The 247,316-nt window shown below is 42.6% G+C and overlaps 5 protein-coding genes across 11 annotated transcripts in view; all 5 read right to left on the reverse strand.

The window, feature by feature from the left end:
- ASB9 (ankyrin repeat and SOCS box containing 9) overlaps nucleotides 1-17,078 on the reverse strand; it is a 26,632-nt gene extending 9,554 nt beyond the window's left edge. The window contains exons 1-6 of one of the 2 annotated variants that reach the window (XM_048861488.2): nucleotides 16,568-17,078; nucleotides 8,238-8,317; nucleotides 7,381-7,488; nucleotides 4,659-4,809; nucleotides 2,717-2,851; nucleotides 1,665-1,856 (exon numbers count right to left, since the gene is read on the reverse strand). In XM_048861488.2, the coding sequence (XP_048717445.1) occupies nucleotides 1,665-1,856; nucleotides 2,717-2,851; nucleotides 4,659-4,809; nucleotides 7,381-7,488; nucleotides 8,238-8,317; nucleotides 16,568-16,661 (760 nt within the window). In that variant the 5' untranslated portion in view covers nucleotides 16,662-17,078. The remainder of the gene's footprint in view (nucleotides 1-1,664; nucleotides 1,857-2,716; nucleotides 2,852-4,658; nucleotides 4,810-7,380; nucleotides 7,489-8,237; nucleotides 8,318-16,567) is intronic. The other variant, XM_048861496.2, reaches the window with a different exon arrangement.
- A 13,986-nt stretch (nucleotides 17,079-31,064) lies between these two features.
- On the reverse strand, nucleotides 31,065-73,124 carry ASB11 (ankyrin repeat and SOCS box containing 11). 2 transcript variants are annotated; one of them, XM_048861463.2, is made up of 7 exons: nucleotides 72,787-73,124; nucleotides 69,247-69,326; nucleotides 60,465-60,572; nucleotides 57,316-57,466; nucleotides 56,928-57,062; nucleotides 55,867-56,058; nucleotides 31,065-35,569 (listed from the first exon to the last, which is right to left on the reverse strand). In XM_048861463.2, exons 1-7 carry the CDS (start codon nucleotides 72,962-72,964, stop codon nucleotides 35,445-35,447), a joined length of 969 nt encoding a protein of 322 aa, XP_048717420.1. In that variant the 5' UTR covers nucleotides 72,965-73,124; the 3' UTR covers nucleotides 31,065-35,444. The 2 variants fall into 2 exon arrangements, with proteins under 2 accessions (XP_048717420.1, XP_048717430.1); XM_048861473.2 differs by lacking the exon at nucleotides 56,928-57,062.
- Nucleotides 73,125-80,673: 7,549 nt separating this feature from the next.
- Nucleotides 80,674-111,730, reverse strand: PIGA (phosphatidylinositol glycan anchor biosynthesis class A). 5 transcript variants are annotated; one of them, XM_075131462.1, is made up of 7 exons: nucleotides 111,491-111,730; nucleotides 109,798-109,911; nucleotides 95,883-96,667; nucleotides 92,461-92,593; nucleotides 88,830-88,962; nucleotides 87,084-87,290; nucleotides 80,674-84,710 (listed from the first exon to the last, which is right to left on the reverse strand). In XM_075131462.1, exons 3-7 carry the CDS (start codon nucleotides 96,595-96,597, stop codon nucleotides 84,447-84,449), a joined length of 1,452 nt encoding a protein of 483 aa, XP_074987563.1. In that variant the 5' UTR covers nucleotides 96,598-96,667; nucleotides 109,798-109,911; nucleotides 111,491-111,730; the 3' UTR covers nucleotides 80,674-84,446. The 5 variants fall into 5 exon arrangements, with proteins under 5 accessions (XP_074987563.1, XP_048717472.1, XP_048717464.1 ...); XM_048861515.2 differs by lacking the exons at nucleotides 109,798-109,911; nucleotides 111,491-111,730 and adding an exon at nucleotides 100,925-101,009; XM_048861507.2 differs by lacking the exons at nucleotides 109,798-109,911; nucleotides 111,491-111,730 and adding an exon at nucleotides 100,492-100,840.
- Nucleotides 111,731-116,838: 5,108 nt separating this feature from the next.
- On the reverse strand, nucleotides 116,839-150,459 carry VEGFD (vascular endothelial growth factor D). Its single transcript, XM_048861552.2, has 7 exons — nucleotides 149,839-150,459; nucleotides 129,048-129,258; nucleotides 125,267-125,457; nucleotides 123,366-123,514; nucleotides 121,985-122,082; nucleotides 119,040-119,235; nucleotides 116,839-117,504 (listed from the first exon to the last, which is right to left on the reverse strand). Exons 1-7 carry the CDS (start codon nucleotides 149,926-149,928, stop codon nucleotides 117,378-117,380), a joined length of 1,062 nt encoding a protein of 353 aa, XP_048717509.1. The 5' UTR covers nucleotides 149,929-150,459; the 3' UTR covers nucleotides 116,839-117,377.
- Nucleotides 150,460-151,101: 642 nt separating this feature from the next.
- PIR (pirin) lies at nucleotides 151,102-224,636 on the reverse strand. Its single transcript, XM_048836884.2, is given in 9 exon segments — nucleotides 151,102-151,136; nucleotides 151,139-151,216; nucleotides 152,859-152,925; nucleotides 163,286-163,368; nucleotides 168,619-168,663; nucleotides 182,018-182,096; nucleotides 215,572-215,778; nucleotides 216,271-216,314; nucleotides 224,582-224,636. Coding segments are annotated over 9 exon segments (693 nt in total).
- Nucleotides 224,637-247,316: the final 22,680 nt, after the last annotated feature.

The raw sequence follows: 247,316 nt of genomic DNA on the forward strand, positions 1-247,316 counted from the left end.
GGGAGACCGTGTCAAAAGCTTTCCTAAAGTCAAGGAATAACATGTCCATTGCTTTCCCCTCATCCACAGAGCCAGTTATCTCGTCATAGAAGGCAATTAGATTAGTCAGGCATGACTTGCCCTTGGTGAATCCATGCTGACTGTTCCTTATCACTTTCCTCTCCTCTAAGTGCTTCAGAATTGATTCCTTGAGGACCTGCTCCATGATTTTTCCAGGGACTGAGGTGAGGCTGACTGGCCCGGATCCTCCTCCTTCCCTTTTTTAAAGATGGGCACTACATTAGCCTTTTTCCAGTCATCCGGGACCTCCCCCGATCTCCATGAGTTTTCAAAGATAACGGCCAATGGCTCTGCAATCACATCCGCCAACTCTTTTAGCACTCTCAGATGGAGTGCATCCCACCCCATGGACTTGTGCTCATCCAGCTTTTCTAAATAGTCCTGAACCACTTCTTTCTCCATAGAGGGCTAATGTATTCTAAATGAATATATTATAGGAATGTAACTCTATTGACCAGAGGCATTGTTCACATTTCCCTGGCAAACAATTAGGATTTTTCCCCAGAATTCTTGAATATAATATACCCAATAAAACAAAATGGACTTGGAACCATTTTGATTTACAGGTAAATAATAGCTGCTTTTAAAAAAGTTTAAATAAGAATCAAACCTAAATATTGGAAGAAGGGCTGGACTCTGCAGGACATAATATAGGACCTTAATAAACACATACCATATATACTTATTGTACCACCTCTTGGGATGTATTTTACAACCTTTTTCAAAAAAGCTAACAGAGAAATTAATTTTCAGACACATTTTGCTACTTCTTAAGGTTTTGACCCACAAATATAAAGCAAAAGGCAAGGAATTAGATCATGGTTACAGTCCATTTACCATTTTTATACTGCATGAATTAAAAGCTTCCCAACTGTACTTTAACACAGAATTTCCCGGCATTTGCTGGACTTGTACCACAAAAATTACATTATTTAAACTCAATGGGTACATTTCTGCTCTCTGGTAATCAGGCTCAACTCTCACTGGATGATTTGAGGTTACTTTCTATCCTTTGCAAATTTGTTAATATGCTCCAAGGAGAATCACTAGCTTAACGCAACCCAGGAATGACCCAGAACCCACTAAAGTAAATGAAAATGAAAAGTTTCCAATTGACTTCAGTGGATTTAGGGCCAGTCCCAAGAACACTGATAGTCAAAAAGAGGAAAGTTCCCAGTTGATTAAGTTCTTCTGCTTAATATGTCTCCTAAGCTCATTTCTGTGACACATTACAATCTTCAAGTCTGTTCACTGATGCCCTGGACTCTCAGGAAAAGCTCTGGGGGCCACAGGTGCATGGGATCCAAATAATACTCTACAGCATTTGTAGTGACTGGAAATTCCTTTTTGCTGAGGCTGGACTTTCCATAAAGTCTTTTAAAACAATAATAATAATAATAATAATAATAATGAATAATATTTCATAAATTAATACGCTGATGCTAATGGAAATTGTGTCCAAATATCTGAGGGCAGAACTGAGCCCAGTTATTTTCAGTTTTGCTCCATGATATAGAACATGAAGTGCAGCATAGTAAATAATGTGCCCTTTTTTCAGTCACCTATGGGTTATGATTTTGAATAAAACAAATATTAAAGGACACCTTCTTTCTGCACAAATATTTGCGTTAAAGTGCTGCTTGGTGGAACCAGCTCCACTGGCCTTTTGCCTTCTGCATTCTTAGCATGCACGTCAGCTCCAAAGTCAATGAGCAAGTGCACCAGGTCAGCGTTGGAATTCCGGGCAGCCGCATGGAGAGGAGAATCCAGATCTTTGCCACCATTTGCACTTGCTCCTGAAAATAAAGTAGGACCAAGAATATGATCACATTAATAAAATAAAAGTCATAGCTGGAACATCCCATTTCCTTTGCTACCGCCTAGGTGTCTGACCAACCTGCAGCAATGGAGGTTCCCACTACACTCCTAGAGATGGATTTTAATAGTTTGGGGCTCAATTATGACTTTAAACCACTGCCTGTTTTGGGATGGGATGATGGGGTTCCGTGAATCAATGAAAGCTCCCTGAGACACTCTGCCTCAGGCTGTGCCTCTGCTCTGGGGGGCCACAAACAGCTGTGGTACCTGCTGTACCCTCTTACGGGCCACAGACCAGACACCTGGATGCTGTGGAGTAGGGAAGGGACATAGCTCCACTCTCAGTCCCCACATCCCCTTTCCCACCACCTGTGGAGTTGCTAGCACTGTGGGTGGTGCTCCGGTCTTCCAGTGTTTGCATGATGCGATTGCACAGTTCAGTAGGGTACTTAGGCATGTGCCTAACTTTACACACATGAGGAGTCCCATAGACCTGAGCGGGACCACTCATGCTACGAGTGAGGCACATACTTCAGCATCTTGCTGAATGGATGACCATGTTTGTGCCCAGCCCTTGCACTGGTGTATAAAGGATCCAAGAATGCAGGGCTCAGTGCAGTCTGGCCCCCTGCATGAGGTGCATGTAGTTTCAGTGGGAGTTGTGTGGCTACATCCCTTCTAGTCAACTTAACGTTCCGAATGTGATACCCAGAGCTACCTACCCGCTTCACATGTTTCAGAATTCCAGTGTGTGAGCACCCCTAAGCCTGGGATGAGGACAGAGTATAAAGAAATGTTACAGAAAATAAAAGAACATCATTTTACTTTTTTTTTTTACCTGATTCAAGTAACTTCTTGGCACAGGCTACCTGCTCATTCTCACAAGCCACATACAGTGGAGTACCCAGGTGTTTGATGTTGAGGTCGATATTTACTCCATTGGATGTGAGGGATTCGACACATTCAATATGTCCTTTGAAAGGATAAAGAAAGGTCAAATAATAAAAATAAGGGGTTTCTGAACAATCCTCATTTTGTGGCCCAGATAACTCTCCCCCCTCCCCTCCCCAGTGTAGATCAGTAAAGCTCCATTGATTTGGCAAGAGATTTTAGATTTCCATTTTTGTCTCTCCCCGGACCCCAGGATTTTGCTACATTCAGAATGCTTTTCTCCACCCATCCCATAATGAATCATTTTGGTGGGATGGAGAAGAGAAGCAGCAGGTGACAACTCACAGACAATAATGGTCTCAAAGGTGCTCATCCAGTCATTTCTGCCATTTTTGATTTCCTGTCTGTAATGGCCCCTTCTTCCCCAGTCTCTTTTCAAGAGATTGGAATCCTCGTTTTCTCTTTCTCTCTCTAGTCTGGTCAAGGGAACAATAGCCATTAGGAATATTACCATGTAAGGGGGGGGGAGTTTACATTACACACATGACCAAATTATGCCATGACATCTTCAAAGGAATGCATTTTATTTGTTGGGTAATGTCTGCACTGAAAAACAGGAACAGCTAAGCCAAATCACGGAAGGTCCTTGCAAGGCAGCCCAGTTGCTTCCTAGGTTCTTGTATCTCATTTATTAGCTGAAATATTTTGCTTTTTATAGGGGTCTCATTTCAGTATGCCTTTTGCTAGCTAATGTGAGATCATTATCCATTCTCAATACTTAATGGAAAGTAGTAGCTGGCATTTGTTCACCATCAAAGCACTAAAGCAGTCTTCTTGTCCATAAGACTAGAACAGTAGTAGAAATACAAGTCCTTACTTCATGAAGTGCTTACTAGGGAATGGAAGTGTCTGTGAAAATTTGTATTGATTTCCAGTGCTTTCAGAAAATTCACAGTAATTCTCTCTTCACAGAATTCTCCTTATGGTGGACAAGTTTGTTAATTTAGGAGGTGAGGAGTTCAAGTTCAACCTGTTAAAATTGTTTTGTTAAGCTATGGTAGATGGCAACACAGAGCAACACTCTTGGTGGGATACTTTCCCCTCCAACGAACAGCATCATTTGGGGGACCAAGGAGAGATAAGTACCAGATAAGGAAACACCTGCACCCTTTCCTCCACCCAAATGACAGTAGTTAAGCTGTGGGAGACCCAAGGGCAATGTTTGGGTTAGATCAGTGTTTCTCAACTCTGGTCCACTGTTTGTTCAGTGAAAGTCCCTGGTGCGCCGGGCCAGTTTGTTTACCTGCCGCATTCGCAGGTTCGGCCGATCGCAGCTCCCATTGGCTGCAGTTCTGCGCTCCAGGCCAATGGGGGCTGCAGGAAGGGAGGCCAGCATGTCCCTCGGCCCACGTCGCTTTCTGCAGCCCCCACTGGCCTGGAGCAGCGAACCGTGGCCAGTGGGAGCCGCAATCAGCCGAACCTGCAGACGTGGCAGTTAAACAAACCGGCTGGCCCGCCAGGGGCTTTCCCTGAACAAGCGGTGGGCCAGAGTTGAGAACCACTGGGTTAAAGGATCCCTCGCAGCAGTGCAAGTTGGTGTGAGGGCTTGCGAGCCAGATTGTGTGGTAGACGAAGTTAAGAGAGGTCACCTCATATACCCAGGACCTCAGGAGCTGATTAGGGACCCAGGAGCAGGTGTCAAGGATGAAGACAGGAAGGTAGAAACTGTGATATCAGCACTGAGGACAAGTATCAGAGTTCTATCAATGATATATTTGTATTTTACATGAATTCAATATACCGACCGATCTTTCCTTTCTCTCACTAGCTTCAGCTGCAAGGTGCTGGTAAAAGGAAAAGTAATTCCGACTCTTGACTGAGTAACCTACCTCTCTTAGCAGCTTCATGGATAGGGGAAGCCAGGTCACATGGTGCATGTGGGCTGGCTCCATGCTGTAATAATAGATTCAAACAGGCCACGTTGCCACTGACACAGGCATTGAACAAAGGAGTGTGCCAATCAATAGTAACTCCATTCACCTGAAGGAAAAACAACAGGCAAGTAGTTTCTTTAAAAACAGTTATGATCCAGGAATATTTTAACTAGGGCTGGATGAATATTTTCATCAAAACTGTTTTTCTATGCAATATTGAGAGTATTCAATTAAAAACATTTTTTTTTTTTGCAAAAGGTGTCCACTTTCTGTTGAAAATAATCAACTTTTCATTGGAAAAACACACTTTTTTTCCCCAAACCCAAAAACTATTTGAGTCAGAAATACTACCATGGTGCTCATGGGAGTTTTCTGGGATCATCATGCCCCCATTGCCCTGTATGGGCCAGATTCTCCAGCTGGACCACATCTCCCATGATGCACCATGGTAGGGGCTTCCATGATGTACCATGGTAGTTTAGCAAGAGAGGAGACCACGGTGCATCATGGGAAATGTAGTCCGACCAGGGAGCCCAGCCCATCAAGGAGAAGGTGGGCATGAGGCACCTGACCTAGAACTCCCAGGAGGTAGATACTGTGGTGACGTTTGTGCATTAACATTTTTGGTTTTCCAACAAAAATATTCAGTTTTAAATTTTTCACTGAAAAGTCAATACTTTTGGGGGAAAAAAAACAGAAATGCCATGAGACTTGCACACATCACCACTCTGGACACTTTGCTTGTATATTGTCTCCATTCCTCTCCATTTTTTATGTGCTTCTTGCTTTTTTTTAGGCACTGATCCTGCATATTTACACCTGTGGTGCATATATGCATGTGATTTGTCCTGCTAACATCAGTGGGACTAATCACGTGTATAAAGTTAAGCGTGTACATACGTTTTTGCAGGATTATAAACTCTTTGGGATAGGACTGTCTCTTTCTATATGTTTGGTAAGTGCCTAGAACCAAGACTAAACTCAAGAAGCTCAATCTATTTAGCTTAACCAAGAGAAGGCTAAGGGGTAACTTGATTACCATCTGTAAGTACCTACATGAGGAACAAATATTTGATAATGGGTTTGTCAGCCTACCAGAGAAAGGTATAACACAATCCAATGGCTGGAAGTTGAAGCTTGACAAATTCAGACTGGATATAAAGTATATTTTTAACCCTGAGGGTGATTAATAGGGCCCTACCAATTCATAGTCCATTTTGCTCAATTTCATGGTCATAGGATTTTAAAAATCATAAATTTCATTATTTCAGCTATTTAAATCTGAAAGTTCATGATGTTGTAATTGTAGAGGTCCTGACCCTAAAAGGAGTTGTGGGGGGTCGTAAGGTTATTGGAGGGGGGGTTGTGGTATTGCTACCCTTACTTCTCTGCTGTTGCTGGTGGCGGTGGTGCCTTCAGAGCTGGACAGCTGGAGAGCGTTGCCTGCAGACCAGACACCTGGATGCTGTGGAGTAGGGAAGGGACCGAAGGCAGAACCAGCAACAGCACAGAAGTAAGGTGGCATGGGATGGTATCGCCACCCTTACTTCAGCGCTGCTGCTGGTGGGGCGCTGCCTTCAGGGTTGGGCACCCAGCCAGCAGCCCCTGCTCTCCAGCCTCCCAGCTCTGAAGGCAGCCCTAAAATAACCTTGAGACCGCCCTGCAACTCCCTTTTGGATCAGAACCCCGAATTTGAGAAACACTGGTCTCCCCCATGAAATCTGTATTGTATAGGGTAAAAGCACACAAAAGACCAGATTTCACAGTCCATAACATGTTTTTCATGACCGTGAATTCGGTAGGGCCCTTGTAATTAACTACTGGGACAATTTATCCAGGGTTATGGTGGATTTTCCATCACTGGCAATTTTTAAATCAACATTGGATGTTTTTTCTTAAAAGATACACTCCAGGAATTTGTTTAGGGAAGTTCTGTGACCTGTGTTACATGAGACTAGATGATCACAATGCTCCCTTCTGACCTTAGAATCTATGAATCTATGAAACCAAAATATAAATAATAATAATGGCAGGGGCTGCTTAAATCTGTACTTTTTTGTTGCTTTATTAAAAAAGTGTCTTTTATGTAAAAAGTGGCAATATGCTTAGAGTTAAGCTAGGCACCGGGTACATGCACAGTATCAAATTTTATATTTAATATTTTATCAAAGCATATTTTATTATAAATTAAATCTCACTGGGCTTTTTGGAATGGCTATTCACTATATTGGTTCAGCCAAAATAATTACATAAAAAAATCGAAAAGACCCAGGATCTTAGTTATACTTACATTCCTCCAAAAGTGTAAAGGGGCCTTAAAATGTAAATAGTATTTACACCCACATTACGCTCCTTTACACCACCAGAGCAGTGTAAATGGGCTTTAATTGATATTAGAATTTGGTTCAGAAAACTCTAGCAGGGTTCATTCTTTTCACACAGCTTACAATATCAGGAGCTTGAAATAGACGTTTTTAAAAATACAACTGGTCTTTTTATTGTTTAACTCATTGTGGTACATTCCTTCACATCACACAATTCCTCCTACATAACACACTGTAGACATCTCAACATGCAATCCTATGGTTTTCTTCTCATCGTTCATTAAACCAATTATTACCCTGCAGGGAAAACTGAGTTTCATAGATATGCTTCTAAATATCTGTGTTATACTTACTTGAGCCCCATGTTTTAATAGGACACTAGCACAAGCAGGATGGCCCCCTAAGCAGGCTTCATGGAGAGGAGACACATGATCTGCTGTAATGAGGTTTACACTGCTCCCCTTGTAAAATAACAGAAATTATTATTGGAGGCAATAACAGTGATGCTTACCACTTATATAGTGCTTTACGTATTTTAAATGTCTTTGAATGATCTTGGCTTCCAGCCTTTTACATCACCCACTGTGCCATGTGACCTTTTCCATCAAGATTTAGAATTGTGACTTCTCAAATAAAAGTGACCTTTTGATTTTTGCAAATATCTTATTTGCAATTTTGTCAAGAAATTCTGGAATTTTATCAAGTTGTTTTCCGGAAACCTCCGTGATTTCAGGAGCGAGTTTTGATGGAAAAGCAAACCTTGCATTACAAATATTTTATTTAGCTCTACCACAAATCCTTCAACTATGACAGAGTCTCATGAGATCTGCAAGATCAAACACAGGGCATTTCCCCAATAACTGCTCTCCTCCAACCGGTGTCTCAACAGGAGAGAAGGATATAGCTCAGTTAGGCCCTAATCCTGCAAACACTAACACATGTGCTTAACTTGAAGTATATGAGTAGTCCTGGGGACTTCAATGGGAATACTTGTGCAAGAGTTAAGCACATTCATAACTGCTTGCAGAATCCAGGCTTTCATTTATATGGCTTTGCATAGATAATAAGTTAGCTATCATAAAACCATCCATCACAAGTGGAGTTCACTGTACTAATCTCAGATACCTTACAATATAAAATCCAGCCTGCATTCAACAATGGGACCAATGAGCAAAGCAGCAGAATGTTCATCTCCCCAGTAAAACGATACCTGAGTGATGAGTTTCTTCAGAGCAAGCAAACGCCCGTGGATAGAGGCATCATGTAAGGGAGACCAGTCTGAAACAAAATCTGCAGAAGGAGAAGAGAAGGGTCAAGAATTTCATGGACTATTTCATCGCCTGACTTTATCTAAACTGGGTGACTGCCGGAAATGTAGTAAATCTGCTTCCTTCTCATGCGATTCCTAAGTATTATCTGATTTCCAGATACATTGCTTGAGTTGCTGCTGCAGTCAGCAGTAGCAATGGTTTTGGTCAAGGTGGTTTATTCCCTGAGTTGCCAGCCTTCACTCATTTGGAGGGAGGAAAAAGCAAGGTACATTTTATGAGAATGCAAATAGTGTTTTAAACAAGCACTAATCAACTAAGTTCCCATTGGAGGACAAAAGAGTAATTTACACAGCACAGTCTTGTTCTTATTTAGCCTGCCACTAGCTCTGAATTGTTTATAATGCCTTTGGGGTTTTTTCAAGCTCAGAATATTTTACCAATTTTAAAAGGAAGATATTCTGAAAAGGTTGCAGCTGCTAAATTATTTACTAATAGCCAGAGATGGGCTAGAACTAACAACAGTTGATCGTAGTTGGTGCCAAAATACCCAGGGGTAATTGTGTTACCCATTGACTTTGTACCTCAAGTTTTGGTGGCCAGTATTATTGTAATCACAGAAGGAATTAAGCATCTGCTGTGTGCTCTGCGTGGTTAGATGTTTGGCTGCGTGCGTGTGTTCTTCCTGTGTGCCGTCCCAGCTCTGCGCAGACAGCTGGCACAGCTGACCTCAAGTGAACTGCCCAATGACCACAAGATCCGTTAAGATACAAAGGCACGAGGACAGGTTTATTGTTGACAGTGCAAGGTAACAGCACCTGGCAGACTCTATGGCAGTGGTGGGCTACCTGCAGGCCGTGGGCCGCATGCAGCCCGTCAGGGTAATCCGCTGGCGGGCTGCTAGACAGTTTGTTTACATTTTCACGGCCGCCCGCAGTCCCGGTGGCCGCAGTTCGCTGTTCCTGGCCAATGGGAGCTGCGGGAAGCAGCAGCCATTGGCCGGGAACGGCGAACCCCGGCCAGTGGGAGTTGCGGGTGGCCACGCAAATGTAAACAAACTGTCTGGCGGCTCGCCAGCGATTACCCTGACAGGCCGCATGCGGCCCACGGCCTGCAGGTTGCCCACCACTGCTCTGTGGGGATACTAAGGGCTAGTCTACACTGGCAACGCTAAAGCACTGCAGCAGCAGCACTGCCATGGCAGCACTTTAAAGTGTCTTGTGTGGTTGCGGCACAGCACTGGGGCACTGTTGACACTGGGGCTTTATAGTGCTGCAACTTGCTGCACTCAGGGGAGTGTTTTTTTACACCCCCAAGCAAGAAGGTTGCAGCGCTGTTAATTGCCAGGGTAGACAAGCCCGAAGACATGTATGCCCGTGACAATGGACACAACTCAGTGAATGGTGGGACTTTCCATTCCCCACGCCGCGGAACAAATAAACTCCCTCTAAAAGACATCTTTATACCCTAATACAACCAAGTTACGTGCTACCTTTGACATAGTTACTGCTCCCTGATGTGGCTAGTGATTACTAGAGCTGTTGATTAATTGCAATTAACTCTCACGATGAACTTAAAAAAATTAACTGCGATTAAAAAAATGTATCGTGATTAATCACACTGTTAAACAATAGAATACCAACTAAAATTTATTAAATATTTTTGGATGTTTTTCTTCATTTTCAAATATATTGATTTCTCTTACAACACAGAATGCAAAGTGTACAGTGCTCACTTTATATTATTATTTTTATTACAAATATTTGCACTGTAAAATGGTAAAAGAAATAGTATTTTTCAATTCACCTCATCCAATACTGTAGTGCAATCTCTTTATCGTGCAAGTATAACTTACAAATGTAGATTTTTTTTTGTTACATAACTGCACTCAAAAACAAAACAATGTAAAACTTTAAAGCCTGCAAGTCTACTCAGTCCTACTTCTTGCTCAGCCAATTGCTAAGACAAACAAGTTTGTTTACATTTACAGGAGATAATGCTGACTGCTTCTTATTTACAATGTCACGTGCCAGATATGCTAAACATTCGTATGCCCCTTTATGTTTCAGCCACCATTCCAGAGGACATGCTTCCATGCTGATGATGATTGTTAAAAAAATAAATGCGTTAATTAAATTTGGGACTGAACTCCTTGGGGGAGAATTCTATGTCTCCTGTTCTGTTTTACCTCCATTCTGCCATATATTTCATGTTATACCAGGCTCAGATGATGACCCAGCACATGTTTGTTTTAAGAACACTTTCATAGCAGATTTGACAAAATGAAAAGAAGATACCAATGTGAGATTTCTAATGATAGATACAGAACTCGACCCAAGGTTTAAGAATCTGAAGTGCCTTCCAAAATCTGAGAGTGACGAGGTGTGGAGAATGCTTGCAGATGTCTTAAAAGAGCAACATTCCGATGTGGAAACTACAGAACCCGAATGACCAAAAAAGAAAATCAACCTTGGGCTGGTGGCATCTGACTCAGATGATGAAAATGAACATGCGTCGGTCCGCTCTGCTTTGGATTGTTATCGAGCAGAACCCGTCATCAGCATGGACACATGTCCCCTGGAATGGTGGTTGAAGCATGAAGGGACATATGAATCTTTAGCGCATCTGGCACGTAAATATCTTGCAAGGCCAGCTACAAAAGTGACATGCGAATGCCTGTTCTCACTTTCAGGTGAATTGTAAACAAGATGTGGGCAGCATTATCTCCTGCAAATTGTAACCAAACTAGTTTGTCTGAGCGATTGGCTGAAGTTGGAATAAGTGGACTTAAAGGTTCTAAAGTTTTACATCGTTTTATTTTTGAATGCAGGTTTTTTTTCTACATAATTCTACATTTGTAAGTTCAACTTTCATTTTAAAGAAATTGCACTACAGGATTTGTATTAGGTGAATTGAAATATACTATTTCTTCTGTTTTTTGAAATGCAAATATTTGTAATCAAAAATAAATATAAAGTGAGCACTGTACACTTTGTATTCTGTGTTGTAATTGAAATCAATATATTTGAAAATGTAGAAAACATCCAAAATATTTAAATAAATGGTACTCTATTATTGTTTAACAGTGCGATTAATCGCAATTAATTTTTTTAATTGCTTGACAGCCCTAGTTATTACCCATCACTTTGTACATGTTGGTTCAATCAAAACATCTCTATTACATACTGTCTTCCTAACCTTATCTTTTAAAAGGAATCAGTGTGTTCCTGTTACCCTTGGGAAGTGTTTTTGTACAATCCTAATATCAGAATGTTTTGGTACCACTTAATATCAAAATGTGTTTGCGTAAGTACTCTGTGCTTACTGCTTCTTAGAAATGTGTATTTCTGCAATATCAGCCCAGTTCTTGCCAAATTCTGTAAGCAGGTCCTGCCTCATACCAGGCCTCTAATACAAGGGCTTATGTCTCAGGCTCTCTTCCGACTACACTCTGTACCATTAAAGCCACAAAATTAGATACAAACTGTACAGGGGAGACCAGGAGGAAGGATCTGTCTTAGCATGTTGTTTGCTTATTTTTAACACTTAATGGGAAGGTCAGAGTGCTTTAGATTAGCATTGGTGGGCTTCCTGGGGAAAGTTGAGTTTTAAGGAGGGGTTTGAAGAGAGTGGGCTCTCCTAAAAGGCAAGAACCACCCAATTTTTTACTGATTTGCTCCTCTGGAGCAACACTAAACCACCATAACATCAGCTCACTAAATTCTATCCTGTCTCAGCCACTTTAAAAACAAACAAAAACATAGCCCCAGACTTTCAAAGGGCTCTGCAAATGATAACTGAAGTAAACAGGATCCGAAGCAGGTGCAAGTGTTGCACTCCCCCAGATTCCCTTGCATGATTTCAGGCGTAAAGCAAAACACTGAAATGGAAACAACTTTTAGCAACAATCCAGGAACCAGCACACTGCATAGCTGTAGTGGGTGTGAGAAGTGAAATTTCATCCAAGGACATGAGGAGATATCCCTACTACTGTGAGAACTGCTCTGAGATCATTCATGTCCACATAAGCAAACACATCCTTGGGTTTTAAGATCTTGTCTGAAAGGCCTAAATACAGTAAAATAGATGGAAGTCAGTTTATCTACCTTTAAAAGATGAAGTCCTATGTCATGCTAGGATTTGAACTACTGGTTCCAGGGAGTCTAGGTATTTAAAATTTGATACTAGACATGTCACAGTCTGCAAATGCACTGACATTTGGAAGGTTTTGATGGAAAAAATTTACTCAGAAATTTGTCAGCATGAATGGCTGTGATAGGATCTGTAAGAGTCTTTTATACTGGAGAAATTGTTATGGTTACAATTTGATACAGGAATTGGCAAGTTATTTTTTTTAAAGAGAGAGAAAGATTTATTTGGGATTTGTCAGGCAAAAGAGCAATTGGATATATTTCATAAGACTTGCCATCCATCCCTGGACTTGGTAGATCCACACAAATATGTGAAAGAATACTCACATTTATGTTTATGGACTGTTATGTTTAATTTCTCTGGTTGCTGAATCTATTAATTTATTTAACATTAATTCTCTTAGCATTAGGCACCTCTACAAATACTGAAATAACAGCAAAAATATCGATATCCTTAACACAAAAGGCTTTGTGGCATGAACCATCTGACCACGCTATTCAATCAGTATCACATACGTGAAATGAAACATTTAACCATGAAGAGTCCCCCATTAAATAAGCTACCAAAAATCCTTTACCCTTTCGAGAGAATAACAGAGATCTTCAGCAAGCACATAAGGTCAACAAACCTCAGCTCTGGTGGACCAAGAGAGGAAACAAATATGTTTGAGAGTCCTGGACCTGACACAGAAAATGCCTTGCTTGCAGCCACTGCCTTTTAAGCCATGAACTGCTAGTTAGATACCTCCACTGACTTAGGTAGCTAGGACCAAAGCTGCTGGATTACTCCTCTTTTATTTTCAATTATAACAACTGAAAGATATTACGTCGACACAAGACAAAGACACGTGATGGCAATTTTGGACATATACTAGTGTAATGTCTGTGATTTATAAAGTTCTGTAGCAGGTAAATCATGAATGGTAATATTTTAGGGATGGTGGTGTCGGGATATCCTAGATGAATTTGGCTTTTGTTCTGTCTGAAACAATGAGTTATTAAAGGAACAAAAATGAGGCTTCAAGTCTGGGAAAATGTGAAATGCCTTAAAATGTGCCTCTGGGCAGTTTACCAAGTGGCAATTCAAAAAGGTAATAGTCGCACACATCTGATAACAATAGTCCAATCTGCGAGGCTTACTATATTATTCAAACAAAGTAAATTGAAAGGAATTTGGTGTGCATAGTCCAGGCTCTGCAACTCTCTTGGGATAACAATTCAACAATACTTGTTCTAAAGGGGTTGTCATCCTGGGGCTAAGAGAAAGGATGGAGCAATTCCAATGGAACTCTGATTGTTATCCCAAAGTGAACAGCTCAAAGCAGGTTTGAGGCCAGAGTGAAATATCTTTACTGGTACCTGGTACAGCATGTTGGCAGACAAGTCTGAACTAACTGCTGAAGATGGAATAAAGCCCTTACAATAGGGGTTCTTATCACAGACGGACAAACAGGTGGGCCAGTGTATTTTTCCCAGAGGTGAATACTTCTTTATCTCCTGTTATGTCGCTGAAAAAGAGCATGCTGAAATCAGCTCAGTAGAGGAGAGAAAGACTGGAAGGCAGACAAAGATCATGAATTCAAAGGGGCACAAAAATTCACTCCTCTGTTAAAAAAAAAAAAGATTACTTAGATCTGTGGAATCTAGAGGAGTCAATGGGCCAAATGGGAGGAATGACATGCCCTCAATGCACCCTTCCTGGTGGTAGTCCGTGCATGGAGTGCCGACATTTGTGCAGTAAGTCTTTCTGAATAACCCATTTTGTGGTACTTCTAGAGAAAATTATATTCTTTTTTTAATTTGGTAGCGTCTCACTTCTTTTCACAAGCAAGTCGGCAAAGTTCCATTGGCTTCACTGAAACTACAGCACCGTACACCAGCTAAAGATCTGTCCCCATATGGATAGTGCCACAGTGGGCCCAAGCCATGCTACATTGATTGATAAAGGGCAATATGCTATTCATAATTCTATGGATTTTGCTTTAAAAGCAATGTCTGTAGAATACTGTTTATTAAATCACATTTATCCATGAACAATATATGGTGGTTTTCCAGGCTGGAATGTGGGATCATCTAAAGAGTAAGGAAATAGTCAAGTTGTCAGAATAATGGGGATAGCTGTCTCTGCTCCTTTGCAGTAGACGTCATGGAAGTGGTTTTTATTTGTTGGGTGTATGGATAATATAGTCTCACATTTTTCAGTGTGGGGTCAATGATTGTCAGGCATGCTGTTCTGAGCACCCACATGAGAAAACCTGAATCAGCAGTAAGGAACAACTAAAAACTGAAGAGCAGAAATACTACTAGTATCAGCTCAGGTACTGGTGTTTTTCTAGTGAAACATTTTGGGATGAGGATGTCACTAATCTAAGGGCTTAAACCTCACACTTTTTCTACTCTTCTGGGTCAGTCTTAACCCTACAGTATAGCCTCTTCAAGCTCTCTTGGCAACATCGCATATTCATTCCTCGTAGGGTTACCGCTTGTATTATATTCAGTCTCTTCAAAAACCTTTCAGTTTTCCCATTTTGAAACCAATGCCATCACAAAGTCTGCATGAGCTTCAGCAGAGATATGTTTACAGATCATTTACAAATTTTGGATTGAGAAACAATTTTTCTGAGTTAGACTCTGATCTTTTATTGTTACCTACACCTTGTGTCCCAAGCTTATCCTGACAGCAGTATAATGCAAATACACATATTACAGACAGATGTGAGAACTACATGGCTATTGTATACATTCACAAGGATTCGGGTGACAACAGAGTAACCACAAGAGTGAAAGTGCGTAATTATGCCATCACAATCTGGAGGTGTGTGCTTAGTCTAAGTGTTCGCAGTTTCCCTGTGTTGCATACTAGTGTATTTAGGCTGTGGCAGTGGTTCCCAATGTGGAGTTCCCCGGACCCCTGGGGGTCTGCCATGGGTTATGCGGGTATTCATCCCTTGAGCCTGGGCCGCACTGACTTTCAATGGGAGCTGGGTGTCTAATTTCTTAGGCCTCATTGAAAATTCTTGTCTAAATATTATTTTGAATCCTTAAATTAGTGCCACTACCCTTTGCTCCATTGTATGATTATTTATTATTTATATTACCATAGTGCTTGTGAGCCCTAGTCTTGAACCAGGCTCCCATTGTGCTAGGCTCTGTACAAACACAGACTTTCCTCCTTCATTCTAGATTCTGGAAACCTGTCATCCATTTAGGAAGAATCCATCTCAAATCCAGACTCATTTGGGATTTTATTGTTATCACTATTCCACCACCCCCACAAAAAACAAAATCAACTTAGACAGCAGTACAGACACCTTGGTCACTTCTGCGCTGCAGCTGGCCTTGTAGTTCTCCTCATATTCTAACTGCATCATTCTTTTTTAGTTTAGCAACAAATGGAAGATTTCCAGAGCTCTCATGAAAGAAAGAGGAATACTACAATGTTACTGCATGTTACCTTCATTTTTCCTCCCCCAGCACACTAGCCATGAACTGAAAGCCTCCCCGAAAGCCAAGTGAAACACCGCTAACCAAGCTGTATGTGAAAAGAGATTGTTTGTATTTCAAACACTTTGGGCCGGACTGCAAGCCTCTTATGCAGAGTGGTGAACAGAATGGGGCAACTTGTGTGAGTAACTACTCATCAGTGACAGAAAGGGGTTCACAGCCTGGCCTTTTGAGAATAATCCACAAATATCTGTAATGCCACGAGCAAAGATTCTTTAGTCTATCTTTAAAAACAAAAGAGGAACTTTTTTCGCTGAGCTAACACTGAGTGTTCAGCTGGCAATAATGCAAACCAAACATGCCCACGTTGCAACTTCTTTTTCAGTTATGTCTAGCTCAGATTGTAATGCTTATTTTACTTTGCTCAGATTCCTAATATTTGTGAAGTGCTTAAAAATAAAGCTTGGTTTTTACTGTCAGAAAGCACTAATAGTGCATAATCAATACAATTTAAAATGCAATAACGTACACGGATGTCTGCCTACAAACTGCACGTAAACAAGCCTTCTGGGAGAATACAATTCTGAAGCTCTGCATATATACCATCCATGGCCCTTCCATCACCACCAGAAGACTATCTGGAAGATTGTTTGGATAGATACAGTTATATTACTTACCACTCATCAGTGGATTTGATAGAGAAGTTGCATGTGACTGTCCTTCCACTCCCTGGTATTTACTGGCATTTCCCTTTGCTCCTGCACCATCCATTGCACACTGGGCAGTCAAATTTCTGTTATTTCACTTCACAGTTGGTCTTGAGAGTTCAAATTCCATCCTCCCTGATGAAAATCCTAGTTATGCAAGTAATCTATTAAGCAGACTCCGTGTGTGCAAGTCAAGCAGACTTCGCAGCAGACTGGAACTTGGTACCGGCAGCAGTTTCAGAGTAACTTGAGTACCTGTGTGCGGATTTAACAAAACACCTCCTCATTCACTTGGTGTGCAGCCAGAAATCAGACAGACCACACTGTACAAAGCCAGGGATGTGGCTGATGTCATATCCTTTCAAAAGCCACACCCAATCAGCAAGTCTGCCTTCTGTTTTTATCAGGAAGGAACTTCATAGTTTGACAAAAAAACAAGACAGAGCCAGCTCAACTAGTTGTGCAAACTCTGCCTTTAGGGATCTGAAAAGGCAACTCAGAGAGATAACTGTGCTCAAAGCTTTGCCTTCAAGAGGAGGATCAAATTAAGTTGTTTTGAGACAACACCCTTTTCCTATATCTACTGTGCCTCCAGTATTCAAAAACTGACATCTAAAAAGCTCATGACTGCATGCAAAAAATGGTGTCCTGAATTCCTTTTACACAGCAGCAGTCACTACATACCATAATATTATTGAAACCACATGTTCACAGAGCTGTGCTTTCCACTGGAACTACTTCATTGTCTCCATGGCATGAAAAGCCCAGCATTATGCAGGCTCATTTCCCTCCATCCATTTCAATCAATTTCACTGTGTCCTCACAGTTGCACCAATACTATATATAAAATCTGCTTTTTCCTCTGAAACAAAACTAATTAACCTACAGGCAAGTAAACAGGGTCAGATTTTCAAACAGGCTTCATCTCTATTTGTGTGGGTGCAACTTTGCAATTTGCAGGTCATTTCAACGTGCATATTTTTGTGCACATAAATTAAATAATTTACAAGTACAAACCCCATTTGCTCTTAGTGCATATATACATTAGCACGTGTGCACAAGTAAGGATGCAAGAACTGCATTTGCAAGTGATTGCCTGTACCAAGTTGCATGCATGTACACACAAGTTACATTCTTTAAATGTGGCCACAAATCTGCCCAACAACTGTGTAATTTGACTTCATTTTATTTCTATTTATAGTACATAAAAAGGCACCTGTGCCAGCTTCTAGGTACCTTTGACTGTAAACACAGTCATATTAAGTATATAACTGCACAGTTAACCTGGGGACTGACCTGGGCTTTAGCTCAAGACCCCCTACCTCTGATCTAGGTTTGGAGGTGCTTGAAGCCCAGGGTAGCTTCCACGGCTCAGCGGTGGGTTAAAACCCAAGCTCCCCTTTCATTCGGCCTGGAACCTGACCACTTTGCAGTGAGAATGGAGGCAAAAATCAGTCTAGTGCTCACAGTCCTCCAATGCCTTCCCACAATTCCCCCCAGAGGACAGACAAGTTCTCCTGCAATTTTCCTCCAGGGCAGATTGGAAGAGGCCCTGGGTTTTTTTTTTTTTTTTTTTTTTGTCTTCCTCCACAGCATGGGGCATGGGTCACTTGCTGGAGGATTCTCTGCACCTTGAAGTCTTTAAACCATGATTTGAGGACTTCAATAGCTCAGACATAGCTTAGAGGTTTATTGCAGGAGTGGATGGGTGAGATTCTGTGGCCTGCATTGTGCAGGAGGTCAGACTAGATGATCATAATGGTCCCTTATGACCTTAATGTCTATGAGTCTATGAGACACAATTGACTAGGAACGAATCCTATAGTATCTCACCACAAAGAACCTCCAGATACTCATGGGCGAGTGCAGAAACAGTCAGAACGCAGTTACACGGGAGGGATTTGCTGCGGGGCTGGTCACACCTGGGCTAGGTTAACTCGAGTGCTGATTTCTCAGGATGACCGTGCAGTGCAGACATAGCCTAAGGGCTTGTCTACACTACTGCTTAAGTCGATGTAACTTACATTGCTCCAGGGTACGAAACACTCCCCCACTCCGAGTAACGTAAATTGCATCAACTTAAAGCGCTGTCTATACTGCGCTATGTTGTGGGAGACGCTCTCCCACCGACATAGCTTCCGCCTCTCATTTAGGTGGAGTAATTACATTGACGGGAGAGCGCTCTCCCATCAACATAGTGTGCCTTCACCAGATGCGCTGCAGCTGCACCAATGTAGCATGATAGTGAAGACAAGCCCTAAAAGATCCACCTGGCAGCTGCTCCTCACCACCCAACCAGAACATAAGCAAAGATGAAATCCAAATCCTGACAATACCCACAAACACAAGCCCTTAGCGTATCCTTCCAGCCTCAAAAGCCTGGGTACAAAATTTGGTCTTGCAGCGTGCCCTAAGGTTTTGGCTATTTGGGACTGGAGGTGGGAGGTTAAGAAGCAAGATGGTTCCAAAGCTGAGGCAGGTGAAGTCACAAGGCCCCACTCAAGTCCATGCACTGGAAAAACAATTGCCCCTGCATGAAGTACTAAAACCACATAGCTGCATTTCCCATGGGCCATCCCTCCCTCATTCTGCTGCCTTATATACCAGTCACAACAGGGCCAGCAGTGATAGCTCTGCAGTACACAGGGAAAGAAGCTATCCCCCAGCACAACCACTGAGTCAGCCAGTGCTTAGGGGCCGCAGAAGGCCTTGCGTGCACCATGGATGAGTACATTACCCAAAACCATCATTCTACCAAACACAGATTAAGGCATTTTCAAACAAGAAAAGAATCCTCACTCCTCCTCATTGCCAAAGGGCGATATTCAACGGTTAACTATTTATCATTAACTATGTTTATTACTAGTGCCTAAGGGCCACCAAAGGATGGGGCCCCATATTGCTAGACACTGTACAAACACAGGTACAGGCACAAATTGCTGTCTTGTTTTCATACACAGTTTGAACTGGATGTCTAAACAGATAATCGAGAGCAAGGAATGCAGTTTTGCAGCCATTATTCACTGCAGTAGTAAAAAAAAAAAAAATTCACAGGGCCCTAAATATCTTCTCGTTTCTTGCTGCTTCTGGATCCCCTTACACAGATTCTAATCATGTTCCTGTGAGTAGTCTCCACCCCACATCCTCAGCCTCCATGGTGTCTCAGCATTACCTCTTCCCAGTACATGATGTTTGTTAACTGCATGCACTCCCCTCTGAAAGATAGCCTTGTTTGCATAGGTCTCACCTCACAGCAATTTTCTCTATCAAGTACATTAGCGAGGCTGATACAGTAAATTACGTACAAACATAAGAGGTCTAGTTTTACAGCATTAAATATTATAGCCTGAATTTGGGAGTTGAGGGGCAGTGGATAGAAAAGCTGAATAAACAACTTAGATTAATTTAGATTATATGACAAAAGGCAAACAAAAATGTTTCTTTGCCCTGGCTCAGAGCCCGTGTTCTTTTCCTTCACTATCAACACCCTCCCACCCCAATAGCTATGAGTGACCAGCAAATTGGGGTGTGGATTACCTGAGGTCACCATAGGAAGGTGTGTGTCTCTGATCCTGACAGTATTAAAGCAGTACTGAGGGACAGCTGGCTTTGTACATGGAGGGCCAGATACCTGTGTAATTGCCCACAGTAATTACCTACTGGGGCAATCCAGGGTGGTTGTGTTTGATGAGCACATACATAGCTGAGTCCAGCTGAAGGAAAACAAACACAAGCAACAGAACTAAAGTTCTTTATTCCCCAAGCAGTAGCATAAGACTAATACAAGCCAAGGTTTAGGCAATTCGGCAGAGTCCACCCCAAGGGTATGTCTACAGTCCAATTGGTGGTTGCAGCTTGGGTAGACATACCCACACTAGCGTTACCTGCCTGTGCTAGCCTGGCTAAAAGTAGTCGTATAGCTGTCTCGGCACAGATTTCAGCAATGCAAGTACGTACCCAGTAGGTACCTCCGATGACACCCCCGCCATCACTGCTACATTGCTATTTTTAGCCAGGCTAGCACAATTATGTTGTCCCGAGCTGCAATCACACCTTGGATTGCAGAGTAGACATGCTCAGAGTCCCTTGTCAGATGCAGAGTATAGGAGAGAAGCTCCTGTTCGTTTAAGGTGCTTCTTGCATAGTCTTTATGATAGAAAAATCTCAAGTGCTACCACCAGGGCAACATGCATAAATATAAACCCAGAAATCAGGCTAAACTCTAAACAACTACATAGCCCCACCAGAAACAGAGCTTATACATATACACACCAGACTTTTTAGCCATTACACTGCTATTTCTCATCCTGAAGGGTCCTAACGTTTTATATCAACTTGGCTATCTGCAGAAATCACCTCCACCACCACCCATGTAAGCACAACAGGGATCCCTATATAAACACAACAGCTGTTCAACAGTGTACAGTAAAGTTGGAGCAAATAGGTAGCAAATAATAATTTATTCAATGAATTTTCGCTTTTTCTGTTCACAGAATACCCACAAGCCAATCACATTTTCTTCCCAAACGTATTAATTATTCCAAACTAATCAGTGATTTTTTTCACAAATTCCATTTACTCTCTCTCCCTTGCTATTCAATAATTGAAATCTGAGCTCTGTGTGCTAGTTGCTATTGGTCATAGAAGACACATTACACTCAAACCTCAGAGTTACAAACACCTAGGGAATGGACGTTGGTCATAACTCTGAAGTGTTTGTAACCCTGAACAAAGCGTTATGGTTGTTCTTGCAAAAGTTCACAACTGAACATTGACTTAATACAGCTTTGAAACTTTACTGTGCAGAAGAATATTGCTGCTTTCCCTTTATTTTTATTTTTACTTTTAACAAAGTACTGGAGTGGGGGGGGGGGTTGTTTTTGTTTTTTTGTTTGCCTCTGCTGGTGCCTGATTGTGTACTTCCAGTTCTAAATGAGGTGTGTGGTTGACTGGTCAGCTTGTAACTCTGGTGTTCACAACGCTGAGGTTCTATTGTAGTTTTATTTCTGTTTCCTGATTGGACGTGCATAACACTGATTATCAGGTTTCTGGTGTAAGTGTTTGCAGCAAGGGAATTCAAAATTCACTTTTGATGAATATTTCAAGCATACAAGACCAAAATTTGACTTATACAAGTACATAAATGGTCACAAAGAATGGTGTGAAGATGGCTGAAATTCATAGTTCAGGCTGAATAAATATTCATGCCAGTATTTTTGTATCATTCACCCATTCTAGGATATCTAATGCACAGCAACACTATGAAACAGTCTTCAACGGAAAGGGAGGAAGACCTTCATATGAAGGGATCATTTAAACAGCAGAATGCGGTTGCCCAACTCAGAATTTGACCAGCACACAAGGGCCATCGCTCCGTAAAAACTGTCATGGAATCTTTAGTAACTATATGTACTCAGCATGGTGGTTTTGAACCAATAGCACAGCCCCTCTAAATACGAGGCTGGGGCACTGGTCCAACACTGACTCAGAAGGAAACAAATGTCATATACTGAAATCATCAATGCCACCTTCCTGCAGTATGTGTGTTTTCCTTGGAGGACTCCCAACAAAACACTGAGCAGGCTCAGCCCTTCTTAAGAGGTTCAGAATCTTGTCAGATCTCATCGGGACAAAAAGGCCTTATCCCCTAGCTGTCCTTAGCCACCAGTAAAATCTCTTTCCCAGAGTTGGTGGTTGTTTTTTTTAAAATACCACCCTATGCTGTCTGTTCCCCTGAAGCACCAGCAGCAGCTCCCCCTCACTCTCATGCTCACAGAAACTTCCCTCTGTAAACATCCTCTCTTCCTAGGAGAGATTACGCCCACTGTGTTCTAACTGGAGCAGAAGTCTGTACCCAGTTACTGTTTGCCCTAAACAGGTTTGTTGCTTTCAGGGAAGGAGAATCTCAGTTTAAACCAAAAAACAGCTAACTTCACTTAATTAGAACAAAATTCTGACTTCAGTGAAGTCAATAGAAAACATCCTTTGAGTTCAAAGGGACCTAGATCTGTGCCTTACAGTTCATTGCATAGAAGCTACAGTTTCTCCAGTCAGCAAGATGCAGGTAGCATGAAATCTTCACACTAAACTTTGAAACAATTTTTGTGGCAATTGTGTAATTACTGTTCATCCCAACTGCATAGGGGATTATAAGACTTCGCTTTTCACCATTTGGTGCCAAATCCTTCTCAATTTATTAACCTGGCTGGCCTCACTGGCGTCCTTAATTTTCAGTCTACACAGGAGCCCTATCACTAAGGTGTGGGAAAGAATTGTTTTCCCTCTCAGGATTGGTAAGGCATCCAGTAAAGAAAAAAGAAAAAAAAATCACATAAAGAAACTGCTACACCAGAACCTCTAATAGCAAGCAGTTCTGTAATTACTTTAATTAGTGTCCAGCTACAGAGAATACTCTCACATCACAACCTCTCCTGAAACACACTCAGATCTGATCACTTGTATTCATCAGCTGATAAAAGCCATAACAATGGCTTTTTTTTGTTTGATATGAAGAGTGTGTTTGTAATGTGCTGATTTTTAGGCTTTGAAGCTTCTTCAGGTTCATGAACCAAACCTGACAGTCTCCCCCCAATCAAAACTCCCCTTTTTCCATCCTGTGAACTCAACTGGCTTTTAGGATATGTCTACACCGCAATGGACATCCTGGTTTAGTGGAACTCAAGGTAGCAGACCCTGGATTTGTTAGGGCTTGAGAGTCCACACACATATATATTAAAAAAGAAAAGGAGTACTTGTGGCACCTTAGAGACTAACCAATTTATTTGAGCATAAGCTTTTGTGAGCTACAGCTCACTTCACCCTGGGGTCCGGCAGCGGGGCTCGGGGGGCACTTTAAAGGGCCCGGGGCTTCCCACAGCGGCCGCAGGCCCTGGCTCTTTAAAGCGCAGCCGGAGCCCTGCCGCCGCTACCTCAGGGGCTCCAGCAGTGGGGCTCGGGGGGGGCGCTTTAAAGGGCCTGGGGCTGTGGCCGCTGCATGGAGCCCCGGGCCCTTTAAAGCGCCAGCCTGGGGAAGCCGGTGCAGTCCAGCACGGCGTACTGGCTCCTGGCGGTACGCCGGACCGGCTTACTTTCACCTCCGCTCACATGAAACCTAAAGACTCAGAAACCAGAATGCAAAATATAAAGAACCCCAAATATGTTTTTTATTATGATTTTCAAGCCTCATGATTTCTGGGCCCTGGGTCATGATTTTTAAAAGCTCAAGATTGGCAATATTACAAAATACATATAAATTACTGACGGTGAAATAATCTAATGTGACAAGTACACAGCAGTGCCGAGAGGATACTAGCTGTTCTGCAGCCTCAGTCTAACACTTGGGAGCCACGGTGAGAGTCTGTGCCTTGTGAGGTGGGAGAGGTGAAGCAGAATTGCGTGGATTCCATCCCCCTGAGAAAATGGTGACTTTTTGTCAAAAACTTGGGGGGGGGGGGAAACAAATTATTTTCAGCCAAAACATTTTGTTTATTCAGTTTTCCAACAAATAAAGATATTATGAGGAAAGCAAACACTTTTCATAAACTATTGTCAAAAAAAGAATTGTTCCATCAAAATTAGGGCTGTCAAGCAATTAAAAAATTTAATTGTGATTAATCGCACTGTTAAACAATAATAGAATACCATTTAAATATTTTTGCATGTTTTCTACATTTTTAAGTATATTGATTTCAATTACAACACAGAATACAAAGTGTACAGTGCTCACTTTATTTTTTTATTACAAATATTTACACTGAAAAAAAACAAAAGAAATTGTATTTTTCAATTCACCTAATACAAGTACTGTAGTGCAATCTTTTTATCATGAAAGTTGAACTTACAAATGTAGAATTAAGTACAAAAATCCTGCATTCAAAAATAAAAATGTAAGAAAAAAAGATTTTAGAGCAGGGGTGGGCAAACTATGGCTTGTGGGCCGGATCCAGTCTGTCAGGGCTTTGGATCTGGCCCACGGGATTGCCAGCCCTCCGACCCCCCTTTCCCCCAGCAACCACAGGGACGTGGTGCCAGTGGCTTCCGGGAGCAGCATGGGGCCAGGGCAGGCAGGGAGCCTGCCTGAGCCCCGCTGTGCACCACTGCCACCCTGGAGCCGCTCAAGATAAGCGCACCAAATCCCTCCTGCACCCCGCACCCCAACCCCCTTCCCTGAGCCCCCTGCTGCACCCTGCAGCCCTCCTGCACTCCAATCCCTTGCCCTGAGCCCCTTCCTGCACACCACACCCCGCACTTCCTCCCACACCCCAACCCCAGCCCTACATTCATGGCCGTACATGCAATTTCCGCACACAGATGTGGCCCTCAGGCCAAAAAGTTTGCCCACCCCTGCTTTAGAGCCTACAAGTGCAATAAGTCCTACTTCTTGTTCAGCCAATTGCTCAGACAAACAAGTTTGTTTACATTTGCAGAAGATAATGCCGCCCGCTTCTTGTTTACAATGTTACCTGAAAGTGAGAACAGGTGTTTGCATGGCACTGTTGTAGCTGGCATTGCAAGATATTTATATGACAGATGCACTAAAGATTCATATGTCTCTTGATGCCTCAATCACCATTCCAGAGGACATACGTCCATGCTGATGACGGGTTCTGCTCGATAACGATCCAAAGCAGTGTGGACTGACACATGTTCATTTTCAGCATCTGACTCAGATGCCACCAGCAGAAGGTTGATTTTTATTTTTGGTGGTTTGGGTTCTGTAACTTCCACAGAGTGTTGCTCTTTTAAGACTTCTGAAAGCATGCTGCACACCTCATCCCTCTCAGATTTTGGAAGGCACTTCAGATGCTTAAACTTTGGGTCGAGTGCTATAGCTATCTTAAGAAATTTCACATTGGTATCTTCTTTGTGTTTTGTCAAAATTGCAGTGAAAGTGTTCTTAAAACGAACAACATATGCTGAGTCATCATCTGAGACTGCTATAAAATGAAACATATGGCAGAATGTGGGTAATATAAAACAGGAGACATACAATTCTCCACCAAGGAGTTCAGTCATAAATGTTATTAACATTTTTTTTAAACAAGCGTAATCAGCATGGAATCATGTCCTCTGGAATGATGGCCGAAGTATGAAGAGGCATATATATCTTTAGCGCATCTGGTATGTAAATATCTTGTGACGCCAGCTACAACAGTGCCATGCGAACACCTGTTCTCACTTTCAGGTGACATTGTAATTAAGAAGCAGGCAGCAGTATCTCCTGTAAATGTAAACAAACTGGTTTCCCTTAGCAATTAGCAGAACAAGAAGTAGGACTGGGTGGACTTGTAGGCTCTAAAAGTTTTACATTGTTTTGTTTTTGAGTGCAGTTATGTAACAAAAAAACTACATTTGTAAGTTGCACTTTCATTATAAAGAGCTTGCACTACTGTACTTGTATGAGATGAATTGACAAATATTTCTTTTGTTTATAATTTTTACAGTGCAAATATTTGTAATAAAAATAATATAAAGTGAGCACTGTATACTTTGTATTCTGTGTTGTAATTGAAATTGATGTATTTGAAAATGTAGAAAAACACCCAAAAATATGTAATACATTTCAATTGGTATTCTATTGTTTAACAGTGTGATTTAATTTTTTAATCAGTTAATTTTTTTTAGTTAATCGCAGTTAACTCATGCGATTAATCAACAGCCCTAATCAAAATATTCTGATGGAAAAATTTTGGCCAGCCCATACTTATGAGACATGCACACAAACACAATGGAACAAACCTCAACATACTGCAAGCACATACACATCCACTGAGGTCAATGGAGCCAGCTTTGCCAAGTGTCACTCACCTCCCCGTGGGTCTTGACCCACATGTATTCCCACAGCTCAACCTGTGAGTCACACCACGCAGCAGAGCTTCCCAAACAGGAACCTTTGGGCTGTGGTGGATCCTCTACATCACCAGAGGCTGCTGTGGTACCTCCTGAGCCAGGCAGCCTCTCTGTCTCCCCTCTGGTTGCTGCTTTCTAGTCCCCCTGCCAGTTAGCAGTCTGCCTGCATGGAGGCCAGTGTGGAGGGAAGGAGGTGGTGGTGATGGTGGTTGCAGCTGTGGAGGGGCTGATGGGCAGAAGGGAGGCCACAGAAGCTAATGAGGTGACAGTGTCTAATAAAGGGGCAGGGTGGGGGGAAAGGACCAAGTTTGACTGGCTGAGTAGGGGAGACTAATGGGAAGCAAACTGGGGGAAGTTCCTGCAACAGAGAGAAGCAATTCAGGCCAGGAACTATCTATATTCTATGTAAGGAAACAAGAAAAGTACACTGTTGGAAATCAAATAATAATGAGGTATTTGTGGCCCCAGTGCTTGATAAATGGTCTCCTTACCAGTCTACAGTGCAGCCTGGGTTTCAACTTACATTAGACTCCATAATCCATTCTGAAAACAGTTTGTGAATCCTGCCTCCACAACATCCATACTGCTGAAGTACATGTCTTATGGTATATTGAATAGTAACAAAAATAATTCCCACCACATCATACATTTACTTGGCATTTTCCATACAGTTTGAGACATTTCCTACCCCCAAACGATTATACTCTGAGTGTAATGATGAGTATACAGGCCTTTAATGAGGAGAATCCTCCTGGGGAAGTACCACCCATTCCCAGGTTTGCCTAGAAGAACATCTGTATGTCAAGGCAGGAAAGTGGCGTGACTGAGGAGAAGGAAGTGGTCTTGGGAAATTGACATAAGGTGATGCAAGACTGCCTGATCTACTGACCTACAGCTGAGGGCCCAAGGCCAAAGCTCCATGAACATGGTCAGCTGGAACTAGAGTGACCAGATGTCCCGATTTTAGAGGGACAATCCTGATATTTGGGGCTTTCTTTTAATATGGGCTCCTATTACCCCACCCCCATCCTGATTTTTCACAGTGGCTCTCTGGTCACCCTAGCTGAAACTCACCTCTCATTCAGTGGTGGGAGACAATACTGATTCTTGGTAGCCTTTGGGCTTTGTCTCACTGATACCCAGGAGAGCAGGGCAGAATGGGAACTGTAATCTATGTGACACAGTTGTAGTCCTAGCTTCTGGCAAGGCATGGTGGGAAGTATTTTTACACACACACGCATACTTCTATCCTAAAAAAAAAAAATACCAGGAAAGACCTAAGTTCGACGGACTGTAGTGTATTGTGATACTCTCTCTTTAAAGTTAGTCATGTGCAATCACCAGAGCACTCCCATTGTGAGGGGTCTCTGACACATGAGGTAGACTGTAAACGGTGCACCACCACCCACAGTGCTGCCTACTGGTCAGGAAGGGGATGGCAGGTCACCCTCCCATTTGAATTCAGGCCAGGCCAACAGTGCCCCCACCCTAGGGGCTTCCTGTCCTCCACAGGGGTAGTAGGGACTGGGACTTCAAATAATCAAGGCCCATTCCAGCAGGCCTCTCTCAAGGCCCCTGGTGTTGTGTTATCTTCTGAGAGGGGATAGAAGAGCCTGGGCTCACCCTCTCCACTAAGCTCAAATCCAGAGCCCAACAGTGGGGAGCTTATTCAGCCCCTTGGGGTGCTAAACCACCACCCTTCCTGGACCACTTCCTACCCCTGTCCCTGTTAGTTGCACCAGAGTAAGTCACTTCTCTCCAGTCTCGGACTGCAGGCTCAGTCACTCATCTCTCCTTCATAGGGTCTTCACTGGTCCATGAAGTGAGGCCTCAGGCAAGGAGTTCCTGTGCAGTACTTTTCCCCTCAGAGTTCAGGACAGCTGTCTGTTCCCTTCTACTGCCTGCACCTTCTGAGCTGCTCTGCTCCTCTTTTTAAAGCCCTGTTTAGGTACTCTCCAGGTGTGGCTGGATGGGGCCGGCTGGGCCCAGAGCTGTCCCTTAACCCCTTGCTCACCAGTGTGGGATTTATAAACCTCCTCACACAGACACACACACACACTGAGTCAGGTTCTGCATGCTCAAAGCCTGTAGGAGTCATCTTGGTACATATTGCATAAAGAGAGTTGTGGTTCAAACTGTACATCCCTGGTCTCATGCTAGGTTTCTGAAGTACTGAGGCTCAGCCCACTCACAGGTAGGGTGACCAGATAGCAAGTGTGAAAAATCAGGACAGGGGGTGTAGAGTAATAGGCACCTATATAAGAAAAGCCCTGGATATCAGGATTGTCCTTATAAAATCAGGGCATCTGGTCACTCTCCTCACAGGGAAGTCAGTCTTGGCTGCCTGACCATGCTACAAAATGCAACGTTGTCAGAGAAGTTTCTGGAATAGGTACTGGAAGGAGTAGGCACTGGAAGGAGTAGACAAGTAAACCAAGGGGCCTAAATTTTCAGTGTCCAATTACAGACTTCTTAAAGGGGTTTGTTCTTCAGAAGTGCTAAGCACTAACTCCCTGAAAAGCAGGTCCCTGTAAAGCACCTCTAGCTAGGGGCATAAAAACATCATTACTTGCCTTTGAAAGTGCAGCTACTTTCTGCATTAAACTCTTCATTAATGGCAGCTGAGCAGCCAGTTCCTTAAACACTATGGAGGAAATTAGACATTCCTACCAATGTCTGCCAGCTCTGAGCAGATGGAACAAAGTAGAATCCATTTATATGAAGCAAGAAAGAGAATCTGCATCAGTATCAGAGCGGAATTTCTTGCCCTGTCTACATGGACTCCAGTTATTCACCTGCTAGGTATTATTCCGTTGAGAACAAACTGATATATTACTTACTGGGATTTTTTATAGAAAACTTTCCATTGAATGACTTGCCAAACCCTTGATGCAAAAATATGATTGACAAATATCAGGCATTAACCAGGTGCAATTATTTGAGACCCCATGTTAAGTGTATTGTCAGTTCTGAATCTGTAATGATGTTAAGAATTGCAGTAACAAATCAGAATGATCTCACTCACTAATTAGGAGCCAGTCTGGGTATTTGGGGTTGATTATTCTGTGACAGGTATTCACTGATGAAAGGCACAAAGCTTCGGAGAAAAACTTAAGACAGTGTATCTTTATACACATCTCAGGCTGCAGACAACAGGAGACTAACCTTTAGAAACTGCTAAAAACAGACATCTCTGCAGAATAATGAGATACAAATAGAAAGCAAAGAAATATGCCTGCTGGGCCAGTGACCTGAAAAATATTCCATCTTACATTGAGTAAGACTGAGAGATCATGAAAACGTACCGTAGCTCCTCTGATTTTATAGTGTTTTAGGGTGATCTTCATGCAGTAGCAACTGATTCATGAAGATCAGTCTGAATATTAGGTACATTCTATTACAACTAAATTGGAACACTCGTGCCCCAAACATAGCAACTGATCATTCTTTTTTCATTAAAGTTTTGGATGTTTTCATCACTGCATCTTCTCCATCTTCTGTTCCAAGGCCTGATCTCAACCAATATTATAATATTAACAATAATTTATATAGTACTCCAGTCCCGGTTGCTGTAACCTGATAGTACCTTCATATATTAATCCTTCGAACATGAGGAAAAATTAACTGCTATCATGATACTCTGGTGCTAATAACTGCTCTAACAGAAAGCTTCTGATTTACACTGAGAGGAGAACAAGGTGCAAGGTTACTGTTTGAGTCAGCTTGCTTAACTGCTCAGTCAGACTAAATTGAAGTGAGCCTTTAGTGTACAATTAATACGGAAACTGTAACTAAGTGCAATTTTCAATACTCCAGCCCATTAGTAAACTAATTTGCAGCAGGTTAAGTGACAGTTAATAAAGAGAGGCCCATGGCTGACACAGCAGCAGCATTGCAGGTCACAACTGAGCAAGGTGACTTGGCAGAGCAGCGTACAGAAGCTTGGACACTGACAACCTTTGTTATACTCAGGCCAGAGTTATTAAGTCCTTTGAACACTGAATTCACTCAATTTTTTTTTAAATGGCTGTCTCACAGATTTCTCTGGCCTCTGTTTTGTTCATAAGAACACTTCTCTCAGAGGATTGCTTCTCTCTTAGACCTTCTGGTGACCCAAACCTGTAGAACATAATTCCTCAGACTGGGGTGATAGATGAGAGAATCTACTTTTCTGAGCACCTTTGCATCGTGGATGGCACTCCCCCCAGCTGCAGTGAAGGAAAAATGCAGAGGCTGACTAAAAATGTGATTCTATAGAAATTTCACTGATAAATATTTCATCAATGAAAATCTCCATGTACACCAAACCTTACCGAGTGTTAGCACACGGACATGTTATTCATACTAGTTTAAAATGGTAGCAAAAATCCTCTCTGCCTCCCTGAATTTTATTATAATTACTGAATTTCTAAGTAACATTTCCTTCCCCTCCCCAAATCATTCTGGATGTCATTCATTCAAGAAATTTTCAATTGCTAAATTATAATATTAATATAATTTCCTTCCCTCCCACCACCAAGTTTGATTCATGAATTTCTACAAGGGCTGAGAAGCTTAAGGATAAAGGTGTTTTCCAGAAATAAAAATAAAAACCAGACAAACAGTTCTTTGTGGAATAAACTCTATTAGATATTACACATCTATTGCAGAACATTTTAAAAAATTCACAATGAGGAGCAACAGGTTTGTGCAAAGAAAAAAAACCCCTATTTTCAGAAGAAAAAACCACAAAGACATCATAAACTGTTAGCCGGATAGATGGGTCAGTTGCCTTTTCAGACGGTCACCTAAAAGTTTGCTTATAAATTAATTTTATTATGAGGCTTTGCAATCTTGGCATGCTGCCACATGGTGATGCAGCATCGCACCATAGATATTGGGAGTCTTTCAACAGCCCTGTCAGATACCGTACTGCCCATTGAAAACTGGGATAACACAGCTTCTGTGGTGGATGGACCAGATTCATCCACCGTGGTGCACATAGGTGAAAATTATTCCTCTCCATGGCAGCTGATCCCTCTGTGCCCCAACAAGATTCTCCCCAGTGGAGGTCAGTAGTGACACTCTCCCTTAGGATTTGTACTGGTGGAGAACGGCAGTAATTGTGGCAGTGGCTCCATAAAAGCATTTCCAGTGGCCGCTGTGAAGGTGATGCACTGAGTCAGCATGTGCCCTAGATGTCTAGGCCATGCTTGCTTTTGGGCAATCACCATCCATTTTCTGGAGTATGCTAGCAATTTACACAGAGGAAGGATATGGAGAAGGAGGAGAAGACAGAGGGACTTTCCCCTTCCCATACCCTTCCACGGTAGACTTTTTTGCAGCCAGGCCCTGTACTTTGTTTTTTCACAGTGGAAGCCAGTGTAAATCCCAGGTGAATCCAATCCTATATGAACATTCAGAAAGAAAGAACCATATAATGGTGAACAGTTGAATAAACAGATATCAACTTAATTTTACATGAACAGGAAGACTAGTCAACCTGAGAAGGGAATGCTGATCACTGCGTATGAATCCAACATGCAATATATACTGCCATATTTACGCGTGGAATGTCTTCCAAGGAAATACCTGACAGCCTCTCAATTATACCCACACATTTCAGGAGTATACCAGTTTTTCCCTTTTAAACAAACATTCATATAGCGAGTTTTACTTCCTGATCCAGAAAAAGATCATGTTTGCCACTGACAAGCCAATCAGAAAGCAGGAATTTGTATATTTGAATTAAGTAGCTCAGAGGTAAGCAAGTTTTCCTTGTACTCACTCATAGCCAACTGGGGCACACTTATTTGCATATGAGATCTGATTTGTTAACATAGTAGCAGATGTCAATATTGTTCATCTCCGAGAAAACAAATAAACAATAGAAACTGGCTAATTTACCACATAACTATTTTTAATAGGTGGGCGCAAGATGTGGGAAGTAATATCTTTTATTGGACCAACTTCAACTGAAGACAAGCTCTGTGTATAAACTTAACAGCCTGTCTCTCCCACCAACAGATGTTGGTCTAATAAAAGATATGACCTCACCCACTTTGTGCCCCCCCAAAAAAATTATCAGATCGTTATATGGAAAATGAAGAACTTTCACAATCCCAATTCACGTTACAAACCATAAGGCAAATACTAACTGCCTGTGATTAGAAGGAAACTTTCCCTAGGGGCAAGAGATTAATAATTGTCCAATATGGGATTTGTTGCACCTTTCCCTGAAGCAGCTGGTGTTGGCCACTGTCGGAAAAAAGGATATCAGACTAGATGTTACGGCACAGCAATTCCTATGTTCCTGTGAAAAAGACGATTCACCCAAAAAGCTGATTTGGGTAGATGATATAAAGGATATTGGAGAGAGAGAAAATGAAAGACCACCTCCTGCCATGTCATAAACAATACTTCTGTAAATTGTCACAAAGCAAAATACAGTCAACAAAAAACACTTGTGGCATTTTTAGGCGAGGCAATGGGCTTAGAGCAAAAAAAAATTGGACAACGTATCAAGTGAACTTCTAATACAATTTCAAGACACTGTAACTTTAAATCTTGTTTTCTGATTTTTTTAAATCAAACTTCTCAAAAACCTCTACCCAGAAATAAGATGTGCCATGTGAAATTTCTGGAAGAACAGTGTTTTGGAGGAAAGTTGAGATGAGGGTGGAAAACTGAGCTGATGATGGGAAGCTAGGTTCAACTATAATTATGGGGCAGCTTCTACAACTCCAGAATACAGACCTTCTAGAGTTGCTGCATGGGATTTGCGTTCCTTTAAGGCAGGGATCGGCAACCTCTGGCACGCGGCCTGTCATGGAAATCCACTGGCGGGCCGGGACATGGTTTGTTTACCTGCAGCGTCCGCAGGTTCAGCCATTCACAGCTCCTGCTTGCCACGGTTCACTGTTCCAGGCTAATGGGGACTGCAGGGAGCGGCAGCCAGCACATCCCTCGGCCCGTGCCGCTTCCATTGGCCTGGAACGGCGAACCGCAGCCAGTGGGAGCTGCAATTCAGCCAAACCTGAGGACACTGCAGGTAAACAAACCGTCCCAGCCCGCCAGCAGATTTCCCTGACAGTCCGCATGCCAAAGGTTGCCGATCCCTGCTTTAAAGAATATAAATTCTTCTAAATTTAAAATCCCATGTAAATTACATATTGTATTAATTGTTGTGAGTATAAGGAAAACAACTGTATAATATACACTCTGGAGCAGATCCTCAGCTCAGGTAGATTGTCTCAGTTCACCTGATTTCAATGGACATTTTATATCAGCTGATTGTCTGCCTCTCTGTTTAGATACCAGATGTCACCTAGACACTATGACTGATGCTCTAAAATATGGCAGATTAGATAAAGATAAGGATAATGACACTGAGTGCCAGAAAATGAACACAATCTTTTCAGGTTTTGGTAGGTTCCTGAGATTTTGAGGATACAAAGCTCCAAATGTTAATCCAACTCTCAGAATGCTCTGGCATACGTCCTGTACCATATGAGGAAATGCTTATATTCAATGAAAACTTTGCTTCCCCTTTAGAATGGTTCTTGCTGTTAATGGCAATGGAAAGAACATCCAACCTGTGCAAACACAGGCTATTTTCAGAGGCAGGAAAATGCATTTAACTTCAGTTGTGACATCACTGGTCTGTTCTGCTTGATCCCTGAGGGAAATAGTGATACCTAGCACTTTTCATCTTCCAGATGCTGAACTGTCATAACAATGTGAGGGAGAACAATTTCTCCCATTTTACTGATAGCAAAACTGTAGCTGAAAGGTTAAGTGACTAGCCCAAAGCCAGGGACATTGTTGCTGTCATAGCAAGGGTTAGAGCTCAGAAGTTCCTGGCTTTCAGTCCTACATTGACACTAGACCATGCCTATTTCTCAAGTTATTTCTTTTTATCTTCCGTCGGGGCTTATATTGAAAACCGTTCATTCACAGGTTGAAAATGTATTTGTTCCTCAAACCCTTAAGAGGTCAGGATAACAATATGAAGCTGGAATCCTTTTCAGCTTTGTTGAATCTAAATGAGCCATCACTACCCCCCTGCTTATGGCAAAACTGTACCAAAAGCCTGGGACTGAAGAAACCACTCCTTCCATTAACCAGCCAACCTCTGGAAAAAACAAAACAAACCTTGAACTATACCATCATACTATTAATCCCAGGATCTCCACTTGCTATATTCTAATAGCTCTGGCTCTTTATGACCTTCTGTTCACTCTACTAGTTCATAGGTTTTTCAACTAATAATGGAAAGGCTAAAGCCATAATAAAGTTTCAGAGTCCTTTCACAAAGCCAAATAGTGTGGGAATGAGAGAAGGAAGGAACCTACCACCCCACCCCACCCCCGCCCAATGTTTCCACAGACACTGTCAACAAGGGGCTCCATTCCCCTTTGATATTTTCATTTGAGGATTTATTTCATGAAATCCCAAAAGTTCAGGACTCGTGCAGACTTTTTGCTGCACTTGAAAGGAAAAAGAGGAGAAAATGAGTTATTTCTTTTGGCTTAATTTAAACTTCTCTAGCATCAGACTTCTATACAGTAGTTGACTTCATTAAATCATACTTAAGGTGGCTTGTATACTACACGTACATATACCTGCACAATCTGCTGTTTGTGCATAACTCCCACCACCCCCCCATCCACCCACCACACATGCCCCTGTACAATCGGCTGTTTGGGTGTATACCCACACACAGCGATACAATCTGCTGTTTGCATATTTCAGCCTCTTATCTAACATCAGTGGATTCAACACTAAAGTGTGAGGATATCATTTCCATGGTAACATGCACTGTGCTACAAAGCAGTTTCCAGTGGCTTCAACATATAGAGTATTGTGTCAGGGAGTATTGTTATGTCAGCAGCTAAGTAGTTTGGTACCTATAATAAGCAGTAAATGGTGTCTTTGTCTTTCACCTTGGTTTAATATCTTTGTAGTAAACAGCCATTTTGTTCCTCTCTTGGCAATCATCTTATAGACAATCATAGAGCTATCGATATAAGAGGAACTTCTCAAGTGGCTCAGGAAGATTCAGCTTGTGGACTACATAAAGACATGAGCGACCCAGACACTTCCTGATGCACAGCCGACACAGCTGGGACAGGCTGGCAGGACCTGGAAAAGAGGGAAAAACAAACAAACAAAACCCGTAAACATGAATTTAAAAACTAAGAATAGAATACAAGCGAAGCTTTAAAACAGTTCAAACCCATTGGCCTGCTAAACCCAGGGTTGTGAGTTCAATCCTTGAAGGAGCCATTTAGGAATCTGGGCCAAAAATTGGGGATTGGTCCTGCTTTGAGCAGGGGGTTGGACTAGATGATCTCCTGAGGTCCCTTCCAACCCTGATATTCTATGATTTAAGAATTTTGGGGAAATCCTTCACTATGATGTCTGTGCAAATTTACATTTTCCCTTCTATTGTTTTTTGTTTGTTTGTTTGCTATACATTTCAAGGGTCCTTCTCAAAGTTGAAATACTAATAGTATGGTGCCTGCTAGGTAGGTACATAAGAACATAAGAATGGCCATACTCGGTCAGAACAAAGGTCCATCCAGCCCAGTATCCTGTCTGCCGACAGTGGCCAATGCCAGGTGCCCCAGAGGGAGTGAACCTAACAGGTGATGATCAAGTGGTCTCTCTCCTGCCATCCATCTCCACCCTCTGACAAACAGAGGCTAGAGACACCATTCCTTACCCATCCTGGCTAATAGCCGTTAATGGACTTAACCTCCATGAATTATCCAGTTCTCCAGTAGGTTAGCAGTTTGAATACATGACTAAAAATTAGAGCACATAATACATTTTAGCACTGTGGGGAGTTGGGGAACATATGGGTCCCATTCACATAGGATGAAGAAAAGGTGAGCCAAGTACACTTCTGACTTTGGAAATAAAAAGCAAAAGAGCAGCATTGATAGTGACACAGTCAGCCTGTTAAGGATCCAGAATGTGCCTGACATGAAGAAATGTTAATCCCATGCAGCATTCATCTAAGGTGATCTTCAAGAGACATACTTAAAAATATAATAGTAGAAATGATAGCAACCTGTATAGTTAAGGAGCCGGATGCTCAGTTGTTGTAAATCAGCATAGGTTTATTGATTGCAATGGTACTATGTCAATATATACCAGCTGAGGATCTGATCCAAGGCTGGAATGCAACGCTCCGTATAAACTCTTTAGAAGTTGCTCATAACTTTCTCAAATAAATTCCCTGTAGGAGGAAGTTTTCTAAGCTGTGTGATCATCCAGGGACTTCAATTTGAGTGACATATGCTGGAGGTCTCATGCTGCCAGTACTAAAACATCCTTGGGATTCATAAATAGTATAAATGACGGTTTCCTAACTCAAAAAGTGTTGCATCCAACATAGGGGAATTCTATTTTAGATCTCATTTTGACAGATACAGAAGAACTGATCACAGAACTAAAAATTAATGGTAACTTAGTTATAGGTGACCATGACTTGATCGCATTTATAATTTTCAAACAATAAAGTCCACACCAGTGATATTTATAACTGGTGCTTTGAAAAGGCCAATTTCTCAAAGCTGAAAACAATTAGAAGCCAAATCAACTGGGAGGAAGAATTTAATAAAAAAATGTGAATCATAACTGGGAATTGTTTAAGAATACTTTACGAGCTGCTCAGGAAGCCACACTTGAGGAAGAAGGCCATATCAGTTAAAAATAATGACCTAGTTTAGTGGTGAAGTAAAGGAAGCTAAAAAATAAAATAAATAATAAATAATAATAATATATAACAAATGGAAGAAAAGGGAAGCTGATAGTAATTACTATAAATCAAAAGTTGGGAATTGTAGAAAATACATAAGGGAAGCAAAGGGTCACAGAAGAAATCTATGACCACCAGAGTTAAGGACAATACAAAGGAGTTTTTAAAGTAGATTAGGAACAAAAAGAATCCTAACAATGGTAATGGTCCATTACTAGATGGTAGAATTATCACAGTTAGATTGCAGAAAAGGCATAAATGCTTGATAAATATTTCTGTTCTGTATTTGGGAAAAAACAGATAATATCGTCAGAGCATGTGATATCATTCTTTCCATTCCACTAGTATCTCAGGAGGATGTTAAACAGTAGCTAATAAACACAGACATTTTTAAATCAGCAGGTCCAGATAACTTGCATCCAAGATTTTTAAAAGAGCTGGCTAAGGAGCTTGCTGGACAATTAATACTGATTTTCAGTAAATCTTGGAACATCATAGAGTTCCAGAAGACTGGAAGAAAGCTATTGTTGTGCCAATATTTAAAAACAGTAAACTGGATGACCCAGATAGTTATAGGACTGTCAGTCTGACATTACTCCTGGGCAAGATAATGGAATTAAAGAATTAAAGGAGGGTAGTATAGTTAATGCCAATCAATATGGGATTATGGAAAATATATCCTGTCAAACTAACTTTTGATATCTTTTTATGAGTTTACAAGTAATAGTCTTAATATACTAGATTTCTGTAAGGCATTTGACTTCGTATCATATGACATTTTGATTAAAAAACTAGAAAGATACAAAATTAACATGGCACACATTAAATGGATTAAAAAGCTGACTAATGGAGAGGTCTCAAAATGTAATTGTAAATGGAGAATCATCATCCAATGGGTGTATTTCTAGTGGAGTCCCACAGGGATCGGTTCTTGGCCCTATGCAATTTACATTTTTATTAATGACTTGGAAAAAAAACATAAAATCATCTCTGATAACATTTTCAGATGACACAAAAACTGGGGGAGTGGTTAATAATGCAGAGGATAAGTCACTGATACAGAGCAATCTGGATTTCTTGGTAGGCTGGGCACAAGCAAACAATGTGTATTTTAATAGATATACATCTATGAACAAATAATGTAGCCATACTTTACATGCTGGGAGACTCTATCCCGGGAAGCAGTGACTGAAAAAGATTTGAGAACTGTAGTAGATAATCAGCTGAACAAGAGCTCCCAGTGTGATGCTGTGCCAAAATGGCCAATGTGATCCTTGAATGCAGAGGAATCTATTTGGCACTGGTGTGACCGCTGCTGGAACACTGTGTTCAGTTCTGGGGTCCATAATTCAAGAAAGATGCTGATAAATTGGAGAGGGTTCAGAGAAAAGCCACAAGAATGATTAAAGGATTAGAAAACATGCTTTATAATGATAGTATCAAGGAGTTCAATATAGTAAGCCTAACAAAGGGAAGGTTAAGGGGTGATTTCATCACAGTCTATAAGTACGTACATGGGGAACAAATATTTAATAACGGGCTCTTCAATTTAGCAGAGAAAGGTAAAACACACTTCAGTGGATGGAAGTTGAAGCTAGACAAATTCAGACTGGAAATAAGGCATACATTTTTAACCGTGAGTGTAATTAACCCTTGGAACAACTTACCAAGGGCCATGGTGGTTTCTCCATCAATGGCAATATTTAAATCAAGATTAGATGTTTTTCCAAAAGATCAGCTCTAGGAATTATTTTGGGGAAGTTCAGTGGCCCACAGGAGATCAGACTAAATGATCACAACGGTCCCTGCTGGTCTAGGAATCTACTAAATGTTTGTGCAAACTTCATTCTGATATTTTTGAGCTGTGGTCATAACAAAACAAAAAGTTGCATTATCACATTAGAAATGTTGCCCATGGCTAATTCATAGAATCATAGAATATCAGGGTTGGAAGGGACCTCAGGAGGTCATCTAGTCCAACCCCCTGCTCAAAGCAGGACCAATCCCCAACTAAATCATCCCAGCTAGGGCTTTGTCAAGCCAGACCTTAAAAACTTCTAAGGAAGGAGATTCCACCACCTCCCTAGGTAACGCATTCCAGTGTTTCACCACCCTCCGAGGGAAAAAGTTTTTCCTAATATCCAACCTAAACCTCCCCCACTGCAACTTGAGACCATTACTCCTTGTTCTGTCATCAGCTACCACAGAGAACAGTCTAGATCCATCCTCTTTGGAACCCCCTTTTAGGTAGTTGAAAGCAGCTATCAAATCCCCCCTCATTCTTCTCTTCCGCAGACTAAACAATCCCAGTTCTCTCAGCCTCCCCTCATAAGTCATGTGTTCTAGTCCCCTAATCATTTTTGTTGCCCTCCACTGGACTCTTTCCAATTTTTCCACATCCTTCTTGTAGTATGGGGCCCAAAACTGGACACAGTACTCCAGATGAGGCCTCACCAATGTCCAATAGAGGGGAACGATCACATCCCTCGATCTGCTGGCAATGCCCCTACCTATACATCCCAAAATGCCATTGGCCTTCTTGGCAACAAGGGCACACTGTTGACTCATATCCAGCTTCTCATCCACTGTAACCCCTAGGTCCTTTTCTGCAGAACTGCTGCCTACACATTCGGTCCCTAGTCTGTAGTGGTGCATGGGATTCTTCTGTCTTAAGTGCAGGACTCTGCACTTGTCCTTGTTGAACCTCATCAGGGTTCTTTTGGCCCAATCCTCTAATTTGTCTAGGTCCCTCTGGATCCTATCCCTTCCCTCCAGCGTATCTACCACTCCTCCCAGTTTAGTGTTATCTGCAAACTTGCTGAGGGTGCAATCCACATCATCCTCCAGATCATTTATGGAGCTATTGAACAAAACCGGCCCCAGGACCGACCCTTGGGGCACTCCACTTGATACCGGCTGCCAACTAGACATGGAGCCATTGATCACTACCCGTTGAGCCCGACAATCTAGCCAGCGTTCTATCCACCTTATAGTCCATTCATTCAGCCCATACTTCTTTAATTTGCTGGCAAGAATACTGTGGGAGACCATGTCAAAAGCTTTCCTAAAGTCAAGGAATAACACGTCCACTGCTTTCCCCTCATCCACAGAGGCAGTTATCTCATCATAGAAGGCAATTAGATTAGTCAGGCATGACTTGCCCTTGGTGAATCCATGCTGACTGTTCCTGATCACTTTCCTCTCCTCTAAGTGCTTCAGAATTGATTCCTTGAGGACCTGCTCCATGATTTTTCCAGGGACTGAGGTGAGGCTGACTGGCCTGTAGTTCCCAGGATCCTCCTCCTTCCCTTTTTTAAAGATGGGCACTACATTAGCCTTTTTCCAGTCGTCCGGGACTTCCCCCGATCGCCATGAGTTTTCAAAGATAATGGCCAATGGCTCTGCAATCACATCCGCCAACTCTTTTAGCACTCTTGGATGCAGTGCATCCGGCCCCATGGACTTGTGCTCGTCCAGCTTTTCTAAATAGTCCCGAACCACTTCTTTCTCCACAGAGGGCTGGTCACCTCCTCCCCATGCTGTGCTGTCCAGTGCAGTAGTCTGGGAGCTGACCTTGTTCGTGAAGACAGAGGCAAAAAAAGCTTTGAGTACATTAGCTTTTTCCACATCCTCTGTCACTAGGTTGCCTCCCTCATTCAGTAAGGGGCCCACACTTTCCTTGACTTTCTTCTTTTTGCTAACATACCTGAAGAAACCCTTCTTGTTACTCTTAACATCTCTTGCTAGCTGCAACTCCAGGTGTGATTTGGCCTTCCTGATTTCACTCCTGCATGCCCAAGCAATCTTTTTATACTCTTCCCTGGTCATTTGTCCAATCTTCCACTTCTTGTAAGCTTCTTTTTTGTGTTTAAGATCAGCAAGGATTTCACAGTTAAGCCAAGCTGGTCGCCTGCCATATTTACTATTCTTTCTACACATCGGGATGGTTTGTCCCTGTAACCTCAATAAGGATTCTTTAAAATACAGCCAGCTCTCCTGGACTCCTTTCCCCCTCATGTTATTCTCCCAGGGGATCCTGCCCATCAGTTCCCTGAGGGAGTCAAAGTCTGCTTTTCTGAAGTCCAGTGTCCGTTTTCTGCTGCTCTCTTTTCTTCCCTGTGTCAGGATCCTGAACTCGACCATCTCATGGTCATTGCCTCCCAGGTTCCCATCCACTTTATCTTCCCCTACTAATTCTTCCCGGTTTGTGAGCAGCAGGTCAAGAAGAGCTCTGCCTCTAGTTGGTTCCTCCAGCACTTGCACCAGGAAATTGTCCCCTACACTTTCCAAAAACTTCCTGGATTGTCTGTGCACCGCTGTATTGCTCTCCCAGCAGATATCAGGGTGATTGAAGTCTCCCATGAGAACCAGGGCCTGTGATCTAGTAACTTCTATTAGTTGCCAGAAGAAAGCCTCATCCACCTCATCCCCCTGGTCCACCTCATCCCCATTCAATAATGCTTGAATGGATTTTGTTCAAACTTGACTTGTTTTATGGAAACTGGTTCAGAAATTCTGAAGCTATGAGTGCTAAAAGCATTTTCATGTGTGCACAATAAGGCTTTTTCTGATTCTTTGTTTGACCTAAATCTTAGAACCATGAAGGTGTGCATGAGTATTAGATTTTTAGCTAATATGGTCATAGAATCATAGAATATCAGAGTTGGAAGGGACCTCTGGAGGTCATCTAGTCCAACCCCCTGCCCACAGCAGGACCAATCCCCAACTAAATCATCCCAGCCAGGGCTTTGTCAAGCTGGACCTTAAAAACTTCTAAGGAAGGGGATTCCACCACCTCCCTAGGTAACGCATTCCAGTGTTTCACTACCCTCCTAGTGAAAAAGTTTTTCCTAATATCCAACCTAAATCTCCTCCACTGCAACTTGAGACCATTACTCCTTGTCCTGTCATCTGCTATCACTGAGAATAATCTAGATCCATCCTCTTTTTATCCACCTTTCAGGTAGTTAAAAGCAGCTATCAAATCCCCCCTCATTCTTCTCTTCTGTAGACTAAATGATCCCAGTTCCCTCAGCCTCTCCTCATAAGTCACGTGTTCCAGACCCCTAATCATTTTTGTTGCCCTTCGCTGGACTCTCTCCAATTTTTCCACATCCTTCTTCTAGTGTGGGGCCCAAAACTGGACACAGTACTCCAGATGAGGCCTCACCAATGTCCAATAGAGGGGAACTATCACGTCCCTCAATCTGCTGGCAATGCCCCTACTTATACATCCCAAAATGCCATTGGCCTTCTTGGCAACAACGGCACACTGTTGACTCATATCCAGCTTCTCGTCCAGTGTCACCCCTAGGTCCTTCTCTGCAGAACTGCTGCCGAGCCATTCGGTCCCTAGTCTGTAGCGGTGCATGGGATTCTTCCGTCCTAAGTGCAGGACTCTGCACTTGTCCTTGTTGAACCTCATCAGATTTCTTTTGGCCCAATCCTCCAATTTGTCTAGGTCTCTCTGTATCCTATCCCTGCCCTGGTCATGTGCTTTGCTTAGCTAATAGCAGAATGCAAAGCAGTATGGTGAGAATAAATGTAATAAGGAGTGCTTGGAGCTCAGATGTCATAGTAATGTGGGCTGTACTTAGTCAGATGTTTGCATGTACAACACATGTACACAATTGCATGTTCAAATATATATGTGTGTGCCCAAACACCCATATGCACACAATACCTGTTTTTGTGGGTATGCAAATGTAACCTTCTATTGAGTGTGTTTTATAGGTCCTGCTCTCTGCCTGATCGCAGAGTATATGAGTGTTACAGCCCCAGCTAGATAGCGTTGGCTCTTTAGGTCAAAGTGTAGTAGCTTACGCTTTTAGCTCTGGAGATCCCTGGAGCGTTAACCAAGGTGGTGGCTGTCACATAAATGTTTTGCAAGCACAACTTAGACACCCCTGTTTAATAATATGGCTCCAAATCTCCAAAGGTGCTTCATGGAATGAAATAATTCTAAAGGTAAATTTGTGGTCCTAAACAAGCTGACAGTGTTCCATTAAAAAATTAACAGGGAGAAAAGCAGGGAACAAACATGTAGGAAAAAACAGCTCATATAAATGGCACTTGAGATGAAGCGGGAAACAGCTCTGTAGGCAAACAAGAAAGCAAGAAAGAAAAGCTCTCACATTAAAAATAGTCATTACATAATGGCAAGGAAGGAAAAAAGGGTAAAGGAAAATATCTACATATACACAGCAGAAAACTTAGGAAGTAGAAAGAAGGTTGCTCAAAAGAAGTATTTTTGGTGCCTGCATTTGAAAAGAGGATTATAGGGAAAATGTTTGGGTGGAGAAGTAAAGATGCAATGAAGTGTTTGAAAGCAAAAGAGATAGGACATTTGGATTTTTTCCAGGTCCGGAATTTATTCATCTTTCAAAAGTGGAGAGCCAAGACTAAATTAATTAAAATGTTCTATAGACCACACAATTGTAAGGAAGAACAGAATGAATAGCTGATAGTGGAAATCAAAAGGATTTGTGGGAAAACTAATAGCAATGAGAGACCTTTCTACCCAGACATAAACTGTGATAGATTTAATGGAAAAGACAAATTGAGCAGTAGATTTATGAACATTGTACTTGTTCATGCAGCCTATAAATCAAGCCACATAGATAACTCTTGAGTTAGCTCAGAGAAACTCAGATGTTATGACAAAAGATATAAATATAGCAAACCATATATGTAAAAGTGCTGTGACCAGATTTATAGTCAGATTTAAACCGCGATGGTTTTGAATGACTAATAGAAGCTCTGGGTGAAAACCAATCCAATAATGGAATGGGAGGGAAGGATATTAAGAGGGAAATTACATTTCATGAGTGGGTTAAAGTCACTTCTGTGCAGAGAGCCAGCACAAAGCCCAAGCACTTAAGTGGTCAAAATTGGACTTCAGTGGGACTTAAGCAATGGATAAGCCTTTTGCTAGCCCTCTGAATACAGTGAATTTCATCCAGTCTGAGTAAGGTGGATGTATTTGTTTATTGATAATAAATGCATTAAGGGCTGGAATCACTTGTGGAGTTACACTGGCATGAGCCAGAATAGACCCTGACATGGGTCCCATCGTTGGAAAGCCTGCCAAGGAAGAGACCGAAGCAGTGCAAAAGAGCCACAGCCTGAGTTTCACTGTGTTGGAAGAGGTTGGAAGGGGCCAGCAGGGTTCCAAAAGTAGACAGTGCTAGCTAAGCAAAATGCATAAAAAGCTCTAGTAAACACCACTTCCCTTCCCTTGAGGTGAATCTCCCACATGATACTGTAGGCCTAGCTAGTGAAGGGAGGTGTATTTTACACTTCCCTGCATGAGCACTAGTGAGAGTAGAGAGAGAAAACAATGTGGATACAGAGAGGAGTGCAAAAATCAATCTAAGAGAATAAAAGGGGCTTTGAGTGGCTTGTAACATGAGCTACTAGGGAGAATGGGAGAATGGATGGACCTACAGAGGCATAAAAAATAAATGGCAGGAAAGATGAGTGGGGTAAAGACATGGCTTACAACAACACTGCATACCAATGACAAGAAAGGCAGAGCAGAGCATGAAGAGTGCACAAGAATGAAAGAAAACTGCTTTTCAATTGCATAAAGAAAAGGAGTACTTGTGGCACCTTAGAGACTAACCAATTTATTTCAGCATAAGCTTTCGTGAGCTGCAGCTCACTTCATCGGATGCATACTGTGGAAAATACAGAAGATGTTTGTTTTTATACACACAAATCATGAAAAAATGGGTGTTTATCACTACAAAAGGTTTTCTCTCCCCCAACCCCACTCTCCTGCTGGTAATAGCTTATCTAAAGTGATCACTCTCCTTACAATGTGTATGATAATCAAGGTGGGCCATTTCCAGCACAAATCCAGGGTTTAACAAGAATGTCTGAGGATAGGGGAGGAAGGGGGGTAAGGAAAACAAGGGGAAATAGGTTACCTTGCATAATGACTTAGGCACTCCCAGTCTCTATTCAAGCCTAAGTTAATTGTATCCAATTTGCAAATGAATTCCAATTCAGCAGTCTCTCGCTGGAGTCTGGATTTGAAGTTTTTCTGTTGTAATATTGCAACTTTCATGTCTGTAATCGCGTGACCAGAGAGATTGAAGTGTTCTCCGACTGGTTTATGAATGTTATAATTCTTGACATCTGATTTGTGTCCATTTATTCTTTTACGTAGAGACTGTCCAGTTTGACCAATGTACATGGCAGAGGGGCATTGCTGGCACATGATGGCATATATCACATTGGTAGATGTGCAGGTGAACGAGCCTCTGATAGTGTGACTGATGTTATTAGGCCCTGTGATGGTGTCCCCTGAATAGATATGTGGGCACAGTTGGCAACGGGCTTTGTTGCAAGGATAGGTTCCTGGGTTAGTGGTTCTGTTGTGTGGTGTGTGGTTGCTGGTGAGTATTCACTTCAGGTTGGGGGGCTGTCTGTAGGCAAGGACTGGCCTGTCTCCCAAGATTTGTGAGAGTGTTGGGTCATCCTTCAGGATAGGTTGTAGATCCTTGATAATGCGTTGGAGGGGTTTTAGTTGGGGGCTGAAGGTGACGGCTAGTGGCGTTCTGTTATTTTCTTTGTTGGGCCTGTCCTGTAGTAGGTGACTTCTGGGAACTCTTCTGGCTCTGTCAATCTTTTTCTTCAGTTCAGCAGGTGGGTACTGTAGTTGTGAGAATACTTGATAGAGATCTTGTAGGTGTTTGTCTTGTCTGAGGGGTTGGAGCAAATGTGGTTGTATCGCAGAGCTTAGCTGTAGACAATGGATCGTGTGGTGTGGTCAGGGTGAAAGCTGGAGGCATGTAGGTAGGCATAGCGGTCAGTAGGTTTCTGGTATAGGTGGTGTTTATGTGACCATCATTTATTAGCACCGTAGTGTCCAGGAAGTGGATCTCTTGTGTGGACTGGACCAGGCTGAGGTTGATGGTGGGATGGAAATTGTTGAAATCATGGTGGAATTCCTCAAGGGCTTCTTTTCCATGGGTCCAGATGATGAAGATGTCATCAATATAGCACAAGTAGAGTAGGGGCGATAGGGGACGAGAACTGAGGAAGAGTTGTTCTAAGTCAGCCATAAAAATGTTGGCATACTGTGGGGCCATGCGGGTACCCATAGCAGTGCCGCTGATTTGAAGGTATACATTGTCCCCAAATGTAAAATAGTTATGGGTAAGGACAAAGTCACAAAGTTCAGCCACCAGGTTAGCCGTGACATTATCGGGGATAGTGTTCTTGATGGCTTGTAGTCCATCTTTGTGTGGAATGTTGGTGTAGAGGGCTTCTACATCCATAGTGGCCAGGATGGCGTTATCAGGAAGATCACCAATGGATTTTCCTCAGAAAGTCAGTGGTGTCTTGAAGGTAGCTGGGAGTGCTGGTAGAATAGGGCCTGAGGAGGGAGTCTACATAGCCAAACATCCTGTTGTCAGGGTGCCAATGCCTGAGATGATGGGGCGCCCAGGATTTCCAGGTTTATGGATCTTGGGTAGTAGATAGAATATCCCAGAAGGAGGTGCTGTTGTCATCATGAATAGGTCGGAATATGAACAAGAGGCTGCTCGGCAGCTCTCCAACACCACTTTCTACAAGCCATTACCCTCTGATCCCACTGAGGGTTACCAAAAGAAACTACAGCATTTGCTCAAGAAACTCCCTGAAAAAGCACAAGATCAAATCCGCACAGACACACCCCTGGAGCCCCGACCTGGGATATTCTATCTACTACCCCCCCCCTTCCTCAGACATTCTTGTTAAACCCTGGATTTGTGCTGGAAATGGCCCACCTTGATGATCATACACATTGTAAGGAGAGTGATCACTTTACATAAGCTATTACCAGCAGGAGAGTGGGGTGGGGGGAGAGAAAACCTTTTGTAGTGATAAACACCCATTTTTTCATGATTTGTGTGTATAAAAACAAATATCTTCTGTATTTTCCACAGTATGCATCCGATGAAGTGAGCTGTAGCTCATGAAAGCTTATGCTGAAATAAATTGGTTAGTCTCTAAGGTGCCACAAGTACTCCTTTTCTTTTTGTGAATACAGACTAACAGGGCTGTTACTCTGAAACCTGTCAATTGCATAAGGAGCCCAAGGTTGTTAAATCCTCTAAGATACTTAATATAGTGACAGGAGTGATACTATTGGGATAAGCACATCTCTGAACTTTCACATTAGTTTCTAAATGATGTGATCTTTACCCATTGAAATCAATAGAAATTAGGTTCCTCATTCACAAAAAAGTCACTTTGTTACAGGATGAAATGCCGTAGAGATACAGAAGGATGACAATGCTCTATTCTTATTGATTCTTAAAGGACCCAATTCTCATTGACACTAAGCCTTTTATACCAGTGGTTCTCAACCAGGCATATGTGTTCCCCTGGGGGCATGCAGAGGTCTTCGCGGGGGTACATCAACTCATCTAGATATTTGCCTAGTTTTCCAACAGGCCACACAAAAAGCACTAGTGAAATCAGTACAAACTAAAATTTCATACTAGCAATGACTTGTTTATACTGCTCTATATACACAGTAACATAACTTGTGTATATGAACTGTATTAGACGTGCATTTTATGTCATTTACTGATGCGTGCAAGCATGTTAATGAGGTTGAAGTTGTCATGGTGTGTATGCGGTTGCCATGTAAAAATGAGGAGCTGGAAGTAGCAGTAGTGGCAAAATGGTAAGAAATTGAAAATAACTGAATAAAAATCATCCGCTCTGCGAGCAATATATTGCTTTTGGATTCACATCTACAAATAGCGATCCACCTCAAGCTTTCTGTTTCCTTTGAGGAGAAACTCTATCAAAGAACAGTATGAAGCTGGCACATTTGCAACGACATGTGAAGACAAAACAAGGGGAAGCCAGTAGGATGCTTTCAAAGAAAGCTCTGAGTTCCAGACTTGCCAGCTTAAAACGAAAAAAGCTTCAACTATTTCTACAAGAGCACTCAGAGCTTCATATGTGGTCTCCCTTCTCGTAGCAAAATCAAGGGCGCTGTACAGAATTGCGGGAGACCTGATTCTGCCTGCAGCTGTGGCACTTGCAGAAAACATACTTCATAAAAAGCGGGAGCCGATATGCTCAAGAAAGTACCCTTATCAAATGGCCCAGCGTTGCAGAATTGAAGAAATGGCTGAGGATATTGTGTCTCAACTTGCAGAGAAACTTAAAAGGGCAAAAACATTCGCCCTTCAGCTTGATGAGTCTATGGATATTAGCGGAGAAGCTCAGCTGATTGCGTATGTTTGATACCCTGAAACGACTGATATCAATGAGCACATACCGTTTTTCAGAAGTATAAAGGCAAACTCAACCGCAGAGGACATTTTACACTAACTGATTTTTTTTTCTGAACACAATTTGAGTTGGAATTTATGCAAATTCGTCTGCACTGACGGGGCCGGTGCAACAACTGGGAGAGTGAACGGACCTGTAGCTAGGATCAGCAAAGAAAGTCTTTCCTTGCAGTGGGTGCACTGTATCATACACAGAGAGGCACTTGCTTCAAAAAAAGGTGAGTTCTGAACTTCAAGAAGTTTTAAATGAGTCTGTCACAATTGTCAACTTAATCAAGTCCAGGCCACTCAGTGCTCACCTGTTTTGCATTCTTTGTGAAGAGATGGGGTCAGAACATCAGCAACTGTTGCTTCACACAGGTTCACTGGCTTTCAAGAGGGGAAAGTACTTGACAGATTGTTTGAATTACACACAGAAGTTCACACATTTCTTTCTGATTATTCATCTCTTCTTAACCCCTGTGTTTGACAATACTGTGTAGTTAGCTCAGCTCGCCTACCTTGCAGATATATTTAGCAAGCTGAATGATCTAACTTTGTCCATGCAAGACCATGACACCAATGTTCTGAATCTCTATGATAAAGTGAATGCTTTTATCAAGAAAACTGAATTTTGGAAGTCCAAATGTGGAGACAAAGACTTCACCTGTTTTCCACTGCTTTTTCACATGTATGTCACTGATATCTGTACTAGGGAAGTTGTGCAGAGCAAACTTAAAGAAATAATGGATCATTTAGCCCATGTGATGGGGTATCTGCCTCACACTGGGCTCTAAGGAGTTAATAAATCCCTAGGGAGGCTGCGCAGGAGGCAGCCAATCAGAGAAGGGCTGAAGGGAACAGCCAAGCAGGGCCAAGCAGGCCCATATAAAAAGGGAGCTGCTGGGCAAAGGAAGGCAGTTCTCTGCTGGGAGCCCAGGGAGGAAGGACTGTGTCTCTGGAGGGCTAAAAGAACTGCCAGCACCCTGGACAAAGCAGTGCTGCTAGCAGGGACCGTGGGAGTGAGAGAAAGCTCCTGGCTGGCTGCTGGGGTTTGCAGGCTGAGGCTCTGAGGCAAGGGCAAAGAGGATGCTGGGGCCATGTGGACTTGGCCAGACAATTTGCTGCAGTAGTCACTAAGGGAAGTGGCTGAACAGCAGATTGCAGGTCCCCCAGAAGAGGGGGGCACAGTGTGAGGTATGGCCGGAGGACTGTGTTGCTGAAGAGGATGCTGCAGTCCTTGGAGAGACACGGGTGCTATAGCAGGAGTAATGGCGGCGAGGCACCACCCAAAGAAGGCACACTACCATGCAGAGCTAATTTCGAAGACAACCAGCAGGAAGCACCACAGTGGTGAGTGACCCAATTACAGCCCACTTGACATCTGAATTCAAGTCATATTTCCCCAACATTCAACACAACTCAGCTCAGTAAGAAACCCATTCATTTTGTCAGATGTTAGCAGCAGTAACCTCTCTGCCAGTCAGCAAGAAAATCTTCTTTAGCTGTCATCAGAGTGTGGCCTACAAATGAAATGTAATGTCTCCACAATAACCCAATTTTGGTGTTTAGTACAGAAATTACACTGACCTTCGGAACCAGGCTTTGGATGATCTGAGACCTTTTGGGTCAAAATATCTTTGTGAAGTCTCATTTTCTGCTATGACTGCCATCAAGACAAAGGGTAGGAATAGACTCAATGTGGAGAAAAACTTAATTGTTGCTGTCTCTTCCCTGCCTCCCAGAATGACAAGGCTCACAAGTGAAAAATAGGCTTAAGTCAAATATTTATATTCCAATCAATTTATTTGATAATTATATGGTAAAAATGAGAAAGTTGGCAGTTCTCAGTAATAGCATGCTTTGACACTTGTATTTTTATGTCTGATTTTATAAGCAAGTAGTTTTTAAGGGAGGTAAAACTTGGGAGTATGCAAGACAAATCAGACTCCTGAAAGGGGTACAGTAGTCTGGAAAGTTTAAAAAGTATGGATCGGATGAATGGACCATAAGGTGGATAGAAAGCTGGCTAGATTGTCAGAATCAACGGGTAGTGATCAACAGCTTGATGTCTAGTTGGCAGCTAGTATCAAGCGGAGTGCCCCAGGGGTCGGTCCTAGGGCTGGTTTTGTTCAACATCTTTATTAATGATCTGGATGATGGGATTAATTGCACTCTTAGCAAGTTCGCAGATGACACTAAGCTGTGGGGAGAGGTAGATATGCTGGAGGGTAGGGATAGGGTCCAGAGTGACCTAGACAAATTGGAGGACTGGGCCAAAAGAAATCTGGTGAGGTTCAACAAGGAGAAGTGCAGAGCCTTGCACTTAGGAAGGAAGAATCCCATGCACCACTACAGGCTGGGGACCGACTGTCTAAGCAGCAGTTCTGCAGAAAGGGACCAGGAGGTTACAGTGGACGAGAAGCTGGATATGAGTCAGCAGTGTGCCCTTGTTGCCAAGAAGGCCAACGGCATATTGGGCTGGACTAGTAGGAGCATTGCCAGCAGATCGAGGGAAGTGATTATTCCCCTCTGTTCGGCACTGGTGAGGCCACATCTGGAGTATTGCGTCCAGTTTGGTCCCCCCACTATGGAAGGGATGTGGACAAATTGGAGAGAGTCCAGTGGAGGGCAATGAAAATGATGAGGGGGCTGGGGCACATGACTTACGAGGAGAGGCTTAGGGAACTGGGACTATTTAGTCTGCAGCAGAGAAGAGTGATGGGGGATTTGATAGCAGCCGTCAACTACCTGAAGGGGGGTTCCAAAGAGGATGGAGCTAGGCTGTTCTCAGTGGTGGCAGATGACAGAACAAGGAGCAATGGTCTCAAGTTGCAGTGGGGGAGGTCTAGGTTGGATATTAGGCAGAGGTGAAAGTAAGCCGGTACACCCCAGTGCACCGTACCAGGGCGGCCCAGCTTCCCCACTGCTGGAGCCCTGGGTTAGTGGTAGTAGGGCTCTGGGGACTATTTAAAGGGCCGGGGCTCCCTCTGCTTCTACTGCCCCGGTCCTTTAAATAGCACCTGGAGCCCTACTACCAGGTAGCAGCGGCAACCAGGGGCTCTGGCAACAGTTTAAAGGGCCTGGGGTGGTAGCTGCACCCGAGCCCTGGGCCCTTTCATAGAATCACAGGGTTGGAAGGGACCTCAGGAGGTCATCTAGTCCAACCCCCTGCTCAAAGCAGGACCAATCCCCAATTTTTGCCCCAGATTCCTAAATGGCCCCCCTCAAGGACTGAACTCACAACCCTCGGTTTAGCAGGCCAATGCTCAAACCACTGAGCTATCCCTCAGCTGCCACTGCTACCCTGGCCAGGAAGGGGAAGGGGGAGGGCACTTACCTGTACAGGGCGGGCCAGGGCTGGTTCTGATCCCCCTCCATCCCAGCCCCTTCCGCACGAGGCCCTGCCCCTTCCGGGGGCCAGAGCAGACCCCAACCCAGCCCTGTACCGGTAAGTCCCAATTTCTACTTTCACCCCTGATATGAGGAAACACTATTTCACTAGTTTCAGAGTAGCAGCCGTGTTAGTCTGTATTCGCAAAAAGAAAAGGCGTACTAGTGGCACCTTAGAGACTAACCAATTTATTTGAGCATGAGCTTTCGTGAGCTACAGCTCACTTCATCGGATGCATTCAGTGGAAAATACAGTGAGGAGATTTATATACACACAGAACATGAAAAAATGGGTGTTATCATACACACAGTAAGGAGAGTGATCACTTAAGATAAGCTATTACCAGCAGGAGAGTGGAGGGGAGGGGGGGAAGAAAAGCTTTTGTAGTGATAATCAAGGTGGGCCATTTCCAGCAGTTAACAAGAACGTCTGAGGAACAGTGGGCGGGGGGGGGGGGGAATAAACATGGGGAAATAGTTTTTAAGGCCCGGCTTGACAAAGCCCTGGCTGGGATGATTTAGTTGGTGTTGGTCCTGCTTTGAGCAGGGGGTTGGACTAGATGATCTCCGGAAGTCCCTTCCAACCCTGATATTCTATGATTCTATGAAAGGTTGAGAACCTTTATATGCTTCACAAATGGTGTGGAATGGAATGGAATGCTAACTGTATTATACTGTCCAGCCACTAGGTGGTGGAATACTGTTAGATAAATGAAGAACTAAAGCAAAACCTTGTTTGACAAAAGCCGTGTGGGGCAGAAATGTTGGGGGTTTGGCTGTATGTGTCCCAGTCAACAGTCTTAAGTAAAGGACTTGTTCCTTTAGCTGTTGATGTAGCTATTCGTGAATGCAATCTGTCCTCCTGTAAGCTTCAGGCATTTTGTATTCCAATTGTATTGATTCCTGTACCTCTTTCTTTTGTCCTTTTGTCGGGCAAGCTGGAGGTGCAAAAATTGTTGTTGGACTTTTGTTACACTAAACACCCCTCTGCTCATAACCTATACGCGACTGCAATGATCTGTGTACAAAATATGCCGAGGTACCATTTGAAAACGAACCATTAACTGATCATTAATATTCATGCACGATATATGTATGCAGAGGCTATTAAAAGTTATGGCTATACGCTGGAATTATGACTAACGTGTGCTTAAACTAGGGAAATCAGGGGGTGTTGGTAAATAGGTTGCTTTAGACAAAGGCATGTGTATTTGATTCGCTGACCAGCGGAATCTTCCCACAAAGACAATGAAGGTCCATTTTTACATATTGGACAAGCACCGCTATTAAGCTAACAAGTGGGGGAAGAAAAAGCATGGAGCTTCCTTCACCACAAGACTGCTGGAATGAACTTTACATTGAGAGGGAACCCTCAGAAGAATCAATTTCAAATGTTTACTGGTCTATAAAGACAGGGGAGCTGAACCTCAAGTGATAAGCAATTGAATCAACTGTATATGATGTTACTGTATTATGAGAGTGAGATTTTTTTCTGAAAGCTAATACACAATGGTGATTAATATCACTGTGAAATGTACTTATTAACACTACATGAGGAAATCTGGATACTTAATGGTATTATCTTTTAAAGTCTCCGGCAAAACAGGTTCCACCCTGGACAGGAGAAAAAGCAGCTATTACCTGTCTGCTATGTAAATTAAGCCTGGAGGAATCAAAACAATGGAAGCTATGTATCCTTTACACACAAGGGGATAGCAGGACCACAGGAAGGGAAAAACAGCATGAGATCATCCTGTCTCTTGAAACAAGTTCACTGAACTTTGGAAGCTATAAGCAAGGACAGAAGCCATCTTTGGCATCCATCACTAGGCAGACATAAGGGAATAGAGCTCTTGAAAGCTGAGAAAGATGGGTCCTTCACCAAAGGAGGGGCTAAAGTCTCTGGAAAATGAATATAGGTGAGAAACCTGCTTAGGCAAAGGTTGTACCTTGCTAGAGTTCGCATTAGACTTTTAAATGGGTGTTCTCACTTTTGTTTTACTTGTAACCCTCTCTAACTGTATTCCTTTTACTTGGCATTACTTAAGCTGTGTCCTATTGTTAATAAATTTGTTTTATTTTCTTAGTTGGTTTATAGTGCGTGCTGTGTTTAAATGGGAGAGGGTATTCACCCCAGTTAAGTTAATAAGTTGTGATGTGCTTTTGTCTCTTTAGAGGAACAAACAACCCCTGTTAGTTCTCTGAACTGTCCAGGAGAGGGCTGGACATTGCAGATTACACAGTTTTGGAAAAATTTGGGACTGGGAGGGTGTTGGGGTCACATTTCTGGTTGTAACCAAGGCTGGTGGAAGCCAGTGTGGGTCTACAGGGCTATGTACAGGCTGCTGGGGCCACAGCAGCTGAACCACAGAACTTCTAGCACGCAGACACTCAGGGTGTAACCTGCACGCTTGTTGCCAACTGTTAGTATCCCAGGCAGGGAGTTACAGTAGCAAGGCATTGTGAGGCACTCAGGGTTACAGGGGAAGAGATCACACAACCCCTCACTGGTCTGTATTGCCCCCTGAAACCCTGTCACAACTTTATCTCATAGTCACTAGGTAGACAATGCAAACATGTATAGAGATCCTTTGCCAGACTGTTCCACAAGGGAAGAATGGGACTGATGCCAGATACAGAAATAAATATACCTTGGAGAAAAAGAGAAAATTTGAACTCAGAACATATAATAAAGAAATCAAAACAATTGAATGTTGGTAAAATAAGGAACTTCAAGACAGATATTTTACAATCTCACTGGAAGTGGGAAAAATACATGACGATTAGTCAAAAGCTATTAGTGGACCAAAATTTAGGAAGGGATCTAATAAAGATTTTGAATTCTACAGATTGCTAGGTCTATCCTATTAAATTGGTAGGGTCCAAACAGCTTTCCTCAGATGAAAATGTGCTGTAAAACTGTAAGGCTAAAGGAAAGAATAATTCAGCTCAGCATGTATTTCAGAGCTATTCGTTATACAGAGCCTTAGCTGGGCATTTCACTTTACAAAACAAATCGAGGTGGAGTTTCTACCCTCCAGAGTTAGATGTACATATGAAGGTAAACAGCATGGCAAAAATTCTACATGAGAAGAAGGTGCAAGATGAGATGGCTAAAATGTTGGCACATCTCTAGTACAAAGTTTCTTCCAAACAGATTTTTAAATGGTACTAGAAATACTCTCAGAAAGGCTAAGGGTAAATTACGAAGGCTCGTTGATCTAGCAGAATGCTTCCTGAAGCTTCATGTAATGGCAGTAATATGAGACGCTAAGTAGCCAACTGGGCTTAAGTTCCACTTTCTCACTGTAACCAAGTTAAACACATTCATGGAGCTGTTTATGCAGGGAGCTGCACAATGAGACTCTGTAACATCCAAGTTGATGTATACCAGGGGTTCTCAAACTGGGGGTCGGGACCCCTCAAGGGGTCACAAAGTTATTACATGGGGGGGTCACGAGCTGTCAGCTTTTATAATGGTGTTAAATATATATAAAAGTGTTTTTAATTTATTAGGGGAGATCGCACTCAGAGGCTTGCTATGTGAAAGGGGTCACCAGTACAAAGGTTTGAGAACCACTGATGTATACATTTCATTGGGGATTACTGGTTTGTATGCAAAATAGTTGTTAGCGTGCTGTCTCAAATATGGTTGATACTAACAGTAATAAATACACATACTTAGCACTTCTCATTCATAGCTTTCCAAGCACTTTACAAAGGCAGATAAGCGCTATCCTTATTCAACAGATGGGAAACTGAGGCACATAAAAATGGCACGACTTGTCTGCCATCACATGGGCAGTCAGGGGCAAAGCTAGGAACAGAACTGAGATCTCTTGACTCTCATTCTTGTGCCCTGTCTTGAAACATCCTGGGGAATCTCAGAGAATTAACAGAGGGAGCAGCAGTATGTGGAAAAGCAAGATGAACATGAAAAAATACTTATGAAAAGGAAATAAAAACGGTCCAAATTTAAAAAAAGAAAGAGCCATTACCTTCCCGAAGCAAGAGGGCCTGTCCCACTTTGCTGTTGGGGGCTGCCAGATCAAGGGCACATTTGAATTCAGCATTTCTGCATGTCAAGCTAGCGCCATAGTCCATTAACAAGTTGACTGCTTCTGTGCTGGATTTCCTAACTGCAGCATGGAGTGGGGTGTCTAATCGTTTACCCAAGTCAACACTGGCTCCTTAAAAGAACACACAGAGAGATAAGAATAGACCAGGGTTAGCATAAGGAGAAAGCAGGGAAATACCTGACTGGCTGAGTCTAAGATTTATATCACACATCATTAGCATCAATAAATTAAGTGCACCTGATGGCACACAGGACTTGCCATCTTCTCTTGATTATAGCAATGCTTTATAACCAGAAGTCACATGGCTACTATATTAGCATCAAGAGTAGCAGTAAGATGAGGAGGATGGAGAATCAACAGGAATTGAGCCAATGCTGAACTTTTTGACGACCAAATGAGTGGGTGTTTAAAATCTATAGTTGCTTCCAATCTGATTAATTCAAATGACCAGAAAAACATGCTTTTAACATTTAATTAAAATAACTTTGGAAGGTCCAGGAGTAAAATGCTTATCCTGGGCTGAGAGTAGTACCCAAATTGGGCCAGAGCCTTAGCTGGTGTCAATCTGCATTGGCTAAAACAAGCCACACCACCTGAGGTGCTGCCCTGCTGTGCGTGGGATCTTCATGATCACTAAAGGGATTATTCTTTTGAGTGGTTGGTTAGCTGATCTGCTCCCTCTGCATGTGGGGAGCAGTGGATGAGTGAATGCTTAGCGTGCTTGGATATTTATTTTATAATAATCAAAAGGAGTTGATGCGGGTCACAGAGCAAACAATATACCAAGACAGTTTTTTGTTGCTCCTCTCATCATCTTCGAATGACAGAATCCGTTTTTTTATCCCAATCTCAAAATTCTTGGTCCTCCAAGGAGTCATGAGGAATTAAATGCTAATATCAGGAGTGGAGAGGGATTAAGGAGAAACAATAGGGGGTGGCTTCAAATATGTTCAGCTTCCCCTCCTCTGCCCCCAGAGCACCTAGTTCGAGAAGCTTCTTGACACAGTCTGTCCTCTGATACATGCAGGCCACATAAAGGGGTGTCCCGTGCTGTGAATCTTCTTGGTCAATGTCAACGTCATTGGCCACAAGAATTTCCATACATTCCCTGTGACCTGGATAACACAGAAGAGAGGTCATCTCGCTTCAGTGCCTCTCGGCAGGATGCCCAACAAACACACCCTAGTCACATAGCGTTAGAACCCAATACACAGAACTCTATATAGAAGAGTATGGAATAAACCAAACACACATTTATCCCTCTGGCCCAGATACTTCAGGTGCAGATTAATTTCCCACAGTTATTTAGGGAGGGAAAACAAAGCCAGATCTTTTTATCGTTGGCTGTACTCAGAGCCTTCTCATTACCTCTCTTTACTGTTTCATGAACAGGTGAAGCAAGGTGATTCTCTAGCTGGGGGGTGGCTCCGGATTCAAGCAGCGTGTTCACACAAGCTACACTGCCACTACAGCAGGCATTAAAGAGAGGAGTGATGCCATCGGTGCTGACTGCATTGACCTGAAACAGCAGGACAAACGGACAGTGCCCTGTTTCAAAAGGGCTGCGCTTCCGCGGGAAGCCACGCGCATCTCAACGCTAACTACAGCGTAAGAAGAAGACGACACTGATCTTACGTAACGTCAGAGCCCAGAGGAGTCACCAAATTCAGAGTGACACGCCGTAGAAGAGCCCGATACCCAGCAAGGGCCGCGCCCTGTTTCTCAGGGCAGCCTCAGCAACAGGACTCTGACACGGAAAATTGTACAAGCTCCTACGTAGAGCGGGCTGGAAAACAGGGATTTTTCCCACGGAAAATTGAGACTTTTCATGTAATCCCCCCAAATCGTTTTCAGACACCCCACCGCAACACAGCTGCAGTTTTCTGACCAAATCAAAACCTTGGAAGGAAAGCAAATACTTTGTGAACAGTTTTATTTAGTCAAACAGACCACCTAGCCCCGTCTGTTTCCTGCTCTCTCCAGTCTGGAAGCCACGCAGATGATCAGATTTCACTATCAGCGCTGTTGCATGATTCCCAGTTTCTCACGGAGATAAGGGCAGCTCTGCTGAAGAAACTGCCTGGGAGGGACTTGTTGCATAATGTGGATCTAGTCACTAGTGTGCTGTACATGGGGGCCTTCACTACAGCTTGCTACAGAATGGGAACTGGAGACCCCAGCTGGCCTTATGGAATAGGATGAACAGTTTTATTGCCCTCCCCTTATAATAGAGCAGCCAGATTCACAGTGACCCCTGTTTCCAACTCGGTCTCCTTTCAAGCTGTAGTTCTACAGTGGAATTAGGGCTGCCTAAAATTTTTCTTTGGAAGGTTTTCTTTTACTAATGGAAAATTGCATTTTTTTTACAAAAAAAAAAACTTAATAGGAGTTTTCTAGGAGAAGCTGTGTCCTACTTTATTGCCTTTTTGCAGTGCTGTGATCTTTTTAATTTCCTTCCCTACTGAGCCATGAATTCTGGAACAACCTTCCCAACATCCTTTCTTCTGTTACCAGACAAGTGAGTACCCATTGGAGAGGAGAAGCAGAGGGGCTGCTTCTTTGCTAGTGTTTTTGCTGGCATTTTGATGCCTGATTGGCTGAGTTGGCAGTCCCGTATGAAACGCTACCAATCAATTCCCAGTTGCTGGAGCAGCTTCAACAATGTCTACATGAGGGGATTATGCAGCTGTACGACTGGGTGCACAGTTTAGCTTTTTTCCAAGATGCTGAATATAGTTGTTTGAACTGCATATATTTTAATAATAAAAAGGCCATTTTCCAACTCTCTTCCAGACTGCCCACCTCCTATTTTGGAAACAGTACAGAATGGCGCTTTGTTTGGCTTCTGGGGAAAGGAAGGGCCTGGCGAAAGATGAGGGCCAAAAGGAACACAAGCACAGTCTTGAAGGGAACAGTATATCTGAAGGAAGAGACGACCATCATCTTGAATTCCTAAGCCCCACCAAACTGGTTCCCTATATGTGGTGCAGGGATATTTGCCCAGAGTGGTAAAATGAAGTCTAATGTGTTTTGAATGGCACTTCACCCAGCTGCAGAGCTCTACACCCAGGGAATAGGCTCAATGGCAGGGCCACGTCTACAATGGGGAAAAATCATCGTGTTAGAAAACTTGTTAACTACCATGATGTTAAACATGACTTAGCACTTAATGTAAATGAGGACAAGTCATGTTTAAACACCTGTTAAAATCACAGACCAGCTAATATGTGTTCAGCATAACTGTCCATGTCCACACTAAGGGCACAGTCGTATTGCAAGTTAAAAAGAGTTAGTGACTGCATTTCTAACATGATGCTTTCCCCCAGCCTAGACAAAGCCTTGCTGTGCAGCTCCTAAATGTTGATGGGCAGCCAATTTGTCTTGCAAAAACACTAGCAGAGCCTCTCCACTGGGTACTGACTTATCTGGTAATAGAGGAAGGAATTCTGGGAAGGTTGTTCCAGAGTAAATGGCTTTCTAGTGAAGAAAATGAAAAAGATCACAGTGCTGAAGAAAGGAAAGAGAAAGGGACACAGCTTCTTGTGTCCGTGACTATTAATTTATGTAAAGGAAAAGCCACTGACTAACTGAGACTGTATATAGCAATGAAGAATGGGAAAAGTTGAACAATAAGGATTACTTACTGACAGTGACAATTGGTAGTTCAGATTTATGACTTTCTAGGAGCTAAAAAGATGTGTGATCAATACACTTCAATTTTTTTTAAACTGGGTAATTTCAAAAACAACCTGAAACTGAGTAATATGAAGATCAAGGTTTGTTTTTCCTGTCTAGGGGCTTAAAAGTTATTAAAAGTATAGTTATTCTATAATCATATTCTTCTCTGCTAATGAATACATCAACTGTTGGACTGCTCTTGTTTGATTTCTTGCCACTCCACATGTAAATTGTTCATCATAGTAATCAGGGGAACCTGTAAGCAGACCCAATGTAATAAATTCCCATAGATTTCATTATATTCCCATATTTTATTTTTAAATATATTTTTATATTGGGTCCAATGTGGAGAAAAGTTGCTCTTTTATTAGACAAAATGTTTCATTTCTTAAGCCCCTGTATGTGTAAATCCCAAACTATCTCAGAAAACTTGGAGCAATTCCAGCGACCATTCTGGAACGCAAAGCATAACTCAGCATCATAACAGTTAGCTTGGTCTAATTTTCCCGCACTGATCACAGTGAAGTTTCAGAGAAGAAAAACAAAGGAATATGTCTGCGATCAAAACAGCCACCAAGCTGTAAAAAGATGGGGCCCTTCAGGAGAAAAGCTACCACTACAGAAATGTAAGTAATTTATTATTAGTGAAAGCAAAATATTGTCCCCTTTTGTGGCCAGAATTTCTCTCTCTCTCTCTCTCACACACACACACACTCACAGAGTGAGAAGCATCCAATACATGTATGTCTCTTGGGAATCCCTGCTAATGCCAGTTGTGTCACCACGGTACCGATCACGTCACAGGGAAGTGTTGGCCTCGTTTATATGCCTGTACTCACTTGAGCACCGTTCTCCAGTAAGACTTTTGCACAAGCGACATGGCCACCCAGGCAGGCCTCGTGGAGAGCAGAAACCCGATCTATGGTTACAATGTTCACATTGAAACCCTAGAATTCAAAGCAAAGATGTGAAAAACAAACAAAAACCAAGCAATGCAAACATCATTCCTGGAGTTCATTCCAGGCAGGAGTTACATAGCTGTCAAATCTACAGTCCTTGCTCTGGCTAAATTCCTACCGAAGTCCATGAGAGTTGCCCTGGAACACACCTGGCTCAGACAATAACTCTGATACTGCAGCTCTTGCATCCATCACTACTGGAAGGGATTTAAAGCAAAAGGTAAAGAAACTGAGTGATGCTTATCTGTGTTGCTTCATAATTCATGGTAGATTGCAGGAGAGACACTGTATGTCTTTGGCCTCCGGTCACTGAGATTAATTTCCCTATTCCCAGATATGAAAAGGTGCCTGTGATCATAAGCTACATTTTTTATCCGCAAAATGAGCACTCTGACCAGGAGTGTGATTTGTTTCCTGAGTCACGTGGTGCTGTTTCTTCTCCCTGGTTGTTTATCAACCTGATTAAAGAGGAGTAAAGAATACTGAATAGCAAACACGCTTTATAAGTGTTCCATTAACAGCTGTATGAACTGAAACCAGCCATGCAAACACTCACAGGGGGAAAAGCAGCGCAAATATGGCTGGCTCCAAACATGACTGGGACTTTGGTGTACGTCTTCCAGACTATAGTTCCATCAAATGACAAGTAAGAATTCATGCACATGTACATTGGAAATCAGTTCTCTGGAACATAATCCAAACTCTGACGTTCCAAATGCAGTATCTGTAAGTATATCATGCTCGGGTCAATACCCTCTAGCTCAACAATTTAAACTAGAAGAAGTGAATATTTTTAAATAAACAATTCTCTTAAAATTAAACGCTTTGCTGGCTCATGTCCATATGAGGGAAACATGTAAGAGAATTAACATGAAGCTCAATATTCCTTTTGCACCTGATGTGACCTTCCTAAAATTACTCTATTTTATAGCTTTACAGTAGGAGTGCATTCACTGCACAATATACCCCCCCCGCCACCCCCCCCGCCATAGGAAGGAAAGGTGCTGTACAAATCCTTTGTGTGAAGAAAAGAAATGGAGGTAGTGATACAGCATTAAAGCAATACACCGGAGTTAGATATATATACACCTAACACATGAAAACAGTAATCCAGTGAAAGGAAACATACCCCATCTATTGAAAACTCAAGTAATCAATTTCATCAGTAAAAAAATGCTTAAACTAAGAACTAGTAGCCCTGACTTTAGATAATGGTGTCCAGCCCTTCCCATCAGAAGAAACAGTTGATCATAACTTTGCCAAACTTCTTTGAAAATCCAGCCACTTATTTAGGTGCCTCAACAAGAACTGGGTGGGTGCTGAACTCTTGAAAATCTGGCCCTTAGCTTCCCGGCCTTGACAGGTAGGAGTTTTTAAAGCACCTAAGTGATTTAAGTGGACAAGTTCCACTGACTTTCCATGGCACTTGTGGTCTTAGGTCAGTAAGTGACTTCATCTTTGAAACCACATCTTAAAAAAAAGTGTTTGGATTTCTTTTAAAGTAAAGATACCTGTTTAATTCGAACGTCAAGGCAAACTGCATAGGCAGCTTGACAACAGTGAGCAATGCCTATGCTATAGCATGTGCAGCTTTACCCCATAATTCATCTTGCTGCTGTGGATCAACCCCATTCTGCTCCCTTCAGTGATTACTCCCTTGACTAGCTTTACCAACTGGAAGTCCAGTCCTGCATTGCTGAAATCAATGGCTTCCAGCAGTGATGAGCTGCCAAAATCTTAACAACCGGTTCCCTCCTCACCCCACGAGGGGGTTGTGGCCCACCCCCGCCCCCCCGGGACTTCTGCCCCATCCAACCCCCTGTGTTCCTTGATGCCCCCCCAGGACCCCTGCCCCATTCACCCCTTCCCCTGTCCCCTGACTGCCCCCAGAACCAGGCAGGAGGGTCTCGTGGGCCACCATAGTGGGTGCCCACCCTGCCCCTAAGAGCCAGAGGGACCTGCCGGGGGGCATGATGGGGAGTCCTGGCAGTGCTTACCTGGGGCAGCTCCCAGGAAGCATCCAGCAGGTGCCTCTGGCTCCTAGAGGGGGGGTAGCATAGTTGGGGGGGGAGCAGGGGGAGCGACCGCTCCCCCCACATCAAAAGTGGCACCTTAGGCGCCCACTCCGTGGGTGCTTCGGGGCTGGAGCACCCACAAGGAAAATTTGGTGGGTGCAGAGCACCCACCAGCAGCTCCCCGCCCTGCGCCCGGCCCCAGCTCGCCTCCGTCTCTGCCCCTGAACACACTGCCCTGCTCTGCTTCTCTGTCCCCCTTTCCCCCCCCATTTCCCGTGAATTAGCTGTTTGCGCGGGAAGCCTGGGAGGGCTGAGAAGCAGGAGGCAGCTTCGCACTCAGGCCCAGCGAGGCGGAGGCGAGCTGGGGCCAGGAGTGGTTCCCCTGCGCGCCCCCCTCGGGTTACCTGCTGCAGTGCGGGCGGCCCTCCTCTCGCCCCTTGCTCCAGCTCACCTCCGCTCTGCCTCCGCCTCCCTGAGCCTGAGCGTGAGCCGCTGCCTGCTTCTCAGCCCTCCCAGGCTTCCTGCGTGAACAGCTGATTCGTGGGAAGCTGGGGGAGGGGACAGAGAAGCAGAGCGGGGCGGCGCATTCAGGGGAGGAGGCGGAGGCAGAGCCGAGGTAAGCTGGGGCTGGGTGGGGAGCTGCCGGTGGGTGCTCTGCACCCACCAAATTTTCCCCATGGGTGCTCCAGCCCTGGAGCACCCACGGAGTCGGCACCTAACGCACCACTTTTGGCCAGTTGTTAAATTTAGAAGCCCTTTTAGAACCGGTTGTCCCAACCAGATCTAAAAGGGCTTCTAAATTTAACAACCAGTTCCAGCGAACCGGCTCCAGCTCACCACTGGCTTCAAGGCATGCAGAATCAGACTAGAGATGCAACCATAGATTAAAAAAAAGTAATCCCATGATTCCCATCTCCTTTTCTTCCATCATCCCTATTCCTATAAACTTAGGTTGTAAAGTTCTGCAAATCGGGTACTGTGATTTTTCTATATTCTGCAAAGTACCAAGAACACTTCAAGTACTACAAGTATAATGATGCACCAGGGACTAGGCATGCGGATTCTGTTCTATTCACGTTCTGGCACTTCACCTATTTCTGTAGTATTTGAGTAGCTTCCAATGACGCATCAAGTCATGTGCTTAGCGTCAGTCATGGGTTGTTCTTTCTTCATTCCTCCCCGCAGGGAGAAAATTGTGTTTGTTTTAAACTATGTGCTATGTGCTTTTATTTGTGAAATTGCTGCATGTTTTAAAGAAGTGCCATTAAGTAAATCCATATTTCGGCATATCTAAGGGAAAAAAAATCATGTTCACAGCTGCAGTCCAACAGCACTTCTTCAATATAGTACCATATGATCATCATGGCAACCTGAAAAACTAGAGCCAGAAAGAGAGAGCTGAACAAGTGAGCCATATTCCTTATCACTTGCACCCTTCATTTCCCCCTCCACATGTACTTTTCCCTCCTACCTTAAAAATTACTTGAAGTTGGAGGGCTGGTAAAGAATGATCGAGAACTAAGAGCAATGTAGAGGTTCCCATTTGGGCTGGAGCCTGGACTCTGGGACCTTCTCCCCTTGCAGGGGTTCAGAGCTTTTGGAATTGGAAAAGGTTCAGAAAAGGGCAACAAAAATTATTAGGGGTATGGAACAGCTTCCATCTGAGGAGAGATTAATAAGACTGGGACTTTTCACCTTAGAAAAGAGACGACTAAGGGGGGACGTGATAGAGGTCTATCAAATCATGCCCGGTGTGGAGAAAGTCAATAAGAGTGTTATTTACTCCTTCTTATAACACAAGAACTAGGGGCCACCAAATGAAATTGATAGGCAGCAGGTTTAAACCAAACAAAAGGAAGTATAGGGAGGTTGTGGTCTCTCCTTCCTTAGAGGTTTTTAAGGTTAAGCTTGACAAAGCCCTGGTTGGGATGCTTTAGTTGCGGATTGGTCCTGCTTTGAGCAGGGAGTTGGACTAGATGACCTCCTGAGGTCCCTTCCAACCCTGATATTCTATTATTCTATTTCTTCACACAATGCACAGTCAACCTGTGGAACTCTTTGACGGAGGATGTTGTTAAGGCCAAGACTATAACAGGGTTCAAAAAAGAACTCGATAAGTTCCTGGTGGATAGATCCATCAGTGGCTATTAGCAAAGATGGGCAGGGATGGCGTCCCGAGCCTCTGTTTGCCAAAAGCTGGGAGTGGGCAACAGGGGACGGATCACTTGATGATTACGTGTTCTGTTCATTTCCTTTGGGGTACCTGGTATTAGCCACTGTTGGAACACAGGTTACTGGGCTAGATGGACCTTTGGTCTGACCCAGTATGGCCGCTCTTATGGGCTGTTCTATGGAGTACTCTGTAATAAATTAAGGCCACCTTTTGTCCTTGACAGTTGGTACAGTGGCCCCGGAGCATCTCCTATTTTCTACTTTCTGTAGAGATCACTGAAAGAGAGATGTCTTGTAACATATCAGAGGCATAAAATACATTAGCTCACAGGCAGGATCTGGCTTCCTAAAAGTATTTATATGACTCATATGACAAATTCCAATTCCTCAGAATTCAACCATTCATTGAGAGAAAAGTTTTGAGACTTTATGGCAGTGAAAAAATCCTTCCAAATGTGAATTGAATGTAACTGATGCAGAGTAGCAGCCATGTTAGTCTGTATTCGCAAAAAGAAAAGGAGTACTTGTGGCACCTTAGAGACTAACAAATTTATTAGAGCATAAGCTTTCGTGGGCTACAGGTCACTTCATCGGATGCATTCAGTGGAAAATACACTGAGGAGATGTATATACACACAGAACAAGAAACAATGGATGTTACCATACACACTGTAACGAGACTGATCACTTAAGGTGAGCTATTACCAGCAGGAGAGCGGGGGGGGCAGGGGCGGGGAAACCTTTTGTAGTGATAATCAAGGTGGGCCATTTCCAGCAGTTGACAAGAACGTCTGAGGAACAGTGTGTGTGTGTGTGTGGGGGGGGAATAAACAAGGGGAAATAGTTTTACTTTGTTTAATGACCCATCCACTCCCAGTCTCTATTCAAGCCTAAGTTAATTGTATCCAGTTTGCAAATTGATTCCAATTCGGCAGTCTCTCGTTGGAGTCTGGTTTTGAAGTCTTTTTGTTGAAGAATTTTAACTTTTAGGTCTGTAATCGAGTGACCAAAGAGATTGAAGTGTTCTCCAACTGGTTTTTGAATGTTATAATTCTTGATGTCTGATTTGTGTCCATTTATTCTTTTACGTAGAGACTGTCCAGTTTGACCAATGTACATGGCAGAGGGGCATTGCTGGCATATATCACATTGGTAGATGTGCAGGTGAACGAGCATCTGATAGTGTGGCTGATGTGATTACGCCCTATGATGGTGTCCCCTGAATAGATATGTGGACACAGTTGGCAACGGGCTTTGTTGCAAGGATAGGTTCCTGGGTTAGTGGTTCTGTTGTGTGGTGTGTGGTTGCTGGTGAATATTTGTTTCAGGTTTGGGGGCTGTCTGTAAGCAAGGACTGGCCTGTCTCCCAAGATCTGTGAGAGTGATGGGTCGTCCTTCAGGATAGGTTGTAGATCCTTGATGATGCATTGGAGAGGTTTTAGTTGGGGGCTGAAGGTGATGGCTAGTGGCGTTGTGTTATTTTCTTTGTTGGGCCTGTCCTGTAGTAGGTAACTTCTGGGTACTCTTCTGGCTCTGTCAATCTGTTTCTTCACTTCAGCAGGTGGGTACTGTAGTTATGAGAATGCTTGATAGAGATCTTGTAGGTGTTTGTCTCTGTCTGAGGGGTTGGAGCAAATGCGGTTGTATCGTAGAGCTTGGCTGTAGACAATGGATCATGTGGTGTGGTGTGGTCTGGATGAAAGCTGGAGGCATGTAGGTAGGAATAGCGGTCAGTAGGTTTCCAGTATAGGGTTGTGTTTATGTGACCATCGCTTATTAACACTGTAGTGTCCAGGAAGTGGATCTCTTGTGTGGACTGGTCCAGGCTGAGGTTGATGGTGAGATGGAAATTGTTGAAATCATGGTGGAATTCCTCAAGGGCTTCTTTTCCATGGGTCCAAATGATGAAGATGTCATCAGTGTAGCGCAAGTAGAGTAGGGGCGTTAGGGGACGAGAGCTGAGGAAGCGTTGTTCTAAGTCAGCCATAAAAATGTTGGCATACTGTGGGGCCATGCAGGTACCCATGACAGTGCCGCTGATTTGAAGGTATACATTGTCCCCAAATGTGAAATAGTTATGGGTAAGGACAAAGTCACAAAGTTCAGCCACCAGGTTAGCCGTGACATTATCGGGGATACTGTTCCTGACGGCTTGTCGTCCATCTTTGTGTGGAATGTTGTTGTAGAGGGCTTCTACATACATAGTGGCCAGGATGGTGTTTCCAGGAAGATCACCGATGGATTGTAGTTTCCTCAGGAAGTCAGTGGTGTCTCAAGGATAGCTGGGAGTGCTGGTAGCGTAGGGCCTGAGGAGGGAGTCTACATAGCCAGACAATCCTGCTGTCAGGATGCCAATGCCTGAGATGATAGGGCCTCCAGGATTTCCAGGTTTTTGGATCTTGGGTAGTAGATAGAATATCCCAGGTCGGGGTTCCAGGGGCGTGTCTGTGCAGATTTGTTCTTGTGCTTTTTCAGGGAGTTTCTTGAGCAAATGATGTAGTTTCTTTTGGTAACCCTCAGTGGGATCAGAGGGTAATGGCTTGTAGAAAGTGATGTTGGAGAGCTGCCTAGCAGCCTCTTGTTCATATTTCGACCTATTCATGATGACGACAGCACCTCCTTTGTCAGCCTTTTTGATTATGATGTCAGAGCTGTTTCTGAAGCTGTGGATGGCATTGTGTTCTGCACGGCTGTGGTTATGGGGCAAGTGATGCTGCTTTTCCACAATTTCAGCCCGTGTACGTCGGCGGAAGCACTTTATGTAGAAGTCCAGTCTGTTGTCTTCCTAAATCTATGGACATCCTGAAAGAACAGCTCTAAGCAAAGTGAACTCCCCCCATTCAGCAAAACCGAGAGCTAACTCTTAAGCCTTATGGTGTGAATTTAAAAAAATAGTTTTTCAAATAACTTAAGCTTGCAATTCGCACAGTCACCACAAGACAGTGTCTGTGCACGTATGCATACAAATTGAATAAATGCACGTAAATGACCAAACAAAAGACAGACAAAGCAATGAGGCATCGTGCATCATTTTTCCCAGTGCGTGATCTGAATGAAATTACTTCAGTTAAGGTACTAAGAGTTTAGTTACTGCATCATGGTCATGTTTTACCCTTCATCATTGTAAATACCACTGTTGTTTTGTTGTGGATCAATGGTGGGATATGGCCCTAACTTTGTTGGTCTGGCCCGTAAACCATAATTCAAAATGTCTTATGGCCCTCGTCACAGAAAGAGTTGGACAGCCCCGGGAGAAATAAGGAATGAAGAGATGAATCTTGAGCACCAGTGACTGATGTCACACTTTGGCAATGTCTACACTTTGAGCAAGGGGTGATTCCCAGCTTGTGTAGACTTTCTCACGCTAGCTTGAGGGAGACAGTGCAAGCATCAACAGTATAGTCGCAGCAGCACAGATGGAGTACATATCCATGAGTTCAACCTGGTTTGTACGTGGCTCAGCTAAGCCAGGCCACAGCTCCCACTTCCCATGCTACACTGCTATTCATATGAAGACCAGTTCTCCTCAAGCTGCCATGAGTAGGTGGTAGTGGGCAGGGAATCACAACGCCTGGAGTGTAGACATTGCCTTTGACTCTGATAGATCAGAACATAAATAATTTTTGAAACCTACTGCTGTGCAGAAAAAGGAAAATTTTCTTTTCTTCCACTACAGCATCCACTAAGTCCCAGAGACCAGCACAATTAATCCAAGTCGTGACCAAACAGTGAACACTGGCTGCCTTTGCTAAAAGATTTTAAATGTTTCCCACTGCTTGGAATCCTACATCTGTATTATGACAAAATAGACTGCACTTGGACTCAATGGACCATCTCCTTGGTAGCAGATCATTTTCAGGAAGGGAGAACCAATGTGTTATCCTTCCAGGTTGCATTTTGGTTAATTGTTCTCCTAGAGTTTCTAACTATAATCTGCTCCTCGGACCTATCCACTATCCCCTTTCTCCTCTTGTTCTCCTTGATCCTTTTTTCCTCCCCACTTTTGCCCATCTGGATCTGTGGCTTCAGTGGGTGTGGAGGCCGTACAGCACCTCACAGGACTGGGAGCTTGTAAGCTGCTCTGTGGCAGGGAACACGTCTGGCTCTGTTTTATAAGGCAACATACACATTTGCAGCCTTACAGAAGTGTAATACCTGATCATTAATACAGGATAAATAATTTTGGTATCTTTATATTCAAGTCCTTTGAAGCCTGTTTGTATTGTTTGCCTTTGAAAACAAACCCAAAGATCATGTTTGCTTATTATAACTCAGTGTGATCTGTGGCCTTTGTTTTGAGCTTACCCCCAACATTTAATATGACAAAATGTGTCCAGTATATCTTTTTATTTAGAACCGTAACTCTATGTCTTAGAGTGCCCGCTATAATCTATCACATCATTCATGGTTAAGATCTAACCAAAAAAATCCTGAGGCCTACCTAACCTTTTATTTATTTATTTTTGGTTTCTTACCTGTGCAATCAACGTTTTCAAAGATAGCAGGCGCCCTTGGAAAGCAGCTTCATGAAGAGGAGATCGATCTGCCCATGAACCTAAAACAGCCCAAGAGTTCATTCAAAGGCATTTCAAAGGCACAGAGACATCAAGATACAAACAGTTCCAAAAAAATCACAAGACAAATTATTACACACATCCCCCCCTTATCTATTTGGGACGATTGTTTAAGATGTGTCAGTGTTGGCCTGAAACCAACAAAGTGAGATTGCCTACAAAAATTGATTTCAGTGGGAACTGCTGCACACCCAGTGTTTCTGAAAATCAGGTCACTTATTTAGAAACCTAAGTAAAGCCTTATGGCAGGGATTTTTAAAAGTACCGATGTGAGTTAGCAGTACAATGTCATTGAGACTCTGGGACAATCTTCAAAATCCTGCACCTTTTTTTTTTTTAAAGATATCTTGGCCACAGGCTTTATTGGGTAACTTAAATTTTGTCACAAATTTGCTCTATGGGTTTGTTTTCACTTTGTTATGAGATGTATTGCATGCAAACACTAGCTGAGCTTTGGGGGTGACATGTACATCAAGCCAATTCTAATTTGTCCCCCGCAATTTTTTCTCTGAAACTAATACATACTATAAATGTGTCTACCTTTCCCACTTATACACATTAGCAGATAATAGTATTTTTTTTCTCTTCCTCACTTGAAGATTTCAGAGGAACATGAAAAAATACACTCTGCCAGGTGCTTGATTCCTGCTTTTCTACATCATTTTGAACAACAAACTTCTCAATGCTGGCTACTTTGTCTTAGTTTGTCTTCCCCCCGCCCATTTTTGGTCCCACTTCAATAGAGCTGCTACCAACAGATTTATACATGTTCAGCCAAGCAGATCATTACAAAAGTTATTTTAGCTAGAGTGATTCAGGCAGAGAGAATTTACTGGCCACAGTTTAGCATCTAAAACCAAACTGCCTCACAATTAGAGCTGGCAGAAATCTCAGATTTGTGGGAAATTTTGACATTTTGAAATTTGGTTTCAGTCCAGTTCTCATCAGAACCACATTTTTTCCGTATTTCCCAATCTATTCTCTGCCTCCCCACCCAGAGCTGTCTCTCATCTCATCCGCTCTGCATTTCAATCAGGCAGCTTCCCCCTCCATGTTGCCTGAGCCCAGCAGAAGGCCACTAAGGGTATGTCTACACTGCAGTTAGACACCTGTTGCTGGCCTGTGCCAGCTGATTCAGGCTTGCAGAGCTTGAGCTAAGGGGCTGTTATATTGCAGTGTACACATTGCGCTTGGGCTGCAGCCTGAGCTCTAGGACCCTCCCGCCTCACAGGTCAAGCTCCAGCCTGAGCCCAAATGTCTACACTGCCGTTAAACAGCCCCTAAGCCTGAGCCCTGTGAGCTCAAGTCAGCTGCCACAAGCCAGCCATAGATTTTTAATTGCAGAGTAGACATACCCATTGAGCACAGAAGAGACAAGCTCCCAGCCCTCAGTTTCAGTCACCAGTCCCAACCGAGTCTGCAGTGGCAAGGTTACAATGCCAAATTTGGGCAGACTTTCACAGGAATGGCAAAAGGATACAAAGGACCATCCTGCCAGATTGCGAGTCCTTGCTCCAAAGTGTGGGAGCACTAGTTCTTCTCAAATAAAAGGCCACCCAAATTTTTGAACACAGGCAGAACAATGGATTTTTCCCTAGCCTTGCTCTCAGAAAATGCTGAAACGTTTTGGCTGCAAGTTATGTATGTATATGTACACATACTCTATTCACCCTGAGGCAGACACCTGACATGAAAAATTTCAGTCTGAACAGTTAAAACTTTGGCAAAGTTATATAATGGGAAGCAGCCAGCAACCTTAATAATAGACGGTGCTTCCACCCCCAGCTCTAATTAACCTAACACACACACACACACACACACTGTGCTGCATATACAATCATTTCACACACGTCTATACTGTATGTATATATTTACACACTTCATGTTACATAAAGCAGGCACTCTTCTCACCATGAGAATGCACACACATATTTCCATGTCAGCTACAGCAACATACCTCCCTGAAACGTGTGGCAAATGTAGTTCCCATAAAGGGCGTCTCTTAACTCGCCGGTTACCAAAGGCATGTCTGAAATTTTATGTCCTTTCTAAGTTTCTACAGATAATTTAAGCAGCTCGGCTGCTGCTTCTCTCAACATTGCTTTTACTTTAGGCTGTGACACTGTATCTGTAATCCAATCTAGTGCCCAGGCAATAACATCACATGACCTTTTGTTTTGAAAGATTATCCTTGATGGCTATTTGCAAATGGCAACCTGCAGATAAACATATGATGGAGTCCTGGTAACTTTGTATGCACTTAGATAAAGAATCTGTATACAGGTGGGAAAAGCCAATTATCAAATATTTCACGAAATTTAAATTAAGGCATATGTAATAAGTACTTAGTCAATAAATTAACAGCACTCTTTTCTAATAAATCATACGATAGATTCTAACACTTGCAGAGATGGGGATAAATAACTATTTAGTCTGCTTTATATGAGCTTGGTAATAAGTTGCTGAATCTTCACTTTGGCCCAGATTCTGATACTCTTACAATGAGTTGTCATCTTACACTGCAAATAGTTCCTCTCGCTTCCATAGGACCACTCACAGAGTAAGACTGAAGTTTTCCATGTCAGGTGTCTGCCTCAGGCTGAATAGAATATGTGTATATATACACATCCTGAGTAAGAGTCTCAGAGTCTAGCCCCTAATAAGAATGATGTCACTAAATACTGTGTCTTTATGATTTAATTAGGAAATCAATTACTGGTTAGCAGTTATTTTTAAAGCCATAACACACTTTAATTAAAAGTGACAGGTTTCAGAGTGCTAGCCATGTTAGTCTGGGTCAACAAAAAACCACTGAGGAGTCCTTGTAGCACGTTAGAGACTAACAAATTCATTTGGGCTACAAGGACTCCTCGTTGTTGTTTTTTAATTAGAAGCGTTACTTTTGTGTTAATTCCTAGCAATGCACTATTGTGACAAATTCGTTTAAGTCTGTAGAAACAGTATTTGGAAAGAAACAAATGGGAAAATGATTCTTTGGAGGCCCATTACGTATAGTCATTTCCATACTTTTGGTCTCACAGGAATTTTAGCTATGCTCTTTTTTATGGTCTGGTTCAAAAGAACATGGACACTAGACTTAGATCCAGTCAGGCATTAATTACACCCTTCCTGGTATCTTTCTTCAGAAAACCCACAGTCTAAACCTCTTCCCTAAATGCTCTCTGGTTGTAAACTAGGATACATAGTAAAACCCTTGTCACTCACACAGTTGACTCTGACAAGTTCTTTGCTTCCCAAAGCAAACTTCTTTATTTACTTTACTATTATTCTATATTTACTATACTTAAACAAGTGTTGTTTACAGTCAAGCTGGCTAACTGATAGAGAGTCATATTTTGCACAGTGGTTAAAATCTAATTTCTCAAGGCATAAAACTTAGAACACAGCTCAATTCATTAGTGCCCATAATTAACATTTTACCTGGCGCTATTCCATAGATCTCTTCTGCTATCCTGGCAGCCTCTTTTCTGTTGCCTTTAACAATATAGAAGTGGGTCAGCAGAGCCAAAGAAATCTTAATTAAAAGCTTGAAGCAAAATAAAGCAAAGATTGCAAAATAGATGTTGTTAAAAGCATGGAGTATAGAATTGCCCTCCATTTTGGCTTGCTCTTTGAAGTTTCCCAGGTCTGCTAAGTTTCACCAGGCTATAACTGGTATCATATGACATCTATTTTCAACCCTCCAGCACTTGCTGTTCCTCAGTTACCAAAAATACATTCCATTTTTATTCTGGGACAGCCACTGATGTTGAATAACAATGCTGGGTATTAAATCATTTCATGGTTTCATTGGGCTGTAATTATGTCAAGTACTGACATTTTCCCATCTCTGGATGACAGAAAACACTATGTGGATATTCACTACAAATACCATGATGCACACTGAAGAAACCGAAACAATGGTTTTCATAATGTATAGGTGTAATCTTTGAAAATTAGAGATGTTACCTCTCTGGTATTAGGTTGACTTTTCTTTTCCTGAGAGGCACATGGCTCCTCTACAGAGCAAAGCACTTTGGCAGTATGTATTTAGGTGAACGCACAATCCTCCCATTATTTAAGTTCCTCTTAAAAACCACTTCTCCCATAAGTCCCAGAGGTGAGTTTATGATGTAAAAACCCCAAGTCATTAAGCCAACCAACCCTCCCACTCATGTCCCAGTGCTTCCCAATTTGTGTGTCTGTGGTAGGGTCCAATCCTGCAAAGGGATCTGCATGGGCAGGCAGGACTTTATGCTAGCTCAGCATCCCAGTCAATCTCCTTGAGGGTAGGGGAATATGTGTGTGTGTACTCAATATCCCCACACACTTCGTCAGCACTAATCAAATAAATAATATCTGGGGAGGGGAATAGTCTAGAAACGAGGAATGAACCATCTCACTCCTTCCTGCAAGTTCACCTGTAGCCCAAGCGCAGAGAAAGACTGGAGCCTTCAGTGAACTTGGACCTCAAAGGTCATACCAGCTGTGGAGAAAGACCTCCCTTCTTAAAGATACCTCATAGTTGGACATGTGGAACAAAATATTACAGTGAATTATTTCCCTGACAACTTCAAGTGCAGTTATTTGGTTTCCCCCTTCTCCTCCCAACTCTCCAGCATTCCAACTATCCCCATGTCATGCTTCAGCACCTCAGTCTCTCAGCTACCACTAGAATAAAAAATACAGGTACTTGCCCGCTGGTGTTGGGATCCCAGTGACTAGCACCCCTTACAGTGACTGCTTAGACAGACTGATAAAAGGGGAGGAGAAAAGAAAAACTGTTTGGTGGGGAAAAAAAGCACAATTCAAGTGAATCAGTCTGTCACCTTTGAAGCTAACTGTGATACTGTAAAGAAGTTTAATATGCGCCACATGTTAATAAGAAAGGAAGTGTTTATGCACACCACCTGCTTTCCCTCTCACAAGTGCATAACTACTGCAATGGTTCACCTGGATAAGTAAAATAATGTATTATCAGCTAACTTAATGCAGTTTAGCAAATGAAAATAAGGGGAAGAGCCAGTCATGTGACCAGCCAGCTCTCCACAGACCAGTGTCTGAGAACTGCTGCAACAGAGAATATAAATGGTTACTTACTGTAACTGTGGTTCTTTGAGATGTGATGCAGATGTTTATTCCACTTAGGTATATGCACACCTAGCGCACTGGAGCCAGAGAATTTTGCCTAGCAGTACCTGTAGAGGGGCGGCACCCATGCCTCATGGCCCTAGCCCCTCCCCGGGCTATATGAGATGGCACTGCCTCAATGCCCCTGAGTTCCTGCACACCAAACACCCCGACAGAGACCAAATTCTGATGCAGAAGGGACAAAGAGTGGGTTAGTGTGCCACTGCACCCCATATTCTTCATAATAGTATGATTGTGATATGATTATAACATAATTATGATGCATCTGCTATAAGTTATGTCATCTAAGGTGCCATGGAAAAGTTATGATTTGCTGAATATGATTATCCTACTTGTATGCATGTATCATTTTTGAATCTGAAGTTATGAATATTAACTATGTATCTGTATTTCAAATGTGTTTATTCTGGGTGACATCCACAACTAGCCTTTCAGGTACAACAATGAAGAAGCCAGACAGGGCTGACGGCCCATCAGCAAAGACAATGGACTATGGGAGAGCTTAGCCTTCTTGTGAACGTTTCAGTCAGCTTGTAAGTAATGGCTACTATGACTCTGCAAGGGCATGTGACCAGACCACATGATCCTGAGTTCCATTTGGGTACCTGTATTTTTCCACAAGCTGGACTGGGAACTGTGTTTTGAAACAAACCGTTCCTGCCCTATGGTAAAGCTATATAAGGTGAGGTGTGACATCATCTAGTGGCAGAGGTGAAAGTAAGCCGGTGCGCCGTACGAGGACCAGCTTTCCCAGACAGCAATTTAAAGCCCTGGGGTAGTGGTGGCAGGCCTGTGGTGGGGATTTAAAGGGCCCCGGAGCTCCAGCTGCCATTACTGCCCTGGCCCTTTAAATCCCCGCCTGAGCCCTGCTGCCCGAGCCCCAGGGTAGCGGTGGTAGTCGGGAGCCCCCAGGGCTCTTCAGTGATTTAAAGGGCCCTGGGCTCCGCTGCAGTAGCAGCAGCTGGAGCCCTGGACCCTTTAAATCGCCCCCGAGCCCTGGGACTCCCAGCTGCCTCTGCAGCTGGTAGCTCGGGGGTGATTTAAAGGGCCCCGGGCTCCCAGCAACCACTACTGCAGCTGGAGCCCTGGGCCCTTTAAATCAAGATTTAAAGGGCCCAGGAATTTAAGGCCCTGCCTCTTCTGGTTAAGGCCACGCCTCTTCCAGTTGAGGCCACTCCCCTGCTCAGGTCTCCGGTGTACCGGTAAGTCCTCTAACTTACTTTCACCCCTGTCTAGGGGCCGCATTCTCAACACAAGAGAACTCCTGAAAACACCTTAGGAACAAAGGCTGAACTAGGGGAAGTACTGGTCCCAGACTAAAAGGATTTCTAGCCTGTGTATGGAAACCTGGTGGACTGCTTGTATCATCAGCCAGGGTGAGAAATTGATAATTTATATCCAATCTACCTAATATTTTAGGTTTAGTTTGTGTTTTGTTTACTTTCCTGGTAATCTACTTTGGTCTGTTTGCTATCACTTATAATCAATTAAAATCTACCTTTTTTATTTAATAAACTTGTTTTTTGCTTTATCTAAATCAGTATGCCTTTGAAGTGTATGGGGAAAATCTCAGCTTGGTTAACACATGCTTGTTGCATATTCTTCTCCACATCGAAGGAGGGGCGAACTATTTATGAGTTTACATTGTACAAATCCCTGTGCAGTGGAAGATGGTATAATTTTGGGTTTATACTCCAGAGTGGGGGTGCATGTCTGGGGAGCTGGGGTTATCTTGGCTGTAGCCTCTCTATTGTTGTTTCATGCAGTGGCTGGCTAGAGCTTTCATGCAACTGCAGCTGGGTGTGTCCCTGCCTGTGTGAATGCTAGGGGGAGTGTAAGACCTGGAGCGGTATACAGTTTGTCACAGCAGCACAGTGTGAGAGGGAGCCCAGGCTGGTAAGTCACAGGGCTCAGTAGTACCCCAGTTCCAGGTGGCACTCTGGGGGAAACCCATCACAGTCAGGAATACATGTCTGCATCACATCTCAAAGAACCAGTTATAGTAAGTAACTGTTTCTTCTTCATGTAGATGCAGCTGTGTATTCCACTGGGGTGACTCACAAGCAGTACCCATAGGGGGTGGGGCTCAGAATCAATTTAAACAAGGATTGCAGGTCTGCCTTCCCAAAGTTTGCATCTACTCTGGATGCTGCAGTAATGGCATAAAGGTTGATAAAAAAATGTAATCAACAAACACGTGCATCCCTGCACATGTCCAATGCTGAGACATCACTTAAGAATGTCATTGACGTAGCTTGCGCTCTCATAGAATGAGCTTGCATCTGTTGAGGGGGCATAGTCAAAGGTATTTCGTGTGCAGCCTTGATACAGGAAGTTATCCATTTAGAGACCATCTGTGAAGAGACCACCTATCCCTTCATATGATCTGCATATGACACAAACAGATGAGGTGAAACATGAAAGGGTTTAGTCCTGTCCAGATAGAAGGCTAGCCATCATCTGACTTCTAATGTGTGAAGGCGCTGCTCCTCCAGAAATGAATGTGATTTAGGAAAGAACACAAGCAAATATAGCTCCTGGTTCAAATGAAACTGAGAGACTGCTTTAGCCACAAATTTCAGGTGTGACCGCAACTTCACTGTGTCTTTGGAGAGTTGCATGGAAGGAGGCTCTGCCATCAAAGCCTGCAATTCACAGACTCTCCTTGCTGATGTTATCATCACCAGGAATGCAGTTTTTTGACAGAATAGGGGAAAGAGACAAGATGCCAAAGGCTTGAACAGAGGTCCCATCAGAGCCACTACGACTGTATTAAGGTCCTGCACCAGTGGATGGAGACGAAGAAGCTCTTTTAAGAATCTTGCTACCATAGCACTGGAAAATACCGGTCTTCCATAAATGGAAGGATGAAACGCTGAAATTGCTGCCCGATGCACCATCAATGAGCTAAGCGTAAGGTGCAGCAAATACTCTGCAAATACTCAGCAAATACTCCAAGATATCCTGGACACAAGCCAGCATTGGCTGAACTTCATGGGCCAACAACCACATTGAAAACTACTTCCATTCTGCTGAAGAGGCCATTCTGGTAAAGGGCTTTCTGCTGTTGAGGAGCACTTGTCAAACAACTGCCAAACACCCTTCTCATTCACCCACAGAGCAGCCACACATCGAAATGCAGGGAGCTGAGCACAGGATGCAAAATGTGATCATGATCCCGTGTGAGCAGGTCGGGCTAGAGAAAAAGAGGTACAGGAGGCTGAACTGACAACATGAGAAGTCAGAAAACCAGCACTATCTCGACCATGCCAGAGCAATGAGGATGAGCTTGGCCTGATTTGCTTTCATCTCAGAAATGAGCCGTGGAATAATTGGGCTTGGAGGAAAAGTGCATAGGAGAGCCAATTGTCAGCTGAGGTGGAAGGCATTGGACAATGAGCCTGAACTGAGGCTCTCTCAGTTGCAGAACAGATGGCATTTCCTGTTGTCCTTTGTAGCAAACAGGTGAATCATCAGGATGACCCAAGCTGCGAATATGACTCGCAAAGCACTGGGCTTCAGAGACCACTCATGACTCAGGTCAAAATTGCTGCTGAGATGTTCTGTGAGATTATTTTGGACCCCAGGCAAGTGATTGGCTATCAGAGTGATACTCTCCTCAATGAAGAACTGCCACAGCTTGATTGCCTCTTGGAAGAGCATCCTGGAGTGTTCACATAATACATCACGGTGGTATTGTCAGTAAATATGTGAACCACTCAGCCCCTGATGCAGTCTCAAATAGTGAAATGAAGCTTCCTGGTGCAACCAAAGACCCTGAACTTTCAGCAACCCCAGGTGTGCTCCCCAACCCATCAGGGAGGCATCAGAGACAACTGTCCTGGTTGGTAAAGGCCAGATGAAGGGAACGCCCTGACATACATTCCTCTGAACCATCCGCCGCTGCAAGGAGTCCAGCAGGGAGGCAGAGCAAACTGTCTCAGGGGTGAAGAGTTGGAAGGTAAACTATCCTGAGCCACATTTGAATAGCGCAGACACATCCTTGTGAGCCAAACCACTTATGTGTATCTGGATATGTGGCCTAAGAGCCTTAGGCACATTTGAACTGTCATGGAAGGCTGAGACTACAGACCAAGACAAAGTCAGTGAATCATCTGAAAACAGTCCACTGGTAAAAACACTTCCGAACTTGTAGAGTCTGTTAAGGCCCCAGAGAACTCAATTTTCTGAGTGGGGACAAGTGTTGATCTCCCAGTGTTTAGGATGAGTTCCAGACGTCAAGTAAGTGCAGTGTAACATGTACGTGAAAGAGAACTTCTTTTCTGGACCTGTCCCTTAGGAACCAGTAGTCCAGATACAGGAAGTTGTGGATTCCCTTCTTCCCGAGGTACGCCTTCACCATGACGGTACATTTGGTAAAAATTCAGAGGGCAGAAGAGAGAGCAAAAGGAAGGACACAATGTGTACTGCAAATGGTGATTCTGCATGACAAACCCACAGTGCCAAAACAGGCCTTGGGGCCGGCTTGAGAAGGTGCTGCTTTAGGCGATGGTCTCTAGCCACCCATTTCATGAACATTCACAGATTGAATGCCACTCTTTGATGTGAGCCTCACCTAAGCAGAGCACCTTGGGAGAGGGTCATTGTTGGGGGTCACCCACACACACGACAATGTTTTAACCCTGGCGAGGGCAATACCAGGGAAAACAATGAAGCTAACTACTAATACTAAGGGTACTAACTATATACAACTAAGTCAAAGGGGAATTGTGAGGTGAAGAACCACACAGAGCTCCGACTCCAGCCATGAGTGGTAAGAAGGAACTGAAAGGGGCTTGAGGCAGTGCCACCTCACGAAGCCAGGGAAGAAGCTATGGCCATGAGACACGAGTGTTGCCTCTTACGGGCATTGCTAGAAAAAATTCTCCAGCACCAGTGAGCTGGGCATGCACACACCTAAATGGAATACACAGCTGCATCTACTCAAAAGGAGGATTTGAAATGATTTCTTCTCCCCTCCTCTGCCCTGGCCAAATAGGAAGTCCATTCCTGTGCAATGCTGGACAATGTGAACGTAAGAGGATGCAAACATTGCTAACTTCCAACAAAGGAAGGTTATTAGACAATAGCATTGCTCGTTGGTGGAAAAAAATAGCATTTGTAGCTTAAAAAAGAAGAAGTCTATTCTCTAAGGGGAAAAATTATCCCTAGGCACAGATCCTAGCCACCTGGCTTGAGGATTTAACCCCAAACTGAACCAGAAATGTTCTTAAAACTTGGTAGAAAACTCACCTCTTGTCCAGAATTTCAGCTAAAGGACTCATCAACTACTGCCTGCATAATCACAGATAAGGCAGACAGCTAAACAGTTGTGTTGTAAACTATCATTGCACATGTTGAAAGGCATTAACTGAAGAGCAGAGGTTTTTTAAATCAAACCTCAAACACTAGTTTCTTAACTTCTCAAAGATGTGGGGAGTGGAGGCAGGTGAGAATGACTAAGCCTCAACAGCAACTCATTTTCAATAAAAGGAACAAGAAGTCCTTGTGGCACCTTAGAGACTAACAAATTTATTTGGGCATAAGCTTTCATGGGCTAGAACCCACTTCATCAGATGCATGGAGGGGAAATATAGGAGCAGGTCTAAATACATGAAAGGATGGGGGTTACCTTACCACCTGTGAGGTCAGTCTAACGAGATAAATCAAACAACAACAGGATACCAAAGGAGGAAAAGTAACTTTTGAAGTGGTAATGAGAGTGGCCCATTACAGACAGTTGACAAGAAGGTGTGAGTAACAGTAGGGAGAAATTAGTATTGGGAAAATTAGGTTTAGGTTTTGTAATTGTATAAGTCAGTCTTTATTCAGGCCTAATCTGATGGTAGCCAGTTTGCAAATTAATTCCAGTTCTGCAGCTTCATGTTGGAGTCTGGTTTTGAAGTTTTTTTGTTGAAGAATTGTCACTTTTAGGTCTGTTACTGAGTGACCAGAGAGACTGAAGAGTTCTCCTACTGGTTTTTGAATGTTATGATTCCTGATGTGTTCTATGGTTAGTATATAGCATTTTCCCCCCTTTGAAATTTTGCTGTTCTATTTAAGGGAGGGGGGATATTTAGTAAAGCTGATAAGTCTGTATTTTGGGGGGACAAACTTAAATCCTTAGAAGTCCAGGCATGGATGAAAGGTGAAACAGTAACCACACAGATCAATAAATACCAAAAGGAAAATAAATTTATATTAAAATTATAGAGAAAGCCTTGACCACAAAAATGATTAAACATTACAATTTGATATACCTTTATAGATCTATCCAGACCCTTAAAAAAGGGTTTGAATATCATACAATAAGGAGGCTTTCATACTTCACTTGATACTTGTTCTGATTTTAACAGGAGGTTAGTTTACATTATCAACATGCTGTTATGTATGTTCACAGTGTCTGTACAGAGTGTCTAGGCACAAGAGGCAAGGTCTCACATGCTATGGAATGCAAATCAGTTTAAGATTTCCATCATCTTTGAAATAAGGAAGGTCAAACCACTCAAGTTTTCAAGATGACCCACTCCATCAAGAAGAGGGAAATGTCTTCTGTAATCCTTAATTCAAAAGGTCTGTTTCAGACTTTGCTCCATTTAAGACATTATTTCTTCAGTTGGTTTGATTCACTGTTTGGTAACACTTAATGGATATTATTTGTAAAAGTGGAAAACACATTTCACAATTGTATCTTCAGCTGTATTTTTTTAAAAAGTATTATTTGTTTACTATTATACTAGCATTTACCCATGAACTCTGCATGGCTTTCTGTACTTTGTTCCTCAAGTATTCCATGCCTCTGTCAGTCCCACAAATATGCTATTCAATAGCTCTCTTCCTCCTCTCCTTTTCCCACTGCTGTCTTCTGAATCACTCGCTGACTGTGAAAGGGGTGACACTAACCTGACCACTTTACTCATCTAACTTGTATACTTGTCCAGTGCAGGTACTCCATAGGGAAGGTACCATGACCAGATAAATGACTCGGTAAAGGACTTAAAAAGGAGGCTTTGGTTAAAGGAGTGGAAACGGGTGTGGGTGGGTGTGTGTGTGTGTGTGTGTGTGTGGGCGGGCTCCTATGACTGGTATGGCAGGGAGCCAACCCCCATTTCTTATAGCTCACCTTAACCCTCATTCGAGCGGGGGGAAGAGATGGTAAAGTCCCATCAATGGGTTGACTGGGGGTCCTGGATGGAAGAAAACAAAAGTGGAGCTAGAGGAAGTCCCCGGGTAGATACTGAATGAATATGGGGTTATCTTCACTGTACACTTTTATCTGCTGGGTAGTCACAGACATCTAATAATAAAGTTGCAGCCTAATTAAAACCATATCAAGTGTCTCTTGTCCTTCTTTTGGTATAGCTCGACAATGACTTCATCCTGCCCACTTTTACTCATCTTATTTGCACACTGCAATTTTAGGCCCCAGATCTGCAAACATTTACGTATATGAGTAACTTTACGTAGGAGAGTAAGCCTACTGAGTTCAGTGGGACTATTCATGGATACGTTGATGGGGTCAAGGTGTCAAGTGTTTGAAAAGAGGAAATGAGCAGAGGGATCTATGGATATATAACTACAGAGCAAACTAAGGATATTATAAACTACACTGTTTGAGATACAGTACATTTGTAGTTAAGCCAGTCAGATTAAACTTCATTTGCAACACACCAAAATCCTTTTCTTTTATATGTCATTTACCATAGAAAGTTCTATTTACAATGCTAGAATAGTAAGCAGCAGCATCAGTGCAGTAAGTTTCCATATATGTTGCTAGTGTCTGGGTATGCATGTTATAACTAAAGATGCTTTATTGCAAGGTACAGAAGACTTAGGTAACCTGTAAAATTATACAAGACTATAAGAAGGCCTTACTGTATTAGTCAGAAGAGTGTAATACTCTGGCACAAGAATATTATATATAGTTCTCCTTCTACTCCACATTTGAGTTTTGTATGATTTATGAGTTCGGTACGCTTTACATGAGTTCCATTATGCTTTCAACAGTCAAAACAGAAAAGTTCCAAAAGAAAACTGAAATCATCATAACATTTCAAAAATACTTATTGTAAAATTAAGCTGATTTTTTTAGAAATTCCTTTACAAAAAATAAATAATGCACCAGATTTTAAAAATTATTAAATTCTCAGTGAAGTGTTACCTACAACTCTACCCACTTTATCAATCTCTATAGTACTACTATATTTAATCACTACTTTTTTCTTAACATTTAAAAAAATGTTCAAATGTATACTATGTTTACTATATGTTAAATATCTAGAGCTGAGCATTTTTTCCTAACAGAAGAAACTAAATCTTAGACTTTGTAAACAGTGTGTCTCATAATCCCATCAGTGCTTCATTAAAATACTGTTAAACAGATTTAGTAAAACAATAAAATAAAAATAAAAAAATAATAATAATGTTATCACCTTTGCACCCCAACACAGCAAAATAAACTTAAATTTTACAAGATGTTTGTACAAAACATTGACTGGTTGCATGTTTTACGTTATCCTGCAAAGTTCTGAAAACATAGCCTTGCATATTGCACATCCAGAATACAATTACATCATTGGGCGTTTCATTATGCACAGGTTCGTTAAACCCTTTCAGTTTAAAACAATGGAAGAGCAAGACATTAATCCAGTGCATACAACAGATAACACCTTGTGAGAGTTGCTTTACAGGAATGTGAAATATCATCTCTTCTCTTCTTATAGTGTTCAAAGTTGTTTTCCGATTGATATAGGTGTAGACTACTTAGATTAGGGCTAGAGAACCAATAACTGCAAGGGACCACATTTCTCACCTCACAGAGAGTATGCAAATCTATTGACCAGATCCATTAACTTTTTCCAGAAAAAAAGATTTAACTTGCTGGATTCATTTAAGAATATCTTTGGTGCAGACTAGGTGGCATGACAACTGTTTAACATTTTCTCTTCTGAAGATGAAGTCAAATACAACTGATGTCATAAATGAAAAACATTGGTAGTCTTTGTCTAGCCCTTAGTGGATGTTTATCTACATCTCTCACAAAAACAGAAGTTACCATATATTTTGGCACGGTCTACTGGAGAAGTTGGCAGGCCTGAGCTATTGTTGGAAGCTTGTGCCTTTTCATTATGCTGGTTTCTAAAAATAATATAATTCCCTCAATTCCAAGAGTACTTTAAAACAAACAAAACAAAATGTTACGTTTACATGTAAGAGTGAAATAGGCAGTATTTAGCATTTCCTAAAATATCAAAAAAAATTCTATAATGGAGTTTTGACAGATCAGAGAGATACTGATCACATTTAGGCAGAACATTGAAGAACCCTTTCAAAATGAGTTTTGTGCAGTCAGAAGTGTCTGTCTAGGGGACACAGCTGGTAGGACAAGAGCTGGCTAGCAGTACATCAAATGTTGAAAGTCTACATAGTAATGTGCTTGTCTTTATAGAAGTGATTTCACATATCACTTTTTGATGGATTGGGTAGGTATTTTTATTTTGCCAATTCTTCACAGGTCTCCAATAAATCAATACAAATATCTGGAGTTGGCAAGAGCCATCTAAAGCTAGGTAATTTTGTGTTTTGGCACCCTGAGTGCCATGGAAAAATCCATGCTTATTCTCTGTGTAATACACTAGTAGCAGATGAAATCTAGTATTCTTGTCTCTCTGAAGGTAGTTTTACACCTGAGCTGTGCATATTACCACTTTCCTCCCTACTTTAAGTAAGTGCAAAAGAACTATGTCCATAAACTGCATATGTTTAAGTCTTTCCCCAAAACTAATTGGCACAATCCTAACTTGAGGTAGCACATTTTACCAAGTTTCTTTCCAATAATTTAGGAAAGCTTTTAAGAGTTTAAAAACAATGTCTCTTTGTGGAATTAATTCTATCAGCAAATACTAAAACCTTTCAGAGAGCAATGCCCTTCCTCCCCACTTAAAACATTTTTAACAGTCTGGAATCTCTTCTTTCTCGCTTCCTTTTTTACTAGGAAAATACTGTTGAGTCCATGCTCCACTAGGACCTGTGGCATCTACTGCAACATCAATAATAGAATCTGGAGTCATCCATCTCAGAAATACCAGGAAAAGGAAGCTTAATACAGCAAAAAGAGCAAAAATACACCCAGTCACTGAGCCACAGTGAGATATTAGTCTGTCAAGCCGCTTGTCCATTGGTAATACCACTTCATCTGCAACTCTGTCATACACCTGAAAGGAGGGGAATGAGGAAAGAGTTAAATTTTGCAGAGTCACCTTTATGATGTATTATCTCTGAAGATTAGGCAAAACTGTGTTTTACTACATACTGCACATAATAATGACCCTCTTCCGAACTTTAATGGGAATGTCCAATAAAAAAATAGTTTCTTACATATAAAAGACTGTCTAGTTTTTTTTTTTTTAAAAAAAAAGATCAATGAGAATAACCAAAGAGGTAGAAAAACTTCCACGGGAAGACAGATTTTAAAGACTGGAACATTATTGTGTGTAACTTGATAATAAATGGCACAGAGGAGAGAAAGGCTAAATAGTAATGCATGATCTCTCATAATACAAAAACAAGGGGATAGTCAAACAGAAAGGCAGCAATTTTAAAACTGATGAAAAGGAAATACTTTTTCCAACTTAATTGAACTAGCTTGCAGAACTCATCACCACAAGAGATCACTAAGGGCAAGAGCTTAGTGGAATTCAAAAAGGATCAGACACTTTGCTATTTAACGAGGATTGCCAGTTTAAAAAACTAACTTTCCCTGAAAGTCTACCAATCCAGACTCAAACTCTATTCACTCACCCTTCAACATGATGATAAATAATGAAAAGATTATTACTTTCCCTGGCCACAAAAATATGTGGGAATGCTGAACACTGCGAGTCTGTTTTATCAGAAATTCTATTTTTCTTTATGAGAGGAAGTCTGAAGCTCTTTTGCTATACTTACATTAAAGGTAAAGGGGGTGTGCGTGTGTGTGTAGATGTAAAATTAGAAGCCTATACACACACACTCTCACCACAGGAACAAACCATAGTGATTTAACTACCTGATTTGCAGCAGAAAGACTCTTTGTTCATCCATGCAAATCAAGTAGGGCTGTCTAAATTCTAATCTTTGTACCTGCAGCTAGTGAGCTAGTAGGAATGGGGGGCACTCTACAGCTTTCTAGATAAAAAATAACTTTGTAAGAGTTACTAATACAATAATAGAATAGGCTTGAAAATATATAAGTGACTTAACTTTCTTTGTAATGAGTACTATTATTCAAAATGCTGTTTAAAGAATGGTGCTATACTAAAAGGGCAGCACTATAAATACTTACACCATACAGATAATGGAAGTTTTCAAATAGCCCAAAAGCCATATCTTTGAAAACCTGATGCAACTATCATGTGCCAGTTATTTCAGAGATAAAGTGAAGTTAGTTCTGCAAATAACCAGTATTGTTTCATGGTTGAAAAATGGGACTCTTCTACTCATCCCAACATTTTCCTAGTTTGTTTAGGATCGAGTCTCTTTTAGCTCGTCCCTAAAAACTAAACCAAACTAACCTCTGTAATTTTTTTTTTTTAAGGTTACATACAACCCATTTACTCTCCTATTCCATTATTGATTGTTGATTAAATGACTACATTCTTACAGGAGCTGCAACCTGAGTGTTCCTTATGCAACAACAGTGAACCAACATAACACACATGAAGAGTAATGCTGACATCAACAGCAATACTGGAGCAACGTGCAATAAGAACGTTTCCGCACGACAAGGTATTCTTAAAGCACAAGTTAAAACAGTCAAAATAATAAAGTTTAAAAAGAAATGGATAGAGAAATACAATTCACAATCTTATCGTTGTGTTTGTTTTTTTAAATATCCTTATTCTATAGGACACTGATAAAACCAAGCTGACAAAAAGTTGCATGTTATTTTATTTCTTGCTAAACCCTTAGAGGGCAAAATCAATTTTTCTAGAAGTGTCAGCTGGAGGTGTTCGCTGCAACAAGTTATAACTGTCATCTATAACAGGTAAAGTTTGTCACTAATGTAAAAAAAGTACTAACATGTAAAGTACAGTTCTAAGTGGCTGTGAAAACATGGCAACTTCTTACTCAACATATCCTTAACTTGTGTGTGTTCAATTGTATCTGAAGAAGTTAAGATCTTATTTTAGTCACGAAGTTTTACTTCTGTTAGTCTGGCAGAGCCAACAGAGACAGACAGATTCTATTCCTTCTTGTGCATCAGACTTGTTCAGTACCTTTTCCAATTCTAAGGTCAAGCAGTTACATGTGCACAAACCAACTGAAAACAATGGGGTTGCACAGATGTAACTGAGGACATTATCGGCACTTCTGGATCTTTATTGATGGTAACGGTGCATGACAAGGAAAGAATCCAGTTTGGTTTTCTAGAGGTACTTTGAATTTACAGGGCTAGTAATTGGAGAAAATATTCACATTTTACTTGTTAAACCATGCACATTTGATATGGATATCACTGAAATAACACACAGACTCTCACAACGCTACCTGTGGAGAGTCACTTTTCAGAGTAAAAAAATCACACTTTAAGACAGAGGTCTACCTACTTTTGCAGTTCTCTCTGCGACGTTTCTCCATGTATAGAATGTCTTTACTTTGTTATGGATAGTTTCTGGGGTTGGTAGTGTTCCTGACCTGATCTGGGCAACAGCTTTTTCCAGACCATCACACAGAGATTTCACTGAGGGCTCACATAAGACGATAAGATTTTCTGGTAGCACCTCAGGGATTCCACCAACTCTTGTACTCACAACCTTTGGAGGCAACAAAACAATTCAGCAGTATGCATGCTGTATAACATAACTCACTAAAATACAGTTATACTGGTAATAAGGCAAAATTGCTCAACAGGAGTACTTTAGATCAAAACAAAGGATCCAACCTTGCAGGTGCCTTCCAGGCACATCAAATGACTGCAAAAAGAGTTTCATCTGCATGACAACTGTAGGTCTGGGCCCTAGAAGTGGTTTTAGTGCAGTAGCTTAGCTGTGGGATGTTCAGAATCAATATTTGGATATCAAAGGGACCTCACATACAGAAGCAGAAAGGACTATGTACAACAGAATTTTTCAAAGAAGGGAATTATGTTTCCTAAAGGTGCTTGTCACAATACTCAAATGATTATGTATAATCAGGCTTGGATTCCCTCCCCACTGCCTCTTTCGTGGCCCCCTCACCCCGACCATCCCCAAGGGAAAAAGGCCAGTAGGCTAATCTGGGGTGGGGGTGGGGAGTGTTTTATCTCCCACACAGTTTCGAGCTTCTGCGTGACTAACATTTACAAGAACATAACATATTTGAAAGTTTTGGAATACTAATTTTAATCTAAAATCAAAAACAGATTTATTTTTTTTAAAGGAAGTAAGTAGAACACAGACTCTTGTCAGGTCTATTATTATTAAGCAATAATGAAAAAGTTTAGAACTCATGCCAAGCAGCAAGTGGAAAAGGGAATGGGTACTGGGACTAGTGACTGGAGAGAGGGGTGAGGCTAGCAGGCAGAATCTACTATCATGGGTCTCTGGAAAGGGTTCCAGTACCCATCATTTAAATTTCTCTATGCCCAAGACAGCCTCTATATTTAAAAAATTACTGGGAATGGAATCTCTGACAGTATTGACTCTGCTCAGTTGCTATTTTGACCCTTACAGCAGTAACATGGATTCATAAAACTCACAAAAGTATAGAAGCCAGGAAGGGATTCCACCAAGAATGTCCCAGTCTTTGATCTCTTTTCCTCTTTCCTCCTTATGTGAAATCTCTACATAGAGTAAATACTTCCTCAGCTGACTTAAGAAATGGATATCAGTTCTTGAGTCAGCCAAAGAACAGTGATAAGAACAATGGCTCACTCAAAGCTATGTGAATTAACCAAAGGTCAGTCATATTCACCAAACATTTTTCTTCAAATACCTATTGCTGATGGAAGGTAGAGGCAAAAGGTCTAGCAGATATAGTTGTCCATGGACAGAGAGTTAACTGGCCAAAACACTTTCAAAAATACATACAGAACAGCATTTTGAAGAGGCAGCTTGGTTAGTTCAGAGAACAGGGAATTAGGAGACCTGTATGCTATTCCCAACTCTGTATGAACTTCCTCTGGGAGCGAAGCAAATCAGTTAACCTCTCTGTCTCAGTTTCCAGAGGATGTGTAAATGTGGATTAATATTTGCCCACCTTGGTAGACTGCTTATAGATCCTCCAGTGAAATGCACTGTAATAAGCATATAATATGAAAATAAGCATTGTAAAAATATGTATGCATGCATTCTATACGGCAAAGATTCTTTTACCTGTAAACCACAACTGGCTGCTTCCACAATTGCCATACAAAAGGCTTCAGTGAGAGAAGTATTGAGAAAAATGTGTCCCTGGACCAAGACATTTCTAACATCCTGGTGTTCCAAAGCCCCTAAAAGACGCACTCTGCACATTGTTAAAGAAAAAGATAAACAATGGTTTCACATACTGTAATAATGCTACAAAACATTACACAAATATTTTGGAACATACAGTTTACAGCGTATACATAGTACTGTATTAAAGCAGTGTGGACACTATCTTATTCCAATTTCTTTAAACTTTGATTAAAAAATTAAGCCTCCGTATTTAGCTTGAAAAGAAAAACCAAACTGTTTGAAAAACTGAGTTTTTATGGCAATTGCCTTTAAAATATTTTTACCACGTTTTCTAGGTTAAGAAGCGAAGATTGTGTTATTTGGTTAATATTCCAAATTTACCAGTCTTCCATGTTCAAACAAGTGCAGCAAACAGGGAAGTTCTGCAGGGAGAGAGTGAGGCTCTCTTTCTAGGTATGTTTCTACATTCAATACCATGCAATGGTAAAGTGAAATGGTAAAAATGGTAAATGGACCAGCAATGGAAAAGTGGCTGTGACCTGCAACAGATGTGCCATGTTTTCTTTCCTGCCTGAAGCAAGAAAGACTTTGTCTGAGGTGGAAGTTAGTGGTTGTGCTGGAAGATAAGATACATGGTTTGAAAGAATAGGTATTGACACTGCATATCTGAGAGGCTGCATGCCTGGACAACCAGACTCTGAAAGCATCACCATCCCAGGTTCAAGAAGGATTTGGTGACCAAGGAACCAGAAAGAGCAGAAACCAGACAGTATTGGCAGCTCGTAACCACAAGAGGGCAAGAGAACAAAGTGGCATCCTACACAGCTGGAGGAAAAAGAAGATGGACAGACTGCGATCAATCAAGCAAGGACCACAAGGAATTCCATACAGCTAGAAATAGCCAATCATAACCAGATTCTTCGCATGGACATGGTAAAAAGTGTGTCTGAAGATCCAGCAAGCAAAATGGAATGGAGAGCATACAGGACATACCTGAGAATGGCTGCTCACCCCAACCCATAAGAAAATCCCCCATGCGCACAAAGATCTCCATATGTGCAAAGAAGACAGATGATCTTTGTCAGGGATTCTGTGCTACAGAATGGAAAGAACATTCCGCAAGAGACAGGCAGACATCAGGATGGTGTGCAGTCTTCCCAGAGCCAAGACACAAGATGTGACAGCAAGATTAGATAGGTTTCTGCAGTTGATAGGCAAGACTCCACTAGCGATGGTGCATATCTATGCTAATTACACTGCTTCATGTGACAACTCAGATTGTAAATGACTTTAGAGAACTTAGAAAGGTGTCGAAGGAAGTCCTCTGAGTGAAGGAAGACAGCAAACGAAAGATTCTGGAAGCAAACCACTGGCTAGGTAAGCAGCATAAAGTACAGGTTTTTGGTTTTGTGGAAGCTGGATCACCTTCTATGGGGAGAGGGGGCCATGCAATTTGGATGGTCGCCATCTTCTAGGGAACTGGCTGGCTAGACTAGTCAGGAAGGTGTTAAACTAATAACAAAAAGGTAGGGTGGAAAGGGAGAACAAATGACAACTCATTTAGCACAAAATCAAGATGTCAAGATTAAAACTGATCAAAGTAAATGCGGAGAAGAAATACAATCATTACCTATACATGAATGCTAGGAACTTAGGTAATAAGCAAGAGGAATTGGAAGTTATCATTTATGAGCATAAAGTTGACCTAGTTGGTATTATTGAAACCTGGTAGGAAGAGCTACATAACTGAAATGTTAAAATCCCTAGTTATAATGTATTCAGGAAAGATCATGTGGACAAGAGAGGAGGGAGGATTTTTCTTCCTAAAAGATATGCTCTACACAGCTACCGGACCTGACGCAGGAATTAATTCAGGGAAAGTTCAATGGCCTGTGTCACGCAGAAGGCCAGAATACATGAGTCACAATAGACCTTTCTAGGCTTTATAAAAGAAAAATCTATGAGGCTATAAAAATTGTGTCCCACATTAAATGCAAAACAGGAAACATTTTGAAAATATTTCTCTGAAAGTTATAAAATCACACTAAAGAAATCAAAATGGCTTCTTCTGGGTAATTATCAGACAGATATTTGAAGTCTGTCATACATAACAGGGATATACACATCTCTAGTAAGAGTATTTAGGAAAGCATGTCCTGCACATGTACAGTAGATTTAAAGAGAGAAACAAAATACTTATCGCTTTTTCATATCCGTTGGCCAAACAGTAACTTTTGAACACAACATCTAATTAATTCCAAAATTTCAGGGAATGTTCTAGGCATCAATGGGAGGAACCCTTTAGATTTGAGGGGGCGGGGGTAGGAAAACCAGAAGGGAGACATGTTGACACCCTGAATTATTTCTCCCTCAGAGAGAAAAGGAATAATAAAGGGGGGGGGGAGGGCAATCACAGAACCCCTGGCATGGGAATGGTGGACCCAGGCAGGACAGAGGGTGCACAGAGCCCCAGCCATGACGGAAGCTGTGCCAGGTTGTAAAGAGTCCCCTGCCACGAGGGAGGGCATGGTGGGGAGGGGAGAGAAAAAGTTGAAGGGAGGCCCTGAAAGAGGTGGATGGATGGTGGCACACAGGGAGCTGTGGGTAGAGGGTTGGAGGAATGAAAGGAGCCTTTGTGGGTTCAGCTCACTGCACACCCAGAAACAATGAACTGTGCAACTCTCTAGTGTAGTTTTCATATAGAGAGAGAGGCTGTTTTTTTAAACACACTAAATTTTTGGCTGGAAAACGAAAAGATACTTTTAGTTTTTCGAGTGTGTAAATTTGAATATACCAAAACATCAGCTGTGAGTGCAGTGTAAATAATTAAGTAGAAAACAGTATCTTAATTCAGTGAGGATTTCATTTCTGTTTGTTTTATAAAAGGACACAGATAGAAAAACAATTTCAGGGATTTTTGCACTATTGCTTGGTATTATATGCAGAAACAATGAACCAGAAACCCATACAGTTGTCTAACAGAAAAACAAGCTCCGCTCGCCCCGCCCCCCCAAAAAGGGCCAACTCACACCAATATTTGCCTGGAAACAGATCCTACTTCTATGAATTTATCATTTTATTACAATAGCGCCAATCAGGTACCCACTGTGTTTGTGTGTGCAATGCCAAGCAGATAGTCACTGCTCCATAGAGCCTACAATCAAAGTATAAAATGAGAGAATAGGTGGATACACAGATGGGGGAAGCACAATAAAACAGTACTGGTCAGCTTGATAAGCAGCAGTCACAGCAAACCAGCTGCCTAATCATTGACAACTTACTGCACTGTATGATATTGCTTGTCATGGCTAGGACTCTAACATGCTGATCATGCAACTGGATTTGTGTGGACAGATCTTTATGCCTGTGCAGAGTCCCACTGAACTCACTGGGGCTTGGCACAGATCTGCCTGCACAAACCAACTTGCAGAATCAGGGCGTAAGTTTGCAAAAGCCTGCTTATTCCCTTGTTTTATCTGTCTCAACCCACTTCCTGCCACCCCCTCATTGTTTCACCATATTCCTTTTTATATTTACATTGTAACCACAAACACACAGAACAAACCTGTCATGTAGTTGGTATCTTTCCCGTACCTCTTCCAAAACGATTCGCTTTGGTCCTTCTCCTCCAACTAAGAAATGTAAATCTGGATATTTCTGACAAAGTTCAGGAATTATACCACTAAGCAAATCTATACCTAAAAATACAACATGTAGAGCAGTTATGATTGTGTTTATCTTTCTGATTCCATCCATTCCTATAACACTATTCACATGTGTCAAAATCAGAGGTCTCTGAAAGATGGTTGCATCACTGGCTATTAAAATATCAAAACTGATGAACTAGCAGAATGCAAGAGTGTAAGAAGTGTTTAAATTACACAGCCTCTTTGCTTTGCACTAAAAAAAAAAAAGACATTCCTTGTCAAAGAAGATTTAAAAAAAAAAGATCTAAAGCAAATGTAGGGCCTCAAACTAAATTGGCATTAATTTTAAGCATATAACCATTTTCAACTTTACACAAAATTACTGCACAAGGAATCAAAACTCCAAGTGCCACAACTGAGATATTCACACAGCTAAAAAGCAAATGACAAAGACTCAATCCTGCAAGTCTAGTCACATGAGTAGACCCAATGAAGGCAATTGGTGAGACTGTCACTCCAGTTCCAACCTCTTTTACCAGTAAAGGGACCCTAAAAGCCCCAGTTCTAGTCAGGTGAGAACTCCCTTGGTGCAGAAACTGAGAAGGACAGCCGCAGGCTTTCCTCTGAGGACCCCCTGGCAAGTCCTGGTATAAGGTGGATGGCTGGAGTCGGGAAGGGCATATCACAGGCAGGACCTAAGCATGCAATGTTGTGGAGATTCTGGACAGCCCAGGATATACCGAACTGAACTAGTTTATAAAGTAAGTACTGGACCCCAAATCAACTAGCAAAAGAAACCCAAAAGCAGAAATAAAGAATGAAACTAAACTTTATTATTCTAATGTTTTAATTAACATTAAGTTAAAATTGGTCATAGGGATATGATATTTTAAAAAAGACTCAGTACTTAAATTTAGAGACAGGTGATTTACATTAAAACAGTATCTCAGTCCAAATTATATGCCCTACACCTGTGATCTGACTCAGTCACGCCTCTATGAAGCCATGGTGAGGGTGAGGCCAAACTAGTACAGAGGCACAGGAAATCCACATGAACGTCCCTGGCTTCCCAAGGACCCCCAGTTTTAGCTAACGGCCCTGTGCAATTTTCTGCAAGGGAGGGGAACGAATCCTGATAAGGTGGCAATTGGAAGAACTTCAGGAGGGAATCCTTATGGAGCAAATCTCCACAAGTCCCTCCCACAACAGGTTTGCTTTTGTTGTTATTTTTTAAAAAGAAAGAAAGGAACTAGGCCATTAACATCACACTGAATGCTTGTGATGGCCATATTGTTTTAATGGCTAGAATAGTGCCTCATATTGTTCCTTCCCCCACCTTCCAACAGAAAAAATTCATGGTAGCAGTAACAATATTTATGAATTCCATGCATCTGATGAAGTGAGCTGTAGTTCACGAAAGCTTATGCTCAGATAAATTTGTTAGTCTCTAAGGTGCCACAAGTCCTCCTTTTCTTTTTGCAGATACAGACTAACAGGGTTGCTATATTGAAACCTGTCATTAAGACAATATTTTTCATTTATTTTCATTTAACTATTTTTAGTTATATGTATGTATATTAGCCTAACTTAGTATGTTGTATGTATATTAGTCTAAATGATAAAAAGTGAGTGATCCGAATATTTAAGAGTTACTCAGCAACACTACTGATATTTCAATATCCTGTATTTTATATAGCATTTGTAAAACCTGAACTAAAAATTTAGAACCTTTAGATTTAATATCAAAACATTTCTTCCTTTTTTTCTACAGTTATAATAAACAAAAGCAATTGAAAACAAAGACCTATGATAAACATTAAAATAGTGTTGAAGAGCAGAAATTAAGGGCATACTGTCAAATAAAAATTATGTAGTAAACAGATTTCTTTACCTCTGTTACCAGCCCCACCTACGCTTACGGAAAGTGAAAAAAATGAAAATTTTCACAGTTTATGTCAGTGATGCTCAGACCTCAGTGGTTCAGGAACCAAATTAGCAATCAACATTACTCAAAAGAGCTAATGTGAATTCACTGTTTCTTTTACTATAATAATATATATTTATATTTAAACAGTATGACAGGCAAATTATTTAGTTTTATATATATTATTCTCACAGCAAAATGACTGACCATTATTTTTATCAACTACAATTGGTTAATAACATAGCAGAAGCATCCTGATCAGTTAATAATTAAGTCACACAGTGTTTTAAAATCATGTGTTGCAAAGAACTGCAAGAGACACATCAAAAAGCCACTTACAGCTCGTGAGCCTCAGTCTGAGTATCACTGGTTTATATTCTTTGTTTACTTCTTCCATTTCTACCTACTGGGGCAATGAAAATCAAATGAGTCAATTTTCACTTATTAAACAGCTTCACTTTCAGGTTTTTAAGATTACAATGCTTACCTGCTTAAATATCAGCCCATTGCTACAATTAAAGAGGAAAAAGTGGAAACTTTTTTTTTTTTTTAAACTGGTCAGGATTTGTTATAGGAGTGGGACCTAAGTAGTTTCATACAATTATTTATTTTTCTACTTAAAAAGGGACATTGTCAGGATAAACACACATTTACTATGTGCAGGGACAGCACTGTGCCTGCCAGGAGCTCCACTGACTTTAATGGGGTTCTGTGTGAGTGCAGCAAGGTGCTCATTTCCACTGACTGTAGAAATGGGACCTTACTGTAGAGTCTTTACAAGACCAAAATTTAAAGAAATCTGACCAAAGTGTACACATATTCAAAATCTAAGACCAAAGAATTTAAAAAAACAAACAAACAGTGGACGTAGGTTTAATTTTTCTTTTAACAAAAACATTCCCCTGCACCCCAGTACCAGCCTCCCACAGAAGTCTGGCTTGGCTGGATTTGCTGCAGGAAGGCATGGAGACAGATGTTGAAAGCCCAGTCTCGGGGTCTTAAAGGCCACGGACCTCCCCTGTGGAACTGTGTGGGTCTTTGGGGCTCACTACATAGGTCACTCCCAGGGGACTGGAGACAGGCTGGGGGCATAACACAGACCCTGTGACTCCATGACAGCTGCTGAGTACCCTGTCACTTGGTGACTCACAGGATTGGCTGTTCAGGGCCAGCTTCTGTTCCAATGAAGTCAATAAGAGTTAAGCCCCTTAGGATCAGGCCCTTAGACTTAATACATGGAAGTGGAAAGAGGGAAATGAGTGAAACAACTGTTTCAGATTAAACGCATTATCAATTGGTCACAGATATGGTGTCTGTATTCACTTGCTTAAACAATGAACATTTCTTACCACCCATTTAAAAAAAAAAGAGAAAAAAAATTATTTGAAAAACAACTTACAGTTTGGACCTCATTACCTTTTCTGTAAACAAGCCTGCTGACAACAACAACTGTTATCGTACTATCATCCCTCCTACTTGGGTCTGGAGTGAAGTCGGTGGGATCAACAGCATTAGGGATGACAGATACGATCTCAGGATTCAGTGCTGCTCTTAGTACAGTGTTTTCCTTGCTAGTGTAAGAGACACAAATGATGTGGTTTGTATCACACAGTGAAACAGTTAGAAGTTTGTTCGTAAGCACCGAACTGACATCAGCAAATCCAAAGAGAGAATGGTCTGTAAAAACTGTCTGTAGTCCCATTGTCTTGGCATGGAAAAGCGCATCATGAGCCATGGAAGAAAATGAACTATGGGAATGGACTATGGTGACTCTCTCCCGCACAAATATGTACCTGAGCAGAGGCAGACTGTGGAAGAGCGTTGTTGCTGTAGACTGATTGTACATGACCTTTAAAGGTAAATAATAAACTTTCAGACCATTGGCGAGGTAACGAATGCCTTTTCGGTTTCCATAAGCATGGGTGACAATTATAACTTTGTGCCCTCTTTCAATCAGGCAATGTGACAGCTGGTAGATGTGACTTTCCACTCCTCCCATATTTGGATAAAAAAAATCAGACACCATGCATATACTATGTGTTCGAATTCCAGTTGCTAGGGCTTTTACACAGTTAATGGAGGAAGCTGGAGAGAGAGTGTGTCCATGGCATCCTATTCTTCTGCAAGCCATACTTAGAAAAAGTTCAGAAATCAGTCCTTCTGGTAGCCAGCCAATTTGTAGATTTGGGCCTGCTCATTACCTAAGATGGTGAAAAAAAATATTTATTGACAAATACGCAAAGAAGCAAGGCTTAAGACTATCACTTCTACAAGGAGCTTCATGCTACAGCAATATAAGCATTTTAGTTTCTGCAGGGCTGGTGCTAGCTTTTGGGGAGCTCTATGCCATCCACTTATGATGGAACCCACTCTCCTTCCCAGCCACATCCTACCTTTGGTAACTACCTCCCTCATGAATTTGTGAGGCTCCATGGCCTCTTGTGATTCTGTCTCCTCATCCCATGGACCATCAAGCAAGAAGCTAGAGGTGTTCTTTGGCTCTGAGTGGCAGGAAGACAGAACCCCTGATCTCTTCTGCAGTTTTCTGTGACCAAACAGGACACTGGATAGGGAATTGGGGATGATACCAGGCTGATGGGCCACTTACATAGTTGCCACAAAACTCTGCTTAGGAATAAAAGCTCAAGAATTATATGCAATATTGTAGTACTGAATTACCATGTCATACCAACAGAGCACTTACCAATGTGCCTTAGACACGGTTAATAAAAGACCAATAAAAGTGCTTAATTTTATAGGTTTCAGAGTAACAGCCGTGTTCGTCTGTATTCGCAAAAAGGAGTACTTGTGGCACCTTAGAGACTAACCAATTTATTTGAGCATGAGCTTTCGTGAGCTACAGCTCACTTCATCGGATGCATGCCGTGGAAACTGCAGCAGACTTTATTTATACACAGAGAATATGAAAAAATACCTCCTCCCACCCCACTGTCCTGTCCTGTGGGGTGGGAGGAGGTATTTTTTCATATTCTCTGTGTATAAATAAAGTCTGCTGCAGTTTCCATGGCATGCATCCGATGAAGTGAGCTGTAGCTCACGAAAGCTCATGCTCAAATAAATTGGTTAGTCTCTAAGGTGCCACAAGTACTCCTTTTCTTAATTTTATAAAAGCCACTATTACAGTAACAACATGTTCCACATTCTTTTAAACAATAATACATCTTAAAAAATGTATATTGGCCTTTCATTAACATAATGCTAGTGAGTATAGTACAATATACTATATACTAGTATATATTTTACACACATAGTTACAGTCCTATTAAGAGAAGAGGATCATTATCACACCATCTTAAAGTAAAAACTCCAAAGACTCAGACTTGTCTTTTCATCTCATGTCTTGGCATTCACTCTTTACACTTTGTATTAAGAAGAGTTCCCCCCGCCCTTGTAAGCATATGTTATCTTTTCTGTATATCAACAGTTTTTAAGCTCTTTAAGCCAGGACTTAATTATTGTAAAATACCATATGCTTTTTTTTCAAAATGCAGGGATCATTACTATGATGACCATAAAAATTCTGGTCAGTTTTCTGAGTTTCTGACCCACATATTCATATCATTGGCGCCAGTCATGTAAAGGAGTCCTTGCTCATGTTACTCATTAACTTCACAGGGACTCCATACAGTGGTCTACACCCGCAGATTCCTTTGCAGGACTAAGGCTATATTTTGTACAGCCATAGGTTCTGTTTTTGCATAACAATTTTTAAAGAAATCTAACCAACATCATAAGATTTTACTTCATCTGTAAAACAAAGTGAGGCAACTCCTATCTAAAACAGTTTTGAAGGCCACACAGGACCACTTCATCATCTAATCCAGTGGTTCTCAAACTGTGGTCCACGGACTAAGTCTAAGATTTCCAAAGGGGTCTGCACCTCCATTTAAAAATTTTTAGGGGTCCACAAATGAAAAAAGGTTGAAAACCACTGATCTAGTCTGGACTACTGTATCTCACAGACCACAAAACTTAATACAGCTATACCTGCATCATGCCCAATAAATTGTTTTTTTTACTAAAGTACATCTTCCAGACACAAGGTCCAGGTCTTGGTTTACAAATGCTGCACTTTCAATACATGCATGCAGTGTTGTTGCAGACATGTCAGTCCCAGGATATTAGAGGGACAAGATGGATGAGATAATATATTTTATTGGACCAACTCCTGTTGGTGAGAGACACAAGCTTTTGAGCTATACCACAAAACCAATGATATACTGACTACATCGATGATATTTTCATCTTCTGGACAGATGACAAACTCCCTCGTAGATTGCCACCACAACTTCAACAACCACCACCTGTCCATTAAACTCTCTCTGGAACACTCCCACACTAGCATCAACTTCTTGGACACCACAATCAGCTTCAAAAGTGGAACCCTACAGACAACAGGTACAAGAAACCTACGGATCCCTACATCTACTTTCACAGATCCAGTAACCACCCCAAACACAACAAGAAATCTGTTATCTACAGCCAGGCACTTAGGCCTGGGCTACACTGGGGGGGCGGGAGAGGTGGGGGGGAAATCGATCTAAGATACGCAACTTCAGCTACAAGAATAGCATAGCTGAAGTCAACATATCTTAGCTTGATTTAGAATCAATTACTTCGCACCCTCGCAGCGCGGGATCGATGGCCGCCGCTCCTCCATTGACTCCGCTTCTGCCTCTCACCGTGGTGGAGTTCTGGAGTCGACAGCAGAGCAATCGGGGATTGATTTATCGTGTCTACGCTAGGCACGATAAATCGATCCCCAATAGATCGATCACTACCCGCCGATCCAGCGGGTAGTGTAGACGTGGCTGATACCACAGACTATGCTCTGAAGAGAAAGTCCGAGATACACACCTTAACGTACTCAAAAATGTCTTCCACCAGAGACATTCCACAGAGAAGACATTCCACCAGAGAAGTAGATTGCAACATTAAATGGGCTCCCCAAATCCCCCGAAAGAACCTGCTTTAATACAGAAATAAACGCTTTTCCAACTGCACACCCCTAGTTGTTACCTATCACCCCACAATGGAACCCATATGGGGTATCAGCAAACAATTACAACCCATACTCAATGGGCATCGTACCCTGAAAGAAATATTTCCCAACCCCCCTCTTCTGGCCTTCAAAACAACCCCAAACCTCTCCAAGCTCATCATCAGAAGAAAGCTCCCCACAGACCAGATACACCAACTCAAAGCGGCACCAAACCCTGCTACTGTAACAGGTGCAAAACCTGAAGACTTATCTCTACTGCTACAATGATCAATGCCCCCACAGCACACCTTTCAAAATCCATGGGTCCTACACATGCCTATCACATGTGGTGTACCTCATCCAGTGCACTAAATGCCCCAATAGCACCTATACGGGTGAAACCAATCACTATGCTCTGAATTGAACTCACACAGGAAAATGATGAAAGACCAAAACACTGTATTACCTGTTGGTGAACACCTTTCACAAAGTAATCACTCTACATCTGACTCATCAGCCCTCACCCTCAAAGGAAGCTGGGACAACACCCTCAAAAGATGAGCCTAGGAACTTAAATTCATAACTTCGCTAGACACTAAAAAATCAGGGGCTGAACGGGGGACACAGGATTTATGGTTTATTACAACAATCGGTAACCCATTACCCCCTCCTTTTTGTCCTATAACTACAGGGCCCTTAACAGGCCACTTCATGGGGAATGGTCCCTTAAAATATGCTACCCATGCTAAACTATCCGTTGGGCCCTGTATTTAGCTGTCACGCCCCCAGTGCCTTTCCCAGGCCTGAAGAAGCGCTCCGCTCCCTGCAGCTGAAAAGCTGGTCTCTCCCACCAGCACAACCTGGTCCAACAAGAGACACTACCTCACCCACCTTGTACTTTCCTCACAGCAAAACAGCCCAGGCTTGTGCCTTCAGTGCTCGCAAAAAACATGTGGCATCGAGCCCCCCCCGCCCCGCCCTTATCTGCAACTTTGGAGCCCATCAATCGCTAACGTCAATGACCTTGAGCCTCCACCGCACTGTAAGAAAATTCACCCCGTTCAGGGGGCTCTGCAGGACGGGAATACGCCGCTGCACAAGCGGCCGCCGGCCGCTGCGATGTCTGGCTATGGGAACGGGAGGGGGGACCGGGACCGGGACCGGGACCGGGCTGCGCTTGGCGCGACGCGTAAGACGCTGCCGCGGGGAGAGACAAGCCCACCTGCGCGGGGCTGCAGCGCGCGGCCAGGGGTCGGGGCCGCCACACAAGGGCAGGGATCGTGGCCCGGAGCGGGCGGGGGGTTCTCAGCAGCCGCCGCCGCCGCCGCCGAGCGAGGCCGAGGCCGCCTGACAGGCCGGAGCTGGGGTGGGGGAGGGGGAACAGACGGGGCGGGGGGGGGGAGCCCGCGGACAGCCCCAGCCCAAAGGAGGGAGGGGGACAGAGACACTCGCGTACCTGCCGCCGGCCGGGCCCACCCATTTCCGGGCAGCAGGGAGCGGCAGCCATTCGCCGTCCCTCCTGTCGCCTAGGCAACAGCCCCGCCCCCGCTGCTTGCCGGGGCGCCCCGCCTCAGCGCCCGAGCAGCCAACCAACGGAGCGGGCAGCTTCAAGTCACGCGGGGCAAGAGCAGCCAATCGGAAGCCTCGGTTCCGTTCAGCCTTGGAACGCTGAGAGGGGAAGGGGGCGGAACGTGGCGTCCCTGGCGTACTGAGGCGCTCAGTGCCCGGACTTCCCTTTAACCCCTTCCTCGCACTAGCGCTGGGGTTCCTCGTGCGAACGCGGGAGCACTCACCCCCGTGGCCTGCGCTCGCAGGGGTGGGTGGGTGGGTGTGTGTTTGCGGGGGGGGTCCTGTGATCTGAGGTTTCTGAGCCGGCCGCTGGGTGCCTCTTCAAGCTTTTCTCTGCAGCGGGGAGGGCTAGAAGCTTACTCGTCTAGACAGCTGGGATTCTCACGCACTCACCTGACTCCGGGAGGTGGGGCTCTAAGAATTCCACCATGAATGGCAAGACTCATGATAAAATTCCAAGGGATACCAAACTCATGTGTGTTTCTGATGTCCCACAGCACTCGCCCTGGAGTCAGCTGCTACCAACCAGTCCACACCGCTACTGCCACTGCCACCACCACCCATGGCAAGGATCACTACTGCTCCTTGCCAAGAGTGCTGACCTGTGGAGTCCCTCAGGGCTCAGTCCTGTTCTTATTCAAATATTTATGTGCAAATCTTTGATCGAGATGACCTCCTGAGGTCCCTTCCAACCCAGATATTCTATGATTCTGTGACACAGGCTGCAATGCCAATATGCGTCTGACCTGCAGATATCTGTATCCTACCAGCAGAAGACACCATTGGGTCACAGATAGCATAGTGCTTGGCTGAATGAAAACTAGCTGTCTCAAATTCAGGATCAGGGGGTAGTCGTGTTAGTCTGTATCCACAAAAAAAAACAAGGAGTCCGGTGACACCTTAAAGACTCTTTTCAGAGTAGCAGCCATGTTAGTTTGTATTCGCAAAAAGAAAAGGAGGACTTGTGGCGCCTTAGAGACTAGCCAATTTATTTGAACATAAGCTTTCGTGAGCTACAGCTCACTTCATTGGATGCATTCAGTGGAAAATATAGTGGGGAGATTTGTATACATAGAGAACATGAAACAATGGGTGTTACCATACACACTGTAAGGAGAGTGATCAGGTAAAGTGAGCTATTACCAGCAAGGGGGGGGGGGGGAGAACCTTTTGTAGTGATAATCAAGGTGGGCCATTTCCAGTAGTTGACAAGAACATCTGAGAAACAGGCGGCGGGGGGGAGGGAGGGGAAGAAATAAACATGGGGAAATAGTTTTACTTTGTGTAATGACCCATCCACTCCCAGTCTCTATTCAAGCCTAAGTTAATTGTATCCAATTTGCAAATTAATTCCAATTCAGCAGTCTCTTGTTGGAGTCTGTTTCTGAAGTCTTTTTGTTGAAGAATAGCCACTTTTAGGTCAGAAATTGAGTGACCAGAGAGATTTCTCTGACTGGTTTATGAATGTTATAATTCTTGACATCTGATTTGTGTCCATTTATTCTTTTACGTAGAGACTGTCTAGTTTGACCAATGTACATGGCAGAGGGGCATTGCTGGCACATGACGGCATATATCACATTGGTAGATGTGCAGGTGAACGAGCCTCTGCTAGTGTTTGTGATGTGATTAGGCCCTGTGATGGTGTCCCCTGAATAGATATGTGGACACAGTTGGCAACGGGCTTTGTTGCAAGGATATGTTCCTGGCTTAGTGGTTCTGTGGTGTGGTGTGTGGTTGCTGGTGAGTATTTGCTTCAGGCTTGGGGGGCTGTCTGTAAGCAAGGGCTGGCCTGTCTCCCAAGATTTGTGAGAGCGATGGGTCGTCCTTCAGGATAGGTTGTAGATCCTTGATGATGCTTTGGAGAGGTTTTAGTTGGGGGCTGAAGGTGATGGCTAGTGGCTTTCTATTATTTTCTTTGTTGGGCCTGTTCTGTAGTAGGTGACTTCTGGGTACTCTTCTGGCTCTGTCAATCTGGCTCTGTCAATCTCTCTCCTACTGGTAATAGCTCATCTTAAGTGATCACTCTCCTTACAGTGTGCATGATAAACACCCATTTTTTTCATGTTCTGTGTGTATATAAATCTCCTCACTGTATTTTCCACTGAATGCATCCGATGAACTGAGCTGTAGCTCACGAAAGCTTATGCTCAAATAAATTGGTTAGTCTCTAAGGTGCCACAAGTACTCCTTTTCTTAAAGACTCTGTTAGTCTTTAAGGTGCCACCGGACTCCTTATTGTTTAAATTCAGGAAAGAGCAAAGTAATTCCAGTAAAAGGAAGTAATCACTTAAAGGTTCTATTCAGCATCAACCTCTCTGGCATTGTTGGTATGCAGCCTTGGGATCATGCTGATCCTGGAGAATCACCAGTTATCAAGAAAACTCATAATCCTTTTAAGATGTTGATTGGTCACAACAGTTTATATGTTTGTCACTTGTTGTCTGGAGTACTGCAGTTCTTTCCATCTCAGCCTGAGAAAATTCACAATGACTCCTGGGCAACACCAGATCCAAAAGGTGCCGCTCAGGGGTCTGACACTGAGTTACAAAACCTTCAGTGGGATAGGCCCACATTCTCTGAGAGACATCTTTTTATTCAGGAACCTGCCTTAGCAGCTATGATCTTTGGGCCCACTATATTTATCTGTCAGGTTTCAGAGTAGTAGCCATATTAGTCTGTATCCGCAAAAAGAACAGGAGTATTTGTGGCACCTTAGAGACTAACAAATTTATTAGAACATACGCTTTCGTGGGCAACAGCCCACTTGATCGGATGCATAGAATGGAACATATAGTAAGAAGATATATATTCAGATAAGGTGGAAGTTGTCGTACAAAATGTAAGAGGCTAATTAATTAAGATGAGCTGTTAGGAGGAGAAAAACACTTTTGTAGTGATAATCAAGATGGCCCATTTAGACAGTTGACAAGAAGGTGTGAGGATACTTAACATGGGGAAATAGATTCAATATGTGTAATGACCCAATCACTCCCAGTCTCTATTCAAACCCAAGTTAATGGCATCTATTTTGCATATTAATTCAAGCTCAGCAGTTTCTTGTTGGAGTCTGTCTTTGAAGCTTTTTTGTTGCAGAATTGCCACCCTTATGTCTCGTTCACCTGCATATCTACCAATGTGATATATGCCATCATGTGCCAGCAATGCCCCTCTGCCATGTACATTGGCCAAATCAGACAGTCTGTACGCCAGTGGTTCCCAAACTTGTTCTGCCGCTTGTGCGGGGAAAGCCCCTACTGGGCCGGGCCGGTTTGTTTACCTGCCGCAAAGGAAATAAAGTCACTATCGTTTAAAAAACATGTATTCTTTATTAATTGATTATAAAAATAGGGAGATAACTCACAAGGTAGCCCCGGGGGGGGGGGTGTAGGAGGAGGGTAGGAGGGAAGGAAAAGGCCACTTCAAAACTTGTTGAATGACAGCCTTCTGTTGCTTGGGCTGTCCACTGGGGTGGAGTGGTTGGGTGCCCGGAGCCTCCCCGCGGTGTTCTTGGGCGTCTGGGTGAGGAGGCTATGGAACTAGGGGAGGAGGGAGGGCGGTTAAACAGGGGCTGCAGCGGCAGTCTGTGATCCTGCTGCCGTTCATGAACCTCCACCAGATGCCGGAGAATGTCCGTTTGATCCCGCAGAAGCCCCAGTGTTGCATCAAGCCTCCTCTGATCCTCCTGCCACCACCTCTCCTCACGTTCATCAGCCACTTTCCTGTACTCTGCTATTGTGTCCCTCCACACATTCTGCTGAGCTCTGTAAGTGCCAGACGACTGCATGAGCTCAGAGAACATTTCATAGTGCGTGCGTTTTTTTCGCTGCCTTATCTGAGATCGCCTTTAGGTCGGAGGAGGGAGGCTTGAAACATTTGCAGCTGCTGGAGGGAAAAAAGGGGAGTGAAGTATTTAAAAAGATACATTTTACAGAACAATGGCTATACTTTTTTAAGGTGAACAACACTATTCACATTACATAGGACGTGATTTTGGTACAAGGTCACATTTTGCATCTTATATTGAGTGCCTGTGGCTTTGGTGTTCGAGATCATACATGCAGTGCTGGGCAACAGAATTCGGCTTGCAGGCGGCCATGGTAAGCCATAGTCTTTCGGCTTCTGCAACCTTCATAACAGCAGCGCCCTCCTCTCCCATACCAAGCAAAGCATGTTGAGTTGGCAATTTAGTGCTGCGGTTTTCCTGTTAACATGCAGCAGCAGAAACCAAACTAACCCCCCAACCCCGCATCCAATTCTCTGGGATGATTGCTTTACCCCTCACCCCACTGTGTGGCTGGTATCAGGGAAGATCCCTGCTAGCCAAACGTGAACAACTCAGCGCCAATGCTCCCCCCCGCCCTCCCCGCCCATCTCGTGGCTAAATGCGGGGAGGATTTCTTTTTCAGCCATAGGCAAACAGCCTAGAAGGAACGGCCACCTCTGAATGTCCCCTTAATTAAATTCCCATATTTCAACCAGGTTACCATGAACGATATCACTCTCCTGGGGATAACACAAAGAGATAAAGAATGGATGTTGCTTGAATGCCAGCAAACACCGGGACCATACGCTGCCAGGCTTTGTCATGCGATGATACTAGATTACTTGCCTCTAGCATGGCGTGGTAAAATGTCCTACCATGGAGGACGGAATAAGGCTGCTCTCCCCAGAAACCTGTTGCAAAGGCTTTTAGAGTACCTCCAGACAGCTTCATGGACATGTCCCTGGAGGATTATTGCTCCATCCCCAGACACGTTAACAGACTTTTCCAGTAGCTGTACTGGCCACGAATGCATCCCAAGTCCTCAGGGCTACTTAATCATTAAAAACGCTTCTTTTATAACATGTATTATATTTTAAAAGGTACACTCACCAGAGGTCCCTTCTCCGGCTTGGTTGGGTTGGGAGGGTATTTCAGTCAGGGTGATAAAAAGATCCTGGCCATCAGGGAGAACAGCGTGCTGTGTGCTCTCCTCTAGCTCGTCCTCCTCCTCCTCATCTTCCCGGTCCGCAAAATCCTGAGGCATGGTGGAGAGTACCCCATCATTGGAGTCCATGGACAGGGGTGGGGTAGCGGTGACGGCCCCCCCTAGAATTGCATGCAGCTCAACGTAGAAGCAGCATGTTTGGAGCTCTGTCCCAGAGCGTCCGTCTGATTCTTTTGTTTTCTAGTACACTTGTCTGAGCTCCTTAAGTTTCACGCGGCACTGTGTTGCGTCCCTGCTGTAGCCTCTGTCCCTCATGGCCTCAGAGATTTTTTGAAATGTTTTATCATTTCGTCTTTTGGAATGTAGTTCTGATAACATGGATTCCTCTCCCCATACAGGAATCAGATCCAGTACCTCCCGTTCGGTCCATGCTGGAGCTCTTTTGCGATTCTGGGACTGCATGGTCACCTGTGCTGATGAGCTCGCCTGGCCAAACAGGAAATGAGATTCAAAAGTTCCCAGGGCTTTTCCTGTACACCTGACCAGTGCATCCAAGTTCAGAGTGCTGTCCAGAGTGGTCACAATGGTGCACTGTGGGATAGCTCCCGGAGGTCAATACCTTCAAATTGCGTCCACGCTAACCCTAATTTGAAACGGTGATGTCGATTTCAGTGCTAATCCCCTCATTGGGGAAGAGTACAGAAATAGGTTTTAAGAGCCCTTTATGTCTAAAAAAATGGCTTCGTTGTGTGGACGGGTGCAGGGTTAATTCGATTTAACGCTGCTAAATCCGAAATAAACTCATAGTGTGGACCAGGCCCAAGTGATGATGTTCCTGACATCTATACTACAGCACTGTAGCAAACATGCACCAATAAAGAATCATATAAAATCAAATGGAGTTGTGATGGGCTGTACGTACTGTCCTCAGAGTTTGGCATCAAGGAAGTTAAATTTCTTCCTTGGACTGAAGAAAGCTGATGGGCTCTGCCCTATAGAGATTGGTTTAGGCCCCAATTCTGTAAACACTTAAATGCACATGCTTGACTTTACTACTGTGAATAGTCCCACAATGGAGTATCGGGGCCTTAAATGCCAGGTATGGAACAAGATTGTTAGGTGAAGCTGAGCAGGATGTAGTAAAGAACAACGAAGAGGCATATGAGGAAAAAATAGGTTTTTTGGTCTGTGGTCATGATAGCTTTGCCTCTGCTCTGAGGTGAAGAGGGAATTGATATTTTGTGCCTCTACTCTGAAGTGAAAGGTAAACTGTTCTTGGTTTTCATTTTGTGTTTCTGGCTGGACGTATTCTATAGTAATAGAGAGTGGAGATTTTTGGCATTGCTGCCTGAGATGACGTTGAGAGAAGAAACTGTCCACGTTAGCAATTTTTGAAAGTGTGAGAATAATAGGTTACTGTAACACTCTAGGCTGACTGGTGCTGCATTATTTCTGTAGATCAGTGGTACTCGGACTAAGGCTCGCAAGCCACAAGTGGCTCTTTAATGGGTCTCCTGCAACTTTTTGCAGGATGTGATATTAACTGTGTGATTTAATTATTAAACAACATAGTAAAAGCATCTTGATCATTAACCAATTGTAATTCATAAAATAATAATACTTGGTCAGTCATTTTGCTGTGAGAATTTGAGAGAGAGAATAAAGGAAACAATGAATTTACACTACTGTGGTTCTTTTGGGTAATGTTGATCACTAATTTGGCTCCTGAACCACTGCAGTCTGAGTCTCATTGCTGTAGATGTAGAGCCGGTCAAATACTTGACACAGCCCAACAATTGGTCAAGAAGGATAATGACATTATATCCAAACACTTGTTTTTCCTTAAAATCCCACCTGTAAATCTTCTGACTTAGTAGATAATAAAACCTCATGGACACAGACAAGATTTTACTTTAGTGTAAGATTTTAAATAACCAACCAAGGGGTTAAGCAGCACAGTCCATGGATAAAATGACACATATACATAGTAAAAATGTACTTATTTCGCTGGTTTGAAATGCCCTCTCAGAGTCCTGAAAATAAGTTATCTTTTTTCCACGCTGCAAACTCAGATCCCCGCCAGCTCCTTGCCATCCACTGTTTCTAATGCAGCTGAACTTATATATTTTTTTCAACCATGGAATTAGAGACGGAAGCTACCTATTGGGTCACCTTGTCTAGCTTCCTGCCAGTGTAGGATTGTTCCCCTCAGTGTGCTGAGACCATTCCAAAATCTGAAGGCCCAGTCCTCCCCCATGAAGACTTCAGGATCAGATCCTGATAATGTGCCTTGTTATGTAATTTGGCCCAATATTCAGCCTACACTTTTCTTTGCTCACTTTTCTTCACTGGACCTTTTAGAGCACCCTAATAACGGCTTTGTGAGTGTTAACTTGCAGAGAGGGTACAGATCTAAACCTCCAGCTCCCTAGTCCTGGAGCTGGACCCAAACTGGACAGATTGGACACGTGTTTTTCCCCATTTGTGCATCAACAATGTTAGCACAGATCCAGGAAGGCCAATCTTACAAAATAATTATTTTTGTGATAAATCAGATTTTGAATTTAAATAACCAATATTAGACATCATCCCTTTAGAAAAATAATCCTTATAATTAATGCCATAAAATCAGTACAAAATAAATGGCAAAAACTCTAAGATGGTTCTCGCATTAAAATGTTAACGAAAGTGGTTTGTTCGTATAAATTAGGGAAAATGCTGTTAGAACAATAGATGGAGCTAGAGGAGCCTTAAAATTTACTGATTCAAGTGTGTTGTGAATCAAGGCACTGCCTGCCTAGGTTTGAATGCAGTTGTGTAAACCCAGCAGCCGTGTGAAAGGACTCTGTGACAATGTGATATATTATAGTTATTTCCTTCAACTATCTAACTGAACGTGCAAAGATTATTAAATTCATTATTACTAGTACTACATGCATTTGAGGTACCCATTGCTGTAGCATCTTGGATGCCTTCTACAGAGCTTGGATTAAGAGCAAACTGTATTTCCCATCTAAAAGTATATATATATATATATATATATATATACTGTATCATGAACTATGTAATCTTAAAGGGCAGAAGTGAAAAATTTAGCCAGTTGGTTAAAAGCTAGCCTACTTTATAAAAAACGAGTACTCAATTGTAACTTTAAAAATCAATAAAAAGTGAAACAAGTATTTCTTTAAAAGGATACACAGGATAATCCCAGATTGGAGATAGACTACATGGATTTAAAAGGTCTTTTGATAAATAGCACATTTGTAATCCAATTAAAAAAATGTTACAGTTCATTAAATGGGTAACATCTAGTAAACAAATCTTTCACAGTTCTTATTAATTTGGTGAGCTCTGCTTTGTAATACAGTATTTATATAAAAAGAAAAGGAGTACTTGTGGCACCTTAGAGACTAACAAATCTAAGGTGCCACAAATCCTCCTTTTCTTTTTGCGGACACAGACTAACATGGCTGCTACTCTGAAACCAGTATTTATATAATTTCTTTTTTGCTTCAAGAATAGAGCTGGACAAATATTGCACAATCATGTTTGAACATCCATTCCAATTCTGAGTAGTGTTCACGTCAACAGGGTCCATCCCCCTTTTAATTAACTTCCTTGGGATTATTCTCAGTAGTAATGCACTATGCTTACCAGTAAGGTTCATTCATAACAAGCAAGTAATTCTTTATCGGGAAAGAAAGAAAAGTAAAGTCCTCCATGAAATCCACTAGGGATGTTGCCATGCAGATATAATTTTCCAGGGGAGTAACTTAGTTTAGGTATTTAGGTGATGTACTCAATACAAAACCCTAGATAGATACTTTACCCTGCAACAGTGTCCGTGGATTCAGATAACGGGTTGGGTGAGTGTGATGAGAGAGAATGTGATGGGTTAATCAGTTTAGTGTTCATCACATTCTCACCTGGGCTTGTGAAATAACTGCAAATAAACCAAACATTAGAATTAGAGTCTTCATAAAGAAAGAATCGCCACTGTAACCAAGCACACTCCAGGCCAGGAAACTAGATGAAACACTTCCTGATCTATTGCTATCTTGTCACCCAACCTTAGATTATTTCTCAACAACCAAATATCACATTTTAAAAAAAATCTAACAATGTAGAATCAGGGAGTCATTGACCATCCAATTATAAACATTTTAAAGTATGTTAGATTTGGCTCTTCAGAAACCTGGCAGCACTTGCTGTTCTGCAGAGGATCAATGCTCTCAGCCCCTGAGAAGCAGAGGGCATCTTACATTGCTTTCCAAGGAAAAATGCTGGCATGGTCTGGAAGAAAGAGATTCCAGGTTTCCTCTGCTAGAGGGAGGGGTCATCCCAATGAAGGGCCTTTAAAAATTAGGGGCATTGTAAAATATGGTAAGAATATAAAAAAAGGGTATTGGGAGATGGGATGCCAAGTGCTGACACCACCCATCATACTTAACTGACTGGGAACAGTTTCCTTTTAAATTTAATGTAAACCAGATTTTTTTCCTCCGAGTTAAAACCTCTTGTTGATGTTTTCTGTAACTATTGATATGGGAGGCTGACAGAGGGAAAATGGATGACAGGACATCATTTGTACATCCTGGTTTGTTTATCATTCAGTGCAGAATAGATTATGTAAGTAGCATAGATTCATGTGCCTTGTTACCCACTTGTAGTTACACATGTGGTAATTCCCAGCTAGAATCCAAAATCTATATGATTACCAGGTGATAGCCTCTATCATGTTTTGCAGTTGAAAGACAAGTCCCATTGCCTGGAGAAGGTAACTCAAACCTGCTCCGGCAGGTTTGATTCTCCTTTTGTTTACACTAATGTAGCCACCTCAGTGTAATTACTGATTTAAACAAAGTTCCTCTTGATTTACACCAGTGGAAGAAGGAAGAGAAGCAGATCTTTTGCATGAGAACACCATCATTTTAATTTTCTTGTTTGAAAGGGATGGACAAATAGGCTGCTAGTCTAATTCATGCGTCCTTACATTCAGATGCTATTCAGCTTTCTGAATCAGACTAATATCCACATACAATAGTAGCCTTGAATGACCATCTCTGCTGCCACAGTATCTCCCTGTCCATTCCTCTCTCTAGTCTTCAAGGTATTTTGTACTGGACAGTGGCTCTGGACAGCTCCTTCAGGGGAGGTTGTGGAATGTGAGTAGGCCTGCATTGATGGTGGTAGTCAGTATTAATTTAGGTGAGGAATCCTCACAAGTCTGAGGTGGAGGAGATGATGCAGACCGTGCCCATCCTGCCCCTCATGTTCTTCTACTTTCAAATCCCAAACTCTGCATAGTCTGCAGAATGGGCCGGGGAACGAATACTACAGAGCTGGAGATCCACAAGTGGAGAGGGCATGAGGAACAGGGATAGATACTGCAATATTGTTTAAAAAACAATCATCTTTTAATGATCTCTTAGCTTTCTATTGCATATTCCATGTGCTGCAGGCCCTTCTACAAGTATACAAAGTATGGATTGTTTTGAAATAAGTAGGTTATTTATACTTACCAGATTTGGTTGGAGTTCTTCATTGTCATCTCCCCACGTAGGCAGAACACATGCTTCTGTCCCTCCAGAATTTAGGTAAATTTTTCATGAGCGGACAATACTTTTCAGACTGTTTCAAAGGTGGGAGATGCATCAGTGTTGAAACTTTATTATGTTTCTCATTCAGTCCAAGAAAAACACATGGAAGATGTGAAAGGGTTAGTCAGTAATTACTGGTGTTCTAATCAAACTTCATATTGGCTTTATGAGGAATTAGCCATTATTATTTAAACGTATTGAATCTTAATGTACATATTAATGTATAGAGGAGAACTGAAAAGGCCAGAATCCAGATGTAGACAGTTCTGATTATGTAAAAATGATGACATATTATAACAGGAAAGTTTAGAATTCTTACTCTGGTTATGAGATCTGTAGATCAGGGTCCATATGTTTGAAAAGCAATGCAGGCTGAACACAGTAGTAAAAGGCATGTCAAATTTCAGACAGAGATGTTCCTCTGTTCAAGCAACCTTTTTGCAGTGGAGGTCTTTTAGTCATAGGAAGAGCTAACGACATCCATCAAAATACAGATCTGCCATCAGTTTTACATGCCTCATTTAAGTCTTCTGCATTGTTATACTAAATCTCTATTATGAACTCTGTAAAGCATTTTATAATATATTGGTATGAAAGTTGATATATAAAAAGCATTTTATTTTTATGGTACATTAAAGATTTCAAAATGGATCATTTCCAGTATCTGTCAAATAAAATATCCTCAAAGGGTTTTTATAAATCCTCATCAAACTCTTGTCATTACATATCTGCTTGTGTTTCCATCTGCAACAAAGGATCCCGTCAGTGTTTTCCTTTTAGTCCTTGTTTTCCACATGGAGGATTTATGGTCTTTGCCATGGTGTTTGCAACACCCGGACCGTCTTGTGGCTGTAATAATCAAGAACCTCCCACAGAACTGGCATTTGCAGTGTTATGCTTAAACTTTTCAGCTTTTCCACATGCTGCTGTTATGTGGCATGTTATGAATATTGGGAACGTGCTCCAGTTTTGTTTTCTCACTATTCGTGTAGGATAGCAGTATGGAAAAGGACAGCTTCCAGCAACACAAACACTGACACAGGACCTTGGTGGCAGAAGATCTGCCCGCGCAGGAATTTACTGTTGAAGAAATAAGCTGCCATCTCCCTTGTGCTGGAAGGACAGGAGTGAGCCAGCACCGTTCAAAAAGTAGGCTGTGGTGGCCAGGGATGTAGGAGGATGGATGTACTGATTCAGTGCATCTTCCATCTGCAGGGTTCCCATTAAATCTACCCTTCTACACCATAGAAACCCAAGGGAGGGCAGTGCTGGAACATGGTGTCCTTTCAGGTAAATCTCCATCAAGCCATCAGGGGCCTAGCAGGTTTAGGGATTTTTTGAATTCCTGCATCAGCTGTAGGGAATCTGGCCAACTGTATACATGAGAGACAAGAAAAGCTTTGCTAATGACATCATGAATAGGTCGGAATATGAACAAGAGGCTGCTCGGCAGCTCTCCAACACCACTTTCTACAAGCCATTACCCTCTGATCCCACTGAGGGTTACCAAAAGAAAATACACCATTTGCTCAAGAAACTCTCTGAAAAAGCACAAGAACAAATCCGCACAGACACACCCCTAAAACCCTGACCTGGGGTATTCTATCTGCTACCCAAGATCCATAAACCTGGAAATCCTGGACAGCCCATCACCTCAGGCATTGGCACCCTGACAGCAGGATTGTCTAGCTATGTAGACTCCCTCCCCAGGCCCTACGCTACCAGCACTCCCAGCTATCTCCGAGACACCACTGACTTCCTGAGGAAACTACAATCCATCGGTGATCTTCCTGAAAACACCATCCTGGCCACTATAGATGTAGAAGCCCTCTACACCAACATTCCACACAAAGATGAACCACAAGCCGTCAGGAACAGTATCCCCGATAATGTCACGGCAAACCTGGTGGCTGAGCTTTGTGACTTTGTCCTCACCCATAACTATTTCTCATTTGGGGACAATGTATACCTTCAAATCAGCGGCACTGCTGTGGGTACCCAGATGGCCTCACAGTATGCCAACATTTTTATGGCTGACTTAGAACAACGCTTCCTCAGCTCTCGTCCCCTAATGCCCCTACTCTACTTGCGCTACATTGATGACATCTTCATCATTTGGACCCATGGAAAAGAAGCCCTTGAGGAATTCCACCATGATTTCAACAATTGCCATCCCACCATCAACCTCAGCCTGGACCAGTCCACACAAGAGATCCACTTCCTGGACACTATGGTGCTAATAAGCAATGCTCACAAACACCACCCTATATCGGAAACCTACTGACTGCTATGCCTACCTACATGCCTCCAGCTTTCATCCAGACCACACCACACGATCCATTGTCTACAGCCAAGCTCTGCGATACAACCGCATTTGCTCCAACCCCTCAGACAGAGACAAACACCTACAAGATCTCTATCAAGCGTTCTCACAACTACAATACCCACCTGCTGAAGTGAAGAAACAGATTGACAGAGCCAGAAGAGTACCCAGAAGTCACCTACTACAGGACAGGCCCAACAAAGAAAATAACAGAAAGCCACTAGCCATCACCTTCAGCCCCCAACTAAAACCTCTCCAATGCATCATCAAGGATCTACAACCTATCCTGAAGGACGACCCATCGCTCTCACTGATCTTGGGAGACAGGCCAGCCCTTGCTTACAGACAGCCCCCCAACCTGAAACAAATACTCACCAGCAACCACACAACAGAACCACTAACCCAGGAACCTATCCTTGCAACAAAGCCCGTTGCCAACTGAGCCCACATATCTATTTAGCGGACACCATCACAGGGCCTAATCACATCAGCCACACTATCAGAGGCTCGTTCACCTGCACATCTACCAATGTGATATATGCCATCATGTGCCAGCAATGCCCCTCTGCCATGTACATTGGTCAAACTGGACAGTCTCTACGTAAAAGAGTAAATGGACACAAATCAGATGTCAAGAATTATAACATTCAAAAACCAGTTGGAGATCACTTCAATCTCTTTGGTCACTCGATTACAGACCTAGAAGTTGCAATTCTTCAACAAAAAAACTTCAAAACCAGACTCCAACGAGAGACTGCTGAATTGGAATTAATTTGCAAACTGGATACAATTAACTTAGGCTTGAATAGAGACTGGGAGTGGATGGGTCATTACACAAAGTAAAACTATTTCCCCATGTTTATTTCTTCCCCTCCCTCCCCCCCGCCGCCTGTTTCTCAGATGTTCTTGTCAACTACTGGAAATGGCCCACCTTGACTATCACTACAAAAGGTTCCCCTCCCCCCACCCTTGCTGGTAATAGCTCACCTTACCTGATCACTCTCCTTACAGTGTGTATGGTAACACCCATTGTTTCATGTTCTCTATGTATATAAATCTCTCCACTATATTTTCCACTGAATGCATCCGATGAAGTGAGCTGTAGCTCACGAAAGCTTGTGCTCAAATAAATTTGTTAGTCTCTAAGGTGCCACAAGTACTCCTTTTCTTTTTGCTAATGTTAACTTTGATACTATGTATTATGAAGGAATGGGGACGGGGGGACAAGAAGGCAGCCCTGATCCTGCAAAGACTCATGCAGGTGCTTAATTTTGTACACTGGCAGTAGTCCTATGGAAGTCAATGGAATGACTCAGAATTGGTAAAATAAAGCACATGCCTAAGTCTTTGCAGGATCATGGCCTTCATTTTTGTATTATTTTGTTTTTTAAGAGTATCATTCCTTGGGATTACATCATAACAAACCTAATGTTAACAATGCCTCTTCCTTATCAGTTGGGTATAGAATTGTATTGCCTGATTTTTTAAAAAATTGTTTAGCTGTGCAAACAATGCTATACTAACAAAGTTTTGTGCATGTAGGCCCTGGCCCAAAATGGGAGGCAGCGTGGTGTTCAGGAAGCGCAGTTTCTCCAACAGCTCCATGACATATTGGGGAAATGTACAAGCTGCAATAACTATTGGACCAGTGCTGCCTAATCTGCCAGCAAGTCCAACTGAGGGGCTATGTCCATCCCTGGATTTTGAGCAAAGTGGAGGGGTGGCATTCTTCTATCCCCTGCAGAAGGGGCCAGGACAACCTGTCTGATAACGAATAGGTGTATGAACTTGAAGTCTATCAGGGAGAAGAGAGTATGCCAGGAGAATCCACAAGTACACCAGCAATAGCCAGATGATAGAGGGTCTGGGAGTAACTGTTCAGAACATTTGTCTAGGGCCAAATCCAGTATCCCTTACTCAGATAAAAATCCCACTAAAGCAGTGGTGGCGGAACACTTTTAATAGTGGGGGTGCTGAAAGCAAGCCCCTTTACCACTATCCACCCCACCCCACCCCCAGGGCTGAGGCCGGGACTCCGGGCGTGTGGGGCCAGCAGCCGGGATCCCGGGCACAGAGCTGGCAGCCCAAGGGTGCTGCAGCACCTCCCGCAACACTAGTTCCCGTGCCTATGCACTAAAGTTAATGGGAAATTTGCCCAATGACTGAGCAAATACTGCAGGATCTGGCCCTTGTCTTTTTAGAGAAATCCAAATGTTAAGCCTGTACAAATCCAGAAAATAATGCTCAGCCCACACATTACAAAGATTTGTTTCTGTTCCTTATGTCATGTCCGGCAGTCCAGTTTTGTTTCCACTGTTCCTCCTGGGCTTCTATCTTCTGAAAATAGCATATGGAAACATAACATTTAGAACTGGAAAAGATCTGTTAGGTTATTTAATCCATCCCACTGCCAGTGTAGGGTTGTTCCTGACAGTATTTTCTCCAGGTTTGTCCAGTCCAGGTTTAAGTGACTCATATGATTGGGCTTCCCAGCCTTTTCCCATGCTTGGCCCTGCATAACGCTCCATTGCTCAGGTCTTATGTGGGTGAAATGAATTCCAGCCTTCAGAAGATACCCTCTATTTCCATAGCATCACAGCCTAAGAGTAAAACAAGCCCTCAACATAATTTGCCTTCCCAAAAAATCTCTGGGGGTATTTTGGTATTTGTGTGAGGGCCACCTCAGTGGGGCACCAACACACCACAGCAGGAGCCAACCCCCCCCCAAAACTGAAACCCATCACCGGTGTGGGAAATGAAATCCTTTATTCAAACTACTGTGACAACCAGATTTACCAAGTGTCTTTACTCCAAGCTAGGTGTGGACTGGGGTCAGTTCCAGTGGGGACAAACCCAACAAAGCCATAGCTTGACCCTTTTGTGGGGTGGGTTTGTTTGCTTTTGTTTGGTATGCATTTGTTTGAGATGACATAGGATAATAAACAGCTTGAATAACTGAAGTATTTATTTTCTTATATACATTTAAATATGGCACATCTGACAGTAGTTGTATGATAAACTCAAAATGATAATCAAAGCTGGACAGTAGATCAAATCATTCAGTGCTGAACATATTAGAAGCCAAATTCTGTACACTGAAGCTCTGAAGAATGTTTCACCAAAGAGATGCACTAGCTAAGAATTCAGAGACTATTTAGTTCAAATTCCTGAACTGCTGGACGGTGACGTTCACTCTACTACACATATACCAGTCTCATCCTCCACATAACAGTGTTGAGTTGGCTCCTTCCACTCTTCCTTTCCTACAGCTGGTAATCTTTCTACTGTAGTTATCCATTAGAAGACAGCTATCAATGACCCAGAGGGTCCACTAATAGTTAGTGAATAATCTAATAAATAAATGCAGACTGGATTCATTCTTCTGCGATTAATGTGGAAGATGTCCCATGTTTACTAATGATTTAAAAGTCAGTGACAGCTACTTTGCAAAGCAGTGTGTTTCTGGGAGAGAGGGGGAAAGCTAGATCAAGGATTTTCTTTGCTTTGTGACCCATGAGAGCTTCTCTTCTCCTTTGGACAACGACAATGCTTTGTACACACTGGCTTTGCAGTTGAACATGTTCTGGGTTGGAATGGGCACTTGTCCTCACAGCTGTTTAATAAAGAGAGAGAGAGAGGGGGGCATGATAATGTGATAGCTCTCCACTTGTATATCCTTCAACATTTTCAGCATCTTAGCATATTTACCCAAAATATAATGCCCTTGCATGGGAAGAGATTGGGAAGACATGGAATGGATAGGTCCAGTAGTTTCACATAAAAGGGGAAACCTAGATAAAGAGAGGCATCTGCATGGAGGACTTCCCCTTTCACATCATTCTGCTGACATCCCTTCTCTTTAACAAGATGTCTTGCCATTGCCTGAATTTCCCAGCAGTTGCACAGTAGCAGCCCTAGAGTGCCCCCAAGTTAATGTTGCTTTAAAGAGAAAAGTAATTTCTAATCAGATTCCTAAGTGGATACCCAAGGGCCCACCAGATGGCAATGCTGAAGAGAGTAGCTGTTTCCTTGCTTCATGCCCTCTTGACCTTGAAATCCTGCAGAGTCCTCACATCATAGAGAATCCCAGGAGAGGGAGCAATACTGTGGAGCTAGCCGTCCCCCCGCCTCCTTCTGAGTCCCCTTCAGAGCAGTGAAGGAGCCACTCTAGTTCAATGTCTTTTAAATTATGTGAATGTAGTACTCCCGAATGGTGCTGAAGTGATATCTTTGCAAATGAAGCACTCTGCTTATCCACAGGACAGGACAGATTCAACACAGACAATGCAGGCTTCCCCACGCAGCTTCAAGGTACCTCAGCCCTGACCTAGAGGGTCTATCTCTAAGCATGAAAGGATAGTTAATTTCCCACCCCCATTAAGTCCTTGAGTACTCCACTGAGGTGGTGAGAAAATATGCTCATTTAATGGTAGGTATTATGTGATGATGATTTTTGTCACATGGACACCTGTTCGCTATGAATTATATTGAGACTATTAACTTATTTCCCAAAGGCCACTGCACAGGAGTCAGATGGTAATGACTGTCAGTCACAAGGGACATGGACTGAATCTGAACCACCTGGAAATGAAAGGCTCCAAATCCCATCACAAACCCTCTGGGCCATACACTGCCTTCAGATAAGATAGTTAAAGAAATCGTTCCCCAGATATTAGAAACAAATATGTCTCTGTGCATGAAGGGTGCTTAGAAACTACATAACAAATATTAGCAACTCCTCTTTTCACTTAAGTAGCACCTATTGTCCAAGGGTCTCAAAGTGCTTAGCTAAACAAACCTCACATCTTCTGCAAGGAAAATATTGTAAGTATTATTTCCATTTTACTGATTTGTTAAGTGACTTGCCCTGGGTCACACAGTGAGTATCTGGTAGAGTCGAGAATACAACCCAGGGTCTTGACTTCCTGTCCTCTGGTTTCATCATTAAATGACACTATATCAATAGATTGGGACCGATTGGGACCGCAAAGAAAACTGGCAAACACGTTAAAAAACAACTACCCCCAAAACTACAAAAGTGAATTGTATTTTAAAAGTTCATATGTATTGCTTAATTGAAAAGAACATGGTTTTCATGTTGCCCAGCTATGTTAAGAGGTGTGAAATTGAAAGGGAAGAAACACTTACCTGCAAGTTTCTGCATGAAATATCTTGTGTTTCTGAGAGCAGCTCTCCTGGCTCTCCCTACACAAATAGCAGCTGCAGTTCTCTTTATTTTGGAAAAAATCGGTGGGACATTTCCATCTACAGATACACTCACAATTATCTTCATCAAATTCCATATGTGGTCCACACTTAGCCAGCTCAGCAAGAGGAGGGAGTCCTGTAACAGACAAATCTTTTGGCAATAAGGTCTGTATGCCCAGATTCTGCTTTAGATTATATGATTGTATGTGTGGAAATTCCATTGAAACCACCAGGATTTATGCATGTGTACATGAAGGGGGAATCTGATCCTAAGAATTTCTATTAGGAGTTAATATGCTGGATAAGACCTCCACCAAACTGAAGAGAAGATCGGGATGATTTCCTTGCCTCTAAGGGAGCTATACTGCTAAATCACCCCTGACAAACAACCTCCCCGGGACGCCTACAAAAAATATTCACGAGGAGTTTTTTGATTTTTGAATACAGTAGGTACTTAAGGTATTTAAAAAACCAAACGTATCCAATACAAAGTACAAACAACATACACACAACACTGTGCTTCTCAATCAATGCACTCAGTATATTTTTTCAGAAACAAAAGTATAAACAATTCTAGCAAGGTACAGCCTAGTCTAAGTCTGTTTGCTAAGCACTCTTCTTGGTTAATATGATGAGGGCAATGAGAAAACATTTTGTTTTAATGGTAAAAGCAGAAAATGACTGTGCTCCTCCATACCTCACCTCTTCTCTGCAAACATGCACATCCTGGCATACCAGGAGATTTATCATGGCAAAAGGTGAAGATTTTTATGAGAGCCCTTAGTAAAGTGTTGGCAGCACACCCTGGTTAAAGGTCATAGCATAGAATGTGTCATTGGAACGGTAATTTCCTGTAATTTTATAAGTAGGTCTTGGATTTAACCTATGGAATGTGAAATTTAACCTATGACTATGACCTCTGGAATCTGAGCTCTGACCTCAATGGCCAGAAAGGATATACTCATTATTTGAGGGAAGCCTCCATCGTTGTTAACTTAATACCAGAAATTAACAGCCAAACAAAATAAAAAGCAAATATAATTTAAAGATACAGAAATCTGCATAGTTTCTGGTGAAGTGATCCCCATCCCCTTCCTTGGGTGATGAGCCTTGGCATATATTAATTGGTGTAGATTGTTCAATTCTCTCTTTGCTTTAGCCTCAAGGTCTTATTTCAAATTAATTTGTCTAAGCCTCTGTCAAACTGCAGCAAATGATTGTTCATTGTTGCAAATGTTTGCCTTACATCAGTAAAAGGCATAATACAGTTGTTATTATAAGTCACTCTATTTATCCTTTTGTTAGCCCATAGCACAAACGGCTAGATGTTAGGTGCAATATGAGTTTGCCTGGTGCCCCCCTCATCCCCACACTTTGGTCTTCCTGTAAAGTATCAAATACTTAGCACTGATAAAGCCAGGATACCATGCTTGATGGACTAATGATCTGATCCAGGATGACAAACCTGTGTCCCAGTAAAATTGCTTTTTGTCTATTAATGCTAAGAGAGTGTACTAGACAGGAAGAGTTTATGGAGCTATGTGGTTTTATTTTAGGTCATTGGCCTAGGAATGTAAATGCTTGCCAAATTGCCTTTATTACTGGCTTGTATTCTTTATTTTGTTGAATGTAAGATCATCTAGAAAGACAAGATTTTCTTCTGTGTCCATGTAGTCCAGGTATATTAGATTCCCATTATTTCCCACCTGAATATAAATATTGTATGGTGTTTAGGGAGATTTTAATACCTCTCAATATGTTCATCTTGAAAGATTCTTTAGATTTATAGCAGTTTGTTTATTTTCCCCAAGGAAAGTTTTCAGTTGATTTCTTTTATGGATTCAACTCTTCTCCACCAAGAAAACAGGAAGGAGGCAATAGCTGATATGACCGTATGGTTTTATACCAAGATGGATGCTTTCTTAGAAGTCACGTCTACATATCATTGCTACTAACTTTATTCTGTTCAGTTTGTATCCAGTAGCCTAACAGAGCACCTTACTCTCACAAGTAGCCCCATTGGTATCATATAGAGTGTGCCCTGGTCTTGCCTGCATGCATAACTCTCTCCACGCACTGGGTGAGGACTGAGGAGAGAGGGAGCAAGTCACAGCTCAACCCTGAGTGCCAACTTGCCAGCCAGGAAACGAGCTGGGCACAAGGGGAAAGAGAACAAAGAGCCCTGTAAAAGGCTTGAGTGAAACATTCCCTCCTTCCCCGACACATGAGGGGACCACAGGAAGCATTATGCCTCAGAGGGGTGTCTCTCAAGCACATTTCCTCTCAAGTGCAATTGATGCCATGTCTAGCCTATAAGAACCAATCATGTGAGGAATGGTTTGCAGGATCAAACTCTCGAATTACTGGGGGCAGAAGTCCACACTCTGCACATTTTTATTCATACGACCCTACTAATTTCAGTCAGGTTTTCATGTGTGCACTATATATGAAGGTAGAACATAGCCCTGAATTTGTGCGGTAATATCTTTGCCAATTTATTTTAAACTCAGAAAAACATGAACATTTCTTGAATACAGGCGAATAGATGGGGGATACAGAGTTGAAAGCCCCCTAAACAAACGACTAAGTCATCTGTGTACAATGACAATTCAGCGTGATTGCCAGCTACATTAATTCCTTCCAGTACATTGCTATTCCTTATTCCCATTACTAATATGAAAAGGCGAAAATGTTCAGAAGAAAATGAGATGAGGTAACACCATTTGTGTGTGTGTTTACAACTAGAGTGCTATATAATAAGGCAATGCAGTCTACTGATTTAGAATCCAAGAGAAATCTCAATGAGAAAAAGGAGAGAACCTTATCAAGCCCCTTCAGATAGAGATGGTAGCTACAGAAATGTCAGTCAACAATACTACTTTTACCTTCCGTTCTGCCAGGATGTTCTTTATCTACCACGCATTCACATTTGTTGCTGTCCCATATCAAGCCGCTGTGACAAAGTTTGTTGGTAAAGGGGCAACTAGAAGGAAAAACAATATGGTCAGGTATTTGAAAAAAGCTTCACAAGAACTCTGCCATGTACATTGGCCAAACCGGACAGTCTCTACGCAAAAGAATAAATGGACACAAATCTGACATCAGGAATCATAACGTTCCAAAACTGGTAGGAGAACGCTTTAACCTCTCGGCCACTCAGTAAAAGACTTAAGGGTGGCAATTCTGCAACAGAAAAGCTTCAAAAAACAGACTCCAAGGAGAAACTGCTGAGCTTGAATTAATATACAAACTAGATACCATTAACTTGGGTTTGAATAGAGACTGGGAGTGGCTGGGTCATTACACATATTGAATCTATTTCCCTATGTTAAGTATCCTCACACCTTCTTCTCAACTGTCTAAATGGGCCATCTTGATTATTACTACAAAAGTTTTTTTCTCCTGATAATAGTTCGTCTTAATTAATTAGCCTCTTACAGTTTGTATGGCAACTTCCACCTTCTCTGTATGTAAATATATGGAACATATAGTAAGAAAATATATTTTCTTACTATATGTTCCATTCTATTCATCTGATGAAGTGAGCTGTAGCCCACGAAAGCTTATGCTCTAATAAATGTGTTAGTCTCTAAGGTGCCACAAGTACTCCTGTTCTTTTTGCGGATACAGACTAACACAGCTGCTACTCTGAAACCTGAAAAACACTAGTCAGTTAGTGTGCTCAAGACAAGTATTTACTGCCAGACCTGTCAACTGTATTATGTGAATTAATGGCAATAGCAGTGCTTAATTTATGCCAGGGCTTGCTAGGGCTGAGCCTCAGCACCTCTAGGCTTGGCAGTTCATAGCCCTGGCGCCTCTGGGCTTGCCATGTTATGAAAGTAAAAAAATTGCTTGAGCCCTGGCACCTCTTTCATTACAAATTAAGCATGGTGTCATATTACCCTAGATAGGAACACTGTGGCAGCCTGCACTGATGTCCCAATCCAATGATGCACAAGTTAGGAACGGGCCTAACTTTAAGGAGATGAGTAGGTACATTAACTGCGATGGGCTTACCCAAGTGCTTCTAGTTAGGTCATTGCTGAACTGTGGCCTCAATCTGGCTGCCAAATATGTGCAGACTAAACCTGTTTACAGCAGGCTTGGGTTTGGCTCTATAAGTTTGTAGAATACCCAGGATGTTTGAAAACTAGTGGGAAAGCAAAAGATGGGGAAAAGCCAGTAGTGAATGACTTAAAATAAAAGCGCTTCCTAGTTAATGCAGTACACTCTGTGTCTTTACACAATATTAGAGAGCCTTACCCATCCTCCTCTGGGTACTGGACAGATCTTCGTATGATGGCATACGGGTGATGCCGAGCAGTTGCTGAGCATCTACAACGTGTGTGGTTGGCAATTTTGACTGGCACTGGCTCTGGTACACTTGTCAAAGGAACTGAAATCTCGAAGAGCTAGGAGGATGAAACATGCTGTTCAGTTTCTATTATACAGCTATCATTATTCCTTAAAATCTTTTAAATGCCAGCTTCCTCCCCACTGCCATTTCCCCCCCCCCCCCTTCTTCTGCTAGCCACCACAGGTCTGACCGAAGTTAACCAAAAGGGACAATTAAGCAATGCCCACTGAGCTAGGAACTGATCAGCTTAGTCCACCCAGGGCTAACAAAATAATATATTGTAAATATCGTTTGCTGAGCAATCAACAGTATGTTTCAGTAATAAAGCTGAAAAACATGTAGACGACTAGAACTTGTTGTTTCCTCATACATTAGCAATGTAACCTCAATCACTTTTATAGAGACTCATTTATCATCTCTGTCTCAACCTCCAGTGGATGTTTCGCCATGAAGCCTACAATTTTTCTGTAAAGAAATAAAGAGCTCAGGGAACAATTCTGTTCTCAGTAACACTGATGTAAGTCTGGAGTAACTTAATTGACTTTAGTAGAATGATTCTGGATTTATATGGTTGGATCTGGGAACAGAATGTACTCAAAAACTTTTGAAAATAGCTATTTTGAAGGAAGTTAAAAGAATGTTACACTCTGCAGAATTGAATAAACTTTAGTTTTTTAACAGACTTATGAACTACTGCTCCAAGCATAACTACATGAATAAATAAATGATTTCTAGCCTAACGCATACCTCTGAGTTAGTCAAACATCTGTGGTATACACACAACAGCTCATAAGAGTGCTCTCCTCCTGATGTGAAATGGAACTGATTAACAAACACCTACATAGAAGGTATTGGGCCTAATTCACCATTGCGTTACTCCAGTTTTATTCCAGCACAACTCCACTGAAATCAATGGAATTACACTGATACACAACTGGAATAACAGAGGTGGATCAAGACCACTGGTTTAGAATGCTTGTTCCAGGAATATTTTAACTCTCTCTCTAAACAATTGTCCATGAATTTTGTACCAGTGCAAAAACTTTTCATAAGTAGAATTTAATGTATCTCTATAAAGCATAAAGTTTTAACAACTGTAAATTACTAGTGCTGCCTGCAAAATTCAGGTTATTTGCTGCCTGTTGCTACTTAGCAGTATCTGCCTATTGATTTAAGCCTACATGTTCAAAAGCAATTTATGATTTTGGGCACTGAAAACCTAAGGCATTTGTATTGAGGGCACCTGATTTTCAAAGAGAAGCTGCACAACACTTGGAAAAAATCAGTGTCTTTAAGGCATGTGAAGCAGGGCACCCAAACGATGAGACACCTAAAATCACTAGTCACTTTTGTCACTGGTCACAATTTTCAAAATTTAGAACTTATCTCTGAGGCACTACACATCAGATTTCCTACAGAATCCATTAGGTCAGTGGTGCTGGGAGTCTCCATAAGCCACTAGCATCAGGCAATCCCAGGTCTCAATAACTATAGAATAAAGAAGAATTAAACTCGTTAATGCTACATGAGACCATAGTCCATTCACATGAACTTATTCTCCACTGCTGTGAACTGGGTTTTGTCATGTATACTTGTGTAAAGTGAGTATAAAATGGCATTAAATCATCATTCACCAGGCCTTATTCACTCTGTATCAATACAAATGTATTCTTATCATTATGACTGTAGAGAATAGCTGTATCCTCAGGTATCTCCATAACTGGTTTTCAGAGGCCCAGCATCCTCTTCCCTCACTTTGTTTCAGAACCAGTGACAGGCAAGAAGGAAGACAAATGGTTTCAATTACCGTTTTTGAAACATAAGTTGTGCTTGTGTTCATACAGCCCAGGCTCTCCTCATTGCAGCAACCTCCACATCGGAACACATTCACACAGGGAGGCTTAAAGAACTTGTTGGTGGTTGTACCTAGCTCTTTGGCAACTTCCACGCAGGTCTCCCTTGGCACACACTGAGTTTTTTGCCATTCCTCATCTATGACTGCAGAAAGCACAATCATTATGAACAGTATTAAAAAATAATAACTGCATTCAGTTAAAAAGGCACAAGAAGCAGGTCTGGGGTGGAATCCAATGGCAAAACTCCCATTGACTTCAATAGGGACAGGATATCACCGATAAGCAAAGACATTAAAACATGACCAGTGTATTTGAGTGCCTCCATTTTTGGATACCCAGCTTGAGGCACTTCAAAGGAACCTGATTTTCAGAGGGAGGTGCTCAGCGCTTTCTTAAAATCGGGTCCCATCAAGATGTCTCAAATTGGACACCCAAAATCACCAGTCACTTTTAAACATCTTGGCCTAGGATCCATTTATTTGCCATTGTGCAATTAGGACTTTGGGGCATGGATTCTGATTTTCATTACAGCAGTGTAAACCTGGAGTAACTGCATTAGAGTCGATAGAGTTACTCCATTTGATACCAGTGTATCAAGATCAGAATCTGACTTTAGGCTTCCTGTTAAAGTAGAAACAATGTGCTCTCCAAACTAATTTAATTGTGTGCACATAATCATTCAAGATGTCACTTGCATAACAGAAATACTCTTCAAGCATACATATTCTTCCACTATTAATCACTTTGAAAAACTGAGGTGATGTAGGGAGACTAGGTCAGAGAAGTTGGTTTTACATTTTGTTCTGCACGCACTGAGGTTTGTGGTCATTCTCATCTCTTCCATGTGAGAGATGCATATTCATGGAGCTCAGGTAAGATGAAGATGAAGAACAAAACCTTGAATTTGCCCTGGTAGTTCATGGGGAACCAGTAAAGAGAGACAAGCAATGGGGTGATGAGCATCTACATCTTTGACCTAGTCTTCACATAATACCACCACATTAAAATAAAACATACACCATAGACAGAGATCAGTCCCTGATGACTGGGAGAGGAGAAGAGAAATATAAGTTTATGTGTATGATTTTAGTAGGTGCTCAGTCAGATTCTGTGGTGATTCAGGGCATATTAAAACATTAATAGAGTTGGCCTTGGAATAATTCGGCCTTAGAAGATGGGGAAGAAGACCTAACAGGATTTTTCTACCACAAATTTTAATTATTTGAATTTAAATTATTTTCTCACCTGGATCTGGTGGGGATATTTGGCAGCTCTGTATCTGGAGTTAGATTTTAAAGGGAAAAGAAAGCTAACAGTTCCTCCAGATGGCACAAGTAAAGGACATCTATAGACTATTGATTCATCTGTTTACACTTGCTACTCTTTGGAGAGGGTGAATGTTCTTCTAACCTTATTAGCTGAGCAGTTATGTTACTTTTAGGTGTTGATAAAAGTCTATTGCCATACACTGCACCAATGCCACTTGCTGGGCTCATCTGTTGTGTCGTTGTGTGGACAAATGGAGGATTATCAGTTGTCTGCAGTCTTGCCGTTTCACTAAATGAGAAACCTAAAGGTTGATTTCAAGTTTTCTATAGAAAAACCTAGCAACTGGCACTGGACATTAGTTCAATACAATGACTGGACCATGACTGCTAATGCTTCTGTGCATAATTCTTAAAGGTGCATAGATAAATTCCATGTCCTTTAACTATCCCCTCCAGGCGTTCTCAGATCACAATGTACTAGGATTTTGTTGTCTTTAAAATAAATTCTGCGACTGGTGGGAACACTTTTCTTAAGTAGGTCAGGGTGGTAAACACCAGGAAGGGAGAAGAGCTATTTAAGTTTAAGAAAAATGTTGGCACAAGAATAAATTTGGGTTGGAAATTAGAAGAAGGTATCTAGCCATCAGAGGAGAGAGGCTCTGGAATGGCTTTCCAATAGGAATTGTGGGGGCAACAAACAACGTAGTTAGTTTTAAGACAGGGCTTTACAAATCTGAATGGAATTGTGTGACGGGGTTGCCTTTGGTGGTGCACAACTGCTCTTGGTAGTCCTGGGGGGGCGGTCTCTGGTTTATGTCTTACGTTCCTTCAGCCAGTCACCTGCATCGGTCAGGAAATGATATTTTTTTGCTAATGTATTCTGCTTTTTTTGGTCGCCTTCCTCTGAAGCAACAGAGATTGCTACAGATGGAGATTGGACACAGGATAGGGTGGATTGGTGCTCAGAATTCTCTCTCTCTGGTGCTTGGCTGATGAACCTTGCTCACATGCTCAGAGTTGGACTCACTGTCATACTCAGGGTCAGGAAGAAATTTTCCACCAGGTCAGACTGGCAGAGACCATGTGCGGGGGTGGGTGGGTTCACCGCCTTCTGCAGCATATGGTGTTGGTTGCTTGCTTGGCTCATGTAAGCTTATCTCACTAAATCAATTCCCTGCCATTGGAGAGGCCTCAGGTGCTGGTGCAATTTGGTCCCTCCTGTCCTTTGCCTGTGGCACACAATAGTTAAGTTGCTTGAGGGTTGTAGTACTTTGGTCTAATTCTAGTTGTTGGGTTTAGTGTGCGAGTGCTGGGTGGCAGTTGCTGGCCTGTGATATACAGAAGGTCAGATTGTTGGTAGCCCCTTCTGGCCTTAAATTCTGACTGACTCTAAATCCCATTCAATCATCTAAACGCTAATTTAGTGAGGGCATTTTGGTCTGTGTCTTTGTGCTCCAGCTCAGAGATGCAAATTATGGTTCAGCTAACACAGCCAAGTCTTAGTTTCTCTAAAATGAATAAGCAAAAGATGTGAAAGTGTCAGCAAAGATGTGAAAGAGGGACTGCAAATATCCTAGAAGTCATACGGGAATAGGATCACTGTTTTCTGGCTTCCACACAGGGAAGTGAATATTCTGGTTGTAGTCACATCATATCAAGTTCAGGACTGTACAATAAAAGGAACAGATCTTTTACACCTTGTTACGTCACAGCTTGTATAATAAGGGTCTGTCATATAATATCTATTCACTTCATCAAGGAACAATCACTGTCTCTTTGTTTGAGTTCAATGAACTTAGATTAAATCTTGATTCTCTCATTTGAAGGGAGTTGTATTTTAATTCATTCTAAGTGGGGATCTAGATTATGACTAACCTACATCTCATTCGGGTATTAAGTCTGTTTTTGTTTCAGCACCTACTTCCACTCTCCAGATAGATTTTCTCAGACTCTTAAAGAAGATCAAGGGAATACCTCCTTGCTAGGTAGCTCTCACCCATACATATTGGTGGCAACCTCTCTGCTGATGAGGTGTCTTATATCAGAACACAGCTCATAAAAGTAGGAATTCCAATGCTTTCTGTAAAGCTCATTTGTTTCTGCCTGCAGGCAAATTCCAGGACTTAGCATTTTGCTGTTGGCAGTCCCCCTCAGCCAGCCTTTCCAAGCCATTCCTGCATGTTTACTTCTCCTCTTGTTTTGTTGACTGGCAAATCCATATTTCATATATCTTTTCTTTGGCTTGTGTACAGAGAGCACTAAACCAGCTCTGACCATAAACCAGGGAGACGTATGCAGGCTGTCGCCTAACACGTTCCTTCATATGATATTGCTTTCCTTGTTCACCATTTCCCCTCTGAAGTTGATCTATTCTAAGAATGCCTGTTTATTTAACTCCTAGTCACAGATGTGCTCGGTGATCCTGAAGATGAAGTTGATGACTCATGAACAACCACACACTTACCTCTCAGTGTCTCAATGTCATAGAAAGCAGCAGCAAATCTGGTGGAGCGATGCGACGCAGATCGGGAATCTAAATTGGAGAGGCTTTTGAGCTTTAGCCTGCATTTCCACAGCTTCCAGTCCTCCGCGTGAGTGATTCGAAGCAGCTCTTCCAGACTGGCTGCGTTCCTTATCAGCTGTTCTGACCGTTCCAAAGCTGATAGAGATGCCCTCTACGACGAAAGAGGAACATCAGAAGGGCAGTGCACTTGCAATGTGTACGGAATGCAGCATATAAGAACAACACTTTCAAAAAACAGCATTTTCCTTACAGTGAGGCAGCTCCAGGAGACACTGCGCTTACCTGAGACACAAAGCCAGCTGGAGCTCCTGCTGGAATGATATAACTCTCTTCCACCCCAAAGGCAGAATTGTACCTATAGGGCCCAATTCACCTTGTTGCCTGATGTCAGTATTAATAAAATACCCCCATTTGTGAGAAGGTGCCATGTTCCAGGACTCTATAGCAGAAAACCCCTGTATTTCTATGACTCAGTCCGCACGTAAAGAGTAGTGCCCTGTCTACAGAGTTATTTCTGCTGACTCAGCAGAACAGATGACTCCGAGTAGCTCTAACCAATGTGAAGGTAAAGGGTTCGCATATCTCCAAAGAACTGGGGAACCAGGTATAAGGCCATGGACAGGGAGGCTCAGCAGGAAGATATCCTAGGAACAAACCAAACTCAGGAGAAAACTTCGACTAAGGTTCATGGTTTGCTAAAGGCTAACCGCAGGAAGGGGGATGAGTTTTCGACATTAACCCAGGGTGTGCACAGTGCTGAGAGTCTGCCTGTTCACAACAGTCTTACCTGTTTTCCGGTATTAATTATTGGCCAAATCCTGCAGACCTTACTCAAGCAAAACTATTGTAGTCACAGAGAGTATTGTTCACAAGTGAATTGACAGTGATGGTTTTAGCATGTTATTGTGGGCATTCCTTACTGGATGCATACAGTATTTCTCTGAGTGTGTGTGTGCGCATGTGTACTGTGCCGTGATGGGGCTCATGGTAATAATTTTTTGCCACATGATGAAGTGCTGCCCTCCCGGGGATCTTATTTTATCAATTCTTATAAGTAAAAGAACATTAAGGAAACCCCAATATATGAAATTGGTGATTGAGCAGGTAATAGTCCAAGATCTATATCAGTACTAAGACAGTACTCCATATACAGTCGGTGGACACCATGCTGTGTGAGGAGCAGTCTTCTGGACAAGATGTAAAACCAACGGACTGACTACATATGCTGTTAATTATCAAAACATCCATGGCATTTTTTTTAACTTTATTTTCAAGAGTACAGATGTTAGCTCGGATGTTCTGGCCAACTTTGTTTTAGGTACTTTCCACCTACCTAAAATTCCCTGCTTAGTTCACTTGAAATAAGTTATTCACTGCTATCCTAAGCCTATATGTAGCGTTACTCTGTACTCTGGCCAGTGGTCATGTTTCATCTTACAGGCTGCTATGTTTCACTGGTGAGTAAAGTGATTTCTGATGTTGTTTACATTTAGTGAAGCCTGAAAAGTGCTTTTTAACCCTTCTGGAAATCTAGCCCCAAAGTGTAATATAAATGTGAATCATTACTACAAATACTGAACTGCAATGCCATCCTAGTTCTGCTGATCTAGGAAAGCTGAAAGAAAAGCTGACAAAATAATTTGTAATAAATAATTCATTCTAAGAATTTTGCCTATTTTTTCCATTTGTAAATTGTCTACTTGATCCCACAGACGCTAAGAGTGTAGGACAAATAATAAAGCAGTTAATGAATAAGTAGCTCAAATGCAGTAGAACGGAATAGAATGGTAAACACCCTCAAACACTAGCATGATGTCCTTTATTATTGCAATAAGTCATTCCAGCCCAACCAACAGTGTCTGGGACTTTTAAACCAGATTTAAATTAAAGGGAACTTGTAAAATGAGACTATGATATTATTCAAATTCATGAAGGCCAGTGGTTTGAGGAGGAATTTTTTGTTTGTTCTTTGGGGGGAGGGGGGCGTTAAAGAGTTTACTAAGGGATTTCCTAAAAATCAGGCAAAAAAGTCTGACAACACTAAGACCAAAGAACACAATAAAAAGAAAAGCATGAACACATCTGCATGATCACTGTGAATCTATGGCCTTGTCTACGCTAGAAAACCATACCATTTTGATTATACCTGTATAACTCTCTTCACTGTTCCAAGTCCCTCAGTGTTAAAGTGCAGCTGAGCCAGCTGTGTACCTGTACATGGAATAGTTCCAGGTCTTTTCATATATTAGATTCTTTTTGGGGTGGGAAAGATTTTATAGCCATTTTCTTCTCCCCAGTAATCCCCATCCCAATCTATGGTGCCCTGAAGCACTTTACTGCTAAGGCAACAGCTGCTGAGATAAACCATTGCTCCCTTAAGAGCACTGCTCCTAGCATCTCGTATTCCATAACCATTTCCACTTCACTTACTGACAGAGATTGCCCGTTATCCTCAAAGGCCCCACCATATGCACAATTGTCCTTCCAGTTGAAGGGTCTCCCTCCAGACTAGGGCCTTGATTCTGCAAAGCACTTAAGCATGTGCATGTCTTTCAGCACATACTTAAGTCTATCCCTATTCAGAAAAGCACTTAAGCACGTGTTTAGCTTTAAGGAAGTAAAGGACATGTTTTGACTTCACTGGGACCGCTCACACCTTAAGCTAGTACTTAAGTACTTTGCCAGATCACTTTGCCGGATCACAGACAGAGTGCTTGGGACCTTGAAGGCCGTCATCCCTCAAACCATAGATCGAACTAGCCTTCTTAAGGCTGTCACAAGAAGGGATAAGGCTGTGTAGCATTGAGAGGAAGACTGACTTCAGGTAATGTTTAACTAGCCATTTCACAGTCCTAACAAATATTCAGCAGCCTAGATTCTTTGGAGGTTGGGGAGGTTTTCTGAGTTGGGTCTCCCACTCTGAGTCAAGTGGAACAAGAGCCAGAAAAGTTCAGTTTAGAGAGCATAATATGGAAATCTTAGTTCTATTGGCAGGGATATTGTAATAGACTGTGTTTCTCCTATTTCCAGACAGGTCACATCGTATATACATGGTTATTCATAATTTAAGAGCATTCAAAAATAAAAACTTTTTAAAAGCGTGTGAAAATGCAGCAAACCTGTTAATTATCCATAGCGCTGTGAACTCTGAGACAGAAGGGATTCTACAGAATTATGCACTTTCTTGTGTCAGAGAAGCAATGAATATTGTTTGATACCAAAGTCATCCAAGAACATACACGTCTCAAAGAAATTGTTCTAAAAATGACCCCGTACAGTGAAAACATTAAAACTAATACTTTCAAATAATATTATACATGAAGCACCATATGGTTGCCTGGTGCTGTAAAACATGCAGAAGAGGACTGATCCTGCCGGCTTATTGCTACAAATCTACAGCAGACAACACATATTACACACACACAGAGGCTGGAAGGCCTTATCTTAAAACAGTTCAGCTGTGCTGGTTTTAAACATGACACATCATGGAAAGGCTCCCCAGAAGGTGGGTGCTTTAGCATTTCCCAAGTCCACCTCCTGCTTACTGTTCAAATGTCTTTTCCTCCCTCCACCACAGCCTCCCTTTGGGGACAAAGGTTTAAAGTTGATTGAAACAGAAGGGCAGTGCTCATCACACAGCCCAGGAGGAGGGGAAGTGGTTTGAGGAGTGCTGCTTATCAAGGGCCGGATCTTGAACCATTAAAGTCAATGGGAGCTTTGCCATTGACTTCAGTGAGCATAGGATCAAGTCCCAAAAGCACGGGAAAGGAGGGGAGCTCCCCTCTGCTTTGGCAGATGACTGGAGCTGCATTTTCTCAGATATCTCTGACTTCAAGCAATGTGCAGAGGGCACCTCCCACTCACCTCTCACTGCCCTGATCCCATTCCTTCTGCACTCTTTGCACATTCCAGACATGGCTTCTTCCGCTGGTCCATAGCCCAGTCTATTCCAGATACCCCATCTCTACCTTCTTTCACTTCAATTTGCTCTGTAACCACCTCCTGCCTGCCCCCTCCATCACATACTGCTCTGATCCTCACTGTGCTTTCTAGTTTGGTGTCAGTCACTCCTTCTGCCAAGGCTCTACCTTTGGAAATAAGTCTGGTGCGGGTCTGATCAGACTTACCTGTAGTCAGGTAGTTCAGTCTCAGGTGGGTTGGTCAGGCTGGAGGATTTTGGTGCTGAGGGATCTCTTCTCACTGTCTTCCCCTTTTCTTAAGCTCAGTCCAGGAGGATGTGGAAATATCTGTCATTTCCACTGTTATTATTTGCATTGTGATAGTACCTAGCCATGGACTGGAATCCCATTATGCTATGCACGGTACATACAGCTAATGAAACAACTATCCCTGCCTCAAAAACCTTACCATCTACAATGATTTGGGAGAGTCATGAGAAACTAGTCATGATAGACTCATACGCATGACCCCAAAGTGAACAAAATCATGTTTCAAGCTATTTCATGGTGAATCTGACAAGTTTTACAACGTTCAAATACCAAAAAGCACACGCTACAAATGACAAAACACAAATGCTATGGCCTGCAGTAAGAGGTTCTGCAGAAAGACACCAAAAACAAATATCAAACCAAAGTCTTATGTTTACATGACTGATCCCAGGCTCTTTGGTTTCCCACCATTTTCAATATTATTTTTGAACTGTAAGAACAGATTCCATACCAGAAGGTAATAATCATATTTGTACTTGCATCAAGTTGTATGTTTTTCCATAACACTGAACTCTCAGATTTTCCAAAGCTATCCTTCAACAATAAGAGGAAAATCTGTTTTCCTGCACTGGGCTAAGAACAATCTCACAGACATCAAGAAAAAATTAATCAGGTCAACTTTGGGATGTTTAGATACTTATAACTTTTGTATTTCCAGAAGAAGCCATAAAGGGCTAACACCTATTGTGACAAAGTTCCTCCTCTGCTTTGGCGGGTCCTGTGCTTTTTGGTGGATTTGCTCATCTCAGAGGTTCACGGCAGCCCTCAGTTTGGCCGCTTGTGCTAGAGGCTAAAACCTGCCATTCACTCAGCTAACCTCAGCACTCGCCAGCATGGGGGAAATGGAGAACAATCTCTGCAGTCTCTGTTGTCCCACCTAGTGGGTCGGGGACAGGCCAGATCCCTTTCCAAATTAGATCTTCCCTTCTGGTGTTGCTCACAGACCAGGTCAACTCCTCCTGTGTCCAATCAGGAGTTGGTGGGGGGGAACCCAGGTCCGCCCTCTACACTGGGTTCCAGCCCAGAGCCCTGTGGATAGCAGCTGTCTACATCTCCTGTATCAGATGCATGACAGCTGTAGCTACAACTCCCTGGGATACTTCCCGATGGCCTCCCCCCAGCACCTTCTTTATCCTCACCACAGGATCTTCCTCCTGAAGCCTGATCACGCTTGTACTCCTCAGTCCTCCAGCCGCCCGCCTTCTCACTCCCTGCTCCTGGCATGCCCCCCTACTAACTGATGGGAGGTCCTTTTTAAACTAGGTGTCCTGATTAGTCTGCCTGCCATAATTGATTCTAGTATGTTCTTAATTGGCTCCAGGTGTCTTAATTAGCTTGCCTGTCTTAATTGGTTCAGCAGGTTCCTGATTGCTCTAGTGCAGCCCCTGCTCTGGTCACTCAGGGAACAGAAAACTATTCATCCAGTGGCCACTATATTTGCTTCTACCAGACTCCTGTACCCCACTGGTCTGGGTCTGCCACACTATCTTCTCTCTAATAATTTGAGACGAGTCCAGAACCCTAAAACCCCCTAAAATAGGTAGCACTGGAATGGAAAAGAAGATGGTGTGAGCAAAAGCCTTGCCAACTTGACCTGCAAAGACAAGGCCAGGCCCTCAGTGGGTATGAATTAGGCATAGCTCCACTGAATTCAATAAAGTGCTGATAAACATCAGATGAGGATCTGGCACACAGAACATCTATAAAGTGCAAACTCAGCCCTGTCCTGAGATTGGGCTTTACTGACAAAAACGATCCACATTCAGACGACATAAATATCAGTAACACCTTCTCCCTAGGCTCATCTGCTCCTAGGTTTCCTTCCCAAGGATTGCTCAGCCCATACCCTACATCTGAACTCTCTGTAGTGCCATTTGCACCAGTAAGTCAGCAGAACCCATCTAACACTTTCCCAGCAGGATCAACATCTGCTAACAGGGGTGCTTAAGACTAATAAACTGCTGGGCTGTTACAAATGGACTTTGCACTTTTAATTTGTTTGGAGTTTGGACCACTCAGCACTCATGCAGGAATTTGGCACAAATGGGAAAAGATGAGTGCAAAGTAATAAAAAAAGAAAGACATACTCAGGTCTTAAATTCATGTGAGGAACTGGAAAAGAAACAAGCGTATCTGCAAATCAAAAGCCACTGTCTTCAAGGACTGCAACAATCAACTCTTCACTTAAGGAAATGTACCTATTGTGAAGCCTATCCAGTGCAGAATGAGAGACAGAAAGCTGGACTGAAAAACAAGGTTGCATTTTGATTAATTTGACCATGGCCCCACTTGTACCTTTCACTCTATATTCAAACACATTTAAACCCAAGAAAATCTTATTTAACTGATAAAATCATCTCCCCAAAGTCCTACCCACACCACCTTCACACCTAAGCAAACGTTCCAGTGCTTTCCTGAATCAGGACATGGATGCTTGTGGAATTCCACTTATGGAATTACTTGAGTATTACTTGTGTAATGGGAAACCGTGGGTAATAGCAAATTCCTCCCATTCTACCCCATCACCAGCTAATGTAATGCCACCACAAAGACCCATATATTATGTGGAGGCTCCTCTGTTTCGCCATCCACTCTTGGGTTTAAGCAGTGGTGGCAGGCTTGTGTGGGCTCTGCAGCGGCATGAACACCACTTAAGGAATTTCAATATCATCATAATTATTATTATTATTACCATACAGCCTAGGAGCTCTAGTCATGGATCAGGACCCCATTGTGCTAGGTGCTGTACAAACACAGAACAAGACAGTCTCTGTCCCAAAGAGATTACAATCTAAGTTAAAGACAAGAGACAATGGATAGATACAGATAGGCAGCTGGGGAAGTACAAGGAAACGAAACAATATTGGTCAGCACGAGAGGCAGTAGTCTGGGAAACCAGCAGCTGAATCGTCCTGTTTTTTGTAGACTTATAGTGCAACAGTGACTTTCACTTTTGCAGTGCTCTATACTAAAATTATGAGAGAAAACCTTGAGCATCTTGAAAACATTCAGACTTGCAAAAGTAAATCAAAGACTTATTAACAACCAACTGCGATATCTGTATAAAATCCTGTATCAAGAGTCCAGCTTTACCATATGGCTGACAAACTAGTATCTGGCTTGCAGTAATTATGACATCACCAGCAATGGCATGTCATTTCTGAGTAGCATTATGGAAATTCTCTATTTCTCAACCTTCCAACAATATTTCTGAATCTATATCAGCTATGAAATCATGACACATGAATTCCCATCTGTAACACTATCCACTGTGAAGTACTTGCCTATAAGTATTATTATAAATGTTATAAATTAACAAAAGTACTTGATGTGCACACTACACATTATAATCATTAGCTGCAGTAATGTGCACATCAAGCACTTTGCTAATTACCAACGTGATCCTAAACGAGTAATTTGGCTTCCTAGTAATAGAGTTCCAATTTTAACATTGCTGTCTTGTATGAAATGGGCTGATCCTGAAGTTGATGGCCTCTTGCTTTGTTATAGGAAGCCTGGCTTCATACTTATACAGTAAAGTTGCATTACCTCATTCTAGCTTTAAATGGTCATTATTTGGCTGTTCAATATTGCACACCTGTTTGGCGGACAGCTCGCTTACCAGATCTCTGGATGTGCAACTTCATGCCATGATGGATTAAAATGAACACTCGTTTAATGGTTTCCCACTGTGGCACATGTGCTCCTACCCAAAATCAGGAGAGAGACACACACAGCTCATGAGTAGAGGCGAACCACGGCCAACTTGAATTTAACAATTCAGGACTACCTCCAGAACCTTCCAAAGACACATCTGAAATCTTGCAAGGTTTTTGGGAATTGGGCTAAAACTCTTAAAGCATCCTCATTCCATTCTGAGGCACACTGGAAAGAGTTCTGGGATAATGTTAATGTCCCAAATAAACACCTGATTGCCAACCCCACTAAAGAGCTCCCAGGCTTCAACCTATCATGGAAACAATGGTCCGCATTGAACCATTTCAGAACTTTGCACAGCAGATGCTGTCATCTCTTACAGCTCTGCAAGATGAGAGACAATGCACAATATGACAGTGCACACCAGTCGCAAACTATGGACCACATTGTAAATCAGTGCCCACTTTGATCGTTTGCTCGTAGCATGCCAGACTTATGCCAAACCACTTCTGAAGCTACTCACTGGCTCACTAATCTGGATTTAAGTTATTTGAACATTGCTACTCACCTCTCTTGCCACAGGCTAGGAAATTTGCCTCTAACACTTGAGAAAAAAGTGTAAGCTATCCCACTGTATCATTCAGAACATATAATTTGTTGTCATTGTTACAGCAGGGCCCATACAGTGATGCGCCTCTTGTTGACAGAGCCAGTTTTGGGGCCCTGTTAAGGAAAATTTTATCTTTACTTCTTTAAAAGTCAGTCTTCAGCTCTTTGCATTGCAAAGGTAACCTTGAAAACGTAAACGTGCTGTGCACAAATGGAGTGCTAGGGTTGACAAGAATATGCAGCTGGACTCAATTTCTGCAGCAGGAAGTTGGAAAAGACTTAAAGATTCCCCCTCCCACCCCCCTCTGTACACACTGGTTATGTAAAATGTGTCAGTTGTGCTTGGGGTATATCCCAAACTCTCCAGCGTGGTCCTCTGCATAGTGATGTGATAATCATGGACAGACAGCAGCAATTGTTTCACAACACGCTCCAAAATGCTAAGGTTGTTAAAGTATTCAGCCTGCTCTGAATATGCTCTTTACCAGCGTGACCTCTTGCATCCCCCCACTGTAGCTATAGGTCCACACAGGCAATGCACTGTGTACTCCCTGCAGCTCCAAGCCAGTCAGGCAGGAGGAGGGGGAGTCTGTAGAGGGTGGATTTCTGGGAGTAAAAAATATGTAACATTAATCAGGTTTTGTCTGGAGTTTGTATGAGGGAGGATGGGATTGATGGATTTGTGTTAGGGGGAGTATTCTACCCAGGGAATGTCACATGTGTCACTGACAGAGGGGGAACATTTCAGGGAGTCCCTCGTTAAAATCTTGGCAGCACATTCTTGGACCAATACCTAAAACTTCAGAGACAGGGAAACATGCTTATCATGTTCCAACTGTGCGATCCCATGCATGAGGGAAAGTTCCTTCCTATCTCCCATATTCTAGTAACTCACTCCATGAAGTAGGAGGTTTAATTAATCTTCTGCTTCTTAATCTTCGCATTCATAGCTACAAAATGGTCATAAAATGGCTACTGGCTTAGCTGAATGTGATGTGTTTTCACAGCACAACTGTATTAGTTACACTGTGATTTCAAGAAAGCAGCTGTTCTATATTTTGATTGATTTGGTCCACTGGAATTGCATCCTTTGTAAAGCTACAGCAAATGCAGATTGGACTTCTAGCACTTTAACAGCATGCTTATGCTATCAAAGCCCTCAGAGACTTATGCAAAGTAACATGCTTTGGTTCCTATCTCTGGGTTTCAGTCTGGGCCTTTGAATTGGATGAACTGAAAAACTCAAAGGAAGCAAAAAAAAACAAACCCTGCAGATTTTCACCAGATTTTAAAGTAAAGCCATAAATAAACTCGGGTTAATTCAATTTTTTGTCTCACTTGCTGCAGTTAAGTGCTGCTAATATTTTATCAAAAGGAGTCTCACAAATATATCCCCCCCACACCCCATTAGCCAGTAGTAGCTTTTGTAGTAGAAGGTGGGGAGGTGGGTGTATGCTTGCAGAAAGGAGTCGGGGAGGGTTTAGGGAGTCAGTTTGCTCTCCCATTTAAACAACACTACTTCTCAGAATCAGGTTGCAAGGTTTAAGAATGATAACAAGCTCTCAGTGAGTTTGGAGTTTGTAATATAAACATTTCACACCGCTCTAATATAGATCTCTTGGTTTTCTTACTGACGTGCAGAGTCGGCCAAGAGAACACAAACTACATGCCATTCTGGAGGCTAATCACAGAGACAGCAGTCCCACAGTTAAATATGAAATTAACAAGAATGGGCCCGGTGCAGCACTGTCCCTATACTCTAGCTAGACTGGTGCAAACGCGCCATAGGATAGCCTCAATCTCTCCCCTAGGAACGTCCACCGCCATGGGGAGTTTCTTGATCACCACCACCACAGCCCTGGCTGCAGGGACCTTTCCAAGGCAGAGGTAGCATGTGGCAGGCATGGATCTGTGCTCCAGCAATTCTTCGCCCTTTTAGGGGCCCTCAGGACGGCTCCAGGGGCTGTATCTGAATAGGGAAGATGCCAACTGCATTCCATCCATCATTGGCTGGTGGCTGATTGGGGCCCATGTTTTCATCTCAATTATTATTGTTTTTAACATGTGTGTGCTGCCTCCTCCAAGTGTTTGGTCCAGATCCTTATGGGGCTAAGGAGCTGCACAGGCAGAAGGAGAGCTGGGGAGGCTGCCGCCGCCACCAGACCACCTCCTACTTATATTGGGGGAGCCAGAGAGAAAGACTGGAGGGAGACTCCTAAAGCTCCTGGATGGGAAACCACTGAGTGGGTAAGGAGCTGACAAGCTCAGTGAGAAGGAGAACATGGGGGAGGAGAAGCAAGAAGGGCAGCTACGGGGAGGCAGGGAGAGGAAAGAAGCAGGGCTGGAGGTGGTGGGGACCTGCCCCGTCTCAGCCCACTTGCCCACAATAGTTGAGGTGGTGGATTCCATACCCCTTTCTCACGCACACGCATGCTTCCCCATGCAAAATCCAATAGCTTGGGATGTGAAGGGGCATCAGTGAATTCCATCATAAACACACTGGGATTGTCTAAATCAGTCAGTATGAGTTAAATGGTACCATCTGCTTTGTAGCTCTTTGGAGATTCTTTGGACCATCGTTTGTATAAATACCATATTCAACCATACTTTCCTGTGATGCTGTAATATTTTCTTTCCAAATTGACATTAGTAGGCTTGGAACAGTACAGAATTCCACTCCAGACACTAATTAGTAATATTTGCATCATAGTGAATGTTAGGAGCTAGTTTAATATTGTGACAGGACACACATGTCAAGAAATGTTCTATTACACTGGGATATGAATGTTTCCAGGGAGTTGCCATGTCAGTTTGGTAACTGTCCATTATTTGCAAGGCCTCAGGGTTTGGACAATGATGCTGGACTGTTCCAGAGATGGAGAAGTGAACTAGAGATTCTGAATATGCAATATGCATTACAAATATTCTTTTAATGCCATGGAACTTTCTGTTGTTTTGCAGTTTTGTCAGTATCTGGCTCTGACCTGCGTTGCTTTAATAAATGACTTAGGTCTGTGACTAGCCAATCAAAAAAGCAGGATTTCTAAATGTCACTGTATAATGCCGAGCGACTGCCATCACTGACTGAACTTATGTTACCTCACCCATATGCATATAATTTCCTGGAACTGTAATTTTTCTTAAGTAATATTTCCCTAGCCATTCAGTCAAGTATCCAAAGGAAAAAGCTTCTGAATCACGTTCCTAATTCAAATGAAAGAACAATTGTGTGCATCATTCTCCACTGGCAGCACTACAAAGAGTACACCAACAGGATACAAACTTCTTGCGCTTGAACAGGAGCCAAACCTAACTCCTAAGTTCCATGTAAACAGCACCATTGCAGTCAGTAGTGCTGCAGACGTGTCATCAGGCACAGCAGGAAACTTGCTGTGTTTCAAACCCACAGCTAGAAAAGTGCCTATGGCTGAAATACAGCCACCTGCAAAACAAGCCCTGGAATCATCCCTTTCCAAACCTCACTGTGATGCCCAGTCAGTCTTGCAAAATAGCATCCATTCCATAGCACGCCACCAGCTGTCTACCTGCTGCAGTTCTGTTTAGATCCCAAGGACCCTAGATGGCGTCGTATCACCAGCTGAGGAGACAGAAGTCATACACTAGACGACTTTGCACAGTCATCAGGAAAGTCCAAATTTTGCCTGGCCCCTTACATGGGTGCACAGTGTTGGGTCGAGAGGAATGTCGCAAGGACCTTTCTCCTTCTGCCCTGTCACTGCACAGTCTGTGCTGGAGCTCGGCAAAACTGCAAACCTTGCACTCAGGAGCATGCACAGTACCCCTAAGGGGATGGGGAGGAGACAGGGAAGATCCATAGTAGCCCCAAAGGGACAGGCACAGTGCAAGGGGAGTAAGGGTGTAGTACCACATGTGCGGGGCTGTCCTTAGGCGGGTGCATGGCCCAGGACAAATCAGCCTTCCTGCTAGTCTCCTCGCCGTCCACCTGGCCGCCGCTCGCCTCCTAACCCCCCCCCCCACAGCCCACCTGCCACTCGCTTCCTCACCTGCCTGCCCACAGTTCACCTCCCCGCTAGTCTCCTCACTGTCTGGCCAGCGCACCCACCCCACCCGCCGCTCTCCTCCTCACCATCCGCCCGCCTGTCTCCTCACCGCCCTCCCACCTGCCGCTCACCTCCCCGTTCGCCTCCTCACCCTGCTCGCCCACCCGCCTCACCTCCCTGCCCGCCTCCTCACCTGAATATCGGGACAAATGGCATTCTGACCATACATTGGTCGGGACGTTGGACAAAGGGCTAAATATCAGGACAGTCCCGATTTTATCGAAGAGCGGGGCCCCCCCAAAGTGCCCCAATTTGCCCTACCCAAGGGACAGCTCTGCGTGTGTGCTTTCATTGTGTGCCAGCAAGCTCTGAGAGGAATCCTGCCTCCTTGGAGCAGAATGCCTCCGACTGCTCACCTCGGGCAGTTGAGCACCCCTCCACTCCCTACTATGGTTGTGTCTTCAGGACAGGAGTTAGCCCTAACGGACTGAAAATGACATTTATTTTAAAGCCCCTTTTGATATAGCAGTGGCCAGCTTTTATAAGTGTGCTCACTCACTTGCCATATCAAAAGGCTTTAAAATAAACATAGTCCCCAGTCGCTTCACTATAACAACACAACTGCTATGCGAGGTTTTTTATGATAATGATTTTTAAAAAGCCTTCAACAAAACCAAATCCAGATTTAAACCAGTGCATAAGAATACGCTGCTTCAAATGGATGGCGAATGGTCAATACTGTGCATGTGAGTAAACACTACTCAGGCCTCATCCACACTGGGGATTGCAGCAAGCCACTGGAGTACCTGCACGAGGACAAAACCGCTACTGAGACAGGCAAATCTGCTACAAGCAGGGTGACCAGACAGCAAGTGTGAAAAATCGGGACAGGTGGTATGGGGTAATAGGAGCCTATATAAAAAAAGGACCCCAAAATCAGGACTGTCCCTATAAAATCGGGACACCTGGTCCCCCTAGCTACAAGCCCCAATTTGCACCAGAATAGCTTACCCCATTTTTCAAGCAGGCTATCCTTTTTTCTGCTTTGTCTGTCTACACTAGGAGTTTGCACCAGTGCAACACTGATGACTGGTTGCTGGTGGTACAGCTGAAGCAAATCTCTTATGTAGATAAGGCATGAGTAAGGGATGCAGAGGAAGATCATCAATAAGTAAATGTTTGCTCTGTCCAAGTTACTTGCTTATTTTTATTTCACTGATCACCAACCAACAGAATGGTGACCCCCATGATTGTCTGAAAATGTCTTCCAATCCCCATCTATCATAGCCTCTCCCCACCAGTTTTATAGCCTCCCAGTTGTGGGCCAAGATTGATGTCCATGTTTAATTAGCTGCTGTCTTTATTTCAAAGAGCTGATTGATTGAAAGCATCTGCTAGCTTGTGTTTGATTACCCTCAACAGTTCATCATATTAAGAGAGGTCTGCTGAATCTCCAGATATTACATTTCCTACTGAGACTGTGCAGTCAGGAGGATTTTTCCTGCTGTTTCTCATGAACTAGCGTTGTGCTAGCTAAGGTCACAGCGTTATTAGTTTCCTTTCCAAACTGATAAGAAAAGAGTCAAGGACTGATGCAGTGTGGGATGGCAATAAAACAGAATTCTGCTTTAATCTTCCTGTGTTACTTTTAAAGTTGATGAGAGAGAGAAGCCAGGAACAAACCGGCTTTCTCCATGACTTACTGGAGGGAAATCATATTCTCCAGAGAAAGCATAGGAACATTTTGCGGATTTTTTAAGATATTGCTCATAGTGACTATCAACTTCAGTCACCGTGAATCAACATCAGCAAAGGTACAGCAAAAGCGAGAAATATCATTAAAAGCCACTGTTTCATACTGGTAGTTTCAAATAGTTTGCTAACTGCTATAGAAAGTGAGGTGTAAGGAACACTGAAGAGATGTCTAGTTAAAAGTGGGGAATGTTTTCCAGCAGCCTTGAAACTCCCTTTCTATTGGTCATTGTGTGCTTGGCTCTGCTGCCAGGTGTTGTAGCCTCCACAAGGAAAGAGCCAGATGTGATAGGAAATTCACAGACTCGTCTTTTTATGAAAGGTGGGCAAAATCTACTGCAGAACACAGGCACTGATCAAAGCTGGCACTTGAGAGGGAGCTAGGATGCTGTGTTTTAGATTTGCAAAATCTCCTCAATTGGATTTTGGTTTTTTAGGGTGTTGCAGCCTACAAGCTCATCTTTAACCACGTCAGCCTCAGAATTTAATGTCACGCACTTAGTCCACCGCTTCCAATTTCCTAACCTCAACAGCAGGGTTACAGATGGCACTGCACTGATGCACAGTTTTTGTGTGAAAGACAGTGCCAGTGTGGTCATTAAGGGACAGAGCGTGACTGGCTTTTGGAAAGGAAAAGTAGAATCTCTCTCCTCCTTGGGCACCCTACATGAAGACATTTACATTCACACTCCCTGTGATCACACAGGCATAAGGCATGCTCTCGCTATGTGCCCCTGGGGATGAAGATCATATTGAAGGCAGACCCGTACCTCCTTTCTCCACATTGTGCAGCAGAGCAAGCTGGGTAGACTGGTGAGGGCCATGCCGCAGAAATGGATATACCAGTTCTGCTCTGGAGGCTGTTTCTACATCTGGTGAGCCTCCTGTGGGAATCACAGTCTGATGGGCCTCCAGAAGATTGTTGGACTGCAAACAGCCTCTACAGGTTTAACTGTATGAGTGTGGGGTGCCTAGAAAAGTGGTTTTAACTGTGTGTGGGTCCATGAGCAATTGGAGAAGGTACAGTGGTTTTCATGGGGCTGGGGAATATCTAGAATCCCTTACCTTGCAGTTAAGCCAAGCAGAGGAGTTCCAGTACAATGGTCTTCCTCAGGTCTGTAAGTCCAGGGCTCCTCTCTAATAACTACAGGAGGTTTGCCAGAGGTAGCAGACTTCAGCAGCAGAGGTGGGCTGTGAATCTGACAATTTAGGCTTCATCTCTCCCTTTCAAAGAGGGGTTAGCAGATGGTGAAAAGGGGGCAGGGAAAGTTGAAGCACAAGTTTATCAGAGATGAGGAACTTGCATCTCCATTACAAAGACAGCTGTAGTGTTGGAAACATAAGTAGCTGACGGATTGGAGCAGTTCCATTGGCTTTTCTTGGTGGAGATCAGTTGGGTTACAACGAATATAGTAGTAGTTCTTTTTAAAGTTCTGGAAAAAGTGGCCTCTGCCTCTGATACTTAAAAATAGAGAATTTCTGGGAGAGAGAGAGACAGGAAAAGATGGTTGGGGTTGTTTAGCCAGCAGATTCCTAAAAATAAGAAAAGGAGTACTTGTGGCACCTTAGAGACTAACCAATTTATTTGAGCATGAGCTTTCGTGAGCTACAGCTCACTTCATCAGATGCATACTGTGGAAACTGCAGCAGACATTATATACACAGAGACCATGAAACAATACTTCCTCCCACCCCACTCTCCTGCTGGTAATAGCTTATCTAAAGTGATCAACAAATCCAGATTTGTGCTGGAAATGGCCCACCTGTTGATCACTTTAGATAAGCTATTACCAGCAGGAGAGTGGGGTGGGAGGAAGTATTGTTTCATGGTCTCTGTGTATATAATGTCTGCTGCAGTTTCCACAGTATGCATCTGATGAAGTGAGCTGTAGCTCACGAAAGCTCATGCTCAAATAAATTGGTTAGTCTCTAAGGTGCCACAAGTACTCCTTTTCTTTTTGCGAATACAGACTAACACGGCTGTTCCTCTGAAACCTAAAAATAAGAGAGACTGTCAGGATAGTCAACTAGGGAATATTTGTTAATGTTTCCTCTGCAAAAATTAATAACTAATTTCAAAAAAGTGACATGGAAAATGCAATTGTTGTCTGAACGGCCAGTGTGCCAAATTTTGCAGCCTAATCCAATTGTTAAAGTGTGAAATAAAAGGATTTCCAATTTTGTGCCAATCTCAACATGACCTCCACTGTAGAGTCACTATTGATGCCTGCCATTATTTTAGATGGGGCTGGCAGCATTACCTATTATGAAAGATGCCCCACACTTCCCATTAGAAGACCCTGTTTTCAGTTGCTCATAACTTTACCAAACTTTAACTGTTCAGGATGAACTTTATCCTGGCAAATGTCTGCCTCTGGCTGAATTTTGTTTTTGGAAGGTTTCAGCCAAAATGCATCAGCCATTTCCATGAATGAGTTTACAGAAAAATACATCATTTAGCTCATGTTAAAAAACAGGTGACCTTTAATTTAGAAGCTCCTCTTCCCCCTCATGCTGTGGAGCAGTTACTTGAAGGTTGATAAGCAGGTGGCCTTTGTCAGGAATGTGCCTTTTCCCATTCTCATGAGAATCCACCCAAATTATCAGGCTTTGAAAAAGCACAGCTCTCACACGTTCTGTAGAGATGATTTATAGTTTAGCACCTGAAATCTCTAAAGGTTCCATCTGCACTGAGCATGCTCCAGCCCAGGCTGAGTAGGACTTTCCCTGTAATTGCAGCGAAGGGTGGCTGGGCCAGGCACAGGCCCCAAAACTGAAAACAGGGAGTCTGTCTCTTCGGTGCATGCAATGCCCCATCTTCTGGGCTCAGGGAGTGTGGAGAAGGACACTGCCTAAACTGAATGCACAGGGATCAAGAGCCAGACCTGATGGGGGGAGGGAGAGGGAGTAAATTGGGATAAGGGGCCAGAGGTGGAGGGGGGGGAAGACTGGCACTGGAGGCTGGCAGGGAGGGAGATGGTGACTGGGAGCCACAGAGGGAAATGGGAGGGTGGGGGGAGACGTTGAAGCTGGGGCAGGGAACTGGGATCAGAGACAGAGCTGGGGCTGGGGAAGGAGGGCTGGAACTGTCAAGACTGGGATTGGGAACTACTGGGCAGGAGAGACATATCTAACAAGGAGCCAGGGTGTGAGGGGACAACTTGGACAGGCTGGGCAAAGAGAGATGGACAAGAAGCCCGGTGAGGTGGGGACATTGAGACTGGAGGAGGAGCCGAGGGTGGTAGATGGAGATTGGGAGCCAGTGGGAATTGGGAAGGTAGGCAGGGGGATCAGCGAGTAGATGATGGGGAGAAAAACAGCTTAGATGGAGATGCTGGGAGGGGAGGAACTGGAACCGGTGGGGCAACGAGACTAGGACTGGGTGTGGGGAGGGGGGCAGATGGTTGCTCAGAGGGGAAGACTGGGACTGGCTGGGCAAGGATACCTGGAGTGGGATGAGGAGGAAGAGAACTGAATACTAGGACCAATTAGATGAGGAGAATGGGTCTGGGATGAGGCCTGTAGGATTGCCAACACTGTATTTCAAAAATAAGGGACTGTTCTCTTCACATCCCCACCCCACCCTTCCTCCTGATATTACTATTATCTTCATCAGTAATAATGAATAAGCAGTACTCATCTACATTCACCAGGCGTATTTCTACCTGCTTTTTGCAGCACTCAGCAAGTCCCAGTCTTGTTGTACAGAGATGAAAAAATAAGGGATGTCCCTTGTAACAAGAGATGTTGGCAATCCTGGGGGGGGGGGAATGGGCAGAAGGGTCTGTGCCCACTAGAGACACTACCCTACGGAGCCTGGAATGCAACCCAAAACTCCTGGGGTTCTCAACATCCCTCAGCTGTCAGCAAATATCTGTGAAACCTACTGGCAAAGTGTGCATCTCATCCTCCACCAGCACTGGGCCACATAGAGGAAACACCTACCATTGGTACTAGTTACTCTCTTACCTCAAATGGCAGAGGTCTGTGGTGGATCTGTGGTGGACCTGCTGATGAACTATGTGGATGGCAATATGATGCCACATGATGTTATTTTGGGGGAGGGAGGTTGTTAATCTGGGAAATTCCACAAATTTTTTGTATGTAAAATATCATTTAGGGTTGCAGAGTCAAGCACGGAAAAGTCAATCTTAATTTTGGCATTTTCTGACTTTTGCATGCTTGACTTTGCAACCCAACTAATGTTCTTTAATGACATGAGAGTGAGTGTAATTTTTAATATACTGCACACACCTCTATTCTTCAGTTGTTACTCAAGCACAACGCTCATTGACTTAAAAGAGCTTTGGAAGATTATGGTATGAATTGTTATATATATTCTGTGTTCTGCAACTAAAATAATGTTTGTAGCATCCTTGGTTACATATCCAACCCTCTGGGGTGACAGAGCTGCTACTTGCATGCAGGAGAAATACTTAACAGCTGAATAGCACCAGATAAATCACGATATGATCCCACATAGCTATTTTTCCTCTCCACATGGCCTCTTAGGTCCATTTACTCCCTTTTGTACTGCATAACAGAAGAGATGATCTTACCCAAGAGGAGCAACTGGGCAGTGGTTAAACTAATAGGGGAAGAGGCCAAGCTGCCATCACAGAAATTATTCTAAAATGTCTTTATTCAGACAATAGTAGAAGCGCTGTAGATCGGAGTCTTGCAAAATTCCGGCAGTTAGACTAGGTTAAGCAAATGGCATTTTCTCTCCCTAACAGCTAGGAATCTATGGATTACGTTAAACACCATTACATTAAAGAGTTGTATTTTTAGGAAATTCATCTGTAGTAAATGCCAAAATAATATCAAAATCTTGCTATCAAGAAGTAAAATATCTAAAAACTTAAATGTGCTTAAAACTCAATCATGAAGCTCTCTCTTCACAAAAAAAAAGAATATTTCAAGTATGAGAAAGCAGAGAAATTAACTTTGGTTTTATCACATCGTGAAGTCTATTTGAAACACAGAACTTTTTTTGGACTGACCTACACCACACCTTCATGTTAGTGCTGGAGTGTAACTGGTCTTATACTGCAGTAATACGTTATGGCCAAACTGTGACTAATTGACAGTGCAGCCAAATGTCAACCATTACAGCTGTACATATGTTGAAAAGACTGTATGACAGTGGCATCATAGTACATACAGTATGGAGAAAAGCTATTAAGGATGTCATAGCTAAATAAGCCATTACATGTATTCTTGGGAGAGCGTATATTGTTGCAAAATTCAATGAAAGACTTTTTACTCACAACTATTGGACTACCAATATACTGAATTAGCACTCTGTGCTATATCTGCAGACAGAGTTCTCATCATCTATTTTGCTTCTGTTGTGCACCCAGTCACACATAGGTTTAGTAATCTACATGGAAGAAACCAATGATTTATCAATCAAGGTGCAAAGGAAATGAACAGACTGATTATACTAGTCTTCACTGTTTCAAATTACAGACTGTTCATGCTGTAAATTAAAACTTCATACAAGGAGGATGCAGAGGGACTAGTCATTTGTCATTCTCAGACACACATCATGCACTAATGCTAATTATCATTCTTGTAATGGATCTCTACATTTGTGTGTGCAACCCAGCCTCTTGAAACAGAGGTCAGAATTCAGTGTGTTTTATGGACTAGTGTGTGGTCATTGCTTAGCAAAGGAGGACATTCTCTGAAGTAAGAACAAGAGTGTTAGCTGGTGGTGTTGTTTTTTCCTTAATGGCACAAGGACTTGCTAGTGTCTCAGGAGCACACACTGGATTAACTGTGACTTGGAAATCCTACAAACTAGGAATCGTATTTGACACTTGGTTTCCTTTAGAAATTACTGTCTGGGAGTATTTACATTTTCTCAAAAAGTCAGATCCGAAAAATCCCACATTCATGAGGATGCTTCATCTTAATTTTTAATGTACAAATCCCAGAAGAAAACTGTATCCCCAGTCAATATGCTGTATTATTATCTGTCACTGCATAGGTTAGAAACCTGGATAAAGCCTTTTAAACAACTGTGAGAAGAGACATTAATTGGTGACAAATTATTGAACAAGTGCTTCAGAGGAAATCTTTCTATACCTTGTAAGTAATTCCCTAGATAATATACTAATGCAAAATGATAGGGAGCATCTATTTTTTAAAAGAAATTAAATTTTCTGACTTTCAAGTTAATTTTTTATTTTTAAGACCGATATTAAAGGATTTAGTTAAGGCAGAAACTTTATAAGTGGCAAAAGGACAAAACTATTAAACAATGATTATGGATTAAACTATTTAGTACAGAATACTGGTTCCTCTCCGCTTGCTTCATATCGGTGTAACTGAACAACAATAACTCACAACCAAATAGGTAAACAAACAAAAATGATTTAGACACTACCGCCACTTCATGCAATACAATTAATGTATTCTCAGACAATTGAGATTAGTAAATTAAAGCCCACCTACCTTCACAGGTCCATACTCATAATCAGATCCCTGCAGGAGATGCAGAAAAGACACCATGAAAATATTCAAGGTTGCCCACGGTTTGTACATTCTGATGTTTAAGATCCACAGATTACTACGCAGTTGATATCATACAGCTGGAAGGCTCTGTTTCGAAATGCATTTCTTGCAACAATTTAAAAAAAACTTCCAGAATTTCAGTTGTAAATCCAAACAGAATAAGCACGTGAAAAAGTAAACTGTTGTCTCATCCAACACAATTATAATTCACCTAGACAATGTCATTTCCTAGACTGTTCTTTAGATACATTTGAAAAAAGTTTAAGCATTTGCTTGGTTTTATCTGATAATCTCACAAGTAATCAGGTAATCAGATTCACATTAATGTTATTAACTGATCTTCCATCTGGACTCACAAAGGGACTCAATTAATTTGTGGTCCAGAAACTTTAAAAATATGCTATATTCTGTGCTCTGTGTTACAGCTGCTTTTTAAGATGGTAGTATAACGGCCAATGTTTTGAGCTACAGAGAGCTGTAATCCAACTCTGTATTAAAACTTTTTTCACAACCCTCGTGGAAGCTTGCAGAAGCATGTGTCTTAAATCTGATACAGACTTTGGCAGAAACAGAGTCAAAGTTTGGCTCTAATCCCATTCTGTCCCTACCAATAGCATAGCAGTTTTTAAACTAACTGATGCAATCTAGACTGCCATTATTTTAAAAAGATTACCTGAAACATGAAACTTCAGCACACGTTCTTACACAGCACACGTATTACAATAGCTAGTTCCCTCTTTTTTTTTTTAAAAAGGGGAGATGACCACATACTCTTTTATATCTTCAGGGCTGTAAGATTTGCTTAATGGAGTGTCACAAAGGAAAGTAAAAAGTTTAAATAAATGATTTTTAAAAGAGACCTTATGAAGCAATAGATTTAAAATGAGAGTCTTTTTTTTGCAGCAAAAGAGAAACATATTTCTGTATACCAAAACAAAATGACTTAATGCACTTTCCACCCACATTTGCATATATATATATGCATGCAAAAATGTAGAATTAACCCTCAAAAAACAATAATCACACAGACATGCTTGGTAATTAGGTATATTAAGTATATACTACTGGCCTGATCTAGTAATTTTTATTCATATGAGTAGTTCCACTGAAGGCAACAGAACTACTCACATGTGTAAGGGATTGCAGGATCAGACGCTTATGATGTAAATATGAAACACCCAGCTACACTCTTAACATTGTAGATCACTGGTTTCCTATCTTTGACTTCCAGGTGGCACCTTCTCAAATCCATTTTTTGCATTTCTGTAATCATCAATGGCTTGTATAATTTCTTCCTGAGTATTCATCACAAATGACCCTAGTATAGAAAATAATTTTAATCCAGTATTTTCAGATGTGATCTGTTACTTAATAGAGAAATTATTTTTGAAACACACTGTTATATTATTTGTGGCTTTAGTCTTTTACCACCTGTTTTCTGAATGCAACATTCTACCCTGCCAACCAGTTTGTCCCCAGTGACTGTGGCTTGTCCCTGCTGTACTGGTTCATTTAGGGTTGGCATGAAGTTCTCTTCCCCAGGAGGGATGTGCTAAGTCTTCCTCTCTCCCCTGTCTATGTGTCTGTTTCTCTCCCTCCTTCCATTTGCAAGGGGAATCATAGGGTTTCTTCAGGTCCTTTGCCAAAGGGGTAATTTCACATGTATGTATAGTGCCCTTTCCCACTACATTATAATCAGTTAATTAACTAATCATTTAAATTCAAATACTATTTAATCTAAAAATATTTTAAACTAAAATGCCTCATTTAACATTTGGCTTCTCTGCTATCCTTCCCACATTGTTATCCATCCCAAGTACAGCCTATGACCCTGTTTGCTTTACTGTAAGCTTCCCTTCGGAGGCACTACTCAGTATGCTCTAGTGTGGGGTGGGAGCGTGTCCTAGTGGTTAGAGCACTGGACTGCGACTTGGAAAATATGGGATCTCTTCCCAGCTTGGCGACCCAGGGGAAGGCACTTCACCTCTCTGTGCATCAGCTTCCCCATCTGTAAAATGGGGCTAATGATAGTGATGTCCTTGGTAAAGCATTTTGAGAGCTACTGATGAAAAGTGCCGTATTAACAGTTAAGTCTTATTAATACCTCAAATTCTCAACAGTATCTCTGGAAGTTCTATGGCCTGTGTTATGGAGGAGGTCAGGGGAGATGATCACAATGGTCCCTTCTGGCCATAGACTCCATCATATTTACAAAATGAAGTTAAATGCTGCAGGTTTAGACAGTTATATTTAGACTCCCCTTTAAGAACCTGTCCCAAAGCCCACGTAAGTCAAGAGAAGGTCTCCTGTTGACTCCAATGGGATTTGAATCAAACTTTAAAGTTTTGAATAAAGGCAGGGACAAAGCAAAGAGTCAACAGAAATGTGGAGAAACTAACTTCTCTGACTTTCTAGGAAACAGCTTGCTCATACTATCCGCACCCATAGTTCCCAACTTTCCCCCTGCCCACCACACCATGTCCTGACTCAGATATCTTTCATTTTCCAGTGTACAACTGTCACCCATCGCTTTAGTCTCTGAGCACTTCCATCCCCTCCCCCACAAAAAAACCAATAGCAATAGTGAAGTCCCTAATGGATTTCATGGAGTTTTTTTCACGGTTCACGTTATTTTTAAAATGCTTCAAACAAACATCGATGGAAAAAAGTGAAAAGTATAGTACTTTAAAAAATATAGTATATTTTATTTTTAGAATATAGAAATACAAAGAATACACCTTTAGTCCAACAGCACTATCTCATATATAAACAAACTGGCTGGGGAACATGGGAGGCACTGACTTTCATTTTCAATCACTGTATTTGTGATGGAGAGGAACATAACAGGCTTCAAAAGCAGGCAGGTATGGGAGATGGCCCACATCCTTTGAATTCTTTCTGCCAGTTTACAAGACAAAATCAACCAACCAACCAGTGGTTTGTTTACTAGAAACGCTTACCATACTGTACCATGGATTCTTTAATCAGCTCACCAGCGACTAAGACAAAATAGCTTATTTCAGGACCCTACACTGAAAAATTGAATGAATTAAATAGCAACATATATTTAGATTATGTTATTATAGATTATATTTAGACAGACATTTTACAGACTGTCACAGGCTGGCTGGCCCTTTATGGGGAGATAGGCTCAGTCTCGCCTGTCACAGATTAGCCTCTGCAACTGATCCTGACTGGCTGTGGAGCAGGTGGCTCTATTCATTTATCAGACCCAGCTGGGGAAGAGCTGGGTGATGGGGGAGCTGGGAGACTCAGCTGGAAGAGAGCTACAGGGGAAAGTGGTCTCCTGTGACTGGCCCTGGAAGGAGAGGGTGGCATGGCCAGAGCAGGCTGGGAAAGGTCAACCCCCAGGCAGATGGCCTGGGAATAAGTATCCAGTCCAGGGAGAACCAGACTAGGGAAAGGTCTCCAGAGAAGAAACCCTGAGGACTAGTGGCTCAAGTCTGGGCTGGGTCTTCAGGAGAAGTTCAGCACTGTAGGAATGGACACAGTGAAAGGTAGCCTAGGAGCAGCAGAAAATCCTTTGGTTTTATACTCTTTGAGCTGGAGACAGCTACTTGACAGGGCCTCCTTAAGGGGAGGTAGGTCTGCTGCAAGATGGCTCTTAGTAGGCCTCATGGGAGCACAGGGAGGGGATGGTGCCACACAGACAAGACAAGGAACAGATAGTTTTCCTCTGGTATCAAATTCATTCTCTATAGTATCTGCTCACATGTACTTTAGTGTGAAAATTCAGGTGAGAAAATAAATTCCTTTCAGGTATTTAACAGATTATACCCAAGGACAGGTCCAGACCAACATCTCCACACGCCAAACAAAACAAAAAGAGAAGCACTGGAAACAAAAATCATCTTAATCCAGAGACATGTAGCAAAACATTCAGAGCATGATTCTGTGAAGTGTGCTCACTGTAGTCCACCAAAACCAATGGGACTACTCACATGAAAAAGGATTTGTGGGATCAGGCCCTAGATTATCACCAATTAAACTGGTAGTTTCAGGCTGCAACAATAAAATATGAGCTCAATAGAAGCAGTTAATTAACCCTGACCTCAAAACAACAGATGACTTCATCACATTTTTTGCATTTGAAACCATTAGTTACAGGATTTTGCACCAATACAAGTTTCTGTACTAAGCAGAGTTCAGGAAGCTAATATAATTCCCAGCTAAAATCATTAAGCAAGTATTTGTAAATTGATCCTATGAGGGGATCTACACATTCCCTATAACTAATCCACACACAGAAGACCTTTTGTTCCACTTACAATTACAAGGAAAAAAAATTGGGTCATTACCTCAAGTGTCTCAAATAAGGATCTAATTTAGATTTAACGAGATATTTATGACACAGCAATTAAATGCTGATTTTAGGTTTATCAATGAACAGACACACATTATTAAACTTCTAAAAGATGGTTTTAGTAAACACACTGTTAATATCATGACTGTTGCAACCAGAAACTTCATTCTAGGCATACTAGCACAATGTTTTGGAAAATGTAAAGCTAAATACTGAGTTTGATCTGTATATATATTTTTTTATTACTAATGATCAAACAACCAATTTAGGCCCTGATCCTGCAAGTTACTCCATGCTGTTGGACCCCTGAATGCAGGCAGAGAAATGGGGCACTGTGCCATCACAAGATTCTATCTGTACCAACTGCTTTTCAGGATCAGGGCCTTAGATATCTGCAGGATGATTGTTCAGCTTTAGCACATATGAATGACAATAACCATGAATTCACTGCTCAGTGTATAGATAGGGCCAGATTATGCCACTAACGCCTAGCCCAGAACAGGAGACAGTGCAAGGCCCATATACCCCAACAGGAAGATCCAGGAGGAGAGCTGGTAAAAAAAAAGAATGCAGAAATAAATCATCAAAATGTAGAATACTTTGAAATTTTTCAAACAGCTCTCTAAGGGAGACACTGTGCCCAAATCTCCTGGAGACAACAACTGCTGTGCCACCCCTTATTTCATATTTATATTACAGTAGCACCTAGAGAGATTTTCCTGTGGATCAGGGCCCTATTGCACTAGGCGCTATACATACACATCCAAGGAGATGGTCCCTATGCTGAAGGGCGTGCAACCTCCTGTCTGTAGCAAGCCAGAGTTATGGGCTGCTATGGAGGAGTGGTGTTCCAAAACCCTGCCTCCTCTCTGCCCTTTTGATGCAACTCACACCCTTAAGGGCACTAGCCCACAGAGCCACTGATCAGGACATCAATGGCTATAATTAGGGCCCTATCAAATTCCTGGTCCATTTTGGTCAATTTCATGGTCATAGAATTTTAAAATCATAAATTTCAGGATTTCAGCTATTTAAATCTGAAGTTTCACAGTGTTGTAACTGTAAGGTACTGACCCAAAAGGATATCGTGTGGGGGTGTCGCAAGGTTATTGTAGGGGGGGATAGCGGTACTGCCACCCTTATTGCCGCACTGCTGCTGGCTGTGGCGCTGCTTTCAGAGCTGGGAGGCCAGAGAGCAGTAGCATGGTATGGTATTGCCACCCTTACTTCTGTGCAGCTGCCTTCAGAGCTGGGTCCTCGGCTGGCAGCTGCCACTCTCCGGCCGCCCATTGCCACCCTTATGTCTGTGCTGCTGCTGGCAGTGCCACCTTCAGAGCTGGATGCCTGGCCAGCAGCCGCCGCTTTCTGGCCAGCCAGCTCTGAAGGCAGTGCAGAAGTAAGTATGGCAATACTATGACGCCCCCTACAATAATCTTGGAACCCTGCCACTGCCCCCTTTTTGGTCAGGACCCCCAGTTTGAGAAACGCTGGTCTCCCCTGTAAAATGTGTATAGTATAGAGTGAAAGTACACAAAAGACCAGATTTCACAGTCCATGACACGTTTTTCATGGCTGTGAATTTGGTAGGGCCCCAGCTATAACTGTGGCTTCCTGCAACAAAGGAGATAAAAGAGAAGGGAAGCTCTTTGTGCTCTCTCTCCTTTGCACACCTCTGCATGGGCTGACTACCTTGTGGCCCTTAACATGTGTTTATGTGACATGTAGTCAGAACACAGCTGAAATGGTCACCAAACATTAACTACCATGTAGTGCAAGGAATTCACAATTTTGTTTTTCTTGTTATTTCAAAAATGCCCTCAAATGTTCTAAAATAGAATAAAACCCCCTCGCTTTTCATAGTAAAAAAAATCTAAGAGGAAATCTAACATAAGATAAGGGAAGAGAAAAATATAAAATATGAGGTTTAAAGAGTTAAGGCGCTGGACAATAGGGAAAAAAGGAGGAGAGGCAGGTTTCTGGTGGAGTGAATTCAAACATCCAATGCCCACTATAGCAAAAACTTGCTCACATGCTGGAATCTGATACTCTGCTGTGGTCCTTAGAGGGCAAGTGGTGTCAGAATGTAATTACCTGTCCAGATGAGGGTTATGGAGTAGGTAACAAATATAGCCACTAAAGGTGTAAAAACCAAGATGAACAATTCCAAGTCAATGTGACACTTCATAAGCAGTCAATGTACAATAAGCAAGGAAAGTGTAATGTGATCCCAGTGCCCTGGAGCAGTGAACAAATGTGTTGCTGCATACTGAAGAGACTGCAAGCAAAAGAGATGAACTGCTAGATGCTTTGTAAGGAGGAAATTACAATAGTAGAACCTCATTGTCTTAAGGACATGTACTGCTGTTGCACAATCATCGTGGGACACAATGGGTATAGACTGCACCAATTGCACAACTGAATAAACACTTTTGGACCACGCCAAACACATGATTTGTCAAGGAAAGACAAGATTTCAAATCACATCAACTTCCTTCACCGTACTCACTGTCTACAAGCAATTCCCCTTAGGGAGCAAGCAAGAGAATCCACATAGCTACTCCTGCCCATGACTTCCGCATTGCTAGTGCTGCCGACAAGGTAGATATATTTGCCATTTAACTTACCCCTCACTCAGAACAACGTTACATCTCTCAGCAGGGAATACCATAGAATCATAGAATATAAGGGTTGGAAGGGACCCCATCAACCAAGTCGATATACTATCTGCTGGGTTTTTACTGCAGTCATTTGCTTACAGATTACACTAAAATTCTAGAGTGAGGCAATCAAAGTGGCTACTGATTGAGAGCCCACAGGATATCAAAGAAATCGGACGGAAGATTCCTCACCTATAGTAGCCTTGTGCAACTGAACAGCTTTGCTAACAGATTGTAGCATGACTGCACCTTGGGGTGGAGGTCAGATTATAGCCAAGTGGCAATTACATTTCATTGAAGATGATGTACTTTATAACAGAAACAGAAGATGTAAGATTGGTTTCCCCATATGCATTTTAGACTCAGGCCAAACCCTAAGCAGTTAGTGGGACCATATGAATGAGTAAGGTGAACAGAATTCAGCCCATCATGGCGGAACGCAGAAAAAACCCTCATCTCTGTGAACTAATCATAGTTACATAAAAAGTAAGTGAAATGTTGGCATTTTTGGAGTTTTAATCAGAGCTCTTGTGCTATAAAATTTCTGGTGATAAGTGACACAAAATACCTTGTGTTATAAATATAAAGGGAAGGGTAAACACCTTTGAAATCCCTCCTGGCCAGAGGAAAAACCCTTTCACCTGTAAAGGGTTAAGAAGCTAGGATAACATCGCTGGCACCTGACCAAAATGACCAATGAGGAGACAAGATACTTTCAAAGCTGGAGGGGGGAGAGAAACAAAGGCTCTCTCTGTTTGTGTGATGCTTTTGCTGGGACCAGAGCAGGAATGCAGGTCAGAACTCTTGTAAAGGCTAATAAGCAATCTAGTTAGATATGCGTTAGATTCTGTTTTGTTTAAATGGCTGATAAAATAAGTTGTGCTGAATGGAATGTATATTCCTGTTTTTGTAACTTAAGGTTTTGCCTAGAGGGATTCTCTATGTTTTGAATCTGATTACCCTGTAAGGTATTTACCATCCTGATTTTACAGAGGTGATTCTTTTACTTTTTCTTTAATTAAAATTCTTCTTTTAAGAACCTGATTGCTTTTTCATTGCTCTTTAGATCCAAGGGTTTGGGTCTGTGTTCACCTATGCAAATTGGTGAGGATTTTTATCAAGCCTTCCCCAGGAAAGGGGGTGTAGTGCTTGGGGCAATATTTTTGGGGGGAGACGTTTCCAAGTAGGCACTTCTCCTGTTCTTTGTGTAACACTTTGGTGGTGGCAGTGTTTAACCTAAGCTGGTAAGAATAAGCTTAGGGGGTCTTTCATGCAGGTCCCCACATCTGTACCCAAGAGTTCAGAGTGGGGAAGGAACCTTGACACCTTGTTTCCATTTGACTGGCAAATAGGGTGGTCAGGTGTCTGGTTTTTGAGCGGAAAGGGGACCTGACAGTGTCTGGTCAGATCTACTGACTGGACACCCAAAGTCCAGTTACTGCAGGTGATGATCCAGCACCTCCCCTGCCCGCGACAACCTCTACTCAGCCAGGACCACCTCCTACCTGCATCAGGTGGCTGCAGCTCCCAACCCTGGCTCCACAAGCAAGTCCCTCCTGACCCACATAGGGAGGGAGGCAGAGGGGAAAAGCAGTGAGCAGTGTAGGGAGGGGGAAAGACGAGCAAAGGGAGGGGGGCTCAGGGAGAAGGGACAGGGCAGGAGCGGGGTCTTGGGGGAAGAGGTGGGGCAGGAGTGAGGCCTGGGGGGAAGGGGTGGCAAAGGGGAGGATCTAGCACTCATGCTGGAGTGTCCAGTTTTTAAATACAGTATTACAAAGTTGGCAACCATACTGGCAAAGTCCCAGAGGCTGTCTCTCAGTTTTGCAAAAGATTCTCTCACATTGCTCTGTCAGAGAATAAAGAGGCCTTAGAATGAGCAGAAATGGCTCCCTGAGGCCCATTCCCAGGCTCTGAAGGAAAGAGTGTGGCCTGGGTATACTATGACAATTTTCTGCTTCCCAGCACCCATAGGAGACCATGATAAGTAGAGTGTAAACTGGAGCTGCCCTTAGCCTAACTTACACCCGGGGCCAGACAAGATTCTGCCTGGGCCTACTATATAAGGAGTGCAAGGTGGCTTAAAGCCACTTTTATTCTCCCTTTATATCCTCCCTTCCATCCTTGCTGAAAATGCAGGAACTGAATAACTGATGCCTGGATCCACCAAGAGACGTAGGCACTTAGAAAATCACAGAGCAAACTGTGATCCACAGAGCTGAGTTAGTTGTCTAGGCTTCCTACACGATGAATGGGGAGAGAGGTGCCTTAGAATGCGAACCACAAAGCCAGCACACTAGGCAGGAAGCAGCGTAAGCTAGCCAGTGGGAGAGATGGAAGAGAGGGGGGCGTGCTAAGCCCTGTCCCTCTCACAGAGTTAAGTGCCTATGTCCGGGCTGCAGAGAGGCGCTTATCTCTCCTTGTGAGCCATGAGCCAAGGGAAGACAGGCACTCCTCCACCTAACGAACATGCAGGGCCTATCCAGTAGGTGTGCTCAGAGGCTGCCTAACTCCACCCAGAACAGCCAGGGAGTGGAGAAGGAGGAGCTGGTTCAAGTCCCCCTGCCCCTGTCTGATGAGAAGAACAGGAGTCTGTCATCTCTCAAGGGAGTGCCCTAACCGCTAGGCTACATGGTATTCTGATGTGGGTTTCCCTGCATCTCTCCTATTGCATCTATTCCACTTTAATTGAACAATTACATATTAATGGAGCCAGAGAGTAAGAATGAGTCTATTGCCTAGTGCTTCGAGGCAGCAGATCCCTGTACAAATCCCTTCTCCCTCGGAGGCAGAGGGGGACCTGAACTTGTGGTCTCCCCCATCCCACATGAGTGCTCTCACCACGGGGTAAAGTTTATAAATGAGCTACCCCTCTGCTAGGCCATTTTGTGTGGAGTTAGTTGGCCTCTGAGCTGACCTACTAGATCTGGCCCCACAGGTTAGTTAGGCAAAGGCATGCCTATCTTCCTCCAGTTCATGGGTTGCTTTAGGGCTTAAGCAGGAGATAGGTGCCCAGAAACCTAGAGTAGAAACAGCAGTGCCTATGCCCAGAATCAAACATAGGCCCCTAGGGAACTTTTACCACAAAAACTTAGGCATTGAGCAAGTTTAGGCACCTGCAGAGTTAGGCAGCAGCTGTGTGGGAGTTTTGTGGATCAGAGTGGTGCCTAAAAAAAGGACTTAGGTGCCTAAGTACCTTCACAGATATGGGCCTGAATAAGAGCTCAACAGAGCAGATGGCCTGGCTCAGCATGGAGGTTCTGGAATAAAGACAACCTCCCTCCATACTCCATAATGTAATCTTCTCAAAGAAAGATAGTAGGTATAATGGAAATAACAGGTAGGGAGCTATGGACGAACTAAGCTAAACTACGGGCTTTGAGTTGGCCATATAGACAGCAGGCAGAAATTAGGACGGGATGACATTTATTTTTCTGAAACGTTTTGCCTATTGCTGATCCTAAGATCCCCTCTACAGACATATCCTTATTCCTCAGTGCAGTATAGGCATGTGCAATAATGGCTTCAGAGTGAATAGAAGAATCATAATTCACTTGGGAGTATAAACTATGAAAGTGTAGATGGAATGGTATATGACAGCAAAGCCCTGAGAGTTGTCATGGCCCTATCGGGCCTCATCTCCATTCCAGGATCATCTATTACAACAACAACACACTAACATGAAAGGAGAACGCATAGGATACAAGTGGAAGTTTGGGGATGAAATATTGGCTATTTACACTAACATTTACTGGATTTTAACATTCACAAATCTCAGGTCAATAAAAGGGTAAATCAATTCTCTGACATCAGCAAGGGAGAATCAAGGGTCTATCCCCTGTGGTTGTTTATATAGAAGTCAATGTGTATTCTACAGAGTATATATTTAAATTTCATATCTGGCTCAAATAGGATGATTTTTTTGTACTTTTAAGACATATAAAAGCTATTTTAAGATTTCATTTAGCACATTCCTGATCTTTATTTGATCTTGTAACCATCAATAATGTTTACTAAAGATTCCAGTTAAACCCTCACATTGCATTTCCTATTAAAAAAATCACTCCAAAAGGACTGGCTGATTCACAGGGATTGGTAATGTGCTGTTAACATCTGGGTTACCAGTTCAAATCCAGGGCTCTCTGTCTAGGCATTTATCTTGTGCTGATGGCATTGAAGCCTTGGTGACTAATTGCTAGTCACCATCATCCGGTGGCTGGTCAGTGGCCTATATGAAAAAGCAGGTCACCTTAAATCCACGTTGTTAGTAGACATGAATCTTGGACACAGAAAACAGTGTCACCAGTTGGCAGCCCTGTCAGGAAAGAATGAGTTCCTCAGTGAAAGAATGAGTAGTGAGTGGACATGGAGAATGAGTTCTCCTTTCATTCTCTCTTGAGTCCATCGCCCTTATACACAACACAAACCTATTTTTAGTCTGGATAGGTACCCATGATTCTCTTCCTCTGACCCCTTGAGGTACTCCCTCCAGGACTGCCTTCAGACACTGTGGTGGCAAAGGGAAGCTAGTGCTACTCATGCTGGATGTGTTTCATGAATCTATTGAGAATCTCAATCTCCAAGGCTGTCACTCTGCCCCTTTTCATGACCAACACCATGTTGTTTTATTTACACCTTGCAATGCACTTAGGGCCTGGGACCAATGGAGTGAATACATGTGAATGCATAAATAAATCTATCTCCTTCAAAATTCCTGTCCTTGAGTTCTAGAAGAAGGTCCCCTCCAAGCAGAGAGAGAGCTTTCACTCACGCACCAGCCTGTGTCTGAGCACAAGCAACTCTGGATTCCGTGTGTCTCTGCCACACACACTGCCCACACCATGATTCTTCTCAGTGTGAGTGAGGAGTAGAACTGAGCCCAAGGTGGAGTCAGAACACAACAAGAAGGCAGGATGATCTCAATAGGGTATAGATGGGGCTGATTGAGATTCACGTTAGGAGCAGGTCCTCAAGGAATTCATTTTGAAGCACTTAAACATCTTCATTAATGATCTGGATAATGGGACGGATTGCACCCACAGCAAGTTCAGAGATGACACTAAACTGTGGGGGAGAGGTAGATATGCTGGAAGGTAGGGATAGGGTTCAGAGTGATCTAGACAAATTGGAGGACTGGGCCAAAAGAAATCTGATGAGGTTCAACAAGGACAAGTGCAGAGTCCTGCACTTAGGATGGAAGAATCTCATGCACTGCTACAGGCTGGGGACCAACTGGCTAAGTGCAGTTCTGCAGAAAAAGACCTGGGGATTACAGTGGATGAGATGGTGGATATGAGTTAACAGTGTGCCTTTGTTGCCAAGAAGACTAACAACATATTGGGCTGCATTAGTAGGAGCATTGCCAGCAGATCGAGGAAAGTGATTATTCCCCTCTATTCAGCACTGGTGAGGCCACATCTGGAGTACTGCATCCAGTTTTGTGGCCCCCACTACAGAAAGGATGTGAACAAATTGGAGAGTACAGCAGAGGGCAACAAAAATGATGAGGGGGCTGGGGCACATGACTTGTGAGGAGAGGCTGAGGGAACTGGCTTTATTTAGTCTGCAGAAGAGAAGAGTGAGGGGGGATTTGATAGCAGCCTTCAACTACCCGAAGAGGGGTTCCAAAGAGGAGGGAGCTAGGATGTTCTCAGTGGTGGCAGATGACAGAACAAGAAGTAGTGGTCTCAAGTTGCAGTGGCGGAGGTCTAGGTTGCATATTAGGAAAAACTATTTCACTGGAAGGGTGGTGAAGCACTGAAATGGGTTACTTAGGGAGGTGGTGGAATGTGCATCCTTAGAGGTTTTTAAGACCTGTCTTGACAAAGCCCTGGCTGGGATGATTTACTTGGGGTTGTTCCTGCTTTGAGCAGGGGGTTGGACTAGATGACCTCCTGAGGTCTCTTCCAACCCTAATCTATGATTTTATGATTCTCTGTTTTTTTAGGGTTAATGAAATTGAGCTTTGCCTTTCTTGTGAAAGGGGACACTTCACTTTGACCCAGTTAGAATTTTCAGAATTATGAAAGGGATTTTAAAGGAGCTGAAACAAACACCTAGGGTGAAATCCTGGCCTCACTGACATCAATGGCAAAGCTCCCCAGTTAGGATTTTACCCCTAATCTAGATGTGTTTCCAGCGCAAGGGTGGAATTGATGTGTACAGTGAAAAAATAAGAAAACAGTTTTAAGACCAGTTATGAAAAGGACAGGCATTCTGGGATGCCTGGCCTCTTCCTGGCCCTAACATTTCTTATGGTATGTTGTCACATTTTGTGCAGTAAAAGACTTGGGTGGGGGGGGGGGTGTTGATGGAAATACCAATCAAAGAAATAATGTTAATAATTCCCATCCAAAATCTTTTACAGAATTGAGTCAAACTCCAAGCATGAGAACAGGATAAGGATTACCTTGTTTTCTAACTGAACACAGTCACCATCATCCAACACCGCTGTGAGATGGGGTTCTATTTTCTCTTGGGCATCATCAGATCCTTTGAATAGACCAGATATGTAAAAAGACAATGCATGACACTATCAAAGCTGCAAATTATGAAATAATTAGTCATCCCTTCTGCTGAGAGCTATTTTATTTAAGAACATGCATGCTTTTCTTTAATTCATCTTCCTCTAACACTCCCACTCTGTCTTTTACACATACCCACTGTCCACCCCAGTTGTCTTTTACTTTTCATTTCCTTTCTGCAGCAGATGAACAAAGGCCATTTCTCCCCACTGTCAAGTCTATTATGTGCATCCTCTGATAGACCATGGCCATAGGAATTAGAGTACTATCCAGTTGAGAGAAGAAGTGTGATGGAGATGAATGTATCTGATACACTAATATGTGAGTTCTCAACCTAGGGATTGCAAACGGGTCTGGGAGGTGATGGCTGCCCTCCTTTTCCTTATGGCTACAGGCTAGGGGAGAGAGAAGAGTCCCTAACCATTTTTCTGTTGTAACATGGTGTTGTTGGATAGAAAATATTGAGAACTGCACTAGTGCTAACACGCTTGCTAATAAAAAGGATAAAAAAAGAGACAGGGAGGAGGGGAGTGCCTGGAATTTTAGTAGTCATATTCCTATGAAAGCTTTTTGGTGCATATTCAAATAGGATTTTTACTGATTTTAAGAGTGCATTTCACCCCCAGTGTAGCAGTCCCTCACAAGGCCCTACCTGTCACTTAGGCAGGGATAAAAATAAGCCAGTACGGACTGTTATGGTGTACCAGTAAAAAGTGGCTGCCAGTACCGGCCCATACCCAGCTGACTTTAAAGCGCTGCCATGGCAGTGCTTTAACGTTGCTGCCCCTTTTGTGCCCCCCATCGGCGGCCCTGCTGGGTCCCTACTGGCAGAGCCACCGATGGAGGGGGCGGCGAGAGGGGCCCAAAAGGAGCAGCTGCCCCGGGGCTGGCAATTTAAAAGGGCCCAGGGCTCCGGCCGCCACTGTTGCTACCGCAATTTTTTAAATCGCGTCTGGAGCCCTGGGCAGCGTGGGCCAGGCAGCGTGGAAGGGCTGGCAGGGGACACTGACCCCCAGCCCCACCCGTTCTGCCTGAGGCCCGTTCCGGGGGCTGGAGCCGGCCCCCATACTGGTAAGTCTTTGGCTTTACTTTCACCCCTGCGCTTAGATCCCTCTTAAGATCAATATTAAAGGTGCAAGTGAGGCCTAAGTGGTGAATAGGACCTTACATGGTCCCTTTTCACCTTGAAAGACTGTTAGTCACAGATACGCAGGATGTGATTTGGCTTTTCTGGTTGATATGAAGACTTCCCCCACCCCTACCCTAATCCCAAACTCTTGTCCCTACCTGATTTGTGGACTTCTGAGTTAGTTGTAGGCTGCAGGGTGGGAATAATTTACAAAACTAACACCTTGAATTATGGTAGAAGTAAGAAATGACTTTATTTTCTTGTACTGACATTTCTAAGCCCTTCAACATGGGGAGGGCTTTAAAAATGGAAAAATGAAATTGTACTGAACCTTTCAGACAAACAAAATTTGTATATTGGATTAATGTAATTCTTGTAGGCTTGGTTAACTGGTACAAAATCATGAAGAAATTGGAAAAGGATGTGTCGCCATGTGTCATGTGGAAGGACAGAGCTAAGATTCCTTAAAAGCTATCAAGCATCGCTGAAAGGGCAGCTGTACAAGGATAGTGAATATACTCATCTGTGTTCCTTTGTGTGCACACCTAGTCTGATATTCAAGGAGTGCTGGAATGAATTTGTTCCTTATACACAGAAAGAACACCGAAGCATTCATTTTGAAAACTGAATTGGACTTTGCAAAGCAATAAAATAAAGTCTAAAGTGGCCCATATTCTGAACATAGCATCAACATCCTTTTAAGAATGACCTTTTAGCTTCCTAAGTGATTTCTCTTCTACTGTTCTTCCAGGGAATCAGAATTTAGACTTGACTAGCACAAGTCTGCCAAGGAACTGCATGTCGGACTTTATATGGGATTATTGCTCCTTCCCACTCATTTTAATAGTGCATGGATGGGAGCCATAAAGTTGTGATTTGAAGGATCACTTAAAATGAGGTACAGATATAGATGTAATCCAAATGTTTTGTTCCCGTTCTAGCAATTTCTGACTTCATAGTTGAATGGTAGGCCCTTGGAAAATAAATGTAAGATGTTACAAAATTTAGTCAATATTGCAAAAAAAGACTAGGTGTAAAATGTTTGCAAAAGGGCTGCCGAGTAGCAGGAAAGAGGATAGTGCCTATGTTCACAGGTGATTTCTCTAGTATTTTATCTATCATTATTTTTCTTTAATTAAAAAAGGAAGTTTCAAGAGAAGAAAAAAGTTTTTAAAATGGCTGTCAGTTATAAATACAGCCAAATCAGATAAATATTTTCCATCACTGACTTTGGCCAAGAATGCTAAATCTAACAGCACTGTTCAGAAAAGCCCCACTGAAAATAGTTCTGCTGCAAGTGTTGTTAGATTTGGCTGTCTAAACATTTGTAAAAGGAAAGGAAAAGCAACCTGAAAAACCAGGTTCTACATGTACACTGTAATATTTTTAGAGTGTGACTATCTCAGCTACTGTTTATGTATTCCCCAAAGGGTTTATTTCTTTTTTTCTGGAGCTAAGAATGAAAAGTCTGCAATTGCTAGTATTATAAGGTATATTACCCAAACCAACTGAATGCAAATATTCAGCTAGAAACACCGCCGGACATGCAATCAAACTTTATACTGCTACCAAGTCTTATTCTTTTTCTGTTGGTTGCCAACACAGAGCAAGGTTGTGCCTTGCCCTAAGCACACCTGCACAATGGAGTGAGGAGGTGATGTAAGACACTCCCGCACACCCCTGCATGAGCAACACATCTGGAAGGTTACAACACAGGAGACAGCTGTCTCTGTGATGCTACTTCCATTCTTGCACATGAGGGCAGGAGCATGGAATGGGAGGGACCTTGACTCCCTCCACATGTTGCACCAGCAAGTGCAGCTGAGCTGGCACACAGGGGTAAGTAACCTGTGCCCGGTAGAGGGCTGACATGGATACCTCCCCTTGTCCCCTGAGCAGGAGGGGTAGCCAGGAACCAGATTGGGACACTCATTCAATCTGGCTCCTGGTCTGCTCCTGGCGCAGTGTAACTACGTGCTGCCCCTTTCATAGACCTGGGGCAAAGCCAAAAGTTAGCCTACTGTTAATAGTTATACTCATCATAAGCACATTGCAATGTGTATGAGTATGAGAAGGGGGATGTCCACCTCCACATGCCAGAAGACTGTGCTGGAGACAGAAAAGACAGGAGAGTCTGCCCAGTCTGAAATGCTGACCAGACCTCAGAAATACTGAGAACAGTCTAGAACAGGCTGTGTCTCAGGACTGTTTGTCACAGTAAGCACTGTAGAGTTACAGATCTTTGCAACATAACAAAGCTCTGTCCTTGTCTCCGTGGGTACCGTGTTTCCTGACTGATTTCGCTGGCCTCAGAGGCTCACTGTGACCTTCCATGTAACCCTTCTCTCTCTAGGGAGAAGAGTCACGGTCTACTGAGCCATTTTCATTATAAGCCAGCAAGGGAGGTGAAGAGAAGCTATCCTTCCTTGCACAGTCTCTGTTGTCTCCCAGTCTCAGTGATTAATCAGGGGGAAAAGGTTGGGGGGAGCCCAGGCCCACCCTCTACTCCGGGCTCCAGCCCAGGGACCTTAATAGTATCAGCTATGGTAGCTGACCTTTTAGAAACGTGACACGTACAATTCCCTGGACTACTTCCCCACAGCAGCCCCCCACTTTCCTCAGGCTCCACTTCACCCTTACCTCAGGGCGTCCTTCCTTGTGCCTGATATGGTGTGTACTGCTCAGTCTCTCCAACAGCGCAACTTCCTCCCACAGCTCCTGACATGCACCCCCACCTGACTGACTGGGCAGCTTTTAACTACTTTCAGCCAGCCGCTGATTGGCTTCAGGTGTCCCAATCAACCTAGCCTTCTCCCTGCCTTCTGGAAAGTTCTTAATTGGCCCCAGGTGTCTTAATTGACCTGGAGCAGCTGCGATTTAACTTATCCTAGTACCAGGGATTTGTTTAGTCTGGGGCTAATATATCTATTTCCCACTACTTTTCTATAGCCATCTGGCCTTGCCCTGTCACATAACCTAAAAGTGATTGTGATTAAGAAATTCCTTTGCTAAGCCTGTATCCTTTGCTTGCCTGCTACGTTGTCTCTGAAAGAAGGTCAGTGTGCTCACAGCTAGGTGAAACTCTGAGGCACTGTGAATAAGGAACCAGGGGCTTGGAAGGGTTGAGGCAGTGATCTGGTGGTTTACTGTGGCCGGGTTGTAGAGCCCCATGTCCCAAGGAAGGGTGTCAGGCAAAGGTTCTTCACCCAGGAGTGTGTCTGAGAGACCCAGACCTAGGAACAGTGACCTGCTCTCCCCAGACCAAGTTGGCCTAGAAGCATATGGAAGCCAGCAGCTGGCTCCACTCACAAATGATTGAAGGAGAGAGGGCCCACTTATGGGAGGCAGCATGGCTTAATGTACAGACCAGTGGGCTAGGACTCAGGAAAACTGGGTTCTCTTCCTAGCTCTGCCATTGGCTTGCTAAGTGACCTTGGGCAAGTCATGTCAGCACTCTGTGCCTCAGTGTCCCCATTTATAAAATGCTTTGAAAGCTACTAATGAAAACCGCTATATAAGAGCTAGAGATTATTATTAACTGACTAGTCTTTGTTTAAAAAACATTAAAGAGATGGAACGTTACACTAGTCATATTCCTTGATTTGCTCGAGACAATGTCTATGTCATTTTGCTCTAAAGCCCATTTTAATGAGCACAGCACACAAGTTGCTTTATAAAGGTGGATGCCTGCACCTGTGTGGAGCCCCGTGAGGATTCTGTGAAGGCATAGGAGTCAGCCTACATAGAACAGCTTGCCCGACAGGGGCCATTATCAGTTTTGTTATGTTGTCAAACAGATCTGAAAAAAATATATAATCTCTTAATGTAAATATGTTCTTTGGGATACTTTTTATTAAAACCTGATGGTATCAATGGCACATGTATTGATACCCAGTGGAAGTACACTGTAAACGATTGCACTAACAGATCACTGCACTAAACCACATACCTTTGTTATTTTTAATGTTTTAAGTATGGGATCTAAATTTTTTGTAGGTCTGATTTTCCTTTTTTCCTGCAGAACAGTAATTTTTAATAAGTTGAATCCTCCCTATGAACAACTGAAATAAAATTTCATGGGAAACTTACCAACATACAGATTGCCAGACAGCATGTAAATACAAGATGTCCACCCTGAAATATAATCAAACAATATTAAAGGTAAGCATACGTAATGTTAATGTACTCATATTTAACACTGCATGGAATTATACTGATACTGTATGCTCCATTCTCCATGATACGCTCCACAGTGGCTCTCGTAATTATACAGATTTATTTCAGTTTAAAGGGACAACAGCAATTTAAAAGCTCATATTTTCATCTGAAAATTTTGTATCATTATAAGTAATCCCTAAGATTACTATAACTGGAAACAATTAGATGTTTTTTCCTATTGTTTCATTTTCTGTGGTCACTTTTACTATTTCCCCTGTATAAATTATCTAGTTTCTCTTGTTATTTTTGTGGAACTTTAGCACAGAAAGAGGGCAGAAAGGTCACTGAAAATAGCCAGGAAAACCTGTTCAAAGTTCTCCAACATGATTCATTTTCATCACCCCACCTTGTCGGTATAAAACTGAGCAGTTCTAACACTTGTGGGTGGCACAAAGAATTTGGCACATCACAGTACTTTATATACACTCTGGATTTATTTTTTCCTTCCTCTTATGTACAGTCTGGGAGACTCCATCTTTGTAGAAATGTTTTAAATAGCTTTACTGCATGACCAGACAGGCCACTGACTAATTACGGAATTCACAAAATAGTCCCTTCGGATCTTTTACTTCATCGGATTGTAGACATTTTAACTGCATGTCCCTTTCCCCCAAATTGAAATGAGGTCTTCCAAACTTTCCTGCCAGTGCCCTCAGATTTTAGGCATGTTTGCCTGTTTTAAATCATTTTCAGTATGTCTTTTCTCCACCTTTTGTTTTGGCTGCATAAAGTCTGAGAAAATACCACAAATTCCATGCAAATCTCCTTGGATGGAAAAGCACTTAAGTCTGCCTTCTTTTTTCTTTCATGAGATATATTTATGGATTTTCTTTCCTGGCTCTGAAATGTAAATTCCAGAATCGTATCCACTTTTATTACTTTCCTCACAGTAATTCTGTATTAGCCTCAGAGCTTTCTCAGTTTTCTCTGTCAGTAACACATTTTCCTTACCTGCTGTAACAGTTTATTATTGTATTGGACCCTTTTTCTTTGTGCAATTCTTCTAAACACCTGGGGCCAGATCCTTGGCTGGTGTCGTTTCAGCAATTTATACCATCTGAGGATTTGGCCCATTAATTTCTCCAAGGAGTTCCTTGCTAACTTTCTTCATTTCTCTTCTGTAAGATGAAATGCTGAATTTACCCCAAGTAAATATTTTCCCTATAATCCATACCAACCATCTCCTGAGTCAATTTCTGTCATTTGGTATAAGATTTTTACCACATATTTTAGTTTAGAAGCCTCCTTCTATTATTAACTGCACTTGATTGATAGTCACACCCTCACCATGCAAGCCACAGAGGAGAGCAATTAAACGTAAGGATGCCATTCTTGTTCTGTAATAATCTCTCTTTTAATGTTATTGGAGGAAATCATTAAATTTAATAGAAGCTGTGGTTTCTCATTTGAGATATATAGTATTCTCACTGGTGATTGTATTAGGTCCTACTCATTCACATACTTGGTAACGTCCAAAATTCAATAATTTGCATGGGTTTCCCAGTCATTAGGGTGAGTTAAAAAGGTTTATATGATTTTCAATTAATGATCAGATTTGTAAGTATACTGGTTAATATCCACTATGTGTTGTCCTATATTTGGCTTTGTGCAATGAAGCCAAGTTAACATTGCTACTGAAATATTAACCTTCACAGTTTTAGATCTTTTTTCTGGTTGGTTTTCGCTTTGCAATGGTAATGTTGCAGAAACGAGGATTCTGCAAATAATTATATTTAAATTCAATAATTACCAACAAACAAATGAACACAGTGCAACTTTTTCTGGTCTACAGTTACATCTGGCACAGGTCAGAAGTAGTGCTAGTGGCGTTGATAAGAGTTACTTGTATCCTTGTAGTGGAAGAATCAGGCAACCTGTTAAGTTTTCCAAAAGAAAACACGTCCCCACCCCCCAAAAAAACAATTCTTTTAAAAATCCCAAAGAATGAATACACTTACATTGCCGCCCCACCCGCAAATGTGTGCTGTGCAAAAAGCTGCTTGATACAGTAGTTAAGGCAGGTGACAGAGTCAAAAGACCAAGGTTCTAGTCCTGGTTCTGCCACTAACTTGCTGTATGACCTTGGGTAAGTTACTTCACTGCTCTGTGCCTCAGTTTCCCTATTGTGGAAAGTCCTTGGAAATCTAAAAGTGGTATATACAAGCTATTATTATGTAGTTCTCATCTATGCTGGAGACTTGTTATAGCAGTAAGAAAGCATAGTTTAAGTACATGCCCCTCTGAAATACTTTCTGGATTTTCCTTCCAAGTCCTTATTTTTTTCTAAATTTAAAGAACACATCTAATAGGTGTACTACTGCAGAGAATAACTGCAACAATCTACATCTTCCCAACTGTCTGGGCTTGAGGCCCAGACCATGCAGATAGTTGGGCCCTGTTTATCAGTCTGTCATTAGCCTGGAAAAACTCGATATATAAACTTCTATTGTAAGCTCAACAGCTTTCTCCATATATAGAAACATATGGAAAAATGGGTTAAGCATAGAGTCTTGAGAACAGGTAGCTGCAACACAGCACTTAATTAGCATTATTATAATCCTATTGTTTCAGGAAGGTGTTGTTTCATTCTGCCAACGACCTCTCTCTCTGCACTATGTTGCCAGGCTTAAAAGTTCTGCTAAAACTTCTACTGCCCCAGTCCTTTCCCCAGTAAACTCAATATGAGTTTTACTATTGATTTCACTGGAAACATGGGCAGGCCAAAAGACACTTATTATTAGAATAAAAATGAGAAAGATGACATAAGACACCATAATGGAATTTCTCTGATAGTGATTGTAAGTACAGTATCTGGGAAACAGCAATATAGTGTATAACATTCTGGATATTTGGGGCTTTAAATTCTCCATTTCTATACTAAGCTTAGGGACAGAGTGTTCTTTTATATTTGCAATATGCTCCTCTTGTAGCCCAAAATAATCCACTGCTGAATTTGTATGCGTAAGTCCATCTTCACAGCTGAAGACAGCATTTGACCCTATGTGTAAGTTGCAAAACGTCATCATGTCATTGTGCTGGTGGTCCACTCATGAAGCCGGTTTAGATCAGGCTGTCCCCAGGCACAACCTTCACATCCTCTATTCAACTTTGCAACGTTTGTAGGGGAAGGTGGCACCAGCTTGCCAAGTGAAGAGTCAGTCCAAGTTTGCAAGATGAGTTGTATCAATGGGAAGATCATTTCAAGACACTCCTCAGCAGTCCACCACCTACTGTGCATCTTCTGACTGAAGCGGGTCAGGAAGTTCCGGTACTGCCATCTTTTTTCAACCAAGAAGAGACCTGGATCACAGTCCATAAGTTGAAATGTGGGAAGCCACAAGGGGTTTGTAATGTCAACCCTGAGGTGCTGAAGTCAGGTGAGAGTATTGTTGTACCATGGGTACACAGGCTCTTCCAGACCATCTGGTGCACTCTTATCATCTGAGATGACTGGAAGAAATGAGTTATTCTGCCTCTGTTCAGAAAAGGACAATAAGGGCAAATGTAGCAACCACAGAGGTATTACGCTGTTGTTATTATCATCCATGTTACTGTTTCAAATCAACGATACACTTCATGGTAGAGGCCGGGATATTTAGTGTGGCTCTGGACCTGATCAGTCCACTATCGACCAGATCTTTCCCTTGAGACAGCTTTTTAAGAAGATGGCTGAATTTAATAAGCTGGGCACATTACTGTTTATAGACTTCCATCAGGCCTTGGATTCAGTGCAATGAGCAAGCTTGTGAAAGCCGATGAGGTGACTTGGCATCTCTGGGAAGATAGTGTCATTGATTGAAGAGCTCTACAATGGAACAGAAAACTACGTTCGAGTTCGGGAAGGCTGCATTGAGTCACCTTCATTGTTCAATATCAGCACTGACTGGCTGATGGACAAGCTTGAGGAGGCAGTAGGCATTGAACAGAACACCATTTTCCTTTGAGACCTCAAATATACCAATGAAATTGTCATGTTGGCTCAGTTTGGTGAATCACTACAGCTGATGGCTGATCTGCTTGGGCAAGAAACAGAGTGCACTGGTCTGGTTATCAATCCAGACAAAATTAAGTTCCTGGCCGTTACCATCAAGCAGCCTCCAGCTCCAGATTACGACCAGTCAAGTATTAACCTGTGTGGTTAGGACACTGAGGAGGTGGCAACTGCCAAATACATGGGCAACATCATAGACAGTGCTGGAGGATGCTCAAAAACTGCAGACATTCATATATCAGCAGCAGCCACCACCATGTCCTGGGCCCTTCGGCGGCCTCTGTTGGGCTGTCATAACATTGAACTTGCTATGAGCTGTGGCTCTATAGGACTACAGTTACATCCGCTCTACTGGACAGCCGTAAAATGTGGGTGCTGAGGAAGGATGAAGAGTGGTGGGTTGGTAGTTTTGATTCTCGCTATCTTTGTCAGCTACTCCATACTAAGCAGCAGGACAAGATTAGCAATGAAGATATCCATAGCCAAATCCATCAGCCACCTCTGCCAGCAGCTTTCTTGGTACAGTCTTATATTAGGATAGAGGACTTCTGAATTAGGAAGTGTGTTTACCAACAAATGCTGCTACATGTCTGGCAATCATGTGATCACCAGAAACTTCAGTGGCATGGTAAGATTGCGCATGGCAGACATAACTAGACATCAGTCTGGGTGGTGCTCGAACTGCAAGGAGGCTATGTCCTGTTGGGATCTGCCATGATAATGATGATCACAGACTGCAAACACAGTAGATCTAAAATTAAATAGTGAAATCACTGTATATAAAATGTGGCTTGTTTTCCAATCCTACACAAAGGATTCTCACAAATTCACATGACAGCCTTCTAAAATCCCTCTTACTCCATTCATTTCACTTCCCAACTGTGGCATCTTTTCAGCAGAAGACTTGAAAAGGCTCTGGGTTTTCAGAAATTCTCTCACTGTTATTCTAGCACTGGTGCAGCTTTATAGGTGCTGGCAACAGTGAGAGCACTCGGGTAGATTAGTCACTAGCTTTCCCACCATTGGACGATTGCCAGTGAATCTATACAAAGCTGCACTAGCGTCTTCAGCATGGAAGCAGGTTTTCTGAGCTGGAAAACACTTCATGCTCATCCCAATCCTCAAAAAAGCCACAAATGACCATACCCAGCGTTGTCAGACATCTTTAACTAGTTTCTTCCCCTCCACAATTTTTTACTCTGAAGAACAGACTGGACTAATATAGTTGAGACACTAATACAATGTGACATCACAGTCCTTCTGTCAAAGAGAGTGAATTCTGTGAGTCGTTAGGGACACTGGCACAGGAAAAAAGCCAGTTATGAAGGAAAATATACAGGTAAGTCAGTATTCAGCAGCGTGAGAAAAGAATGAAGATCAATAAATCCCCTTGTATCAATGTTTGGGTATATAAGGGAAATGTGCTTCAGAGTGACAAAGGCTCTCCAGGGTGCAATTGTGCAGCCCTTTATTGAAGAGGTTCCCCAGTATGTATTAAGAGCTCTAGATCAGTTTAGTACTCTGGGTATGGTATTACACCACTAAATTGCACTGCTTCCTCTCAAAAGTCTTAAAAGTAAAAAAAATCATTTTCTAATTTTCCTACTTATTGGCAAACACCACTTTAGATTATGAAAAGTGAAAAGAACTTGACATAACTATTTTACCTGCTACTGCTTGTTGATTTTGCATATTTCTCAGTGGTCACTGAAAATAAACTAGTCACTTTCACTCAATTTTAGTCATTTTCACTTTCAAGTTTTCATGACTTCATTTAATGTTGTGATGTTTGATTTACAAACAGAAAAGAGGAATGTATGGTTAAGAAAACTCTTCTCACTGGAATTAAAAAATAGCCATGGTAACATTTCCATGGGTTTTAGATTTTGTAAATAATAGTTTTTACAAAACCTTAAATTCTGGATAAAAATTTGACCTGACACTATCCATTTAATAATACTTAGCACATACATCGCCTACCATATCTTCAAAGCACTGTGCAAACCCTGAGAAGTGTTCACATCATTCTTGTGAGTGAGTGAATACTGGCTCTGATCCAGCACTCCCTGAAGTCAGTGGAATGACTCACAGTGACTTTGACTACAGAGCTGGACGGGAAATGGTCTCTTCATCTTGTGAGTTTAAGATTTTGAAATTTCTTCTCAAGCCAGACCAAGACGAGAACTTGAAATCTCAAAAATGTTTGTGAACTGATAATATGAAAAAAACTTTGATTGGGTCAATCGAAACATTGTGTTTCAATAATTTCAAAACATTTCTGATTTTACTCTTTACATTTTTAAACCTTTTTGAAATATAAATAAGTGAAAATTTCAAAATGAAAAGTTCCAAAATAGGAAAATATTTTTTTCCATTTTTTTTCAAAGGGGAAGATTCATCCATGAACACTTTCAGTTTTGATGAAGTAGCGTTTTCCAGCAAAAAACATTTTGTCAGAAAATACCCAATGAGCTCTACTCAACAGGAGACAGATCAGGCCCATTCTCCCCATTGTGTGGGCTGCAGCCGCCCCCAGTGAGGTGGAAGAGCAACCCCTTCACAGGAAGACAGTCCCATGGATCTCCAGCAAGTGGTGCCATGGGGCTCTTGCCCCCACCACAAGGACCCAGTCGGCGGGAAGGACCCTAATCTAAGGAGAGGTAAGAATAAGCAGGGAGGCCCTGATCCCGCTGTGACGGGTTGGATCACAGAAACCCCCTTGGGGCTGCCAACTGATGTGTCAAGACTACTTCTGCCCCTGCTTTCCCTGCCAGCTTGGGACTCCAGCACCCTCTGCTCCAACACAGACCCAGGGTCTGAACCAGATGCCCAAAGCTGCAGATTTAACTGAAAGCAACTTAGGAAGTGTTCCTGTCTTTTACACTTAGATGCCCAACTCCCAATGGGGTCCAAACCCCAAATAAATCAGTTTTACCCCATATAAAGCTTATACAGAGTAAACTCATAAATTGTTCACCCTCCATAACACTGACGGCGAGATATGTACAGCTGTCTACCCCTCCCCGGTATTAATACATACTCTGGGTTAATTAATAAGTAAAAAGTGATTTTATTAAATACAGAAAGTAGGATTGAAGTGGTTCCAAGTAGTAACGGGCAGAACAAAGTGAATTACCAAGCAAAATAAAACATGCAAGTCTAAGTCTAGTACAGTAATAAAACTGAATACAAATAAAATCTCACCCTCAGATGTTTCAATAAATTTCTTTCACACACTGGACACCTTCCTGATCTGGGCACAATCCTTTCCCTGGTACAGCCCTTGTTCCATCTCAGGTGGTAGCTAAGGGATTTCTCATGATGGCTGCCCCCTTTGTTCTGTTCCAGCCACTTATATATCTTTTGCATAAGGCAAGAATCCTTTGTCCCTCTGGGTTCCCACCCCGCTTCTCAATGGAAAAGCACTAGGTTAAAGATGGATTCCAGTTCACGTAACATGATCACATGTCACTGTAAGACTTCATTACCCATTTGCCAGCCCACAGGTATACAGGAAGACTTACAAGTAAAACAGAGCCATCTACAGGTAATTGTCCTGGTTAATGGGAGACATTAAGATTCCAAACCACCCATTAATGGTCCACACTTTGCATAACTACAATAGGACCTCAGAGTTATATTTCTAGTGTGACAAAGTTCTGTCCTTGCCTCTGTGGGTCCTGCATTTCCTGGCAGATTTCACTAGCCTCAGAGGCTCACCATGACCCTCTACATAACCTTTCTCTCTCTAGAGACAAGGGTCACAGACTATTGAGCCATTTTCATCATAAGCCAGCGAGGGAGGTGAGGAGAAGCTATCCTTCCTTGCAAAGTCTCTGTTGTCTCCCAGTCTCAGTGATTAATCAGGGAGCAAATGGGGGGGGGAAGCCCAGCCCTACCCTCTACTCTGGGCTCCAGCCCAGGGACCCTAATAGTTTCAGCTAAAGTAGCTAGCTTTTTAGAAACATGACATGTACAATTCCCTGGGCTACTTCCCCCACAGCAGCCCTCACTTCCTCAAGCTCCACTTCACCCTTACCTCAGGGCCTCCTTCCTTGTGCTTGATATGGTGTGTACTGCTCAGCCTCTCCAACAGCACAATTTCCTCCCACAAGCTCCTGATATGCACACCCACCTGACTGGCTGGGAGGCTTTTAACTACTTTCAGCAAGCCCCTGATTGGCTTCAGGTGTCCCAATCAATCTAGCCTTCTCCCTGCCTTCTGGAAAGTTCTTAATTGGCCCTAGGTGTCTTAATTGACCTGGAGCAGCTGCCATTTCACTTATCCTGGTACCAGGGATTTGTTTAGCCTGGGGCTAATATAGCTGTCTCCCACTACTTTTCCATAGCCATCTGTTCTTGCCCTGTCACACTAGTTTCAGATACAAGAGTGATACATTTATCCAAACAGGATGACCACACTTAGTAGATTATAAGCTTTGTAATGATACCTTACAAGAGACCTTTTGCGTGAAGCATATTCCAGTTACATTATATTCACACTCATAGACTTTAAGGTCAGAGGGACCATCATGATCATCAGGTCTGATCTCCTGCACATTGCAGGCCACAGAACTTCACCCACCCATTCCTGTACTAGACCCCTAACCTCTGGCTGAGTTACTGAAGTCCTGAAATCATGATTTAAAGTCTTCAGGTTACAGAGCATCCGCTATTTACTCTGTGAAGTTCCTAGAGTAAAGAGGTTGAAGCCACACAAAGGTTTTGAAGCAGTGGACCAAGGTAAAAAGCGTGTTGTGATACAGTTAGCAAATGATAATGCCAACTACAGAACAAAAATATGAAAGGGGAAATACACTCATTCCCTGGCCGGGAAGATATTTATCATACAGATATGAAGCTAGGAAATTGGTAGTTTGGGGAAACTTCCCATCTCCAAATAAATCAGTGTCTGAGAAAAGAAACAAACCTATTTAAATGATATATTTCCTGCTGGTCAGTCTTAGCAGCTCTTGAGTCAGATTCTTGGCTCTAATATCAGTAACAGGCCATTCCATTAGCCTGGGCTTGCCAGAGTGCAGTGTGCTCTGTCCATTCCTCGTTTCATCCATCCTGTCCCTGGCATGGGGCAGGGGCTAGGAGCAGGTGGTAGAGAACCAGCTTGACACCCCCATGGGTTTCCCCTTCACAAAGGGAATCACCAGCTGGTAATTCAAAGGGGACAGACCAGAGGTAGAGGATCTGGCTTCCCCTTTTAGTAATTCTTGTCCTGCTTCAAGGACTACCAGGGTGACTCTGGGGTGTGACTCAGCAGCCCTGACAAGGGATTCTTTTCTATAAACTGATGTCTCTCCACTATGTGGTTATAGCGAACAGGTAAGCATTCATAGGTGCTGCAGACTAAAGGCAGACAGAGAACAGACAGCCTTTCCCTGACTGTGAAGTCCCACCTCTTTGCTTCAGAGTAGTTTAGGTTGGAGCTACACAGGATGTTGAATGACCATTAGAAAGGATCACCCCTCCCTAAGGATGTCATCAGCAGAATGAAGTCAGGGTTGCCAATACTAATTCGCCTTAGTGATATCAGCTCCAGAAATTATACCACCAGGCAACAGTTAGCAGGCAGATATCCCAAGAGAAGAGCTCTAAAATGGAGCCTATGAAAACGGGTGAGTTTGGAAGCACAATAAAAGATCCTTCACAGAAACACATTCCTCGGTGGGTCCAGTTTTACCACAATTAGCCTCATTTTTAAAGTTTATTCAAAAGTTACTTTAAGACAACACCACATGTTTCAGCAGCTCAGTTATTTCAATAAATCCAGGCTCAGTGGCCAGGGTCTGAGCATCAGGAGATCTGAGTTTTGTTCCTGGATCTGTCACTGGCTTCCTTTATGACCTTGGGCAAGTCACATCCCTTGGTTTGTAAAGCAGTTTGAAATGATACTTACCCTCCTCTGCAGAGCACTTTGGGTGGAAAGTATGGTATCAGTGATGGGCATTATTATGCATCAGGTATTTTTATTATTGCGTAAAAGTGAGTAGTTTATAATGTGTCATGTAATCTACAGGGCAGTCATGCAGCCAGACATCCCAGTACCATGGTTCCAGTCATTACAATCCTTAGAATCATAGAATATCAGGGTTGGAAGGGACCCCTGAAGGTCATCTAGTCCAACCCCCTGCTCGAAGCAGGACCAATTCCCAGTTAAATCATCCCAGCCAGGGCTTTGTCATTAGCATATTTTTATAAAATCATATAGAGTGCAATGTCACACCGCCTAAGCACCTTGCGGGAGAAAGAAGAACCTATCTCAATGGGGGAAGGACTGGGAAGGAACCACAAGAGGACAGGGAGAAAGTGAGGTCATATTGGCCCCTGTCACCATCCTCAGCAAGAGGATGGCCCTCAATGGGAGTTGTGCCTGCCTTTCTGTGGCAAGAACTGGCCTCAGTATTTCATAAAATGCCAAGCTGCACCTCATATGCCATTCTCCCACATTTGCACACAAGGGAAACCATGCTCCTGCACAAATGTATAGTAAAAACATTTACTGAAGTGCTCTCTCAGTCCACACCACCTACGGAGGTACATTATCATCATAAAAGCAACACACCTATGACAAGCATTTCAACGGTTACAACACAAGATGAGCAACCCTCAAACAATAAGAAAAAAGGTACCGTGAAGTTACAATATATAAAACAATTACAATGAGAATTCTTTTTGAAGAAATATCAAAGAAAAGAAATGAACCAGCCAAGACTTGCAAGATGCTCTATTGATAGGTTGTCCTTTTTGGGGTGAGCCATTGTGTGCTCCCATAAGCTGATTTCCTTCCTGCCCAGTGCACAATATTAGATTTGACATTTTGTACTGGAAATTTGGTAACATACAGAGAGAGAGAAAAGCATGATGAAAGGGTAATGCTCAATTTGATTATGCTTATCTACAGACACTCTCTGAAACATCCATGTTGTAGCAGGCACGTAACACCGTTTATAAAGGGGTTGAAAAGAACTGGTTTTATAGCAGATAGAATACTGCTTAATTATGCACTGCACCTTCACGCACACAGAAGGCTGGGTTACAGGCTTCAGTTCAGCAGTGCACTTAAGCATGGGCTTAAGTCCATTAAGTGCATGAGACATAAGCAGGTATTTAAATACGTTACTAAATTGAAGCCAGAGTCTCCTAATTATAGGGGCCATTTCACAGCCAGGGACTGCCACGCCTCCTCCCACACCTGACATACCTCCAAGAAGGGGAAGGGTATCAGCTTTATGCACCCTAGCTATCCCCCACACTGAGAGAAACCCCAGCTGTCCTATTAAAAGCAGCATTATTGGAGGCCAAGTTCTGGGCCATTATGTGCAACGGAGTGAACACAGCCCTTAATGATTGACACAGTTTGCTATATATTCACACACAAACAGAATGACGGCATGGTATATATATATATTTTGAGATGAGATGTCAGGCCAAACTTGTCACATTTACTATTTGTATGGTGCATGAGTAATGTATCTGATGAAATCTGTGACAAATGCATATACAGGTAATTTGTTTTTCTGTATATGCAGCATGTTCCAAAATCCTGAGATTATCTCCCTCCTCCCCCGCCATAAATGTAAGACAGCGAACAACTCTACATTGTTTTACTAGAAGTAAAATCAATTTGTTATGCAAATACTTTACAACAGTTACAGCAATGAACAACACTGAATTCTTTTTTCTCAAGCTAACAAGCAAAAATGTGTTGCAAATGTGAAGGAATTTGGTAATGATGGAGATTTTGCTAATTATGAGACCAGTCCTGCCAATTTTTACACATATGAGGAGCTCTACTGAACTCACTGGGACTGTTCACGAGAGTAAAGGTTACCGCATGAAGGAGGATTGGGCCCTAGATTCTTTGCAAGTGACATAGAATGTAATGGGCAACATTTTACTGACTTGCTTCGGCTGCTATTGTAAAAATACTGTGCATAAACATCTGTTTTCTGAGGAAGCAAAGTAACTGACCTGCTGCTGAACTCTTAGATGTGTCTAGTCTGAAGGGATCACGAAGATGACCCAGAAAAAAATTGGAAATAGCGTGCATTAGTAGTCACTATAGAATAAAATGGATGTACATGAAAATCCCATATTGTTACACTGTTTCCATGCTTCTTTGCAGTAGATTTGGTGGGAAATCCTCCAAATTGTATTGGTATTTGCTATACAACAGAGTGTAATCTATTAATTAACAAATCTACAAAGGCTATATTAAAACTCTACATACAAGGAAATAGTGAGAGAACAATGTTTGAAATACCACAGCTAAACTGTAAGGCTCAAGTAGTCTGTGCTTTAATAATGTTGCACCATTTGTCAAACTGCTTCTCTGCTATCAAATTAGGAAAATGGCTGATTCTTGAAGATATTTGAAGTAGCTTCTCATGGGCCAATACAGAGAGCTAACCAATTAACTTTAGGTTGTTTATTAGTTTGGTTTGGTTTTAATCTTCTTAATGTTTCCCAGTGAAGTGAATTTAGTGGTGAGCCTATCCAATGACTGGGACTGGTGAGCACAGTCCACCAAAGTAATGGAAGGCCCACCCCCGCAGTGAGGGAAGGGCCACTGAACCCTGCTATAAATTGGGATTTACAATCCCAGAGAGTGGAGGCCCTATTTATCCACAGACAAGGCATAGTACAGGCAACTGTGTGCAAATTCTCTCACCAATAGCTTCAACTTTAATGCGGTGAAGGGAAGAGAGTAGTTTAGTCCTCTTGCTGCTTTACTTTGAAATCTCCCCACTGAGAACAGCGATAAAGATACTACAGTGCCAACTGTGATGTGAACCCCCAACCCCAAATCTGAGCGCACCAATCCTTTTACTCAAGCCACTACACAGGCGAGGATGGTAATCATTTTTAGTCACTGCCAACTAGTGGATCCAAACCAGGCACATCCCTTTCTCCAAACCAGTCTCCCAAAATTACATGAATTGGACTAGTTTTACATCTCCCAATTATTAATGGTTTTCAGGCATGAGAATTTGGCCTGATAACCTAGTATTATACTTTAGATACAGGGAGGATCTTCAGCCCTTGGATACATGGACGATACTCACATCAATGAGAATTATGCCCCTGTATTCAAGGGCAGCATTTGGCCAAGGGTAACTAACTTTTAAACTCTGAGGATATACAACACTCCATAAGGAGAATATTTTACCTATAATGATACAAAGATACCGAGATTCATACTCAACCCATTACAGGAGAAGTGGCTTCAATGTCTGTTAAACTGGTCAATGAAATCTTTCCTACCTTTGTGCTGAATGTGCTTGGCTCCTTTGTCCAGCTTGAAGTCCAGATATAATGTTGGTGTGCAAGTATAAACCTTTGACTAGGGAAGAAATAGGGAGAAAAAGGTCACTTCTATAAATGTACCTTTATATCATACAATGATTTTCACATAATAAATAGCATGTCGTCAAATGAATAACTGAGTTTGTTGTTATTTAAAAAAACAAAAAAATTGAGTTACACACTCCATACAGTATTTGAAGATCATTTCAGCACTACAATTATTTAACTGTATTTTGTAGCATCTTTCATATGAAGCATTTTCCAAAATACTTTTCACACTTAAATAGTTCCACGACAAAGTTAAATAATAAATACATTACAGAAAAATGAGAGAGCTCAAGAGGTAAAGACAAAGGGGAAAAGCTGTATTTCCAGCTGAGATATGAAATGTTTGAAAGTGTGAATGAGGTGATGAGTTACAGACAGGCTCTTCCATATAGCAAGACCTGCAGAAAAATGGCTCTTACACCCAAAAACGGTGAGATTGCGTGGAGGGAACGAGACTGGGTGCTAACAGAACAGGGGGAGTGAGAAGTAGCATAAAGTCAAATTCTCATGGGAAAGGCTTATACAGTTTTGAACTGCGTCCAGAGATGAATAGTGGTAAAGGCATTTGAGGATAAGATATTCTTTGTACGTGCAAGAAGGCAAGCAACAGCACTGTACATATGAACAGGTTTCAGAGGAACAGCCGTGTTAGTCTGTATTCGCAAAAAGAAAAGGAGTACTTGTGGCACCTTAGAGACTAACCAATTTATTTGAGCATGAGCTTTCGTGCTCACGAAAGCTCATGCTCAAATAAATTGGTTAGTCTCTAAGGTGCCACAAGTACTCCTTTTCTTTTTGTACATATGAAGTCTGCTTCCCCAAGTTCTAGTTATTCAATGCTGAAGGTTGTTGCAGTACTCAAGTGGAGATGAAGTGGAAGATGAAGATTTCTATAGCAATGGAGTCAAGGTAGGAGTTTCCACTGTCATAGTGGCAGCTTCACAAAAATACAAGATCAAGGAGAAAAGTTCAGAGTTAACCATTATGCCAAGGTTACAAAGTTACCAACTGAGAGGTTGGAGTTGAGGAGGAACAGTTTTTGATTAATATTTAAAATGTTCCCTACATCTGCTTGTTTCAAGGAAGCCATTATTCCTTTGGGAATATACACTGTGTACTCATGGGAAGTGTCCAGCCCATCCAATAAAAGAAATTGTGTGAAGAGTAGCCTTTTCTCTTTTTGGTATGATAGTCACAGTACAAGTCTTTAGAAAAACAGGGTATGGGCTAAGCAGAAGAGAAATGCATAGATGTGTAGAGACATGCCCGACTTTCAGCTAACCAAAAGCTGGATAAATAGGTTTATATACGTGCATTCTTATCGTTTACATAATATTGAAGAAAATCAAGATTTTTTTTAAAAAATCTAGGTGTTTTTTAAGCACCAGCATAACCCCCACCTCCATCAACAATATTACAATTGGCCTTTGGAGACTACAGGCAAACATGCGTGCATACCCATATTGGCTATCAACTGTCTAACAATCTGAAAGATGCCAGTGTTCTAATGATTATGTTTCCTTGTTTTGTACAGAAACGCTCCTCAGAGAAGTCAGCAACAACAATGAAATCTCACGCATGCAACAGATGTTAATAGAACAGAAGCAAATAAAACTAATAAATATATCCAACAGGACTATTACTGCAATAAAATACTTTTTCCAGTCGGGGGGAGGTTACTTGGCCTATCCTATGTAACCCTTCTGCCAGGCCAAGTTGATAGCAGCAAGGGCCGGGTTCAGTACACAGGGGTTCCCTCTCATCAAAGCAAATGCAAAACTAGCTCGAGCCCCCACCCAGTGACCTGGGAAAATCTTACACACCCCCTGGGCGCCTCAAAGAGGCAATACTTCCCCTCTCGCAAGCACAGAGCCTCGGTGTAGTAGAGAATCTTTAATAACATGAGGTAAACGACATCAGCATTAAATTGGGGAAACACCACAACTAGTGTTCATTAACCAAACCATGAGCAAAGACCCACCCCAGAAAATTGGGCCACATCCTTTCCCTCAGGTTCTTGAGTCCCAGAACCCAAACGTCTCTTGAGTCCAACAATCCACAAATCACCCAAAGTCCAAAAAGTCCAGCCCCAGAGTTCAAAAGTTCATCTGCATAGTGTTACTCCCCAGTCTGGCTAAAATGTGCCTGTGTGTGGGGGAAAGAGGTAAGGGGCACCTTACGTGTCCTGAAGCTGACTGCCCCACAGGGCTCTGCTCTGCTACGCTGTCTCACGAACAGCTCTGCTCAGCTCGCCATCTCACGAACACACCGCTGTCTCACGACCGGCTCCGCTCTGCACAGCTCGCCGTCTCACGAACAGCTCTGCTCACCTCGCCATCTCACGAACACTCCGCCAGCCTATCCATGAACAGCACCGCTGCACTCTAGATCTTCCGGCTCCCCACTACTTGACACAGTGCTCAGTGATTTCAGCTCTCAGTGATTCCAGCTCATAGTAGTGGGAGCCTTAGTGCTGGTGCACCATAAGGCCAAAGTGAATGCAGCACAATACCTGTAGCAAGACTCTTAATAGACCCAAAATTAGCTCTGACATTCCACAGTGGAGAGAGACAGAGGTGCAATTGGTGCTTCAGGCCCTCACAAAGGGACCCACACCACCAGGTACTAATACCTGTCTCAAGTCTCTCTCAATTCACAGAGTTTTGGAACCCATGTCCCTTGCCTAGCGAGTGCTACTCAGTTGATGGTGAGTCCCTCCATCATAACAAAAGGCCAAGTACAGTTCCAAGCACAGTTCCCATAATCAGAGTAATAACAATTTATTCTTCCCGCCCCAATAACAGAGACACTGGGGATCCCACAACAGCCCAAACTTATTTGGAAGTTTTTCTAATTAAGAGGCACTTCCAGACTTGCATGAAAAAGACCCCAAAAAGAAAATCCTCCAATATGTACAGCCTTCCTTCCTGGGAGACAAGTGATAAAGCTATCTCAGAACCTTCTAAGGTATTATATAATTATTAAGATGTTCTTAGATCTTATATAAACAACTGGATGACAAACATACAGGAGCAACTGATAAGTTCATTATTGTTATATAAAGTTGTTTAGCTGGAATAATTTGGTTAAGCTGTCAGAATGTATCTAAGAAAAGGCAGTCCATTCCAAAATGCTGACAGCCATTTTCTCCTGATTTTTCAGTCACCTCCCAGTGGAGTGTTGCTAGATTTGATAGCTTTGCAGTCTTGGCAGAATGTTTCCCTCAAAATAGTTAACAATGCAGGACCCATTCCTGGAAACATTTACTGATAAGCTAGTGTCCTTTTAGAAAAGTGCTGTTGAATTTAATAGAAAAAAACCCCTTGCTACAGGGATTTGAATCATCCTATAGAATTTAATAAAGAAATCTATCGCTGCTATAGAATTCTATACATTTAAAAAAATCTAGAAACACTATCATTCTCTAGTAAATTCTATAGTTAGAGTAGTTTTTATTGGACTCCATTAGATTTCTATATAAATTCATTGGTTTCATCGCTTCAAAATTTTATAAGACATTTTCAGAAGGATGCTCAGTGTCATTAGTCCTACAGATGTTGATGGGCATTATAAAATTTTACCATGAAGTGTGAAGAGTTGAGTTTGCTGACACAATGCTGACCACAGCTGACTGGCCAATATAAACTAGAGCAAATTGTGTTCAGCATAACATCAGCTAACAAATTAACTAAGAGTTGACACAAGTTTGAACATGATTTTCGGTCATCTACACTGATTGACAGTCAGTATTGCAGCAGCCAATTTAAGATTCACGTTTGACCACAAAAAATTCTGAAATGTAGATATATCATATGGAACTACTGTGGCAATGAGCACTACACTTGACAGTAAATGTTTGCAGGAGATTATCCCTGGAACAGGGACTATGTCTTCTTCTGTCTTCACAGGACAGAGCACGCTGTAAGGAATCTGTGAACGAACAATGATAGCGAAATCTGAAGGCAGGGTGCAATAGACAGTTTTTACACAGCCCTGCCATGACGCATCTAGGTCGCTGAATAACAACAATGTTGCCATTTTTACAAAATATTTTTTCCAACTACAGTAGTGTTCATTTTACTCAGAATGCAGAATACTAAAAATTTTGCATTTTATGACGTGATTATCTGCAGAAATTGCCTTTTATGCACACTAACAAGGACTCAGATTGGAACAAAACAAATGGAGTTTGTAATGAACAACAATGGCCTCTAAAGTTATTGATAACAGATTTAGTACCATCAGCGTGCTATAAACAGTTCCTAAGTAGTGGGTGAGTTTTGTCTCATTGTTTACACACACACAAAGTAACATTTTCAAGATGATTTCAGTGGCCTTTGAGCTCTAGTTTGAAAAGGGTAATTTTATTGTTATGTTGGAACAGGGAGGATGTTGACATTAAGCATTCTCTCTTCCTTTAATCCATCCTATGGGGAGAGAGGAGGATTTGTAAACAGGAGGTTTTTTCTTTTGTTTACCTAAAGCAAGACCAAGCAGAGCCTCCCACTAGCAATGATCACTTTCACCTTCATTGTAATGAACACAATGGGCCCAGTCTTTTGGCTTTGAAATTGCATCAGGGATCTCAATGCAGCCTCTTCCATCTTGTCTTTTAAGCAGCTTCTGAGAACCCTTTAAAGAAATATTCCCATTTATGCCGTTAGCCCATGAGCACCTTAGAGCAGTGATGACGTTCCTTGTATGGCACGCTGACCAGTTGTAAAATACTGTGCACACTTTACAGTCCTACATAAATGGATAATAAACAAGTTGTCTCATTGCAGGTGCAAAGCACAATGAAGGAGATCACAGCTGTACACGAATACATACACTCAGTGCTTAAACTTAAATAAATCAACAATAGAGGAAAGGGTTAGGAACTATTAGAAAAATCTGGGATGGAGAAGAATTAAAAGAGGGAGTTGGAATTTTACAGAGATTTTATATTGTTCACGACAAAATCATTTACTGTTTTCTGTAGGAGATTGCTGACAAAGTAATACAGCCTTATCCATCACATCCAAAATATAACAGACATGCTTCTGGATATTATTTCCTGCACATGTACACTGGACTGGTTTAAACTATCTGCATCTTTGTGGGTTAACTCATATTGTTAAATACCCAATACCCAAAGGGCTTTGTTTTATCTATGGATTAATGAACTGCAAAACCATCCTTTAAAAAATAAAATCTGCTTCTAAAGTCACAGCACAAAAAAGGCCACAGAATTAGTAAATTTGCCTCCTTTTATTCTTCTGTAAAGGCACAAATATTATTAGCCATGTTACATTACTCTTCTGTGTCTTCAAATTGCAGCTAGGCTTTAACCTTACAGGCCAACTTCATACAAGAGCGAGTTTCCACAGACACGGGCCAGATCATTTCCCACTGTGGAAAAGCCCACTAACAGGTAAACTCCTGAAGAGGCCTCCAGATCATTTCCTCAGGGATGGGGAAAAGGTGTGGAGCTCTCATCTCTAAACAAAAGGCAGGGGGTTGGCCTAGAGAGTGTCTGCATCTCAGGGGATCTGCCTATGTAATCAAAGGACAGAGCTATCCATGCAGGGACCTTGTGCTTCTGAAGTCACTCACCATGGTGGAGCTGTGCTGACAGGGCTTTCCCTGTTTACAGCTGCCTTGGGAGCCCTTCCCTAAAGGAAGGTTCCACAGAGTGGAAAGGCTCCATACAAAAAGCTAATTCAGCCTCAGAATTCATTTGACTGTGGATTTCCTAGTGGTTCCCATGGGAAATAGGGAGAGATGATGCAAACAGTAAACCCAATTCCACCCTCCCCTTCCAGTCTCTCTCTGCTCATGAACCATTAACGCCACAGAGAGCTCTTCACAGGGCTTCGGGACAGAATATGTTGCCATGGAGTTGACATTTCCCCCTTCCACATACCCAAGGGACCAGTCTAGCTGTAAGTTATGCACATCCTGAAGATGATTTATAAAGGACCCTTAACTATGCAGTGCTACCAGACATGTAAAAATATCTCCACCACTTCCTAAGTGCCTAAGATATATAATCATAAAGCCAAATCCTGAAGTCTTTGCTCATTTTCTTGTAATCCTTGCTCTTCTGGCTTCAGTGGAAAATTCCCTGACCAAGCAGTGAGTAAGAAGTTCAGAATTTGGCCTTTAGTTAGCAGTGGCTCATTCTAATCATATGCAGATTCTCCATATTAAACCCAAAAAACAAAAAACACAGTGTCATTAATCAATACTTATACATTTCCTTTTAAAACCAAGGATTACCCACACTGCATACCCTTCAAAGACTTCCCATTCACAAGTCTGTAATTTTTATCACTCTGAACATTCTTTCCTTCCTTCCTCAGGCTTTATTTGTAAACGTTTTCTTAATTATGAGACGAAATCATTGCCACATGTAAGCTGTATAGCCTAATGAAATCATGGCTGCACCAATGAGGCAAAACTGCATTTTCTAATGCAAGCATGACAGACAAAAGTACACTAAGTCATCCATCAATTTGCTTTCTACATATCAGAGCTGATTTACTGAACCTTTTTAATGCTGGCACTTTATTGCCATACTCAGACAAAACAAATAAAATACGATGAAATGAAGTGGAGGTTACATACCAACAAAGTTATAAATTCCATCAACATGTGGGTTCAAATGCTTCCATAAGTATTTTATAGTATCATTTTAAAAGATATTTTTGTTTTAATGTTTTTCAGAGGACACACTTTTTTAATTCACTATGGTGCATTTCCAATTGTGATTCAATTTTTGATCAGATTACAATTTGTAATTGAGGTATGAAAATCCCACATCTTGAGATCTCATAATTAGTGGTCCTATCTGCTCTTTTCTCCTAAAATAGTTGTTTCCTGTCAGATGAATGAAGAAATCACACAGATTCCGTTTGCATTTGTGATTAGATGCATACTGATGATATGCCATCAGGATATTAGAATCGGAGCTGCGCACAATTCATGGAACATTATGAATGGTATGAGCAAATAGTGACTTTTGCGGGGGCTCTGCCCAGAGTCCCTCAATTTTTCCTCCTCTTCAAGGCTCTGCATTAGAGTGACGTGTCCTTCTGACCAGTGACAGATAGGTCTCATCCAGAGCCAGTCAATGCTGCTTCTTGGGTGGTTACTGTTATATAACTATCCTACATGCTAACATTCATCTACATATATCTTTTAGGGATGCTGCACATTATTGTAACCATCATTTTCCTTACCCATAATCCCCCTGTTGTCTGTTTCCAATTTTGTAGCTTTATACCTAAATGTAGGCCTTGATATGGCAACTGAATCTGAGTGGACAGACCTTCGCATCTGTTGTAGAGCCCCTTTTAATTCAACAAGGGTCCACTGAACAGATCCAAATGCAGGATTGAGGCCCCAGGTTGTAAACTCTTCTGGGCAGCAACCACATTTTTTATTTCTGTAAAGCTCCTGGTGCATCTTGGACAACTACATATACAGATAATAAATTATTCAGTAAAGAAAAAATATTCATCAGGGAGAGCACATGAGGTAGGTAGTGCAATAGACATGGTGAGGGAAGAAAAAAAAATCTATTTGGTTTATAACAGATGATAACAACCTCAGAGTCAATCATTTCCTGGCAGTTAATTACCAGATGGGTTAAAGGCCTCCTCCAGATGGTCACTAGCTGCCAGGAAATACCCCACCCATCAGTCATTATTGGTTAAAACAGTTAGGATGCTGATCTACATTAGTCATATTCCCATCATATTACTATGAACTGAGGGTACAAATGCAATGGAAAAGCTTAGTCTGAAAAGGGAATACAAAAACAAATGTGAAAACAGGAATGGAATGGAAATAGATCCGTGTTTCACTTGTTGCACAGAGCTGTACTATTGTCCCAACCAGATGAATGTAATGCTCATGGAAAGTGTTGAACTCACAGCCAGCAATGTAAGGCTCCCCACACTAATCCATTTATGTGCCTCCATGCTTTCCTGAGGGGACCACCTGAAGGGGTGAGAGGTTAGTCTCCATGCCAAATCAATTCCTGCCTTCCCTGCTGAGACTGCTAACAAAGAATGTGATTGTTGTGATTAGGTTACCTGACCCATATTAAAAGGACTAAGAGTAAATTCCAAGACATCAAAGCACAACAGTTTAGTTTTCATTCTCCACGGCTTGTTAAAAAACTCATTTAGAAGCTAATTTTTTTTCATCTCCAAGCAATAATGAATGAATTAACATGAATATCTGAAGCAGTTTGGACCACAGATTCAGGCTGCACATACATGTAATATTTCTATATGCAATGTTAATAGTACCAACAGATTTCAGAGGAACAGCCGTGTTAGTCTGTATTCGCAAAAGGAAAGGAGTACTTGTGGCACCTTAGAGACTAACCAATTTATTTGAGCATGAGCTTTCGTGAGCTACAGCTCACTTCATCTCATGCTCAAATAAATTGGTTAGTCTCTAAGGTGCCACTAGTACCAACAGAGAAATCAAAGACACAAACAAAAGCTTTTACTTCAACTGTTTGCTTTGTAATCAAATGTGGTTAATAAAGACTAAATAACTATTTCATAAATAATGAGAGTCCAAATTATCAGAGAACCTCAGGAGTTACAGTTTAGGTCATTCAAGTCCATTATCATACTTATCCTTTATCTTTCGAAGTATATGAACAAAGGGATATTCAATTAAAGTGAAAGGTGAAGAGTTTAAAACTGGTAAGAGGAAACAATTTAAGAAAATGACAATTAACCTCTTGAATCTACAGTTACAAGATATCATTGAGGCCAAGGACAACGAATTAAAAAAAAGGGGAGGGAGAGACCTAGAAATTAATATGAATAGTGAGCACATCCAGAATTTCTAGACTGAATTTTTAAAATAAGGGATATAAACTCTACTGATCCTGGGCATAAACCAACCATCCACTGACAGGGCTAGGAAGGAACTTCTCACCACCATTAGATCGGGACTTCTGCAACATGTTCTGCAGGGGGAAAACCTTAAACCCAAGTTTCTGAAAGCTGAAGCTACTGCAGAATGCTACACTTTGCCTGCTGCTAAGTGGAGTATCTTGCTCTGTGAACAGGATACTGGTGTTTCATGACCTGCATTGGCTGTCTGTTGAAATTTAAGGGGTTGACACTGGCCTAGGATTTACCTACTTCGGAGATCACCTTTTTCCCCCATGCAATCCTGTCACAGTTGCAATTATCAGAGGGACTGAAACTAATGATCATTAAGTTTGTAAGAGAGAGAGGTGCTGGCAGGGCATGCTCAGTGACTACCACACCGATGAAGTGAGCTGTAGCTCATGAAAGCTTATGCTCAAAGAAATTTGTTAGTCTCTAAGGTGCCACAAGTACTCCTGTTCTTTTTCTGGATACAGACTAACACGGCTGCTACCCTGATACCACCTAACTGTAGAACTCTCTCTCCCTTAACCTCCTGTCCAAAATATCCCAAATCTGGTTACCATCAGGGCATGATGCAAAGACGTTTGGGGAGGGCTGAACGGAGTGGGGCAGAAGTAAATTTTGGGAAAAAGAGATGAGGATTTTTGTTATATTTCTCTGCAGAAGGGCAGGATTTTGTGGCATGCTGCCATTTATCTATTGTGATTTTTATTGTGATAAATTAACTGCCAGAAAATATGAGAAAAAGTTAACACCCAGGGATAGGTATCCTTTTATATATAAATTCAAAATAAATAAAATTAATAAAATGAAAGGAAGGGATGAAATTAATAACTCAAAAATTGCTGAGATCCTGAGCTCCTCTTTAAAAGTTGGACTTCTGCAAGAAAAACAAAGAAAAGAGATTTGAATAATCAATAAGTAAAAAGACCCTGTAAAATAATGATTTATATAAAACAGGCCCAGGATCCTTTGAAAATTGTGAACATATATAAGTCAATAACAATGGAATATATTCATTTTAGGCCATTAGGGAATTAGCTAACTCTTGAAGACAATACAAAATGTATAGCAGAAAACAATTATGCATGGGAAGGGAGATGGACTGGATATCATATAAGCCTTTTCCAGTCTCCCCCAGGCAATGTGACCACTGCAATCACAATATGCTGGTGCTCCTGCATCTTATATTATACTAACATAATATGTAATTCTGATTCAATTTTTCACAACAAAATTGAATTTAATAACTTAAGTCGCCATCTATATATGGGACAGGAAGGAGTTGGATGACATACCAGAAACACAATTAAACAGGAACAATAAGAAGATGCAATAAAGTTTTAAATGTATGCACTGTACATTAGTATGTGAATATCAAAATCGCTACAAATAGCCTGAACCCAGAAAGGAGTTCTCAATATCATATACATAGTGAAATATAGCTCCTAGCTATCCCATGTGTTTTTTCCTGTAACTTATTTCCTGTGGTAGTGTATATTCTCTCTTCTCCATCTCCCTCTCTATAACCTTGGACTAACAATCCACCAGTTTAATCACAGAATTTGAAATCTTCAAAATGGAATTTGATTCCTTCATGTGTGAAGTAATCTGATGAGGTTCAATAAGGATAAGTGCAGGGTCCTGCACTTAGGACAGAAGAACCCAATGCACATTATAGTCCCTATAGACTAGGGACTGAATGGCTAGGCAGCAGTTCTGCGGAAAAGGACCTAGGGGTGACAGTGGACGAGAAGCTGGATATGAGTCAGCAGTGTGCCCTTGTTGCCAAGAAGGCCAACAGCAGTTTGGGATGTATAAGTAGGGGCATAGCGAGCAGATCGAGGGACGTGATCGTCCCCCTCTATTCGACATTGGTGAGGCCTCATCTGGAGTACTGTGTCCAGTTTTGGGCCCCACACTACAAGAAGGATGTGGATAAATTGGAAAGAGTCCAGCGAAGGGCAACAAAAATGATTAGGGGTCTGGAACACATGACTTATGAGGAGAGGCTGAGGGAACTGGGATTGTTTAGTCTGCAGAAGAGAAGAATGAGGGGGGATTTGATAGCTGCTTTCAACTACCTGAGAGGTAGTTCCAGAGAGGATGGTTTTAAACTATTCTCAGTGGTAGAAGAGGACAGGACAAGGAGTAATGGTCTCAAGTTGCAGTGGGGGAGGTTTAGGTTGGATATTAGGAAAAACTTTTTCACTAGGAGGGTGGTGAAACACTGGAATGCGTTGCCTAGGGAGGTGGTGGAATCTCCTTCCTTAGAAGTTTTTAAGGTCAGGCTTGACAAAGCCCTGGTTGGGATGATTTAATTGGGGATTGGTCCTGCTTTTGAGCAGGGGGTTGGACTAGATGACCTCCTGAGGTCCCTTCCAACCCTGATATTCTATGAATCTATGATTCTATGATTCTATGAAGTTGTGACTGAACTCCTTGGGGGAGAATTGTATGTCCCCTGTTCTGTCTGACCTGCATTCTGCCATATATTTCATGTTTTTGGCAGTTTCGGATGATGACCCAACACATGCTGTTTATTTTAAGCACACTTTCACAGCAGATTTCACAAAATGCAAAGAAGGTACCAACGTGAGATTACTAAAGATAGCTACAGCACTGGATCCAAGGTTTAAGAATCTGAAATGCCTTCCAAAATCTGAGAGAAATGAGGTGTGGAGCATGCATTCAGAAGTCTTAAAAGAGCAACACTCTGATGCGGAAACTACAGAACCCGAACAACCAAAAAGGAAAATCAACCTTCTGATGGTGGCATCTGACTCAGTTAATGAAAATGAACATACATCGGTGTGTACTGTTTTGGATTGTTATCGAGCAGAACCTGTCATCAGCATGGACACATGTCCCCTGGAATGGCAGTTGAAGAATGAAGGAACATATGAATCTTTAGCGCGTCTGGCACTTAAATATCTTGTGACGCCGGCTACAACAGTGCCATGAGAATGCCTGTTCTCACTTTCTGGTGACATTGTAAACAAGAAGTGGGCAGCATTATCTCCTACAAATGTAAACAAACTTGTTTGTCTGAGCGATTGGCTGAACAAGAAGTAGGACTGAGTGGACTTGCAAATTCTAAAAATTTACATTGTTTTATTTTTGAATGCATACATAATTGTACATAATTCTACATTTGTAAGTTCAACTTTGATGATAAAGAGATTGCACTACAGTACTTGTATTAGGTGAATTAAAAATACTATTTCTTTTGTTTCTTTACAGTGCAAATACTTGTAATCAAAAATAAATATAAAGTGAGCACTGTATACCTTGTATTCTGTGTTGTAACAGAAATCAATATATTTGAAAATGTAGAAAACATCCAAAAATATTTGAATAAATAGTATTCTATTATTGTTTAACAGTGCGATTAATCTCAATTAATTTTTTTAATCACTTGACAGCCCTAATTTGGACATATCACCAACAATTTACAGAAGCTCGGGATCCAGCCACAAAAATCCAAGCTGTCACATTGTGATGAGTATGTAATCTGAAACATGGAAATCAAAGAAAAACAAAGTATAATTGTGTGATGTTCTATATCTTGAGGGCACACCCTGTAGCCCCAATATTCCTCATCTGTATATAATTGTGATCTTACATATAAAGCATGCCTTATAAGGTATCGGGAAAAGGTTCCAATCTGCTGAAAGTCATTGCTCTATCCATATATGTATATCATTAATGCATCTGAAGTTATGAGAATTGTGTTGTATGGTTGTCACTAAAACATGCTGTCAACTGGAGAATCAGCCAGATATTAGCTCCCCAGAGGCAACAGCAAGGAAAGTAACCAAAGCCCGGGCGAGGTGTCAAACAACCCATCAACAGCCATTGTCCAGCAAGGGAGCTACAATTCAATGACTCACCTACATGAGGCCACACTAGGGGGATTGATCAACTTTGCCTGGAGACTCAGAAATGCCCCCCAGACATGCCTGGACTTGTGTTCTACAAGCACATGGACTGAAAGAATAAAACTGAACACAGGGGGCCCAGGCTTGGCTTTCTCCTTCCCCCACCTACACTGCAAGCAACCAAGACACTGAAAAGACAAGACTCCAACAGAGGAGATTGGCCCAGGTTTAAGGAACAATCCTGTATATTAAAGACTGCAATATCCAGTGGGGCGAGAAAAACTAGTTAATCTAGTTGCTGCCCAGTCTAATAGGGTTGAGAGTTTAGACTGTGTGCTTATATTTCATTTCTTTTGGTAACTAACTCTGACTTTTTGCCTATCACTTAAATATCACTTAAAATCTACCTTTTATAGTCAATACATTTGTTTAATTGTTTATCTTTACCTGTGTGTTTGAATGAAGTGTGGGTCTGCTCAGGTTTGTCAAAGGCTGGTGTATGTCCACTTTCCATTGTTGAAATGGTGAATCAATCAATAAATTTTCACTGCCCATCTTGAGCAGTGAAAGACGGTATATTCCTGGGATACAGTGCTGGGAGCTGGGGGGCAGAGGGGGGAGGGGGAGGCGGGATTTGGCTCTGATGCCTTTCCCTGTGTGATTCATGAGTGGCTCTGGGAGCATTCATTCAATATAGCTGGGCGTGGGGCTCCACATGCTGTTGTGCTGAGAGATCACAGCACCTGGAGGGGCTTGCTGCTGGTCACTAGCAAGGCATTGTGAGAGACAGCCCAGGCTGGAAAGAGTTAAGGGAACACAGTGGTCCCACAGTCCCAGGCTGCACTCCAGGGGGATCCTGTCACAAATGGTAACATTATTTACATATACAGGGCAACATACACAACTTGAAAAATATAATTAAATATTGCAAAATTATAAAAATGGCAACAAATGACCTTGCACCCAGAATAAAGCTTAAACCACTAACTCAGTTCAAATTTCTTCTTCATGTCATAGGAGAGCATCTGAAAGCCTCAAGCAAAACAGTGCTTTTACTGCTAGCCTCTATGGATATGTCTGCACAGCAATGAAATACCCACAGCTGGACCAGGTCAGCTGATTAGGGCTTGCAGAGCTCGGGCTGCAGGGCCATAACATTGCTTTGTAGATGTTCAGGCTTGTGCTGGAGCTCAAGCTCTGGGACCCTGCAAGGTGGGAGCTGTCCCTAGGGTATGGCAAATTGGGGTGACTGTATGGGGTCCCGAACTTTGGGGGGCCCTGCACTTTGTGAGGAGGCAGGCAGGGAGGGGAGGCAGGCAAGGGCGAGGAGAAGCACCCCTACCAACCTCCTCCTCCCCCCAGTGTCTCCTGCCCTGACATGCCTGGCCAATCAGTACCTCCTCCTCCCTCCCAGCGCCAACCACCGATCAGCTGTTTTTCTGTGTTTGGAGGCGCTGGGGGGAAGGGGAGAGGAGCGAGGGCTCAGAGCACTCGGGGGAGGGTATGGAACTGGGTGGGAAAGAGGTGGGGTGGGAGCAGATGAGGCAAGGCTAGGAAGAGGCAAGGTGGGGCCTTGGGGGGCAAGGGTGGAGTGGGGCGGGGCCTGGGCGGAGCTGGGGGGGAGTACCCCCTCGGCAGATAGAAACTCAGTGCCTATGTCCAAGGCCCTGCACCCCTCTAGGGACGGCCCTGGGTGGGAGGGTCCCAGAGCCTACACTCCAGCCCAAGCCCAAACAGCTATGCAATTTTTAGTCCTGCAGCCCGAGCCCTGCAAACCTGAGTCAGCTGACCTGGGCCAGATGTGGCCATGCCATGGGTCTTTTATTCCCATGCAGACATACCCTCTGACTCCCTCACATGAAGGACTTTAAGGATCTATGATATGGGTCTCACATATTGTGGAAGTGACAGTTTCACTACAACCAGTGGGCTAGTGGCAGTGAGACAGATGGGTTGGCGTACAGCCTTTGTGAGACTGATAAGGCTGCTGCACGCAGATATAGACACCTCCCTACCTATCCACAGACGTGGCATGCTTTTAAGATGGTAGTGGGGCCCAGAGAGATGTGTACCTTATGACCCCCCTTATTTGTGATGTCATTTAAACCTGTGGCACCACTGGCTCATCAGGAGCAGAGGTCTGTAGAAAGAAAGAAAGACTAAGATGATCATTCTTTTTATAAGGGAGAAAAAAATAAACACTACCATGTGGACCTGCTGAATTCTTGCCAGAGGGCATTCAATGTCAACAAGTCTAGTATATTTTCTACTTAAAATAAACTTTAAATTCAAAATGATTAACCCTGATGACAGTGGCTACCACTTTTCTGTATTTTGTTGCGTTGGACACACCGGTCATTCAAATCAAATCATTCAACTCTACTACATGCTAGAGAGTGTAAACCCAGAAACTGAAACTATGCCTGGCAGCCAGCCTTCTATATCAGAATCTACTTCGGACAGACCTGCTCTTCTCTTTCCAAGGATGAGGTAATCTAATGAAAATGCACATCCTGCCCAGAAGAATTTCAAAAGTAGTATTTCCTATAATTTACTTCTGATTGTGCAAAATCCTTAATACTAAAATGAGATCATTGAACAAATAAGCTACCAGGAGTGAAATGTAAGTACCCACGTTACACTTGCCGTTTGTAAAGGGGTCCGAAGCCATACCAGATTTCACACTTTATTTGCAGGCTGGGCAACAGCTGTTTATCTTATATTGGTTCAAAGACTTCCATTGAGCACAGACCTGAGAGGACTGAGTGGGCATTTACCCTGTGTGCTTTTTTTTTTTTAATGAAGTCTTTTGTCCATTGTCCCTATCTAGATAGCAAAAACCTCAGTGTGAATGTGGTGGCTCAACTGCAGGCCACTAACTCCTGTATGGAGCCATGTCAGGCCCCAGTCCTGCATCGGGATCTGCTAGTGTGGACCCCTGCTTCCATGGGACATCATACTAGTGCAGGGGGTCTGCTGTTGAAAATCCTGATACAAGATTGAGGGCCTTAATCTCTTACCCACATTGAGTGATACTGGTCTGAGAAGCTGGTAGCTAAAATGGGACTGAAATATGTATATAAGAGGATAGAGTGTTCTGTTCTTCTCTCAAAAAAACATCAACACCTCCCCGCCCAGTCCCCCTTCCAACACAAAGAAGGGAAAGAGATTATCAGCTATTTAACTAATGCAGTCACATTCCCATAGGTGGATCCTTGTGTCCATGCAAGGAACCAAGGCTACACACAGGCACAAGGACCCACCTGCAAGGATCCGACTGCAGGGTCAGGGCCTAAATGTGTCTTCCTGTCTGATTTGTGTCCATTTATTCTTGTACGTAAGGACTGTCCAGTTTGGCCAATGTACATGGCAGAGGAGCATTGCTGGCACATGATGGCATATATAACATTAGTAGATGTGCAGGTGAATGAGCCTCTGATGGTGTGGCTGATGTGGTTGGGTCCTCTGATGGTGTCGCTAGAGTAGATATGGGGACAGAGTAGGCAACGAGGTTTGCTACAGGGATTGGTTCCAGGGTTAGTGTTTCTGTGGTGTGGTGTGTAGTTGCTGGTGAGTATTTGCTTCAGGTTGGAAGGCTGTCTGTAAGCAAGGACTGGCCTGTCTCCCAAGGTCTGGGAGAGTGAGGGATCGTTTTCCAGGATAGGTTGTAGATTGTTAATAATGTGCTGGAGAGGTTTTAGCTGGGGGCTATACGTGATGGCCAGTCATGTTCTGTTATTTTCCTTTACAGAAGCAGCTTTGCCCCTCCTGGAATTGACACCTCCTCATCTATTGTTGGGAGTGGACTACATCCACCCTGATCGAATTGGCCCTGTCAACACTGGTTCCCACTTGTGGGGAAACTCCCTTCTCTTCATGTATCTGTATATTTATGTCTGCATCTATAATTTTCACTCCATGCATCTGAAGAAGTGGAGTTTTTACCCATGAAAGCTTATGCCCAAATAAATCTGTTAGTCTTTAAGGTGCCACTGGACTCCTTGTTGTTTTTGTGGATACAGACTAACACGGCTACCCCCTGATACTGGCTATCAGAATCAGTGCAATGTGTCAGTGTTAGGGAATTACCTGTCAGTTTGATGATCAAGTAATAAATCTGAATTCAAAGCTTCCATTTAGTTCACACTCTACATATGGGGCATGTTTGCAATGATCTCATTGACCTTGAATTCAGTTTGGACAACAGAGAGTGTCACATGCAGCTTTATAAACCAAGTCAGAACAACAGTGACCCACAAACACTAACATTCTCCCACACTGAAAAATTACCTCAATTTTCTTGGAAACAAACAGTTCCAACAGCACTGTCTGCATGTGCCAAGTTGCTGCAAGCTCCAAGACACATTCTGCAGACCAGGAGAATCCAGCAATGCTGACACAGAGCAATAATGTCTAGCTTTGGTTGGAGATACAACAAAAAAATAGTGGCAAAACAAGAGCCCCGCTTTGCAGTAATGTACAGCTGTGGAGCATGCTTTGCTATTTTCTTTGTTGCCCCACTAGTATACATGACCCCCCCGCTTATTTCATTTATTTCCTCCCTCCCCCCACCCCTCGTCTCCAGCACAGCAGCTCCTGAGTGACAGTCACAGGTATATACCATAGTCAGTCCTTTGTGAATGTGTGTGCACATGGAGGAAGGTAAGGACTGGGTCAGGTGATGAATGCCATCCCAGGATATAGGAAATATGGGGTGACTATGCTGAAGGGATGGTGTAAGCCCATATTAAGTTTGCAAGGATTAGATTTTTACCAGTAAATGTCAGTAAACGTTGATTTAACTGTGCACACACACTGACAAAAAATATTTCCATTGATAAACAATCAAAGTTTACAGATAGGCAAAGTAAGAAAAATGCTACTTGAGGACTTCTTAGAGTCAAAATCCAGTGATTTAGATTTTTGAATTCGGTTTGTTACCTGAACTAGTAAATGAACAGAAAAACAGCTATGAGCTCTTGATTTAAGGATATTTACTTTGTATGTGTTGACATGCGATGTTGACAATTTGTGTTTAAATGGCTCATAAAGCTTTAACCTTTTGAATCTCAACATCTACTATCATTAATAATGTCATCTCATAATTTCCTGCAACTGTGAAAATTTAAATTGATACAAATAAAATAAAAATGCTTAAATGCATAATTTTTCACAACTGTGAAAATTAAAATAGATAAAAATCTAAATAATGGTTAAAATAAACATCAATAGCATCTATCAAAATTATAAAGGAAGAAAAGTAGAATTCTGCCAAGCCTATCCATATTGCATGTTTGTAGCCCAAGCTGAAAAAACAAACAACAGTTTAAGAACCTCCCACATGAATCTTAACAGGGATTCTGCATCTTAAAATATTGGGGAACTTATGTGGTCCGATCCATCTGTGGTATCCTGAGGTTGGTAGATCAAGCTAGTGCCTTTTGCTAGACAGAGGGTCAGGATGAAAGTTTCTGTCTCTTTTTGGTATTGCATGGATAGATTTGGTCTGACTACCTAGTACAGAACCCCAAGGATTACAAAAAAAAAATCGGTCAGACTCCCCAAAATCATGAGACTGGCCTAAAAATCACGAGGTGTAAAAATTAGTAAGATTTTTATTTTAAATTTCCCTTCTAGTTTCTGAACCACAATTTTCAAGATTTTCTCTACAACCATTGAGGCTAGAAATTTCCTTTAAAAATAAATAAAAGCTGAGATTTTCACCTAATAATCTGACTCCAGGAGCTAGGGCCTTGAGCGAATGACCAACTATCACAACACTCACAAATAAAATTAAAGGAGCTGACAAAACTGACTTCATGTGGGAGGGATCTGGAAAAAGCACTATTCTTCCCCTTAAAGGGCCTGCTTATTTTAAATGCATATAATTGGGACATGCTCATAGATTCTAAGTCAGAAGCAACCATTATGATTATAACCTCTTCTATAACACAGGCCATAGAACATTTCCAGAATTATTCCTAGAGAGTATCTTTTAGAAAACCATTCAACCTTGATTTAAAAATTCTCAGGAATGGAGAATCCACCACAACTTTTGGTAAATTGTTCCAATGGTTAATTACTCTCATCTTTAAAAATTGGCATCTTATTTCCAGACTGAATTTGTCTAGCTTCAACTTCCAGCCATTGGATCATGTTATATCTTTCTCTGCCAGACTGAAGAGCCCATTATTAAATCTAGAAACCTTATAGAAAATGACCTGTGAAAGAAGAGGAGATCAGGACTATTAATTCAGAGCCTCCCTCTCTTGTCCAATGTACAGAGTACTGAGGTAGGAACAAGAGCAATGGGCAAAAGGTGGAACTAAAACGTGCCTTCTCATAATGTCATGTATGCTTCAAAGGGATATAGAAATTGTCATATTGGATCAGACCAGCGGTTCATCTAGTTTAGTATCCATCTCAGACTTTAGTGACTTCAGTTATACTATTCCCCCCCCCTTTTTGTAAACAGACAATTGCTTCATCTGGCAATGAAAACCATAAAACCCCAAGGGTATCTCATTATTTTGGCCATATTTGCAGTACTTCACACAGATGAAACCCATTTACATGAATGGCAGAAGGAAAATACCTATGTGAGACGTGGAGGCCTCAGCTGTGAATACTGTTTCTGCCATATTACTTAAGAGTGAGGTCTTGATTATATATACCTTATGTAAACCTACACCTTCCATCTTTATTTACTTATGCTCACTGTTTTTTCATGATTGCTTTTCGACATAAATACGCGACTAGTGGTTGAAGGAAATGCAGTAAATATCATTCTTGGATTACAGCAAAGCATTTCATACCGAGGGCTTGCGTACGTGGAGAGGTAATGTGCTCTAAAGCACACACGTGTTGCACATTAATTGGTCTGTGTAGACCTTGCCGATGTGCATTAATGGTTCCTAGTATGCTTTAACGTATCTTTAGTTAGTACCTTTAGAGCATCAGCAGGTCTACATGGACCATTAATGCACAATATATTCATGCATTTTAAAAATCACATCCCCATAGAGTGCATTACCCCACTCTGTAGACGACCCCTGTGTCTTACAAAATCTTACAAAATTAATGTGAATTGGCTAGGATAGGAACACTGTCATGTGGTTTGAAACCTGTCAACAGGAAAGGAAGGGTAAAAATGGCAACGGTACAGAGTTATGGAGAGATAGCTAATAGATGGTGCAGGGATCAGTGCTAAATCTGTTTTATGTAATGTGTAAATTTATGATCTGGAAAAGTGAAGAAATAGCATGTTTATGAAGTTTGCCGATGCTACTAACCTGTGAGGAGTTGCAAACAGCAGTCAGGACATAAAAATCATACAAAGGGACTTAGATCAGAAGGATGGGAAGAAACCTGGAGAAAACAACATCTTGATATTTGGTGTTTTTCTTAAAGCCCCAGCTCCTGGACTCATGTGATTATGAGAATCTCAGCATTCCTTATAAATCAACCAACCAACCAAAGCATCTAGCTCCTATATTTGTGGAGACAAGCTTGAAAATGTAATCCATGTGCACTCTAAAGGCTCAGAAGTCAGAAGGCAAATAAAAAGAGTCCCAAGTGTATTATTTAATTTAAATCTCATGATTTTTAAGGCCTATTCATGATTTCTAAAACTAAGGGTTGGCAATATTTTTATTTAGTGTCTTAACTGGGTGCATGAACTAGGAGTAATGGAATGATATCATCAATAGGAAACACTGGCAAAATAATAGGAAATACTTCCTAACAGTGAGGTGTCCTGAATAATCTTTTAAGGAAAGTGTGATGAGGTGCCCTGCCCTTAAGGGTCGGCAGGAGAATGCACTAAGTAGTGACCTGGCTGGAGGGCTAGGCCATGGAAAATGACAGATCGCTGTGGAACAAGAATGGCTAAAGGGGGTACTAAGCTGAAAAAACCTCTGCAATACCGTGCGTGAACACATGGAGGTGCTCTGGAGGCGAGAGGCTTGTCTACAGGAAGTAGTACGTAGCACTTTTTAAACTAGCCTGGTCAAGACATTAGAATATAGGGAATGGTTCTTTACTGGCAAGGAGAAGTTCTGGAGCACTCAATAGTCTTTTCCATCTCTGACATTCTGCAACAGGATGCTGGCCATGTACACACAGGCACAGCCAGTGTAGCCCTTTAAGGCAAGGAATTCTGAGGATTTAGTTCTGGGTCACAACTGTTCGTGCAAGCAAGGCAGGAAATGAAAGGCATGAATTGTTCTTTAGTCATGGAGAAACAGGGATGAGGCAAGAGCTGGTATGAGACTCTTCAGAGAGTCTAGCAGAAGAGCAATAGCCAAGGGTACAGAGTGGGACATTACTGCAAGCCCAGCAGCTCATGCTAGCTGCCCAAGTCCAAGCCCGCCTGACCCCCTGGGTCTGAGGTCAGCCAGCTAGCCCAAGCCACCACCCAGGCAGCAACATCCATACTGCTTTTTCATGTGCTAGCTTGAACAAAACTAGCAGGAGTCTATCAACTCACATTGGGAATCACACCTCCCAGCTGTCATGTAGACATACTCTGTTTGTACATCACCTAGCACAGCGGGGTCCTGGTCCATGACTAGGGCTCCTAGGTGCTATGGTAATACAAATAAATAATAAGTAACAAGTTTGAAACATACACAGATAAATAAAAGAGATTCTGCCTTACACCTGAAGCTTCTGCCATGAGTAGTTAATCTATTAGATCAGATATTGAACAACGCAAGCCTCACTATCACTTTGTGCAAAACACAGCATAGCAGAGGTTTTCAACATAATTGTTATGAGGTGGAAGTTTAGCTAAGAGTCCATCATCTTATGGGGTATAAGCAATAAATTATCATAGAATCATAGGACTGGAAGGGACCTCGAGAGGTCACCTAGTCCAGTCCCCTGCTCTCATGGCAGGACTAAGTATTATCTAGACCATTCCTGTTTGTCTAACCTGCTCTTAAAAATCTCCAGTGATGAAGATTCCACAACCTCCCTAGACACTTTATTCCAGTGCTTAACCACCCTGACAGGAAGTTTTTCCTAATGTCCAACCTAAACCTCCCTTGCTGCAATTTAAGTCCATTGCTTCTTGTCCTCTCCTCAGAGGTTAAGACAAACAATTCTTCTCCCTCCTCCTTGTAACAACCTTTTATGTACTTAAAAACTGTTGTCATGTCTCTCCTCAGTCTTCTCTTCTCCAGACAAAACAAACCCAATTTTTTCAATCTTCCTTCATAGGTCATGTTTTTTAGATCTTTAATCATTCTTCTTGCTCTTCTCTGGACTTTCTCCAATTTGTCCACATCTTTCCTGAAATGTGGCGCCCAGAACTGGACACAATACTTCAGTTGAGGCCTAATCAGCACGGAGTAGAGTAGAAGAATTACTTCTCATGTCTTGCTTACAACACTACTGCTAATACGTCCCAGAATGATGTTTGCTTTTTTTTCTCCAAGAGTGTTACACTGTTGACTTATATTTAGCTTGTGATCCACTATGACTCCCAGATCCCTTTCTGCAGTACTCCTTCCTAGGCAGTCATTTCCCATTTTGTATGTGTGCAACTGATTGTTCCTTCCTAAGTGGAGTACTTTGCATTTGTTCTTATTGAATTTCATCCTATTTACTTCAAACCATTTCTCCAGTTTGTCCAGATCATTTTGAACTATAATCCTATCCTCCAAAGTGCTAGCAACCCCTCCCAGTTTGGTATCATCTGCAAACTTTATAAATGTACTCTCCCTGCCATTATCTAAATCATTAAAGAAGATATTGAACAGAACTGATCCCTGCGGGACCCCACTCGTTATGCCCTTCCAGCATGACTGCAAACCACTGATAACTACTCTCTGGGAATGGTTTTCCAACCAATTTTGCACCCACCTTATAGCAGCTCCAGCTAGGTTGTATTTCCCTAGTTTGTTTATGAGACGGTCATGCAAGACAGTATCAAAAGCTTTACTACCACTTCCCCCCATCCACAAGGCTTGTTACCTGTCAAAGAAAGCTATCAAGCTGGTTTGCCACAATTTGTTCTTGAAAAATCCATGTTGTTACTTATCACCTTATTATCGTCTAGATGTTTGGAAATTGATTGCTTAATTATTTGCTCCATAATCTTTCTGGGTACAGAAGTTAAGATGACTGGCCTGTAATTCCCTAGGTTGTCCTTATTTCCCTTTTTATAGATTGGCACTATATTTGCCCTTTTCCAGTCTTCTGGAATTTCTCCTGTCTTCCATGACTTTTCAAAGATAATCACTAATGGCTCAGATATCTCCTCAGTCAGCTCCTTGAGTATTCTAGGATGCATTTCATTAGGCCCTGGTGACTTGAAGACATCTAACTTGTCTAAGTAATTTTTAACTTGTCTTTTCCTATTTTACCCTCTGATCCTACCTCATTTTCACTGGCATTCACTATGTTAGATGTCCAATCACCACCAAACTTCTCGGTGAAAACCGAAACAAATAAGTCATTAAGCACCTCTGCCATTTCCACATTTTCTGTTATTATTTCCCCCCCCTCATTAAGTAATGGGCCTACACCTGTCCTTGGTCTTCCTCTTGCTTCTAATGTATTGTAGTATGTTTTATTGTTACCCTTTATTTCTCTAGCTAGTGTGATCTCATTTTGTGCCTTGGCCTCTCTAATTTTGTCCCTACAAACTTGTGTTATTTGTTTATATTAATCCTTTGTAACTTTGTAACTTTTCGTAGGACTCTTTTTTGATTTTTAGATCATTGAAGATTTCCTGGTTAAGCTAGGATGGTCTCTTGCCATACTTCCTATCTTTCCTATGCAGTAGGATAATTTGCTCTTGTGCCCTTAATAATGTTTCTTTGAAAAACTGTCAACTGTCTTCAATTGTTTTTCCCCTTAGACTTGCTTCCCCTGGGATCTTACCTACCAACTCTCTGAGTTTGCTAAAGTCTGCCTTCTTGGAATCCATTGGCTGTTCTTCCTCCTACCATTCCTTAGAATCATGAACTCTATCTATCATTTCATGATCACTTTCACTCAAGCTGCCTTCCGCTTTCAAATTCTTAACCAGTTCCTCCCTATTTGTCAAAATCAAATTTAGAACAGCCTCTCCTAGTAGCTTCTCCACCTCCACCAAACACTAATTCTCAGTGCAGGTGACATGAACTCTATTTTTTGTTCTACAATTTTGCTCATCTGAACCTCTCCTTCAGAAAGAATGCCATATCCTAAGATGAAGACATCGCACAGTATGCTATATGGGTACGGACGTCCAACATCCTGACAGATGAAAGGAGACATGACAAAGTTGGTCCATCAGGGTGCTTAGCAATGGTATGGGAAAAGAGCCTGATGCACGAGCAACAAACCTTCGCACAGTGGCTAAAGGTCCACTTGCCTGCATAGGCGCCGACTCCATGGGTGCTCCAGAGCTATAGGGTGCTCCACCGGCAGCCAAACTCCCCCCCTTACCCCTACCCCCACCTCCTCGTCCTCCCCTGAGTGCGCCGCATCCCCATTCCTCCCCCACCCCTCCCAGCACTTGCTGCCGCCAAACAGTGGTAGCAAGCTCTGGGAGGGAGGGGGGAGGAGCAGGAACGTGGCACGCTCAGGGGAGGAGCCGGGGCCAGGGCAGAGATTTGGGGAAAGAGTCCAATAGGGGCAGGGAGGGGGTGGAGTTGGGGCAGGGACTTTGGGGAAGGGGTTGGAATGGGGGCAGGAGGGGGCGGGGTGCGGTGGAGTCGGGGCAGGGCTGAGGGCAGAGGGGGGTCAAGCATCCACCAGCGCCATTAGAAGTCAGTGCCTATGCTTGCCTGATGAAAGTTGAAGCATACTCTGCTTCCTGGCTCACCTGCAAGCCTCAGCCTGGTCTGTCTGATGGCTCTCTGCAGTGACTGCACCAGTCTTAACCCAGCTTCTCCAATCTGAACAATTTTGGGAAGGATTTTCCCCAGTTGCCAGTGGGAATGCTGAATTTCTGGAGGCCTTGCTTCACCATGTTGATGTATCGGAGCTTTGGCCTTCCTCTGCGTCGCGAGCAGTTCTTAAGTTGACTGTACAGCACAGTCTTCGGCAGGCAATCTTGAGGCACGTGCTCCACATGCCCCAACCAGTGAAGCCTGCAAATGTCCAGCGTAGTTTGCATAGACTGTAGGCCAGTTGTCTCAAGGATCTCGTCATTGGTGTTCCGTTTGTCCCAAGTAACTCCAAGGATTTTTCTAAGACAGCAAAGGTGGAAACTGTTGAATCTCCACTCCTGCTTGGAGTACATTACCCAGCTTTCACCAACATAAAGGAGGGTACTCAGGACACAAGCCTGATAAACAGCCACCTTTGTGTTTTGGTTTAGCAACTTGTTGCTCCAAATACATGAGGTAAGTTTGCCAAAGGTAATAGAAGCTTTGCCGATTCTAGCATCAAAAGTTCCCTATCAAGGATAAGTGAGCTGGTAAGAATTGAGCAGAGATAGAAGAAGTGATCCACGTTGTCCAGAGCTTCATTAGGTGACTGCCTACAACATGCATATATTAATATGTACATAAGCTCAGAAGAAAAACAACATACTTTGAAAAGGAGGACTTGTGGCACCTTATAGACTAACAAATTTATTTGAGCATAAGCTTTTGTGAGCTACAGCTCACTTCATCGGATGCATTCAGTGGAAAATACAGTGAGGAGATTTATATACATAGAGAACATGAAACAATGGGTGTTACGATACACACTGTAACGAGAGTGATCACTTAAGGTGACATATTACCAGCAGGAGAGTGGGAGGGGGGACCTTTGTAGTGATAATCAAGGTGGGCCATTTCCAGCAGTTGACAAGAATGTCTGAGGAACAGTGGGGGGTGGAATAAACATGGGGAAATAGTTTTACTTTGTGTAATGACCCATCCTCTCCCAGTCTCTATTCAAGCCTAAGTTAATTGTATCCAGTTTGCAAATTAATTCCAATGCAGCAGTCTCTCTTTGGAGTCTGGTTTTGAAGTTTTTTGGCTGAAGAATTGCAACTTTTAGGTCTGTAATCGAGTGACCAAAGAGATTGAAGTGTTCTCCAACTGGTTTTTCAATGTTATAATTCTTGACATCTGATTTGTGTCCATTTATTCTTTTACGTACAGACTGTACAGTTTGGCCAATGTACATGGCCGAGGGGCATTGCTAGCACATGATGGCATATATCACATAGGTAGATGCGCAGGTGAACGAGCCTCTGATAGTGTGGCTGATGTGATTAGGCCCTATGATGGTGTCCCCTGAATAGATGTGTGGACAGAGTTGGCAACGGGCTTCGTTGCAAGGATAGTTTCCTGGGTTAGTGGTTCTGTTGTGTGGTGTGTGGTTGCTGGTGAGTATTTGCTTCAGGTTAGGGTGCTGTCTGTAAGCAAGGACTGGCCTATCTCCCAAGATCTGTGAGAGTGATGGGTCGTCCTTCAGTGAATGCATTCGATTAATGCATTAGATGAAGTGAGCTGTAGCTCACAAAAGCTTATGCTCAAATAAATTTGTTAGTCTCTAAGGTGCCACAAGTACTCCTTTTCTTTTTCAAATACAGACTAACACAGCTGCTACTCTGAAACCTAGCATACTTTGAGTCGTCCAAGGGAATTTTAGCTCATTTCAAATGGGGTATAGTGGAGACTGTCCCTTTGTTTCTATGTGCTGTGTACAAAGGAATTGTCATACTGGATCAGACCCAAAATCTACCTAGTCCAATACCCTGTCTTCAGCAATGGCCAGCAGTAGGCACTTCAGAGGATAGTGTAAGAACCCCACATCAGAAAGATGTTGGATAACTGGCCTCCCACGTTAGGTCTTATCCTGATCTCTAATAGTTAGTGACTGGCTTCAGCTCTGTGGCATGAGGTTTAAATATCCTTTCCAAAATTTTTGTTAGCAATAAACATAACTGGATATTCTTGTTATCTCTATACAATTTCCAGTCCTGCTTTGAATCTTGTTATTTTTTGGCATCAACAACTTCCTGTGGCAATGAGTTCCACAGTCTAATTACACATTGCATAAAAAGTATTTCCTTTTGTCAGTTTGGAATTTATCACCTTCCAGTTTCACTGAACTTCCCCTTGTTCTTGTGTTCGGACAGGGAGAACAGAAGCATCTGATCTTCCTTTTCTACATTATTAAAAAAAGGAGTTTCCCCACTTTAATAGTTTCATATCTGCACATCATGGAAGTCTTACAGAACAGATTTCATTCTTATGGTCTATGTGTAAGAAGAGAGAGTTAGGGAGACACCCAAAATGAGTTGTGGATAGTTTCCAGTAGATTGTGCCCCCTACACAACAGATGCTACCTCTCCAGAGTGAGAAGAGAATATCTGTAGCTATACCTGAACAGATACTGTTATTACAAGGTACATGCCAATGTAGTTTATTTTATTATTTTTTGTGGATTTTGCATTTTAATGTGATAGATTTCAGGTTCTCAGACTGATTTCCTAAATGCAGATTATCAAGGGATACTCCCTGCTGCTGGACTTGCTCCTGCATCAAAATACAGAGTTTTTGGCAGGCAAAAGTTGACACTCTGTCCAACATTCTGAGTGTAGCAATAGACCCAGTGCCTGCAATTTATCGTCTTATTCACTATTCCAATGACTATTTAAGAGATTATTTTTAAGCATAGCACTGAATTTTGGCTAGAAGACAGTTGGCTATTTGGAAGTCTGAGACTGTCCCATTGATTTTTTACTCTTAAGGGACTTGGTGTTGCCGAAAGGTTTATTACTCCTTCAGATATTGTCAGTATAGATCCCTCACACTTAGGAGTATTAATGCGCTCAGCTTTGAAATTCAGAAACTTCTGCAAGGCAGTGGCTGCACACATGCCCTCATGCAGGATTTGCTGTTTGGTGCAAGGTAATACCGTACAAAGAGCATCAGCCCCAACCCTACCAGTTTCTTTTGGCCATAGCAACTGAAGGAATCAAAATCGTCAGGGCTTCTCTTCCTTCTCTCTTGCAGCTGCCTCTTCTCCCATCTTAACCATGAAGTTAGACTGAGAACTTTTAATTGGTGTGTTTTGTAAAAACTAAATAATATAGCAGTTTTCTGGTGTATTTGTTTAGTAACCATCCTATTGTGCAATCAGTCCATTCTACACTCTTTGTTTTAGTTGACAGGCTATTATTCCAGGAGGGCAGACCTCAAGTATGTGGGTTCTAAACACTATGGCTGGAAACAGCAGAAGGTGTTTTACAGAGGAGTATATGTGGATGGCCTGTGTTGCCTGAAAGCCTGCTCCATCTGAGCAGTGTAGTCCCTTTTAGCTTCTCTTTAGATAGAAGAGGCTCCACCAACTACCCAGCAGTGGCAAAAGAACACCTTGGACATCCAAGTGTCTATGTGTCCTCTACCTGGCTGAGCAGCTTCTAACAGCACAATCTCCACAAGATACCCAGTCAAACCATGAGTTAGAGAATAAGTGGTCTTTCTTTATAGCATAAGATAAATTCTTCCATTTGGAAGAAAACCAGCATCATTTCAGTACTGCATCTCTGACACAATATTATGCACAACGTTTGTAGACCAGTTCCATCTTCTGTTGCTCTGGTGGAGAGGTCCTACTGTAAATTCATATTTTTGTAGCACCAGGTACAAATGTGGAGCACCAGATGTGTGTTTATTCTCACTATTATCCATTATATTGATAATGATGCTGTAGTGAGTCAAATATTTTTATTTCGATGTAAGAGTATATTTGATCCCATCCTAGTAGGTGGGAATGTAATTCCCGGGTAACTATGGGCTGGTCTTCACTACGGGGAGATCGACGCTGCTACAATCGATGCAGCAGAAACTGATTTAGCGGGTCTAGTGAAGACCTGCTAAATCAATGGCAGAGCACTCTCCAGTCGACCCCAGGACTCCCGCTCCCCGAGAAGAGTAAGGGAAGTCAATCAGAGAGTGTCTCCTGTTGATGCAATGCAGTGAAGACACCAGGGTAAGTTGACCTAAATTACATCGACTCCAGCTACTTTATTCATGTAGCTGGAGTAGCGTAACTTAGGTCGACTTGCCTCCATTGTGAAGACAAGCCCTATGTCAAGGACTTGCACCCTGAATAAGCAAGAGCACAGGCAAGATCAACATTAATAAGATGTTGGACCAACTGAGCTGTGTGCACTCTGCAGCACTGTTTGTTTGGCAATTTTGAGTTACAAATGAAGTTGCAGCACTTCATGCTTGTAGTTGTAAGATCAAAGCTCATGGGGAACAGTTTGACTTGGAAGTATGGATATTCCTTGGGAGAGTATCTACTTCTTAAAATAAAGGGACCTGTGAAATAAATAAAATACTAGTTTGTAGAAAATATTGCAGATGATGTTCACAATGAATGCCTTTCAGGGGACCCATAGTAGCAGGCTATCATCTGCAAAGCCTCTTCCCAAAAGCCTATTTCCTTGTTCATTGATGTCCACTGAGAGAAGGCGACAGAAATTCCATACTCTATGCTACCATGTACATTCTCTATGTCTCAAGAGCAGCCTTAACAGAAATGGAGTACCTGCACCAAGTTATATTTGTGTAGCAGAAAAGTTAACTCATTCCTGCTCAACGTTCCACACAGGCATTGTGCCGATCACAAAAACAAACAAAAATGATGACAAGAAAAAATGCAACAAGATGATTATGCCTTACTGAGCATTCCTGAAACTGTTTACTTTTTCCCCACTGTGACATTCTATACCTTGGGGGAGCATCCTGTAACCCCATATTCCTCAGTTTTATATCATCGTGATCTTACATATATAAAGCATGCCTTGTAAGGTATCAGGGGAAAGGTTATGATCTGCTGAAAGTCATTTCTCTATCCATATATGTATATCTTTAATGCATATGAAGTTATGAGAATTGTGTTATATGGTTGTCACTAAAACATGCTGTACATTGGGGAATCAGCCAGATATTAGCTCCCCAGAGGCAACAGCAAGTAAAGTAACCAACACCTGAGCAGCATGTCAAACAAACCATCAACAGCCATTGTCCAACAAGGGAGCTACAATTCAATGACTCACCTGCATGAGGCCACACCTGGAGAAATGCTCAACCTTGCCTGGAGACTCAGCAATACCCCCCAGACATGCCTGGATTTGTGCTCCCCAAGCACATGGGACTAAAAGTATAAAACAGAACACGGTGGCCACATGCTGGGCCTTTCTCCTTCCCCCACCTTTGCTGCAAGCAACAAAGACAAAGACAAGACTCCAACAGAGGAGACTGTCCCGTAAACATGGGCCAAATCTGTATATTAAGGACAGCAATATCCAGTGGGGTGAGAAAAACTGCTTAATCTAGATGTTGCCCAGTCTAATAGGGTTGAGAGTTTAGATTGTGTGCTTATATTTTATTTTATTTTGGTAACTAACTCTGACTTTTTGCCTAGCACCTAATATCACTTAAAATCTATCTTCTGTAGTCAATAAATTTGTTTTACTGCTTATCTTTATGCTTATCTTTACCAGTGGGTTTCTATGAAGTGTGTGGCAGATCTGCTCAGGTTTTGCAAAGGCTGGTGTATATCCACTTTTCATTGATGAAGTGGTGAACCAATTAATAAATGTACACACTTGTCTTGAAGAGTGCAAGACAGTATATTCCTGGGGTACATTGCTGGGAGCTGGTGAAGGGGGATTGCTCTGGTGCCTTTCTCTGTGTGATTCATGAGTGGCTCTGGGAGCATTCATGCAATCTACTGGGTGTTGGGCTCCACATGCAGTTGTTCTGAGTGATAACAGCACCTGGAGGGGTTTGCTGCTCATCACTAGCAAGGCATTGAGAGAGATGGCTCAGGCTGGAGAGAGTTCAGGGGGCATAGCGGTCCCACGGTCCCAGGCTGCACTTTGGGGATCCTGTCACACCCATCTCTTCATTTAAATGTCTGCAGCTACAGATGGAACCAGTTACTTCACACTTCCTTAGTTAGGAAATGACCAGCCATACTTGCTCTTAGTAGGGGACTAGGAATCGTTCTTTTAAAAGATGCAAGTATGGACTTGCTAGAAGAGTTGTCCAAGACAAACTATTCCTGTTGTGCGTGTTGACTGTTCTCTTCCAACCCACCTCCCAGTATAAAATTATGTAGTGCCAAAACGTACTAGGTGATTTACAGTCCAGTAGGGTAAGACAACAAGTGTTCTGGACCCAAAAGGGTACAATCTGATGGCCAAATTCCACCCTGCTTACACCACCCATGCAGTCTCATTGAATTAAGGGTTGGATAATTAGGCAGGGGCATTCCTGTAGGGCCCTGACAGCAAGGATCAAAGATCAAACTTGATGCAGTAGAAAGGAGGGAGGTGGTACAAGGATTCAAGCAGGACTGATGTAATCACTCCAGCTCATGTGATTTCTTGGCAGTCCCATGTGAGGCCCAGATTTCAGTGGGCATCAAGATTGAACTGCCCCTAGTTGTGGATGAAAAATATACAAGCATTCTGAAAGAGACAACTGTCTGCTGCCCTGCTTCTACAAGGTAACGGTCAGTTTAATGAGAGCAGTGGAATGTAGAGGCAAAATGGAGTGGTCAGGATTCACCTTGGAAAGGGAGGGGACGGGCTCACAAGCACTACGTGTGAGCAGTTGGCCCCAGCCTAGCCAGCTGTGTAGTTTGTTTTTTCTTTGTAACCTTGTCTGCAAATACAAAAGCTCAGTCTTCCTTTACAATGCACATTCCAGTAGATTACAAAGGCATGTCTTCTCTTAGTAACATTATGTATATGAGGACATTGGCTCAATTTTTTTCATATGCTGTTAGATTTTTGTGCAATTTAACTAGCTTATAAAAAGCCTAATAAAAAGATTGATTCAAATACCAAGATTATGAACCTTCATCGTCTGCCATGAAAATAACCAAGATTTAATTATATTAATTTTCCTGGTTTTAGTAAATATGAGTTCAAAGCAGAACTTGAAATGTGAAACAATAATATTTCATTGGTTACTTGGCGTCCATTCCACAACAAGTCTACTTGCAGCTGAAAGAAAAACACAGGGAATAGACACTTCATAATCACATAGACTTAACAAATAAGTTGAGTTTGATATTTCAAGTTGCCCTAATAATATCTAGAAATTGCTCTGGTACCAGTTCTTATCTGGTCACTGTTTGCAAAAACTTGCTTTTTCCAGTACAAATCTAAGCATTTTATAGCTTTCCTTCTGCTGCATGTAATTCCCATTAATAGGAATTACAAGTACACACTAAGATCTGTCAAAAGGAAATTACAGGTCTAAAGTCCCCAAATTCTCCTTTAACTGATCATTAACATGAAGCTTTACTTCATGCACAATAGTGATATCCATTGTTGTGAAGTGTCAGCAGGGAAAATGTTATGAATAGTTTCAGGGCTTGATTCTCCACTGCCATACCCCTTGTGCAGAATGGCTGTAAAATGCTACCATTTTGATTCAGAAATGTTACATGACCATACAAAGGGCAAGGCAATGGGGGAATCAGGCCCTAGTCTATATATATTCAGCCAACATTCAGTTAGCCAAATTTTTAAAAAGAAGGTTCAAATACAGCTAGACTCCAGTGAGTACAGAGACTATGGAAACTTGTTTTGCCTTTTGCAAAGGTGAGAGCAGAGATGGCTTGAAGCGTTATGATTTCCAAAGAGACACAGTCTGTTTGGGTGCTGGAAATGTGGGGCAGTGTGCCCAGAAGAGCCATTTGCTACGTGCTCCTCACAGTGCCGCCACCCAGGCACTCTGAGTGGTTCGGGTCATGGCCCCAAGCAGACATGCTCATTCTGTGCCTGATTCCCCAATGCCTTGCATAATCATTTGCATCTGTGCTAGTGAGTGTGAAATGCTGCTATTCTGATCTGATGCATTTCACACCCACTTTGCATAGATGTTAATGATTACACAAAGCGCAAGACATGATAGAACGAGGCCCGCAGGATCCACTATACTGTTGCCGGCACCACTAGCCAGCCTGCTCACCACACCACTTGTGCATCCCAACAAAAGGTGTTTGCCCCCAACATGGTTGAACACGGGACTAGAGAATTGAGATCCCTATGCCCTCCCCACACACTACTGCAGCTGAACAGTTAAGCACTTGCCTTTCCCAGCTTGCTTTGATCCCAACAAGAGCAAACCTTGCTAACAGGATGGGTTGCTTCAGATGAACTGCCAGCCTGTTGCAGAAACATTATTTAGCTCTTCATATACATTTAAGGGCCTGAACTTGCAACCCTTATATTGAATAGCCCTCCTCATGCAAGTGGTCCCATTGAATTAAAAGGGACTGCGCATGTGAGTAAGGGCTGCAACAACACTTCTTGTTTTAGGGCCTGTTAACTGACAGTTAACTGCATCCCTCCAAAAGGCCAAGGAATCTTCTGCCTAGCACACAGACTTTGCTCTTTTTGAGTGGAGAACTGTGTCATATGCATGATTTGTAGTACATTACTTAAGGGAATAACGTGTAATGCAGCATTTTCTTACAAGAAACATGTCTTACCAAACAGAAAAGACAAGATGGAACAATTACCATATAACTGCAACCTTTAAAGAATGTTTATAAAACTCACAGGATCTCTCCTTTCACAACAAAAGTGAGCTGACAAAACATTTGATGTTTAAACTTGTCAGCAAATATATGATAAATAGTTAAAGCTTCAAATGTAGGTATTACTTGTACATAGTCACCAGTTGTACCAATGATCACAGTTTACCTTTACACCCAGTGCCTCTCCTGAAATGACGGACACAGTCACACCATTCTTGGAGGGTTTGGGGAAGTCTTTGTTTTTCAGTTCTTGGTATTGTGGTTCCACCATTTTCTCTGAACTTCTCAAATTGACCCAGAGTTGCAGAGCATGTGCTGGTTCCTCTCAGCAGAGCATCTCTGCATGAAGAATACCCCGCCCGGCTGTCACCCACTAGAAAGATGATATAGAAGGAACAGAATACACAACACAGACATTAAATTTTAGAAAATGGAGAAGAGAAAACACACTTGAATTTCATTAACTTGGACAAGTTAATATGACCAAAGCTTTTGTCTGGTTAGAAGACAGATTAGATAAACAATAATCTTTCCTAACGTTTAGTTTATCTATTGATTTCAAATGTTGAAGTGCTGCACTGAAACAATATAATTTATTGTTAATCTACTTTAGCAGAGATTTTAAATAGAAAAATATGAAGTTTCCCATGGTAACATGGCATGCTGGGAATTTATCTAACCATATGACAACAGAGTGCAATATAGTGGCTGAGTTGAAAAGCAGCCAGTTTCAACTTCTCTTATAACAGAAAGAGGGGTAGTGTTCCTCAGCTGTAGGTTCTTCACAAATTCAAATGAAAAGGAACAAGTAGTCATTGTTTAGGATTAAGATGTCAATGATTCCTTTCTGCCCACTTTCCCACACCTGTAAATCTCCTGGGTTCAATCTACCAGCATGTCCACAAAAATCTTCATAGAATCATAGAATAACAGAGTTGGAAGGGACCTCTGGAGGCCATTCAGCATTCCTCTTTTTGGTCTCAATTCCAACACAAAGGGAAACTGCAGAAGAAACTAATCAAGGCTCTATCTTCTGCATACCAGTGTTTTTGCTGTGATGGCAATAAGGAAAAAGTAAAACTAACTAAGTTTATCATCACTGCAGAGAAAGCACCCTGGAGTGGGGACACCCTAGGCCAGAGGTGGGCAAAATACGGCCCCTGGGCCACATCCGACCCGCATGACCCTCCTCCCCTGAGCTCCTGGCCCAGGAGGCTAGCCTGTCAGGCCACATCTGTAGGTTTCTCCTTGGAGTATCATAGTTTCAACTTCCTTTAAAAACAATGAGAATGGGGCCCATCTCTATTAGAGACAGCCTCAAGTCTACATGCCAGGACCGTAGGAAAATGGCAGCCATCTTCCTTGGTTTCAGCCCCATTGGAGAAGATGAACATTTTGAATGAGGAAAAATTCATAAGCTGGAAGGCAGAAATACAGAGATCAGGTGACATTTAAAACCTCCAAATATCACAAGACTGTAGGCAACAGTAGATTCAGAGGTGGATTAAGCAGGGCAAGTCATTGGAGTTGATACAGATAAGTGTCCTCATGTCAAGGCTGAACTTTGCTCGCAGAACATAGCCAAAGATCTGGGTTTTATTTATGCAGGAATCAGAGGATGGAGGAAAGGGATAGAGACTTTTGCCATAAGAAGGAAGTCTCGTCCACAGGCAAACAGCAGGTATTACTGACACCTGGTCAAAAAGCATCCTGAGCTGTGCAGCTATGGATCTGTTAATATTTTAGAGAACGACTAAGTTTTTGTACAGTGTGAGTTTGCTTCAAATTCCTGAAAAATCTCATTTTTAAAGAGAACAAATTCATTGTTAGACATTGTACCCACACTAATCTTCCTCCTCATCTCATGTACCCTCTCTGCCTTTCTTCAAACAACCTAAAACCTAACAACTTCTGAAATTTATCCTGCATATATTACAAGTTTCTGAAGCGCCTATTTCAATTACAGAGACATTGCTAACATGTCTAAGTCTCTAGAGCTAAGTCCTTGTGGTTTATGATGTTTGTACTATACTATGCATCCACTGAATTACAGCCTTCTCGGAAGTTTTATGCACTGCTTTACGTTCAGTATGAGAAGTGTTCATCTTGTACTCAAGAATTGCATAGTAAGAACCAAGGTGTTTTTTTTTTCCAATTTACAGCTATTCTTCCAATTAAAAAAGATTTTCCTGACTTTCAGTGGTTTTCCCCCTCCATTTTAAAAAGACATTGTCAAATGCTGTAACAGTACATTTTTACTCTGTTTTAATGCCATATTAGAAGTTTTAGTTCAACTGTTCTCTGCTCGTTTTTCACCTTTTCGTTTACTAAACGTTGATTGCTGTCCTTCAGCTCCACTTCAGGAGGATTATTTCCTCAGAACTTTTTAGTTAAGGTGAGCTCCCTCTGGTGCCTGGCTGGCTTACTCATACACCAAAACCTGCATCATCATGCATTAGCTATTTCTTTCAAGACATAAGGAAAGCTAATTTTTAAATCAAAGGGCCGGTTCATTACTACATTACTCTAATTTGATATTGACGTAAACTCCATGGAAGTCGGTACAGTTACAACAGCATGACATTGGTATTGAATCAGGCTATTTAGACTCTGATGGACAACATTTTGATGTGTGCAGACCACATATGGTATTACAAACTATATTTTACCCTTTTATTCTGTTACAGTATAGATGGTATAGGGTATGCTACTTTGAGACTTCCATTACAAACCTTCTGTTTGTGTAAGCTCTTAACTTTCTCCAAAGGTATTTTTGGCTTAGCTAAAGTTTTCCTAGGCCGGCTATCAGCCCTGAAGTTCAAGGGGAAACCTGTTCAAATATTTCTGAGTTATGCAAGGGTGAAATACACATATGCTTTTTCTTCCATAAAAAGGGTTGACTGTGCAGTAGAATCACCTCTTCAAAGGCAGTTTCAGGGAGCAGCCATCAGTAGCAGAGATGCCATACGCTAAGGAGTGGAGCTACCAGGGATGGTACAGAGGCACAGAGCTTCTGTGCCTCCAGATGATTCCTGGGGTTTGTGGCCTAAAAGAAAAAGGCCACTTGTTTTGTATCTGCACAAAATATTGGCAGCTATATAGAGACCCCAGCACAAACTTTTGGGCTCCATCTCTCTTTCAGCAGAAGGCTCATGGCGATGGAGTTAATAAACAATTCCTGTAAATTATTACCTCACCGATCCTCCCCAAAATCCTAATGTTGGCTTTATGCATAGTGGCCTGGTGAGAGTGGCCAAAAGCTAGTCACATCTGAGAGGGTGGGCAGGGGAGTGTGAGAGATGTTTTGCAGTCCCTCCCCCACCCCCAAGAGTGTTACCGCAGCTGGGTTTTAGGCAACTTTGACCGTAAAATTTGAGCTGCCGGGTCTAACTATGATTAATTTAAACAAGGTCTTTGCACTGGTTGATGGAGTTCATGGGAAACCCATGATTTAAAAAAATCAGTCTAAACTGGATTAAAAGTAGTTGCTTTAAACTTCATCTACTCTCTTCTTGAAAAGAGAATGGAAACAGCACCAAGCCCTAGCCCAAGGAAAGTGTCAAATAAAGATGGCTTCAATTTTTCTTCTTGCACTAGTATTTATTTTTAATAGTAGCATTACTGCAATGCATACAATCTCACAAGAGGCTTACCAGCTTGAAACAGTCAAATAATTTTTACATGCAAATTCTATCTGACAATAGTCAAATTTAACACAAATGGGATAAGAATGTCTGCAGTAATTCAGACATTCAGCACGCTGCCCACAATAGCATTTGTAATCTTCGTTTTCACTTTGAGACTCTGCCAGATGGAAGGGGAAAAAAACCACTTAATAGTAAGTAACCAAAGAATGAAGAGCCCCTTTTGCCAACAGCACATAACAGCATGAGGCCATGTCAACAAAAAACATTGAGACTTTTAAGCTTGTTTGAAACAAAACACTTATCAGAGGAATGGAGTGGAAGGAAAAAAGTCACATTCTTGAAGTCCAAGACATATGCACATTTCAACACTCATGGCAAAAAGACATAACCGAGATGAAGTTACTTAGTTGGTTTATTTTTGATTTGTGAAACTCCAACAAAGTTGCATAGCACTAGTACCCCTCAGACATAATTACTGTCCTTCAAAACAGTTGTAGACTATCATGTGGTTAAAGGTTTGGCATGACTATGTAAGCTTTTAACTATCGGAGAAACCTTTTCTAGAACAGATATTTGTGACAGTAAAATGAATACCCATAAATATTAATAACCATTAATACCACCAAGAGTCAGCTCTCGTAAATTACAACAATCAGAAGGGTTGCAAAATATGACAAAAGTCGAGTCAGAAAAAAAACCAGAATAAATTAGGAGCCATTCCCACAACTCTCAATACCCAACTTTTAATTCCCAAAATACCGCTGATGGAAACAAAAAATATAAAGATGTACTCAGATTTTTGGGCCAAGTTCATCACTATTTCACTTGGAAGGACTGTGGTACAATCTCTGTTACTATGTGTTATGAGATAAATTAACTGTTATCGCATAGAAAACTGCTTAGTCACAACAGACAGTGATTCACCTCACTTAGCAAAAGCCCCTTTCATGGAGCAACATCCTTCTCAAATCCCTGCCCAATCTCCCATTATTTGGTTCACAAAGCTTCTCCTTTTGTTGACCATCTGGAGTGACTTGGGTGATCCACAAATTAAGGTTTCAGAACCACTGGTTAAATACATTAAGCATGCTCAGAGACTGTGGAACAGTGCATACTGTCACGTGCCAATCCCTTTCCCTGTTCTGTTTGAACTACATGAGCAGAGCAGTGGACCACTAGGATGCAGGAAGCGAGTTTCTTCAGCTTGGATTGCACCACACTGCTTCTTCTCTCTGTGCTCTGAGAAAGAGAATGGGTGAAGAGATTTCAGAGACCAGCCAGAATTGACCATGCCATGTGCTCTGAGGGTCTAAGCCCTGGAATTCAGGGGCCCTGAAAGCAGGGGGCAGCTGATGAACACTCCGGTCAGACTATGAACTCTTTACTTAAAAAAATAAAAGGGGTGAAACATCCAAATCATAGTTTGAAGGTCAGCTTCTTGTTAGGTCTATAATTATCCTAAACTTGTTTGTTAAAATGATAATCTAACTAAGGGCTAATCTACACTACACCAATGCAGCTGCGCCACTGTAGCGCATCTGGTGAAGACGCTCTATGCCAACAGGAGAGCGCTCGCCCATTGGCATTATTACTCCACCTCAATGAGAGGTGGAAATTATGTCAGCAGGAGAGCATCATAGTGAACTGTGGACACCGCTTTAAGTTGATGTAACTTGTGTCGCTCAAGGGAGTAGCTTTTTTCATACCCTTGAGCGATGTAAGTTACATTGACTTAAGCAGTAGTGTAGACAGGCCTTCAGTCTACCACAAATAGGATTTATTATATTTGGCTGATCTCCATTTATTCTGTATTTAGTTTAATTAAAGTGATAGTCAAAAAGTTTTTCTTAATATCTAACTCAAATCTCCCTTGCTGCAGATAAAGCCAATTACTTCTTGTCCCACCTTTGATGGACATGAAGAAAAATTGTTCACCATCCTCTTTTAAACAGCCCATAACATAATGAAGACTGTTAGCAAGTCCCCCCTCAGTCTTCTTTTCTCAAGACAAAACATGCCCAGTTTTTTTTTACCCCTTCCTAATAGGCCAGGTTGTCTAGCCCTTTTATCGTTTTGTTGCTGTGCTCTGAATTCTCGCTGTTTTGTCCACACCTTTTTAAAGTGTGGTGCCCAGAAGTGGACAAAGTACTCCAGCTGAGGCCTTTCATACGACACTCCTGTGAATACACTCGACAACGTTATTAGCCTTTTTTCGCAACTGCATCACATTGTTGATTCATATTCAGTCTCTGAACCACTATAACCCACAGACCCTTTCCAGCACTACTACCACCTGGTCCCTATTTTGTAACCGTGCATTTGATTTTTCATTCCTAAAGTGCAGTACTTTGTACTTATGTATATTGAATTTAAACTTTGAGTAGAGTCTTTCAACTAGTTGCACACCTACCTTATAGTAATTTCATCTAGATCACCATTCCCTAATTTGCTTATGAGAATGTTACGTGCGACTTTTTCAAAAGCCTTAATAAAATCAAGATTTATCACATCTACCGCTTCTCCCCTATTGACCAAACCAGTAACTTTGTCACCTTCTAATGAAAACCAATATATAAGGCCTAGTTATTACTGTGTACAATAGAGAAAAAACCTCAAGAAACCTCTTAAGAAGATGTTCACATGAAAACATACATAACTGCTTCACTGAACCAAACGTAATGTACCTTAGTCCCAATTCACAAACAAAATCAGAATCCAAATAATCCAGCCAGTAAGATGTCAGGGTTTGGGGTTTCAAAAAAACTCAAACAGTGATGTGCAGAACTCAAAGGTTTCAGTTTGCAGAAGATTCTGCAAGCATTATTGTTTCTGTTTTGTATGTGTCTGCAACCCAATGAGTCTTATTGTGAGTTTGAATCAAGTTGCAGAGTTGCATCCTAAATTGGCAGCACAGCCCATGGAAACTGAAGCCCATATATTACACAAACACATAGAGGGAATCTGGGTGTGAGACAAAATCATGAAACCATCAACACCAACATATGTCTGTCAATAAACAAGAGGAATAAGTTTATCTACTTTTCTTAAGACATTTACAATACTCCACTAAGTATCTGGCAGCCTTGTACAGAAAGGATATTGAGATGTTCCGGAGGCAATCAACAAGCATGATAATAAGGCTAGATTATTAACTTGAGTGGAGAGGCTGGAAAAACTCAGATACTATATACTAAAAGTTAAGCTTTTAAAGTACTCATTGTGGACGTTCATAGACTAACACAGCAAAAACTAAGCACTAAGTTAACAAAACATTAAGCGTGAGCTGGACAATTACTGCAATTTGCAGGAGAATAATATGAGTTCCTTAAATGATACCTTATTGGCTCTTACTCTCTGGGGCATGAATTGTGCCTGCCTCTATGTTTGCACAGCACTTCGCACAAAGGAGCCCATAGCCTGCTTTGGGTGCTATCATAACAAAAATCGTAGTAATAATAATTTTGACAATGTATAAAGGGAATACCAAGCCCAAAACTATACTTATTAAACAGAAAACACACTCAAGTGTTTATAATTAATTTTTGATTTAACAAATTTTACCATTTAATATGCTGGGAGGCAAAAAGGTGGGATAAGGCTATCTTTGTCCTCCCCACCCCCCGTCTCTCCAGGAGCAGAAAATGCTGCTAACGCGTATCCAGGACCTGGCCCCACACATTTTCTGAGAACATTTTTTCCCACGGTGTATGTGGCTCTGTAAGTGAGCTTTGTTTTCTGTTAACTGCACCTTTAAGTATGTGTTGGTCTGCTGCCATGTTGAATGTCAAGAAGTTAGAGGACACACGCTGCTTTTTCCTAGAGACTTGTTTCTTTCCTTGTTCTTCTTTTATTTTTATACTAGGAGATTTCAGATTGAAAATTGTGATATGTGATTATGCAAGTCTCTTTGCTACAACTCTCAGAATTCCTCACTGACAGGTCAGCCACAAACATGGCAGCCTCACATTCCAAAATACCCCTAGGGCAAAGAGTTTCTTAGCCCAAGATATAGGTACTGAGGCAACAGGCTGTACCCTCCTGAGGATGAAGATATATTGAAGTGTTCTCTCTCTTTTCTTGCACTGAATATGAAGTCCTCTGTTCGTATAGGCTTCTACCATCTGAGCAGCCATACACCAACAAACTTAGCTATCTCACCTTCTAACCCCCTCCTTATCCTGACAAGCTTGTTGTGTTGAGTTCTCTTGACAACTTTGGTTGAGTTCTCTTGACAACAATAAATCAGAATGCAGGGGCAAAATAAAAACATTTCAATATATTCAGCATGACAGTACAGTAATAGGCATATCCCGGGGGAAAAAAAAATCCTCTGGCCTAGACATTTTTTAAACCAAAGGCCCTAGTCTCCCATCACAGGAGAAATTTATTCTTTCACCAAAGAATCAAACACTTGGATATAGTTCTCACCTCACAATATCAAGCACCCTCAACCTATTAAGTGGTTGTACTGCCTCTCTTTACTCCAACTGGAGCAGGCAATTGTCTTTCAGCAACAGTGAGAACATCTGATAGTGAGGTAGCTGAGTAGAGCTGGACGATACATGATTTTCCCATCCCATGACTGTTTTTGAGAATTCAAAAATTTTTCCCATCCCAAATGGGGACGGAAGTCATAAAGTTTTCCAATTTGCGTCAATCCAAATGTTCCACTGTGATTCTGACATTTTTTAACCTTTGTCAATCACAGTTAGCTTAAATTTCAAAATAAAAAGCTACTTCAAAACTGAAAATCAGAATTCTTCATTTCTAAAATATTAAACTTTTGCCAATTTTGAAAAAAATTTCCCCAGATGCTTTTCGAGTCAGGAGAATCATCAAATCTGACCCTGTTTTGTGAACAGTTTCCATTTTAATCAATCAGTATTTTTTTTATGAAAACCATTTTATTGAAAAATTCCCAACCAGCTCTATAGCAGAGCTGAAAGCAAGTGCTTCCAAACCTCACTTTTCTCTGTAATGATTCTAAACTGACCGTAGTTATAACAGATACCACAATTTGAAACACTATCATTGACATTATTTCAACAGCCAAAGTCTGTATTCATTTCCTTGAGTTTCTCTCTGCAATTTTAAATCAACTTATACTTTTGGAATCTATTTACAAGCACAGTTATTTGGAGGCGGCGGGTGACCAGTTCTGACAATCATTTTTATTATATTTAAGTGAACATTTTAAAGTTATAAATACTATTTGTCCTTTGCATTTCAAGTTACAGGTTCATACCTTGTTCTACTAGAGTGAAATAGTAGTTTGCATGAAAAAAATTTGTCTTATTGTTATATTGACCTTACAGTGATATATTTATGTTCATAAACTTTATCATGGTGTGAGGATATCAGTACTATACTATAATGTTTCCTTTAAAGTTTAACCCACTTTTTTATGTATTATTATAAAATGGGAAATAAAATAAGCAATAGCTAACCATTATAATTAAATTTAGAAGAATAACTGCTGCATTAAGCCAGTGGAGTAAATAAATACTTTATCCCAAGTATGTCACATACAAGGACACTCAAACTCAGATTTTTCTTGTTCTTTCATCTTTCCAAGATACGGCATTAGCGGAGTCAGAAGGCAGATACTTGTCTAATGGATACTGGCTCAGGTCCTTGGTGTTATAAAGTCAATGGAATGCCCTTTGGTTTCAATAGCCAGTGGATCATACCATTAAAGCATAAATTAAGACACTTTACTTAAACAGGAATTTTTATGAGTACGTTCCACCCACCAGTAAATACTCACAAAATAAATGCTTACTTCATTCAGCATGCTGATTTTTAGTGCTGCCACACAATGCCATCTGCCGGTTCTCATGAGAAATAAAGGTTGATGGACTCAGCCCACTGACACTATGTTACCTGTACATATTAAATCTTCCAGCTGTAAGTTCATGATTGTTATAAACAACGAGTCGCACGACAGTTGGAGTTCTACTTGAAGACTCACCTCTTTAAGCCAACAGAATACTTGAGAATCTCTCAGTTTTTATTTTAAAAAATGCTAGCACTCAAGCTTAAGGAGAAAAGCTTGTAAGTGGGACCTGAGTGCACCCTAAAGGTGCAAAAACCAGAAGACAAAAGGAGACCTCAAAAATTCATCTTTAAAATATAATGATTCTTTCGGGCCTGACTCATGATTTTTGAATACTTGGGATTGGCCATATTGTTTATGGTTAGTTCCTATCCTGTGCATAAATTATCATTGCTTATGGAATATTCACTTCTTTGCATTGGGTTAAAGCCAATATATTTTTATGTCTTCCTTAAAAAAAGAAGGCACCCTGAATCTTATAGTGATCAAAAGCAAACTGAAGATGGCCACTCTTCACCCTCCACTCTTGAGTTTTACCCCAGTGGCTCAGGGCATACCATTATATACAGTCCACTAATGGTTCAATTCACCTGTATGCGGAGGGCCTTCACCATCCTATGCACCATTTAAAATCCCATTTAAACCTTCTTGGATGTCTGGCTGGTGGCTCTTGCCCACATGCTCAGGATCAAACTGATCACCATATTTGGGGTTGGGACGGAATTTCCCCCAGGTCAGGCTGGCAGAGAACCCAGCAGATTTCCGCCTTCCTCTGCAACACGGGGCTTGGGTCACTTGCAGGTTTAAAGTAGTGTAAATGCTGAATTCTCTGTAACTTGAAGTCTTTAAACCACGATTTGAGGACTTCAGTAACTCAGCCAGAGGTTAGGGGTCTATTACAGGAATGGGTGAGTGAGGTTCTGTGGCCTGCTCAGATTCATAAGGTTCAATTTCCCTTTTCAAAAGCTGTGTTGACTCTTCCCCAACATATCCTGTTCTTCTGTGTGTCTGATAAGTCTGTTCTTTACTCCACTTTCAACCAGTTTACCTGGTACTGAAGTTAGGCTTACCAGCCTGTAATTGCCAGGATCCCCTATGGAGCCTTTTTTAAAAATTGGCATTGCATTAGCAATCCACCAGTCATCTGGTACAGAGGCTGATTTAAGCAATAGGTTACATACCACAGCTCTGCAATTTCATATTTGAATTCCTTCAGAACTCTTGGGTGAATACCATCTGGTCAAAGACTAGTTTTAAATAAATTAAGTATCATGCACACTTTAATATTATATGCACTTTAATATTTGTATTTTATAATCTTGAAGCTTTGCCAAGAATCACTCTCTTTACTTGATTCAGCAAGTTTATTATTGTGCAAAAACATGAAAAACGTGTTGTCTAGGTTTTTGTCCAACAAAAGAAAGCTTTACTTGTTTTTATATGCCGCATGCAAAACCTTCTGGCACTGGGTAGCCTGAATGCTAGTTAGTCTGAGGAGGGGAAAAGAAGCACGGTTTAAAAAAAATTTACATTATACAGTGAGCTTAAAATGACACATCTATTGTATGTTTTGTGCTTGCTCTTATGTATAATGTCAATATTTCTAACAGTCAGCAATATAGAAAGAATACATAATGAGTCCAACTAGTTCATTTTCATTGGAAATGTATGCCAATGAGCTTAAAAAAGTCAAGTTCTAAGTGGAATCCATGGATTTCTCAATCACTTTTGCACAAGTACGCCACACAATTAACCAGCTTATTAATCATTATTGAAGATTCTGAATCTAGGATGAATTTTGGTATGGCAAATGGTGATAGTCTTTAAATATTAATGTGAGTTGCATTGCTAACTCCCTGCACACCACAACGCAAAAGTGCATCACTCTGCATTTGCTCCCATTTCCATGTTAATTGATCTTGTATTCCTGAGATACTGAGGTCCTCCCTCACCCTGAGTAGTGTTTTGTTCCAAAAGTAGTCTAATTGACTTCAATGGGATTGCTCATGCTGTAAAACACTATTCAATGCAACTAGGGTATTTCAAGCTGGCCCTGAAGGTTTTTTGTAACCTCCATGGCTATTTTGTTTGATACTCAGTGCTAAATTTCTCCCCATAGACAATGGATCCCCTTTTCTTTAAAATGCAGAAAAAATACTGTAACTCCAAAAACACTTTGTTAAAATGCTAGTATTTTGAGTCACCACAACCTTACTTCTCAAATGCAAATGTAATATTGTACATGCAGTTTGCATGGGTAAACTAGACCTAAGTCTTACTAGCAAACACTACGAGGGTTTTAATGAAAGAGAGTTTTAATGAAGAACTCTGTCCAGGAGAGATTCTATATGCTGGACCTACCTAGCATGGAGAAATTTTCCCTTCAAAATGAATTACCATCATCCACATCCATACATACAAACTCACAGTGCAGTTGGGACACGATAGCTTTCCGTTTTAGGAAGAGGACTCTGAAGTCCCAGTTTTAGGAGTCTCTCAGTAGAAGACCTTCAGCTGTGGAATTCACTTCCTCTTACTGGAGAGTACAGCTTGCTGCCCTTCAAGGATGAGGGTGATACATCTGTTTAATTAGCGTTGGTTTTAGAGTACTGTGATGAGATGGGTGCTAGCCAATGAATTTTGCCATTACACTGTCATAAGAAAGCATGTTTTTGGCCACCCAGTAGGGATTGTAGTGTTCTTATCACGCTATTCAAGATGTCCAGATCCTATGGTGACAGATGACATGTAAATACCTGCAAAATAATAGTTTGCAAAGGGGTAGCTATGGGTGGGCTGGGTATTGTTTCAAGTATAGCCAGCATCTCAAGTAAGACCAACTGTTACTGTCTACCTACAAACTCCAAAGGTCCAAACTAGATGTAGCTTGAGGAAAGATGCATTCAGTTTCTGTGTGGTTTTAGTACAGCATAAAAAGGAGATGATGTTAGGAAATAGAGAAGTAATGTTAGAGGTTTAACTGGAAATTAAAATTAGATGCTGCAATAAAATACTGTTGATTAATATATGCCAAAGTGTATGAGAGACAGAGATTTTATCAAGCAGAAACCTGCATCATAAACCTCACCACCTTTCACTGTAAGTGCAACGTGCCCTTCTTTGATCTGCCTTCTCTAACTTAAACACACAGTGGCATGCACATTTAAAAAACAAACACACACAAATATAACCCTACCAAAACAAACAAGACATGTAATTCTCCTCCTGGGGAGAGGAGGAGAGAAGAAATTACTAGTAACAGATATTAGTCATGTCACTTCATGCACTACTGGAAGGTACTCAGATACTAAAATGATGAGGGCAGTATAAGAACCTATAATGAATAGATAGGTATGAACAGATTACTCCTAAAGGCATTCTGTGCCAAAAAATTAAAAATTCTGCACACAATATTTTAAAATTCTGCAAGATTCATTTGTCAATAAGTAAATGCAGAGGCTCCATCATGGCAATGGGGAGCACAGGCCACTGGCTGCACAAAAGTGGGAGATCACCCTGCAGCCCTCCCACCCCCGGGACACGGACTCAACAGTGAGGCTGCACCCAACCCTGACACAGTACAAGGCCTGGGCATGCCCAGAAAGACCCTGGGCTCTACCCCTCTGCGCCAGGTGCACCAGGTGTGGGGCAGGCAGGCTCAACCAGGCAGGATCCAAGTGTGGAGGGGCTCGGTATGGGGTGAGAGGATTCTGTGTGGAACAATCTGGATGCAGGCAGCTCAGTGGGGGGGGGCTAGGTGTGGGGGGATCTGGATGCACAGAGGCTCATTGGGAGGGTTCCAAATGCAGAGTCAATGGGACTCTGCAGGGGCTTCCAGATGAAGGTTGTTGGAGCTCAGCGGAGGGGTCTGGGCATGGGGGTCTGGATGTGGGGGCTCAGAGTAGTGCAGGGGGTGGGGCATCAGAGTGGGGGTTTGAGTGCAGGAAGCTCAGTGGGGGGTGGTCTGGGTGCAGAGGTGGGGAGTCCAAAGGCAGGGGGTCTGGGTGCAGTGGGCTCCTGATGCAGGGATTGAGGTTCAGTGGGGTGGGGTTCAGGTATGGAGGGCTAGGGGGGGTTCTGGATGTACAGGTGAGGCTTGGCAGGGGTGTCTGGGAATGGCAGGTCCAGATACATGAGGGTTGGGTGGATGGGGGAGCATCTCCCTGTACAGTGACCCCCCCCTCCTGCCACAGCTGAGGAGTGATGGGGGCAGGAAGCAGGGGAGGATGCTGAGCTTCCTGCAGCTGGGGGAGGTTTCTGGGGGTGGGTCTGACACAGCCCCAGCCACTCCTTGCAGAGAAAGAGGAAGTCCCATCCTCTCCTGCCTCCAGCCCAGCCAGGACTAGCAGCTGATCCTGGCTCAGGGTAGGAGTCACTGGCTGGGATGTCCCTGGCCCTGCTGTGATTTACCTCTGTGCCGGCTGCTCCGGGTACCTGAAATGATGTACCTGCACTGCTAGGGAGTGGTGCATAACTGCTCTTGCAGCTTCCCTGTCAGAAAATCATTTGCGGGGAAGCAAAGAAATCTGTGGGGACATGAATTCTGCTTATGCGCAGTGGCGCAAAATTCCCACAGGGATAATAGATAGCATGTTAGGAAACTGTACTGTAAAAGGGGAAAGTTATAATAAGTAAACAGCATAGAAGAGATCTTCAAGCAATGAATACTGCTGTGGTCTGGTTACAAGGCTCAGGATTACAAATCAGAGGAAGGTTTGGGAAGCTACTCTCAATTTTCTTTACTATTATGATTTTAGGAGCAAGACAGACTGATGAAGGAAGAGTGAAAAAAGTTTCTGGACGCTGAGGAGAGCTGTTTAAAAACCACACATGCATTCGTGTGCACACACACAACTGTGAATCCTAGAGCAGTTGATGTGAAGGAAATAATTGTGATGCTGGAGATGCTCTGTTGCAGTTGTGCAGGACAGCTCCTGAAGCACTGGACAAGACAACATCTAAACGATAATAATGCAGATTAGTCTCTTGGCAAAGGTAACTGTCCTGTGATATTTTTCAAGCGAACAGACAGCAGTTATCCGTTGACCCACATAGGATGATAAGTTGCCTGAAGGAAAAGTTGATCAAGAGATAGCAAGTTAGAGTCTCATCTAGAGTAAATCAGCATAGCTCCATTGTCCTAAATGGATCTGTGCTGGTTTACACCAACTGGCAATCTGACACTACATAATTCGAAAGAATTGAGAGTACTTATGCTTTTGAAATGTTAATTCCATTTAGACACTCTTGTCCAAGATAACCTCTTCTTCTATTTACTAATTGTTTGGATACAATGGTGTGCGGTTTAGTCACTGAAATCATGGATCCCTATTGGTAAATGTAGCAGACTGGTCCTGAGCTAGCTTTAAGTAACCTTCAGCTGACTCCACATAGAATGGGAGCAAATTTTTCAAATAAAATTCAAAGCCTTCATAACAAAGTCCTTTCCTCCTAAGCATCTCTGCTGGGATGCAGCTTTCCAACCTTCCTCCACAGCTTGGAGGCAGGCTCAAAACAACTCAGTCCTTGCTTCCTGGACTCAAAGAAATCAGCAGGCAAGCAATGTCTTCTCCCATTACGAGGGAAGAGGCTGATTATATGCTGCCCTCCTTCCCTAAGCTGGTCCTGGTTGGCTGAGAGAGAGGGAATCCTTGTACCAACCTACACTACAAGGATTGCATAGCTTGAGATTTTCCCAGATACTGTTACTCCAGGCCCACTTCTTCTCTCCCAGCATCTGCATTGGTCCAGAATTCTTGGAACAGGATAGACTGGAATCTAAGACTTCCCTCTCTGGTCTCCAAGGACTAATATACCTCATTACAGTAAATTAAGTAACATTACTCTGAGTAAATACCACGAATCCAGACTGGAAAAAACTATGGGTAATGCCACATAGAAAGTAAATGCACCCCTCTCTAGGAAATACAAGCACATGAAAAGGCCTTGAAAAGTTCAGCTGAAAATAAAAGAGGCACACAAGTAGAACGCCAACAGCAACAGACCACCCCATGTTCCCCCAATACCTTTTAGTGAAGGAATATAAAGGTTGCATATTGGCATGCCAAATTTCAACCTAGCATTAATAATACCTGAGAAATAGGCTATGTCTATGCTTATGACAGCGTTTTGAGTACAGACATTGCACACGCAGCTAGCACATATATAAAGAGCACCGTAGACAATGAAACATGGCTTAGATGAGTAGCGTGCCCTACACACCTGAACCCCTAGGGTATATACCATACATGGCTCTCTACATGCCCAAATAGTGCCTCCCATGTCTACACTGCTATTTTTACCAGTGGCATTTCCTACTGCCAGAGCCTTTCCACACTGAAGTGAAAGGCTCCAGCAGTGGGGAAAGGCTCTGGCACCAGGGGAGGCAGCGGGGAAAGACTCTGGCAGGAGGGAGCTGGTTCAAGCAAGGAGCTGCCAGAGCCTTTCCTAGCTGTCTCCCTGCTGTCACAGCCTTTCACTGAGGCATATAGCTACACACTTGTAAGGAGGCTGAGTGGCCTCATTCCAGCACAGAGGGGGTTAACTCACCCTGTTGGGCTCAGCTAACCCCATCCCTTCCCTCTTGCAGGAAGTGTGGGGGAGGGGCAGGAAATACAAGGGCCCTGCAGCTCAGTTGGGGCCAGACCAGGGAAAGAGCCAGATGTTCTTCCCAGGGAGCTGGACCATTCACAAAACCCATGACCGGCTGCAGCAGGCGATGACTCTCCTGAGCTGGCCTGGAGACAAGGCAAGTTGCTGCCCTGGGAGACTGAGGAACCCAAAGAGAAAGCGAAGAATGAGCTGCTCAGCGAGGAGACCAGGAACCAGGCCCCAGCAGCTATGGAGCAACACAACCAGATGCTGATAGAAAACAGCCCAGGAAAACAAGACATTGGTCCTGTTGTGTTTCTGGGAAGCGAGGCAGTGGACTCACGTTTCCCTGCCAACTCAGCAACAGGATCACCCATCGCTTCAAGGACCTTGGACTGGGACCCAGTGGAGAGGCGGGGCCTGGGTCTCCCTGCCCCTTGCCCCACACTCAGGGCTGGACGAAGGCTAACCTATATTATAGAATCATAGAATATCAGGGTTGGAAGGGACCTCAGGAGGTCATCTAGTCCAAACCCCAGCTCAAAGCAGGACCAACCCCAACTAAATCATCCCAGCCAGGGCTTTGTCAAGCCTGACCTTAAAAACTTCTAAGGAAGGAGGTTCCACCACCTCCTAGGTAACCCATTCCAGTGCTTCATCACCCTCCTAGGGAAGTAGTCTTTCCTAATATCCAGCATAGACCTCCCTCCACTGCAACTTGAGACCATTAGTCCTTGTTCTATCATCTGCCACCACTGAGAACAGCCTAGCTCCATCCTCTTTGGAACTCTCTGTGATGGGTTGGGTCACAGAGACCCCCTTGGGACTGTCACCTGATGTACTGAGATTACCTCTGAGACAGTTTTCCCTTCCAGCTTGGCACTCCAGAACCCTGCCTTGTTGAGACAGACATGCTAGCCTGCTGCAACACAGACCCACGTCTGATCCATGCCCCCAGAGCTGCAGACGTTAACCAAAAACTGCTCAGCAGCTCACCTATCTCCAGCACACAGTCACCCAGTTCCCAATGGGATCCAAACCCCAAATATATCCATTTTACTCTGTATAAAGCTTATACAGGGTTGAAGGGTTAATGTTTAGCTAGTCCACCTGGAAGCAGGCGGGGCACACCCTGACTGTTTCGTAGAAGCAATGCACACATTGCTCTATCCAAGGACAAGGGCTAGATATGAACCATGAGAACTTGATTGTTTGGACAGCAATTGTGGGAGGCTTTCTTAGCCTGGGCTCAAGGCCTGAGAACCAGGATTGTAGTAGATAGGGGATGGTAACTAAGTATATGAATTAACGTCATACATTCCTTTGTGTAGCAGTGTGTAATGCTTAGGGGGAGAAATATAATAAAAGGAGAAGGTGGAAGGCGGGGGGGCAGAGCGGCCCATCTCAGCTGACCAGCCTGTTTGCTTGCATAAAGCTGTGTTCTGTCTCATCACTGAACCGCCACACAGGGTAAAGCCATTCATTGTCTGCCCTCTATAACAATGATAGAGAGATATGCACAGCTGTTTGCTCCCCCAGGTATACTCTGGGTTTATCAACAAATAAAAGTGATTTTATTAAGTTTTGTGACAGGGTCAGGCCAGATGGCTATAGGAGAGTAATAGAAGGCAGATATATTAGCCCCAGGCTAAGTAGGTCCCTTTTCCCTGGGTAAGGTAACAGGGAAGGTTCCAGAACAATCAGGAACCTTCTGGAGACAATTAAGACCGGCTGATTAGAACACCGGCAGCCAATCAAGAAGCTGCTAGAATCAATTAAGGCAGGCTAATCAGGGCACCTGGGTTTTAAAAAGGAGCTCACTTCAGTTTGTGGTGTGCGTGTGAGGAGCTAGAAGCAAGAGGCACAAGGAGCTGAGAGTGAGAACGCGGACTGTTGGAGGACTGAGGTGTTCAAGCATTATCAGACACCAGGAGGAAGGTCCCATGTTGAGGATAAAGAAGGTGTTGGGAGGAGGCCCTGGGGAAGTAGCCTAGGGAGTTGTAGCTGTCGCACAGCTGTTCCAGGAGTTACTCTAGACAGCTGCATTCCACAGGGCCCTGGGCTGGAACCCGGAGTAGAGGGCAGGCCCAGGTTCCCCCCAAATCCTCCCAACTCCTGGTCAGACACAGGATGAATCGACCTGGACTGTGAATTCAGAAAAACAGCCAAGCTAAGGGCTGCCGTGAAGCTCCAAGGTGAGCAAATCCGCCAATAAGCGCAAGACCCAGCAAGGTAGCGCAGGAACTTTGTCACAGTAATTTTAGGTGATCTTCTGATGTATGTCTTTTTAAATTTGAAGCTGCTAGTGCCACTGCAATGCCTGCAAATCGCAGATTGCTTCTCATTTAACTCCCTCTGCTCTGCACTTCACAGTAACTAACTTAGCATGAGTCAGCACAATCATCCCGTCTCCAAGCAAACGAGATGGGTGAGTCACATACTGGAGGGGGGAAGGGAGGGTGCAGCCTGGGGCAGGGCAGTGCCAGGGAGGTCCCATATGCTACAGACTGGTGGTGGGGCTTTTACGATGCTAATACCTCCGGAGTACGGCTATCTCCGCCAGCATGCACACGCCATCCCACTGGCTCATGGTCGGAGTCACAGACCCCCAGCCAAACACAGGGCTCAATGAACGCCATGACACAATCGCACAGAGACACACACAATGAAATGACACGGTCACAGATCAGTGAGAACAGCCACGTGCAGAGAGGACGCCATCCCAGGTGACGCATGTGCTGTGCGCTTTCTGGCGCTGCCCGCTGCAGAGAGGCTCCCCCGCCCGCTCGCATGCCAGCTGCAGTGATGGCTCCGCCCCCAGGGAGCGAATGGAGTGAGCTCTCCGTCTCCTCCCACCGCTCGAGAGAGGGGCGGGGCAATGAACACAGTTGCCTATTGGCTGTGGCATGGGGGAGGCAGGGGTGCGCCTTCAGGCCATCCGTGTGCCGCGTTGGATCCCTGACACGTTCCAAGAAAAGAGCAGGAGGACTTGTGGCACCTTAGAGACTAACAAATTTATTTGAGCATAAGCTTTCTTGAGCTACAGCTCACTTCATCAGATGCATACCCGTTCCAGAGTCTTAGGGGTTTCGGGAGCAGCTGGCAGGGCCCCTCGGGCTGCACACGCAGTGTGGTGCCCGCTCCCCAGGCCAGGCGGCATCACGGGCGGGTCCTGCGCAGCCCGTTCCCAGACGCACCCTCTGCAGATCTGGCACCGGGGCCGAGGCTGGGTCTGTTCCCCCACCGGAGCTGCACCGTCTGCTTTTCCGAAAGGGGGGAGAAAATGCAAAACCAGCAATAAAGCCCCACACCAAAACTAACCACAGGGAAAAGAACCAGAACCTGGCAATCAAAGCCAAACAAGCTGTCGTGCGCCGCTGTGTGCAGGCCCCCTGCATGCTAGCGTAATAAATCTTTGCTCAAAGTGTGGCTCGTAAGGCGCCATTTGAAAGCTTGTAATTTGCTGGGCACTATTGTGCTAGTAAAATATGTGTGGCAACATTGCATGGAAAGGTGCAAGGTTCCCCTGTATGATGTTGTTAACGCACCTTCCAAACCCCATAGCTGGGTCCCTACCCAATTCAGGGTCCATTTCGGTCCATTTCCTGGTCATAGGATTTTTTAAATTGTAAATTTCACAGTTACAGATATTTAAATCTGAAATTTCACGGTGTTGTAACCCTGGAGGTACAGACCCAAAAAAGGGTCATGGGGTGGGGGGGGGGGTTGCAGTATTTCCACCCTTACTTCTGTGCTGGGGCAGCATTGCCTTCAGAGCTGGGTGGTCGGAGAGTGGGACTGGTGGCCAGGCATCCAGCTCTAAAGGCAGCGCTGTCACCGGCAGCAGCACAGAAGTGAGGGTCACATGAGTGAGAGGAGCAGGACCAGTCTTATGGGCGGGTGAGTGGGTGACTGCCCATGATCAGGGAGGTGCTGTGGTCACCCGCACACACAGACCCAACCCAAGGCTCCTTTAATCCCTGAGCGCTGGGCCTGGAGCCAGGGAGGGGCCAGGCTGGGGAGGGATGGTATGTCCTCTTCCCTTGCATTGGCTGCTCCCCAGGGCTGGGTAAGACCTGCCTTCGGGAACCGCCCCTGGCTGCAGAAAGGTGTCCCCCCAATGTGACTTTGTGCCCCTACCTCTCCCATGAAAGCTAGAGCCTGGCCCACAGTAGGAGCCCCCAGCCTTGCTCCTCCCCTACAATAACTAGATTTCACAACAGAGACCAGATTGCATGGTCTGTGATGAGTTTTTCATGGCCATGAATTTGCCCAGGCAGAAATTGGAAAACAGGTCTGTTCTAAACAAAGAAATGTGTGTGTGCCTTAATTTGCATAAGCAGCTAACAGAGTCATCAAGCAGGAAGGGAAGACAAAGGAAATTCAAACAGGTGAAAAAAAACAGCATGAAATATCCTTTCATGTAGACTCGGAGGAGGAGGGGTCCTGACCTGACAGTTTGATCAGTAATCTGCTGGACTATGTGGTGGAAATTTTGTTTGAATCTAATATAGTTTGTTAAATTAGGCATTAGTAAACATTTTTATTCTTGTAACCATTTCTGATTTTTATGCCTCATTACTTGTATTCACTTAAAATCTATTTCTTTGTAGTTAATAAACTTGTTTTTACTGTTTTATCTAATCCAGAGTGTTTAAATTGAAGTGTCTGAATAACTGCTTGAAATAATGAGTTAACATATTATTCCCTTAAAGAAATAATGAACTTAAAATATTTCTACTGTCTGGGAGAGGGATGGGTAGCACAGGACATGCTGTTCTGGGGGAAAATCTGGGGCTAGGGGTGTGTTGGGGTCACCATGCAACATAACCAAGGCTGGTGAGAGCCAGAGTGTAACCCAAGTGTGGCCACCATCATGGAAAGGATAACAATTACAGTACTGAGACAATGTAGTCTAGTGAACAGAGCAGTGGGTTGGCACTCAGAAGATCTGCATGCTATTCCTGGCTCTTCTACTGGCCTACCGGGTGACGTGTGGCAAGTCACTTCACCTCTTTGTGCTTGGATAATGATATCTAAGGGAAGTGTTATGGAACAGCTAGGTATTACTAATTTCCATTCGGATCAACTGGAGTTACATCATTCAAACTGAAGGCAGTAAGGGGTCCATAGTGTTTTCCATATCCTTATTTATTTATTTTACATTAGAGGAAAAAGAAGTAAAAGTAAATATATCATTCTATCTAAAAACCATGTTTTAAGATGTTACAAACCAGTGATAATTAATGCAAGAAGATAACCATTTCAAATAAATACCACATTGTGTTTATGTTCAAACTTTCCTGTTTGTCTTCTTCCTTTTTTCCTATGTCTACTCCATAATTTTTCAAGTGAAAGGTTACGACGTGACAAAAAAACAAAACAAGAACCCCGGTAAAACACCAAAAAATCCTCTCATTTCACTCGTTGGCTAAAAAGAAATAAAGGGCAGAGATGGGACAAATAAAATTTCAAAAACTGAATTTTTTAAAGGAATCTTTGTGGCATGGCATGTGGTATCATTCTTTGCCTATATTTGCCACTGAGAATAAATCTCTGATGAAGCCGGCAATGTGTCAGGCAATTACAATGGAGCACTACTTATTATTACCAGGAAGCAGCCCCTAGCATTATTTGGTAACGGTTTAATGATGAACTAGCATGGGGTCAGAAATGAGGGGTTCAGGATGAAGGAGGGGGCTCTGGGCTGGAGCAGGGGAGTAGGGTGCAGTGGGGGGTGAAGGCTCCGGCTGGGAGTGCGGGCTCTGGGGTGGGGCCGGGGATGAAGGGTTGAGGGTGTAGGAGGGGTCTCAGGGCAGGAGAAAGAGGTTAGGGTGCAGGCTCCTGGAGGGAGTTTGGGTGCGGGACGGGGCTCAGGGCTAGGGCAGGGGGTTGGGGTATGGTGCGGGGTGTGGGCTCCAGGTTGCGCTCTCCTCGGGCACCTCCCAGGAAGTGGTGACATGTCCCTGCGGCTCCTAGGCACAGGGGTGGCCAAGGAGGCTCGGTGCGCTGCTCCTGAGTGCCGACTCCACAGTTCCCATTGGCCCGGAAACACAGACAATTGGAGCTGTGGGGGCAGAGTCAGTGTTTGGGGACAGCATGTGGAGCCTCCCTGGCCACCCCATGCCTAGAAGCCACCAGAATATGTTGCCGCTTCCTGGGAGGCACCTGAGGTGAGTGCTGCCCAGAGCCCACACCCCAAAGCCCCATGATCCCTGTTGAACTACCTGTACTGTAAAGGAGACTCTGCAGAGCCTGGAGGCAGCCTAGCGTTGGGTGAGTGGTTTTCCTGGGTAAATGAGGCCCCAGCCCTTGTGCACAATCTGCAGAGGAGCGTACTTGGCAGGGGGCTGCCCAGGATCTAGCTGTGATATTGCCTGCCATGGCTGAGAGCTGGCCTGACTGAATGTGTCTCAGCTTGGGGAGTGGGCACCAGGCTGGCACCAAGAGTGCTGCTGGAGAGGCTGTGTTTCATCCCTGAGACTCAGGTTGAGTATGATCCCACCTCAGCTGGGAGATGAGACCATCCGTCCTTACAGCAGGTGGGGGGAGTGTTGGGGGTGGGCATTCTGGTCGAAAACTGGACACCTGGCAACTCTACCCCCAAACTGAGTGGCAACGTGTCCTGGTACATAGGGGCACAGTGCCATTCAGGTTTGGCCTCGCCATACCCCCATCATGACAGTGGGGCAACCGGGACAAATTTGTGGGAGTGGTGTTGCCACCTAGTGGATAGGGTCACAGTGTCACTCAGGTTTTGTACTGTGACCCTGTGCGTCAGATCACAACACCCAGAATGAGGGAATGGGGAGCCAGGCCCAGCACTGCAGGTGAGGAGCTGCAGTTGCAGGTTGGGTGCATGGCAGGCTGTCTCTCCTGTCTCCTCCCTGCTCTTGCCCCAGGGCCTCCCTTCAGTGTTTTTGCAACCTTGGGGATTTGGAAAGGTTGGGGGAGGGAAGGAGCTCAGTTTCAGATTTTGCTCCAGGCCTCAAAAGAACTCTGTGCAGGCCACACCCAAATACTATATCAGGATCCCCTATTAGGGACCACAGTACATGTCAGAATCCCATTAACTTTAATGGATCAGCTAAAAATTTGAATTGTGCAAAATGTATGCTAATATAGACAAACAAACATAGATGTGTTCTGTTGAAATGGGTGGGATTTCAAAAATCTGCTAAGGAAATAGATAAGATTTTTAAATGCTGTCAGTACAATATTTTGGAAAGCAAAGAAACAAAACATACTTAAGCACCTACACACACAAGCTCACAAACAGCAGTTAGCACAGAACATGAACTGCAAATGAAGACAGAAAATTGGCAAAAGACTATGAGGTTTTGGTTTGCTTTAAATCAGGGAACAACCAACATGTCCCCTGTAGCAAAAACCAAAATAGCAGATGGGAGCCTCAATTTTTTGAAGCCAATGAGTTTCCCTTTTTCACCAAAGGAAAGTTGCATCTCATGCCTAGGGTAATCTATCTCCCCCCTCTCACCTATGGAACACTCTACCTTGCAATTCCCTATCTGTGCAAGCCTGCAAACTAAGACTGCTTCTCATTGAACACCCTCCTCTGCACTTCAGAGTAACCAACTCAGTATGATTCAGCACAATCATCCCCAGCCTAGGTGGTGTGTGACTCTTGTGTTTGGGGAGGCTGGGCATCTGTACCAGAAGCTCCCTAGAAGTGGGGGATGGGCCAGCCCCCTGCTGTGCCCCGAGGCCTCACCCCAGCTCAGCCTCCTCCCCCCAAGGCCTAGCTTGCGCTCCACCCCTGCTCCGTGAGCCCCCCACCCGCGCTGCTTGTGTCTCTCCGCCACCTCCCCCAAGGCCTCCCTCCACTCGCTCCTCTCAACCCCTGAGGCCCTACTTTCCGCCACTCACACCTCTCTGTATCCCCCCTCCCCAAGGCGGGCAAGGGGGGTTTCGGGGGAAGAGGCAGAGCAGAGGTGGGAAGAGGCAAAGCAAGGGTGGGGCCATGGTCAGGGCACCTGTGGCCCCCACTTCTCAGGAGCTTCCGGAGGCAGTACTCCAAAGGTGGAGGGCAGGCACACTTCCAAAGGGAGGTGTGCCACATCTGGCATTTCTTGCCCCATTTAGCGTCTTATACCTGCCGCCCATGATTCCCAGTCTCCTAGCAAACACAAAACAAAGGATAGGTGGGTCACATACACTAGGAGGGGAAGCTTCCAGTAGAGCAGGGTCGGGGAAGTGCTACATACTACAGTGGTTTGGGGGCTTTTATCATACTAATAGTACTGTGTGTGTCTGTCAGCAGGATCAAACCAGGGATCTCTGAAGCTTAGTGCAGGAGCCTCTACTGCATGAGCTAAAAGCCATGTGGCTCTTAGCTAAGGCTGTAACAGACTCAGTAATCTCTAGATGGTCTAGTTTCAGAGTAACAGCCGTGTTAGTCTGTATTCGCAAAAAGAAAAGGAGGACTTGTGGCACCTTAGAGACTAACCCATTTATTTGAGCATAAGCTTTAAGGTGCCACAAGTCCTCCTTTTCTTTTAGATGGTCTAGGTGACACTAGAGGGAGAAAGAGTGCCACACCAAGCAGGCATGGCACACCACAATCACACAGGCTTATTCCACTCATAGACAACAACTATACACAGGGATCAATAAACTGACACAATCACAGTCAGACATGCACACAGATGATACAATCGCAGTCAGAAACTCACACAGATGACACAATCGCAGAGATCTCATTCACACACACAGAGATGCACAATCACAAATCACAATCACACACACTCAGATGACACAATCACAAAGACCACAATCGCACACACACACAGACGATGTAATCCCAGATGACACACGCGCTGTGCACTTTCTCACACTACCTGCAGAGGGCAGAGTCCCCTGCACTGTAAACCCCACCCTCAACACCCCGCCTGCCTGCTGTAAGGATGGACCTGCTGGCCTCATCCCTCCCCAGAGAGCAAATGGCCTCATCTCCCAGCTGGGGTGGGATCATACTCCACTTGAGTCTCAGGGATGTAACACAGCCCCTCCAGCAGCACCATTGGTGCCAGCCTGATGCCCACTCCCCAAGCTGAGACACATTCAGCCAGGCCAGCTCCCAGCCATGGTAGGCAGCATCACAGCTAGATCCTGGGCAGCCCCCTCCCAAGTACACCCCTCTGTAGATTGTGCACAAGGGCTGAGGCCTCAATTACCCAGGGAAACCCACACTGGGCTTCCTCCAGGCCCTGCAGAGTCTCCTTCACAGTTCAGGTAGTCCGGCATGGAGCATGCTGCACATGCCTTCTTCTACCACCTCCAGTACGACCGGCAATTCTTTTATCTCCACCCAAGACGTCTCCTGCGAGACCTCTCTGAGCTGTCAATCTGCTTCCACCTAAGCAGGGCAAGGCACTCCAGTGGGCCAGTCTGTACTCCACTCTGGTTCCATAGCTGGCTGGAGATATTAGCTGGTGGCTCATTCATGGAGCCATAACCACAGGTGTGTACCTGACGCGGTTCAAAACTCCCTGACACCTGTCCTTCTGTGGAGAGAGGACACCCTGGTGCATATATATATAGGTTTAATGTGACCAGATGTCCCCATTTTATAGGAACAGTCCCGATTTTGGGGTCTTTTTCTTATATAGGTTCCTATTACCCCCCACCCCCTGTCCCAGTTTTTCACACTTGCTGTCTGGTCATCCTATACAGGGTACATCAAGTTGCAGCCCCTTTTCTGGCTGCACTTTTCCTCACTCCTCTTGATCAATGCACACCCCACCCATGGCCGCACAAAGCGGAGGAACCTCCTTGTCAACCTCTTCCAGGTGCTGGCCAAGGTGGCCATCCATCATACCAGGAGGAGGAAGGTGGAGGTGTTCCGCGACTGTGGGGCCCTATCCAATCCCTGGTATGATCATGCCTCCAGGCACAGTTCCTCTGGGGAGCAACCACTGACTCCCTAGACACCTTTGAGTAGCAGTGGGTGCTATCGAGGGTTCTCTGCTCAGTGTCCCCCACCAGATCCCTGATTTTCAATCTTTGACCCCACTCCCACTCCTGTTTTTTCATTCACTGTCCCCAGTAAATCAATTGTTGTTTGGGATCAATGGATCCTCCCCCTTAATTGAGGGGAGAGTCTTTAGTTTTGGGCAGGCCTAGACTCGCCTGTCCCCAATACTTCAAATATTACCCAATACTGGACAGGGCAAAGGCTATTTCTCATCTTCTAGGCTGTGCCTCTCATTTTGTTTTTCAGAAAGAGCAGAGGGAGAAAATGTGAAACCAGTGAAATGGCCCCCACTAAAACAAAACAAGGAGAAAGGAAAGAAAAACTGAAACTGGCAACGAAAGGCCAAACAAGCCTAATCAAAAACAGAAATGTCAGCCGCATTTTGTCTATTTCTGTTCCCTGCCTGGTGCTGCTACTTCTAGAGGGAACTCAGTTGATCCCAAATTCTAAAGTAGAAGCTACTTTGTGCTCTTGCTCTGCTAGGACAGTGTTTCACAACCAGAGGGTCACACAAAAGGTAGTCAGGGCAGTGCAAGGCCTTGGAAGTTATACAGTTGGAAGTTGCACAATCTAAAGCAAAGAAAGTATCACACTCCTACCTCCTGCATACCCTTCCCCTTCAAGGTGAAGCAATCTGTAGCCATCTCTCCAAACATACACACAAAATGCATTATATAGGCCTACCCTTGTGATCACTGATACATTTTTTTATTCTTACTTCTATAGTAAATGTAATTGGGGGGAGGAAGATGTTTGCAAAAGTTCTGACTTAGCAAAAGGGGTCACCATCATGGAAAGGTTAACAATTACTGCACTGAGACAATGTGGCCTAGTGAACCTAGAGCAGTGGGTTAACACTCAGAAGATCTGCATGCTATTCCTGGCTCTGCCATAGGCCTTCTGGGTGACCTAGGGCAAATCACTTCACCTCTAATGGGAAGTATCATGGTATGGAACAGCTAGGTATTACTGATGTCTATTGAGATCAGGGGCAGTTATATATGCAGACCTAAGGCAGTAAGTGGCCCACAGTATGCATTTTCTGTATCCTTATTTATTTATTTCACATAAGAAAAAAAGAGGTAAGAGTTAATATAAAAATCTATATAAAAAGCATGCTTCTAGGATATTACAAACCAGTGAAAATTAAAGCAAGAAAATAACCGTTTCACATAAATACCACATTCTGCTCATGTTCAAACTTTCCTGTGTTTTGGCCTATAAGTAACTCAAACCATACGCAGTAAATACAAACAATTATCTTCTACACATCTATTCATCAAACATACCAAAATAACACAGGAATCCCACCAGTAAGTACGGAAAGTGCTAGACCTATTGCAGTACTTTCAAGTTTTCTTTTTTATCTTCAGTCTTGTTTTTAAAAAAAGCTTAAGTGGCATTTTTGGCATAACTGTAACCATTGTAATTTCTTTCCCATGTGAAAGAAGTTAGCAGTACTCTGTGTAATCTCACTGAAGTCATTACAAACTGATAAAAGAAAAGGAGGACTTGTGGCACCTTAGAGACTAACCAATTTATTTGAGCATAAGCTTTCGTGAGCTACAGCTCACTTCATCGGATGCAGCTCACGAAAGCTTATGCTCAAATAAATTGGTTAGTCTCTAAGGTGCCACAAGTCCTCCTGTTCTTTTTGCGAATACAGACTAACACGGCTGTTACTCTACAAACTGATAGTAATTATTAGCAATTTCTTCAAATACCAATCTTACTTTCCATTTATTCTTTTAATTTCAAAATTAGTATCAAGATTGTCTTCCTTTATTTACAAATTTTACAAAAGGGCTTATTATTAAAGATAGTCTGAGGGCATTAAGGGCCTGATTTCAATTTTAACATTAAGCTGAAGGTCCTATGCAGTAGTCTCATGACTTCAGGGATTTTTTTTTTTCATCCCTTTTTCACTCTGTAATTTTTTTAAGTGAAAAGTTACAGAGTAGCAAAAAAAAAAAAAAAAAAAGCCCTAAATTGTGGACGTTAATCATTACACTTCACTCATTGGCTAAAAGGGAATAGAAGGGGAGAGAAGGGAAAATTAAAATTTCCAAAATTTATTTTTTTAAAGCATATTTATGGTATGGTGTGTGGTTTACTTCTTAGCCTGAATTTCCATTGCAAAAGCTGAGAGGAAAAATCTCTGATGGAGCCAGCAACATGTCAGGCAAGTACAGTCGAGCACAATCCGTTATTTCCAGGAACCAGCCTCTTGCGTTACATGATTACTGACCAAAGCGAAGGCCTCAAATTCAATGGAAGCTGTGTTATGTTTTTTCTGGGCTCATGGAGGCCACTTAATTGCACCAGCCCTCACACTGTTTGAGGCTAAGGTACGCACTCAGTTTTGTATGGTGCTGAAATATGGGGATGGAATGATACCATGGGACTGGAAAGTGATTCTAAACAAATTTCTTAGGAAGATTATCAGTCTTCCAAATAATAACACCGCTGCTCTTCTGAGAGCCAAGACATGTATGGACTCTATTCTGCCCAAATGGCAATATAGTAATATTAATTTTTGGCTTCATGGTCACAGTATACACTCACAGCAATTGTCAAAGCTATGCTTAGAGGCACTACTCTGTTGGACTTTTTCATGTAAATTTCCTTGGTTAGAATATATTCAAAAGTCTTTGCATTCACTAGGTTTCTCAAAATCAGAAATGATTAAAGTTTTAAAAATGTGAAATCCATAATGAAGTCAAGAATAGAGGATATTAATAAGCAAATGGATATTGCACTTGTTTCTATTTAAAATATGTCACCTTGGTTCCCCCTTGTTCAAAGACTCATGGATATGCCAGATATTTCGAGTTTGTGTAATAACATGCTAAGGAGGACCCCTACAGCTCTTCCTTTTCAGTTCATGCAGACAGTTTACACAGAAGGCCAGTCTACTGGCACCAAGAAAAGTAACTGCCTCTATCCAGGAGGTTTAGGGCAGGTGGAAGACCTACTCCATTATTTATTATATTGTCATTTGTATTGTCATTTGAAATCAAAATGGCTTTTTTTGTTTTTGTCCCAGATGCCTTTTTCTACGACCTTTCAGAAAATAGACTGTTGGTTAGGAACTGACAGTGTATCTCTGATCCAAGCGGTTGCTCTATTTGCATGGGCAGACACTAAAATAAGGAAAAGGCAAGTATCATGGTGGTCATACATGGTTTAATGGTGCATGTTCTTTTTAATCATAGAATCGTATGCCTGGAAGGGACCTCGAGAGATCATCTAGTCCAGTCCCCTTGCACTCATGGCAGGACTAAGTATTATCTAGACCAGGGGAGGACAAATTATGGCCCACGAGCTGGATCCGGTCCGTCGGGGTTTTCAATCTAGCCCGCAGGATTGCCAGCCCTGTGGCGCAGCAATGTGAGCTTTGGGGGTGCTACCCTCAGGCGAGGGCAGAACACAGTGGAGCCTCCTGCCCCACCCTACCACCACGAGCCATTGCCAGACATTCTCACCACTTCCGGGAGCGGAGCAGTGCAGGGCAGTCCCACTGCGCACTGCTGCCATCCCGGAGCCACTTGAGGTAAGTGGCCCAGGCCGGAGCCCACACCCCAAACCCCTCCTGCACCCTGCACTCCAACCCCCTACCCTAAGCCCCCAACCCCCTGCCTTGAGCCCCCTGCCATACCCCTCCTGCACCCCAACCCACTGCCCTGAACCGCCAACCCCTTGCCCCTGCCCGACATTCATGGCCATGCATACAATTTCCCAGCCCAGATGTGGCCCTCGGGCCAAAAAATTTGCCCACCCCTGATCTAGACCATTCCTGACAGATGTTTGTCTAACCTGCTCTTAAAAATCTCCAATGAGGGAGATTCCACAACCTCCCTGGGCAATTTATTCCAGTGCTTAACAACTTTGACAGGAAGTGTTTCCTAAGATCCAACCTAAACTGCCCTTGCTGCAATTTAAGCCCATTGCTTCTTGTCCTTTCCTCAGAGGTTAAGGAGAACAATTTTTCTCCCTCCTCCTTGTAACAACCTTTTATGTACTTGAAAACTATTATCATGTCCCCTCTCGGTCTTCTCTTCTCCAGATTAAACAAACCCAGTTTTTTGAATCTTCCCTCATAGGTCATGTTGTCTAGACCTTTAATCATTTTTCTTGCTCTTCTCTGGATTTTCTCCAATTTGTCCACATCTTTCCTGAAATGTGGTGCCCAGAGCTGGACACAATACTCCAGTTGAGACCTAATCAGTGTGGAGTAGAGCGGAAGAATTACTCCTTGTGTCTTGCTAACAACACGCCTGCTAATACATCCCAAAATGGGTGCTTTTTTTGCAACAGTGTTACTCTGTTCACTCATATTTAGCTTGTGATCAACTATAAACCCCAGATACTACTCTTCTGTAGGTAGTCATTTCCCATTTTCTATGTGTGCAGCTGATTGTTCTTTCCTAAGTGGAGTACTTTGCATTTGTCCTCATTGAATTTCATCCTATTTACTTCAGACCATTTCTCCAGTTTGTCCAGATCATTTTGAATTTTAATCCTATCCTCCAAAGCACTTGCAACCCCTCCCAGCTTGGTATCATCCACACACTTTATAAGTGTACTCTCTATACCATTATCTAAATCATTGATGAAGATATTGAACAGAACTGGACCCAGAACTGATCCCTGTGGGACCTCACTTGTTATGTTCGTCCAGCATGACTGAACCACTGATAACTACTCTCTGGGAACGTTTTTTAGAGCCAGTTATGCACTCACCTTATAGTAGTTCCATCTAGGTTGTATTTCCCTACTTTGTTTATGAGAAGATCATGTGAAATAGTATCAAAAGCCTTACTAGAGTCAAGATATGCCACATCTACCACTTCCCCCTATCCTCAAGACTTGTTATCCAGTCAAAGAAGCTATTAGGTTGGTTTGACATGATTTGTTCTTGACAAATCCATGCTGACTGTTACTTATCACCTTATTATCTTCTAGATGTTTGGAAATTGATTGCTTAATTATTTGCTCCGTTATCTTTCCAGGTACTGAAGTTAAGATGACTGGTCTGTAATTCCCTGGGTTATCCTTATTTTTATAGATTGGCACTATATTTGTCCTTTTCCAGTCCTCTGGAATCCCCCCCATCTTCCATGATGTTTTGAAGATAATCACTAATGGCTCAGATATCTCCTCAGTCAGCTCCTTGAGTATTCTAAGATGTATTTCATCAAGCCCTGGTGACTTGAAGACATCTAACTTGTCTAAGTAATTTTTAACTTGTTCTTTCCCTATTGTAGCCTCTGATCCTACCTCATTTTCACTGGCATTCACTATGTTAGACGTCCAATCGCTACTAACCTTTTTTGTGAAAACCAAAACAAAAATGTCATTTAACACTTTTTCCATTTCCACATTTTCTGTTATTGTTTTTCCCTCCTCATTTAGTAATAGGCCTACCCTGTCCTTGGTCTTTCTCTTGCTTCTAATGTATTTGTAGAATGTTTTCTTGTTACTCTTTATGTCTCTAGCTAGTTTAATCTCATTTTGTGATTTGGCCTTTCTAATTTTGTCCCTACATACTTGTGTTATTTGTTTATGTTCATCATTTATAATTTATAGTTTCCACTTCTTGTAAGGCTTTTTTTGAGTTCAGATCTTTGAAGAACTCCTTGTTAAGCCAGTGTGTTCTCTTGCCATACTTCTATCCTTCCTACGCAGTGGGATAGTTTGTTCTTGTGCCCTTAATAATGTCTCTTTGGAAAAACTGCCAACTCTTTCGAACTGTTTTTTCCCTTAGACTTGCTTCCCATGGGATCTTATATACCAACTCCCTGCATTTGCTTAAGGCTACCTACTTGAAATCCATTATCTTT

The sequence above is a fragment of the Caretta caretta genome, chromosome 1 (genome assembly GCF_965140235.1).
Source record: "Caretta caretta isolate rCarCar2 chromosome 1, rCarCar1.hap1, whole genome shotgun sequence".
Lineage (NCBI taxonomy): Eukaryota > Metazoa > Chordata > Testudines > Cheloniidae > Caretta > Caretta caretta.

What these genes read in the sequence shown, in the direction of transcription:
- PIGA (XM_075131462.1), bottom strand. Translation starts at nt 96,597, where the DNA reads ATGGCTTGCAGAAGAATAGGATGCCATGGACACACTCTCTCTCCAGCT. An exon ending in CAGGCTTGTTTACAGAAAAG is followed by an intron (nt 92,594 to 95,882) that starts GTAATGAGGTCC and finishes TTGTATTTTTAG; the next exon opens with GTATAGATTTGCTTAGTGGT. An exon ending in CAGCCAGTTGTGGTTTACAG is followed by an intron (nt 87,291 to 88,829) that starts GTAAAAGAATCT and finishes TTGCCTCCAAAG; the next exon opens with GTTGTGAGTACAAGAGTTGG.
- VEGFD (XM_048861552.2), bottom strand. Translation starts at nt 149,928, where the DNA reads ATGTACAAACCGTGGGCAACCTTGAATATTTTCATGGTGTCTTTTCTG. An exon ending in ATGAGTATGGACCTGTGAAG is followed by an intron (nt 129,259 to 149,838) that starts GTAGGTGGGCTT and finishes CTTTCGTCGTAG; the next exon opens with AGGGCATCTCTATCAGCTTT. An exon ending in TGACATTGAGACACTGAGAG is followed by an intron (nt 125,458 to 129,047) that starts GTAAGTGTGTGG and finishes TGCTTTCTGCAG; the next exon opens with TCATAGATGAGGAATGGCAA.
- ASB11 (XM_048861463.2), bottom strand. Translation starts at nt 72,964, where the DNA reads ATGGAGGGCAATTCTATACTCCATGCTTTTAACAACATCTATTTTGCA. An exon ending in GATCTATGGAATAGCGCCAG is followed by an intron (nt 69,327 to 72,786) that starts GTAAAATGTTAA and finishes GGGCTGTTTTAG; the next exon opens with GTTCATGGGCAGATCGATCT. An exon ending in TGAAAACGTTGATTGCACAG is followed by an intron (nt 60,573 to 69,246) that starts GTAAGAAACCAA and finishes TTTGAATTCTAG; the next exon opens with GGTTTCAATGTGAACATTGT.